General features: G+C 43.1%; 3 protein-coding genes and 1 pseudogene across 18 annotated transcripts; 1 reads left to right on the top strand and 3 right to left on the bottom strand.

The window, feature by feature from the left end:
- Positions 1-26,504: 26,504 nt before the first annotated feature.
- Positions 26,505-33,377, top strand: LOC129866772 (NADH-cytochrome b5 reductase 2-like). The gene is made up of 9 exons (XM_055939646.1): positions 26,505-26,629; positions 26,900-27,040; positions 27,301-27,373; positions 27,560-27,666; positions 27,842-27,971; positions 28,129-28,212; positions 28,412-28,497; positions 28,750-28,849; positions 32,731-33,377. Exons 1-9 carry the CDS (start codon positions 26,618-26,620, stop codon positions 32,901-32,903), a joined length of 906 nt encoding a protein of 301 aa, XP_055795621.1. The 5' UTR covers positions 26,505-26,617; the 3' UTR covers positions 32,904-33,377.
- Positions 33,378-41,153: 7,776 nt separating this feature from the next.
- On the bottom strand, positions 41,154-42,514 carry LOC129866773 (uncharacterized; annotated as a pseudogene).
- LOC129866770 (liprin-beta-2-like) lies at positions 41,154-165,463 on the bottom strand. Of its 16 annotated transcripts, XM_055939632.1 has the most exons (33): positions 164,974-165,463; positions 135,017-135,118; positions 127,310-127,533; positions 108,403-108,489; positions 106,037-106,150; positions 88,075-88,215; positions 72,726-72,923; positions 71,728-71,820; positions 69,698-69,826; positions 63,461-63,572; positions 63,101-63,136; positions 61,872-61,933; positions 61,715-61,790; positions 61,418-61,524; positions 61,102-61,169; positions 60,673-60,756; positions 60,271-60,331; positions 55,607-55,645; positions 55,090-55,228; positions 54,674-54,706; positions 54,097-54,129; positions 53,789-53,924; positions 53,484-53,612; positions 53,176-53,326; positions 52,485-52,596; positions 52,280-52,368; positions 51,774-51,896; positions 51,566-51,691; positions 48,887-49,075; positions 48,172-48,369; positions 44,954-45,019; positions 42,760-42,819; positions 41,154-42,553 (listed from the first exon to the last, which is right to left on the bottom strand). In XM_055939632.1, the coding sequence occupies exons 2-33, from the start codon at positions 135,078-135,080 to the stop codon at positions 42,530-42,532; spliced, it is 3,303 nt and encodes a 1,100-aa protein (XP_055795607.1). In that variant the 5' UTR covers positions 135,081-135,118; positions 164,974-165,463; the 3' UTR covers positions 41,154-42,529. The 16 variants fall into 16 exon arrangements, 14 of the variants coding, with proteins under 14 accessions (XP_055795607.1, XP_055795609.1, XP_055795610.1 ...); XM_055939634.1 differs by lacking the exon at positions 164,974-165,463 and having other exon boundaries at positions 69,698-69,790; positions 135,017-135,098; XR_008761529.1 differs by lacking the exon at positions 164,974-165,463 and having other exon boundaries at positions 42,514-42,553; positions 42,760-44,491; positions 135,017-135,098.
- A 40,548-nt stretch (positions 165,464-206,011) lies between these two features.
- Positions 206,012-258,110, bottom strand: LOC129866769 (synaptotagmin-9-like). Its single transcript, XM_055939631.1, has 7 exons — positions 257,523-258,110; positions 227,711-228,074; positions 227,070-227,610; positions 214,244-214,364; positions 212,106-212,277; positions 208,610-208,739; positions 206,012-207,141 (listed from the first exon to the last, which is right to left on the bottom strand). The coding sequence occupies exons 1-7, from the start codon at positions 257,668-257,670 to the stop codon at positions 207,067-207,069; spliced, it is 1,551 nt and encodes a 516-aa protein (XP_055795606.1). The 5' UTR covers positions 257,671-258,110; the 3' UTR covers positions 206,012-207,066.
- Between the last annotated feature and the right edge of the window lie 11,464 nt (positions 258,111-269,574).

Raw genomic sequence — 269,574 nt, 5'->3', positions numbered from 1 at the left:
GACACTTCAAAAAGTGCACTCTGTTTCTGCATAAATCATTGGATGTTTATTGACAGGACATGAACAGGCTTACAATTAGAAACGTAAGCCTGTTCAAGTCCCGTCAATAAATATTGGTGTTCCTTTATCTTTATTTCCTGCGACAGTCACCTGTTAAAGTGACCTGGGGTAAGGAAAGTTTTTTAAATTGAGACCATGTTGCCAACCTCTCCAAAATAATGAATTTGTCCTAATGCCCTCTAAATCTCTTGTTTTACCCAAGAAAAGGCTGACATGAATGCAGTGGTGTTGACTTTGAGCCATAGAACGACAACAGGAAAGAAAGAATGGAACCCTATTGTAGGATGCTTTCAGATATTGACTGTTCACCCATTCTCAAAACCCATGATGGTCAAAATGCTCCAGAGCTTCTCAGCAATCTTCTGCCAGAGGCAGTTTCTAGAATCAGAATAATAGAATTAGAAACACTGGGCTAGTTGCCACCAAGTCACTTGTGAGATTTGTGACAATTGTGAGATAAGAAGTATAATGACAGTTGTGCATGAATTCATGTTATTTATCCAAATCAAGATGCATAAGGTAGATGGGGAAACCCTGTGCTGGAACACTTGGCAGCTGTAACCTGGCAACCATGGTCTGGGCTGAGTCACTACTGAGCGTGCTCATTGGGAGTCAGACCCCTCGGAAGGGTAAACAGGATCCACCGTCTCAGGGGCTTAAGACAGTGGGATGCCCTCATACTTTGATGCAAGACACACATACACTTTCAGCACAGATATATCCCTGTTGAGCATACTAGGAAACATACAGGAGTAGCTTAGCTGACAGTATGTAACAATACTAGTTCAGAGCAGATACATTTGTGTTCAAACTGGGTTCATCTGAATGTAGTCTGTATAAAGCATAGAACATTCTGACACTTTCCCAGAGGTTGCTTGTCCTACTGACTGATGTTATCATTGAAGTTCAATTTTGTCCTGACTATCAAGCATACTACTCCACTGCTCCTGGTAAGTAAACCCCCATAGATAGTCTTTCACATTAGATTTAACTGAATCTAGCATCATGTGACAGTCTTTGTTTGTGTAAAAGGTCTATCATTGTTTTCTACGGAAGATCATACTAATTTGAACTGTATTATTTGAATGCCATGCTTCCTCAACTGTACCAGTTCCCTAATGGTCAAGCAAGTCCCATGTGTTCTTGTGTTTTGGTATGCTTGAAATGTTATGACTGAAAGGGCGTTGAACAAATTTAAGAGCTTCTAGAAAAGGGTCGGCAACAGGCGCCCTGCGGGCCAAAAACTGTCCTGCAAGTGATTTTAGAAGACTAAAATCAGCAGAAATTCAACAAAAGCATTTTTTTTATTTTAAATTTAGGTAATCTGTTCCCAAGAGACTTGATCCTATTTCAATTTAATAAAGTTATGAAATTATTATTTTCAAATACAATCTCTGTTTGGGTTAATTTTTAGTGTACAAATTATTATTATTGTTTTCCTGCCCCCCGACCATTCCCTCTGAGAAGAATTGGCCTGCCAGATGAACCCGCACCAGACAATTGCTTTCATTTTTGGTGTAATTCTCATTGCACATTTGTGGCCTGCTGGAGGTCATTTTGCAGGGCTCTGGCAGTGCTCCTCCTGCTTAAAGGCGGAGGTAGCGGTCCTGCTGCTGGGTTGTTGCCCTCCTACGGCCTCCTCCACGTCTCCTGATGTACTGGCCTGTCTCCTGGTAGCGCCTCCATGCTCTGGACACTACGCTGACAGACACAGCAAACCTTCTTGCCACAGCTCGCATTGATGTGCCATCCTGGATGAGCTGCACTACCTGAGCCACTTGTGTGGGTTGTAGACTCCGTCTCATGCTACCACTAGAGTGAGAGCACCGCCAGCATTCAAAAGTGACCAAAACATCAGCCAGGAAGCATAGGAAAAACTCTCTCTCAATATCTCAGTTTTCCAATCTGCTTAAATTTTTCTTGTTATCTCTACACCTGTGTCTGCGGCTCGTTTTACTGATTGGATCTGAGGTTTCTCAGCATTGTCCAGGGTGATTTATGGTTGTCTTGGTCCTCCTCTTTGGTTTATTTTTTTTAAATGGGGTACTCATGCCTGTATTATACTGGTAAAGCCTGCCCTTGATTTAAGACTGACAGAATAGTTGGAGACGGATTACAATGCTACAGACCAGTTTCAATTCAGGTTCAGTTTACAAAGAAGGAGAAGAAAGCATGGTCCATTTCCCTGGCTGTTTGTCTCCCACTGTATCATATGAATGCAGTTCCCTGGTGATAGTTGTTGTCAAGCTCTGAGAGGAAGTCACCCTGAGCACTGTTGTCTGAGGCAGTATGCGAGTGAAGACCGCTGGGATTCTACTCTGTCTGTTACTTTCTCCACACTGGCATTTCAGATCTCTCTGGTAAGTTATCAAATGTATACCAGTAATAGGGTAGCAGGGTATACAGATTCAAAGAAATATTGATTGGATTGTGGACGTTTAACTTGAATGTCCAATTATTTTCTGTGTATTTTTTGTTGAACAAGCCCTGGCTTTTTTCCACCTGCAGGTCTAAAGTGTGGACTTCCACAGGTCAGGAACCTCCTTGACTGTTATTTGAGAATCGTTGGAGGCAGGATATAGATAACCACCCCGGGTTGGCAAGTTACTTCCTTTTACTGTACATGTGACACCCTCCTTTTGAGAAATATGGCTATGGGGATACAGTGCATTTGGAAAATATTCAGAACCCTTGACTTTTTCCACATTTTGTTACGTTACAGCCTTATTCAAAAATAGATTAAATAGTTTTTCCCCTCATCTACACACAATACCCCATAATAACAAATCAAAAGCAGGTTATTGATTTTTTTTGTGCAAAAAAAATGAAATATCACTTATGTAAGTATTCAGACCCTTTACTCAGTACTTTGTTGAAGCACGTTTGGCAGCAATTACAGCCGTGAGTCTTCTTGGGTATAACTCTACAAGCTTGACACACCTGTATTTGGGGAGTTTCTCCCATTCTTTTCTGCAGATCCCGTCAAGCTCTGTCAGGTTGGATGGGGACTGTTGCCGCACAGCTGTTTTCAGGTCTCTCCAGAGATGTTCGATTTGGTTCAAGTCCGGGCTCTGGCTGGGCCACTCAACGACAATCAGAGACTTGTCCCGAAGCCACTCCTGCATTGCTTGGCTGTGTGCTTAGGGTCATTGTCCTGTTGGAAGATGAACCTTCACCCCAGTTTGAGGTCCTGAGCGCTCTGAAGTAGGTTTTTATCAAGGATCTCTCTGTACTTTGCTCTGTTCATTTTTCCCTCAATCCTGACAAGTCTCCCAGCCCCTGCTGCTGAAAAACATCCCCACAGCATGATGCTGCCACCCCCATGCTTCACCTTAGGGATGGTGCCAGGTTTCCTCCAGACGTGACGCTTGACATTCAGGCCAAAGAGTTTAATCTTGGTTTCAACAGTCCAGAGAATCTTGTTTCTCATGGTCTGAGAGTACTTTAGTTGCCTTTTGGCAAACTCCAAGTGGGCTTTCCTGTGCCTTTTATCCTGTGCCTTTTATTGAGGCGTGGCCTCCGTCCATTTAGGAATGATGGAGGCCACTGTCTTCTTGGGGACCTTCAATGCTGCACAATTTTTTTTGGTACCCTTCCGCAGATGTATGCCTCGACACAATCCTGTCTCGGAGCTCTAAGACAATTCCTTCGACCTCGTGGCTTGGTTTGGCGCTGACATGCACTGTCAACTGTGGGACCTTTATAAAGACGGATATGTGCCTTTCAAAATCATGTCCAATCAATTGAATTTACCACAGGTGGACTCCAATCAAGTTGTAGGAACATTTCATTGATCATCCTTGACAAGAGGATGCACCTGAGCTCAATGTGGGGCCTCATAGCAAAGGGTCTGAATACTTACTTATGTAAATAGGGTATTTCTGTGTTATATTTTGTCTAAATTAGCAAACAATTCTAAACCTGTTTTCGCTTTGTCATTATGGGTTTTGTGTGTACATTGATAATTTTTTTATTTAATGCATTGTAGAATAAGGCTGTAATGTAACAAAATGTCAAAGTCAAGGGGTCTGAATACTTTCCTAATGCACTGTATGTAATGTATTGTCTTAAATAATTAAGCACTTTGATGCTAGTTTTGCTGGCTATCAGCATATGCTGGTATGCTGGTACGCTGGTGATCAGTTTGTTAGTATGCTGGTCACCAGCATAACACAATGAAGGCTGGTCACCAGCAAAACCAGCACTGGTCACCAGCATATGCTTTTTTTTTCCCAGCAGGGGACTTTGGCCAGACATTAACCTTTGACATTTATTCCAAACTAGCACTTCAATATGGGCACTTGACTCTTCACTTGGATTTTCTGGATGTTTTGATGATGGAGACCTAGCTTGATCCCAGATCATGTATGCAGTTGGTGTGACAATGGCCATAAGGATTTGGTAAGACGGCACCAAAGGATATGGGATCAGGCTAATGGAAACCCACCGTATCCACATTCAGGTGGTCGTCTACCTGCCATTCTGAGAGGTGCAGCTGGAGCCAGCTAAGTGCAAGTATGTTCTCCAGACCCTGAGACCCCCACAGCAGGCCCGCTGTGTGCTGGACTAGAGAGAGGAGGAAAGGACACCTGCCAGGTAAGCTACATCACAGCATGCTGTCTGACTCTGCATGTCAAAATCTATAAGTGTTATTATGCTTCAGTGGTCTCTGTCTGGTGGAGGATATCTGGTTATTTTCAGTCATAACAGTTCCTCTGTTCATAGACTTCCCATCCTTCCTTTGAGAGGTCCTTTATCAGATAATGTTGTATTCTCCCATCTCCAGCGGGACTCTGGGGGTCCTCTGATCTATCCCAGAGAGGATGGCCACTGGGCCATGGTGGGGGTCACCTCCTGGGGGAAAGGCTGTGGCCGGAGCCGGATCAACAAGGCCGAGTCCCCAGCCAAGATAGGATCCCCGGGGGTCTTTACTGATGTCAAGATGCTCCTGCTCTGGATCGAGACGAAACTCGGAAGGTTATCTAACACGTTTTAGACAGTGTAAGCCATGCAGGTCTGGATTTGTTTAATTCATTGGTTTAACAGATGGTCTAACAAATTATTTTGTTTTGTTCAGCAGCAGATGCTAACCCAAACCAAAGGTCCATGTCAAGTAAGAGTCTCATCAATTCCACATTGCATTTACTTGCATGTTTTGAAACTGCGCCCACATCCTCTTTGTCATCTGATTAGCTACTACATTTCTATTTAGACAATAGCTCACTTATGCAATTTGTACAATTAACCTTTACCGTATGATGTGATTGGAGTCTTTGAACAGTGCATTTGATGCTGATTGTGTGTACTGTGCTGAAGGACTGTGCAGTGAGGGATAGGCCTGTGAGGGTCTCAAACCCAAACCTTAGTCTGACTCGACAACAACGAGTGGGTGTCAGTGTACAGGCCCGTTGCACAGGGGGAGGGAGAGCTGTGCTGAATTGAATGCTCTTCTTGAATGCACTTTAATTAAGTACGCTTTTAGGCCAATTTACTCACCACTTGACAGCTGTCATGGGCAGAAGGTAGCCAAGCTGTTAAACAGGCGAGCAGGCAGCCAGCAGGTTGCTGTTATCAAATCGTAGATTCCATTGCCTCTGTTGTGCAAGGCACTTAATGCCTCAAAACAACAGCCCACTGGGCGCCCAGTGTGGCAGCAGTGGCTTTCGTGGTGTCCTCCCTTGTTTAGTGTTTTACGTATCGTAGACTCGTCAACAGAGATGTTAGCACGTTCCAGAGATTTCTGTAATTCTTTAGCTGACACTCTAGGATTCTTCTTAACCTCATTGAGCATTCTGCGCTGTGCTCTTGCTGTGATCTTTGCTGGACGGCCACTCCTAGGGAGAGTAGCAACAGTGCTGAACTTTCTCCATTTATAGACAATTTGTCTTACCGTGGACTTTGAACATCAAGGCTTTTAGAGATACTTTTGTAACCTTTTCCAGCTTTATGCAAGTCAGCAATTCTTAATATTAGTTCTTCTGAGATCTTTTGTTCGAGGCATGGTTCACATCAGGCAATGCTTCTTGTGAATAGCAAACTCAATTTTAAAAAACATTTTTTCTATAGGGCAAATACTGTGAGCTGGTCACTGGGACAGAGGGTGTCATTCTTTGTCAAATTCCAGCAGAATATTCTGGATTCCAGCAGAATACCTTAATTTCTGCATAAATTGAGGTTGAGGTTGCAATTTATGCAGAAATCCAGGTAATTCCAAAGGGTTCACATACTTTTTCTTGCCACTGTATGTTTCTGGTCCATTAACGTTCCTTTAGGGAGGAATATTCTGTCGGAATTTGACAAAGAATGAAACTCTCTGTCACAGTGACCAGCTCACAGTATTTGTGGGTCCAGACTCCGAGTAGCCTGTTGGTGAGAGATGAGGTTGCATTGACCCTATGTGTGTCTCCCTAGTTTTACCCTTCCCACCGGTTGATTTGGAGGGTTTTGACTTTGATCTCACATTGGCTTTCTCTCAGTGGTGGAAAAAGTACCCAATTGTCATACTTTAGTAAAAGTAAAGATACCTTAATAGAAAATGACTACTTGAGTAAAAGTCTGAAAGTATTTGGTTTTAAACATACTTCAGTATCAAATGTAATTGCTAATATATACCTAAGAATCCTTAGGCTAAAATATACCTAAGTTAAATCCTTTCACATTCCTTATATTAAGAACCAGATGACACCATTTGTTTCTTTTTTTAAGGATAGCCAGGTGCACACTCCAACACTCAGACATCATTTACAAATGTAGCATTTGTGTTTTAGTGAGTCCGTCAGATCAGAGGCAGTAGGGATAACCAGGGATGTTCTCTTGAGAAGTGTGTGAATTGGGCCATTTTCCTGTCCTGATAAGCATTTGAAACGTAAAGAGTACTTTTGGGTGTCAGGGAAATGTATGGGGTAAAAAGTACATTATTTTCTTTAGGAATGTAGTGAAGTAAAAGTAAAAAATATGAATAGTAATGTACAGATACCCCCCCAAAAAACGACTTAAGTAAAAATACTTTAAAGTACTTAAGTATTTTTACACCACTGCTTTCTCGTAGGAAGGTTCTGTGGCAGCACCCCCCCTTAGCACCAGTGCTAATCGATTCCCACAAGGCCTCCACTTTGTGTCTGATGGCAGTGGAACAGGAAGCGGATTTGTTGTTAGATTCCGAGGTGTAACCGCTATGCCAAGGCTAACCCCACTCACCCCAGGGATAGAACAACTCTCAGAGTTAACAGAACATTAAACCAGTTACCATTGCAGAAGTGCTGTATGTCAAAACTTGTGTTTTTTGATTATAAAGATGACAGACTGACTCTGATGGCTGGATCCTTATAGCATTTTGTTTTCTGCTAAATAATTATTTAGTTCTCTGTTTGTACTGCAAATACCTGTGTATTGTGTTCGTGACTTGATGATAGAGTACATTGTTTGGCAGAGCTATGTGCTGGGTCTCATGTTTCATCACCCTGCCTGATGACAGGATGTGTCTAGTCCCTCAGAGTTCCTAACAATGGATAGGCTCCCTACTCTCTTTCAATCCTAGCAGAGCCCTCCACCTTGTGAGCCACACACCCTCCAAGTGCTGCTAGTCAGACATGTGCAAGTATGCATACACACACATCCTCATGGGGCTAACTGAATTCTAATTCCAAATTCTATAGCTGACTCTCCCATAGTTACAGAGCATCCAGGGGGCACACAGTAGTCCCATGACCCGGCAATGAGGTGCAGAGGGTCTGTGATAAACACAAACTCCTCTACTGTAACTACACCACCACGTGGGTCAGAAACAGGAGCCAAGATGGCTGGCTGACAGTGTTTGTGTTGTACGGAGGCACATGTATTAGCGAGGGTTAAGTGTGCGACAGGGTGCGTGTAGAGCCACAGGCAGGGCTTGTGGCTAATAATATGTCCTTTGTGTTTGTGCAGCGTCGGGATGTGGCACCGTGGCACTAGTCCAGGATCAGAGGGCTGTTCAGAGTTTCAACTACCCACAATCCTACAGCAACAACTCTGACTGCCACTGTGTCATCTATGTCCCCCAGGATCATGTTGTCAAGGTGACACATGTTGACCTATACCTCTTAGGCAGAGGGGGCTTTAATATTTTGTGTATTGTCCTGTGCAAGGCCATTGTGACCGAAGGGATTTCCCCAGATCTCTGATCGCTCCCAGTAGAATCATGAATACGGTCTCTGGTGTGGATGGGATCAGTTTACCTGTACTGGAAATAATGTGTTACTCACTTTGATGCAACCATAACAACATTAATAACAGCAACAGACTGCAATACTGTTGCTGCACATGTCAAATTTTTTGCTGAAATTACAATTATATAAGAGTTTACGGCTTAGTGCAAGGATGATGTTGTATTCCTTTGTTATTTTATTATCTTGCAGCTTGACTTTGATTTGGAGCAGTCAGATGACTGCAGTATGATTCGCTGATTTGTACTTGGAGATGTGGACGCAAATACATTTTTATTTGTCACATACACATGGTTAGCAGATGTTAATGCGAGTGTAGCGAAATGCTTGTGCTTCTATTTCCGACAGTGCAATAATATCTAACAAGTCATTGAACAATTCCCTAACAACTACCTAATACACACAAATCTAAAGGGATGGAATAAGAATATGTAAGTATATGGATGAGCGATGGCCGAGCGGCATAGGCAAGGTGCAGTAGATGGTATAAAATACAGTAAATACATGTGATATGAGTTATGTAAACATTATTTAGAGTGCATTTTATAAAGTGACTAGTGATCCATTTATTAAAGTGGCCAGTGATTGGGTCTCAATGTAGGCAGCAGCCTTGGTGTTAGTGATTTGCTGTTAGGCAGTCTGATGGCCTTGAGAGAGAAGCTTGAATATGTCCGTAAATAAACCTGGTCTGGTCAGCACATGCTTTGAGGACGCTGCTAGGGATGCCGTCTGGGCCAGCCTTGCGAGGGTTAACACGTTTAAATATTTTTACTCACATCAGCCACGGCGAAGGAGAGGGGGGGGGGGGGCACAGTCCTTGTTAACGGGCTGCGACGGTGGCACTGTATTATCCTCAAAGTCGGCAGAGAAGGTGTTTAGTTTGTCTGGAAGTGTGACGCCAGTGTCCGTGATTTGGCTGGATTTCTTTTTGTAGTCCGTGATTTCCTGTAGACCCTGCCACATGTGTCTCAAGTCTGAGCCGTTGAATTGCGACTCCACCTTGTCCCTGTACTGGCGTTTCGCTTGTTTGATTGCCTTGTGGAGGGAATAGCTACACTGTTTATATTCAGACATATTCCCAGACCTCTTTGCATGGTTAAATGCGGTGGTTCGCGCTTTCAGTTTTGCCCGAATGCCGTCATCCATCCAGTTTCTGGTTAGGGTAGGTTTTAATAGTTACAGTGGGTACAGCATCTCCAATGCACTTTATAAACACACTCACCAAGTCAGCGTATAGGTCGATGTTGTTCTCTGAGGCTGACCGGAACATATTCCAGGCCACGTGATCAAAACAACCTTGAAGCGTGGTTTCCGATTGGTCGGACCAGAGTTGAATGGTTTTCGTCACAGGAACATCCTGTTTGAGTTTCTGCCTATAAGACAGAAGAAGCAAGAGAGGAGATAGGATCAGGTTCTGTACCTAAGAGCAATAAGTCAAGAAGCCTATCCACATTGATAAGACTTTTAAGCCACATGAATAATTGTAACAGACGCTGAAATATAAATGAACAAAAAATTAACTTAAGCTGAAAGATCTCTCACCTACAGTACACACACACACAAACGCACACATACAGTTGAAGTCGGAAGTTTACATACACTTAGGTTGGAGTCATTAAAACACATTTTTCAACCACTCCACACATTTCTTGTAAAAAAACTATAGTTTTGGCAAGTCGGTTAGGACATCTACTTTGTGCATGACAAGTCATTTTTCCAACAATGGCCATAATGACCATCGTTATGTTTGGAGTAAAAAGGAGGAGACTTGCAAGCTGAAGAACACCATCCTAACCGTGAAGCACGGGGGTGGCAGCATCATGTTTTGGGAGTGCTTTGCTGCAAAACGGACTGGTGCACTTCACAAAATAGATGGCATCATGAGGGAGGAAAGTTAGAGCACTTGGCCTTTATTAAACTAAACTTGTAGTAATCATGGTCAAATTTCAAACTGTGGGGCCCCCATTGATTTTGTTAGACACTCTCACTCAGATATCATATTAAAAACTGCAAACATTTCTCTCCAACAAATGGAAAATGTGTAGAATTGCAGGACATTAGCTGTAAAACTGCACATTTTTCCTGGTTTAAGCACTTCGTGTAGGTTGGTCTTGCTGAAAAGGATGCACAATGGTACTGGAAAAGCTCCTTCCTATCAATGGAATAAAATATAGTCTAAAGTAGGATACTGTACTGGTAAATAGATCAGTTAGACAGAAGAATACAATTGATTCTATGGGATCTTCTAATCTTTACACCAATGTGTTCGAGACCAAGACCGGAGCAAATCGAGGGGGTGGGGGGGGGGGGGGGTTGGTAGGAGTCAAGACCGGGAGGGTGTCCGAGGCCGAGACAAGAAAAATGCAAGTCCAATTCAAAGCTGTGATTGTAATTTTTTCAAATCACCACCATACTGTAAATAGAGTTCAACATGTACAGTATTTCTGTGTTCATACTTCAGAACATCATGTGGATTCTTTCGACATTCAGAATAGTGAAAAAATGCATGCTGAGGTAAAATAGAGCCACTCTACAAATTATTACTAACCCAAACACAGTGGGGAACAATGGGCCTTCTACGCATTCAGAGAAGGGCTAAGGATTTATAAAATAATAATAATGATAATCTTTATTTTCAAAGATGTTCGGATTTAATCTCTTCAGTTTTTGTTGGAAAAGAAAGTTGGATCTTGTTTTCTCTTCAATCAGGATTGTTCTTTGCTGGTCTCTGGGGAGATACATCTAGCTAGTCAGCCATTGGCTGGGCCATCAGAAGCTAGATAAAGGCATCTGCCATTCAACTCTATTAGAACATGTGGAATCAACCAATCACATTTTGACTGAATGAGTGTGATAGTTTATACAAAAACGTATGGAAACTTCTGCCTACTTGAATGCCAACAGGTCACTGCGAAATAACGAGCAGTCGTTTTCCCACCGTCTAGCTAGCTTTTGTTGTCGGCTAATGTGCAGGGCTGCAGCAGGTGTTATCAAAGAGGATGTTGTTGCTAATTTGTTAGTTTATCCCTTTTCAAGAATAACTTCCAACAACAATTTCAATTTCTAATGATCATCTGGTGAGTGGAACTGTGTTTTTTTTATGCAGGGCGCTTGCTGCTGTTAGCCATCTCTTTGAAAATAACTTGTTTGTGAAACATTGTTGCATTTAAAGTGGAACTGACAGCATTTTATCAACATGAAATATTATTAAAATCTGTTCATATACACCCCCAAGAAGAATATGACACTTAGGTTAAAGATATATATATAATTTGAGAGAAACCATTTGCCACACGGGCCTGCCATCATTCACTTTGAACTGGACTGTCTGTTTATAGACAGTTGCAACAACGTGACTTTTGATCATTAGAACACATTCGCCAAAAGCCACCTGAATTGATTTCTGCAAATATGTAAACACCACGGGAGGTAGGCTCTCTCTCCCTCAGTTATACACATCAAGATCAACAACTAATGCTAGCCAGAGCAAGATGAGCTAAAATCTAAAGAAGGAACATTAGATAAACCCTCAACATTTTTCAGCTAGATGGCTGTCAAAATTGCACTGATAAACGATGGGGATTTGTAGCCTCTACCTTCTGCAGCTTGCCCCAACCAAGCACCCAAGCTAACTGACTAAAGTTAGCTAGCAAGCTAGCCATCTACTTCTAGACACAAACGAGAGAACACTTAATCTGACCATTTTATTCGCCATAGCAGAGCTGGTTAGGTTGTTTTCATGTTATCTAGAGCGTTCTTGACCAAATTATTTTGACCTATGTTTACTGACACCGGTCATATTCAGCAGGTGTTGAGCGTTCGTAAATTCATCAGTTCTGCACCTCTGAAATCGGAGTAGATAGCCAGAGTGAATTTGCGAATGCAAGAGATATGCTAACAGTATAAGTCATTCAAGTTCTTGCTCGCTAACCAAATGACACTTGCATATCTAGCTGTGTATAACCACCGAAAAATGATATGAGGGGGAAAAAGTCAGTCACTCACCCACTCCTCCAATGGCATGACATCCTCCTAGCAGCTAGCTAGTCAGCGTTAGTTACATTCATCTGTTTTTGTCCAGAATATTGTGTCATTGAAACTGAAACAGTGCATCCCGAATGGAGGGAGCAAACAATGTACCAGGCCAGCTGTGATTTACAACCTGATAGCAATATCTTTTGGACTACCAAGAAATGTATTGGTGAGTTATATTAATCATTCATTGAACTGCATCCATCTATTCTGCCAAAAATGCCTTGGAATGTTGCATTGGAACGCTGAGTCAAAAATAACCTATTTGTAAAACTTCTTAAAGTTGGTTTTGTAGCATAAACTGGGAATGTTATATTTTCGACGGATATTATGATTGTCTGTTTGTTTCATATCGACAAAGTAGTTAAAACGCTGTCAGTTCCACTTTAAACTTTAGGTCACCGGTTACTTGTGTTAAAGATGAAATGTTTTTTTTTTGCAATAGGAAGTAATAGTTGTACATTTCGACTGGGAAATACTTAATGGTTGTGTTTTTGTATTCTTTTGATTGGGACCTACTGGCTTATTATGTCAGAGTTTATGGACTGCTTATCCTTTAACATCATGCTGTGTGTGACTGCTGTCTTTCCAATGGCCCTATGTAGTGGTGCCTGGAGAAGTGGGTATACTCTAATTTTGCCAAAAAGTCCCAAAACGGCCCGCCCAGCGAAGGAAAGACACCCTGCGTGAAAAAAAAAATGTTGGTTTGTTTTCCTATAGATTTGTGCTGTTTGCATCAGGGGCGTAGATATGGATAAGTCCACAACAACTGAAAACAGGCCCACCTGATTAGCCTACTAACAACACATCAGACTAAACTTTTTCAATACCTGGTTTGCATACCGATTTGTTGAGTTAGTTCGCGATAACTGGTATATATCATACATTTAAACGTATTTTCTAAACTACCGGCTACCTGGTGCAGCAGGTAGCCTCGTGGTCAGAGCGTTGGGCCAGTAACCGAAAGATTGCTGTATCGAGTCCCCGCGCTGACAAGGTAAAAATCTGTCGTTCTGATGTAGGCAGTTAACCCTGGTAGGTTGTCATTGTAACTGATTTGCCTGGTTTAAAACAAAGTTATTATTCTGTGAGCTGCTCCATGGCAAAACCAGTTGAGAGCTACACACTCTTGCTGCCTGCAGATTATATTCCGATAAAACTAGGCTGCTTTGCGATTGTGTAGCCTACTCTGTGCATGATTTCTCTATTGTGCTAACTACATCATCGTACACTACTTTGATACGCATCGGTAGTGATAAAGAAGTGAGTATAAGCAATGCCCACTGTTTTACAAAAAGTGAGCTCTCCTACATGAGTGCGCTGATATTACTGTTGCTGTCCTTTCAGAATCACGAAACTGTCACACACTGAAGGCCTGTAGATTCGCCATTGCGCAAACATGACTATAAAATATATGTAAAGGCTGTTTCAAGAAAGGAGTGTATATATTTGGCCTGGCTAAACTGTTTTATGCGCTGAGGGAATGGAAGCTGACAATTCAGAGTTGTTTTACTCCGCTGGTCTCTGAAAGAAATTAGGAGTCTTCACCGTCGAAGACCGAGTACAAATGTATCCGACACCGAGACACTCTGTAGTCTCGAGTACTACAACACTGCTTTACACTAAACATTTGTTTATTAACTTTAAAGTCCATTTGGAGTAACACCCTTCTGAATGAATGCACACCAGTTCCAGGCTGTAGGGTGGCCTTTTCCCAGTTTCTGGTTGGTCCAAGCTGTGGGCGTGTCTCATCTGCCCATTCACTATTGGTGCTTCTCAACTCAGCAGTGAGAATAGACCAATTGATGTACACAGATGTCGGATCATAAATGTATCATTATTTTGTCGCAATCAGGAAATTCAAATGAGCCTCAAAATCCGTAGTTCTTTTTCTCTCAATGTGGGGGCAGTCGAACCATTAGGATCAGTACCATCTCTCGCTCGGTCTGACACTTAAAGCACCAGACAGAATATTAATACATGTCCTACTGGTACTGTAGACCTATAGGTCCTATTACTGCAACAACCAAATGTACAAACATCTATCTGAAATGCAGCCGTATACTTCAACAACTGTGGTTTTAAATAGCTTAATAACACAAGATACAGTGCATTCGGAAAAGTATTCAGACACCTTGACTTTTTCCACAGGGGGGGGAAAAAAGTGCTTACATTACAGCCTTATTCTAAATTTGATTACATTGTTTTTTCCCCTCGTCAATCTACACACTATACCCCATAATGACGAAGCATAAATATGTTTTTAGAAAGTTAGAGGCATAAATATTATACCCCCCCAAAAATTGCTAACCTCCACTGTTATTGGTAATGGTGAGAGGTTAGCATGTTTTGGGGGGTATGATCTTTGTGCCTCTAACTTTCTCACTCATCATTCACGATTCATTCATGATTTTCCGTAATCATGGTAGAATCCACATCAACATAGAAGTGTTCAGAAACATATTATATTCTTATTTACAATAAGTGACATTTCTAAACAGTTAAACAGATATGTATGAAAATATCCTTAAATAAAAGGGGGCTTTCTGTACTGTCGCCTCATATGAAACATTTGATCTCAAATCCAAAATGCTGGAGTATAGAGCCAAGCTTTCGCTACACTGTCCAAATACATATGGAGGGGAGTGTAACTGTGTGTGTGTGCGCCTGCGTGCATGCGTGCCTGCACGTGTGTTTGTGACCTCTCAGACTCGTGTGGAATGTCTCATGTCAGTGCGCCTCAACCCCCAGATAGTCTCTGGAGGGAGAGGGCGTCATAGCACTCCAGGCCCTGAGAGGTGCGCCTCAGCCTGGACTCTGAACATATCTGCACTGGGGCCATTATCCAGCCTGCCTGGGTCCTCCTAGGCCTGTGAGTGTCACACCAACACATATCCTATACTTTTTCATAGGTGAAAAGGTTAATAAAAACAGAACACACATCCTATAGTATTACATATTAATTCAGTGCAAAATTAATGGGGTATTTGAAGAGTTTGAAAACTTCTACCCTATACTTTTTCGTAGATGAAAATGTTATTCATATAAACATATAATAACACCAGGTAGAGAGCCAAAGAACCAGGTAGGAAGCATCCTCAGTCTTCCTATCCCTCACTCAGTGTGTCAATCTCCCCCCGCTCCCCCTCTCACACAAACACACTGTGGCAGACCAGGGGGTTTGGTCAAAACGTTTACACAGATCAGACAGTAGGATTGGCTCGGTTTCAAGGCTGTTTTATTTGAATAACAAACCAAAAGAAAAGTTCTCCCCCATGAGACCCTCTCCAGGATACCGTCTTCTGGGCTCTGGGTCTTGCTGTATCCTGTGGGGAACAAAAACTGAACTCCCTCCTTTTACCTCTGGAACTGTTCCCAACTATATGGGAGTAACCTTTCTTCCCCAGTCCCTTCTCCCATGTGCTGCCCTTCTGGCAGCTCTATGGGACCCATTCCAGCTGGTGAGCAATCAGCTCTTGATTACTCACCAACCACAAACAGCCCCAATTAGTGCTGGCCGGAGAGCCCGTCGAGACCTGGCACGTCCAGCAGAGGGAGCCATCGCCTCGTGATGTGTACTCCATCTGTCACCAGGCCTCAACGAGTCTCCCCCTGGTGGCTGACCTGACATACATAAGTACAGCTACAGCTGTACTCCCCGCTGCTCCTCACTGAGCATGCCCAGTCCTGTCTGTCCTGCTCGGGACAGGAAGTCCCACCCTTCCAGGTCTGCATACTCTCATCGTGGGAGGGTCAGACAGGTACGTACAGTTTCGTGCCATACTGTGTTTGACCCATAACAAGACACCATGACAAAGCAAAAAGGTAACTTTAGCACGATGAGTGTTGTCCTTAAAAGTTGAAGTGGATACGGATTATGTGTATGTACAAATATGACATTACCTCATTAAAATGTCTGCACATCAGGGAAATATTTGCTGGAAGTGTGTGTGTGTGTGTGTGTGTGTGTGTGTGTGTGTGTGTGTGTGTGTGTGTGTGTGTGTGTGTGTGTGTGTGTGTGTGTGTGTGCAGCAACGCTCCCCATCCAACCTGACAGAGCTTGAGAGGATCTGCAGAGAGGAATGGGAGAAACTCTCCAAATACAGGTGTGCCTAGCTTGTAGCGTCGTACCCAAGAAGACTCGATGCTGTATTTGCTGCCAAAGGTGCTTCAACAAAGTACTGAGTAAAGGGTCTGAATACTTATGTAAATGTGATATTTAGGTTTTAATTTCTTTTTATAAATATGAAAATATTTCTAAACCTTTTTTGCTTTGTCATTATGGGGTATTGTGTGTAGATTGATTGAGGGGAAAAAACGATTTAATCAATTATAGAATAAGGGTGTAACAAAATGTGGGAAAAGTCAAGGGTTCTGGATACTTTCCGAATGCACTGTATATGATGTAAATAAGAACAGTAGTCTATTTTGTATTTTTGTATATTATTAGGGATCCCCATTAGCCGCTGCCAAGATAGCAGCTACTCTTGCTGGGGTCCAAACACATTAAGGCACGTCATACAAAAAAAGAAAACAGTACATCATATAACATCACTACACCATTACATATCCACTACATAAAATGTACAGTATAGTACATTTACAGTACAGTAACCGGGTGGTTCGAGCCTTCAATATCACCATACAACAATACCACAGTATACGTGTGTGTGTGTGTGTCTCTTCACAGTACGCTGTTCCATAAGGGGTAGTTTTATCCAGGTTTTCTTCAATCTGATTTTAATAGTTCCATGTAGTCATGGCTCTATGTAGTAATGTGTGTTTCCAGGAGTCTGTTCTGGACTTGGGGACTGTGAAGAGACCCCTGGTGGCATGTCTTGTGGGGCATGCATGGGTGTCTGAGCTGTGTGTTAGTCATTTGAACAGACATCTCGGTGCTTTCAACATGTCAATACCTCTCACAAAGACCAGTAGGTGTGCAGTCACTCTCCTCTGCTTTGAGCCAGGAGAGATTGACATGTATGTCATTGATGTTAGCGCTCCATGTATATTTAAGGGCCAGCTGTGCTGCTCTGTTCTGGTCCAACTGTAATTTGCCTATGTCCCTCTTTGTGGCAATTGACCAAATGACTGGACAGTACTAGGTGGGACTGTAAACATAACATTGTGGGGCTCTGGTCTTGTGCTAGGACCTTGCAAAATGCTGCTTGCAGCTTTAATTGAATATTACATTTATTGAAGATTTATATATCTAAACAAAATGACAGACAGTATGACAGCACAAATGCCCTTGCCGCCCACCACACACATCCATGCAATTTGTGCTGATTGGATGATCCCTTTTTTAAATTGAACCTCTCATGACTCTGTTAGAACTGCCATGTCTGCTCCATTTCTGAGCCGTAATCCCCTCAGCGGGTTGGTCTCAACCGGATGCACCCGGTTTTCTGGAGAAATGGAGAAAGAGCCTGTGACGTGTCTTCCGCTTTTGGACGGTTACAAGGTGACACTCCATCTTAACTCCTCCTCCATATTTAGCGGATTGGTTCAACACTACAGAAGAGAACCTCCCCCGAATGTAGATTTTTTTTTTCCATCAGGACCACGAAGAAAGAAATGCTGCTCCTGTTATTATATTATCATTTTTGCACTGACTCTACACACACTCACATTGTCACTCCAACACACACACTCACCACTGGGCACAGATGTCATTTCAACGTCTAGTTTTGATTTAATTTTGGTTGAGTTGTCAACTAATGTGAATTCAACTTGAAATCAACTAAAAATGTCACCATCAAATTTGATTTGTCACACGCACACACATTCATACAACAGGTGTAGACCAGTGAAATGCTTACTTACAAGCCCCTTACCAACAATGCAGTTTTAAGAAAATCCCCCCAAAATTAAGAGAAGAATAACAAATTAAAGAGCAGCAGTAAATAACAATAACAGGGCTTTATACAGGGGGTACCGGTACAGAGTCAATGTGCGGGGGGCACCGGCGTCAAGGTAATTGACTTAATTATGTACATGTAGGTAGAGTTATTAAAGTGGCAATGCATAAATAATAACAGAGTAACAGCAGCATAGGGAGGACGGGGGCAATGCAAACAGTCTGGGTAGCCATTCGATTAGTTGTTCAGGAGTCTTATGGCTTGGGGGTAGAAGCTTTTTAGAAGCCTCTTGGACCTAGACTTGGCGCTCCGGTATCGCTTGCCGTGCGGTAGCAGAGAGAACAGTCTATGACTAGGGTAGCTGGAGTCTTTGACAATTTTTAGGGCCTTCCTCTGACACCACCTGGTATAGAGGTCCTGGATGGCAGGCAGATTAGCCCCAGTGATGTACTGGGCCGTACGCACTACCCTCTGTAGTGCCTTGCGGTTGTAGGCCGAGCAGTTGCCAAACCAGGCAGTGATGCAACACCATGTCCATATCATTGGATTTAGGTTAAAGATGGGTAAAACGAAACAAATTCCCAGTTGTTTTCCATGTTAATCCATTGTCATCACATGTCATTTTTTGGTTGAAATGACGTGGAAACGTTGTCGATTCAATACGTTTTTGCCCAATCGGACACTTAATTTGCTTCACACACACACAACACGCACACACATTCATACTTTTCTCTACACACACATACTCACATACAATCATCATATATGCTGCTGCTACTCTGTTTATCAATTATCCTGATTCCTAGTCACCTTACCTCTATACAGTGGGGCAAAAAAGTATTTAGTCAGCCACCAATTGTGCAAGTTCTCCCACTTAAAAAGATGAGAGAGGCCTGTAATTTTCATCATAGGTACACTTCAACTGACAGACAAAATGAGGAAAGAAAATCCAGAAAATCACATTGTAGGATTTTTAATGAATTTATTTGCAAATTATGGTGGAAAATAAGTATTTGGTCACATACAAACAAGCAAGATTTCTGGTTCTCACAGACCTGTAACTTCTTCTTTAAGAGGCTCCTCTGTCCTCCACTCGTTACCTGTATTAATGGCACCTGTTTGAACTTGTTATCAGTATAAAATACACCTGTCCACAACCTCAAACAGTCACACTCCAAACTCCACTATGGCCAAGACCAAAGAGCTGTCAAAGGACACCAGAAACAAAATTGTAGACCTGCACCAGGCTGGGAAGACTGAATCTGCAATAGGTAAGCAGCTTGGTTTGAAGAAATCAACTGTGGGAGCAATTATTAGGAAATGGAAGACATACAAGACCACTGATAATCTCCCTGGGGCTCCACGCATCTGGGGCTCCACGCAAGATCTCACCCCGTGGGGTCAAAATGATCACAAGAACGGTGAGCAAAATTCCTAGAATCACACGGGGGAACCTAGTGAATGACCTGCAGAGAGCTGGGACCAAAGTAACAAAGCCTACCATCAGTAACACACTACGCCGCCAGGGACTCAAATCCTGCAGTGCCAGACGTGTCCCCCTGCTTAAGCCAGTACATGTCCAGGCCCGTCTGAAGTTTGCTAGAGAGCATTTGGATGATCCAGAAGAAGATTGGGAGAATGTCATATGGTCAGATGAAACCAAAATAGAACTTTTTGGTAAAAACTCAACTCGTCGTGTTTGGAGGACAAAGAATGCTGAGTTGCATCCAAAGAACACCATACCTACTGTGAAGCATGGGGGTGGAAACATCATGCGTTGGGGCTGTTTTTCTGTAAAGGGACCAGGACGACTGATCCGTGTAAAGGACAGAATGAATGGGGCCATGTATCGTGAGATTTTGAGTGAAAACCTCCTTCCATCAGCAAGGGCATTGAAGATGAAACATGGCTGGGTCTTTCAGCATGACAATGATCCCAAACACACCGCCCGGGCAACGAAGGAGTGGCTTCGTAAGAAGCATTTCAAGGTCCTGGAGTGGCCTAGCCAGTCTCCAGATCTCAACCCCATAGAAAATCTTTGGAGGGAGTTGAAAGTCCGTGTTGCCCAGCAACAGCCCCAAAACATCAATGCTCTAGAGGAGATCTGCATGGAGGAATGGGCCAAAATACCAGCAACAGTGTGTGAAAACCTTGTGAAGACTTACAGAAAACGTTTGACCTCTGTCCTTGCCAACAAAGGGTATATAACAAAGTATTGAGATAAACTTTTGTTATTGACCAAATACTTATTTTCCACCTTAATTTGCAAATAAATTCATAAAAAATCCTACAATGTGATTTTCTGGATTTTTTCCCCTCATTTTGTCTGTCATAGTTGAAGTGTACCTATGATGGCAATTACAGGCCTCTCTCATCTTTTTAAGTTGGAGAACTTGCACAATTGGTGGCTGACTAAATACTTTTTTGCCCCACTGTACGTACAGTATCTACCCCTACCACTTCAGTATCCCTACACATTGTAAATATGGTATTGGCACTGACCCTGTATATAGCTTACTTACTTTTCAATGTTCTTCTCATTTCTATTTCTCGTGTGTTTTTGTTCAATATTACTTTATTTTATAGTACTAGTGATATTGATTACTGGATTGTTGGAAAGAGCTAGAAAGAAAGGCATTTCACTGTACTTGTGCACGTGACAATAAAACTTCAAACTTGAACTGTAAGAATGTGAAAATAAATGAATGATTCTCATAGTACGTGAGTTAACCCGGCAGAGGCTGTTGTGTTTTTGAGTCTTTCCCATCTCAGGACAAAACCAGAACTGTCTGAGTGCCATTAACCAGATGATGTGAAGGCATGAAGAACTGCTTTCAAGACAGGAGAGTTTGTGAAGCAGCGCCAAAGATCCACAAGACATCCCTCTCTTACCATGGAGTTGTTCCTGGATCCAGTCTCTGAGCATGGGGACTGAGGTGTAGACACCTGGCCTCTGGGACATCCCACAGCCTTACCTCCGACTGATTACTCCCAGGACAAAGTAACCCGAGTCCTCTGTCTGACACACCAGGGGTCTCCCCCAGGGGTCTTCCCTTCTCCTGGAGGTGAACTTAATGTGTTTGGACCCCAGGAAGAGTAGCTGCTGCCTTGGCAGCGGCTAATGGGGATCCCTAATTGTAACGGCAGTCCTCCTCCTCTTCTTCTTCTGTATTGAGGGAACCAAGGCGCAGCGTAGTGAAAAGACATATTTTATTAACGAAACACGAACTTGATTAAACTAACAAAAACAACAAACGGTGTAGACAGACCTAGACGACGTACTTACATAAAACAAGAAAAACGCACGAATAGGAACATAGGCTACACAAACCGAACAAACCGTAAACAGTCCAGCGTGGTGTACAGACACAGACACGGAAGACAATCACCCACAACGAACACTGTGACAACGCCTACCTAAATATGACTCTTAATTAGAGGAACGCCAAACACCTGCCTCTAATTAAGAGCCATACCAGGCAACCCATAAACCAACATAGAAACAGAAAACATAGAATGCCCACCCAACCTCACGTCCTGACCAACTAACACACATAACAAACTAACAGAAATAGGTCAGGAACGTGACATAACCCCCCCCATAAGGTGCGAACTCCGGGCGCACCAGCACAAAGTCTAGGGGAGGGTCTGGGTGGGCATCTGACCACGGTGGTGGCTCAGGCTCCGGGCGAGGTCCCCACCCCACCATAATCAATCCTAGCCTCCATCTCCCCCTAAGAATGTCCACCCTCATTTTACCCCCACAAAATCCTCTTAGTAACATCCATGACAGGGACAGCACCGGGACAGAGGGATAGATCAAGACAGAGGGATAGCACAAGACAGAGGGATAGATCAGAATATAGAGGTAGCTCAGGATAGAGAGGGAGATCAGGATAGAGGGGCAACTCCGGACTGAAAAGCAGCTCCGGACAGAGAGACAGCTCTGGACTGAGGGGCAGTTCTGGGTATATAGCCGTTTCTGGCTGAAGGGCAGCTCATGGCTGACTGACGAATCTGGACGCTCATGGCAGGCTGACGGCTCTCGACGCTCATGGCTGGCTGACGGCTCTCGACGCTCATGGCTGGCTGACGGCTCTCGACGCTCATGGCTGGCTGACGGCTCTCGACGCTCATGGCTGGCTGACGGCTCTCGACGCTCATGGCTGGCTGACGGCTCTCGACGCTCATGGCTGGCTGACGGCTCTCGACGCTCATGGCTGGCTGACGGCTCTCGACGCTCATGGCTGGCTGACGGCTCTCGACGCTCATGGCTGGCTGACGGCTCTCGACGCTCATGGCTGGCTGACGGCTCTCGACGCTCATGGCTGGCTGACGGCTCTCGACGCTCATGGCAGGCTGACGGCTCTCGACGCTCATGGCAGGCTGACGGCTCTCGACGCTCATGGCTCTCTGACGGCTCTGGCCGCTCATGGCACGCTGGCGGCTCTGGCAGATCCTGTCTGGTTGGCGGCTCTGGCAGATCCTGTCTGGTTGGCGGCTCTGGCAGATCCTGTCTGGTTGGCGGCTCTGGCAGATCCTGTCTGGTTGGCGGCTCTGGCAGATCCTGTCTGGTTGGCGGCTCTGGCAGATCCTGTCTGGTTGGCGGCTCTGGCAGATCCTGTCTGGTTGGCGGCTCTGGCAGATCCTGTCTGGCGGGCGGCTCTAGCGGCTCCTGTCTGGCGGGCGGCTCTAGCGGCTCCTGTCTGGCGGACGGCTCTGTAGGCTCATGGCAGACGGGCGGCTTTGCAGGCTCATGGCAGACGGGCGGCTTTGCAGGCTCATGGCAGATGGATGGCTCAGACGGCGCTGGGGAGACGGATGGCTCAGATGGCGCTGGGGAGACGGATGGCTCAGATGGCGCTGGGGAGACGGATGGCTCAGATGGCGCTGGGGAGACGGATGGCTCAGATGGCGCTGGGGAGACGGATGGCTCAGATGGCGCTGGGGAGACGGATGGCTCTGGCCGGATAAGGCGCACTGTAGACCTGGTGCGTGGTGCCGGAACTGGAGGCACCGGGCTAAGGACACGCACCTTCATACTAGTGCGGGGAGCAGGGACAGGGCACACTGGACTCTCAAAGCCCACTCTATACCTGGTGCGTGGTACCGGCACTGGTGACACCGGGCTGAGGGCAAGCACATCAGGATTAGTAGGGGGAGAAGAAACAGTGTGTACAGGGCTCTGGAGACGCACAGGAGGCTTAGTGCGTGGTGCCGGAACTGGAGGCCCCGAACTGGATCCACGCACTACAGGGAGAGTGCGTGGAGGAGGAACAGGGCTCAGGAGACGCACTGGTAGCCTAGTGCGTAGTGTAGGCACTGTAGGTACTAGGCTGGGGCGGAGAGGTGGCGCCGGAAATACCGGACCGTGCAGGCGTACTGGCTCTCTTGAGCATTGAGCCTGCCCAACCTTAACTGGTTGAATGCTCCCGGTCGCCCGACCAGTGCGGGGAGGTGGAATAACCCACACTGGCCTATGTAGGCGAACCGGGGAAACCATGCGTAAGGCAGGTGCCATGTATGCCGGCCCGAGGAGGCGCACTGGAGACCAGACGCGTTGAGCCGGCCTCATGACACCTTGCTCAATATCCAATCTAGCCCTACCAGTGCGGGGAGGTGGAATAACCCGCACTGGGCTATGCACTCGTACAGGAGACACCGTGCGCTCTACCGCGTAACACGGCGCCTGCCCGTACTCCCGCTCTCCACGGTAAGCCTGGGAAGTGGGCGTAGGTCTCCTACCTGCCCTTGGCCCACTACCTCTTAGCCCCCCCCAAGAAATTTTTGGGTGTTACTCACAGGCTTTTTGGGCTTCCGTGCAAGACACGTTCCCTCATAACTCCGGTTCCTCTCTCTCTTTTCCTCCACTCTCCGAGCTGCCTCCAGCTGTTCCCATGGAAGGTGATTCACTTTAGCCCATGGTCCTTCTCCGTTAAATATTTGCTCCCAACTCCACAAGTCCTGTATACTTTCCCGTTGCTCGAAATTCCGCTGCTTGGCTCTGGATTGGTGGGTGATTCTGTAACGGCAGTCCTCCTCCTCTTCTTCTGAAGAGGAGGAGTATTGAGGGAACCAAGGCGCAGCGTAGTGAAAAGACATATTTTATTAACGAAACACGAACTTGATTAAACTAACAAAAACAACAAACGGTGTAGACAGACCTAGACGACGTACTTACATAAAACAAGAAAAACGCACGAATAGGAACATAGGCTACACAAACCGAACAAACCGTAAACAGTCCAGCGTGGTGTACAGACACAGACACTGAAGACAATCACCCACAACGAACACTGTGACAACGCCTACCTAAATATGACTCTTAATTAGAGGAACGCCAAACACCTGCCTCTAATTAAGAGCCATACCAGGCAACCCATAAACCAACATAGAAACAGAAAACATAGAATGCCCACCCAACCTCACGTCCTGACCAACTAACACACATAACAAACTAACAGAAATAGGTCAGGAACGTGACACTAATAATATACAAATAGACTACTGCCCGTATTTACATCACATACAGTGCATTCAGAAAGTATTCAAACCCCTTATATTTTTTCCACATTTTGTTACGTTACACCCTTATTCTATAATTGATTAAATTGTTTTTTCCCCTGATCAATCTACACACAATACCCACAATACTCTACACACAATACCCCCCAGGTTTTTAGATTTTATTTGCAAATGTATTAAAAAATATATGTATTACATTTACATAAGTATTCAGACCCTTTACTCAGTACTTTGTTGAAGCACCTTTGTAAACTCGAGTCTTCTTGGGTACGACACTACAAGCTTGGCACGCCTGTATTTGGGAAGGTTCTCCCATTCCTCTCTGCAGATCCTCTCAAGCTCTGTCAGGTTCGATGGGGAGTGTTGCTGCACAGCTATTTTCAGGTCTCTTTCAAAGATGTTCGATCGGGCTCTGGCTGGGCCCCTCAAGGACATTCAGAGACTTGTCCCGAAGCCAATCCTGCTGTGTGCTTAGGGTCTTTGTCCTGTTGGAAGGTGAACCTTCATCCCAGTCTGAGGTCCTTAGTGCTCTGGAGCAGGTGTTCATCAAGGATCTCTCTGTACTTTGCTCCATTCATCTTTGCCTTGATGCTGACTAATCTCACAGTCCCTGTCGCTGAAAAACATACCCACGGCATGATGCTGCTGCCACCACCATGCTTCATCGTAGGGATGGTGCCAGGTTTCCTCCAGACGTGACTCTTGGCATTCAGGCCAAAGAGTTCAATCTTCGTTTCATCAGACCAGAGAATCTTGTTTCTCATGGTCTGTGAGTCTTTAGGTGCCTTTTGGCAAACTCCAAGCAGGCTGTCATGTGCCTTTTATTGAGGAGTGGCTTCCATCTGGTCACTCTACCATAAAGGCCTGATTGGTGGAGTGCTGCGGAGATGGTTGTCCTTCTGGAAGGTTCTCCCATCTCCACAGAGGACCTCTAGACCTCTGTCAGAGTGACCATCGGGTTCCTGGTCACCAAACTGTGCCTCGACACAATCCTGTCTCTGAGCTCTGCGGACAATTCCTTCGACCCCATGGCTTGGTTTTTGCTACTGTGTGGGACTTTATATAGACAGGTTTGTGCCTTTCCAAATCATGTCCAATCAATTGAATTTACCACATGAGAACTCCTATCAGGTTGTAGAAACATCTCAAGGATGATCAATGGAGACTGGATGCACATGAGCTCAATTTCTAGTCTCATAGCCAAGTGTCTGAATACTTGTGTAAATAAGGTATTTCAGTTTTTTATTTGTAATAAATGATTACAATTTCTAAAAACCTGTTTTCACTTTGTCATTATGGGGTATTGTGTGTCGATTGATGAGGTGGAAAAAATTATTTAATCCATTTTAGAAAAAGGCTGTAACATAACAAAATGTGTAAAAAGTCAAGGAGTCAGAATACTTTCCGAATGCACTGTATACCAAATTGCATGAATCTAGTTCAACAGTCCAGAAGTGATAAGCCTAAGTGTGCTATAGTGTCATAAACTTGCTTGGAGCTATTTTCATTGATCAGACCATACACATGCACACACACAGTCTCTCTCTCTCTCTCTCTCTCTCTCTCGCACACACACACACACACACACACACACACACACACACACACACACACACACACACACTCTAAACCAGTGTCCCAACCCCTGAGTGATCTGAGAGTGGCGTGATTTTGGACCATTCACCTCTACATGTATGTATTACTCAGTTGTGCGTCGTCATGGCTTTGTCATAGGGATTTCTTCTCTCCTATTGGTCCGTCAGCCCTCTATTACCTTTCCTCCAGCTGGCTCCCCCTCCCCTAGGTGTCCTTGGTGCAAAGGTCTGACTCCAGGGCCAGAGCCTAGCTCAGCCCAAACTCACTGCCTGGATCCTGATCACACTGACCACACTGCAGAGGCAGACAGAGAGCAACACACCTGACACGCACTTACCCGTCATGGAGAGTCTGGTGAGAATGAGTCTTCACTCTTTACTCTACTTTATTTGTCACTTCTTTTCTTTCTTCCTATTTGCCACATACACTCAAATAAAAGGTGACATTTTGTACTGTCACCTCATTTAAAACATTTGATCTCAAATCCAAAATACTGGAGTATAGAGCCAAATTAAATGTTTTTGCTTCACTGTCCAAATAAGTACATAGGGGAGTGAATTTGTCAGTCCACTGTGTTTTCCACCGTATTCTGTATTCATGGTTGTCCGTGATTTTGATTGGCAGACAGTACCTGTTGTGGTTGGAACGTCTGTGGTGGTCCTCTCTGGGCTCTACTTCCTCCTCCGAGGTGATAAGGAGAAGAAGCTTCCACAGACACTACAAGATTCTACAGTTAAATATCCACTGCCACTCATAGAGAAAGAGGTACGCCTAGAGTTACATGCCTTTCTCTACTTGTTTTAGAGTTAGTATGATCCTATACCTGCAAGGAAATAATTCAGATCATTCTGATTCTGACACAGGATTGTCACAAATAACTGATTGATTTAAATAATAGTTCAAGTTTAACTAAGCTGCTATTAACTTTGTCTGCCAATGATTTTCAAACGCAGGATATTCCCACCCACAAAGATTTTTGAATGGCTGAAATGTTACAGTACTCCCATTTTGCTGTTTCTGCGCAGGATATAAGCCATGACACAAAGCGCTTTCGCTTTGGCCTTCCCTCTCCCACACATGTCCTTGGACTGCCAGTAGGTACTGAGGCTACACTACACACCCACTTCATTCATCAGGCGGCGCAACAGCACCGATATCCCATCAGGCCAGAGACCTACTTATCTGGGCATATCAGGACTTATAAATACCACAAGAGCTGACTGAGAAGATAGTACTATCCTGCTCCTGCCCCTTTCACCCCATGTACCCTTTCCGCCCACCCAGGACAGCATGTGTACCTGTCAGCTAAGGTGAATGGGAGCCTGGTCATCCGGGCCTACACTCCTGTCTCCAGTGATGAGGACCAGGGCTTTGTTGACCTGGTGGTCAAGGTACTCTTATTCAACAGATCATTTGAGTTTGTTCAGACTTGTTACAAGATAACAGCAAGGATCTGGCACCATAAAGATGGATGTGTATGAATGGTTAGAATTGCATTTCAATCAGTTGAATGACTTGTAAAACTATTCATCATTTGACATTGATCTTGTGCCCATGGTTTCCAAGGTGTACTACAAAAACACTCATCGTAACTATCCTGACGGAGGCAAGATGTCCCAGTACCTGGACGCCATGAGCATTGGGGACAAAATAGATTTCAGAGGACCTAATGGACTCCTTGTATACACAGGAAATGGTGTGTGTGTCTGTGTGTGATCTAGTCATTCTAGTCATGTATACTATGCTGTTTCGTCATGACATTATCATTTTGTGACCAACAGAGGGCAATGTATTACAATGCACCAGCCCTTTCTCAATTTACTTAATTTAAACAGATTTCTCCTATTTTTAAGGTAAATTTGCCATTCGACCTGATAAGAAGTCTGAGGCCAAGGTCCGCAAGTTTAAACATGTGGGAATGATCGCTGGTGGAACAGGTATGGACCTCATATCTTTAAAATGTATGTGTCAGGTATTTATACAGAAATATGTGGGTAGCATAAATCTTTCAGGATGAGATGTCTTTTTCTTCTTGATGATAACATGATTTGTGTAACTGTTTCAGCACAAGTCATATGTTCTGTGAAGCAGAGCTGAAAATTGTAAATTGGCATAAATGTCCCGGTGCTTTTTCAGGGATAACCCCCATGCTGCAGCTGATTCGCAGTATTACAGGAGACCCTGCAGACAACACCAAGTGCTCGCTCATATTTGCCAACCAGGTCAGTTGCACCAGGGCACTTGTCCAAGTCTGAGGAAGAACCTGAGTCATATCCCACACACTATGAACCATCATGGTGGATTATCAATGAAGTGGGCACAAAGCTTGTTATGAATACAAAATCAATGACAATAATCTGATGATAGACAACCAAGATCAATGTCACCTTTTGGAATGGTCTAACAAAACCAAATGACATACTGTAGCATATGTAACACCTGTAAACCTTAATCTAATGATGATTCTCCCCCAGACTGAGAAGGATATCCTACTGCGGGATGAACTAGAGGAGGTGCTGAAGAGTCACTCTGACCAACTCAACCTGTCCTACACTCTGGACAAGCCTCCACAGGGTAAGACCATAGTGTTCCATAATGACAAAGAGAAAGCTAAGGGGTTGTCATGGGCTAATGCCTTTGTATCGTCCTTGTTGAACTGCAATAAATCATTTTTACCATGCCGTCTTACCATATTATAATACCCTTTGTATGGTGACAAGAACCAACAAATCCCAAAAGGTGGACCTGCAGCAACCCTTTTGAACTGGTTTATTAAATTGTGACTGATGCAAGCTGAATTAATGGGAATCCTTCCCCCTTTAGTCATTTCCCAACATCACTATGATCTTAATGTTCTATTTATGTTATGTTTTGCCATGTGACCCACCAGCTATACTGTAGCTTCCTCGTATGGTACAGTATGCAAATGAAGCTACAGCTAATTGTCTGTCCTGGAACTCGTTAATTACTTCCACAAGAAGGAAACTCAAGGTTAACCCCAGTTCTCTGATATACGAGTGAGATGTATCACTATGGGATTTTCTCCAGGCGGATCACTACTGGAAATAACCAATCACACAATGTATTTCGGAGACAGACAGGTTGAGTGGCAAATAGGGTGAGCCCCTCCTCTGGTTATTCTCAAGCATGCCTCTCTTCCTTGCGCCTTTGGCAAGCAGAGAAATGCGGCGATACATCTCACTCATTATCAGAGAACCAGTTCTCTTTCAAATATGCGTTTCGATGAATAACTATGGGATATGGCCAACTCTCATATCACAGACATGCTCTCCAAAGCCAGGGTAGTCCCAAAATTATCATCCCTCAGAGGCTCTGACACTGAGGACAGTATGCGTCAGCGAGGGTGTAGTGACATCCAGTACGTAAAACCTCATAAATGTCTGAGGGGTGACCCAACATGCCGCATCGTAAATCTCTTTTATAGAGATGCCTTTGAACAGTGCCCAAGAGGTAGCCATACCTCTGGTGGAATGACCCCTCAGGCCCACCAGCGGCTGTAAACCCTTGCTATTATACTCCGAAATCCAATGGGATAACTGTTGACAAGAGAGGGGCCTACCCTTGCAGGGAGGCGCACAGGAAATGAAGAGCTGGTTGCTCATTCGTAATGCTCTTGTTCTATCCCAGTAAATGCGCAAAGAGCGTACTGGACATAAACGGTATTCTTCCATAGAAGTGAAGGGCGGTGGGTGGAAAGCCACAAGCTCTAAGGCGAGACAATTATATTTATCACTGACCTTAGGTATAAAGGTGGGGTTAGGCAAAAAGTTTACCTCGTATAATCCTGGGGAAAACTGTAGGCACGAATGATGAACTGACAGAGCGTGCTGCTCAATCACTCGCTTTGTAGACATGAGGTCAATCTGTAAAGCGGTTTTAAAGGAGAGCTATTTCCTCTCCACGCTTTCCAGCAGCTCAAAAGGCTGTTGTGAGATGGCCTCAAGCACAATACACAGGTCCCAAGACGGGTTAAAGGCTTGGAGACTGGGCATAATTGACGAGCTCCCTTCATAAAACAACAGAGGATGTTTCCCTACTGTGTTATTGTCGAAGCCTATATGACAGAAATGAAGATCGAGGGGCTCTTCCAGTGACGGAGAGCCAAGAGACATTCTGAGATCAATGATATCTCTCGATTGATGTGACGTCGTATACACAGACATTGGGAAGATACCCAACGCTGGAAGTCTCTCATTCTCAGTATGTGGTACAACTGAGATGGTGGACGCCATTAACCCAAGAACTCTGAGACACGTTCTGAGTGTGACCGAGCACCCACTGTGGAACAGGGAGTGGCACTGTCGGAACGACGTGATGCAGTCTTCCAATAGTGTAGCCTGATAAGAGAGAGAATTTGCCTATGTTTCTATCAGCTCTTTTTCTGGTTGATCTTGAACCCTAACTCGGCGAGGTGTGTTACACGGAAAGACGTATCTCGCACTGCTTGCTTCTGTTTTGGGGAGAAAAGCAGGTAATCGTCTATGTAGGCCGAGACATAGTCCCTTGGTTCTCAGGGGTGTTAGAGCCAGCTCTACACTCTTGCTGAATGTCCGGGGAGCTGGTGCTAGCCCGAAAGGGACAGCAAGGTATTGGTTGGCTGTGCCCTGAAGCCTCCTGTGTGCTGGCAGAATACTTATGTGAAAAGAAGTGACCTGTAGGTCGACTGAAGAGAACCAGTCGCCTTGACGAATAGAGCGAGACAGCGCATTGAGCGTAAGCATACGGAACGTGAACTTCCTCAGATAGCTCTTGAGGACCCTTAGGTTCAGAATGGTGCGCATCCCTCCCCCCAAACACTTTTTTGGAAACCAGGAAGTACCCCTTCCGTCTTTCCTGTGAGTGGACGCATAGGAATGAGCCGCTGCCCAAGGGGTAGGGTTTTAGGAGGGGGGGGGGGGGGGGGGGGATCTGTGCTCCACCCAAAAGTGGACAGGCCAGGTGTTGGCTGCTCCTCTCTGCCGCCAGGGACGTACTCCTATGTCGGATGCTCCTTCTTCCCCACACTGTCGGCCTCTGTTGGGAGACCCGAACTGTGGGTTTGCTGCCTTCTGCGTCATGGAAAACCCTGGTGCCAGTGTGTTGCCCTCTCCCTGCCGCGAAGCCTTGGCTCGTGGAGCGGTAGAATGGGTTGCCACGGTACCCAGGTCTGTGGGGCAGAGGCTGGACACGTGCCCATCTCTAGCAGCAAATCATCCTGGTAAGCCAACAGTAGCGACGTTACGTTCAACGCCCGTACTGAATGTGCCGCAGACATGTAGACCATTAAGGACATGGAGGAGCTGGGTTTTGCCAAATGTCTGGTAGTTGAGCCGTCACTGGCCAACCACCTCAATCCCAGTGCCTCGTAACTGACTGACACTATTCTCCTTGGGAAGACTACCAGAGGTTTGCCAAAGCCCAGCTCCTCCATGTCCTTAACGTCCATGTTAGCAAAGTGCCTAGTTTGGACCCTCCTGGACAAAGGCTTGTCCGCAGTTGTCTAGCTTCCGTTTGAGGGACACTCAATATGGAACCTGGCCTCTGCCTGTTTGCAGACATCGATAAGCCCAAATGTGTCATCAGGCAACGATGCTCCGCTGAAGGCGGAGATTAGCCATGCCATCATCATTTCCCTTGTCGATAACGAGGGTCCCCCGTCTCCTTCCTCCACTGCTATATCTTGAAACAGCTGGTGGAGGTCCTCTGGGTATCCATTACCTCGGCCCAGGTGGGTTGGGGTTGTGGGGTAGCCTCCTCGCTCGAAGGCTGAGGTCGGTAGTAGGAAATTCCCTACAGTGCGCGCAGGACTCGGGTTTAATCTTTCGACAAACAAATTGTTTCTCTCAACCGTCGAGCTGTAAAGCCAGGACGGTCAGTCTAGTCAACACGGCACAAGGGAACGTGGGTGGAACTAAACGAGATAGGTGAGCTAGAAATTCTATCTTTCCAGGTAGAAAAGCTAGTTTGGTGGTATAGCTGGCCTTGTGGTGAGCTAGCCAGCATAGCTAAGCCTTTCAGCGAGAACTAGCCAAGTCTCAGTAGCTAGCCGTGTGACGCTAGCTACCACAGGAGACTTAGCGAGTAGAACAATGCAAAAGAGCTTATTTTACACGAAGCAAAAACATTCCTTTCGGTCGGTGAGTTCAACACAAAAGATGAGAGCTAAGGTCCTACTTTCAGCGGCATTAACTACAAAGGCTGGAAGACTGGGATCAAGTCGTGCTGAAGAGAGCCTCCGGAGCTTAGTGATCTTAGCAAGGAAGAGTGACGAGAATAACCAGAGGACGGGCGAGTGGCGCGTTATAAAGGGAAAGGGGCTCAACCCATAGTGATACGTCGAAACAAGTATTTGAAAGCGAACATGTCTTCGGTAACAAGGTGTTATAATTTCATTGGCCTGCATAGCTGATTCTTATCTGTTGATTAAAAGCCTGTGTCTTTTCCTCTGATTGCAGACTGGAAGTACAGCTCAGGGTTTGTGAATGCTAATATGATGAAAGAGCACCTTCCCCCGGCATCCAACGATGTGCTCATTGTCATGTGTGGGCCACCCCCCATGATCCAGCATGCATGCCTCCCCAACCTTTCCACTCTGGGCTACAAGACAGAGAACACATTCACATACTAGTAACTCCCAGGCCCTTCAACTAGGCATAGAACCCCATATATACATTCAACTACACCAGGACATTTGAGACCATTTGTTATATTGAATTATGCGTGTAGAACATAATGTAAAAGCCTACACTACAAGACCAAAGAGATATTTTCCAGGGTTTTTAATAAAAAAAATGTACTATTTGCATGTTTAACCTTCAAAGAACAGTTTGAACTGTTTCGTGTGAGAAATACTGTAATAAGGTTGGTTGGGTTTTGGAATGTTTGAACTGTTCCAGTAATAATTTGTCTAGATAAGTACTGTATCTAAAGCTTTTGGACGTGCTATTATTAACCCTCCTGCTGTGTTCGGGTTGAATTGGACCGATTTACAAGTTTTCTCTCTGAAAAATGTAGTTAATTTAATCTGATTGTCATAAGGTTCCATGACTTTGTCCACACAGGGCATCTGAACACACACAATACATTTGGATGATATTCATTACATTTTGGGTGTTTTATTTAACTTTTGGTACACGTGTAGTGTTCCCGGTCAAAAATGACCGGTCATTAGAAATGAATGGGTGAGACTACAATTAATGTATAAAAATGAGTTCAGGCACATGCCCATTCATCAGATGGACACATTTCCTCTCCCAGACCCCCACATGCATGTGTGTTTGAGCGCATACACACACACACCTCACTCCCCTTCTTGGCTTCCATGGCAACCCCCACGGGAACCTTTCCCCAATATAATCTTTCCCCCACGGGAACCACACCTGTTGGCATTCTCACAAACAATCGCAACATTGTTTCAATAATATATAGAACTTTTCTCGCAGCTCTGGTATATAAAGCTTTTTTGAGGCCTTGCTGACAATTCATTCTGTGGCAGCACAATGACCAAACGATATACTGTATGTGAGGCTTTTGATCATATCTTTGATCATAACACTGGTGAGGAGAGAGTCCTTGTTAAACTTTGATACAAAGTAGTCTGTGATAAATAGCACAATACGTTTCATCGGAGTATTTGTTATTGTCAAAACAATCCATACATTATGCTTTTTTTTAACTCAAAAATGAGTTGTATGAGCTCATGTCAATGAGGCCTACAGGCAATAAATAGCAAATAGAAGTTCAAAACTTGTAATGTTCACAAGAACTTGAGTTGATAAAAAATCGAACACAACATTAGGTGATAATATATGTATTATTATGGATTTATAATCAGCTATAATGGGGCGGTCATTTTGGACCGGGAACACAGAATTAATTAACATGAAACGAACACAACAGGAGGGTTAATCATTAAATCCATCTCTAAACATAGTCTGTCTTTGTAGTATTGGGTAAAATGAGTAATATTATTATTTGCACCTACTTCTACTGTATACAGTCACCTACAAAATGATTGGCAACGTTGATAAAGATGAGTAAAAAATACTCTATAATATAAATAATACAAATACTGAACTATGTTCAAAACAATGGGGAAATTCTATATATTTTTTTAAAGCTAATAGAATTGATAAGAGAAAGAGAAGTAATAAAAACAATTGTCAAAAAGGTGGGTGTCAAAATGACTGGCACCCCTTAGGATTCTTTTAAATAAAATCAAACAAAATGAAATCCGCATTAACATTGTACTTTTTTTGTTCATCTTAGCTTAAGGAACTGCATTGTGGCCTTCAAAACTTCTTGTTTCAGAGGGGTGTAAAAATGTGGTCAAATCAATTTGTCATCCAGAACCATGGGGAAAGGCAAATAACTCACAAATGAAAAGAGACAAATGGTTTTTGAACTCCATAAATCAGGCAATGGGTACAAACAAATAGCAAAAACTATAAATATACCACTTACCACTATTAGGGTAATAATTGAAGTGGCACTCCAGTCTCCCTTTCACCTGATTTACACACCTCTCAAGATGTGGTCCAAGTATGTCATATTAAAGTACAGGTAGGGCCTTCCCTCTTTTTTTCTCAATTTCTCCTCTTTATTGCCCTACTCCTTGAAGTTTGCAGTTGTCTAAAATATAACATTTTGCTCAAAACATATTATTGTGTGTACTTCGCTTTCAACAGTAAAAGTTCAAACATCTTTAAGAAGATTAAAGCCACTGGAACATGGTTCCATGCCAATAAGCTATTTGGAAGGGTTGCCAGAAAAAAAGACTTTATTGTGCATCCAACAAATGTAAACGCCTGGGTCTCATTTATCAATCATGCTTAGGCACAAATCTGTGCGTAAACCATGCGTGGGATCATTTCCACACAAAGTGTGAGATCTATCAATATGAACGTTTTCTTGAGTTTTTCGCACAGCCGTGTGTACACACAGTACCAAGTGGTGGAATAAGGGAACTGCTTGTCAAGCATAGAAAGGGGGAAATATATGAAAGAACTTCTGTGAAATTGTGAGAGTAATAATTAAAAAAAAATTGATTTCATTGTATGTCCATTGTGAATTCATGCAATATATCTTCACTGGTTATATCATATAATTTGACCACATCAGTGCATTTGGTACGATAATAATCCATATAAAGTACAGTAATTGGTCAATTAGAGGCACGTCATCAGCAAAAAGAACAGTAACACATACAATTTCCATACACCATCGCACAACAGGTTGAAGTCAAGAGAGGCTTCTTTGCCATGATGTCATCAATGGGTTCCTGAATACGAACGGATCAATAGACGGCACCCACATCGCCATGAAGGCACCATCCCAAAACTAGTTCAGCTATGTCACATAAAAGGCAAAAGACGCTGCTGAATATGGTGGCAAAGTGGCCAGGCCAGGTCAAATCAATCAAATTTTATTTGTCACATGCAGATGTTAATGCGAGTGTAGCGAAATGCTTGTGCTTCTAGTTCCGACCATGCAGTAATGTCTAACAAGTAATCTAACCTAACAATTTCACAACAACTACCTTAAACACACAAGTGTAAAGGAATTAATAAGAATATGAACATAAAAATATATGAATGAGTGATGGCCGAACAGCATAGGCAAGATGCATTAGATGGTATAGAGTACAGTATATACATATGAGATGAGTAATGTAGGGTATGAAAACATTATATAAAGTGGCATTGTTTAAAGTGGCTAGAGTTAAATCAGTATGTTGGCAGCAGCCACTCAATGTTAGTGATGGCTGTTTAATAGTCTGATGGCCTTGAGATAGAAGCTGTTTTTCAGTCTCTCGGCCCCCGCTTTGATGCACCTGTACTGACCTCGCCTTCTGGATGATAGCGGGGTGAACAGGCAGTGGCTCGGGTGGTTGTTGTCCTTGATGATCTTTTTGGCCTTCCTGTGACATCGGGTGGTGTTGGTGTCCTGGAGGGCAGGTAGTTTGCCCCCGGCGATGCGTTGTGCAGACCTCACTACCCTCTGGAGAGCCTTACTGTTGTGGGCGGAGCAGTTGCCGTACCAGGTGGTGATACAGCCCGACAGGATGCTCTCGATTGTGCATCTGTAAAAGTGTTTTTGTGAGTGTTTTTGGTGACAAGCCAAATTTCTTCAGCCTCCTGAGGTTGAAGAGGCGCTGCAGGGCCTTCTACACCATGCATTCTGTGTGGGTGGACCTTTTCAGTTTGTCCGTGATATGTACGCCGAGGAACAAAAAACTTTCCACCCTCTCCACTACTGCCCCGTCGATGTGGATAGGGGGCTGCTCCCTCTGCTGTTTCCTGAAGTCCACGATCAGCTCCTTTGTTTTGTTGACATTGAGTGTGAGGTTATTTTCCTGACACCATACTCTGAGGGCCCTCACCTCCTCCCTGTACGCCGTCTCGTCGTCGTTGGTAATCAAACCTACCACTGTAGTGTCATCTGCAAACTTGATGATTGAGTTGGAGGCGTGCATGGCCACGCAGTCATGGGTGAACAGGGAGTACAGGAGAGGGCTGAGAACGCACCCTTGTGGGGCCCCAGTACCCGGTACTATGGTGTTAAATGCTGAGCTGTAGTCGATGAACAGCATTCTTACATAGGTATTCCTCTTGTCCAGATGGGTTAGGGCAGTGTGCAGTCTGATTGTGATTGTGTAGTCTGTGGACCTATTGGGGCAGTAAGCAAATTGGAGTGGGTCTAGGGTGTCAGGTAGGGTGGAGATGATATTGTCCTTGACTAGTCTCTCAAAGCACTTCATGATGACGGAAGTGATTGCTACGGGGCGGTAGTCATTTAGCTCAGTTACCTTCGCTTTCTTGGGAACAGGAACAATGGTGGCCCTCTTCAGGTTTTGGTAGCGGGCCATGTTAGTGGCACTGTATTGTCCTCAAAGCGAGCAAAGTTGTTTAGTTTATCTGGGAGCAAGACATCGTGGTCCGCGACGGGGCTGGTTTTTCTTTTGTAGTCCGTGATTGACTGTAGACCCTGCCACATACCTCTCATGTCTGAGCCGTTGAATTGCGACTACTTTCTCTCTATACTGACACTTAGCTTGTTTGATTGCCTTGCGGAGGGAATAGCTACACTGTTTGTATTCGGTCATGTTTCCGGTCACCTTGCCCTGATTAAAAGCAGTGGTTCGCGCTTTCAGTTTTGCGTGAATGCTGCCATCAATCCACGGTTTCTGGTTGGGGAATGTTTTAATAGACGCTGTGGGTACAACATCACCGATGCACTTGCTAATAAACTCGCTCACCGAATCAGTGTATTCATCAATGTTGTTGTTCGGTGCTATGCAGAACATATCCCAGTCCACGTGATCGAAGCAATCTTGAAGCGTGGAATCCGATTGGTCGGACCAGCGTTGAACAGACCTGAGCACGGGTGCTTCCTGTTTTAGTTTCTGTCTATAGGCTGGGAGCAACAAAATGGAGTCGTGGTCAACTTTTCCGAAAGGAGGGCGGGGGAGGGCCTTATATGCGTCGCGGAAGTTAGAATAACAATGATCGAGGGTTTTGCCAGCCCGGGTTGCGCAATCGATATGCTGATAAAATTTTGGGAGCCTTGTTTTCAGATTAGCCTTTTTAAAATCCACAGCTACAATAAATGCAGCCTAAGGATATGTGGTTTCCAGTTTACATAGAGTCAAATGAAGTTCGTTCAGGGCCATCGATGTGTCTGTTTGGGGGGAATATACACGACTGTGATTATAATCGAAGAGAATTCTCTTGGTAGATAATGCGGTCGGCATTTGATTGTGAGGAATTCTAAGTCAGGTGAACAAAAGGACTTGAGTTCCTGTATGTTGTTATGATCTCACGACGCCTCGTTAATCATAAGGCATACACCCCTGCCCTTCTTCTTACCAGAGAGATGCTTGTTTCTGTCGGCGCGATGCGTGAAGAAACCAGGTGGCTGTACCGACTCCGATAGCGTGTCTCGAGTGAGCCATGTTTCCGTGAAACAACAAACAGTACAGTCTCTGATGTCTCTCTGGAAGGCAACCCTTGCTCGGATTTCATCTACCTTTGTTGTCAAGAGACTGGACATTTGCGAGTAGTATGCTCGGGAGCGGTGCGCGATGTGTCCGTCTACGGAGCCTGACCAGAAGACCGCTCCGTCTGCCCCTTCTGCGGCGCTGTTGTTTTGTGTCGCCGGCTGGGATCCGATCCATTGTCCTGGGTGGTGGGCCAAACAGAAGATCCGCTTCGGGAAAGTCGTATTTCTGGTCGTAATGTTGGTGAGTTGACGTTGCTCTTATATCCAATAGTTCCTCCCGACTGTATGTAATAAAACCTACGATTTCCTGGGGTAACAATGTAAGAAATAACACATAAAAAACAAAATACTGCATAGTTTCCTAGGAACGTGAAGCGAGGCGGCCATCTGTCGGCACCGGATGCTGGCTAATTTAGAATGCATGACTCGTTAATTCTGCAGAACAGCAATGTTGGTCTAAATGCCTACAGGGGGGAGTTGTTGAGGATGGATGGCTTATTGGTGAGTGTTGCCTACTCATTTTAAATACATTTGCCATCTCGAATGCAACTTAAATAATTTGTCCTAATGGTCCTCTCTTTTTAACTTCTTATGGCTGCAGGGGGCGTATTGAAAAACTGGAAAATATGTGCACATTTTCAAACGGCCTCTTAATCAATTTTTGCTGTTACAATATGCATATATTTACTACTATTGGATAGAAAACAGTCTCTAGTTTCTAAAAACGTTTGAATTTTTTCTCTAAGTGGAACAGAACTATTCTTACAGCCCATTTCCTATCCGGAATTGAGATTTCCAAATGCGAGGTCTCTCTTTAAGAGCTTGTCTATAAAAGGTCATGTCACTTAGGACTGTAGAAACACGTCATACGCCTTCCTCTGGGTGTCATGCGGAAGTGAGAGCAGAAAGGACTTGAATATTTCGTCCAGGGACTGAACACAACATCTTGGAGTGAGACCTGCGCACTTAATTATTTTTTCTGGTCACGAAGTAGAACATGGACTCGGCTCCTGCACGACGCTCGTTAAAGGTGAATATGATCTCTGGCTTCGATATTATTTGATACATGTCACAAAATCATCCTAAAGTATTTTCAATATAGTTTAATTATATTATTGAAATTTATTCTGGACTTTAGACGTGATGCGACGCAAGAATTGTTTGAAGAAAGAGAGGTTAGCGCCGCACGGCCAGTGTGCTTGCTAATTCAAGAGGGTAATAGTTTGTTCTGGATCCCAAACAAAGACTGTACTGGACAATGGACCCCTTTACAACATTCTGATGGAATATCAACAAAGATAAGGACCCAATTTGGGATGCTTTTTCATATATCTGTCGAACTGTGCTATGCTACCGTTTGACTAGAATCAATACTGCCGTGTGCTAGCTAATGTAGTAAGCTAATATAACGATATATTGTGTTTTCGCTGTAAAACACTTCAAAAATCGGAAATATTGGCTCTATTCACACGATCTTTGTCTTTCATTAGCTATCCACCATATATTTTTCTGAAATGTTTTATGATGTATAATTAGTAGTTGACGTTGGTGTCTGTATTTTCTCTGGCTACTCCCGTGCGATTTCAGACTGTAGCTATGATGGGAGCAGTAATGTAAAACTGATTTATAACTAAAATATGCACATTTTTTGAACAAAACATAGATTTATTGTGTAACATGTTATAGGACTGTCATCTGAGGTAGTGTTTTGTAGGTTATTTAGGTTGGTTCTAGGTTAGTTAGGTTGGCTTGTGCATGCTACTTGCATCCTACTTGTGCTGTGAAAAATGTCTGTCCTCTTTTTTATTTGGTGGTGAGCTAACATAAATATATGTGGTGTTTTCTCTGTAAAACATTTTAAAAAATCGGACATGTTGGCTGGATTCACAAGATGTTTATCTTTCAAATGCTGTATTGGACTTGTTAATGTGTGAAAGCTAAATATTTAAAAAAAATAGATTTTGAATTTCGCGCCCTGCACTTGAGCTGGATGTTGTCATAGGTGTACCGGCGTCGGGCTGCAGCCATAACTTAACTATGTTTTTATTTTTACTGATCAAGCCCCAACCGAGCGAGCCAAATAAAAACTTTTGGTCAGTCTCGGAAAAGTTTATTTTTGTCGTCGTTTTGTTTTCGGATTTGACCATATTAATGACCAATGGCTCGTATTTCTGTGTGTTTATTAAATTATAATTAAGTATATGATTTGATATTTGATAGAGCAGTCTGACTGAGCGGTCGTAGTCAGCAGCAGGCTCGTAAGCATTCATTCAAACAGCAGCTCTTAGCAATGCTGGGATGCACAGCGCTGTTTATGACTTCAAGACTATCAACTCCCGAGATTAGGCTGGCAATATGAAAGTGCCTATAAGAACACCCAATAGTCAAAGGTATATGAAATACAAATGGTATAGAGAGAAATAGTCCTATAATTCCTATAGTAACTACAACCTAAAACTTCTTAACTGGGAATATTGAAGACTCATGTTAAAAGGAACCAACAGCTTTCATATGTTCTCATGTTCTGAGCAAGGAACTTAAACGTTAGCTTTTTTACATGGCACATATTGCACTTTTACTTTCTTCTCCAACACTGTGTTTTTGCATTATTTAAACCAAATTGAACATGTTTCATTATTTATTTGAGACTAAATAGATTTTATTTATGTATTATATTAAGTTAAAATAAAAGTGTTCATTGTTCATTCAGTATTGTTGTAATTGTCATTTATTACAAATATATATATAAAAATCGGCCGATTAATCGGTATCAGCTTTTTTTGATCCTCCAATAATCGGTATCGGCATTGAAAAATCCTAATCGGTCAACCTCTACTCAACATACATTTTCCTTTTCTACACAAGATAACTCAAGACATCCAGAAATACATATTTTATTTATTTTCCAACTCCATCCTCTTTTTTTGATTTTTGTTTCACTACTTTTAACAAAAAAGAATCCACCTTAATCAAATGAACAGTCACTGACTTAGAATCATGTTATGGGTGAAGATATCACAATGTGATCAGTCATTAAATCCATCATAGAAAATAAAATATTTTATGGCAAATCATATTTGCTGTATTGTAAGCTGTAGAAAGGTTTTAATGTCATTTGGTAGTGATAAGAGAAATCCCACACTGGTGCGTTGCCAGTGAAATGTTAAGCCCATTAAAATAAATACTAAACACAAGGGGTGTGAGCAGCTGCCAGCAGGCATGGGTCAGTAGTTTACACATGAGACATGGACATAGGCCAATTTCAGCACACTGGGTCCCCGAGTCCCAGGCAAGCATAAACCCACCAAGCACAACTGTCCCCCCCCCCCCCCCCCCCCCCATTTGAAACACTACAGTAGACACAGAGAAATGTAACAAATGGTTGCACGGTCATCGATCATACTGGTCAAGTAAACTTGATGAGCAGAGTTAAAGGGTCACTGTCTCTCTTGGTGACAAAAGCCTGTAGCGTTCCTGTGGGCGGCGTATGCAAGAACCTGGACCCTTTTAAAGAAATTCTCAATGAGTGCCCGGTTGTCCTTAGTCTTCCTATAGCATTGTGACATTTGTTTCTCAGCACCCCATAGATGTTGCCGGTGCCTTGCGGCCAAATAGGAGAAAGAGGGAGTAGCAGTCATCACCGATGGAGACGCACAAATCCACCATCCTCTCTGCCTTGTTCCTATTAGCAGACTCCGTCTTGGCCATCTTGCTTGGATTCAGTATATACCTCCGGGGGGGGGGGGGGGGGATCTGCACGGCTATCTAGATGTGGGGGTTCTTGGTGGGCCTCTCCAGCACAGTCCACACCCAGTCAGCACCCAGAAAGATGCCCTGCTGCTTTGTCATTGCGGTGCAGTTGGAGGAGTCGGTCATGTGGAGGTGGCTGCTCTGGGTAATGTAGGTTATTAGGAAGATCTCGTTGAGGGCTGTGGGGCTGGAACATGTCCTCTGGGTCCCGCGAAACAGGAGGTACTCCTGGGTCCTGGCGGCAGCTATCCCCACACAGTATTTGGATAGAGGGACAAAATCGTTGGGCTTGTTGAGGATTCTCCACAGGGTGGATAATACACTGGGTATGTCCGAGGCTAGTGGCTTGCTCTCTCTCCTCCCCCACAGGGTTGAGAAATTGAAGTTCATGTTGGGAATGGTCATGGTCGAGGCTGGTGGCTTCTCCCACCAGGTTGAGATTATCTTGGGAATGTCCAGGGCTGGTTGTTTGCTCTCTATCTTCCCCATGTCTACAGGATTAGGTCAGAGGGTGGTTTCCCTTATGACCTGCACATATGATAACAGCAGTATAGTTTATTGTTGTAGAAATTATAATTTACATGAAAAAAGTTACATAGGTTATACTTGTGTAATAACATGGATTGAAGGTACATACGGGTACTCAACCCTAATAGAACCCTCAACCCTAAAAATACTTTAATTGTACTATGTTTGCTCTAGAATGGTGAAAAAAAAAGTCAATTAAAACTCACCAGTATGGGTCTGCCTTTGATGTTTGGAACAGCTCCAGCCCCTCTCTCCTCTCTGAAACCCTAGTGAGATATTGTGATGTGCTGGGTTGATGCAGATTAACCTGCAATAGGATCCTAATACTGTACAGGTTATGCCAGGGCTTGGACACTTCACCGGGCTACCTAACACAGGCTTCCCTTAGTATTTCCTCTCTTACAGAAGCGATCCTCCATTCTAGTGACTGTTAAAGGGACTTAAAGGACTACATCTGCCTATGCAATTATATGCGAATTATGTGTTGAAACATAGAAAAAACTGTTTCTTATTGGTCATATACAAATGAGCTGTATTAAGTGTTGGTGTGTTTGTTTGCAGTATGTCTTAGTGCCTTGTTTGCATCATGGATGTGTCCAGGTAATGGGTTGTTCCATGAAATTAGTCCCTTTTGCATCCTTTTGATATTTTAAGAAGAAACTGTGCATAAATATGGCATTTTAAAAGACTGTTATATTAAATGAAGTGGCCTTTAATATAGACCACATTAATAGTTCAATGCATCTGGTTTTAAATATGCCTAAAGACTTGCTAAAGTGCCAAAATTCTGCATTTTGACATGTCCCTCTGATTTTAACCCACTTAACCCCAACATTTCTCCAAGTTTTCACCTTCATTGAAAGCCCTAGTTATTTTGTTGCTTTGTCAAAGTAATTTCTGAATATTATTATTTAATTCATGGTTTTTGTGATTTATTTTAAGGTAAAAAAAGAAAGAAAGAAATGTCCCTCATTTTAAGGTCAACCCTGTTACGTGAACTGAACTCTCGTTGTAATATGGTGAAACTATTCCTTTTGGAACATAAAAAAAAGGAGAAACATTGAACATCTTAAAGTCAAATCATAGTGTAAAAGCAGGCGAGCTGGTTCTACTCTTGTAGGATGAGCATAACACGTCAACCCTGTCACCCATAGATAGACAGGCTAGAAATGTTTTAACAATTTCCTTTTTTGAAGCTTGCATTCATTTGACCCCTCCCCTCTCACAAGAGGATTTATGGCTGATTTAAGATGAAATCGTCAACCCTGTTTCAATAAACCCGGTTACTTTATTTGCCACTCAATAGGCACTTGCTATTATCTTTTTTTTCTTCATTTAACCTCTTGAGATGGGAAAACATGTTTTTTTCTTAAGTTGAACATGTGCTCTTCATGACAGAATGTTAAAATATATATATATATATATTTTAACCACATTAAACTACCCAAAAGGGAATAATTTAGTGGAACGACCCTAATCAAAAAAGTAGTAAAATAGTACAAAATAATACAGTGTGTGCAATCTTACAGGCTAGATTGCATAGGGGAAAAGCATGTCCTAATAGCTCAAGTGGCATGTTGTAGGCCTATACCTTTCACCAAAAATACAAAACACATGCTATTTACTCTAGTTTGGGGAAGGGCTACACACCAATGACGCATGTAAAACAGAATTCCTTCACCGTTCATTGTGTTCATGTCACTAATACAGAAGTAGTATTCATTATAGTCCTGTATTATGATGAGGTAAGGGGTATGGCCAGTTGAGATTGCTGGTAAAGCCTCCTGCATTGAGGTTAGGTTGAGGTATGAGGCAGATAGAGTTTTCCCTTGGTTGATTGGCTGCGTTAATTAGTGTGGCCAGCGTAGCGTCCTCTCAGACTAGTGCTGTTTGAGCCCGTCTCATCTCCTTCAGAACTTCGTCTCGGCTTAGCAAATACTGAAAGCAAGAAGGGCCAGGGGCTGGGGTTAGCAGGAAGCATTATTCTGCAATGTTTGTCAGTTAAAGGCTTTAGAGTAATGTCCCTAACTTTAAAATCTACTTGTCGAAACCGGTTTATTCAGTTGAAACCTTCACTGTCAGGAAATATAAGAACAACATAGCACTGTAGCATTGAGGAGAAATACAAAACATAACAGCAAGTGGCGTAGCGCAGTTTTGCGAGGCCCCACCCGCAAAGTCTGAGCAAGGCAGCTAACTTCCTGAAATTCTACCACGGGGCAGGGAGAAATATTTGCAATACCTCCAGGGGGATCCCAGAGCTTGTGGGCGCTGCGGGGGTGCATCCTACACCAGTGTTAACAGCGTAACAGAAAATGCTTTGTTAACTGGTTAGTTTATTCATTATTTACAATACTGTCAAAAAGCTTGTTGAATGAGACGGATTGAGGAACTACTTACTGTGAGTTGGTTTATTCCCTCAGAAAGAGCTTCTATCTGCAGTACGGTCCCCTCTGTCACCGCCATCTGCAAAGTCAAACACAACACCTAGTTCTGGGGCTACTGTACTACTGACAGGCTAGGACATCAATGACATACAGGTAACTGCCAAAATAATGGATACAAAGTATATTGAAAGCAGGTGCTTCCACACAGCTGTGGTTCCTGAATTAATTAAGCAATCAACAATCCATCATGCTTAGGGTAATGTATTAAAGTATTGTGTCTACCATAGCTATGCCCCCATAGGATGACAATGCCCCAAACCATAGGGCACGAGTGGTCACTGAATGGTTTGATGAGCATGAAAACGATGTAAGCCATATGCCATGGCAGTCTCAGTCAACCCATTTGAACACTTATGGGAGATTCTGGAGCGGCGCCTGAGACACCATTTTGCACCACCATCAACAAAACACAAATTATGGAATTTCTCATGGAAGAATGATGTTATATCCCTCCAATAGAGTTCCAGACACTTATATAATCTATTACAAGGGGCATTGACAAGGTGCTGTTCTGGCTCGTGGTGGTTCGATGCCGTATTAAGACACGCTATGTTGGTGTTTCCTTTATTTTGGCAGTTACACTTTACACTTACACTTCCATGCATGATGGATGGCAGGGTAGAAGGATCTACTGTAGGTGCTGAGCAAGCACCACTGTTCAAGTCATAGGTCACGTTCCAGGCCGACTACATTGCAGTCGTTGCATTGCATAAACCAATGAGTTATGGCAGGTGTCTGCAGTGAAGTCAGCCTGGAACATGGTCATTATGGATTTATGATAAAGATGTACCTGCAGATGGTTGAGCCCCTCCCCCCAAGGTGCATGGTGGGATAGTCCTGTTCCAACATGCACTCCTCCATCTTGCATACAATGGGCCAATCATGATGATCCGAAGCATTAATGAGGGCTAGTTAGTGAATGATACTGGTTAATTAATTATGCATTCTGATGTCCCTGTGCCGTGCAATGTAGTTCCTTACAGTTACAATGTAGTTCCTTACAGTTACAATGTAGTTCCTTACAGTTACAATGTAGTTCCTTACAGTTACAATGTAGTTTCTTACAGTTACAATGTAGTTCCTTACAGTGTAGTTCCTTACAGTGTAGTTCCTTACAGTGTATCTTTGATTCGAGTTCTTAAAACTGTAAATATTGATAATGGGCAGAGATGATATCAGCGTAAAACCCAGACAAGACTACTTTCTCCTCTAATATGAGAAGCATGCTTGGTACAAAGATTGCACATATTAAATAGGTTATCAGGAAGAATTCCACTGCTTTATCACACTTATGATTTTTATTGACGGATTTGGATAGTACCATTTACAATTAATGACAACAAGAGGGCTTCCTTGATTGAAGCGTAATCTTTAACTATAATGAATATTATAACAGTCACATTTGAAAAGAACAGTGCATGATAATCACAATCTGGATTCCGTCAAAATTTACACAGCTATACAATCGCATTGTACTTTCCATTGTACGTCTTTCAATTTACCAACATATATATATACCTCCATATGCAAATATTGCACAAGTTCATTCCACAACTGTCCGACGAACAAGCAACATTGCTTTCTACTGGTTAGAAAAAGATTTTAAATACCATCACGTGAATCTCAAATTTGTTTGTGTTAAAATGATCAATAAAATTATGCACAATGTTGTTTACGTCAGTGGCATAATCTTAGTGCAGTAAAGGGCTGATGTGATAATATCAGAAGCGTCATGCTCATATGGGGCACAAGGGCACATGTAAAATGAATTACTAAACTTCCTTTTTAAGGACACATTTCATTGTAATTGTTTATAAAAAGATCTCTTAGCAGTATTTTGCAGAGGGGGCACACTGACTGGACCAGGCAAAGAGTACCCCCCCCAAGTAAGTGGTTACTTCCAAGGTGCACCCTGGAGAGCAAAGAGATGCTAGGACACACACAGCGTTTGATATTGATTTTAGATGTCGGTGATGGACAGGACTAGCAGGAAGTAGGTTTGTAAATTAATTTGATCAAGCTATGTAGCTAATTGATTCCTTCTTAATAATGAATAAAAAAAAACAAAAATCTTTTGTTGTTTCTCTGTATTACTAGCCACCGTACAATTTTATGAAGTTGGTTCCCGGTCTTCCAACCTCATAACAAGCTATCAAGCCATTTCGGACTGTCAATCAAGTTAAGTTGCCAAATTTTGGAAATGCAAGCAATTACTAAATGTACTGAATAAGACTCACATTCCTTCAGTCTTTGACCCAGATTTATGCACAGACGCATATTTAATTTCTTTAAAAAAAAAGAACTGTCAGTCAGGAGGATACTGACAGCTCATGAGGTATGCTTAGATATGCAGAAAAAGACTTGGTTTAAATGTAATCTGGCACCTTATGATAATATCATGATATTTGCGTAGTAATTAGGATGCCATGATATGTTCCTGTATTGATGATGTGTGTTATGATCCCACGTGCTGTGTTGTAATTTGGAAGTAACATCCTAGGCATGTTAGTGCAATATATTGAGATGTGGGATTTACAACAGTCAGAATGACACCCTCATTCAAATTACAATTGAACCGTTAAAGAGGTATGCTTAGATAACCGATGCAGAAAAACTGTCTTTTTCTTTTAACATTGACTTAGGAATCATGATTATGGCTCTAGATGGCAGGAAAAAGCTGTTTCAGGTGTTTGAAAATTGCAAAACTCTCCAACTTCCAGGGGGCCACCACCCGTACATCTTTACATACTTCGTGCCCCCTCTAAAATAATGGTACATGACACCCATGGCTGATATATCACAGCTGAACACTAGGCATGTAGATCGACAGAAAACATATGAGGGGTTGTCACTAATTGGTCTTTTGACCAATAAGATCAGCTCTGAAAAATCTGTTGTGATTGGTCAAAAGACCAATTAGTGGAAGAAAGATCAGAACTGGGCTTCCTGTGTAAAAACAACCTAAGTATCCAGAAGCAGCTCATGCCCAAGGCTAGGGTTGGTTGTTGGGTGTTAGATGATGGCACGTGAGGGGTGTGGAGGTGGGTGTGCTGGGGTGGGTTTTGGGTAGCATTGGATGGGCATGGCAGGAAGAGGTGGGGTTGGCTGCAAGCTGAGTAGTGATGGGTAGGTAGATACAGTAGTGTGACATCATCAGCTGTATGGCCCCACCTGCTCTCGTCTGTCTGGGTCTCTGTCCAGGATTGGGCTGAGGCCCCTGAAGCCGGAGTAGGGCCGGTGGGCCCCGTTCACCACCGCCTGGAGCTGAGCCTGGGCCTGGGCCGCCTCCAGGGGGCAGATGTAGTCAGTCGAGTCGTCACATCTCTTCTTCCTCAGGTGGCCAAAGTTAGAGAAGCCCAACTTCTTTGGCTGAATGGGAGGACATGACTGAGATAAAGCTGTGTATCATTTCTATTCTATTCCTTTAACCATAATCAGTGAAAAGATTTCTAAACAGCGTACAAATGGACAGTGCTGTTTAAAAATGGTTCCTATAAGCCTAACTGTGCTGACTAAGTACATTATGCTATCGCTACATTTTACCTCCGCACATTTTCTACTAGCCTTAAAAAAAAATGGTGATTGTTAGAGATACATGGCAGTACAAAAGCCTGCTGCCCGAAAAGCTGCTTGGAGCAGCCCTGGTCTTAGAGCTTAGCCAGGTCTGAGATGTCATACTAAGGATTAAGGTGCCTGTCTCCTGAAAGAGATGGGGGAAAGGGAGAGGAAGAGAGAAAGAGAGAAAGAGGAGCGAGTGAGAGGAGGATGAGAGAGTAAGAAAAGGAGAGTGAGAGAGGAGGGAGACAGAAACAACAAAAATGAGGGCTCCTTACAGGGTGGTGGTTCAGCCCTTGGCGTACTACAGTACAGTACTGTCATCTCTTACCCTGACTTTGGCTGTGGTGCTGAGGGGAGTGTAGCCAGACGACTCCATGAACTCCCTCTTCTCCTGCTGAGCCTGGGAGCCCACCAGCATGTTGAAGTTGGTGGCCAGGTGGCGTCGCAGCAGGGTCTTCTGAGGGGGGATGTTTAGCAGCATGGCCAGGGTGTCTGAGTTAAAACGAGGCTCCAGAATCTGGGGGGTCATTAGAGAAGATTCAGAGGAAGATACAGGCTGGTTGACGTTTATTTTCATGAATCTTGCCCTGGAGTAGAACTGAGCGATTTTAATAGTTTGCCTAATGTCAGTTTATGTCACAAAACAATCTAGTACAGTGCCTTCGGAAAATTTTCAGACCCCTTGACTTTTTCCGCATTTTGTTAGATTACAGCCGTATTCTAAAATTGATTAAATAGGTTTTTTTCCTCATCAATATACACACAATTCCCCATAATGACAAAGGAAAAACCTCTTTTTACACAAGTATTCAAACCCTTTACTCAGTACTTTGGCAGCGATTACAGCCTCGAATCTTCTTGGGGGTGACGCTACAAACTTGGCACAGCTGTATTTGGAGAGTTTCTCCCATTCTTCTCTGCAGATCCTCTCAAGCTCTGTCAGGTTGGATGGGGAGCGTTGCTGCGCAGCTATTTTCAGGTCTCTCCAGAGATGTTCGATCAGGTTCAAGTCTGGGCTCTGGCTGGGCCACTCAATGACATTAAGAGACTTGTCCCAAAGCCACTCCTTCATTCTTGGCTGTGTGCTTAGGGTCGTTGTCCTGTTGGAAGGTGAACCTTTGCCCCATTCTGAGGTCCTGAGCGCTCTGGAGCAGGTTTTAATCAAGGATCTCTCTGTACTTTGTTCCATTCATCTTTGCCTTGATCCTGACTAGTCTCCCAGTCCCTGCTGCTGAAAAACATCCCCATAGCATGATGCTGCCACCACCATGCTTCCCTGTAGGGATAGTGCCAGGTTTCCTCCAGACGTGACGCTTGGCATTCAGGCCAAAGAGTTCAATCTTGGTTTCCTCAGACCAGAGAATCTTGTTTCTCATGGTCTGTGAGTCTTTAGGTGCCTTTTGGCAAACTCCAAGTGGGCTGTCCTGTGCCTTTTACTGATGAGTGGTTTCCGTCTGGCCACTCTACCATAAAGGCCTGATTGGTGGAATGCTGCAGAGATGGTTGTCCTTCTGGAAGGTTCTCCCATCTCAACAGAGGAACTCCAGGGCTCTGTCAGAGTGACCATCGGGTTCTTGGTCACCTCCCTGACCAAGGCCCTCTCCCCCGATTGCTCAGTTTGGCTGGGCGGCCAGCTCTTGGAAGAGTCTTGGTGGTTCCAAAATTCTTCCATTTAAGAATGATGGCGACCACTGTGTTCTTGGGGACCTTCAATGCTGCAGATTGTGCCTTGACACAACCCTGTCTCGGAGCTCTATGGACAATTACTTCAACCTCATGGCTTGGTTTTTGCTCGGACATGCACTGTGGGACCTTATATTCGTAGACAGATGTGTGCCTTTCCACACCATGTCCAATCATTTGAATTGATCACAGGTGGACTCCAATCAAGATGTAGAAACATCTCAAGGATGATCAATGGAAACAGGATGCACCTGAGCTCAATTTCGAGTCTCATAGCAAAGGGTCTGAATACTTAAGTAAATAAGTTATTTCTGTTTTTTAATTGTCATACATTTGCAAACATTTCTAACAACTTTGTCATTATGGGGTATTGTGTGTAGATTGATGAGGATTTTTATTTATTTTAATCCATTTTAGAAGGATTAAAGGGGCCTGAATACTTTCCGAATGCACTGTATAGTGTAGAGCAGGGTTGTCAAACTCATTCCATGGAGGGCCTGGTGTCCGCTGGTTTTTGTTTTTTCCTTTCAATTAAGTCAGAGACAACCAGGTGTGTGGAGTTACTTACTAATTAGTGGCCTTAATTAAATCAAGGACAAGAGAGGAGCGATAACCCGCAGACACTCGGCCCTCAGTGGAATGAGTTTGACACCTGTATTATGGCTGATACGTAAAATAAAACTTAAGCACAGGAAGCATAGAAATAGAGGATATAGAACTGATCTACCACTTCTTAGATTTGCTATCGATGAGAATGACAATTCTATAACTCACATTCTACCTGAATTTGGTCAGGTTGCCCAAAATGTTACATATTGCAGCTTTAACGTTAGGGTTGGGCATTAGGGTTAGCAGTGTGGTTAAGGTTAGGGTTAGGTTTAAAATTTGATGACTTTATGGCTGTGCCAGGTAGTGACCAGTGCAGTGCTGCCTCCAGAACAAGATTTATGAGGAAAAATGCTAACCTGCCTACATACAGGTGATTACACAGAAAGTTAGGATGGAAGGAATTGGAAAAATAGGCAGCGTCTACACGGGCAGCCCAATTCTGATCTTTGTTCACTAATTGTTCTTTTGAACAATCAGATCAGCTCTTAAAAAGAGCTGATGTGAAAATATCTGATGTGATTGGTCAAAAGACCAATTAGTGGAAATTATTAAATTAAAAATAAAAGTTTCTTTAGGGATAGTCTCTTAGGAATTGTATGTAACCATACATGTCCCATTATGGACATATTTGTCACTATAACGGCCTGAGCTGAGCTGAAATGCAGTAGAAAGGTATAAGAAGGGGCTTATTCAGTCATTGGGCCCTTGTACTTACGATAAGGCCCCCGTGCACCCCGCTGCCCCTCAGGTTGGGAGCGTACTCCGCCAGGTCCACCGAGCGAAGCCACTCCATCACCCTGTGGTTAGACCACTGAACCACCTCAGAGGGAGACGTCTTGTTCTAATAGGAAATAACACATCTTAGCAAACACAACTACATATGTGTGTAAATGGAAGAATTCCTACAAACGTGCACGTCTCACCTCATCCCCAGGCCTTCTCTTCAGGCAGTTGGGGTTGAACTTGTTGACGTGGAGGACGTGGATAGCACACTTCACACTGAGGTGATGGAGCTGACTGGTCACTTTCAGGAACAAGAGGTTGTTCTGAAGGAAGTGAATCAAATATGTTGTGCATGTTTTTTCTTTTTTGTACTGGATTTAACTACACTCCTAGGGAAAAAGGTGCTCCATAGGAGAACCCTTTGAAGAAGCCTTTAAGGTTCCAGGTAGAACCCGATTGGGTTCCACGTTGAACCTTTTCTCCAGAGGGTGGAACCCATGGAACCCAAAATGAGTTCTACCTGGAACCAAAAAGGGTTATTTTATGGGGACAGCTGAAGAACCCTTTTGGAACCCTTTTTCTAAGAGTGTAGGAAGTCCCTTGAGATCTTTTTCGAGGGAGACCTGAAAGCCTTATGAATTATATACAGTAGCTGAGACACAACTGTGAGACAAAAACGACGATGAAAACCCATGGATGTACTTACCACTGTCAAGTACTGAAGCATTCTGCCGTCTACCCTTCCCTGGTGAAACTGATCCTTGTACTGAGGTAAACCAATATCATCAAGCCAACCTTGGAGGATAAACCACATAACAACCAATTATACTGGATCGATTACACCGAATATAGCACCAAGTTTGCTGAATGTTGAGTGAATATGTTGAGGGCCTCTACTGTGTCCTACATACGTGTGACCCAGATGTGGTCCAGTTCAGATGATTTCTCTGTCAGTTTGGTGCTGAACGACTTCAGGGCCAACTGCAGCTTCTTTCTGTGCAGTGGATTCTTAATCCCCATCTCCTGATATCAAGATAAGAATGAATCCAGGTTGTGAGCACACTATTTACTCCAAAGTGAGTGCTGCAAATGATAGTTTTAGGAACTGGATTGACTGGAGTCACTTGGCACACTATTTCACAATTGTGATCAAGATTCAAACAAATTAGTTTGCCCTGCTAGTTTGAGAGCCGCCTACATATATTGATATGACGTTTGGTACAGGAACCTGTCAAATGCAACCAAAAAAAATAACATAGCTGAAACATAGCTCCAAACTAGCTCAAAACAACAACAAAGGTTGAGCAACAAGATGTGAAAGACGGAACGAAATGACGTCTTGAGAACTAGACAGGTAGAACTAAATAGCGATGAGAATGTTGCAATGACTAGACAGGTAGAATGATTGGAGGGAACGAGCTAAACATTGCTTTGACAGCCATACTGATGGAGATTATACAGTGTGTTGTTAGAGGAACACCCAGCTAACACAGAACGTTCCCGGAAGGATGTCTTTGCATTATTTGACAAATAACTTTCCAACAGCGTTCTGGGAACCAAAATAAGTTAGCAGAGTAATTTGTGTGACTGTACAGTGTGTACCTTCTCTAAATCCTGTGGTGAAGCAGAGAGGAGAGTTTGCCCGCTGTCGGCCCAGTGTCGGGCCAGAATCACATACTGGCCCAGCCCATACTCTTCCAGCCAGCAACACACCTGCTCCGGAGTCCACTTGGAGAAGGGCGTCTTCAGATCCCTGCAGGAGAGGACAGACAATTGATTGGATCAACAAGACTGAAATATTTTGGAATTCCTGCTCATCTAATTAAGACATTGGCTTTTTTTGGTATATTCTTGGTCACATGCACGTTTAAGATAATACACTGTATTTTATGATAGTGTCCGTCCCATACCGCACAGAGGTCAATGTCTCTCCGGCCCGGGCCAGGCGAGGGCCGGCGGTGGCTCTCAGTCCCCCCCTCTTAAACTCTCCAGGCTCAAGGTCCTCTCCCTGCAGGCTGCCAGACTGGGTCTTCCTTATCCTTGGGTAGAGGAGATAGAACACATCAGTACCTTTGCTAGGCCACCACCTCTACCCAGAATGACAAATATCAGATCGTCTTCCATTTATACCAATAGTCTCTGAATAAATATCTCTAAAAAGATCTTCAGCTGTGTGCCCTTCGTGTGTGTGTGTGTCGGCTGTACAGGTACTCACTTTCCCCAGAGCTTCTTGATGCCCCGGTGGTTTTTCTTGTTCTCTGGAGAGACAGGGGACTGCTGTCCTGAGTCCACTCCAGACGACAGGGGAGACAAGTCTGACAGCGTGGACTCATCCAGTCTCTCCGACTTTCCTGTGAGAGCAGCATATGGAGTTTTAGTAAGTACTGTAATCTATTTAAAACTGTCTTCATCATTTAAGTCATTGTTCTATTAATTGAAGTAAGTCATGCAACGCTTCAAGGACACTGTATTTCTTCAATTCCTTAGGGTCTAAAGTTGAGGTATTATCCATGCAGGACCCACCCATATCAAACAGATCATGCTTTCCACAAGATCCTGCTGTGCCAAAGGTTAGGCAAGCGAAAAGTGAAACAGGAAAGCATTAACATTGTTAGTGCGCTCCAACATTTTCAGCTACATTACACACAAAATGTAAATGTTGTCTTAATGGATGCCAATTCAAATCTTTGAAGACAAATGAGTTTTTTGCATATTTAATAAACATGTTTAATACACTGAAATGAAATGATGGTCTGAGGCGAATGCGATGTCAAGTTGCATCTACATTTGTTTACAGTGTATGGTTAAGCCAGATCAGCAATGGTCTACCTCTGTGCACACACGCCTCACGTGACGACGCCTAAGTAGCCCTGCTCTTGAGGTTAATGTAATCTTTGTGAACTGCAACACCACTCACTGATGCGAGAGAAAAGAGCCCGGCATAATCGGAGATGCCTCTCTCTGACTCACTGAGGGTCTTACTCCCTCCAACACAGGCTGGAGTTATCAACTTTAAGTCACAACTTTAATCCATAGTGAAAACAGGGGCCTGGTGCTTTGACATGCATGGGGCTTCTGTCTGTGAGTAGTAGTACGGTACCTAAAGCTGGAGCACTGGCACTCCTGCAGCGGTCTTCAGCCATAATACAAGCAGAAAGCCACGCAGAAAAAAAAGAGGACAGCAGAAACAGTACAACAGCAAGTGGAAGATTAGTACAGAGTGAGCGAGAATGCAGAGGATAGCCACCCCATGCAAACCGAACACATTGTGAGAGAAGAGTGGAACAGTGCAGTTTTTAAAACAAACCATAGAAGTGTATTTATTCAATTTATAATATACATCCACGCAAAGGTTTTGTTGTTATTTGTTGTTTGAAACATTCCTGTTTCAAACATTCCTGTTTCAAACATTCCTGTTTAAAACCTTCCTGTTTCAAACATTCCTGTTTCAAACATTCCTGTTTCAAGGCTGTTTGATAAAAAGGACAAGCAGCAGTGTTTTGAGATGTGACTTACTTAGGTGAAACTCACTGTCCTCGCTATCGTCAGGGGACAGCTGGTCTGGTGTAGAATACTGCTCTCGATCCCCATTCATGTCAGGTCGAGACAGCTTCCCTGGTAGGGTCTGATATTTGTTCATTTCCATGTGCTGATTCTGTGGGGAGAGGGGGGGTGGGGGCATGGTTACAGGCAAGTCACGGGTCTATTCAAATGGAATTAAATGGCATCTGTTGACATTAGATTACAGTTGAAATGCTGCTAAATTACAGAACAGAATTTGAGAATCAGATTTATATTTTGTCCTTTCATGACTATATCATTGTTAATTCGATTGGAATGCCAATGGAGTCACAAGTGTTCAGGAGACAACAGACAAAAGGCCAATTTTAAAAGCCTTAGGGGCATCTAGAGTATGATCGCTACTACATTTGACAGTTTCGGCTGAACCCGTGGCTCTGTTCCGGTCAGATAGGAAAGTTAGCTTGTGAGAGATTAAGGGTTAGTGGTGGTGAGATCATGCAGTAGAAAATACCTCTGAAACCGGTTCAACTGGTTGACCCACCACTACATGCTACAGGAGGGGGGAGCGTGCATGTAACGAAGAGAACACACACACTGTTAGTATAGTAATGTTTCGACATCATCAACGCAACAACAGTCTTAGAATACATGCACAGTACCGTTGAAAAGCTCGGAGTCACTTAGAATTGTCCTTGTTTTGGAAAGAAAAGCACATTTTTTTGCCCATTACAATAACGTCAAATTGATCATAAATACAGTGTAGACATTGTTAATGTTATAAAGGACTATTGTAGCTTGAAACGGTGGATTTTTTATGGAATATCTACGTAGGCTGACATAGGCCCATTATCAGCAACCATCACTCCTGTGTTCCAATGGCACGTTGTGTTAGCTAATCCAAGTTTATCATTTTAAAAGGCTAATTGATCATTAGAAAACCTTTTTGCAATTATTTTAGCACAGCTGAAAACTGTTGTCCTGATTAAAGAAGCATTAAAACTGGCCTTCTTTTGACTAGTTGAGTATCTGGAGCATCAGAATTTGTGGGTTCGATTACAGGCTCAAAATGGCCAGAAACAAAGTACTTTCTTCTGAAACTCGTCATTTTATTCTTGTTCTGAGAAATGAAGGGTATTCCATGCGAGAAATTACCAAGAAACTGAGGATCTCGTACAATGCTGTGTACTACTCCCTTCACAGAGTTGTACGAGATCTTCAGTTTCTTAGCAATTTCTCGCATGGAATATTTCTGATCAATTTGATGTTATTTTAACATACAAAAAATGTGATTTTCTTTAAAAAACAAAGACATTTCTAAGTGACCCCAAACTTTTGAACGGTAGTGCACGTGTTTAGCTGTTTTTGTTAAGATAACAGTCATCAGAAGCTAAATGGTTATGTATTTCTGTTAGAGCACGCATAACGTTTCTAATGTGTTTGGTCAATTACAAATGAAGCACATGCTGCATGTCTAAGATGGATATATTGTCATCGTAAAGTTAAATCAAAATGCAGAACAATCTACTTTTGGAAAGCTCATATTCCGAGCCATTTAAAAAGGATGGTCCCCTGATCTAATTGAATCTGAACAACCCTTTAACTGGAACAGCACAGGCAAAATCCTAGAGGACAACCTGGTTCATTCTGCTTTCCAACAGACAGCTGCAACATCGAGAGCATCCTGACTGGTTGCATCACTGCCTGGTACAGCAATTGCTCGGCCTCTGACCGCAAGGCACTACAGAGGGTAGTGCGTACGGCCCAGTACATCACTGGGGCTAAGCTGCCTGCCATCCAGGACCTCTACACCAGGTAGTGTCAGAGGAAGGCCCTAAAAATTGTCAAAGACCCCAGCCACTTCAGTCATAGACTGTTCTCTCTACTACCGCATGGCAAGCGGTACCGGAGTGCCAAGTCTAGGACAAAAAGGCTTCTCAACAGTTTTTACCCCCAAGCCATAAGACTCCTGAACAGGTAATCAAATGGCTACCCGGACTATTTGCATTGTGTGCCCCCCCCCAACCCCTCTTTTTACGCTGCTGCTACTCTCTGTTTATCATATATACATAGTCACTTTAACTATACATTCATGTACATACTACCTCAATTGGGCCGACCAACCAGTGCTCCCGAACATTGGCTAACCGGGCTATCTGCATAGTGTCCCACCCACCACCCGCCAACCCCTCTTTTACACTACTGCTACTCTCTGTTCATCATATATGCATAGTCACTTTAACCATATCTACAAGTACATACTACCTCAAACAGCCTGACTAACCAGTGTCTGTATGTAGTCTCGCTACTTTTATAGCCTCGCTACTGTATATAGTCTGTCTTTTTACTGCTGTTTTATTTCTTTATCTACCTATTGTTCACCCAGTAGAACCCTTTCTACAGAGGGTTCTACATAGAACCCAAAAGGGTTCTATCTGGAATGAGAAAAGGTTATTCTATGGGGACAGCTGGTAAATGAATGAAAAATGACAGCTGATAAATGAAAATGGCGCTGGAAGAAATGGCAGCAGTTCTACGGGCTCCCAACCAATTGTGCTGCTACTTTTATGTTTCACTGTCTTTTTACTGTTGTTTTTATTTCTTTACTTACTTATTGTTCACCTAATACCTTTTTTGCACTATTGGTTAGAGCCTGTAAGTAAGCATTTCACTGTAAGGTCTACACCTGCTGTACTCGGCGCACGTGACAAATAAACTTTGATTTGATTTGACACTGGGAGACAAATTCAACTTTCAACAGGACAATAACCTAAAACACAAGGCCAATTATACACTGGAGTTGCTTACCAAGATGACATTGAATGTTCCTGAGAGGCCTTAAAAAAGAATGATGTGCAAATATTGTACAATCCAGGTGTATAAAGCTCTTAAAGAACTTACCCAGAAAGACTCACAGCTGTAATCGCTGCCAAAGGTGATGTATTGACTCAGGTGTGTGAATTCTTATGTAAATTAGGTATTTATGTATTTCATTTTCAATACATTTGCCAAAACTTCTAAAAACATGTTTTCACTCTGTCACTATGGGGTATTGTGTGTAGATGGTTAAACAAAACAAATCTATTTCATGCATTTTGAATTCAGGCTGTAACACATCAAAATGTGGAATAAGTCAAGGGGTATGAATACTTTCTGAAGGCAGTGTTCAAAGCTGTCATCAAGGCAAAGGGTGGCTACTTTGAAGAATCTAAAATATTAAATATATTTTGATTTGTTTAACTTCTCTAGGGTAGGGGGCAGCATTCGGAATTTTGGATGAAAAGCATGCCCAAATTAAACTGCCTGCTTCTCGGGCCCAGAAGATATGATATGCATATAACTGATAGATTTGGATAGAAAACATTTTAAAGTTTCCAAAACTGTTAAAATAGTGTCTGTGAGTATAACAGAACTGTTTTGGCAGGCGAAAACCTGAGAAAAATCAATTCGGGAAGTATTTTTTTGTTGTTGGTTTTTTAAGTTTTCTATTCAATGCCATTACAGTATCCATTGACTTATGACTCAAACTGCAGTTCTTATGCCTTCCACTAGATGTCAACAGTCTTTAGAAATTGTTTCAGGCTTGTATTCTGAAAAATGAGGAAGTAAGAGCAGTCTGAATGAGTGGACCCTAAAGTGTCAGAGCTTTTTCATGCGTGAGACCGAGAGAGTGCCTTTCTTGTTTACCTTTTATATTGACAACGTTATTGTCCGGTTGAAATATTATCGATTTACTTAGGCTAAAAAGAACCTGAGGATTGAATATAAACATCGTTTGACATGTTTCTATGAACTTTACGGATACAATTTGGATTTTTTGTCTGCCTGTTTTTTATTTTATTTAAATGGTACCCCCTTTTTCTCCCCAATTTCGTGGTATCCAATTGTTAGTAATTACTATCTTGTCTCATCGCTACAACTCCCGTACGGGCTTGGGAGAGATGAAGGTCGAAAGCCATGCGTCCTCCGAAACACAACCCAACCAAGCCGCACTGCTTCGTAACACAGCGCGCATCCAACCCGGAAGCCAGCCGCACCAATGTGCCGGAGGAAACACTGCGCCCGGCCCGCCACAGGAGTCGCTGGTGCGCGATGGGACAAGGATATCCCTACCGGCCAAACCCGCCCTAACCCGGACGATGCTAGGCCAATTGTGCATCGCCCCACGGACCTCCCGGTCGCGGTCGGCTGCGACAGAGCCTGGGCGCGAACCCAGAATCTCTGGTGGCACAGCTAGCGCTGCGATGCAGTACCCTAGACCACTGCGCCACCCGGGAGGCCCTTGTCTGCCTGTTTTGACTGCGTTGGAGCCTGTGGATTACTGAAGAAAACGCGCGAACAAAACTGAGGTTTTTGGATATAAAGACACTTTATCGAACAAAAGGAACATTTATTGAGTAAATTAATGTCTGCTGAGTGCAACCATATGAAGATCATCAAAGGTAAGGGATTAATTTTTTCTCTATTTCTGACTTGTGTAACTCTTCTACTTGGCTGGTTACTGTTTGTAATGATTTGTTTGCTGGGCTATGTTCTCAAATAATCGTAAGGTATGCTTTTGCCGTAAAGCATTTTTAAAATCTGACACCGTGGTTGGATTCACAAGAAGTTCATCTTTAAACCTATGTAAAATATGTTTTGTTTTCTGAATTTTTATAATGAGTATTTCTGTATTTGAATTTGGCGCCCAGCAGTTTCACTGGCTGTTGAAGAGGTGGGATGCTAACGTCTCACGTACCCTAGAGAAGTTAACACTTTTTTGGTTACTACATGATTCCATATGTGTTATTTCATAGGTTTGATGTCTTCACTATTATTCTACAATCTAGAAAATAGTAAAAATAAAGAAGAACCCATGAATGAGTAGGTATGTGAAATTTTGACTGGTACTGTATATAAATATAAATAATCATATACACGGTGGGATCCCACTTCTTTTTAGTTTTTTCTTTTCCTGTCTATATGTTTATACTGAATGTATTATTACTTAAACTGTTATGTATTTCTTACTGTTGTTTTTCTTTTGAGTGGCAGCCTACGGGTTCATGTTTTATAAAGTAATACATTTTAATGATGTACCTGTAATTTAAATAATGTACCCCCTGAACAAAAAATGACAAAACAAATAAAAACTTGGTCAAAAAAATATATCAAATAAACACAGAAAAATCATGAAACCTTTGGTAACGATCCACTTTGTAACTCCTCCAGGCTACTTGAAAGCATCCGTGGTTGGGACCTATTGAGAAAAACAACATTGAAACCAAACTAGCAATACAACACTATAGTATTTCAAGTTGGGTTAAGGGCTGGCCTCTCCACAGTAGATTTCTGAGTTGGCAGTGGTTGGAAGCGGCCTGTGGTCTTTGGGATGCCCTACCTCTCGGAGGAGATTGTGGGTAATGTGATGTGACAGGCTGGGCTCTACAGGAGAGGGGGGCTGTGGGGGCTGTTTGTGCCAGGCGGGGACATCACAGTGACAGGGTCACTCACAGCCACTTTAGTGGGCCCCTAATTAAAGACAACCAAAACAACGAGCGGGCCTGGCTGTCACACCCACACAGCCTCAGCTCTACTTACCATTCTCCGTTGTAGTAGCAGCCAGCATCACTCTGGGAGACCATCACCATTGACGTCTTCAGGGAGGTCTGGATACTGCGGCAGCTGGGACACAGGGACAGGTCCAATATAACACGGTCAACCTGAGGGAGCACGGCTGGGGCACAAGGGGTGTGTGTGTGTGTGTGTGTGTGTGTGTGTGTGTGTGTGTGTGTGTGTGTGTGTGTGTGTGTGTGTGTGTGTGTGTGTGTGTGTGTGTGTGTGTGTGTGTGAGAGAGAGCGAGTGGGCTTGCACGTGTGTGGGTGTACAGGGGCACAAGTGCCTTTTATTCACGTTCGGTCAACCTCTCCCAAGGACGTCTCATTTCAACAACAACAATAAAAGCCCGTTGGGGACCTCTTCCTCCATGTGTGTGCAATCAGTGGTTGTCAGCTGGCTTGTTTATTTACCTGGAGTCCAGCTCTTTCTGGAAGGATGAGGGAGACACTAACAGGGGAGAGGAGCCTCTAGAAGACATCTGGGTAGGGTGATATCACACAGACACACTTTAGAGCAAGAGTTTAAACACTTTGAGTATGCACACTAAATAGTCTGCTAATACACCGGCATGGTATACGAGAGCAGAAGCATGGAGTGTATTACTAGTCAGAGTGTTAGTACTATTCAATGAAAATATGATGAGTGGGTGAGTACTTGAGAAATGCAAGGTTGTAATTGTACTGTGTTGTGTGTTCCACAGAGGAGGAGCAGACAGAGCTCTCTTACCGCTGACCGGATGATATGTGAATGAGCTTTATGGGTGATAGCCCTCATCTTCAGACTCCCACTCAGTTCCTCCTCACTGCTCCCAACCAGGAGCTTCTCACTGGACACTAAATACACCCACACACATTCAGAATTTATTCAATGCCTCTTCAACATTCTTGGAAAAAAAAAAATTCAAGCTCTCAGCTTGAGTATATGAAAGCAGTGAGTGTGTATCGCCTTTGAGTAAGTGTGTATAAAAGCAGTGAGTGTGTCTTATCTCTGGGAGGGAGTGTTTATAAGCAGTGAGTATATTACCTTGAGTGAGGGCCATCACCTCCTTCATCTTCCTGTACTGGCCCAGGAGAACAGTCAGCTCCTCTATGTGACGGTCCTGACACAAATAGAAAGGACTTTAATAACATACCTTCACTTGTACAAATTCAAGAAACTAGAATATGACACATTTACTTACTTTCTCATTGTTAGTTGCTACCAAAGACTCCATCCCCATTTTCAACCTTTGCAATTCTTGGTCTGAAAACAGAAAAGAAAATGTATTTTTGTGACTCATGAGATGAATTATGTTTAAATATCAACTGTTCATAACTCCCGGGGTTAAAGCAAAAACAAATCCCATGACTGAAACTGAAGTCGATCTCAGATCGATTGTCTGCGGGGTCAAGTTAACCTTTTATGTAAAGCAGTAATGACCATCATGCTTTTAGGGAAAGAGGATCATTTTGTACATGTATTACACTGCGAGTCTGACCAATTCCAGTTCCATTTGTTAGGGGGTCTGGGGTACTCCCAGGGAAAGGACATTCTACTCCAAAATAAATGTAAAAAAATGAGGATGCTGACACCATCTACAACATATTTTCCACCTCCAGAAATGAGCCCAATAACATATTGGTCAAAATTACGTTAAAATTATTTTTACATATTGGACCATGTATATAGCATTATTTATTTATTTATGCCGCGCGCAATTTTATAAACGTGGTAGCAATGGAAAGCTGGTATCCCCCTCTTTTTTTTTTATAACAAAGGCCAAAACTTCTTTCAAAAGTATTTTTCCCCCGCAATTGCATTAAGAATTGTTCTGCATTGACTGCTTGTCAGAGTATGTTTCTCTCCCTATGGCTCTCGCAACTTGAATGTGCCTTCAGAGGAACATTTATCTTGCATAGAACACAGTACAACAAGCCGACTAGGTAAATAGGTCAACTATTCTACTATGGGGCAGTCTGATTTTGTTTTAATAATAACATTACATGGCAAAAATAGTAGCACTGGAAAGTTACATCCTGAGTGATAAAGTAGAAGCTTTGGATTACTTTGCCAGCAGCTACAGTAGGCTTTTTGAGTGTCAGCAACAATCATGTATGTTAGCTCAGTGCACACAGCGTAACAGAGAAAATCAAATATTTGGGAATATATTTCGTAGAACAGACATGCTTCTCTATTAGGCCATTTCATCTCCAATGTTCTCATGGGCGTGGGTGTGAGGATGTGTCAGAGCCCCCCCCCCCCCCCCCCCCCCCCTATTCTCCCCTCTGCAGCTGCCGGGGCTGATGGAATGGGTGTGACAGACATGACAGCATGCCAGCGTGGGTTATACAGCACAATAGAGAGGCAGTGACGGCGGAGCAGCATTGTACCAGGGCCACAACTGCAGGAGCTTAGAGACTAGAGACTTACATTTGTCTGTCAGCTGTCTCCTATACACCTCCTCTACTGCAGGGGGCAGCATAGAGTAAAGAGACAACAGTGGAGGGGGTAGAGAGAGGGCATTTGATAGGTATTGTATTATCTGAATGAGGCAACACATGCAGATGACTAGCTGGATCAAATTAGCTTGGTATAATTCAACCTCTAAATATGTATCATTAGTTCGTATTATCAAATGTCAATGTTCAAAGTTTCCCCCTGCCCTGACAGTAGAATAAGCATTAGTGGATGGTATTTAGTTTGAGGTGGACACCTGAAATAATGACAGTTTGCGTTAAAATAGCCAGTCCCTGGTATTACTGATGATGTATGTTTGACAGGTAAAGTTACCTCTCTCTGGGTTCTCATTGGTCATTGGGCCTCTGGAGACCAGCTGGCTCTGTAGGCCCTCAATCGCAGAGTCTTTGGAGGCCAGCATCTGCTGTAGGTCTGCTATCTCTGCCTGAGAGGGTCACGGTCAATGGAGTGATACAAGTTAATACTGCATGTTTACAGTCACATTATGACATTAGGTCTCATACAGATATATGTACAAGGTGGCAAGACAATTATGTCTTCCTCAAGGAGAAAAGCATGAGAGGGGTGTCGTTAGGGCTGTGGCAGTCACGAAACTTCGTCAGCAGGTGAATGTCAAGAAAATAACTGTCAGTCTCATGGTAATTGACAGTTAATTAACATAAACACATTTAGCATCTCCTGGCTTCCACACAAGCCACTGATGCAAACCTTTGGAACATCTACATTTGAAAAGGTCTAATAAATCCATGTAATATAGCCAACACAGGGCCTCCCGGGTGGCGCAGTGGTCTAGGGCACTGCATCGCAGTGCTAACTGCGCCACCAGAGTCTCTGGGTTTGCGCCCAGGCTCTGTCGCAGCCGGCCGCGACCAGGAGGTCCGTGGGGCGACGCACAATTGGGCTAGCGTCGTCCGGGTTAGGGAGGGTTTGGCCGGTAGGGATATCCTTGTCTCATCGCGCTCCAGCGACTCCTGTGGCGGGCCGGGCGCAGTGCGCGCTAACCAAGGGGGCCAGGTGCACGGTGTTTCCTCCGACACATTGGTGCGGCTGGCTTCCGGGTTGGAGGCGCGCTGTGTTAAAGAAGCAGTGCGGCTTGGTTGGGTTGTGCTTCGGAGGACGCATGGCTTTCGACCTTCGTCTCTCCCGAGCCCGTATGGGAGTTGTAGCGATGAGACAAGATAGTAATTACTAGCGATTGGATACCACGAAAGTTGGGGGGAAAAGGGGATAAAAAAAATAAAAAAATTTAAAGAAATATATATATATATAGCCAACACCTTCACAATAAATCCATTGTTTATTTTAGACAGGTCTAAGAAGCATGATATGAAGAAAATGTAGTCTATTTCAGAAGGATAGAACAACATACTCTGAGTTGTCCTCATGTTAGGTCCTGATCTGGCTATGCCAAATGGCTGTGGGCTACTCTACTGTAGTTCATTTAGCAGACAAGATTTGCTTAGAATTCCGCTGCATTATTTTATAGTATGAAGAATACAATTGAACAAAGCTGAATAAAATACAGAGGATATTTTCTGCAAACGATTTTAGGGAGTGCGCACATGCGGCTATTCTGTTTGAGCGGTTAACAAAGAAATCGGTACTCCTATATGCTTAATTTTGAGTTATTAATGTAACTTTAGTTGTTCTACAAATGTTGGGCTATATGTTTTCATTTAAAAAATCTTGTAAGGCTGCATGATGAGACTCTAATGATGATTTTTTTTAAAGTTGCTTGAAAGTCATGTGCTCTGCTTTGTTCTGTACACACTACATCAGTCACTCATTCACAATTTGACAAGCACTTGATAATGCCTAGAATTTCACGGCGGCATTCCCTTTGTGTGGCCGTAATGCACCCTAAAAAAATCCATGCCTTTTGCGGCCTGGCCAGTGGCCATTGTGGCCTTCGTCCTGAGCATTCCAAATCACCTCTCACTCACATGGCTCTCCATCACGTGATCGGGTCTTTCTCATATGCTACAAGTGAAGACAGACACATCAGGGATGCAACTGAACTGTCCACATTTACTTTTCGTCAGCCAACAAGATGAGTAGGCCTAACGAACAACAAAAGCACTAGCCTATGTCAATCTAATATCCCCCATAGTGTAAAAGTCGACCTATTCTATTCTGTGCAAGAATTAAATATTCCAAACACAGTCTGGGACAGTTGTGGGATGCAATAGATCCCATATTAATGTGCTTAATTTTAAGAAGTTATTTGGACAATTTATTTAATACCAGCCAGGTAGGCTATACTCCTGTTGTAAATATAAGCAATGTGCTTAATATTAGGAAAGTTTAGAAATAAATATAGCAGGCCTAGCCTATAGAAATAAGATGGGAAACTCCTCTTTTTAGTAGAGGCCCTCACTCTGTTTTCTCGCGCAATTGCATAGCCTATAGAAATGTTGCGCAACATGAGCTCATGGGCTCTCATGAAGCATTACATTTGCATTGATGCCAGATTGCATAAAGGGACAATAGAGTGCTGAGTACCAGGCAGTTAGCAAGTTTGGAAGGGTAAATGATCAGCAGTAGGATCAGAGCTTGGAGAAGCCTAATTACGTGACTAAACGGTCATGTGGAATTTGACTGCCTTCATGACTCGTGACCGACGGTGTGGTGGTAATACGGTCACCGCAACAGCCCTAGGTGTGGTGCATAATTCCTGATAAAAGACACAGTCCACATTCAAATTCGTAACATATTGTGCAAATTGGATTCGTAACATACTGTATCATACATGACGTAGAACAACAAAAACGGGGAACCGTTTTGGCTCGTGAGCACCACTTTCAAAACTATTGGCTGAAATTATACAAAGGTTTTGGAGCATCGCTTTAAGTCCTTAGTGGGGTAGGGAGAACAAACAAATACTGATCAATTCAAGTCAATAAAAAGCTCTGTGTTTCAAAGACATCTATTCTAGTCGAACAAAGCACTTTAAACACAAGGGGGCCATATTTGCGATCAACCATTTTAATGTGAACAGTTTCAAAATGGGTATTAGCCAATTAAAATCAAGGATTTATTTGCACGTGACAGAACACTAAATTGTAGCTGGTCCCATCAGATAACATGGCACACATTAGCCCTATGCTAACTTCACCAGGTGGCAGTGATTATATCCTGCAACAAATTCTTCATCATCTAAGATCTTAGACTTTATATCCACCAACCAATGGCATTTCTTAAAATAGGTCAGCGCTGGCCACTAGAGAGATATTTAAAACCACTGGTCTGTAACAAAATGTCCTAACGTGAGACAAACTGTTACCGTTTTGGCATATATGACAAAATCCCATGTTTCTTCCTATCGTTTCACACCCATTTGTGTGCTTTCACAGCAATAAAGATGTAGGTGGATTATAGAACAAGTACGTTTATATTCGTACATCATTAAAAAAAAGATGAAGATGCTTGTGGTCTTGTCAAATAGCTGTAATTGACCCTTACTGCTATCACTAATTATTGGTGTGTTCCACTAAGCCGGTAAGCCCAGAGACTTATCTCCCAGTGTCTCATGGAAAGCAGACTGGACCAGCTTTTCCTCTAGGATTTTTGCTTGTGCTGAGCTCCATTCCGTTTCTTTTTTATCCTGAAAAACTCCACAGTTCTTAACAATGACAAGCATACCCATAAGATGATGCAGCCCCCACTATGCTTGAAAATATGGAGAGTGTTACTCAGTAATGTGTTGTATTGAACACTTCAGGACAAAAAGTTAATTGCTTTGCAACATTTTTTGCAGTATTACTTTAGTGCCTTGTTGCAAACAGGATGAATGTTTTGAAATATTTGTATTCCATACAGGCTTCCTTCTTTTCACTCTGTCAATTGGGTTAGTATTGTGGAGTAACTACAATGTTTGTTGATCCATCCTCAATGTTCTCCTATCACACTCACTCCCTGAGCGGTTGCCTTCATCTCCGGCAACTGAGTTAGGAAGGACACCTGTATCTTTGTAGTGACTGGGTGTATTGCTACACCATCCAAAATGTAGTGAATTATTTCATCATGCTTAAAGGGATATTCAATGTCCACTTTTTTTTACCCATCTACCAATAGGTGCCATTTTTTTGCGAGGCATTGGTCTTTGTGGTTGAATCTGTATTTGAAAATCACTGCTTGACTGAGGGACCTTACAGATAATTGTATGTGTGGGGTACAGAGCCGTGGTAGTCATTCAAAAATCATGTTAAACACTATCATTGCACACAGAGTGAGTCCAAGTACCTTTTATGGGACTTGTAAAGCAAATGTTTACTCTTGAACCTATTTCCGCTTGCCATAACAAAGAGGTTGAAGGATTATTGACTCAAGACATTTCAGCTTTTCGTTTTTTATTAATTTGTAAAAAGTTCTTAAAACATCATTCCACTTTGACATTATTGGGTACTGGGTGTAGGCCAGTGGGAAAAAAATCTCAATTTAATCCATTAATAATTCAGGCTGGAACAGAACAAAAGTGGAAAAAGTCAAGGTGTGTAAATACTTTCTGAAGACACTATAAGTGTAGCCTACACGTCTAGTGTCTTCAGAAAGAGCTAATGAAGCTAAGAGCGAATGAAAGAGTTAATGAGCTAACTGAGCTAATGAATTATGGACTAATGTGCATACGCTTCTAACTTAGGTTACACATCTCAAACTAGTCTGACTTCATTGTTTTGTTGTGAATTTATGCACCTGGCATCCCTGCTGCCTCGGCTATTCCTCTTAAATCTTATGGCGTACCAGAAAAAGACAATCAATAGGCCTGATCAGTACCTTTGCGTGACCGGGGATCGCAGAGGAACGCACAGATCTGCCATTTCATAATCTGTAAACTTTTTTTTCTTGCACTTTGACAGGTAAATATTTATAGCTCTAATATTTAGCTAATGAATGGCCTAATATCAAGCTAATATTTAACTTCTTACTTCGGCTACACATTGCTTGCCTCTCTTTTCCAGCTGTTACCACTTTATTAATAGGCCTACAGCTTGCACTAGGATGCGTTGATCAGTTGATTGACAGGTGTACTGTAAAATGTTAAACTTTCCTCTAGTGTGGATGCTCAACAACATGGGTTTGAGTCCAGACTCGCGATAAACTTCTTAAAATAACAGTTACTGCAAAACTGCAATCTGTTGGTGTTTGTTCACGTCCATCTACCTCAACATTTGTCATTGGCTGATGAAGAATTTTTTCCGGGATGTAATCACTAACACCTGGGGAAGTTAGCATCGGGCTAACTTCATGTTATCTGATGGGACCAGCTGCAATTTAGCATTCTGTCACGTGTAAGTAAATCGACAATTTTTGTTGGTTGATAAGCATTTTGAGCCGGATAAACTGTTTAAGTTTAAATCTGTGCTTAAGTTCGCAAGTATGCCCCCAAGGTAACTATCCACACATAGACATGGGCAGGAAACCTTCTCCGGTAACACAGGTTGGAGCAATGGGGGCTGGAACTAGGTACAGCTGAAGACATAGAACTGGAGAATGAGGCCGGATGAAAGCAGAACAGTACACTTCACCACTGCAGTACAAACCCAACAGACCACATGCACATTAAACAGGGAATCTCACTAAGCCAATATAGCCTATAGGGCAGCCTGAGTGGCAGCCTGGAGGTGAGCATGATGATTATCTGCCAGTCCGAACTGACTGGAGCCTGTGTGGAAGTAGTCACTAGTCAATAACTACAGAGACACCTTTAGGAGGTCATGAACTTGGTCAGTGAACTAAACAGGAGACCTAGCGTGAACTTCTGTCTACCGTTCATGACCACACACGCAAACTCGTCTCTGCTGGATGAGCACAGTGTAGATGTATCCTGTGCACATGGACAACCTGTCTGCAGCCTGAGACATACATATCGCCCCCTCTACCCCCTTTCCGCTCGCTCTTGCAAAACACGTCATTCTGTTATTCAATGTACATTGGAGTATGCCGAGTTTTCTGTATTATTAGTCATTGGTGAGGGAGGACGGGGGAGTAATAGTGAGCTGTCGGACCGAGTCAATATCAAAAGCATCGCTCGCTCAGTATCTCTCCTCCCTTTTCTCTATTTGTTTGTTTTTCTCTTTCTCTTTCATATATTTATCTTAATTTGTTATTTTTTGAATTTCTCTCATTCTCCCAACATATATAACACAAAGTACATGTCCTTATTTTGGAGGAATCTTTTATATCATTCCACATTCTTTAACTAAATGTATAAGAAAATAAACATCTGAGCTCTAATCTAAAGTGACTTAAAAAGGGTACGTCAGAGGTGTTCCTCATATGGATTCCGTACATTTAATAGTCATACAGGTGACAATACTCCTAGTAAACTCTACCCAGAGGATCTCAGTAGAACCACCTGAACCTGTATGGGATTGGGTGAATGAGATTCCACAACCATGGGGATTACCAAGAGGAGGAGAGGAAGAGGAGGAGGAGGAAGAGGGACAGGTGCAGACGAAGGAGGAGGTGGAGCACAACTAGAGCAGAAGGGGAGGAGAAGGAGGAGTCAGCACGAGAGGCGGTTTAGGGGTGAGGAAGAAGAAGAGGCACCTGAGCAGTCCGCCATCGCTCCTCCCAGTGCTGCTTCTCCACCTGAGTGTGCTCTACAGTGAGCTTCAGGCTAGAGAGCTTGGACAAGAGCGACTGGTAACACACATGGAGAGAGTAAGAGATAGACAGCTAGAGGGAGAGAAAGCCAGAAGGAGTGGATAGTAAGCTTAAAGATAGGAACAAAGTGTATCTCCAAAATTGGGGCTGCCAAGAGCAACAAAGTACATAATGAGGCAATAACATTGCATTCAGAAAGTATTCAGACCCCTTGACTTTTCCCACATTTTGTTAGGTTACAGCCTTATTCTAAAATTGATTAAATAGTTTTCCCCCCCTCAATCAATCTACACACAATACCCCATAATGACAAAGGAAAAACCTATTTTTACACAAGTATTCAGACCCTTTACTCAGTACTTTGTTGAAGCACCTTTGGCAGTGATTACAGCCTCAATTCTTCTTGGGTATGATGCTACAAGCTTGGCACACCTGTATTTGGAAGATAGCCTAGTGGTTAGAGTGTTGGACTAGTAACCAAAAGGTTGCAAGATTGAATCCCTGAGCTGACAAGGTTCAAATCTGTCGTTCTGCCCCTGAACAAGGCCATTAACCCACTGTCCCTAGGCCGTCATTGAAAATAAGAATTTGTTCTTAACTGACTTGCATAGATCTTCTCTGCAGATCCTCTCAAACTCTGTCAGGTTGGATGGGGAGCGTTGCTGCACAGCTCTTTTCAGGTCTCTCCAGAGATGTTAGATTTGGTTCAAGTCTGGGCTCTGGCTGGGCAACTCAAGAACATTCAGAGACTTGTCCCGAAGCCCCTTCTGCATTTTCTTGGCTGTGTGCTTAGGGTCATTGTCCTGGAGAAGGTGAACCTTCGCCCAAGTCTGAGGTCCTGAGCGTTCTGGAGCAGGTTTTCATCAAGGATCTCTCTGTACTTTTCTCCATTCATCTTTCCCTCAATCCTGACTAGTCTCCCAGTCCCAGCCACTGAAAAACATCCCCACAGCATGATGCTGCCACCACAATGCTTCACCGTAGGAATGGTGCCAGATTTCCTCCAGACGTGACACTTGGCATTCAGGCAAAAGAGTTCAATCTTGGTTTCATCAAACCAGAGAATCTTGTTTCTCATGGTCTGAGAGTCTTTAGGCTCCTATTGGCAAGCTCCAAGCAGGCTGTCATGTGCCTTTTACTGAGGAGTGGCTTCCAAATGGCCACTCTACCATAAAGGCCTGATTGGTGGAGTGCTGCAGAGATAGTTGGCCTTCTGGAAGGTTCTCCCATCTCCACAGAGGAACTCTCGATTTTTGTCAGAGTGAACATCAGGTTCTTGGTCACCTCCCACTTCTGCCATTTAAAAATGATCGAGGTCACTGTGTTCTTGGGGACCTTCAATGCTGCAGACATTTTTCAGTACCGTTCCCCAGATCTGTGCCTCGACACAATCCTGTCTCGGAGCTCTACGGACATTTCTTTCGACCTCATGGCTTGGTTTTTTCTCTGACATGCACTGTCAACTGTGGGATGTTATGTAGACAAGTGTGTGCAATTCCAAATCATGTCAAATCAATTGAATTTACAACAGGTGGACTCCGATCAAGTTGTAGAAACATCTCAAGGATGATCAATGGAAACAGGATGCACCTGAGCTCAATTTCGAGTGTCAAAGCAAAGGGTCTGAATACTTATGTAGATAAGGTATTTCTGTTTATAGATTTTTTTAATATAAATTAGCAACAATTTATAAAAAAAACTCTTTTCACTTTGTCATTATGGGGTATTGTGTGTAGATTGATGAGGAAAATCATACATTTTTTAATAAGGCTGTAACGTAACAAAATGTGGGAAAAGTCAAGGGGTCTGAATACTTTCCGACTGTACCGTATGTGTTCAAAGGAAATTGGAATATTAATAAGCAAAAGTAACTAAATAACTAAAGTGGGTGTCACAAAGTGCCATGTGAATAAACTAAACTGACAGATAATTAGTGAACTATAAAGAAAAAAGGTGACAGAAGTGATTTTTACCTTTGTGGCCTTTAGTTTTTTCTCATACTGCGATTTCTCCCCCTCCAGCTCATCCACTTTACTCTTGAGAAACCGGAGTTCTTGCAGGAAGCCCTGGGAATAACACAGAACATATTGTAATGTTTTAGTTGAAAATAACTGTCTCTTTGATGTAAAATCTCCAAACTAAAAACACCATGCTCTTCACTGTGCCTTCCACACACAAAAAATGTCTCCACAGTCAAAAACCAGTGTTAGGATATAGACATTGTTCTCTCAGTTTATAAATGAACATGTTACACCAAAAAGTAGAAGGGAAGGTTTTCAAAATCCCAAGTAGTTTGTTCCCTTAACAGCCGAAAACACAGTGCAGTTAAAAAGCGAAACCTCCACTTCCCAGGAAACACAGCAGGTTTTAATATGTGACCAGTCAGTCAGTCCCCTATACTGTACTCAGTATGGATGGCTAAGACTATTTAAAAGGACCAATGTTTATGGCCATTACCTGTCAGTTAACTAGTCTGGTTGCCAGTTTGTTATAGCATCAATTAGGCACATTATAAAAAGTTGTGTCTAGACTGAATATTGTAACAAACTGGCAACAAGAATATAAAGTTTCTTTGAAAATGTCATAAAGTCATAAAAAAACATGTTAACAATGAATCTCTCATGTTTAGAGACAGGGTAGTTAGTAACGTAAGCCATTAACCAAGCCTAGTACTTCTAGACAGTGACCAGCAAACCTTGGCTGCATTAATAAGATGACCCATGGATATGCAAACACACCACACCACTTAAAATGAGTAACGCAGATTGAGATAACACCTGGACATGGAAGCAAACAGCACACGTGAAAACCACAGGATTCCCACACACTGGAGTAGTAGAGGTAGAGACGTCAGACACTGTAGGAGAAGTGGTTAGTGTTAAAGCCTGTAGAGGATTCCAGAGGGGTAAGGAGGACAGGGGGTTAAGAGAGACGGGGGAGTGCGTCCATTTGGTTCAGAGAGTCTGCCTACATTCTGTCCTCCACAGCGACAGCAAAACTCCTCCACGTCAGAGCCAACCAAGCCCACGTCGGGGCACTGGTCGTAGGCCTTGCGGGCACCACTCTCCCCCTGGGCCTCCATGGCCCGTTTCTCCATGATCTGGGTATGGATCTCCTCCTGAAACCTACACATCTGCTCCTGGAGCTCGCTAATCAGATTTACCACACACTGTGAGAGGGAAAAGAAAATACAAAACAGAAAACGGAGAAATAATAATAACAACGTTTCAAAATAATATGCACTGTTGTGAGTTAAATGTTTTAATGTTTTTTTTTTTTTTAATATGTGACACGTAACAGAAGTGGTTATTACACTGCTCAAAAAAATAAAGGGAACACTTAAACAACACAATGTAACTCCAAGTCAATCACACTTCTGTGAAATCAAACTGTCCACTTAGGAAGCAACACTGATTGACAATAAATTTCACATGCTGTTGTGCAAATGGAATAGACAAAAGGTGGAAATTATAGGCAATTAGCAAGACACCCCCCAAAACAGGAGTGATTCTGCAGGTGGTGACCACAGACCACTTCTCAGTACCTATGCTTCCTGGCTGATGTTTTGGTCACTTTTGAATGCTGGCGGTGCTCTCACTCTAGTGGTAGCATGAGACGGAGTCTACAACCCACACAAGTGGCTCAGGTAGTGCAGTTCTTTCAGGATGGAACATCAATGCGAACTGTGGCAAAAAGGTTTGCTGTGTCTGTCAGCGTAGTGTCCAGAGCATGCAGGCGCTACCAGGAGACAGGCCAGTACATCAGGAGACGTGGAGGAGGCCGTAGCAGGGCAACAACCCAGCAGCAGGACCGCTACCTCCGCCTTTGTGCAAGGAGGTGCACTGCCAGCGCCCTGCAAAATGACCTCCAGCAGGCCACAAATGTGCATTTGTCTGCTCAAATGCACTGCTCTTACAGCCCAACACCGTGCAGGACGTTTGGCATTTGCCAGAGAACACCAAGATTGGCAAATTCGCCACTGGCGCCCTGTGCTCTTCACAGATGAAAGCAGGTTCACACTGAGCACATGTGACAGACGTGACAGAGTCTGGAGACGCCGTGGAGAACGTTCTGCTGCCTGCAACATCCTCCAGCATGACCGGTTTGGCGATGGGTCAGTCATGGTGTGGGGTGGCATTTCTTTGTGGGGCCGCACAGCCCTCCATGTGCTTGCCAGAGGTAGCCTGACTGCCTTTAGGTACCGAGATGAGATCCTCAGACCCCTTGTGAGACCATATGCTGACACATGCACATTTGTGGCCTGCTGGAGGTCATTTTGCAGGGCTCTGGCAGTGCACCTCCTTGCACTAAGGCGGAGGTACCGGTCCTGCTGCTGGGTTGTTGCCCTCCTACGGCCTCCTCCACGTCTCCTGATGTACTGGCCTGTCTCCTGGTAGGGCCTCCATGCTCTGGACACTACGCTGACAGACACAGTAAACCTTTTTGCCACAGTTCGCATTGATGTGCCGTCCTGGATGAACTGCACTACCTGAGCCACTTGTGTGGGTTTTAGACTCCGTCTCATGCTACCACTAGAGTGAGAGCACCGCCAGCATTCAAAAGTGACCAAAACATCAGCCAGGAAGCATAGGAACTGAGAAGTGGTCTGTGGTCACCACCTGCAGAATCACTCCTGTTTTGGGGGGTGTCTTGCTAATTGCCTATAATTTCCACCTTTTGTCTATTCCATTTGCACAACAGCATGTGAAATTTATTGTCAATCAGTGTTGCTTCCTAAGTGGACAGTTTGATTTCACAGAAGTGTGATTGACTTGGAGTTACATTGTGTTGTTTAAGTGTTCCCTTTATTTTTTTGAGCAGTGTACTAGGATGAGGGTAAAGGGACCTCTGAGCGTCAATGCAGATCATATTTGACACGGTTAAACTGTCACACGCTGCCAGACAGCATTAGAAAAGTTCCTGACCTACTTTGCAAGTTCTCAAAGTGCAAAAGGGAGGAACGTCTGACTCAAGGGCAAAAGTTTGCTTTACTTCCCATGGGAATTGGAAAGCACCAAAGATTTAGGACAGAATGTTGATTCCTAACTAAATTCTTAGCAGATTGGCCAACTATGATTAAACCGAAGGGCATGTGAAACGGGATGTCTCACTAACACAGTGATATTCAAAGTGGGGGTCACGACTCCTAGTGGGGTCACGGGGGAACTGCAGTGGGGTCGCCAACATTTTAAAATATGACACATTTCTATCCGGCCCGCGCAATGATTTGGTTTGTCAATTCGTTTTGGCCCGCTTCCATACCGCCCGCCATGCACTGCACTAAAAGTCACAGCAAGCACTGCCAACGTGCTGCACGCCAAACGACAGAGCATTGCCACACACACACTGCTCCTTCCAGAGCAGTGGCGACTCATCATTCAGGGCTGTTATGAGCCCCACCTGTTTTGCATGTTATTTTGACATTAATACGTGTCACATATCAGTTTGCAAGCAATGTCTCCTGCTGTACCTAATTCCAGCCCCCATTGCTCAAACCTGTGTTACCGGAGAAGGATTGCTGCCCATGTCTATGTGTGGATAGTTACCTTGGGGGCATACTTGCGAACTTAAGCACAGATTTAAACTTAAACAGTTCATCCGGCTCAAAATGCTTATCAACCAACAAAAATTGTCGATTTACTTACACGTGACAGAATGCTAAATTGCAGCTGGTCCCATCAGATAACATGAAGTTAGCCCGATGCTAACTTCCCCAGGTGCTAGTGATTACATCCCGGAAAAAATTCTTCATCAGCCAATGACAAATGTTGAGGTAGATGGCCGTGAACAAACACCAACAGATTGCAGTTTGCAGTAACTGTTATTTTAAGAAGTTTATCGCGAGTCTGGACTCGAACCCTGTTGGTGAGCATCCACACTAGAGGAAAGTTTAACATTTTACAGTACACCTGTCAATCAACTGATCAACGCATCCTAGTGCAAGCTGTAGGCCTATTAATAAAGTGGTAACACATTCAGCTCTTTCAGGGTGCGTTCATTGTCATAGTGACACTGAAGATAATACTTCAATGTAGGCTACATACAATGATACATAATTAATTTAAATGTAGCATGTCATTGTTTGCCTCCTTGTTTAAGTTTTTTTTTTGGGGGGGGGGGGGGTTTGCCTGTTTTTCATGTTATTTTGACATTAATACGTGTCACATATCAGTTTGCAAACAATGTAAATAATTATCTACAAATCATTGAGCTAATAAAGCTTCATACAAACATTGTCTTTTTGCTTTCTTGAGTTAGGGAGCTCCAAAATGCAGGTGTTTCAGCCTAGCTCAGTGCTTTCTGTGGTGGCGGGGCAGCCAGTGAAAAATACGGAGCGTAGGTGTTGGTAATGTTCTCTAGTTGCGCCATGATTGGGTAATGTTCACTTGTTGCGCCGTGATTGTCTCAGTGTTCTGTCACTCATGGGGACACTATGTCACTGCCAAATCTAAGGGTAGAGCTAAAAAATTCAAGCCCCTTTGGTGCTGCCATAGAGTTACATTAGAAGTTCCCATCCAAGAAGGCTCAAGGTCATTGGCGACAGATAAAATGATGTCAAATCATGTTATATTTACAGTAGCTTTGATTGGACTGATCATGTCAACATCATACATTAAAATTCTTATCTAGCAAGCTAGCAGTCATCATCATGAATCAAGTCGACAATCTACTGGCAATTGGTTATTGATCCTTGTCATAAATAATGAAGAGAAATTATAGATAAAACGTATCGGTGCTCATCTGCCATTGGCCATAAACATTACACAACAAGTTGGAAACCCCAAATTCAACAATGAGTGGTTTGGAGGGAATTAGTGGCTAACTGCAAGCATTGCAAAGCAATCACTAGCCTGCTATTCAGTGGAGTGGGTTTGTGTTTCCAAGTCTGGGTTTAAGGGTCTCTTTTCCAAGCTTAAAATGATAAACATTCAACATTGGCCATGTTGTCAATCCAGCTTGACTTCTTCCAAGCTCAAAACAACTGGAAACTCAGACCTGAGAAATCTGACTTCTATGAGTTCAAGACAACTGGGAACTCTGAAAAAAGAGCTCTGACTGGGAAAATAAGTTTTGAACGGTCATCCAACTCGGAATTTCAAGTCGGGAACTCAGGCCTCTTTCTAGAGCTCAGACCTGAAGATCACTGACGTCATCATGATTCAATGTTTTTTTCAGAGTTCCCACTTGTCTTGAAAGCACCATAAATCCAGAGAATGCCAGACTTTGATGACAAAGGACCGCCACACCACCTTCCTGTTCAAGTGAGCACAGCACAACAAGTTCAAAAATCTCTTGTATGCTGCTGCATAAATTATGTAATATGCCAGGCAGGTATGTATACTGTAGCTAAGAAATCACAGTGTTTATGTTGTGTAGTGAGCTGTTAGTAGCCCATGTGCCTCACCCTAATAATTTGGTCCCTTTTCTCCCTCTTAATTTCGCCTACTGTTCTGACTTGGTGGTGCACATGTAGCCTATAGCCTATTTTAGAGAAATGTAACCATTGAATATTGTAAGAGAATTAATTGTCTGCTTATATGCTCTCTTTATTTATCCTACGGTTCTGACTTGGTGTACAGGGAGAATATTGTAAGAACAGCCCATGTTCTGAATTCTGTCGTTGTACATTTCAAAAGTGCTGAACAAATAGTTATATTGACAATGTCCATCCTAGCTCGCTCATTAACGTCTTAATTGAAGTTATAGATTGCCTCATGTCCGCTCGTCATCCCCTTATCCCATAGTTTGTACATCTCAATTGTCAGTAGAAACCACATTTACATTTTTTACCTTTATTTAACTAGGCAAGTCAGTTACTTCAAAACAAATTCTTATTTTCAATGGCAGCCTAGGAACAGTGCCTTGTTCAGGGGCAGAACAACAGATTTGTACCTTGTCAGCTCGGGGATTTTCAGCCATATCAGCTATGTTTTACTAAAAAAGGCAGTAAATGAGGCTGAATGAACTGTTTCGCTGACAGCTGAGCCAGGTAGCAGTGGTAAGATGTTGGGACTGCTGTTGGGACAGCTTTAGGTATGCCCCCTAACAGTTTGTGGGCACCATTTGTCCCTGTTATAGTGCAATTAATGTATTGTTTAGTGTAGTGTTCTGTTTTTCTTTTGTTTGCCCAAGATTTACATGCTAAAATCGCCAGTGTCCCTGACCCACACACACACCTACCTACACACGAGCTAGCCAGTGCACTGTATCATATCATCACTAACAGCACTGACGGAATATTCTACCAGACCGAAAGTTTAAATGTGTTGTAGGCTAAATGTCCATGCCATGTTTCTGTTCCAAAGGGTCCTTGCTGTAGCCTACAGAAAATGCCATCTTGGTTATCAAAAAGTTATAAGATAAAGGATTTACACACGGGTTTAAATTACTACTGAAGGACAATAGGACACACAAGCGAGTATAAATGAGACAACAGCTTTTGTGTGTCCTGTTTACAGCTCACAGGGGAGGGAAAGTAGCTCGGGGTTGCAGTCTGGCTTCAGTTTTTAAAGCTTGACAATCAATAACCAAAAAGCAAAACCTGAAACAAAACACCATGCAAAGGAGAAACATGTAGGCCTATTACAGCAACATTTCAGCAGTAGCCTAGGCTGGCTACTCAACTACAAGACATTCTGAGTGCACCATACAGCAATGCTGCATTCAATTGCACTGGTGATCCATGCAGTGCAAAACAAATGAACAAAATGTTTTAAGTTAAAATGTTACAATAACCTACAGCTAAGTTTTTGTTATTTGGAGTTATTAAATACTTTTTGATTAGGGTCACAGCATATTATGCACCTGCTTTATGCCTCTCTCTAATGTCAATATGCCTTGTCTACTGCTGTCTTGGCTAGTTTTTACTGTTTTATTTAACTGTAGAGCCTCCAGTCCCGCTCAAAATGCATTAGATAGTTATTTCGTCCCACCCTACACACATGCGGAGACCTCACCTAGCTTAACTTGTGCCGCCAGAGACGAAACGCCTAGGTTTACCTCCACTGTACTCACATCCTGCCATATCCTTGTCCGTACATTATGCCTTGAATCTATTCTACCAGGGCCAGTAATCTGCTCCTTTTATTCTCTGTCCCCAACGCACTAGACAACCAGTTCTTAAAGGCTTTAGCCATACCCTTATCCTACTCCTCCTCTGGTGATGTAGAGGTTAACCCAGGCCCTGTAGCCCCCAGTTCCACTCCTATTCCCCAGGCGCTATCATTTGTTGACTTCCCTACCCATAAAGCCTTGGTTTCATGCATATTAACATCAGAAGCCTCCTCCCTAAGTTTGTTTTATTCACTGCTTTAGCACACTCCGCCAGCCCTGATGTCCTAGCCGTGTCTGAATCCTGGCTCAGGAAGGCCACCAAAAATTCAGAACTTTCCATCCCCAACTACAACATTTTCCACCAAGATAGAACTGCCAAATGGGGTGGAGTTGCAATCTACTGCAGAGTTCTGTCATGCTGTCCAGGTTTGTGCCCAAACAGTTCGGGCTTCTACTTTTAAAAATCCACCTTTCCAGAAATAAGTCTATCACTGTTGCCGCTTGTTAGAGACCCCCCCAGCCCCCAGCTGTGCCCTGGACACCATATGTGAATTAATTGTCCCCCATTTATCTTCAGAGTTCGTAATGTTAGGTGACCTAAACTGGGATATGCTTAACACCCCGGCCGTCCTATAATCTAAACTAGATGCCCTCAATCTCACACAAATTATTATGGAACCTACCAGGTACAACCCTAAATCCCTAAACACGGGCACCCTCATAGATATCATCCTGACCAACCTGCCCTCTAAATACACCTCTGCTGTCTTCAACCAGGATCTCAGCGATCACTGCCTCATTGCCTGCGTCCGTAATGGGTCTGCGGCCTGTCAAACACTCCCTAAAACACTTCAGCGAGCGTGCCTTTCTAATCGACCTGGCCCGGGTATCCTGGAAGGATAGTGACCTCTTTCCGTCAGTAGAAGATGCCTGGTTATTCTTTAAAAGTGCTTTCCTCACCATCTTAAATAAGCATGCCCCATTCAAAACAATGTAGAACTAAGAACAGATATAGCTCTTGGTTCACTCCAGACCTGACTGCCCTTGACCAGCACAAAAACATCCTGTGGTGTACTGCATTAACATTGAATAGCCCCCGCGATACGCAACTTTTCAGGGAAGTTAGGAACCAATATACACAGGCAGTTAGGAAAGCAAAGGCTAGCTTTTCAAACAGAAATGTGCATCCTGTAACACAAACTCCAAAAAGTTCTGGGACACTGTAAAGTCCATGGAGAATAAGAGCACCTCCTCCCAGCTGCCCACTGCACTGAGGCTAGGAATCACTGTCACCACCGATAAATCTACGATAATCAAGAATTTCAATTAGCATTTTTCTACGGCTGGCCATGCTTTCCACCTGGGATACCCCTACCCCGGTCAACAGCTCTGCACCCCCCACAGCAACTTGCCCAAGCCTCCCCCATTTCGCCTCCACCCATAACCAGATAGCTGATGTTCTGAAAGAGCAGCAAAATCTGGACCCCTACAAATCAGCTGGGCTAGACAATCTGGACCCTCTCTTTCTAAAATTATCCGCCGCAATTGTTGCAACCCCTATTACTAGCCTGTTCAACCTCTCTTTCGTATCGTATGAGATCCCTAAAGATTGGAAAGCTGCCGCAGTCATCCCCCTCTTCTTAGGGGGAGACACTCTAGACCCAAACTGTTACAGACCTATATCTATCCTACCTTGCCTTTCTAAAGTCTACAAAAGCCAAGTTAACAAACAGATCATCGACCATTTCGAATCCCACCGTACCTTCTCCGCTACGCAATCTGGTTTCCAAGCTGGTCATGGGTGCACCTCAGCCACGCTCAGGGTTCTAAACAATATCATAACCCCCATCAATAAAAGACAATACTGTGCCGCTGTATTCATCCACCTGGCAAAGGCTTTTCTTAACGGCAGACTCAACAGCCTTGGTTTCTCAAATGACTCTCCTGGTTCACCAACTACTTCTCAGATAGAGTTCAGTGTGTCAAATCGGAGGGCCTGTTATCCGGACCTCTGGCAGTCTCTATGGGGGTGCCACAGGGTTCAATTCTCGGGCCGACTCTTTTCTCTGTATACATCAATGATGTCACTCTTGCTGCTGGTGATTCTCTGATCCACCTCTATGCAGACGACACCATTCTGTATACTTCTGGCCCTCCTTTGGACACTGTGTTAATTAACCTCCAGACGAGCTTCAATGCCATACAACTCTCCTTCCGTGGCCTCCAACTGCTCTTAAATGCAAGTAAAACTAAATGCATGCTCTTCAACCGATCGCTGCCCGCACCCGCCCACCCGTCCAGCATCACTACTCTGGACGGTTCTGACTTAGAATATGTGGACAACTACATATACCTAGGTGTCTGGTTAGACTGTAAACTCTCCTTCCAGACTCAAATTAAGCATTTCCAATCCAAAATTAAATCTAGAATCAGCATCCTATTTCGCAACAAAGCATCCTTCACACATGCTGCCAAACATACCCTTGTAAAACTGACTATCCTACCGATCCTTGACTTCGGCGATGTCATTTACAAAATAGCCTCCAACACTATACTCAGCAAATTGGATATAGTCTATCACAGTGCCATCCGTTTTGTCACCAAAGCCCCATATACTACCCACCACTAAAACTTGTATACTCTCGTTGGCTGGTCCTCGCTTCATATTCATCGTCAAACCCACTGGCTCCAGGTCATCTATAAGTCTAGGTAGCACGCGCTCCAGCAGGTATATTTCACTGGTCATCACCAAAGCTAATTCCTCCTTTGGCCACCTTTCCTTCCAGTTCTCTGCTGCCAATGACTGGAGCGAATTGCAAAAATCACTGAAGCTGGAGACATATCTCCCTCACTAACTTTAAGCATCAGCTGTCAGAGCAGCTTACCGATCATTGCACCTGTACATAGCCCATCTGTAAATGTAACAAACAAACAAAACCCACAATAGGCTATGTCTGGCCCGCGAATTCGCAGTGTTTTTTCAATGTGGCCCGTACGCTGATTGAGTTTGACACCCCTGGTGTAGATGAACGGGAGGAGAGCGGTAAAAATAATTTTTCCAGAAATGGGGTCCCCGCTGAAAAAGTTAAAATACCACTGCACTAACGCGCTGAGTAGTAGTGCGCAACTCCATATCCTGAATAGTAGGGAGGGGCGGTGTTTAATGTCCTAATCTCGGATACACTGACAGAAATGCCAGGCCTGTGGACAGAGGAAGTTTCATATGATAGGGCCAGATGATGGTACACTTACAGTACGGCTGATAAGACACACGTTCCTGCTCTATATATAGCTGTACGCTCTGAGCTTGGTGGTCGAGGGGAGGTCTCCGCGGTGAAAGTGTTTGCACTTGTGGAATGTTCCAAGTGAATTTCTGCCATTCCCGCTTAGTGCATGGGGCCCAGCAGTTGTCACTTCCAGGGACAAGTGTTTGTTGACGAAACAAATGCAGACTGGTTTCATGTTACCACGGCAACACGACCTGCGTTGAGTCCAGCTCTGCCCGGATATCATTGATTTATGGGACGGGGGCAGATAGGCGTGACCCGACAGGCTGTGTACATTACATGTTCCCCCTCAGTCAGTATAACTTACTCTGTCCCCAAGACATCTCTGCATAATGTCACAGTCAGTTTGCTCTCGGTTATTGCAATACGTCATTAGAAATACAACCGAGATTTGACTTCCCACAGATGTCACTATTGTATTCGATCTGCTGTGCAAATGTCTTTAACGTTATGCTCAGTTGATGATTGCTCATCAGAATTTCTTGAATACAGCTGGCGTTTCTGCTCCGCGCCATTTCTCATCTGCCCGCTTGTCTGTCAGAAGATCTCGTTTAGGCCCCGTCGTGTTTTCGCATCTCAGACAATTTCCGTCCCTGTTTATCAGTCTCTATATTGCCTTTTGGGGCAGCGAGGGCGTTTGGGTGCCCTGGACCTCAGCGTTCATCCACAACACTAAATCATGTTTATTTAACACAAGGTCAGATCCTCTATGACACAGACATACTGTGGGTTGTGACAGGGCTGAGGCTCTGGTGATACCCACACAGACAGACTGGGGTTGTGACAGCGCTGAGGCTCTGATTATTCCCACACAGACAGACTGGGGTTGTGACAGCGCTGCGGCTCTGATGATACCCACACAGACAGACTGGGGTTGTGACGGCGCTGAGGCTCTGATGATTCCCACACAGACAGACTGGGGTTGTGACAGGGCTGAGGCTCTGATGATTCCCACAGACAGACTGGGGGTTGTGACAGGGCTGAGGCTCTGATGATACCCACACAGACAGACTGGGGTTGTGACAGCGCTGCGGCTCTGATGATTCCCACACAGACAGACTGGGGGTTGTGACAGGGCTGAGGCTCTGATGATTCCCACAGACAGACTGGGGGTTGTGACAGGGCTGAGGCTCTGATGATTCCCACACAGACACAGCCAACGCCACATGAAAAGTCTACCTCTTTCCTCCTCAAATCCCCTCTTCTTCAAGGTCTCACACTCACATGCTGCAGTGCCATTTGAGAGCATTTGTGATACATTGAACAAAGCAGCACTAATGGCTCATCAAGGAGAGGTGGGGCGGAGGTGCTGTTGCTGTTGACATGGAATTGTTGGATTAGTTTGTTAGGCTGCTGGTGTTGAGCTGACTGTGGTCGAGTCTTTCTCTTCCCCAGAGGGATGTAACAGGGTAAATACGTAAGGAGGGGAAATCCACCGAGTCAGGCGGGGTCTGACTTAGCTCCGGATACAGTCGGAGGCACTAATATGAACTAACATCAGCAATCGAACAGCTGTATAAGCTCTTAGAAGGACAATCGTAACTGTGTTCATAGTAATTGGAAGACTTAGCCCATTATACTGGAGCAAAAAGAGACTCTGGTGGTCTGGTCATTTTTCCAAGGTAATGTACAGAACGTCAGCGTTTATCTCTTACTTATACCATAGTTGCCAAAGAAAACAATCCTAACGCACACATTTACCAGTAGAAATACATTATTTTTTTATATTTTCATTTTTATAAGAGAATTTATACTTTCTCATCTTTTGGTTCCAGTCGTTTGTTTCGATTAGTTTGATATTTATGGACGCAACTCAGTTGTTCGTTCTATATGTTCCGTTGCCATGCTCAATGGCAATGTTCTTGTCCCTTGCTTGCTAGCTAGCCAACTAGCTACGGCTAACACAGTCACGACCTCTGCAGCCAGAAAAACAGCAAAGTACATGCATTTGCGTTTATTTAAGCTGTTTTCTATTGACATTCATTTTGGTACATCCATAACAATGAGCTGATGATGCCCCATTTTTCCTGGTATCGCTAGAAAAGTTTGCCTTCTCGTCAGGACAGTCGACACTGTTCATTACGAGGAGCTCACATTGCATATCAAACACTAGGCTAGCTAAATAGTTTGATGGGTAACACTTTACTTGACACCCACACCGTTATGACACCGTCATAATATGTCATAATATGTCATAATGTCTACCATGTCATAATATGGCATAACAGCTGACCTAACTTGTCATAACCTTTTGCATTATTTTATGGCTGGTTATGACACTTACATAAGAGTGTCAAAACACCCTAACCTACCACGCTAGTTATTTTATGGCTGGTTATGACACCTACATAAGAGTGTCAAAACACCCTAACCTACCACGCTAGTTATTTTATGGCTGGTTATGACACTTACATAAGAGTGTCAAAACATCCTAACCTACCACGCTAGTTATTTTATGGCTGGTTATGACACTTACATAAGAGTGTCAAAACATCCTAACCTACCACGCTAGTTATTTTATGGCTGGTTATGACACCTACATAAGAGTATCAAAACACCCTAACCTACCACGCTAGTTATTTTATGGCTGGTTATGACACTTACATAAGAGTGTCAAAACATCCTAACCTACCACGCTAGTTATTTTATGGCTGGTTATGACACCTACATAAGAGTATCAAAACACCCTAACCTACCACGCTAGTTATTTTATGGCTGGTTATGACACTTACATAAGAGTGTCAAAACATCCTAACCTACCACGCTAGTTATTTTATGGCTGGTTATGACACTTACATAAGAGTGTCAAAACATCCTAACCTACCACGCTAGTTATTTTATGGCTGGTTATGACACCTACATAAGAGTATCAAAACACCCTAACCTACCACGCTAGTTATTTTATGGCTGGTTATGACACTTACATAAGAGTGTCAAAACATCCTAACCTACCACGCTAGTTATTTTATGGCTGGTTATGACACCTACATAAGAGTATCAAAACACCCTAACCTACCACGCTAGTTATTTTATGGCTGGTTATGACACTTACATAAGAGTGTCAAAACATCCTAACCTACCACGCTAGTTATTTTATGGCTGGTTATGACACTTACATAAGAGGGTCAAAACATCCTAACCTACCACGCTAGTTATTTTATGGCTGGTTATGACACTTACATAAGAGTGTCAAAACATCCTAACCTACCACGCTAGTTATTTTATGGCTGGTTATGACACCTACATAAGAGTATCAAAACACCCTAACCTACCACGCTAGTTATTTTATGGCTGGTTATGACACTTACATAAGAGTGTCAAAACACCCTAACCTACCACGCTAGTTATTTTATGGCTGGTTATGACACCTACATAAGAGTATCAAAACACCCTAACCTACCACGCTAGTTATTTTATGGCTGGTTATGACACCTACATAAGAGTATCAAAACACCCTAACCTACCACGCTAGTTATTTTATGGCTGGTTATGACACCTACATAAGAGTATCAAAACACCCTAACCTACCACGCTAGTTATTTTATGGCTGGTTATGACACCTACATAAGAGGGTCAAAACCCACAAAACCTACCACACAAGGGGCCGCAGGTAGCCTAGTGGTTAGAGAGTTGGGCCAGTAATCGAAAGGCTGCTGGATCAAATCCCCGAGCTGACAAGGTAGAAATCTGTTGTTCTGCCCCTGAACCCACTGTTCCCCGGTAGGCCGTCATTGTAAATAAGAATTTGTTCTTAAATGACTTGCATAGTTAAATAAAGGTTAAATAAAAAAAGAAGGCGAAACATTCCATTACACCATAGCCTATTTGTCAACAGTATGTTATATAAAAAAATATATAAATGTATAATATTAAACTATCATTGTAATTGCGCACAAATTAATGTCAGACATGCACCTACTACCCCAATGCTCTGTTGCTGATGACTGGGACAAAGGCAGGAGCAGATTTCAGGAGCAGGACAAGACACCCTCCTTTTGACTGATGACTGACATAAGGGCATGTACGTGATAGGCCTATCTGGCTTATAAGAGTCTGATGGTCATAATGCTTCTTGACAGTGTCATAAAGTGCATTTTCTTAGTCCAAGTAAAGTGACACAGGATGGTCATAATGCTTCATGACAGTGTTATAAAGTGTATTTTCAGCAAGTTGTTGAAAATATGAGGGGAAAAAACATAACTGCAAAGAATTCATTACAACAACAAAGGACCTAAGAAACAAACTTTCAAACGAAAGGAAACTTATTGGCAGGGAAAAAATACATTGAATTAAATGTGGGTTTTGACACTCTTATGTAGGTGTCATAACCAGCCATAAAATAATGTAATATACACTATATATACAAAAGTATGTGGACACCCCTTAAAACGTGTGTATAAAATCGAGCACACCGCCATGCAATCTCCATAGACAAACATTGGCAGTAGAATGGCCTTACTGAAGAGCTCAGTGACTTTCGACGTGGCATCATGTTGGCTAGGATGCCACCTAGCCAACATGTCAGTTCGTCAAATTTCTGCCCTGCTAGAGCTGCGTCGGATCAAATGTAAGTGCTGTTATTGTGAAGTGGAAACGTCTAGGAGCAACAACGGCTCTGCTGTGAAGTAATAGGCCACACAAGCTCACAGAACGTGACCGCAGAGTGCTGAAGCGCGTAAAAATCGTCTGTCCTTGGTTGCAACCCTCGCTACCAAGTTCCCAACTGCCTCTTGAACCAACGTCAGCACAAGAACTGTTCGTCGAGGGCTTTATGAATTGGGTTTCCATGGCCGAGCAGCCTAACACAAGCCTAAGATCACAATGTGCAATGCCAAGCGTCGGCTGGAGTGGTGTAAAGCTCGCCACTATTGGACTCTAGAGCAGTGGAAACGCGTTCTCTGGAGTGTTTAATCATTCTTCACCATCTGGCAATCCGATGGACGAATCTGGGTTTGGCAGATGCCAGGAGAACGCTACCTGCCCCAATGCATAGTGCCAACTGTAAAGTTTGGTGGAGTAGGAATAACGTTCTGTTTTTCATGGTTCAGGCTAGGCCCCTTAGTTCCAGTGAAGGGAAATCTTAACGCTACAGCATACAATGATATTCTAGACAATTATGTGCTTCCAACTTTGTGGCAACAGTTTGGGGAAGGCCCTTTCCTGTTTCAGGATGACAATGCCCCTGTGCACAAAGCGACGTACATACAGAAATGGTTTGTCGAGATCGGTATGGAAGAACTTGACAGGCCTGCACAGAGCCCTGACCTCAACCCCATCGAACACCTTTGGGATGAATTGGAACGCCGACTGCGAGCCAGGCCTAATCGCCCAACATCAGAGCCCGACTTCACTAATGCTCTTGTGGCTGAATGGAAGCAAGTCCTCGCAGCAATGTTACAACATCAGGTGGAAAGCCTTCCCAGAAGAGTCGAGGCTGTTATAGCAGCAAAGGGGGGACCAACTCCATATTATTGGCCATGATTTTGGAATGAGATGTCCGACGAGCAGGTCTCCACATACTTTTGGTCATGTGGTGTATGTCACTACAGGTGTAAGTATAGGGTCATGACAGGGTTATGACCATATTATGACAGGTTATGTCAGCTGTTATGATGCTGGGTGTCAAGTAAAGTGTTACCGTTTGTTGCTACACTTTGGGGCTAGAGTGGTAAAGGCACAGAGAGACCTCACTGAGACCAAACTCCTTAGTGATGGAATGATGTTTTTCACTTGGCATTCCATCCTGCTCTAACTAGCAAATAAACAAAGTTGGCTTACTTCATAGGGCTTTGTGGGAATCTTACTAACAGCTGAGGGTAAATGGTGCCACCATACAAAGCCCTGAGTGGAGAAAACAGTGCTATTCATTTTCAGAACAGGCTGAGTTGAAGTCAAGTTTTATGGTAAACCAGCCCAGAGTCTGAGATTCTTACACACTCATCCTCTCGCCTCCTCCTAGCTTGTACTACAGTACCGTACCTCAGCTTTGTTCTGCTGGTCCTCGCTGTTGTCGTTGTGGTTCTGTTCCTCGTCCATGTCGACCAGCTTCAGTTTCAGGTAGGAAACCTCATCCATTAGATCCAGTTTCTGGGTCTCCAATGAGGTCCGGCTCAGCAGCTCCTGTACCGCACACACAGCCGCAGAGACACACACATTAACACTCCCCTACACACACACACACACGCAGAACTCTATCCACTGACCAGCGCGACCAGAGTGAAGTATAAAGTCAGTGTGCCGCTCCACTGGGCATAAAGCTCCCCCAAACCAACAGTTCAGCCTGGGAGCCCGGGCCCTGCTCTGCTATATATACACAATGCAATGTGGCTCTATTTTTACTTCCTCTGTCTGACTCAGACATGTGAGAGAGAAATAGAGAGAGAGAGAGGGAGCGAGGGAGAGAAAGAAAGACTGAAAGAAAGAGAAAGAGAGAAAGAGAGAGAACACTAAGTTAGAGACAGACACTAAAATGTTCAAAAGACCTGGGACAGGAGCGGTGTGTGTGTGTGTGTATATATATATATGTGTGTGTGGGTGTGTGTGTATATAGAGCAGTTGTGTGTGTGAGCTTTGACTCTAGGTTTCACACACAGTAAACACACTTCCCTTACGCCCTATGCATTTCCCAACACCCCTCATCACTGGAGGCTGATTTCGGTTCCTGTTCCAGAGAATACTACGCTCTCCTTAAAATAACTTGCCATCATACTTTTGAATTAGGTGTCCCTTACCAAGACAGCAATACATAGGCCTTGGCCTAAATGCATGGTCTGCAATAAGCTATCCTAAATACCCCGACCAATACCCTTTTGTAGCTAAATTGTTCAGAGATAGCGCACCTTTACTACGAGCCACTTAGTAACATCACATGAAAAATAACAACTCCCTACCACCAGGCAGACACATACACTCTTAGAAAAAAGGGTTCCAAAAAGTTCTTCAAATCAAATCAAAGTTTATTTGTCACGTGCGCCAAATACAACAGGTGTAGACCTTACAGTGAAATGCTTACTTACATGCAGACACATACACTAGTGCAAAAAAGGTATTAGGTGAATCAATAGTGCAAAAAAGGTATTAGGTGAACAATAAGTAAGTAAAGAAATAAAAACAACAGTAAAAAGACAGTGAAACATAAAAGTAGCAGAACAATTGGTTGGGAGCCCGTAGAACTGCTGCCATTTCTTCCGGCGCCATTTTCATTTATCAGCTGTCCCCATAGAATAACCTTTTCTCATTCCAGATAGAACCCGTTTGAGTTCCAGGTAGAACCCTTTTGAGTTCCAGGTAGAATCATTTTGGGTTCTATTTAGAATCCTCTGTAGAAAGGGTTCTACTTGGAATCCAAAAGGGTTCTAGCTGGAACTAAAAAGGGTTTTTCAAAGGGTTCTCCTATGGTGACAGCCGAAGAACCCTATACAGTCTGTGTAGACGGACTGTAAACCCCTGTAATCACCACAGCTCAAGGGAAATACATTGGAAATAAAATCTGTTAAATAAGTTGTGGCACCCTGTGACATTTGCAACCCAACACCGGCATTACTTCGAGCGGGATCAGCTGAGCATTTAGAAGCAATTTGAAGGTCTTTTCTGTAAAAGCCCAACAGCTGACACTGTAGCTAGCTGGCTAAGCCTGATGAAATCCTTCCTTTGAACTAACTAAGAAGTGAAACACATGCAGGATTATCAGCCCTTCCTAACTAGCTCTGTAGGCTGTGGCGTTCTGATATCCAACTATCCGTTTATCTAGGCTTGATTGGACTGTGTTGAACTGCTATGGGCTCTCATTCTGAGTGTTGTGGCTGACTAGCCTGACTAGGTCAACATGCCACTCAGGCTTTCAGAGTCAGACACAGTGATCAGACCAATGATGATATTCAGAGACAGTGATCAGAGGCCAAGCCCCTCTTTGTCCCTCTGAAACAGGACCTCTTCTTTTCCCTGGGCCAGGGACCAGAGCCAGAGGTGTGTCAGTCTGTCAGACCTCTCAGCAGACCCAAGGTGCCACTAGCCTGGTCGCAGATCTGTTGGTGCTGTATAACCAACTCCTAAGACATACAGTATGTTTGGCATACAACACTCATAGTTGGCTAAACAGCCAAAATAGTTCTGGAACCACTAGACCGGCTAAGGTGCCACTGACTCTCTAACTGTACCCTCACCTGCTTGTTCAAGTAGGACACAGGGAGAAGGAAGGGGGGATGTGTGGTAGGTCAAGCTATCAAACCTGCAATCCTGGACTGGCCCTCTAATAGCAAATATTCCTTCTTAGCCTTTTACTGCAGTGGGCTAAATTAGGGTCTCACAGGGTGTTTCTTGGTCGTCTTAAACAAATCTACTTTGAAACAAAAGCATACACCTCACACACTTAGTTATGGGCTTAAAAAAAAGAAGACACCTGTGACATCTCAGATATAGAGTTGAAATGTGTTACATTTTTGGTTTGCATCCCAATATTACACTTTATATACATCAGAAGACTGAAACATCTAAAAACCGTTTGACATAGGAACACCGGACTTTCGGCGTAAAAAAAAAGAAATAATGTTGATTAATTCCACCCATGAGGCCACTTCGTTATTTGACTGCAGGAAAGGGGTAGGCTAGGCTGGTTAATACTTTGTCTATCAACATGTCTGTAGATAATTACAATGGGACTGCCGGTTTCCTTGTCGCAGACTGATGAAAAAAGTTCAACTTTGACCCTGTCACTGCATCCATTGCCATGGTTACCTGACTGAGACAGCGATGAGAGTGCACTTTCTAACATTCTATTCACTGTAATTAGCTCGCAATTAACTTGTTAATAATGAATCTTGATGTGTTTATTTTCCTGTAATAATTAATAAAACATTTCTAAAGTTAAGACATTGTCACGTTCGTCATAAGGAGTAGACCAAGATGCAGCGTGGTATGTTTCCATCCTTTATTATGGAATAGAAAACTTCAAAGAACAAAACAAACAAACGGAAAGTGAAGCTAAATAATAATGCTCACAGGCAACTATACATAGACAAGATCCCACAAAGCACAATGGGAAAATGGCTACATAAATATGATCCCCAATCAGAGACAACGATAAACAGCTGCCTCTGATTGGGAACCATACTAGGCCAACATAGACATATAATTCACCTGGATAACCCACCCTTAAATCACACCTGACATAACCAACATAGAGAATAAAAGATCTATGGTCAGGGCGTGACAGACATTGTCAGCTATGATATGGTCATTACTTGAAGTGGCTTGCCAGATAACAAGCTAGAAGCTAACCAGCCTTTAGTGTGCGTGTGTGTTTGTTGTCATGGTTGCTTTGAATAATTCCTTTCTCAGAATGAGGATGTCACTATGACATTCTGGTTGTTGGAATCACAGAATAAAATAGAACACATTGCGTAAAAAAATAGGTTGTTTGGACCATGGATGCTAATTGGTTGATATGCGGGAGTTGTTTATGCGCAAAATACAATGGCATGGTAATGTTCTAATTCCACTCAACTTCATCTCCCTTGGGAAAAATGCCTATACACTTAATTCTCCCAGCGCAAAATGTTACGTGGCGTCATTACGTCCTCAGCTTTGACATCGGTTTTGCACATAGGCGTTAAACTAGACATCGGGCTGATAACGGTGTTGCAATTTTTAGCTAATATCGTCCGATTCCGATATGTTCGATATCGTGCATCCCTAGTTAAAATGCATTCATATTTCTATAAATATTTTATCAACTGTTTTAGAAAAGCAATAATGCCCTCAAACCCAATCCCAGAATTATCGTGTGACAACTCCCTCCAAGGGCTGTATCCTGGCCCTTGTCGGGAGTTATCACATGATAACTCCCGGGTTTTCTGGCATTTTTGCTTTAATCCAGTGCCGTCGGAAAGTATTCAGACCCCTTGACTTTTCCCACATTTTGTTAGGTTACAGCCTTAATCTAAAATTGATTAAATTGTTTTTCCCCTAATCAATCGACACACAATACCCAATAATGACAAAGAAATTATTTTGATTTTTTTGGGGGGTGAGGCTAATTTATTTTTAAAAATTAAACTGAAATATCACATTTACATACAGTACCAGTCAAAAGTTTGGATACACCTACTAATTTCTTTAGTTGTACTATTTTCTATTGTAGTGTCACGACTTCCGCCGAAGTCGGGTCCTCTCCTTGTTCGGGCGGCGGTCGGCGTCGCTGGTCTTCTAGCCATCATCGATCCACTTTTCATTTTCCATGTGTTTTGTCTTGTTTTGCCCTCACACCTGGTTTCAATTCCCTCAATTACTTGTTGTGTATTTAACCTTCTGTTCCCCCCCATTTGTTTGTGTGGGAACAGTGCTTGTGCACATGTTGACTGGTGCGCTACGGGTTTTGTACCCATTGTCTTGTTACTTTTTATGCTGTTGGTTTTGCTATTAAACTGCTTCGGCTATTAATTAGTTCTGCTCACCTGCGTCTGACTTCCCTGCCACCGGTTACGCACCCCTTACAGAATCCCACACCCAACATATGGAGTCAGCAGGAGCAGGGGCCCCTGGAATAGGGGTGGAGGAGCGCGAGACAGGGAGTTCCTCCAGCGCATCCACCAGCACAACCAGGGTCTCCACTACTCGCCCTTCACCGGGTCCCAGTGGGATTCGTCTCGCCCTTCCCCGGGAGTATGACGGGACGGCTGCACGCTGCCAGGGTTCCCTGTTTCCTCTACCTGGCAACCGTCCACCTGGCTCCTTCAGGTCGTGAGAAGGTGTCCGACCTCATCTCGTGCCTCTCTGGGAAAACCTTGGAGTGGGCCAACGCTGTGTGGGGAGAAGGAGATGAGGTGCTGGACCATTTCGAAGAGTTCACCCGCCGCTAGAGTAGAGTGGCGGGTGAACGTCTCTTCCATCTGAGGCAGGGGACGAGGAGTGCCCAGAAATTCGCCATGGATTTTCGGACCCTGGCCGCTGGCGCGGGATGGAACGATAGGGCCCTGATCAACCACTATCGCTGCAGTTTGCGCAAGGACGTCCGTACGGAGTTGGCCTGCAGGGACACCACCCTCACCTTCGACCAGCTGGTGGACCTGTCCATTCGGCTGGATAACCTGCTGGCCACCCGTGGATGTCCACATCGGGTTCTGTCGGTTCCATCCCCCAGCACCGCCGCTCCGGTGTCCATGGAGCTGGGAGGTGTTGCACTCAGGGAGACCGGAGGAGGTTCCGGCTCGTGCACCATCTGTGGCCGCAGAGGTCACACCTCCGGTCGGTGCCGGGTTGGTTTGTCTGGGGATCGAGGCAGCAGGCAGGGCACTCTGGCGTCATCCCAGGTGAGCCGGCACCCTTCTCACCCAGAGCCCTCTGCCGCACACATGTTTTTGTATGTTTCTTTTCCTGAGTTTTCCCCGCATTCCCTGCATAAGGCGCTCGTCGATTCAGGAGCGTCTGGGAATTTTATAGACAGATCGTTTGCCCTTAGTTTAGGGAACCCCATTGTTCCCGTGGCTGTGCCCTTCCCCGTTCACGCCTTAGACAGTCGACCATTAGGGTCAGGGTTGATTAGGGAGGCCACCGCTCCTCTGGGTATGGTGATGCAGGGGGTTCACAAGGAGAGAATCAGTCTCTTCCTCATTGACTCTCCTGCGTTTCCTGTGGTGCTAGGCCTTCCCTGGTTAGCTTGTCATGACCCCACTGTTTCTTAGCAACGGAGTGGTCGCGAGAGTGCTCGGGGAGGTGTTTAGGGGTTTCCGTTGGTGCTACTACGGTGGAAAGTCCAGACCAGGTCTCCACCGTGCGCATTCCCCCTGAATATGCCGATTTGGCTCTCGCCTTCTCCAAAAAGAAGGCGACTCAATTACCACCCCATTGACGGGGCAATTGTGCGATAGATCTCCTGGTAGACACTGCACTTCCCAGGAGACACGTGTATCCCCTCTCACAGGCGGAGACGGTGGCTATGGAAACATATGTCTCCGAATCCCTGCGTCAGGGGTACATTCGGTCCTCCACTTCACCCGCCTCGAGTTTCTTTTTTGTGAAGAAGAAGGAGGGAGGTCTGCGCCCGTGTATTGACTACCGAGGACTAAATCAGATCACAGTGAGGTACAGTTACCCGCTACCTCTTATCGCCAAGGCAGTGAGTCAATGCACGAGGCGCGCTTCTTCACCAAATTAGATCTTAGGAGCGCTTACAACCTGGTGCGTATCTGGGAGGGAGACGAGTGGAAGACGACGTTCAGTACGACCTCAGGGCATTATGAGTACCTCGTCATGCCGTACGGGTTGGTGAATGCTCCATCAGTCTTCCAAGCCTTTGTAGACGAGATTTTTAGGGACCTGCATTGGCAGGATGTAGTAGTGTATATTGATGACATTCTGATATACTCCGCTACACGCGCCAAGCATGTGTCCCTGGTGCGCAGGGTGCTTGGTCGACTGTTGGAGCATGACCTGTACGCCAAGGCTGAGAAATGTCTGTTCTTCCAACAGTCCGTCTCCTTCATAGGGTACCGCATTTCCACCTCAGGGGTGGAGATGGAGAGTGACCGCATCTCAGCCGTGCGTAATTGGCCGACTCCCACCATGTAAAAGGAAGTGCAGCGGTTCCTAGGGTTGGCCAATTACTACCGGAGGTTTATCCAGGGTTTTAGTCAGGTAGCGGCTCCCATTACCTCACTGCTGAAGGGGGGCCCGGTACGTTTGCAGTGGTTGGCTGAGGCGGACAGGGCTTTTGGTCACCTTTAGGGCTCTGTTTACCTTGGCTCCCGTGCTGGCCTATCCGGATCCCTCTTTGGCGTTCATAGTGGAGGTGGACGCGTCCGAGGCTGGGATAGGAGCCGTGCTCTCTCAGCGCTCGGGTACGCCACCGAAGCTCCGCCCCTGTACCTTCTCCTCGAAGAAGCTCAGCCCGGCGGAGCGAAACTATGACGTCGGGGACCGGGAGCTGTTGGCTGTCATCAAGGCCTTGAAGGCGTGGAGACATTGGCTTGAGGGAGCTAAACACCCTTTTCTCATCTGGACTGACCACCGCAATCTGGAGTACAACCGGGCAGCGAGGAGACTGAACCCTCGCCAGGCAAGGTGGGCCATGTCATTCACCTGTTTTGTTTTTACCCTTTCCTACAGACCAGGTTCCCAAAACGTGAAGGCAGACGCACTGTCCCGACTGTATGACACAGAGGAGCGGCCCATGGATCCCACTCCCATACTCCCGGCCTCCTGCCTGGTGGCGCCGGTATGTGTGGGAGCTGGACGCGGACATTGAGTGTGGGAGCTGGACGCGGACATTGAGCAGGCGTTACGTGCAGAGCCCACTCCCCTCCAGTGTCCCGCTGGGCGTCTGTACGTTCCGTCTGCTGTCCGTGACCGGTTGATCTATTGGGCCCACACCTCACCCTCCTCTGGTCATCCTGGGATCGGTTGGACGGTGCGCTGTTTGGTTGGGAAGTACTGGTGGCCTACCTTGGCCAAGGACGTGAGGGTTTATGTTTCCTCCTGCTCGGTGTGTGCCCAGTGTAAGGCTCCTAGGCACCTGCCCAGAGGGAAGCTACACCCCTTACCCGTTCCACAGCGGCCGTGGTCGCACCTGTCGGTGGACTTTCTTACCGACCTCCCCCCTCACAGGGAAACACCACCATCCTGGTCGTTGTGGATCGGTTCTCTAAGTCCTGCCGTCTCCTCCCTATGCCCGGTCTCCCTATGGCCCTACAGACTGCGGAGGCCTTGTTGACGCCCGTCTTCCGGCACTACGGGGTGCCTGAGGACATAGTGTCTGACCGAGGTCCCCAGTTTACTTCATAGGTCTGGAAGGCGTTTATGGAACGTCTGGGGGTCTCGATCAGCCTTACCTCGGGGTTCCATCCAGAGAGTAATGGGTAGGTGGAGAGAGTGAACCAGGATGTGGGAAGGTTTCTGCGGTCGTATTGCCAGGATCGGCCGGGGGAGTGGGCAGCGTTCGTGCCCTGGGCAGAGATGACTCAGAACTCGCTCCGCCACTCCTACACTAACCTCTCCCCCTTCCAGTGCGTACTGGGGTACCAGTCGGTTATGGCTCCTTGGCATCAGAGTCAGATCGAGGCTCCTACGGTGGACGACTGGTTCAGGCGCGTGGAGGAGACATGGGACGCCGCCCATGTTCACCTCCAGCAGGCCGTGCTGTGCCAGAAAGACAGCGCAGACCGTCACCGCAGTGAGGCACCGGTGTTCGCACCGGGGGACCGGGTCTGGCTCTCAACCCGGAACCTGCCCCTCCGCCTGCCCTGCCGGAAGCTGGGTCCGCGGTTTGTGGGGCCATTTAAAGTCCTGAGGAGAGTGAACGAGGTTTGTTATATGTTACAGCTTCCCCCTGATTACTGTATTAACCCCTCATTCCATGGGTCTCTCCTTAGGCCGGTGGTGGTTGGCCCGCTCCAGGAGTCTGAGGTGCGGGAGGTTCCTCCGCCCCCTCTGGACATCGAGGGGGCCCCGGCGTACTCCGTTTGCTCTATACTGGATTCGAAGCGTCGGGCGAGGGGCCTTCAGTACCTCGTGGATTGGGAGGGGTACGGTCCAGAGGATAGGTGCTGGGTTCCGGTGGAGGACGTGTTGGACCCTTCAATGCTGCGGGAGTTCCACCGTCTCCGTCCGGATCACCCTGCGCCACGCCCCCCCGGGTCGTCCCCGAGGCCGGCGTCGGCGCGCTGCTGGAGCCGTGCGTCAAGGGGGTGGGGGGGTACTGTCACGACTTCCCCCGAAGTCGGGTCCTCTCCTTGTTCGGGCGGCGCTCGGCGTCGCCGGTCTTCTAGCCATCATCGATCCACTTTTCATTTTCCATGTGTTTTGTCTTGTTTTCCTCACACCTGGTTTCAATACAATCTAAGCTTGATGCCCTCAATCTCACACAAATCATCAAGGAACCCACCAGGTACAACCCTAAATCCGTAAACATGGGCACCCTAATAGACATTATCCTGACCAACTTGCCCTCCAAATACACCTCTGCTGTCTTCAATCAAGATCTCAGCGATCACTGCCTCATTGCCTGTATCCGCCACGGGTCCACGGTCAAACGACCACCCCTCATCACTGTCAAACGCTCCCTGAAACACTTCTGCGAGCAGGCCTTTCTAATCGACCTGGCCCGGGTACCCTGGAAGGATATTGACCTCATCCCGTCAGTTGAGGATGCCTGGTCATTCTTTAAAAGTTACTTCCTCACCATATTAGACAAGCATGCGGCGTTCAAAAAATGCAGAACCAAGAACAGATATAGCCCTTGGTTCACTCCAGACCTGACTGCCCTCGACCAGCACAAAAACATCCTGTGGCGAACTGCAATAGCATCGAAGAGCCCCCGTGATATGCAACTGTTCAGGGAAGTCAGGAACCAATACACGCAGTCAGTCAGGAAAGCAAAGGCCAGCTTTTTCAAGCAGAAATTTGCATCCTGTAGCTCTAACTCCAAAAAGTTCTGGGATACTGTAAAGTCCATGGAAAACAAGAGCACCTCCTCCCAGCTGCCCACTGCACTGAGGCTAGATATCAGTGGTGACCGTGTTAAGTCCGTGATAATCGAAAACTTCAACAAACATTTCTCAATGGCTGGCCATGCCTTCCACCTGGCGACTCCAACCTTGGCCAACAGCCCCGCCCCCCCCGCTGCTACTCGCCCAAGCCTCCCCAGCTTCTCCTTTACCCATATCCAGATAGCAGATGTTCTGAAAGAGCTGGAAAACCTGGACCCATACAAATCAGCTGGGCTTGACAATCTGGACCCCCTATTTCTGAAACTGTCCGCCGCCATTGTCGCACCCCCTATTACCAGCCTGTTCAACCTCTCCTTCGTATCATCTGAGATCCCCAAGGATTGGAAAGCTGCCGCTGTCATCCCCCTCTTCAAAGGGGGAGACACCCTGGACCCAAACTGTTACAGACCTATATCCATCCTGCCCTGCCTAGCTAAGGTCTTCGAAAGCCAAGTCAACAAACAGATCACTGACCATCTCGAATCCCACCGTACCTTCTCCGCTGTGCAATCCGGTTTCCGAGCCGGTCACGGATGCACCTCAGCCACGCTCAAGGTACTAAACGATATCATAACCGCCATCGATAAAAGACATTACTGTGCAGCCGTCTTCATCGACCTGGCCAAGGCTTTCGACTCTGTCAATCACCATATCCTTATCGGCAGACTCAATAGCCTCGGTTTTTCTAATGACTGCCTTGCCTGGTTCACCAACTACTTTGCAGACAGAGTTCAGTGTGTCAAATCGGAGGGCATGTTGTCCGGTCCTCTGGCAGTCTCTATGGGGGTACCACAGGGTTCAATTCTCGGGCCGACTCTTTTCTCTGTATACATCAATGATGTTGCTCTTGCTGCGGGCGATTCCCTGATCCACCTCTACGCAGACGACACCATTCTGTATACTTCCGGCCCTTCCCTGGACACTGTGCTATCTAACCTCCAAACGAGCTTCAATGCCATACAACACTCCTTCCGTGGCCTCCAACTGCTCTTAAACACTAGTAAAACCAAATGCATGCTTTTCAACCGCTCGCTGCCTGCACCCGCACGCCCGACTAGCATCACCACCCTGGACGGTTCCGACCTAGAATTTGTGGACATCTATAAGTACCTAGGTGTGTGGCTAGACTGCAAACTCTCCTTCCAGACTCATATCAAACATCTCCAATCCAAAATCAAATCTAGAGTCGGCTTTCTATTCCGGAACAAAGCCTCCTTCACTCACGCCGCCAAACTTACCCTAGTAAAACTGACTATCCTACCGATCCTCGACTTCGGCGATGTCATCTACAAAATAGCTTCCAATACTCTACTCAGAAAACTGGATGCAGTTTATCACAGTGCCATCCGTTTTGTTACTAAAGCACCTTATACGACCCACCACTGCGACCTGTATGCCCTAGTCGGCTGGCCCTCGCTACATGTTCGTCGTCAGACCCACTGGCTCCAGGTCATCTACAAGGCTATGCTAGGTAAAGTGCCGCCTTATCTCAGTTCACTGGTCACGATGGCTACACCCACCTGTAGCACGCGCTCCAGCAGGTGTATCTCACTGATCATCCCTAAAGCCAAAACCTCATTTGGACGCCTTTCCTTCCAGTTCTCTGCTGCCTGCGACTGGAACGAATTGCAAAAATCTCTGAAGTTGGAGACTTTTATCTCCCTCAACAACTTTAAAAATCTGCTATCCGAGCAGCTAACCGATCGCTGCAGCTGTACATAGTCCATCTGTAAACTACCCACCCAATTTACCTACCTCACCCCCATACTGCTTTTATTTATTTACTTTTCTGCTCTTTTGCACACCAGTATCTCTTCTTGCACATGATCATCTGATGATTTATCACTCCAGTGTTAATCTGCTAAATTGTAATTATTCGATTTATTGCCTACCTCATGCCTTTTGCACACATTGTATATAGATTCTCTTTTTTCTACCATGTTATTGACTTGTCTATTGTTTACTCCATGTGTAACTCTGTGTTGTTGTCTGTTCACACTGCTATGCTTTATCTTGGCCAGGTCGCAGTTGCAAATGAGAACTTGTTCTCAACTAGCCTACCTGGTTAAATAAAGGTGAAAAAAAAAAAAAAAAAATTAAATTCCCTCAATTACTTGTTGTGTATTTAACCCTCTGTTCCCCCCATGTCTTTGTGTGGGATTGTTTATTGTAAGTGCTTGTGCACATGTTGACTGGTGCACGACGCGATTTGTACCCATTGTCTTGTTACTTTTTATGCCGTTGGTTTTGCTATTAAACTGCTTCGGCTATTACTTGGTTCTGCTCTCCTGTGTCTGACTTCCCTGCCACCGGTTACGCACCCCTTACATGTAGAATAATAGTGAAGACATCAAAACTTTGAAATAACACATATGGAATCATGTAGTAACCAAAGAAGTGTTAAACAAATCAAAATATATGTTATAGTTGAGATTCTTCAAAGTAGCCACCCGTTGCCTTGATGATAGCTTTGCACACTCGCTCTGAGTAAGTATAGGTCTGATGAGTCTATTGATGAAATAATCTGCCCAACACACTCATCCATTAGCTTTTACTGGAACTGGCAGCAGATACTGATAAGCATTCTCTTGAGACTCAGAAAAGAGCTATCTCCATTTCAGGCTCAGAACAGCAGTGACAAAGATCAACCTTGCCATTGACCTTGCCTAATCACACCACACACATTGTTTAAACAGATCTCATTAAAAACTTCAATGGAGCCAAACAATGTGAAGATAGACAGTGTCTGGTTATCAACAAAGGTCAAACACAAGGGACCTGCTAAGAGATACCAGCCACACCACAGAGCACTGTAGACAGTAGACACCAGTGGCTGTGGTCTCTCCTATATAAACAGAAATAAGCATTTATTGTATATTCTGCATGACCACGTGAGGGTAAAAAAAGGTTTTCCCCTAGACCTGTGCTCATGTACAAAATCTACTTGGCATTTGAGGTCAATTAAACTGATTAACAAAAAATGCACGTTTTACCATTGCCATTTATGGGGAGAAAACCGGCTGGATGAGTCAAAATCACAGAGTAGACAAAGGAGCAGTTGAAAAGCCCAAACAGAGGGCTTTTTGATTCCTAAATTGGGTAGCTTTGTGTGCCAATGTTTGGCATGAACACACAGCCTAATAAGAGGCATCAGCAGACACTGCTCCTCTCCACTCACACCCCCTCACCCCTGTCTCTGACGGTAAGAGCACAAACTGGACAACTCTCACCCTGTCCCCCTCCCTACCTCCACAACAAACATGGCTTACTTACTTACATCCTACTGGCACAAGGCAGCGACAAGACCTCTCCACTTTTGACGATCCAAAGCCTGTTTGGCACTGTGTCCTGGTACACACAGCTACAGTTGAAGTCGGAAGTTTACATACGCCTTAGCCAAATACTTTTAAACTCAGTTTTTCACAATTCCTGACATTTAATCTTAGTAAAAATTCCCTGTCTTAGGTCAGTTAGGATCACCACTTTATTTTAAGAATGTCAAATGTCAGAATAATAGTAGAGAGAATGATTTATTTCAGCTTTTATTTCTTTCATCACATTCCTAGTGGGTCAGAAGTTTACATACACTCAATTAGTATTTGGTAGCATTGTCTTTAAATTGTTTAACTTGGGTCAAACATTTCAGGTAACCTTCCACTGTCACGCCCTGACCATAGTAAGCTGTTTTTCTCTGTGTTGGTTGGGGCGTGAGAGTGACTAGGGTGGGTCATCTAGGTGTTTGTATGTCTATGTTGGCCTGATATGGTTCCCAATCAGAGACAGCTGTTTATCGTTGTCTCTGAGTGGGGATCATATTTAGGTAGCCATTTACCCCATTGTTAGTTGTGGGATCTTGTCTATGTTTAGTTGCCTGTCGGCAATAGTTGTATAGCTTCACGTTTCGTTCGTTGTTCTTTATTGTTTTGTTCAGTGAGTTTCTCTTTATTAAAATTATGTGGAACGCTATGCACGCTGCGCCTTGGTCTCATCATTACGATGATCGTGACATCCATAAGCTTCCCACAATAAGTTGGGGGAATTTTGGCCAATTCCTCCTGACAGAGCTGGTGTAACTGAGTCAGGAAGTTAAAGGTTTGTAGGCATCCTTGCTAGCACATGCTTTTTCAGTTCTGCCCACACATTTTCTATAGGATTGAGGTCAGGGCTTTGTGATGGCCACTCCAATACCTTGACTTTGTTATCCTTGAGCCATTTTGCCACAACTTTGGAAGTATGCTTGGGGTCATTGTCCATTTGGAAGACCCATTTGCGACCAAGCTTTAACTTCCTGACTGATGTTTTGAGATTTTGCTTCAATATAGTCACAATTTTCCATCCTCATGATGCCATCCATTTTGTGAAGTGCACCAGTCCCTCCTGCAGCAAAGCACCCCCACAACATGAGGCTGCCACCCCCCGTGCTTCACGGTTGGGATGGTGTTCTTCGGCTTGCAAGCCTCCCCCTTTTTCCTCCAAACATAAGGATGGTCATTATGGCCAAACAGTTCTATTTTTGTTTCATCAGACCAGAGGACATTTCTCCAAAAAGTACGATCTTTGTCCCCAAGTGCAGTTGCAAACCGTAGTCTGGCTTTTTTATGGCGGGTTTGGAGCAGTGGCTTCTTCCTTGCTGAGCGGCCTTTCTGTTTATTTCAATATAGGCCTCGTTTGACTGTGGATATAGATACTTTTGTACCTGTTTCCTCCAGCATCTTCACAAGGTTCTTTGCTGTTGTTCTGGGATTGATTTGCACTTTTCGCACCAAAGTACGTTAATCTCTAGGAGACAGAACGCGTCTCTTTCCTGAGCGGTATGACGGCTGCGTGGTCCCATGGTGTTCATACTTGTGTACTATTGTTTGTACAGATGAATGTGGTACCTTCAGGCGTGTGGAAATTGCTCCCAAGGATGAACCAGACTTGTGGAAGTCTACACATTTTCTTCTGAGGTCTTGGCTAATTTCTTTTGATTTTCCCATGATGTCAAGCAAAGAGGCACTGAGTCTGAAGGTAGGCCTTGAAATACATCCACAGGTACATCTCCAATTGACTCAAATTTGGTCAATTAGCCTATCAGACGTTTCTAAAGCCATGACATCATTTTATGGAATTTTCCAAGCTGTTTAAAGGCACAGTCAACTTAGTGTATGTAAACTTCTGACCCACTGGAATTGTGATACAGTGAATTATAAGTGAAATAATCTGTCTGTAAACAATTGTTGGAAAAATTACTTGTGTCGTGCACAAAGTAGATGTCCTAAACGACTAGCCAAAACTAGTTTGTTAACAAGAAATGTGTAGAGTGGTTGAAAAACGAGTTTTAATCACTCCAACCTAAGTGTATGTAAACTTCTGACTTCAACTGTAAATTTATTTTAATATGGGTGCACCTAAACTATACACTGTGCTTAGAGCGGACATTTTCAGAGTCACATTTATTCCCAACATTTTTATGTGCTGTTTTAAATTCAGAAAGACTATACTGTGTGTTTTTAGTAGAGTCCACTCCCATAAAAATCTCTGCTCTTATAACACAATGGAGTCAGTAAGCCATAGGAAGTCACCTTGTAAGACCGAAAGGAAGTGAACTTTGTTTCCCTCCATCTTCTGAGTGACAAACTTTGTGCATTCGAGGTGAGTTACTCCAGGATGACATGCCTGAGGGGGCATTTTAAATGTGTGGCACGAGTAGTAATGCTTTCAAACAAGATTGGTCCTACTACTAGCCGTAGCTGCCATAGGCCTACACATGCTTTGCACATACCAACACGAACATGCCAGCTCGACAGGATGAGCACCACTAGGCTATCAAAGATTCATAGCTTAAACTTCAATCATTATAACTATAGGCTACAATGCTGTCGAATGTGTGACACTATGCAATGAGCGTAACTAAGCCACCACTTCTCCAGGTGCTCAATATTTTCTGTGTGGGAGAGTTTCTTACACACACAAGCTATAGCAAGAGCAGGGAGGGGGCGGAAAAGTAGGCTAAGTGTCGTTTTCGTACTGACATCACCTTTACAGTAGCCTGTCACACAGCGACTGTGTGTAATGCAAATGAATCATAACAGAGTGAATGTTTTCCTACTTGTTTTAGTAGGCTAAACACGGTATTGGTCCTACTACTGCGACATGCAAAATGTACAAAGATCTAGGCATATCGGAAATGCAGCCATATACATTGGCATTTTGCTCACAAGAAAGCAAGCGATGTTGAAGAGAAGCCCCATGAAGACTGGTAGCCCAAGAAGCGCTCATTAAAACAGCACACACCGTAACCATCGATTCAGGACCATGGACAGAAGGTTACCGCCAGTCAGCGCGATGAAAGGATAACGTTAGATGCGCTGCCAAATTCAGCACCACCATAGTGTACAGCCAGGACAACAGGAGCACTGCACCAGGGCTCACCTCAGAGCACGACCAATTTCCCTACATTGGTCATTGTCCCTATACCCATCAAATAAAAGCAAAGCCGTATATCTGTCAATAGAAATTACATCCCGCAAAAGAAAACAATGACATTAGGAATCACAGATAAATCTAAAATATGCATTGATGTAAAAGCAAAAGCCTAAACGATACTATACAAACATTTGCCAAACAACCAGTAGGCTTACATGAGGGAAAACCAATGAATAAATCATTCTGGCACGGCGGCGAATGCCATCAAGGTTGTAACTTACCATTTAGACGAGTTGCAGCAGCCTCCTCGATGCAGTGTTGAACCTCAAGAGAAGTTTCTGATTCCATTCTCCTTCCTGGCGAAATGCACTTGTCAGGTCCCCTCTCAAATGCCAGCTGGACAAGCTGGGCTTTTCGTTGACGTAACATGCTCTGTGTTCACTGAATAGGTTCTTCAGGGTGGAGAAGGAAGTACATTGCTGTAGATGCCCCAAAAATGCTAATCACGTTTCAGTGCCAACAGCACAGTCGTCATTGCTGACGAAGGCCCGCTGTATCTTTGAAGAACCCTGAGTGGGGTCCGTTTGTTGTTGCTGGCTGTGGTTGCGATTTCACTTTGCAAGTCAAAATAAACTCTGATTCCACTGGTTCAGTTTCGGTTAGATTTAACAGGTCGTCAGGTCTAGTGGCTGGGGTAACGGAGGTGCAGGTGCTTGTTGTGATGTTACCCTCGTGCTGCTGGCGCTAGGTCCTGGCTCTTCTCGATCTTGTTGGTCAGCAGGTGGTGTGGGGGATGGGCGGGTATTACATTTGCTGCTAGGCTCCTCAACCTCGGTGGTCGGTCCTGCAGGCTGTTCGTTGAGCTTGGCATGGCTTTCGACATGGTGGTCCTCAATTATTTTGCTCTTGGCAGTGCCCAGACAGTTTCGGATATCCGTGCTGATCAAAGCTTAGCCAACTAGCTATAATTATTCAGTGCGCTGCTACCATAACTTAACAAAGCTACTGTAATGGGTGCGTGCTGGTGGCAGGGAAGTCAGGCGCAGGAGAACAAACTTGGTATAAACGGAGTCGATTAATAAGTGCTCACAAAACTCCGAAAACCAAAATAATAAAAGTGGGTACAAAACACGTCGCACACCAAAACATAACTTGCACATAACATACAATCAAACAATCTCCAACAAGGACATGAGGGGAAACAGAGGGTTAAATACACAACATGTAATTGACGGGATTGGAACCAGGTGTGAAGGAAGACAAGACAAAACCAATGGAATATGAAAAATGGATCAGCGATGGCTAGAAGGTCGGTGATGTCGACCGCCGAACACCGCCCGAACAAGGAGAGGGACCAACTTCGGCGGAAGTCGTGACAGCTACGAGCTACTAGCTACTAGCTAGCCTATTATTAAATGTAGCTGTCTGCAAAAGTGAGAGAGAAAAAATCCCTGTCTGTGAGCTTCCTAAACAATTTAATGATGGTGGTACCTTATGATTTTGCATGGCTAGGTGCCCAATCAGAATGCATTTTGGGATTTTAAGTATAAAATATTACAACCCCCCCTCCCTCACCCCTCCTCAGATAAAGAGTTAACACGGCAAAAAGCCTCTGTCCCAGTCAGCGCTACTGGCAGTGCAATATTGGCAAAACCTGGCAGGGTAATTCATATACCATTTGGTGGGGGCACAAATTCGATCTGGGGTGTCCATGCCTGGCTTTGCCACCCCTTAGACCCGGCCCTGGTCACTCACAAGCAACAATATTTTATGTTAGTAGGATGGTTATGAATGAAAACCACATTTCCTGTTACTAATTTACCACACACTTACTTCTCGCTAAAGGAACAGAAAAAGAACAGGCTGTTCGTTCTATTTGTTATTGAGCAACCTTGTAATCTTTTGCTCTCATCACACATTTACAAAATACGGTCAATTGATCTAGGACTAAAACCAGACTATGTTCATGTAGGAAACAAGTTGAGGTAAACAACAGTAGTTAGCTCTCTAAGCTGAGCAGTGATAGAGTAGTGATAATGTAGTATGACTCTTACCTGCTGTAGCATTTCCTCAGTGGAGTTGAGTTTGTGGTAGTGCTCCTCCAGAGAGGTCTCCAGGTCTCGGATCTTCTCTCCCTGGGCCTCCACTTGGTCTGTGAGCACGCTCACCTATAGCACACAAAGCCAACCCACACACAGGACACCTTACTCAGTCACTCACGTTGACAAATACCTCCTCTCTCCTGGTCAGGACTGGAGCAACCCGTATGCTAATGCTGCTAATTCCTCTGACAACACACAGGTAGTTTCACTTGATTCCTCAGCCGGATTGGAACTCTATGTCAACAGCCAATGTGAAATATCATAAAAGGTAACCTACGCTTGCCATGGTTCACTGAACTACAAAAACGGAGCTGAGTAAACTGAGCCCACAACTCTGGCCAGCCCACAATGAAGCAGGTGAAAGGGAAAGCAAGCACCTCTCTTTTACCTGCTCCGCCCAATAATGTTTTCAGTCAACAGGCACAAGCCCGTTGGCCAATCAGCAGCGTTTGTCAGAGGGGCTTGAGGAATGTGCTGGCATGTGCGAAAGAAAGGGCTACTGTGGCATAAGGCTGAGATAAAGCTAGTTTTAAGCAGCACACGTTGAGCTAGATAAGACATGACAGAGGCCGAGGAGGAAGAGGGAAAATGTAAATATGCAATGTGTAGGCTATATTACAGATGTATAAACTACCAATTACACAGATGTAAAAAAGCATGGAGCGTCCTGACAAATCACTTGAGCCTGATGTTTACAGTACAACCAAATACGAGAGGCATAATCCAGACATGAAATGTACTAGGGGTGTTCTGTTTGACTGAGGTTCTGTGCTACACACAACCAGCCCCCAGCCCCCCTAGCCTGCCCTGGACATTCTAACATCTCTGTGATATACTGCCGTTCCTTTCTCAATTTAACAGCAGAGCCGTGAGGTCACTTGGGCCTGTGGACAGTGGTGTCACATGTCTCTGTCCCCCTAATGCCTTTACACTCACCTGACGTGACCCTGGTGACCCCTGAGGAGGGGCTCTCTCAATTAAATTAAGTTAAATTCAATGGGATTTATTGGCATGGAAAACACATTGCCAAAGCAAGTGAAATAGATAATAAACAAAGTGAAATAAACAATACAAAATGTATTGTAAACATTACTCTCACAAAAGTTTCAAAGGAATAGAGACATTTCAAAAATCATAGTACGGCTATGTACAGTGTTATAACAATGTGCAAATTGTTAAAGTACAAAGGGGAAAATAAATAAACATAAATATGGGTTGTATTTAAATAGTTTTATGTTCTTCACTGTGTCTCTAATATGGACATATATTTGGCAGGAGGTTAGGAAGTGCAGCTCAGCTTCCACCTCATTTAGTGGGCAGTGTGAGAACCAGGTCTGCCTCTCTCAATAGCAAGGCTATGCTCACTGAGTCTGTACATAGTCAAAGCTTTCCTTTATTTTGGGTCAGTCACAATGGTCAGGTATTCTGCCACTGTGTACTCTCTGTTTAGGGCCAAATAGCATCCAGTTTGCTCTGTTTTGTTTGGTTAATTCTTTTCAATGTGTCAAATAATTATATTCTTGTTTTCTCATCATTTGGTTGGGTCTAATTATGTTCCTGTTGCTGTCCTGGGGCTCTGTAGGGTTTGGTTGTGTTTGTGAACAGAGCCCCAGGAATAGCTTGCTTAGGGGACTCTTCTCTAGGTTAATCTGTCTGTAGCTGTTGGCTTTGTCATTGAAGGTTTGGAAATCGCTTCCATTAACGAGGTTGTAGAATTTAAAGTCTCTTTTCTGGATTTTGATCATTAGCAGGTATCGGCCGAATTCTGATATGCATGCATTATTTGGTGTTTTACGTTGTACAAGGAGGATGTTTTTGCAGAATTCTGCATGCAGAGTCTCAATTTCGTGTTTGTCCCATTTTGTGAATTCTTGGTTGGTGAGCGGACCCCAGACCATAAAGGGCAATGGGTTCTATAACAGATTCAAGTATTTTTAGGCAGATCCTAATTGGGATGTCGAATTTTATGTTCCTTTTGATGGTGTAGAAGGCCCTTCTTGCCTTGTCTCTCAGATCGATCACAGCTTTGTGAAAGTAACCTGTGGTGCTGATGTTTAAGCCGAGGTAGGAATATTTTTTTGTGTGCTCTAGGGCAACGGTGTCTAGATGGAATTCATATTTGTGGACCTGGAAACTGGACCTAAGTTGGAACGCCATTATTTTTGTCTCACTGAGATTTACTGTCAGGGCCTGTCTCTTTCTCTCTCTGTCTCTCTCTGTTTCGCTCTGTGCTCCCCCTTCACTTGATCTCTCTCTAAAAGCTAAACTATAATCCTGCAAGGATGATGGTTGGGTGACAGATGACAAGAGCACCTTACCTGGAGCACCAGAGACTCTTTGTCCCCCTCTAAGCGAACCAGCCGCTCCTGATAGCTCTCATTGTTCACCGGGGAGCAGAGGTTAACCTGCAACAACACACATGGCAAAGAAGAGTCAGAGAGGTGGAGAGGGGGAAGGAGAGGAGGACAAAGGTTGAAGACTGTCACTGAACAGGCTAAACAATTTAGTATCAACCATTCAATGATTCATCCGCCCTGACCCAATAAAGGAGAAGAAATGAGACAAGTATTGTGTTTAGCAACATCTTCCCATATGGTCTAGAGGTTAGGATTCTTGGTTTTCACTCAGGCGTCCCAGGTTCGACTCCCGGTATGGGTACACACTGTTTCAACTGCACTGTTGTCTAATCTGCATTCAGTGTCAGATACAGTATTGAAGGCTGCAGCCAAAGGCCAACAGCATGCTGGAGGACTGCTCCGTTTCAAACAAAGTTTCTAATATGAGCTAGCTGGTTGAAGAAAAGAATAGTAGACCTGTGTTGACACCCACATTGAAGCTCGGCTGAGAATCTTAACACATTCAACATCACAACAATGTGAAATGTGACCATGTGGCATTGTAGCATTAACATACATAAAACACACCCTTTGACCCCTAACATCAGAAACAAGGATATAATAGTGTTTTCCCTGATTTGCATAAAAGAAGAAACCTAATTTATACTAATTAGATATAGTGTGTCTGGCGTGAAACCTCAGCCCTTTAAGACCAGTGAGATCCCCCTCTACAGAGGAATGCAGTTTTTCCTCTCTCCCTGGCCTCAGTCAGCTGACGTGGAGCATTAGGATGCTTTCTCAACCAACCACTACATCGGTGCAAAGACCCTTGACTTCATACTAGGGCTTAACACTTGTCTTCCTCAGTCCCTGAGAACTTCTCCAGGGATGTCTTAACATCATGCTCTTAACTTAAGCCTGCGAGCTGAGCCTCTCTCTCTCTCTCTCTCTCTCTCTCTCTCTCTCTCTCTCTCTCTCTCTCTCTCTCTCTCTCTCTCTCTCTCTCTCTCTCTCTCTCTCTCTCTCTCTCTCTCTCTCTCTCTCTCTCTCTCTCTCTCTCTCTCTCTCTCTCTCTCTCTCTCTCTCTCTCCTCTCTCTCTCTCTCTCTCTCTCTCTCTCTCTCTCTCTCTCTCTCTCTCTCTCTCTCTCTCTCTCTCTCTCTCTCTCTCTCTCTCTCTCTCTCTCTCTCTCTGAAAACCCACAGCACCATGGTGATCATCTTGGGGACCTATCATAAGGTCTGTCACAGCGGGAAAAAGTAACATGCTGTGACTTGTGAGCAGCGCTGAGCTGGGTTTTGTCTCACTGCACGGCTTCAGATAATCCTGTCTTAAATAGCTGGTCTAGGGGCCACTGCTTCGGATCGCACTGACAGCACACATATATGGAGCAGTTTCTCTGAGGTCATCCGAAAGGGCAGTCCACTCAGAAGGCAGTTTCACAACTGACTTAAGAGGTACAGCATTTCCATACCCACTCACTGTCCATTATCACATGACCTCTCTGAGACTCAAATGTAAACAGTTAAGAATAAATTCTTATTTACAATGACGGCCTAACCCGGCCAAACCTTAACCCGGACGACGTTGGGACAATTGTGCGCCGCCCTATGGGACTCCCAATCACGGCCGGTTGTGATACAGCCTGGAATCGAACCAGGGTCTGTAATGACGCCTCCAGCACTGAGATGCAGTGGCTGCTGGTCATCTATGAACGTCTTGAAGAACTACCTGGCCTAAATGGCCGTACTCTTATAATATCCACCCAGCATAGCCAGAAGAGGACTGGCCACCCCTCGAAGCCTGATTCCTCTCTAGGTTTCTTCCTTGGTTCCTGTCTTTCTATGGAGTTTTTCCTAGCCACTGTGCTTCTACATCTGCATTGCTTGCTCTTTGGGTGTTAAAAAGGGCTTTATAAAATAAATCTGATTGATTGAATTTGATTGAGAGGAGAGGTGTGTGTATGTAAGTGCACTTAACTAAATGCTTCTTTATACTGAATATTTCTGTCACGTTCTGACCATAGTTTGCTTTATATGTTTCTATGTTTTATGTCTAAGTAGTCTATGTTCTTTTTTTCTATGTTATTGTAATTTCTGTGTCTGTGTTTCACCACACAGAACTGTTTCGGTTGTTTGTTCGTGTTTTTGTTATTTTGTTCTGTGTTCATTTGATTTATTAAATATCTAATTATGGACACTTACCACACTGCACATTGGTCCGATATTTCCTACTCCTCCTCAGACGAAGAGGAGAACCGTTACAATTTCTTTACATCTTAACTTAATACTTACTTTGCCAGGTACCCCATGATTGACGTTGAACATGGTTACATAAAACAATGCACCAAAGCAAAAGCTATACCCAGGTTCCTGCTGTGCTGCTAGATGTCCACGAGATCAAAGGGCTTGGTTACATCACTTCCTGAATCCTGACAAAGTCCATATGGAGTTGTTTAGCAGTGATTAGTCATGATACTGACTGTAAACACAAGCCAAAGCAGAGGAGAGCCAGCCCGTTCTCTGCCGCTCAGACAAATGACCACTTCCTCTCCTTTTAGGGGATGTGACGCATGTTACAGAGAACAGGGTTGGTGTACAATACCCTCTGGGCACAGGCGTCAATTCAATGTCTATTCCACGTTGGTTCAACCAGTGTGTGCCCAGTGGGTAGGGACCAAACAAAAGAAAATAAACCAAAACAGGGAGGGGCTACTTGAACTTGTCCAATAAGAAACACTCATTTTTGCTTTTTGTTGGAAAGCCTGTTACTACAATGTGCACTGATGAATATAACCCAGCTCTCTTTAAACAGAGCACCTAGAGCTGTAGCACATTGTACAGAGACCAAACTCAAAACATTTGCTATGGAAACTATAGAGGCATCTTTCTCAGGCTAGGCCAAGCCACAATGGAATTTCCCTTAACCCCTCTCTTATGCCATGAGCTACATGGCTGTTTGATGCCTCTTGAAGACATATTGTAGGCGGAGAGAGTGAAGGACAAATCCAAAGTGAGCTAAATATTATCCCACTGTCTGAGAATGCATGACGACTGTGTACAGTGCAGTTAGCAAGAGGGGCAACGCCTGCTTTTAATGGCCTTAACAAATGTTTCTGTTGCACTTGAGTTTTACGGTGGACAGTCAGCACAGTTATTGTAGGTACTACTCCTTTCTTTCTATAAAATAATGTTATGAGTGGTTTATTTTGGCTGCATGATGCCCACTTAGGCTGCGGTCAAGTGGTTCCACCTCTTGACGTGCTCTGCATTCTTGACACAACTCCTAGTCACCATTCCACTACCTAATAACTCACAACAACCACGACCTATCTTGTACAAGCCACTAAATTAACTCTCCTGTTGACTGTCACACCAAGCCTGCAAAAACATGTCCTACCTTTACATTTAATTTCAAACCCTGGTATATCTACTTGGGGAAAACCAACCTTACAAAACCCACCTTCTCAAGTCTTCGTCAATGGCAATTTCATGTCATTTTTGATTACACAGCAGAGTGCTGTGATATCACATAATCACAAGATAGCATCATGGAGACAGAGGAACAACAGTGCCAAGGCTCTGTTTGCAAAACATACATCAGCTGGTTTGTGCTGTAATGCCTCTCATCTGATAACACGTTTCCAGCGAACACAACACATGAGCTCACCAGGATACGCAACTAGACTCACATTCAAACTAGTAGAAATGCATCAGGAAAAACTATTACCAGACAGGGCAGCAACATCTCATGCGAATACTGATCTCATGAGGATATGGTCCATTCTCATGTTTGTGCAGTTCATTCTTACAGTTTGCAAAAACCTAGGCACTGAGAAAACCTTCAAGATATATGTTCCGCCAGAGAAAAACAGCCAACATACGAGGCACATCCACTCACCTTCTTAAGCCAAGTGAAATGCTTATAAAAGTCAATATCACTTTCCATGTTGTCGGCCCATTGCTGCCTGAGATTCTTTTGGGTTCTTGAGTTGCTTATCCTGGCAATGGAGTGACTAGTGCTGTGGTGCTCTAGAGAGCTGCAGCCTGGAGAGGAGAGGCTCTAGCTGGCCCTCTATGTGCTGCCTGGTGCTCTGCTACGTTGTGATAGGTTTTATTACCCAGATCCAGCTTCCTGAGTCAGGCTGCAGACTGCAGCCGCACAGCTCCCCTCCTCACTCCCCTCCTTGACGTGGTGAGACAACCGTCCAAATCTTCCCGCCGAGAGAGAGCGAGAGAGAAATCGAAATAGAGAGTGAGAAAGAGAGAGAGCGAGAGAGAGACGTCTGCTGCAGCAGCCAGTCACCTCAGCATCTGCTGTGACAGACTGAGGACCCAGACAGCCCAAAGAGAGCAACAGGCTCTGTCAGCCGAGACACAGACCATGCCAACTCTCAACTCTCTTTCTCTCTATTTTCCCCTCGCTCTCCTCAACGGTATTGCCCTTTCTCTCTTTTCCTCTCTGCTCGCTCTTTCCTCGATGGTCTCTCCTAAACGTTCACTCCCTCCCTTTTTCTCTCCTCTTATTAACTTAAAGTCACAACGCAAGCCTGAACTAAACAAGACTGTGGCTTAAGATGAGAGGGAGCAGCATTAAAGACGCATACACACCTCTCTCTCGCTCTTCTCTCTCCTTATCTCTTTAGACTAATCAATGAAACAACAGCCCTCCTACCATTAGCCTTAGGTCTGACTGGAACTCATTATCTGGACCCCCCCCATTTCCTGTGTATGGGATCCTTCTCTAAAACAAACGCATCCCCCTCCTCACTGAACCATTTGGCTGCCTCTGACAGTTTTCATGCACACACTTCAAAGAGCACAGTCAGAGACAGAAAAACACAGGGGGGGTGACATGTATGTAGGGAATGCTGCAACTTGTCTCTTCTTCGCAGAGTGTAATTAATCATGGGTTCCAGCCAGTGAGGCTCAGACTCAGACTGTTTGTAAACTCGGTGTCAGACAGATGGTGCTCCTTGCAGAGCTTGACTGAGTAAAGTAAGTCAAAAAGTGAATTAGACTTAGAGCACAGTGAGATTGTGATGCACGTTGCCTTTAATGTATTTCGTGATCCTGAGTCTTAACACCCTACAGTTTTGTTAACGTTGTCCAGATCACTCCTTCTCTCCTCTCTTTTCTCCCTTAGTCACCGGGATGGATGGGGCATCAGAGACTTTTGCACATGGGTCATTCCACTATGTAGGTGTCTTTTGAATAGTGTAACTTTTTCTTTCAGCTTATTTTAATATTCTGTCTATGGAAGCCCTAAAGCCCAAGGCCCCAAAAAAAGTAGATTGTTGGAATGATCTTTTTCGAATGACTTAGTGTATCATTTGAGCGACTTAGTAAAAAAATAAAACATTTATACTATAATTTTTTTACTTAGTCGTTCAAACGAGATACTAACTAATTCGAACAGGATACTAAGTCTTTTGAACAGCTCATTGTTAGGGATGTAAGGATTCACCAATACGCATCGGTCCCCGATTCAAATGTTTAAGATACAAGTGCATTGGGCCGCGGACCCCAAACCAATCCAATTGTAGCAGGTCCCAAAAAATCTATTCAAACGTTACGAATCGCCAGTTCACAAAAATGTTTTGCTCATATTACATTTTTTCTACTTTCCGAAAATACCTCATCTTTTGTGACAACTGATGCGTCCTCTGCTTCATTGAACTGCATGTAACTGTGTTGACAGTCATCGATCTACAAAGCATTTTGCATGCCGAACAACCCCAGGCAATATCAGTAGCGCCCAGCTTTGCGCACTGTGCTCAGCTTTGTGCGCTGACCAACGCGAGGTAGGCAGCCTGTTCCTGATCTTGTACATCTGGCACCTTTAGCATTCAAATGCTAAAATGGCTTGCGTAATATTAGGCTTTATTAGTTGAGTGACAACATATGTCATTTGCTAGATTAATGTTATCTATGCACTGTTGAAAATTGTGTTTTACCGGAATAAAATGAAGCTACCATAGACAGAACTCTCATCTGGCTATAGCTGCTGAACGGGGTTTACAATAGATTTTATTTTGATTGTTCATGGTTCATCATCAGCAATAGTTTTGGTAGTTTTGCTTTAAACAATCAGTGTACAGTAAATGGTAATTTTGAGATACACAGGGTCAAGTTGATAATGTCTTAACGAGGACAGGAATTACTTTTGCGGGGTAAACTGCATGGCCGTAGGGAAAGGAGAAGATCACTCCGTAAAAACTTCTAAACCATTTGATTTTGAGAAGGGGGTGAAATCCAAAGTTGTGCTATGTATTCATTGGCTAAGTCATATCTCATTTGTAAACGATAAATATTGATATATTACAAGCTCAAACACATCATCTGGAAAAATTACAAGTTAATCAGTGGGTGATGGTGATTTCAGAACCAAAGTGGGGGGTCAAAAATCATAGGCTACATTGAAAACTTTTCAAACTAAAACGTATCGTACCTGCATTGTGTCAGAGCCCATGTATCTAGATACTGTACGTAATGAATCGTCTTGAAAGGGAAAGATGCGCATCCCTAATTATCTTGTTCAAACGACTCAATTTTGATTTAGTCTAATTAGGCCTCATTTGTTGTCAGGCTAGGCATGCTAGGCTAATATGAGGTGAGGATCAGCTAGATGAGCCGGACAAACTACTCTCTTCGATGAAAGTCCAAGCACGCTCCCAGTGTTTCCCCAATTTAAGAATCGACACATTTGCGCATCTCCAGTCAGAACCGAACCTGCCCAAACGTTTTCCCCCTGGTGCATTTTCCAGCTGGCGTTTGCATTGCCTTCATTGTTGTTTTCCTTACTAATCATTACTTTGGGCATGTGTGTGTTACTATCAAAGTACAGTACCAGTCAAAAGTTTGGACACACCTACTCATTCAAGGGTTTTTCAAAATGTTTACTATTTTCTACATTGTAAAATAATAGTGAAGACATCAAAACTATGAAATAACACACATGGAATCATAAAGTGAACAAAAAAGCGTAAAAAATCAAAATATGAAGTAGACAGCTGTAATGCATTTCAATTAACAGGTGTGCCTTGTAAAAAATTTATTTGTGGAATTTCTTATGCGTTTGAGCCAATCAGTTGTGTTGTGAAAAGGTAGGCGTGGTATACAGAAGATAGCTATATTTGGTAAAAGACCAAGTCAAATAAGCAAAGAGAAACGACAGTCCAGTATTACCTTAAGACAGGAAGGTCAGTCAATACAGAAAATGTGAAAGTTTCTTCAAGTGTAGTAGCAAAAACCATGAAGCGCTATGATGAAGCTGGCTCTCATGAGAACCGCCACAGGATCCAGAGTTACCTCTGCTGCAGAGGATAAGTTCAATAGAGTTACCAGCCTCAGAAATTGCAGCCCAAATAAATGCTTCACAGAGTTCAAGTAACACACACACATCTCAACATCAACTGTTCAGAGGAGACTGTGTGAATCAGGCCTTCATGGTCGAATTGCTGCAAAGAAACCACTACTAAAGGACACCAATTAAGAGAAAAGACTTGCTTGGGCCAAGAAACACGAGCAATGGACATTAGACCGGTGGAATATCATGGTTTTTCTATTCCAAGAAAAACAAAAATGCATTTCTTACTGTAGCCGATGTACTATAGGCCTAAGGGTTTCCGTTAGGAAGATATGGCACTGTACAATGTGTTTCTATTCCGAGAAAACGAAAATGCATCTGATACTGTAGCTGTTTTAGCATAACATACTTATTGGCATAAAGGCCTACAGTGGTTCATCCTTTAAAAGTTGCAGCGTACTGCTGCGCAGTTTGCATGGTGCCGCAGAATTCTATGGCACATTATTTAAGTGTGAGCCACTGGTACCATTAATGCTAGTTAGTGCTAGTTTGACCACCAGGGGGCATATTTGAGAAGCATTTGATAGCCTTCAATAGTGGCTGTACTAGAGAATTGAAAACCTTTTTTAGTAAGAGCATAGTATATGGGACTCATTTTAATAAATTTTGCGGAATGAAAATATGGCGCTGTACAATGTGACGGTTGGCAGTAGGTGTCACGACTTCCACCGAAGGTGGCTCCTTTACCTGTTCGGGCGGTGCTTGGTGGTCGTCGTCGCCGGCCTACTAGCTACCACCGATCCATTTTTCCTTTTTGTTTGTGTCTGTCTTTTGTTTACACCTGTGTCCTATTAGTTAATTTCGGTGGGTTTATTAACCTCCGCTGCCTGCTAGTCTTTGTGCGGGATTATTTGCTGTGTTTGCTTTGTAAGGGGTGCGTGTTTGCGCCACAGGGTTTTGTTTCTCACTGTCGTTGTACCGTTGGTATTGTTTAGGACTAGAGGTTATTGTTTAGGATTAGAGGTGTGTTCAATGAGTTCCCCTATGTGTGGTGACTTCATTGGGGTGTGTTTCCCCACCTGTTGATGTGGTATTGGGACTTAATAATAAACGTCTGTGCCACTGGAACTTCCTGCTCTCCTGCTCCTATCTCTCCTTAAGAGGCACGTAACAGTAAGTTACAGTACTTAGCTATTTAGCTAAAGAATCCCTGTGTTGTGCGGGCATGCAGGAGACCGGGGGTTCAATTCACAGACGGGGAGGAAGGAGTAGCCTGTCCTTGTAAATAAGAGTTTGTTCTTAACTGACTTGCCTAGTCAAATAAAGATTACACTAAGAGCATAATATTTCTACACCATAATTGTAGTCTAACCAATACCCAAACGGAGATTCAGTCAAAAATAAAATCTCATTGATTTATCAAGACCAGTCCCCATGCTTGTCTCAGAGCAGCGCAAAACGGTGCTAAAATAGGCTATTGCTTCAAATCCTATTCCTTTTAACTTCAAAATGCTCTTTAAATAAATAAGACCTACACCACTTTTAACAGCACATTACTCAACACTAGTGAGACTCATGTCGCCTACGGTAGGCCTACAGTATGACGTGACTCTCCACCATTAATTACATATAGAGGAATGGATGATTCTAAATTAAAACCGACAGCCGCCTAATGGGTCTCCGGGTGGCGGCCAGCACGGGTATCTGTAGCAACGCATTTTGGGCTATTATAATACTGTACATGGTGTCCAGGTCAGGATAACCAAAATATTTCTTTATTAAAGAATATCAGAAACAATGTTGTTACTAAATTATTTTGATCCAAATCCATGAATGAGTGAGTCACTCAGCTTTATGTAGGTGCAGGCTATATGACTGTGCCATCAACTTGATTATACAGTTGAAGTCGGAAGTTTACATACACCTTAGCCAAGTACATTTAAACTCCAAGACATTTAAAAATTCCCTGTCTTAGGTCAGTTAGGATCACCACTTTATTTTAAGAATGTGAAATGTCAGAATAATAGTAGAGAGAATGTTATTTCAACTTTTATTTCTTTCATCACATTACCAGTGAGTCAGACGTTTACATACACTCAATTAGTACTTGGTAACAATGCCTATAAATTGTTTAACTTAGGTCAAATGTATCGGGTAGCCTTCCACAAGCTTCCCACAATAAGTTGGGTGAATTTTGGCCCATTCCTCCTCACAGAGCTGGTGTAACTGAATCAGGTTTGTGAGCCTCCTTGCTCGCACATGCTTTTTCAGTTCTGCCAACACATTTTCTATAGGACTGAGGTCAGGGCTTTGTGATGGCCACTCCAATACCTTGACTTTGTTGTCCTTAAGCCATTTTGCCACAACTTTGGAAGTATGCTTGGGGTCATTTTCCATTTGGAAGACCCATTTGCGACCAAGCTTTAACTTCCTGACTAATGTCTTGAGATGTTGCTTCAATATATCCACATAATTTTCCATCCTCATGATGCCATCTATTTTGTGAAGTGCACCAGTCCCTCCTGCAGCAAAGCACCCCCACAACATGATGCTGCTACCCCTGTGATTCACAGTTGGGATGGTGTTCTTTGGCTTGCAAGCGTCCCCCTTTTTCCTCCAAACATAACGATGGTCATTATGGCCAAACAGTTCTATTTTTGTTTCATCAGACCAGAGGACATTTCTCTAAAAAGTACGATCTTTGTCCCCATGTGCAGTTGCAAACCGTAGACTGGCTTTTTTTATGGTGGTTTTGGAGCAGTGGCTTCTGAGCGGCCTTTCAGGTTATGTCGATATAGGACTCATTTTACTGTGGATATAGATACCTTTGTACCTGTTTCCTCCAGCACCTTCACAAGGTCCTGTGCTGTTGTTCTGTGATTGATTTGAACTTTTCGCACCAAAGTACGTTTATCTCTAGGAGACAAAACGTGTCCCCTTCCTGAGCGATATGACGGCTGCATGGTCCCATGGTGTTTATACTTGCGTGCTATTGTTTGTACAGATGAACGTGGTACCTTCAGGCGTTTGGAAATTGCTCCCAATGATGAACCAGACGTGTGGAGGTCTACAATTTTGTTTCTGAGGTCTTGACTAATTTCTTTAGATTTTCCCATGATGTCAAGCACTGTGATACAAGGTAGGCCTTGAAATAGACCCACAGGTACACCTCCAATTGACTCAAATGACGTCAATTAGCCTATCAGAAGCTTTTAAAGCCATGACATCATTTTCTGGAATTTTCCAAGCTGTTTAAAGGCACAGTCAACATAGTGTATGTAAACTTCTGACCCACTGGAATTGTGATACAGTGAATTATATGTGAAATAATCTGTCTGTAAACAATTGTTGGAAAATTACTAGTGTCATGCACAAAGTAGATGTTCTAACCGACTTGCCAAAACTATAGTTTGTTAACAAGAAATGTGTGAAGTGGTTGAAAAACGAGTTTTAATGACTCCAACCTATGTGTATGTAAACTTCCAAATTCAACTGTATATAACGATATTTGAGTTTTTTTCGTAATATTTATTTTATTTTAAAGTGAGCGATTGTAATCTGAATAAAGGCCAAAATAATATTTGTAAAGGCCAAAACACTGGGAGAGAAACGCTGGGCCAATTGTGTGCCGCCCTATGGGACTCCCAATCATGGTCTGATGTGATACAAAATAACACTTTTTGTGGTATTATTTGTTTTGTCTTTTCTGGTGCATTAAACTGAAATTGCAACCAATCACGGCCAGTTGTGATACAGCCAACCTAACTTAGAAATATATATTGACGATAGAATTCTCCCCCTACCCTCCTTCTAGACAAGTCTATTGTCCAGTTATCTGCTAATAGCCATAATGAAGCTGTACAACATACCTGTGTGTGTTTGAAAGAGTATTTTCCAGTAAGCAACATTTTGTTTACCTTCATTAGACAATTTTTTTGCAAATGCAAATTAATTACTTAAAGTCATACAATGTGATTTTCTGGATTTTTGTTTTAGATTCCGTCTCTAACAGTTGAAGTGTGACAGAACTCTACATGCTTTGTATGTAGGAAAACCTGCAAAATCGGCAGTGTATCAAATGCCTGTTCTCCCCACTGTAAGTATGGTTCTCAATCAGAGACAACGATAGACAGCTGCCTCTGATTGAGAACCACACCCGGCCAACCACAAAGAAATACAAAACATAGAAAATGAACATAGAATGCCCACCCAAATCACACCCTGACCAAACCAAAATAGAGACATAAAAAGCTCTCTACGGTCAGTGCGTCACAATTTCTCAAGCAAAAATTTTGTTATGACTTTCTGGGAGTGGTCTGAGTGGAAGGGAAAACTGAAAACTTGGTGTTATTGACAGAGATTATTGGAACTCTCTTTCTTATTGGTCCATTAACAAATGTACCCCCTGCTGATATCACCAGGCAGGCCAAAACTCCATCCCACCAAAACCTGAAAAAATTTCAGTCTGTCTTTTCAGACAGCTCTTACACTAAAAGGGCATTATCATAATTTAACAGTATTATTCCAACCTCATAATGTGGAAATATACACAGAGTGTACCAATCATTAGGAACACCTGCTCTTTCCATGACATAGACTGATCAGGTGAATCCAGGTGAAAGCTATGATCCCTTATTGATGTTGCATGTTAAATCCACTTCAATAAGTGTAGATGAATGGGAGGAGACAGGTTAAAGAAGGATTTTAAAGCCTTGAGACAATTGAGACATGGCTTGTGCATGTGTGCCATTCAGAGGGTAAATGGGCAAGACAAAATATTTAAGTGCCGTTGAATGGGGTATGGTAGTAGGTGCCAGGTGCACCGGTTTGAGTGTGTCATGAACTGCAATGCTGCTGGGTTTTTCACGCTCAACCGTTTCCCGTGTGTATCAAGAATGGTCTACCACCCAAAGGACATTCAGCCAACTGTAGGAAGCATTGGAATTAACATGGCCCAGCATCCCTGTGGTACGCTTTCGACACCTTGTAGTCCATGCCCCGATGAATTGAAGCTGTTCTGAGGGCAAAACAGGGCGGTACTAGGGCTGTTGCGGTCATGAAATTTTGTCAGACAGTTATTGTCATGTAAAAGACTCCTTGTCTCATGATAATTGACTGTTAATTAACAAACACGTTTAGCATCTCCAGGCCGCTGATGTTCGTCTTTGGAACATCTACATTTTTAAAAAGTCTAATAAATAAATGTAATATACGCCATCACAATAAATCCATGATTTATTTTAGTCGGGTCTAAAAAACATTATGATATGAAGAAAATGTATTTCAGAAGAACAGAATATGACTTGGCCTACTGTTTGCTGGCTGTGCTTCATGCCATAGGCTGTAGAATTGTTCATTTAGCTGACAAGATATGCTAATAAGTCCCGTGCCATAATTTTTATATTATATGAATTGATAGTAAGAAGAATATAATTGAACTCGTAATAAAGCGTAATAAAATCGAAATGATATTTTTCCCATTCTGGAGCGAGTGCGCATACGAAGTAGCTATGTTGAGCGTAAAAGTGAGTTTGAAGCAGATCCTATGCCCTAGATTTAGAGTCATTTGCCAACTTTAGTTGTGAATGATACAAACCTTTCTTAGAATTTCTTAGAAATCAACACATGTATGAGCTGCATGATGCGACTATAGGCTATTGATGATTTGAGAAAGTTGCAAAAAAAGCTTGTGCTCTGTTCCTTGCCTCAGGCTGCACAGCTGTTCTTTCATCAAGTGATCATATCTTCACCCCTCAGACTATTCTCCAATTGAATCTTTACTAATATGTCAAATTATTTTGGATTTGGAAAGGCCCATTATCAATGGGCAGGAACAGTGGGCAGGAACAGGGGCAGGGGAAAAATACATGTCCTCAGTATCCACTCAAAAAGTGAATGGAGGCCGGTCCATTTTTCAATGATGCCTGAAAGGCTACTTTGATTTTATAGCTGAGCTTAATATGAGCAGCTGAGAAATAAATATAACAACACTTATTTCACTCCATGCATCAACCACTATTTGAGGAGGATATACCGCCCAAACTCTGTATACCATGGCCTCTCCAACCCTAACCCTGGAGCTACCCAGCGCTTCATTTGGGAAACCAAGTGAAATCTGTTCGGGAACATCGTTAGTAACATTTCACTAAACAGTTGACAGCCCTTCTGCACGCTCGAAAAAGGAATAAAGGGAGAGAGATGGAAACACTTGGTAGTGAGAAATTCTGTATAGCTAAAGGTAATGTGCCACCCAATTAATTTTGAAAATATTTTAAAAAATGCCTATTACTAGGTTATTCAAAATCCTATACAAATTCACTATAATTATAGGCTACCTGTAAGCCGGCCTGCACAATCAATGAACCATCAGCATCGCCTAGGGCTCTCTCCCAGAATCAGGGATAGACATTTTGCATAAGGTAACCAGTCCACCCAGTATGCAAATAATACAGTCCACACTCAAAGGCGATTACTAAAATGTGTTTAATTTTGGATTATTGGCTAGACCAATGATGCACCGAAGACATCTTAAATCAGTTTTGTTTGATGTTTTTCTGCTATGGGTAATATGCAGTAGGCTATGTTTTGTATAACTGCACAATCAGAATTTTAATTCAGGGGGGGTTCGGGCTTGGGCTCATAAGCGTATGCGTAAGCTCTGCATTGATGTCAGAGTGGTTAGAGGGACGATAGAGCCCTGAGTACCAGACCATTAGCGGCCTGATGATCGTTAGCAAGTTGTGTACTACCAAAGCATGTCCAGAGTGCATAACAGGAGATTACCGTGCCTCATGACTGTCGGTGAAGCGACATGTATGGTCAGCCCTACATGCAACTCAATATTAGGAAGGTGTTCCTAATGTTTTGTACACTCAGTGTATATATAAAATACAGGAAAATCACATTGACTGCACTGGCTCTTTAGAACATTTCTAGTTTATCTATAGATGGTTGAAAGGAACGACGTGTTATGCCTGATCTGCTCAGTTTCCTATCACAAAACAACAGAAAATGGCCCATATGAGTAGAACCAGCTCACCTGTTTTTACACTATGATTTGACTATTAGATGTTCAATGTTTCTTTAAAAAAAAAAAGGGAGGGAGGGAGGGAGGGAGGGAGGGAGGAAGGCTTCACCATATTAAAACAAGAATTCAGTTACCGTAACAGGGTTGACCTTAAAATGAGGAACAGGTTGTTTGTTTTTTTACCTTAAAAATGAATCACTAATCACAGGAAATAAATACTTATCTTCAGAAATGACTTTGAATAACTAGGGCTTTACAACAGGGCTAAAAACTGTGACCAAAACACTCGCTTTTGCGACCCTTGACTTGGCAGTGCACTTTTGATTTATGATTTATTCAAACTGTATTGTGCAATTGCCCAAAAATGTACCATCTGAAAGTATCTGCCTGTCCCTGTTTCACTGTCGGCTGCTGTGTGAGCATGGAGCCACTCTCTCTCCCTACTGTGCGCATGGAGGAGTGGTGCATTCTAATAAGCACAACCAAATGACTGTTGCTCAAAATGCAATTGCGGGAAAAATACAGTTTTCAAAGCAACTACTGTCACAGCTTTCTGTGAGTATATAATTTATTTCTCTCAACACTGAGTTCATGGCACCACTTTACCACCGGAGTAGTATTTTCTATGTGGTCTATATTAAAAGGCATTTCATTTACTATAATATGCTTATACAATTCAATATTTGTGCCCAATTTCTACTTGCAGCAGTTAAAAAAAAAATTGCAATGTCAAATCATTCTGTGTAACAATTTAATATGATTGTTTTCACTCAAAATGGTCAAAAAGAAACAGAAAAAGCTTCTTTGCAAAAGCAATTTCTCAAGCAAGAATTTTGCTAGGACTGTCTGGGAGTGGTCTGAGTGGGGAAAACGTAAAACTAGCTGTTATTGGCAGAGGTTTGGAACGGTCTTTCTTATTGGTCTATTCACTAATTTACCACCTAGCGATGTCACCAGGCAAGAAAAAATAATCTTCTCCTTTCCCCCCTCTGATAACCAGGTGGTGAATCGCATCTCTGCATGTCTGGCAGACATATCAGTGTGGATGACGGATCACCACCTCAAGCTGAACCTCGGCAAGACGGAGCTGCTCTTCCTCCCGGGGAAGGACTGCCCGTTCCATGATCTCGCCATCACGGTTGACAACTCCATTGTGTCCTCCTCCCAGAGTGCTAAGAACCTTGGCGTGATCCTGGACAACACCCTGTCGTTCTCAACTAACATCAAGGCGGTGACCCGTTCCTGTAGGTTCATGCTCTACAACATTCGCAGAGTACGACCCTGCCTCACGCAGGAAGCGGCGCAGGTCCTAATCCAGGCACTTGTCATCTCCCGTCTGGATTACTGCAACTCGCTGTTGGCTGGGCTCCCTGCCTGTGCCAATAAACCCCTACAACTCATCCAGAACGCCGCAGCCCGTCTGGTGTTCAACTTTCCTAAGTTCTCTCACGTCACCCCGCTCCTCCGCTCTCTCCACTGGCTTCCAGTTGAAGCTCGCATCCGCTACAAGACCATGGTGCTTGCCTATGGAGCTGTGAGGGGAACGGCACCTCCGTACCTTCAGGCTCTGATCAGGCCCTACACCCAAACAAGGGCACTGCGTTCATCCACCTCTGGCCTGCTCGCCTCCCTACCTCTGAGGAAGTACAGTTCCCGCTCAGCCCAGTCAAAACTGTTCGCTGCTCTGGCACCCCAATGGTGGAACAAACTCCCTCACGACGCCAGGTCAGCGGAGTCAATCACCACCTTCCGGAGACACCTGAAACCCCACCTCTTTAAGGAATACCTAGGATAGGATAAAGTAATCCTTCTAACCCCCCCCCCCCTTAAAAGAGTTAGATGCACTATTGTAAAGTGGCTGTTCCACTGGATATCATAAGGTGAATGCACCAATTTGTAAGTCGCTCTGGATAAGAGCGTCTGCTAAATGACTTAAATGTAAATGTAAGCCAAAACTACATCCCACCAAAACAGGCTGAAGTTTAAAGTTTCACATTAAAAGAGCATTATCATCATTTTCAATTTCACAGTATTATTTCAACCTCATATTTTGGAATTATATATAAAACACAGGTAAATCATGCTTTTGATTGTACTGGGCCTTTTAAATATCAAAGGGACGCAAAAGGCACTCATTTCGTGGAATGACCCACATGATATGTCCTCTCCTGAACCAGGAGAGGCTCAAAGACAGCCAAGAATGCATATATATATTTTTGTCATTTTTAATATTTTTTGGAGCTAACGCACCTGGTATTCCTAGGCGGTCTATCGTCCCAGTACTAACCAGGCCCGACCTTGAACTGGCGTGTGAACTGGCATCTCTGCAACTCCTCAATTGGCTCGGGAGAGGCAAAGGTCGAGTCATGCGTCCTCCGAAACATGACCCGCCTGGCCACCTACGTCTTATCACACTGCTCGCTTAACCCGGATGTCAGCCGCACCAATGTGTCAGAGGAAAGACTGTTCGACTAACGACCAGAGTCAGCTTGCAGGCTCCCGGTCCGGTTGCAAGGAGTCACTGGAGCACGATGAGCCAAGGAAAGGCCCCACCGGCCTAACCCTCCCCTACCCCAGACGGCCAATTGTGCACTGTCCTATGGAACTCCCTGTCACGGCCAGATGTGGCACAGCTTGGGATCGAACCCTAGGCTGTAGTGGTGCCTCAGCACTGCGGTGCAGTTCTTTTGACCTCCGCGCCACCCAGGAGCACAAGAATGCATACATATCATGAGGGATGCAAATCATGCAAACGTCTTCAGGCTCAACAAGAAAACAGATTTGGTAATCCATCTTGAGTGCATGTGCTCTGATCATATTCCCTGCTTTGGAACTGGAACAAGGAAGCAGAGTGCTCCAGTGACTCCATTGCTACACTCACTGCTTTCAGGGCTTGAAGGGGCTAACTGTGCACGCTGTCCTGCCCCTGGCTATGTTGACTGCTGAGTTGGACAATCACCAGGATAACTCTTTCTTTCTCCCTCCCTCCCTCTCCCCCTCCATCTCTCTTTCAAACAATCCCTCCTTGTATAAGTCAAGGCAACAACTTTCCCTTGAAGGCAAAATCTCCAGCCTCGTGCTTCTTCTGCGCCAGACTTGACCCCTGTCTTACTGTCTGACATTCTCAGATCGACAGACAACAGCTTCAGGTCAGCGATAGCGAGCATCACAGGGTCTCTCTTCTTCCTGCCAATAACATACGGAGGGAGCTTTATCCTATTTCCTCTGTGGAGGGGCTCAGTTCCTCAGAGAGCAGTGTGTGGGGTTTAATTGAGGAGTGTGTGTGTTTAAGTAGAGTGGGGGGGGTCTCAGTAGAGAGACTGTACAGCGTGTGAGACCCCTGCTGAATAGAAAGAGCATTAGCTTCTCCGACTCCGAGAGAGGGGGAAAAAAGAGCCTTTCATTGGCCCCTTAGCCCCGCCAACAGGTTGTTTACTGCAGCCTCGGCCAATGACACAACATTTTATTCCATAACAACGTCAAACGTTCACGTCAACATTCGGCCACAATGAACAAAGCCCTGGCTCACAGTAGCAGTATCATCATGCGCTTGTCATTTCTTAAATATGATCCAAATATGTATGTAAAGTGCCTGCATACCCTCGTAAACCTGGTCATGATATTCACAGACAGCCAACAATAAAAACAAAAAACTAAGAAACAAGCGTGACATTCACAGAAAAATGTATAGGCTAAGAGCTCGTTGTACTGCTCCAGCTGAACAGTGAACACACGAAGAATTGATTCAGACTTACCCCCTAACACCCCAGAGCGCTTCAGCTGTGCTTGAGGTGACCAGACAGACAACATACAGAGCTAACAGAGGGAAAGTGGAGTGAGAAGAGAGAGGGAAAAAGTGAGTTTGGAGAGTAGGAGGAAAAGAAGAGAGGGGTGATTAGAAAGAGGGAGAGTGGAGAGGTTGTGAGTAATGCAGAAAGAGGGGACAAGGCAGGAAGTTGAGTTCAGCCCTATTAGGAGTCTCTGAGGAACACGTTGAGTCTTTTAAACATGGCCAGCCTTAGTCCCAGACACAGCCATGCTAAGACCTAACAGCACCCAGGAATAGTTGTCGGTCTGTCTAAAACTCATACACAGCAGCTGCTGCTGCAATGAATCAACCCTCTCTCCTTCAATGTTATACAAAGAGAAAAAAAAGAAGAGAATTGAGAACCTGCCTCAATAGGAAGTAAATAAGAATTTGAAATGTTCCACGTAATATTATTCATCCTACTGACCCAAGATGGCTTGTAACCATCTGTGATAACAGTCTGAGCAAATAATGAATGATGCTCATCTATATTATCTGTTTATAGCCTATATATAAATATATGTTGTTAGACAAAGGAAGATGACGATGGTTGCTAAAGATGGTTGGCGATGGTTGGTAATGGTTGTTTTATATGGTTGGCATAAGTAGCGACTACTTGAGATGGTTGGCATAAGTAACGACTACTTGAGATGGTTGGCATAAGTAACGGTTGCTTGAGATCGTTGGCAAAAGTAATGGCAAAAATACAGCATTTCCATAGACCCAGGTGTGCTTCCTGCTACTCACCGAGACCCTTTCTGAGCATCTGTCTATGTCCAGCCAGTCCATGAGCATGTGAGCGGTGCCACTGGGGACCTGGGCCCTCAGGGTGTCCCTCTCCTCCTCTCTGGGCTGCAGCTCCAGGGCCAGCCTCAGGTCCTCAACCAGCTGCAGCACCTGCAGGGGTCCCGCGCTGCCCGGGGAGCCCAGCTCAAACAGGCCGTTGGTGTACTCGGCTGCAGCCTTGGAGCCTGCCAGGGATAAAGGACAAAGAGCCATTATAGTGGACAAGATAAAACATATCAGCACATATACATATCGCAGTATCAGACCCACTCAGCTCCCTACTACACGTCCAACCTACAGGAGGGTAGCTCTCCAGGAACAGGGTCTGAGAGCCCTAGGTAAGAGCAATAAGTGTACAGTGTGGCGCCTGAAAGAAGAGATTTTACGTTTGGTAGCTAATCCCAGATTACGGAGAGAGGATCAGAGCAGCAGTGTATTATCATGACATCTTAATGCTCCAATACGCTTCCTTTTTCCCTATTAGCCTACTTTACACTAGCATCAGATCGAGGCAGAACATGCAAACACATTTCCTTTGTTTTGCCATTTTGGAACTAGAGATGATGTGACCTAAACGACAGGTCAGGACAGAGGACATTTTACATTTACATTGATAAGACCACGGTGAAGTACTATAGCTGGTTAAGACCAGGGAATGCTATGTGCCCTAGAGGTCTGTGGGTATCTAAAACAATATGAAAATGGCCTCACCACTCCTATGATACTGGGGTGGGCCATGAGGTCACATGGGCCTGTGGATAGAGTTGTCACGTGTTTCTGTCCCCCTAATGTCTTCACACTCAACTGGCTGATGTATCATGACATCATAATGATGTTTCTTCCTATTGTTATGTTAGCAGAAAAGTGAAGTAAAGTTTAAAAAAAAAAAGTACATTAAAAAATCTGGTGGTCTTGGCAGTACTAACCTGATCCCAGATCTGTTTGTGTTTGCTTGCCCACTCCTATGGTCAATGTCATAACATGTAGCACAAACAGATCTGGGACTAGTCCATATCTATGTATACAAAGAGCCGTACTTTCGCTGATGAAAAAACATGCAGCGATACTATGGTACATTGAGTGCATGCTATGGTTGGCTTGACGTTTGAGGACGACGTAGAAAAGAAAACCCTAGATTTTCCATAAATATGCCTGTGCCTGCCTGAGGGTCAGTGGGGATACAAACATGGAGGAATGGATTACATACTCATGCTCAACTGCATCTCTTTTACAAATATCAGTATCTCAACCAGTATCTCAAAATATGATGATTGGGATTCCTCGCAGCAATTACAGTTTGATTCAATTCTATTTGTAGTTCGTGACACACCAAGGCTACATAGTGAAGTAATACACTTGACTTCTAATTGACCATATCTAGTATACTCAGCTTTATTCAGATCACAAGCCTGTTACAAAACAGTTGGTGCAATAAAACGCCTTAAACAAGTTAACAAGCCAGCTCGGTTAAACAGTAGTTGTAGTTTCCTACGTTCTTCTCTTTGTCTGAGCATAGTTTAAAGTTGGTTGAGGTTTCCAAAATACTATTCAAATAACTCATTCATATTATCCTAGTATCGATTGACAATAAGTGAAAAAACATAAAGAAACAAATTATTCAACTTAAGATGATAATATTACTGTATCGCTCATCTCATTCAGATGTCCCAGCAATAACCAGTAGGTGGCATATTTTCAAGCCTACCACCACTGCAGCAACTCATTACCTGAATATTATACCTTTATGTCAAGTGCCTTTCAGAGATGTTTCCCACGTATACTGTAAACAAAAAGTATTTCCTAAGTATGTTCTAATACTCAAATGTAATCAGAACAGTATCTCAAAATATGATGATTGGGATTCCTCGCAGTAATTACATTTTGATTCAATTCTATTTGTAGTTCGTGACACACCAAGGCTACATAGTGAAGTAATACACTTGACTTCTAATTGACCATATCTTACTGTGGTAATAGCAATGCTTAGTTGGTGAACATATTGTTCTCACCTTGACAACTTGTTCAGTCAAGCATATTGAACCTGATTTCTTGTCATGGTGGATTGAGAGGAAAGGGGAGGACCAGTGGCATGATATTCAAATATTAGACAAGATGTATTTAGATTTACACAATAACACACACTGCTGTGATATTCCCGAACACACAGTAAGTGACTCCATGATGAATCCTGTGGTTGTCAGTGTTGCAGGCCTTTCTCTCTCTCCACAGAGTCTGATTGTAGCGAGTTGTCTTGCTGATCCTTTCGGCAACAAACTGGCATGTTGGTCTCCACCCCCCACACTCTAATTTGTTGACTGACTGCATTAAACATTTATCCTCTATTAGTTAAATCGTGTTGGCAATAGCTGAGCTTGCTGCAGGGAATGTGACCCCGAACCACACTCCCTACAAAGTATTGTCCCTAATTTAACAGCCACACACACACACACACACACACACACACACACACGCAGTGGCTTTCCAAAAGCTTGGCAGTCGGCTAAGTAGCCGATAACAGACTCATTGTAAGCCGGCTATTTTTTCTACTTCATATATTAACCAGACTTCTTTTAATTTCAAAGTTTACATTCGCTAGACAGAAAAGTCTATATATACTTCTCCCCCTAGAACGAATGATATGCATCTTTTAGCGATCTATTGATAGGACAGGCGCCTGGAAATGATGACAGGGAAACTGCTGGTGTGCCAATCTGCTGTCTGTCCCGCCTCTCGGTAGGCCTACCTGCGTTATTTTTGTACGCTGTGGTTGGCTGCAGTGAAATTTATTTTCACGGAGGAGGGAGAGCATGATGCTTCTTAATTGTCTCCTGTGAGTGAATTTACACATCCCCGTGTGAATGTTTCCCCTCTAATTTTTCCTGCAGCAGTGGCAAAGTTAGCATATGGGGGGGGGGGGGGGGGGGCATTGCCCTTCTCTCGGCCACAGAGACAACATTTGTTTCCTGCAATACTACACATTTTGTCATGGGGCTGAGAGAGGCCTAGACAATATCCAAAACAACTAACAACACACTGAATTCATACAATTCATATATTTTCAGTAATCATGTCTTTCTACTCATTTTACCAATTTGGGAGGTAAAGTCATTTAAGTATTCAATAATTTAGCTGTTTATTTCAGTTGGAAGCAAGGCAATAGAATGTACCAGAAGACACCAAAATAGAGCTAGTTCCGGAACCCCCCAACCCGGATTCCATGGCGGGCTACTTTTTATATCTGGCTGCTTATTCCATGTACTTACAGAAAACACTGCACACACACACACACACACACACACACCCACACACAAACTGTTACTGCATAGAACCTTTAAACAGGCTTCATACTGTACATGCAAGAAAAAGGACGATGCCATTCAAACACACTCATATCTTGGGAGCACATCATAGCAGAACAGACTCATCTGATTTCCACTGTAAACAAGCTAAACATCCAATCATGCTCCTTCCCGATCCTGGAGGATCTCCAACAAAGCCCATTGAAATAACATTCAGGTCTGACATACTGTAAGCCAGTGTGGGTTCTTCATTTCAATGCTATCTCTTTCATTCATCTTCATCTTTGCAACATCAACTGTATTTGGCTGGTTGACGTTTACTGGGACACATCTTGTCCAGGAGACAGAGCTGAGCGATTTGAAAACAAAGATGTGTCTTTTGGTCTTAATTTAAGGTTAGGGCAGCAGTGTGGTTACAGTTAGGGTTAGGTTTAAAATCTTACATTGTGGCTGTGCAAGCTAGTAGCTACAGAGCTGCCTCTGTGTTTTCAGCGTGTTGGAATGAAATGCATTAGCTGGAGATTTCCATCCACACTATGAATACCGTACTGTTTTTATATGTCATTCAGGCCATCACTGCCTGCTGGGCATCTTCAGCATGAGTAGACAGACCCTGTCCTCCATGTCTCTAAACATGAGTTATGGCGTCAAAGATTATATAAACACATCATGGTCCTCTCTGGCTCAGTTGGTAGAGCGCGGAGCTTGAATTACACAATTGTAGATTCGATTCCCACTGGGACCACCGATACAAAAATGTATGCACACATGACTGTGAGTCGCTTTGGACAAAAGCACCTACTAAATGGCATGTATTGTTATATTGCTATTATAGTATCACAGTATGTATCATGTCAACGTTTTTTCAGACCCTGCGACTTGACCAGAAAATACCCAGCTAGCACATAACGTTCTGAGAACCTGGTGAGAGCGTGGTTTTCCTATAGTTATTTTGCATAGAACCTTCCCATAACTTTCTGGGAATGTTGCAAGATAGTTGCTTGGCTTTGGAACATTCTCAGCACATTTAAGGAACTTCACAAAAAACATTATTTTCTTGGTATTTCATTACTTTAACAGAATGTTCCTAAACATTCAAACATGGTTACATTTAATAAAACATGTGGTAACGTTCTAGGAACATTCTCCAACTGGTTTAACATTGAGAATGTTCTCAAATAGTTCAGAGAACGTTAACATTCTTCTGTGGGAATTTCAGTACTTCCACATTATGTTTCCTACAGGTTTTCTAATATTTCTATTTAAAGTAATCTTCTCAAATTGTTCCAAGAATTTTAAGAAACAACGTTCTTCTGTGGGAATTTCAGCACTTCAACATAACGTTTTCTGCAGGTTTACTCATGGTTCTATTTAAAGTAATGTTCTCAGAACGTTCAGAGAATGTTAAGAAAGGCCACCCATTTGGAAGCCGGCCCCACCCACTGGGGAGCCAGGCCCAGCCAATCAGAATGAGTTTTTTCCCCACAAAAGGGCTTTATTACAGACAGAAATACTCCTCAGCACCCCCACTCTGCCCTCTCAGACGATCCCGCAGGTGAAGAAGCCGGATGTGGAGGTCCTGGGCTGACGTGGTTACACGTGGTTCTCTGCTGTTGTGAGGCCAGATAGACATACTTCCAAATTCTCTAAAACAACGTTGGAGGCAGCTTATGATAGCGACATTAACATTAAATTCTCTGGCAACAGCTCTGGTGGACATTCCTGCAGCCAGCATGCCAATTGCACATTCCCTAAAAACTTGAGACATCTGTGGCATTTTGTTGTGTGATAAAACATTGTCCCATTCTTGCATAATCAATGCTTGGAGTTTGTCAGAATTTGTGAGTTTTTGTTTGTCCACCCGCCTCTTGAGGATTGACCACAAGTTCTCAATGGGATTAAGGTCTGGGGAGTTTCCTGGCCATGGACCCAAAATATCGATGTCTTTTTCCCCGAGCCACTTAGTTATCACTTTTGCCTTTTGGCAATGTGCTCCATCATGCTGCGAAAGGCATTGTTCCTCACCAAACTGTTCCTGGATGGTTGGGAGAAGTTGCTCTCGGAGGATGTGTTGGTACCATTCTTTATTCATGGCTGTGTTCTTAGGCAAAATTGTGAGCCCACTCCCTTGGCTGAGAAGCAACCTCACATGAATGGTCTCAGGATGCTTTACTGTTGGCATGACACAGGACTGATGGTAGCGCTCACCTTGTCTTCTCCGGACAAGCTTTTTTCCGGATGCCCCAAACAATCGGAAAGGGGATTCATCATTGAAAATGACTTTACCCCAGTCCTCAGCAGCCCATCCCCGTACATTTTGCAGAATATCAGTCTGTCCCTGATGTTTTTCCTGGAGAGAAGTGGCTTTTTTGCTGCCCTTCTTGACACCAGGCCATCCTCTAAAAGTCTACGCCTCACTGTGCGTGCAGATGCACTCACACCTGCTTGCTGCCATTCCTGAGCAAGTTCTGTACTGGTGGTGCCCCGATCTTGCAGCTGAATCAACTTTAGACAGTCCTGGCACTTGCTGGACTTTCTTGGGTGCCCTGAAGCCTTCTTCACAACAATTCAACCACTCTCCTTGAAGTTCTTGATGATCCGATAAATGGTTGATTTAGGTGCAATCTTACTGGCAGCAATATCCTTGCCTGTGAAGCCCTTTTTGTGCAAAGCATTGATGACGGCATGTGTTTCCTTGCAGGTAACCATGGTTGACAGAGGAAGAACAATGATTCCAAGCACCACCCTCCTTTTGAAGCTTCCAGTCTGTTATTCGAACTCAATCAGCATGACAGAGTGATCTCCAGCCTTGTCCTCGTCAACACTCAAACCTATGTTAATGAGAGAATCACTGACATGATGTCAGCTGGTCCTTTTGTGGCAGGGCTGAAATGCAGTGGAAATGTTTTTTGGGGGATTCAGTTAATTTGCATGGCAAAGAGGGACTTTGCAATTAATTGCAATTCATCTGATCACTCTTCATAACATTCTGGAGTATATGCAAATTGCCATCACACAAACTGAGACAGTAGACTTTGTGAAAATTAATATTTGTGTCATTCTCAAAACTTTTGGACACGACTGTAGATGGACAATGGTCCGAAGCATACTGCGAAAGCAACCCAATACTTTTTTAAGGAAAGGAAGTGGAATGTGGCGCAATGGCCAAGGCAATCACCTGACCTGAATCCAATTGAGCATGCATTTCACTTGCTGAAGGCAAAACTGAAGGTAAAACGCCCCAAGAACAAGCAGGAACTAAAGACCGCTGCAGTAAAGGCCTGGCAGAGCATCACCAGGGAAGAAACACAGCATCTGGTGATGTCTATGGGTTCCAGACTTCAGGCAGTCATTGACTGCAAAGGATTTTCAACCAAGTATTAAAACTCACAATTTAATATATGATTATGCTTGTTTGTCCAATTACTTTTGAGCCCCTAAAATTGGGGGGCTATGTATACAAATTGTTGTAATTCTTACAAGGTTCATACAATCATTTTGACAAAACCCTTAAATTAAAGGTGAAAGTCTGCACTTAAAGCACATCTTGATTGTGTCCTTTCAAATCTATTGTGGTGGCGTACAGAGACAAATTTATGCAAATTGTGTCACTGTCCAAGTACAGTCAGGTCCATAAGTATATCTGAATCTCACTGAATCTCACTAGGTTAATGCCTAAGCAAATTAATTTACATGTGTCCCATCTGTGCTTGGAGTTCAAAACAGTTAACCCAAATGAAGCTAGCATTAATCGAAGTGTTATTAAAAGTCCTCTTGAAACATTTATTGAAAGGTTTAAGGAAGTAATTCAAAAACCTTTACATTTCGTTCAAAACATACACAACATTTAGAGAATGTTCTCAGAACGTTATATAATACCTTAAACTCTCATTTCCGTTCTCAGAATGTTATAAAAGTTTCAGGGAACCAAAGTAAAACATTTTCAGAACCTGCTTACAACCTAAAAACATTCCCAGAACAGGCAAAATGTTCACTTTGTTCTCAGAATGTTAAAAAAATCGTTCTGTTTAACAGTCAGTAAACTTATGGCTTCAGTACCAGAACCAATAAGAAACTAAAAACATACGTTCCCACAACTTCCAAGAATCCAAATGTGCTAGCTGGGCAGTAACTGTGTACAAAGAAGGTATAATGCTGTAATGAGCTATTTTCAAAAGAAATTAACAAGTTGATCCTGTTTGTTTTGTATTCCAAATGTATCTTTCAGCTTTGTTTAAATTTACAAATCTTTTCAATGGTGAATCAAAAGAGCATAATAAGAACTGTGATGAGTGGATTATATGTATTTAAAGTGAAAGATTAAAGTGACAAAATACTGGAATATGATAATGAGTTCAATCACTCTTACCTGCAATGATGTCATCCATTTGCTCCAAGGCCGCCTCCAACATGTGACTTGCATCTGAGGCCATGGCGACAGACTACTGCATCGGCCTCTATGCTTGGTGTCCTAGGAAAGAAAGACCATTGTTAAATTCTAAGAATCAGGAATTCTAGATGAGTTAAAATCTAATATATGCTAGCTTTGTTAGCTTTGTACACATTGAACAGTAAACAACATAGAAAAAAAGGGTAAAAAAAAAGGTGAAAGATTAGAGGTTAAAGTGAAATATATTTTCCATAACCAAAAATATAGTATTTTCAGCTGTTTGAAGCTGGTGTACAAAACTGAAAGTAAAAGACGCAAAAACAAAACTTAACAGCACACATAGAACCGATCTACCGCTTCTTAGACTTGCTTTCAATGACAAAGACAGATCTGTAACTCATATTTCTATTTGAATTTGGTTGGGTCGCCCAAAAAGTTACATATTGCAGCTTTAAGAAATGTCACATGGTACGATTACCCACATATACATACCTAAACGGAATACTGAGGATCAATTGTACTGCTGTGATATATTCTCCATTGAAACGTTTTCAGATATTGTATGTCTTCTTCCTAGGCATATATTTCAGTGTGATACCATTGGCTTGGCCTCGTATAGTGAGTACTGGTATTTTCCCTAGATCATCACCGTCAGTAAGACAGGGCATGGCTTAGGGGCTGGTTCCCCCCCACCCCTCTGATGACTGTACAGCACAGGACCCCTGTTCTAATGAGGCCTCCAAGCCACCCAGCAGGGTCTCCACCCTCTGTCATTCTGCTTTACAGCCGTCAGCATCTACCCTCTTAAACAGAGAGAACAGCACATCCCCTGAGTAACCCCCCAGGTTACGGGATTTAAACACACTGTGAATGTCTTCCTTCTTTCAGCTGTTGACAGAGCTGATGGTTGGTGGGCTTGGGGCAATGCTTCCCCTATACTAATTTAGCAGCTACATTGTTGCCACTGCTGCAAACAATCAGATTTTTCAGATTTAAAAAAATATATTTACAGTTGAAGTCGGAGGTTTACATACACCTTAGCCAAATACATTTAAACTCAGTTTTTCACAATTCCTGACATTTAATCCTAAAAAATCCCTGTCTTAGGTCAGTTAGGATCACCACTGTAACGGCTTTCTTCCAGGGGTGAAGGAGAGGACCAAAATGCAGCGCGGCTAGTGTTAAACATGTTTAATACAAACACAAGTGCAACACTACAAACAACCTACAAAATAACAAATGTGCAAACCCGATACAGACCTATCTGGTGCAGAACACAAACACAGAGACAGGTAACAAACACCCACAAAATCCCAACACAAAACAAGCCTCCTATATATGAGTCTCAATCAGAGACAACGACTACCATCTGTCTCTGATTGAGAACCCACACTAGGCTGACATAGAAATAGACAAACTAGACACACAACATAGAATTCCCACCCAGCTCACGTCCTGACCAACTAAACACATACAAAACAGAAAACAGGTCAGGAACGTGACAGAACCCCCCCCTCAAGGTGCGAACTCCGGGCGCACCCCTAAAACTCAAGGGGAGGGTCTGGGTGGGCATCTGTCCGCGGTGGCGGCTCCGGCGGTGGACGAGGGCACCACTCCACCATTGTCTTTGTCCACCTCCTTAGCGTCCCTTGAGTGGCGACCCTCGCCCCCGACCATGGTCCAGGAACCTTCACCAACTCCCCTCTACAATAGAGGAGACAACTCAGGACAGAGAGGTAGTTCAGGACAAAGAGGTAGCTCAGGACAAAGAGGCAGCTCATGACTGAGTGGCAGCTCATGACTGAGTGGCAGCTCATGACTGAGTGGCAGCTCATGACTGAGTGGCAGCTCATGACTGAGTGGCAGCTCATGACTGGAGGGCAGCTCATGACTGGAGGGCAGCTCATGACTGGAGGGCAGCTCATGACTGGAGGGCAGCTCATGACTGGAGGGCAGCTCATGACTGGAGGGCAGCTCATGACTGGCTGGCAGCTCCTGACTGGCTGGCAGCTCCTGACTGGCTGGCAGCTCCTGACTGGCTGGCAGCTCCTGACTGGCTGGCAGCTCCTGACTGGCTGGCGGCTCTGGCGGCTCCTGACTGGCTGGCGGCTCTGGCGGCTCCTGACTGGCTGGCGGCTCTGGCGGCTCCTGACTGGCTGGCGGCTCTGGCGGCTCCTGACTGGCTGGCGGCTCTGGCGGCTCCTGACTGGCTGGCGGCTCTGGCGGCTCCTGACTGGCTGGCGGCTCTGGCGGCTCCTGACTGGCTGGCGGCTCTAGCGGCTCGGGACAGACGGGCGGCTCTAATGGCTCGGGACAGACGGGCGGCTCTAATGGCTCGTGGCAGACAGATGGCTCAGACGGCGCTGGGCAGACAGATGGCTCAGACGGCGCTGGGCAGACAGATGGCTCAGACGGCGCTGGGCAGACAGATGGCTCAGACGGCGCTGGGCAGACAGATGGCTCAGACGGCGCTGGGCAGACAGATGGCTCAGACGGCGCTGGGCAGACAGATGGCTCAGACGGCGCTGGGCAGACAGATGGCTCAGATGGCGCTGGGCAGACAGATGGCTCAGACGGCGCTGGGCAGACGGACGGCTCAGACGGCGCTGGGCAGACGGACGGCTCAGACGGCTCTGGGCAGACGGACGGCTCAGACGGCGCTGGGCAGACGGACGGCTCAGACGGCGCTGGGCAGACGGACGGCTCAGAGGGCGTTGGGCAGACGGGCAGTTCAGACGCCGCTGGGCAGACGGGCAGTTCAGGCACCGCTGGGCAGACGGCAGACTCTGGCCGGCTGAGACGCACTATAGGCCTGATGCGTGGTGCCGGAACTGGAGGTACCGGGCTGAGGGCACGCACCTCAGGGCGAGTGCGGGGAGGAGGAACAGGGCTCTGGCGATGCACTGGAAGCCTGGTGCGTGGTGTAGGCACTGGTGGTACTGGGCTGGGGCGGGAAGGTGGCGCCGGATATACCGGACCGTGAAGGAGGACACGCGCTCTTGAGCACCGAGCCTCTCCAACCTTACCAGGTTGAATGGTCCCCGTAGCCCTGCCAGTGCGGCGAGGTGGAATAGCCCGCACTGGGCTATGCAGGCGAACCGGGGACACCACCTGTAAGGCTGGTGCCATGTACGCCGGCCCGAGGAGACGTACTGGAGGCCAGATACGTTGGGCCGGCTTCATGACATCCAGCTCGATGCCCAACCTAGCCCTCCCAGTGCGGCAAGGTGGAATAGCCCGCACTGGGCTAAGCACGCGTACTGGGGATACCGTGCGCTTTACCGCATAACACGGTGTCTGACCAGTACGACGCCCTCTCACTCCACGGTAAGCCCGGGGAGTTGGCTCAGGTATCCAACCCGGCTTCGCCACACTCCCCTTTATTTCCCCCCCCCCAAGAAATTTTTGGGTGAGCCTCTCGGGTTTCCAGCCACTCTGCCTTGCAAGCGCCTCATAATGCCGCCTCTCCGCTTTTGATGCCTCCAGCTCCGCTTTGGGACGGTGACACTCCTCTGGCTCTGCCCAGGGTCCCTCTCCGTCCAGAATCTCCTCCCATGTCCATTCCTCCTTGTACTGCTGCTGCTGTCCGTTGCCACGCTGCTTGGTCCGGGTTTGGTGGGTGTTTCTGTAACGGCTTTCTTCCAGGGGTGAAGGAGAGGACCAAAATGCAGCGCGTCTAGTGTTAAACATGTTTAATACAAACACAAGTGAAACACTACAAACAACCTACAAAATAACAAATGTGCAAAACCGATACAGACCTATCTGGTGCAGAACACAAACACAGAGACAGGTAACAAACACCCACAAAATCCCAACACAAAACAAGCCTCCTATATATGAGTCTCAATCAGAGACAACGACTACCATCTGTCTCTGATTGAGAACCCACACTAGGCTGACATAGAAACAGACAAACTAGACACACAACATAGAATTCCCACCCAGCTCACGTCCTGACCAACTGAACACATACAAAACAACAGAAAACAGGTCAGGAACGTGACAACCACTTTATTTTAAGAATGTGAAATGTCAGAATAATAGTAGAGAGAATGATTTATTTCAGCTTTTATTTCTTTCATCACATTCCCAGTGGGTCAGAAGTTTACATACACTCAATTAGTATTTGGTAGCATTGCCTTTAAATTGTTTAATTTAGGTCAAACGTTTCGGGTAGCCTTCCACAAGCTTCCCACAATAAATTGGGTGAATTTTGGCCCATTCCTCCTGACATACCTGGTGTAGCTGAGTCGGGTTTGTATGCCTTCTTGCTCACACACACTTTTTCAGTTCTGCCCACAAATTTTCTATAGGACTGAGGTCAGGTCTTTGTGATGGCCACTCCAATACCTTGACTTTCTTGTCCTTAAGCCATTTTGCCACAACTTTGGAAGTATGCTTGGGGTCATTTTCCATTTGGAAGACCCATTTGCGACCAAGCTTTAACTTCCTGACTGATGTCTTGAGATGTTGCTTCAATATATCCACATAATTTTCCATCCTCGTGATGCCATCTATTTTGTGAAGTGCACCAGTCCCTCCTGCAGCAAATCACCCCCACAACATGATGCTGCCACCCCCGTGCTTCACGGTTGGGATGGTGTTCTTCGGCTAGCAAGCCTCTCCCTTTTTCCTCCAAACATAACGATGGTCATTATGGCCAAACAGTTATATTTTTGTTTAATCAGACCAGAAGACATTTCTCCAAAAAGTAAGATCTTTGTCCCCATGTGCAGTTGCAAACCGTAGTCTGGCATTTTTATGGCGGTTTTGGAGCAGTGTCTTCTTCATTCCTGAGCGGCCTTTCAGGTTATGTCGATATAGGACTCGTTTTACTGTGGATATAGATACTTTTGTACCTTTTTCCTCCATTATCTTCACAACGTCCTTTGCTGTTGTTCTGGGATTGATTTGCACTTTTCGCTCCAAAGTATGTTCATCTCTAGGAGACAGAACACGTCTCCTTCCTGAGCGGTATGACGGCTGCATGGTCCCATGGTGTTTATACTTGCGTACTATTGTTTGTACAGATGAACGTGGTACCTTCAGGCGTTTGGAAATTGCTCCCAAGGATGAACCAGACTTGTAGAGGTCTACAATTGTTTTTGAGTTCTTGGCTGATTTCTTTAGATTTTCCCATGATGTCAAGCAAAGAGGCACAGAATTTGAAGGTAGGCCTTGAAATATATTCACATGTACACCTCCAATTGACTCAAATTATGTCAATTAAACTATCAGAAGCTTCTAAAGCCATGACATAATTTTCTGGAATTTTCCAAGCTGTTTAAAGGCACAGTCAATTTAGTGTATGTAAACGTCTGACCCACTGGAATTGTGAAACAGTGAATTATAAGTGAAATAATCTGTCAGTACACAATCAAATCAAATCAAAGTGTATTTGCCATGTGCGCCGAATACAACAGGTGTTGACCTTACAGTGAAATGCTTACTTACAGGCTCTAACCAATAGTGCAAAAAAGGTATTAGGTGAACAATAGGTAGGTAAAGAAATAAAACAACAGTAAAAAGACAGGCTTTATACAGTAGCGAGGCTATAAAAGTAGCGAGGCTACATACAGACACCGGTTAGTCAGGCTGATTGAGGTAGTATGTACATGTAGATATGGTTAAAGTGACTACGCATATATGATGAACAGAGAGTAGCAGTAGCGTAAAAGAGGGGTTGGCGGGTGGTGGGTGGGACACAATGCAGATAGCCCGGTTAGCCAATGTTCTGGAACACTGGTTGGTCGGCCCAATTGAGGTAGTATGTACATCAATGTATAGTTAAAGTGAGAAGACATATATGATAAACAGAGAGTAGCAGCAGTGTAAAAAGAGGGGTTGGGGGGGGCATAATGCAAATAGTCCGGGTAGCCATTTGATTACCTGTTCAGGAGTCTTATGGCTTGGGGGTAAAAACTGTTGAGAAGCCTTTTTGTCCTAGACTTGGCACTCCGGCACCGCTTGCCATCCGGTAGTAGAGAGAACAGTCTATGACTGGGATGGCTGGGGTCTTTGAAAAATTTTCCAACAACGCCTGGTGTAGAGGTCCTGGATGGCAGGCAGCTTAGCCCCAGTGACATGCTGGCCCGTACGCACTACCCTATGTAGTGCTTTGCGGTCAGAGGCCGAGCAATTGCCGTAGCAGGCAGTGATGCAACCAGTCAGGATGCTCTCGATGTTGCAGCTGTAGAACCTTTTGAGGATCTCAGGACCCATGCCAAATCTTTTTAGTTTCCTGAGGGGGAATAGGCTTTGTTGTGCCCTCTTCACGACTGTCTTGGTGTGTTTGGACAATTCTAGTTTTTTGTTGATGTGGACACCATGGAACATGAAGCACTCAACATGCTCCACTACAGCCCCGTCGATGAGAATGGGGGCGTACTCTGTCCTCCTTTTCCTGTAGTCCACAATCATCTCCTTAGTCTTGGTTACGTTGAGGGAGAGGTTGTTATTCTGGCACCACCCGGCCAGGTCTCTGACCTCCTCCCTATAGGCTGTCTCGTTGTTGTCGGTGATCAGGCCTACCACTGTGGTGTCGTTTGCAAACTTAATGATGGTGTTGGAGTCGTGCCTGGCCATGCAGTCGTAGGTTAACAGGGAGTACAGGAGGGGACTGAGCACGCACCCCTGCGGAGCTCCAGTGTTGAGGATCAGCGTGGCAGATGTTGCTACCTACCCTCACCACCTGGGGGTGGCCCGTCAGGAAGTCCAGGATCCAGTTGCAGAGGGACGTGTTTAGTCCCAGGATCCTGAGCTTAGTGATGAGCTTTGAGGGTACTATGCTGTTGAACGCTGAGCTGTAGTCAATGAATAGCATTCTCACATAAGTGTTCCTTTTGTCCAGGTGGGAAAGGGCAGTGTGGAGTGCAATAGAGATTGCATCATCTGTGGATCTGTTTGGGCGGTATGCAAATTTAAGTGGGTCTATGGTTTCTGGGATAATGGTGTTGATGTGAGCAGTTACCAACCTTTCAAAGCACTTCATGGCTACGGATGTGAGTGCTATGGGTCTGTAGTCATTTAGGCAGGTTGCCTTTGTGTTCTTGGGCACAGGGACTATGGTTGTCTGCTTGAAACATGTTGGTATTACTTGTGTCATGCACAAAGTAGATGTCCTAACTGACTTGCCAAAACTATAGTTTGATAACAAGAAATTTGTGGAGTGCTTGAAAAACAAGTTTTAATGACTCCATCATAAGTGTATGTAAACTTCCAACTTCAACTGTATATTTCTACCGAGACACACTTTTAAATGGATAGGCGTTGGCTCAATGACTGAAAGTCTATGGGAACAGCTAGCATATCATTGCGCTAACTCTGTTAGCCATTGTTAGGGCTGTCTCTCTCCTCATCCTCGGACGAGGAGAGGAGAGAAGGATCATCAGACCAAAATGCAGCATTCGGGAAATAAGCCATCTTTTATTATTAACGACGGCAACACGAAACAAAACACTTTCAAATATACAAAACAAGAAAACGACGTTGACGAAACCTGAACATAAACTTACATAACTAAACGTAAACTCACGGACAGGAAACAGACGACATCAAAATAAACGAACAGCCAAACAGTCCCGTATGGTACATACATTCGACGACACAGGAGACAATCACCCACAAACAAACAGTGAGAACACCCTACCTAAATATGACTCTTAATTAGAGGAGAACGCAAAACACCTGCCTCCAATTAAGAGCCATACCAGGCAACCAAAACCAACATAGAAACAGATAACATAGACTGCCCACCCAAAACACATGCCCTGACCATAAACACATACAAAAACAACATAAAACAGGTCAGGACCGTTACAGCCATGCAACCCCTCCACCCCCACCCTTGCCTCCACTGCTGAAAATAACCAGGTTTGTTTTCAACACAGTTCAAAAGGGATCCGAGTAAAGCGTGACTGATAATTTGATTGTTGTGCCAAGAAAAACATCAACCTATGATGAGTTCCAATTATCAAAGTCAATAGAAATATCTTGAACAGGGCTTTAAATTCTTAAGTATTTCATTCCCACAAACTAAATCCATACTATCATATGACAGAATGGAAACATATCTATTATTATTCAAGAAATCTTCTCTGGAAAAAGTATAGATGTGACCATTGACTGTGAGGCGTTGGCGAAACCCAGGCATAGGCCTCTGAGACAAAAGGCAACTGTAGACGTCGGACAGGCAGGCAGGGAGAAGCAGGCAGCTCGTTGAAAGGAGCCAGGCGTCAACAGTGTTAATTATGTGGCTGTTCAGATTTAGCTGGACACGGCTGAGGGTGATGGCTCCATTTATTCAGAGCCTCTGTAGTGACAGCTCCTCTGTGTAACAGCAGCACAGTGGGCAGCAGACAGTAGAATTCTAATAACTGGCCTGATTATACAAACCCAATTAAAGCCTGCAGTTAAAGGCCATGAGGACATCAGGGCTCCCTGGTACTGCAAACCACTAATGGACAGGCCAGAGAGAATAATGCAGTCTACTGCCCCTATATTCAACTGGCACAGTGGGCAGCAGACATGGGGTCAAAAGGGTCCGCGGGTCCCGAAAAAAAATACAAATAAACATATATACAGTATCAGTCAAAAGTTTGGACACAAACTTTTTTTACTATTTTCTACATTGTAGAAAAATAGTGAATACATCAAAACTATGAAATAACACATATGGAATCATGTAGTAGCCAAAAAAGTGTTAAACAAATCAAATATATTTTAGATACTTCAAAATAGCCACCCTGTAACGGTTTTCTTCTTCTTCTGATAAGGAGTAAGAAGGATCGGACCAAAATGCAGCGTGGTAAGTGTCCATGTTACTTTAATATAACAGAACACCAAAAAATACAAAAATAACTGAGTGAATGATAAAGAAAACCGAAACAGTCCTGAATGGTGAAACAAACACAAAAGAGGAAATAACTACCCACAAACACAGGTGGAACAGGCTACCTAAGTATGATTCTCAATCAAAGACAACGATTGACAGCTGCCTCTGATTGGGAACCATACTAGGCCAAACACAGAAATACAACACATAGAACACAACATAGAAAATAGAACATAGAATGCCCACCCCAACTCACGCCCTGACCAAACCAAAATAAAGACATAAAAAAGGAACTAAGGTCAGAACGTGACACACCCTTTGCCTTGATGACAGCTTTGCACACTCTTGGCATTCTCTCAACCAGCTTCACCTGGAATGCTTTTCCAACAGTCTTGAAGAAGTTCCCACATATGCTGAGTACTTGTTGGCTGCTTTACCATCACTCTGCGGTCCAACTCATCCCAAAACCATCTCAATTTGGTTGAGGTCGGGTAATTGTGGAGGCTAGGTCATCTGATGCAGCACTCCATCACTCTCCTTCTTGGTCAAATAGCCCTTACACAGCCTGGAGGTATGTTGGGTCATTGTTCTGTTGAAAAACAAATGATAGTCCCACTAAGCGAAAACCAGATGGAATGGCATATTGCTGTAGAATGCTGTGGTAGCCATGTTGGTTAAGTGTGCCTTGAATTCTAAATAAATCACAGACAGTGTCACCAGAAAAGCACTCCCACACCACCACACCTCCTGCTCCATGCTTCACCATTGGAAACCACACATGCAGAGATCATCCGTTCACCTACTCTGCATCTCACAAAGAAACCAAATGACAGATTTCCACCGGTCTAATGTCCATTGCTCGTGTTTTTTGGCCCAAGCAATTCTCTTCTTATTGCTGTCCTTTAGTAGTGGTTTCTTTTCTGCAATTTCAGCAAAGTCTCCTCTGAACAGTTGATGTTGAGATGTGTCTGTTACTTGAGCTCTGTGAGGTGCAATCTGAGGAGCAGTTAAATGCCGATTTCTGATGCTGGTAACTCTAATGAACTTATCCTCTGCAGCAGAGGCAACTCTTGGTCTTGCTTTCCTGTGGCGGTCCTCATGAGAGCCAGTTTCATCATAGCGCTTTGATGGTTTTTGCGTCTGCACTTGAAGAAACTTTCAAAATTCTTGAAATTTTCCGGATTGACTGACCTTCATGTCTTAAAGTAATCATGGCCTGTTGTTTTTACTCAGTTGGGCTTCGACCCCTGGTACCGTATAAACGTGCATACGACATGGAAAAATGCATAGAATTGCAGAAAATGCGCTTTAAAATAGCAACAAAAAAATCTCTGCCCCATGCAAAAGTTGTAGAATTGCAGGAAATTACCTTTAAAACTGAAAAATGTTCTCTCCGCCAACAAGAGGGGTGTGAACAGTTTGGGGTTGCAAGTTGGGGGTTTGTTACTACGCCGATAAAAAAATATTATCCATCGGACCTCTGCCACCTAGGAAATTTGTGTTACCGAACTTTCTCAAAAAGTACTTGAGTACCCCTGGTCTACTGTCTGCTACTGTACAATCTAATGTATGTCTTGAAGACACAGCCTTGGTAGAGCTTAAATGAAATCAAATGACATTTTATTTGTCACATGCTTCATAAACAACAGGTGTAGATTAAAGGCCAAGACAAACGAAACGCGAACGAGCGAACAAGCGTGTACTTGCTGGAAATAGAATACACGGTAGTGAATGACAGAAAACAGACGTGCTGCGAGTGTCAACGGCGTCAAAAGCATAATGCGCTTCAAATTAGAAAATAAGTCTATTTTTCTTGCGTCTACATGAAGCAATGCTTGTTCGCATTTAATTTCATTTGTCCTTCAAAATTCAAAAGGAACTCGCACATCCAAGCAATCTTTTTTGCAGGTGCATGGTAACAGTTGAATAACATTTGATAAAAGAAGAAACCCGCAGCCTGCTCTTGATAGTATCACTGCTCTTTAATCAGCTTTACGTATCGGCCTCACAGCCTTCGTCAGAGCTTTTGTGGGTTTTCTAAATTAGCACCCTCTAGGTCTACATAAGGGTGGATATGGGAGAACCTTCCAGAAGGACAACCATCTCTGTAGCACTCCACCAATCAGGCCTTTATGGCAGAGTGGCCAGACAGAAGCCACTCCTCAGTAAAAGGTACATGACAGCCTTCTTGGAGTTTGCCAAAAGGCACCTAAATACTCTCAGACCATGAGTAACAAGATCTGATGAAACCAAGATTAAACTCTTTGGCCTGAATGCCAAGCGTCACGTCTGGAGGAAACCTGGCACCATCCCTACGGTGAAGCATGGTGGTGGCATCATCATGCTGTGGGGATGGTTTTCAGAGGCAGGGACTGGGAGACTAATCAGGATCGAGGGAAAGATGAACGGAGAAAAGTACAGAGAGATCCTTGATGAAACCTGCTCCAGAGCGCTCAGGACCTCCGACTGGGGGCGAAGGTTCACCTTCCAACAGGACATAAACCAAAAGCACACAGCCAAGACAACGCAGGAGTGGCTTCGGGACAAGTCTCTGAATGTCCTTGAGTGGCTCAGCCAGAGCCCGGACTTGAACCCGATCGAACATCTCTGGAGAGACCTGAAAATAGCTGTGCAGCAACGCTCCCAATCCAACCTGACAGAGAATGGGAGAAATGGGAGAAACTCCCCAAATAGTTGTGACAAGATTGTACCCAAGAAGACTTGAGGCTATAATCGCTGCCAAAGGTGCTTCAACAAAGTACTGAGTAAAGCGTCTGAATAATTATGTAAATGTGATATTTACGTTTTTTCCACCCTGCACTGTGAATGTTTACACAGTGTGTTCAACAAAGACATGAAAAAGTATAATTGTTTGTGAATCCTTGGATTTAATGACTGGTTGACCCTCCTTTTTGCAGCAATAACCTCAACCAAACATTTTCTGTGGTTACGGATCAGACCTGCACAACGGTCAGGAGGAATTTTGGACCATTCCTCTTTACAAAACTGTATCAGTTCAGCAATATTCTTGGGATGTCTGGTGTGAACCGCTCTCTTGAGGTCATGCCACAGCATCTCAATCAGGTTGAGGTCAGGACTATGACTGGGCCACTCCAGAAGGCGTATTTTCTTCTGTTGAAGCCATTTTGTTGTTGATTTACTTCTGTGTTTTTTGTCGTTGTCTTGTTGCATCACCTAACTTCTGTTGAGCTTCAATTGGCGGACAGATAGCCTTACATTCTCCTGCAAAATGTCTTGATAAACTTGGGAATTAATTTTTTTGGCGATGATAGCAAGCTTTCCAGGCCCTGAGGCAGTAAAGCAGCCCCAAACCATGATGCTCCCTCCACCATACTTTACAGTTGGGATGAGGTTTTGATGTTGGTGTGCTGTGCCTTTTATTTCTCCACGCATAGTGTTGTGTGTTCCTTCCAAACTACTCAACTGTAGTTTCATCTGTCCACAGAAAATTTAGCCAGTAGCGCTTTAGAACATCCAGGTGCTCTTTTGTGAACTTCAGACGTGCAGCAATGTATTTTTTGGACAGCAGTGGCTTCTTCAGTGGTGTCCTCCCATGAACACCATTCTTGTTTAGTGTTTTATGTATCGTAGATTCGCTAACAGAGATGTTAGCATGTTCCAGAGATTTCTGTAAGTCTTCAGCTGACACTCTAGGATTCTTCTTAACCTCATTGAGCATTCTGCGCTGTGCTCTTGCAGTCATCTTTGCAGGACGGCCACTCCTAGCAAGAGTAGCAACAGTGCTGAACTTTCTCCATTTATAGACAATTTCTCTTACCGTGGACTGATGAACATCAAAGCTTTTAGAGATACTTTTGTAAATATTTCCAGCTTTATGCAAGTCAACAATTCTTCATCTTAGGTATTTTAAGATCTATTTTGTTCAAGGCATGGTTCACATCAGGCAATGCTTCTTGTGAATAGCAAACTCAAAATTTTGTGAGTGTTTTTTATAGGACAGGGCAGCTCTAACCAACATGTTCAATCTCGTCTCATTGATTGGACTCAAGGTTAGCTGACTCCTGCCTCCAATTAGATTTTGGAGAAGTCATTAGCCTAGGGGTTCACATACTTTTTCCAACCTACACTGGGAAAGTTTAAATGATGTATTCAATATATAATTCAATAATTTGTGTGTCATTAGTGTCTGTCTATTGTTGTGACATAGATGAAGATCAGATCACATCTTATGAAGAAATCCAGGTAATTCCAAAGGGTTCACATACTTTTTCTTGCCACTGCTAAAAAGCAAAACCCTAGACACTGTCGTGCGTGAAAAGCCCAGGAGAACAGCCATTTCTAAGATACTGCAACCAGCTCGCCTGACACCGACGAACATACAGTAGGTCACCCGTTTTGCCCATTCTAACATTCAATCAAACAGTAACGGAATGCATCGATGCCTGTCTCCCTGCTTTATATAGCAAGCTACGGCCACATGACTCACTATCTGTAGGATCTAACCCTTTTCGTGAACTGCATGGTGGAACTAATAAACTGGCCACTGAGTGTATAACACAGCAATAAGACCTATCAATAACCTGACAGCACCTAGACCCAAAGCCTTCTATTTAGCCCCAGTCTCACCAGTCGGCTATCACAGGCATTCTTCCCACAGAGAAGAGGAGTACGCTGAGACTGTTTGAAGAGGATAACATTAGCCAGCAGTTCCGGACAGTGCAGCCTTGCAGTCTCTCATAATATTGTTCCATGGGTCAGCACCTTTCTCTGCCACGAGGTGTATTCTCCATTCAAACACCTGCACATGCTGCTAGCTGGATAAGCCATTGACTCGACAAAGAGTGAGATCCAGCCCAGTGCCATCAAAGGACATTTATGTAAAAAATCCGACATTTTAGCAGTGGCTAAATTTCAAAATGCAGAAAAGAGCAGGTTCAGAACAATGTTTAGCTGTCTGGGGAAGGTATAAAGGACTTTCAACTACTCCAAAGAACACATCAAACGCTGCATAACCTTGAGGTTCCGTGCTGAGCCAAACTGAGCTGCTGGTGCATTTTTGTGGTGTGCCCAAAAACTCTGAAGGTTAAAACGACAAACCTCCCCTATCCTGAAGCGCATCATCCCCCTAAACAAACTCTGAATCAGAGCTGGTTTGGATAAACATACATTACCCTACCATACACAACCTCTTTTAACTTCTCTGAGGTCAAGTTACATCTGTAGCCTAATACAATCATATTGGTTGTATGCTGTTGAAAATTATCACATCTGGGCTCAACAAAAACCACTTATCAAGAATACGATATAAAGATTTGACCATCTCTTGCCGCTGTTTTAAAAAATGTGTGAACTGTAACACTATAACTTCCTAAAATATATCTTAATAGGTTCTTGGCCTGGACGAACAAATATACAAATTCATTGCACGTGTGCATAGTCCGCACATCCCCAAACCGTTGTTTCTCCTAGGTTTATTCTGTCCTGCTGCTCGGTCAGTGACTTGCATAAGTGCATTTCTGAGCCACCCACAGTTTGGAGAGTCACCAAGCAGCTCCTCTATCAGTAAAATGAGTAGTGACATCAGAAAACATCACATGCCGAACAGTGTCCTAAGTACATTACAGACATCCAAATCTGTATCTGGTTTCTGCAGATCATCCATTTGAAGAACTCTGATAAGCAATGTATGGGACATGCTTCAAAAGGCTGAACACTTTCCTCTAAGAGGCAAAAATCAACATTCCTACAAGGGAGAAGGGCTGAACCTCTAAATAGTTCTTTGCATTTTCCATGACTTTGCCTAATGCAAACAAACAAAAAAAAAATCGCCAGATTATTTTCTGTTGATTTTCCCTCCAGTCCTATCGAAGCACTATAAAAAGCAGCATTTTTGAGCTCCCAGTTTGAAAAAAGAAAGCAGGGTTTAATGCTGGTCAGATCCTCATGGCCCTCTCTCTGTTCCCTCCCTGGTACGGTTTGCTGATGTAATTAAAGTGTTGTCTTGAGGCGGTCCTTCACGCTGGCCAAGAAATACTGTAGCCTTGTGAGTGTGTTTAGAGTCCTGTTCGCAACAAGGCACCCCCCCCCCCACACACACACACAAAAAAATGTCCATGAACTTTCTGTCCTGAATAGAAAGTGTTATGCTTGGGGAAAATCCTACACAACACATTCTTCATATTTTCAAGAATGGTGGTGGCTGCATCATGTTATGGGTATGCTTTTTATCTGCAAGGACTAGGGAGTTTTTTGGGATAAAAAGAAACAGAATACAGCTATAAGCACAGGCAAAATCCTAGAGGAAAACCTGGTTCAGTCTGCTTTCCAACACACACTGGGAGACAAATTCACCTTTCAGCAGGACAACAACCTAAAACACAAGGCCAATTCTACACTGGAGTTTCTTACCAAGAATGAAATTGAATGTTCCTGAGTGGCCTAGTTATATACTGAACAAAAATATAAACGTAACATTAAACAATTTCAAAATTTTACTGAGTTACAGTTCATTTACAGTCAATTGAAATAAATGCATTGGGCCCTAATCTATGGATTTCACATGACTGGGAATACAGATATGCATATGTTGGTCACAGATACCTCTAAAATTTGGTAGTGGCGTGGATCAGAAAACCAGTCAGTATCTGGTGTGACCATCATTTGCCTCATGCAGCGCGACACATCTCCTTCGCATAGAGTTGATCAGGCTGTTGATTGTGGCCTGTGGAATGTTGTCCCACTCTTCTTCAATGGCTGTGCGAAGTTGATGGATATTGGCAGGAACTGGAACATGCTGTCGTACACATTGATCCACTGCATCCCAAACATGCTCAATGGGTGACATGTCTGGTGAGTATGCAGGCCATGGAAGAACTGGGAAATGGTCAGCTTCCAGGATTTGTGTAGATCCTTGCAACATCAGGCTGTGCATTATCTTGCTGAAACATGAGGATGGAGGCGGATGAATTGCACAACAGTGGACCTCAGGATCTCATCACGGTATCTCTGTGAATTCAATTTGCCATCAATAAAATATGATTGTGTTCATTGTCTGTAGCTTATACCTGGCCATACCATAATCCCACCGCCACCATGTGGCACTGTTCAGTGTTGACAATAGAAAACCGCTCTCCTACAAAACGCCATACATGTTGTCTGTGGTTCTGAGGCAAGTTGGACGTATTGCTAAATTCTCTAAAACGACGTTTTAGGCAGCTTATGGTAGAGGAGTTAACATTCAATACTCTGGCAACAGTCAGGATGCCAATTGCATGCTCCCTCAAAACTTGAGACATCTGTGGCATTGTGTTGTGTGACAAAACTGCACATTTTAGAGTGGCCTTTTATTGTCCCCAGCACAAGGTATTGCTATGCTTGGTTTTAAATCAAATCAAATCAAGTGAAATTGAATTGAACTTTTTTTTATAAAAACGATGTTTATAGGCACAAAAAGCACATCTCTCGTTCCATGTGCATTTGGCACTGTACGTCACGGCTGGATAGGCTGCGCTTCCGTTGTCAAAATCCATGCCACAACCAACCGTGTTACCGCTAAAACCAACTTTTAGTTGGTCTTAAATATCCACACCAGCTCTGCCTGAAATTGGCACTTTGGCGCACATTTAAGGACACACCTCAGATATTGCCACCACTGACACCTCAGCGCAAGTGAGTAAATTGACAATCCTGGCGTTAGGGTTTGAAAACGGAAGAGTGCCGGTTTTAACAGGTCGAAATTGCAAACAAGCGTGCATTTGATAATTGCGCTGGCTTCTCGCCAGCCCCACTAGTTACCACAGGAATAAAGACATCGCACCTTTATCTGTAGGAGGAACGCTCAGATCTTATGACACCAACGGCTGGGCCTAAGAAGTGGTCCTTCTGCTTTGAGCAGAATTGTCTGAGCAACCTGCACTTCTGTGAAGTCGGTTGAATATTGATTTTACTGTTTCCCTCATTGACTCTGGCCTGTTTGGATTAATAGAGCCAGCTGCTGCTGAAGCCCAGAGAGAGAAAGAGAGAAAACTGGAGGCCTGGCTGTCACAAACACAAATATAAGAGGCTGAGCAGGAAACAGGAAGAAGCAGGAAGAATTTAGACCACAAAGGCAGAAGAGATGAACAGAAGATTCATTATATATGTTACAGTGTTCTTGAAATAAGATTTATATTGGAAAAACATCCCGCGCCTTAAAAGTACGCCTTGGAGAACATAAATCCACTATTGGACGTCAAGATATCACCTCGCCAGTTGCGAGACACTTCATTGAACAAAATAATTATTTTAATGAATTGTGTCGCATCGGGATTGAAAAAGATCATCCACCACGTAGGAGGTGATTACGACAACAAATTACTCCACAGAGAAGCCATGTGGATATATACATTTAATTCTGTATCTCCACACGGTTTAAACGAAGAATTAGATTTCACCCCCTTCCTATAAGCCACATTTAGACTGTTATACAAAAACACTGTCCTTATCAGATTTTGCATATCCGTTGTTCTTTACAATTGCTGTTTTGAATTCAAATAAAATTGTACCTACACAATGAAGAAGGCTTTAAAGCCGAAACGTTTGTGTACGCTATCCCTGATGCAGTGAAAATAATTTTTAAAAATTGAATAATGAAGTAAGCTTTATGCAAAAAAAAATTGAGTCCGAACCCATTACACCTTTTTGTTTGAGGATTTTCCCTTGTCTGACCTTTACCAACACTTCTTCACATGCTAAATCATGCTCACAGAAAAGTAGGTCATCTTCACCCTTTAAAATGTGTAAATATCAAATCTAGATTATTAGTTTACAGTCAATTACATGGAAAAAGAAAAGTCCTCACATATTTGGCAATGCCTACAATTCACACATCACAACTCTTAAGAAGACAGAAAAGACTGCTATGTGGTACTCTTGCTTTGCATGTCAACAGAAGCATGCATCCTCAGCAGATTTATTACAAGCCAGGAGGCATGAATATTCAATGATCAAATCTCTAACAGCAGCCTACAGAAACTCTCCCTAAAGGTGATGATTGAAACATTCATTAACTAATAACTAACCAACTAAATAACTAAGCTCTCGGTTAACTGATATGTTTTCAAAACGTGGGAAACCCTGCTGTAACCTTGGGTTTTCTTTACTCAGTCAGCCTTATATTTAGCCCCTCCACCTCTCCCCTCGCTGACGAAGCTTCGTTAGCGCTCTAAAATGTCAACATCAGGCGGCCCCGAGTGTAATCGTCCTGGCAGTGGATGTTACGTGGCCCTGTCATACTCATATCAGCGATCAAGCACAATCATGACAGAGGATGTCAAGCAAACATGAGATCTCAGCCACCTCACAACTGCATTGCTCCTTTCAGTGGCAGATAAAGCTACCTCCAACACTATAAAATGAAGTCAAGAAAACTCAGTAGCCATAAACACTACCTCATTGGTACCATACACGTAAGAGAACCTGGGAGAGTATGTGTGGACCAGGTTTTTACATGTTTCAGGTTTTACTAGCTCAGGAAAGTAAAAATCACATGGTTTGCATACTACAATCGTTTTAAATGTTTTATTTAAAGATGCACTATGCAGAAATCGCTCCGCCATTTTCCTGGTTCTGCCGTTCTAATGGATTGCCTAAGTTCAGTTTATGTGACAAAATAAACAAGTAAAGTGTAGAGAATCAGTGTACCATCTAAACCGCTGTGAAATATATTTTTCATAACCAAAAATATTGAATTTTAAGCTATTTGAAGCTGGTGTAAAAAAAAAAAAGGTAAAAGACACAAAAACAAAACTTAAGAACAGGAAGCATAGAAATAGCGCACATAGAACAGATCTACCGCTTCTTTGACTTGCTTCTAATGAGAATTATTGGTTGGGCTGTACAACATGCAAAAAGGTAGGGAGCTTGGGTCTAGAAACGACTGGAGGGATTAAACTAGCAAAAGAGTGGGTGGGATGTACAGTAAATTAACATCCTATGCCTCAAACGTGAAAAAAACAACAGAAAGAAGGTTTATGAACATACCCGAACTTAGGCGCATACTTGGTTTTACCTGGATTAAGTACCAATTTCAGTTCAACAAAGGCTTTCTGCAAAGCAATGAAGGCAGATTGAAGCTCCGAAAAAGCCTGGTCAATCGTGGGGGCAATAGTATACACAACAGTGTCATCTGCATACAGGTGTATGTTACAATTTTTGCAGATAGACGAACATTGTTTTTAAGACAGCAAAAAGTACAGGACCTAAAATCGTTCTTTGTCGGACACCTTTCGTAATATCAAGGAAACCTGAATTAACACCATCAGAAAAAACACATTGTGTCCTTTCTGTCAAGTCATTTTCGAACCAATTACATGACGCCTGATTGCCTGCGGAAAAAGTCGACACTATAAAAAAAATAACATGATCACACTAAACATTCTCTATTTTGAAACACAAATATTTACCGTGCGTTTAAAACTTTGCGTTTCAAATCTCTCTCACCAACCTTCTGCCAACACAGCTTAATATATAAGCACCAAAGCCAGAGGCCCACTGACAGCTCCAACATCCTATCAGGGCCTCATTCTGCCACTTACATGTGTTCATGTGTTGTTGACAAAATGACACGTCGGAGGGGTCTAGCTGCCTGCAGGCCTTTAGTTTAAACAGCCTTCCATTTCAGCTGGTGGCTTGAGAGGTAGTCAACAAATCAGTAGTGGGAATCGACTCGTGTCTGTGGCGCTGAGCACCTGCGTGATCTCTTGCATAATAGACAAGGCATCATTGTTACAGTGCTGGCAGAGGGCCCAACACATAGCATTGAACCTTTTTGGAACAATAACAAAAAAATCGACAGCAACTCATTCAAAATGGCTGATAGACAAGACTCCTATATACAGTGCATGACTCCTGTTGCACAGAACAGAGTAAAGTCACATGGTTTCAAGATCTTAACCTACAAGTCAGCTCAACCAGGACAAACCCTGTTCAAAAGACAGGATAACATTACACACTGTGCAAAGTGTGTCTTATAACCAGTGAGCAACATGGGCTCAGATGAAATCAGCACATCCAATGTGGGGCCATTGTTGGAGTGAGATATTTTGCTTTCAAATTCATACTGCATGTGCATGGCATGCAAACTGTATGGACGTGGAAATCAAACACAAAACAAAAGTCTATACCATAAGTATATCATGAAAGACAAGTATGAAGTCATAACAGTAGCTGCAGGCTGATATTACTCATCCTCACTGAGCCTTCCTGACCGGGGCTCTGGAGTTGGGTGAGGACAGGTGACCTGGACCGGGTTGACTTTTTGCCAGCTCACTGGACCACTCATCGTTCCGCTCACCTGGCAGCTGTGATGCGGGGAAGTGCAGGTTGAAGGAGAGGAGAAATGTCACCCACAAGCAGGTGAAATCTAGTGTGCCGAAAACATCAGACAAAAGGCTAGGAGGCAACTCAACTCAACTCCGGAAAGTCTAGCCAGTCTCACATCACAGGCTACAACATGGCCTTCCTCTCTCTTTTCTCAGTTGGCTCTCCAAATCCATCATACTTTGTTCTTTAAAAATCAACCAATCCTATAACCAGGTTCTGTAGGTTTACATATTACAACACGGTAGTGTCTGTCATCGTGCTGAAACACAAAGGAAATATTTCACAATGGTTCAGGCTGTAAAAAGAATGTAGTTACAGTTTAGTGGCATCCTTTAATCTCTGAGAAAGAATGAGATAGTGAGAGAGACTCTAAATTATTGACATAGATAAATGGGCCAAGTCAAACAGAACTTAGTGCAGTGTTTTCAAATCCACATTTTGTTAGAGCTCATCCGTCAGGCAGGACCCCATACTTCACTAAGATCTGGGCTGGGAGTGGAGCGGTGGTTGCTTTAGGGATCATATTCCTGGAGAACACCGGGATACCTGATTAGCTCAGGAACACAAACTGTAACTGGAAAACAACCAACCTGCATGAGAAAAAACATCAAACTGTCCCACAGCCTTTCCCTCCCACAATAACTCCCCACGCAACTCTTCCCTGCTCTGCTGAAGGCTTTGGCTTGATTGGCCTTGACAGGCGATGGTCATATAACTCTGTCAGATTAAAACAATGCTCACTTCATCCTCTCCATTTGGCTTCCGGCTGACTCTGGGCTGCCTGTTTATCATGGAGCAATTCTACGGTAACGGACTCAGATTTTCTACTTAAAAATGTATGCCAAAAGAAAAAACACTGAAATCAAAGTTTAACAAACCATACAACTCTATGCACAATGACTAATTTGAACAATTTACAGATAACATTTGACAAAAACACATTTACTGGAAGAACTGTGCAGAAGCAAAGTTTGATAACAGAATTTCGGTAAAGTCTCCCTTCATTTTTTTTTATGTGACCACGTTTTCTAAAAACTCTGAAATAAGATTCAACGATGTCTGCAGAAAGAGTGGGGTGTCGGCTATGACATGACATCTTGAAGAAAAAAAATGGGGTGATTGAACTACAGTACGTGACGTGGATTACCACTCAGTAACAGAATTGTTGTTATGGAATTTCATCATGATCTGTACTACACATAAATGCATGATTATGGATATGAATGTAATTCTCTACATGATGATGTATCCTAAATAGTACACAAAGGTGGAAATATGCAATATCCTCTGCATATGTGGGTATTATTCGACACACACAAGTGTGTAGAATAATATGGTTGGTCCGGACCAGACCAAATCTGAAACAATCAGACGTCTATGTTTCACGAGTTTGTACATTACAGTAGAGCAGTAGAGCTCAGTAGAGTACAGTACAGTACAGCACAGGCCAGTAGAGTTCAGTACAGTACAGTATAGTGCAGTACAATACAGTAAAGCATAGTTCAGTACAATACAGTACAGTAGAGTACAGTTCAGTACAGTATAATACAGTACACTGTAGTGTACTCAACCCTAGTGTGCTCTACTGTGTACTGTACTGAACTCTACTCTATTCTACTCTACTGTACAGTAAAATACAGGAATGTACTGCACTGAACTATACTCTGCTCAATTTTTTTTAACTTTACTGTACTGTTCTCTACTCTGCTCTACTGTACTGTACTGTGCTCTCTACACTTGTGAAAGACGTCATGGAAATCTCTGTTGGGACAAATCAAGGCTGGTCCGGACCGGACCAAAAACAATGTCTGTGGACAGTAAAATCAAGGACAGGGCGGACTGACCAAATTTCAACTACTTTTCAGGAGGAGGGGTTGTCCAGACTTTTTTCACACTTACTTTGACCACCAGATAACAGAAATAGAAAGAAAACAGTTATGGGTTGAACGTAACAATATGCCAGTGGAAGGGAAGACAAAGCAGGTGACCCAACTGTGGTTTGTGACTACTATGATTTCCCATAGAAGTCAATTGCAGTAAATCCGTTACAGATTTTTCTGAAATTCTGCTACCAATTACGTAACAGAATTTTGAGTATTAATCACTTAATAATTCATAAACAAAATAGATATTTTTACATGTTACTTCTGTGAACTTGCATTATTCTCCCTCCTCATAAGGGAGAGAAATGTGAAAATATCTTAAATATACAGTACATTCGGAAAGTAAACTTTTCCCAAATGTTGTTACATTAGAGCCGTATTCTAAAATGGATTGTATTACATTTTTTCCTCATCAATCTACACACAATAGCCCATAATGACGAAGCGAAAACAGGTTTTTAGCGATGTTAGCAAATCTATAAAACATAAAAATTCTTTATTTACATAAGTATTCAGACCCTTTGTTATGAGACTTGAAATTGAGCTCAAGTGCATCCTATTTCCGCATCCTGTTTTCATTGATCAACCTTGAGATGTTTTTACAACTTCATTGGAGTCCACCTGTGGTGAATGCAATTGATTGGACATGATTTGGGTTACAGTACAAGATCCCACAGTTGACAGTGCATGTTGACAGTGCATGAGCAACAACCAAGCCATGAGGTCGAAGGAACTGTCCGTAGGGTCGTGGTCTGGGAGGTTACTCTGACAGAGCTCCAGAGTTCCTCTGTGGAGATGGGAGAACCTTCATACATCATTCTTAAATTGAAGAAGTTTGGAACCAACAAGACTCTTCCTAGAGCTGGCCGCTCGGCCAAACTGATCAATCAGGGGAGAAGGGCTTTGGTCAGGGAGGTGACCAAGCACCCGATGGTCAGTCTAACAGAGCTCCAGAATTCATCTGTGGAGTTGGGAGAACCTTCCAGTAGGACAACCATCTCTGCATTACTCCACCAATCAGGCCTTTATGGTAGAGTGGCTATACGGAAACACTCCTCAGTAAAAGGCACATGACAGCCCGCTTTATTGCCAAAAAGCACCTAAAGGCCTCTCAGACCATGAGAAACAAGATTCTCCAGTCTGATTTAACCAAGATTGAGCTCTTTGGCCTGAATGGCAAGTGTCACGTCTGGTGGAAACCTGGCACCATCCCTACGTTGAAGCATGGTGGTGGCAGCATCATGCTGTGGGGATGTTTTTCAGTGGCAGGGACTGGGAGACTAGTCAGGATCGAGGGAAAGATGAACGGAGCAAAGTACAGAGAGATCCCTTGATGAAAACCTGCTCCAGAGCGCTCAGGACGTCAGACTATGGCGAAGGTTCACCTTCCAACAGGACAACAACCCTAAGCACACAACCAAGACAACACAGGAGTGGTTTCGGGACAAGTCTCTGAATGTCCTTGAGTGGCCCAAACAGAGCCTGGACGAACTGGATCGAACATCTCTGGAGAGACCTGAAAATAGCTGTGCAGTGACGCTCCCCATCCAACCTGACAGAGCTTGAGAGGATCTGCAGAGAATGGGAGAAACTCCCCAAATATAGGTGTGCCAAGCTTGTAGCGTCATACCCAAGAAGACTCAAGGCCGTAATAGCTGCCAAAGGTGCTTCAACAAAGTACTGAGTAAAGGGTCTGAATACTTATGTAAATGTAATATACGTTTTTTTTTATACATTTGGGGAAAAAAATCTAAAAACTTGTTTTTGCTTTTCATTATGGGGTATTTGTGTAGATTGGTGAGAAAAAATATAAAATGTAGTACCTTTTAGAATAAGGCTGTAACTTAACAAAATGTGGAAAAAGTCAAGGGGTCTGAATACTTTCCGAATGCACTGTATGTGGGGTTTTGGTAATGGAATTTAAAAGGACAGGGCAATGTTTCTTAAACCTACACAAGGCAAATAATAATAATAATAATAAGTATTGATATTAGTTGTCAGGGGTCTTTAGTCCAACAATATTGTGTTTTGATGTATGTTTTATTCCTTTAAAGACTTTTCTGGTAGATGTTTTATAAGATCCCTTCTCCATATCTTTGACCAGAAAACAAATCCTTTGCTTATTCCTTGTATTCGGTATAGAAAAAGGTAAAACATTTATATATGCCTTAATTTCTCCAAAATATAGACTCTTTAACTTTCATTTGCAACCAGATTTGACATGCCCCTATGAGATTCACATGATGGTGCTCATGGGTCCTTTTAGATGGAAATTACCCTATTCACTGTCCATCGTTTTGTATATTTTTCAAAGAGTATGCAACACCAATAGAAACTCTCAAGCTCTATCGATCGGTATATACATTCAGTCTTAATCTGCCTCCTAATCAGCGATTCGATCATCTCTAACAAATCTAACCAATCAATGTTGGCATTCTAGAAATCGTAGACTCATCATGGGAGAAGAAACGTCCGTTATGCAAAAGAGCGATGTGGATGGGTAGCTAGGCATCCTCTTACATGGAAATGACCCATGGAGCAATAAACTTTTTGTCAAGCAGGGAAAGAGTTAATGGCCTGGTGGAGGTGGCTCACCTATGTCTCCTGAATTCTCATTACAGTTAAAGGGGTAGCACACAGGTTGAAGAATGTCACTGGTGGAACCCAGGATCAATAACTTAGGTAATATATATTTTAGTTACAAAATGAGTCATTTCAACAAAGCTTGGATGTTCATTTGTTTACTGTACAGAACATATACAGGCATAGCAGTCCAAATACCCTAAACATAAAATCCTGCTTATTAAAAAAAAAAAATCCAGTCATCCTGTGGGGGAAGTTGCTAAACAATCGCAATATCTGTTGCATTTGGCCTGGGTCCTGGGATGGAATGCCATCTCAAAGGCATACAATCACATTCTGTTTCCTATGGGCTGGGGAGCAGGACAAAGCAGAGCTGAGGACAAATCATGTGCTTTATCCATTTTGTCTGAGCACATGATCCTCGGAGCACAACCCCGCTGCCTGCCGCCCAACACACTCATTACCGAGGGAAATGTACACCCTGGAGCTGTGGGATCACTAACGTGTTGTCTTGACTTTTTCCAGGTATATGAGTTTATGAGATAAGTGAGTTTAAAAGAAATATGTAATAACACAGCAGATCCCCATCACAGGCTTTTCTTTATCTTAGGTATCTTCACCACCTCAAAACAGAGGTGTCCAGCACCATCCATAGCCAACCCAGGGGTCTGTCCATGAGTATCTTTCACTGAGTGAACTCTGGTAGAACCTTCCTTAAAGGCCCAGTGCAGTAAATGTATTTCCATACTATTAGGTTGAAATAATACAGTAAAATTTGAGCCTGTTTTAGTGGGATTGAGTTGTGGCCTTCCATGGTGACATCACCACGTTGTAAATGAGTAAATAGACCAATAACAAAGTGACTTACAAAATAGCCAAGATCCTGCAACCTTGGAGAGGTAAATACCTGTCTATTTATGGAAAGATTGCACCGATTAACTTCTTAGTCATATCTCAGTTCACAAATCATATAAGCAAAACATATTTCACTTAATCTGGGAAGCTAAACCAGACAAGATAAATCATGCCTATCTATATAATGAATATGAATTGGGTGAGTTGAGATTATCAAAAGCACTAAACCTCTCTAAAAGCATCACTTATTCAAAAGTTTTATTTGAACCCTAAATGGTTCTCAAGTAGATTACTAAGAAAAGCTCATCCGTTGTTTAAAAATTGCCTTTTTGCCTTTGTGCAGATTGCCATGTCTCATTTGCGATTCATTCAAAGTATCTCTCTTTTTCAAACAAGCATTGCGGAGCTAGCTACAATTTCAGTTTCACCCCCCTGAAAAGATTGAACAAATATTACAACAAATATTATGTCTGAACTCAAATGTGCTGGTTGATAAAAGACCTGTATTTAAGGGAAAGATGTTTGAAAAGGGTATTTTGTTTTTAAATTATATTGTAAATTGGAATGGCAGAGATGTCTTTCATGAAGTTATCTGAATTGTATGGGAAGGTCTGCTCAATCCAAGATTACAACCAATTGATTACAGCATTACCCCAAACATGGAGGAGGCAGGTGGAAGCGGGAGGAAGTAGGGAACTAGTCTGTCTGCCCAATATAAAGAATCAAAGGAATAAAAATAGCATAAATAGGTATACCAGTAAATAAAGTATATCAGTTTCATTTGAGGACCAGGATGTTGACAGCTGTGCCATACAGATTGCAAAATAGTTGGTACAGGGTGTATGAGTTGATATATAAAACAACGCAAGATGCAAGACTTTGTGCTTTTCAGCTAAAATTATTATATAGAATTTTTGCAACCAACAAAATGTTGAATATTTGGGGCATACAATCATCGCAGCTCTGCAGATTTTGTTGTGTGGATACAGAAGCAATAGACCATTTATTTTGGTATTGTCCGCAGGTAGCCTGCTTCTGGTCTCAGGTTCAGGAATGGCTGAAAATGCATAACATTGATCTAAAATGTACCCTAGAAATAGTACTGTTGGGAGATCTGGAGAGATCTGGTCAGTCAATTACTAATATACTAATACTCATAGTAAAAGTATTTATCTTCAACTTGCAATCTGTAGATTCTATTCGATTAGATAGATTCAAATTGTATGTTAAACATCACGGCATAGTTGAAAGATATATGGTGCGTAGAAATCCGAAGAGGGTGGCCAGCAGAGATAGGTGGGAGGGGCTGAGGGGAGCTGAGGGTTGGGATGTGGAATTGGAGACAAGTGGGAGTGGAGTTGCTGGATGGGGGATAGAATGACGGTCAAAGATAAAAGTAATACATAAATAAATAATTAAGTCAATATAAAACATAACAAAAAGTTACAGCTAATGCCTGTTTGCCTGAGGCTGATGTCGTGCAGGTGTTTGTACGCATGCATATACACACACTCTCATTCAAATGCACACATGTGCACATAATGTACACAGACACACACACACACACACACACATGTCAATAGTGCCATACATGCACTCAAACATTTTCAGTTGGCCTTGCTGTTATGATTTTTGTTGTCCTTGGTGTCCTTTGTTTTTTGCATTGTTGTCTGTTTTTTCTTTGTCTTTCTCTTTTTTTCTCTTTGTTCATTTTGTTGGTTGTTGGTACATTGGGGACGGGGGCTTGAGGGGGGTCTTGGATGGTTGAAGGGCAGCTCTTGGGGAACTGTGGGGGGGGTCTTGGAGGGCTAGTGGCCTGGCGGTTGGGAGCTTGGGCCGGTGGATGATGGATCGCTGGTTTGGGTCCCCGTTTTTTTGACCTTGTGGGAGATCTGTCGACGTGCCTTTGAGCAGGGCGTTGACCCTGGTTCCTTCTGTGTGTCGCTCCGGATGGGAGTCTGTTAGATGACTAATGTGATGTCGTTGTTGAGTGGCTTCATTGCAAGTATATTGTATGTTTTAAATATTCAATAATAAAAAATACTTACAAACCGCTCTGCCAATAACGGCTAATTTTCCGTTTTCCCCTCCCTACTCAGACCACTCCCAGACAGTCCTAGCAAAATTCATGCCTGAGAAATGTCCCTTTGCTAAGAACCTATTTTTGTTTCTTTAATTGAAAAAAATCACAGTAAGGTACTTAATTGTTACGCAGAAATAATTTGATATTGACATTTGAAAAAAAGGCTTCATTGAACATTTAAAGGAGACATAAACAGAGCAGCAATAACCGCTTTTCTCTGCTAGAAGTATGAAAATAAAAAATAAAATATATATATAACTTGATTATGTGGTGCTAAATCAACACGAAAGAAGTAAAGAAATGTTATTCCCTCGGATTTGTCAAGTCTTCCTGGGAGTAGTAAGCTCTCTCCTCTCTCTGACATCCAGTATCTGACTAAAGATGTAGATGACTGACAGAGCCATAGCTGTGTGAGTTGACATAATAATTATCCAAACGTAAGGTTGGAGGAGGACTACTCCCACTGGTATTAAACACACTCTTTGATCATCAGAATATAGTGTCCTGATCTGCTGCTATGGTTATGGGCAATTCCACAATAACTGAACAAAAAACACATTTATTTGAAGAACAGTGCAGATGCAAAGTTTGGTAAGAGAATGACGGCACAAACAGCACAAAACATCATTTTGTTACTAAACTTGGCATCCGCACTGTTCTTCAAGCAAACGCGTTTAAAAAAAAAGTTTTCAGTGGAAATGATTAAAAGAAGTCTTGTGCTTAGAGTTGTATCATTTGTTTAACTTTGCAATCATTGGTTTTTGTTTGACATACATTTTAAAGTGTCTCAGTGTCACTCCGTTTACCATGGAATTGCCCTTAGGTATCATCTTCCTCATTCTATGACTTAGTGCAGGACATAAGCTTATACTGCACATGCAAACTCTCTTTTGCATACTGTTCGCATGTTGGAAGAATTCGTTTTTCTTCATTTGAAATTTCATTCCAAATTGATAATACAATCTGAGACAGACCATGGTTTCACCATGCATCAAATTAGTTGTTGATCAATCAAGGGTATCTTCAACAGAATGTAACAGGCAATCTCTGTGATAACAACAGCATTGTGAATTATTTAGGAGGCCAAAGAACCACTGGTGTTTAGGGGAATTCTAGTCAAATTCATGCGACCTGTGCCACTTCCGATGAGCATGGCAACAGAATACATTATATCCTAGGAGCAAGACCCCTACAACTCTGTGTCCATATTCAAGACACTCAAGTATTTTCTGGTCTAGGAATCATCTTCGCTGTTTGATGACAACACACACAGCTGGGTGTACTGCAGCCTTGATATTCAGAAATGACCATATCATTCACAGCAAGAAATATTTAGCTGCTTGTCATGTAGTCCATAATGGATAGTCTGCGATTACACTCTGGTGTGTGGGGCTGCAATGTCATTTAACACAACATAGGCTTCTATAGCATACTGAAAACAACAAAATTGCATTTCATCAACAGAAGCCACACCAAACAAACCAATGTAAATGGGGAATTGCTTTTGTGTGGATCAAATGTATTTGCTCCTCTTAATTCTTACACCTTTAAACATCAAAAAGCAACTGCAAGTTAAAGTGGAAATCACAGGTTGAAACAATAACAAAGTGTGCTCCCTGCTTCTGTTTTGGTAAAACGCTGAGCAATGGGGTTGAAGACATGTAACCACTCTCAAATGCATAGACAGAGCTATGGATGCAAGGACTGACCATCCATGATATCAACATTATAGTTTGAACCATGTTTTGAGGCTATATAGTGCTTGTTACGTTTACTTTGTTTACAAACATTGGCGTAAAACAAGCTTATATTTTGGGTTATGATATGGTATAACAGTTGAACTAAGCTCATAACTTCATTATTTAAGTTATATTCTTAAATAATCATTGGGTACATATCACTCATTTATAAATCCAAAAATAAATGTAGCAACAGCAGATTACAATTTTAAACAAAGTGAGGGAAAAAACGACTTATTTATTTGAATAACGCTACAGTACATGCAAAGTGCTATACGACGCTACAGCAGCCTATGGACTGCTGAGAAACAGTGGTGAAACCTACAGAACAGTACGTGTCATGTTCAGACAGGTTTTATTCTCTAGTCTGTGTGACCTTCCCAGCGCTCATTCACAGGTGGACACCCACAGGTATGTGCCGTATGTAAATCGGTATATTGAACATTAACTGAAAAAATCTGTATAGAACTGGCAAAATAGGATTTATTGGCAAAGTCGACGTACATTAGGCAATATGTAGACTTTGAATCGATCTACTTCTGTTTATGACTACCTGCGAATGGGATAGAAATTATAAACTATATGAAAACAAGTGTGTCTCTGGCATTACTTACTATATGCTGGACTTCGGGAGACTTGCTCTCCAACGCGAATTCTTCCCCTGCACCCGTTGAAAATACTATTTGAACCACTTTAGATTAAAAATGTCATGGACACGGACAGTGGTATCTTTTCCGATAGGATGCTCCGCGCCTTGCCCGACTATGCATTCCGGGTGCCATTAGTGCGTTCATCGTAAAGCCGCTCCACCAATCATCTGTCATGGTATTCCAGGGGCGTGCCATCCCATCAAACTACACAGTCCACGTGCTCTAGCCTACCGTTTCCCCCTAGTCGATTATCATGTAATAATAAGGAAATCCCCTTGACCACACACGAAAATTGGGGGAAAAGCAACATTCTTTCATATTGCAACCAATCGTAAGAGCCAACTTCGTTGCCGATTTATTGTTATACAGAAATAACAAATCCTGCCGAAAAGCTGCTGTGTTGTCCAATGTGCATGTAACCAGGTCAAAAATCCAGACCATCGGGTTCGCAACGCTCTCGCGTACATAGAACCTGCGAGAAGTGCTGTGGCTTCAGGATTTCCGTACTCCTAGTAGCAGAATAGATGGTACAATCGTGGATAATTAAAATAAAATAAGAGTCCCACTGCAAAGACATGCTAAACTTTGTGAATATCGATTTTTTTTGCACTCTAGTGCGGTAAAACAGTTTTTCACAGTATTGCAACCATATTTGAAAAAATGTATCGATAATTTTACCTATTTTATTTTTTATATTGTATTATTTATACCAGCGTTTCTTTTGAAAGTTTACACAAATACTGGTATGTTGAAAGCTATGGTGTAGGTAGACTATATTTGAAAAAATACAAATATGTGTTTGGAATTACTTAATAGAGCCTGCAAAACTTAAATGGGTCTCTTGTGCTGGGCTATGGGTTTAATACAGAATACTGGTGATTCCTTACTCCACCCACTCCATTCACTGCAGTGTAATACACAGTATATGGGATACTCATTGACAGAGAGTCAGCTACCATCCTCAGTAGCTTTCCATTTAAGTCGTCAATGCGAGGTTTGTCCTTATTGATCGATAACAACAATGTGTCCACCTCTACCACACTAACTCGACAAAATTCAAACTTACAAAGCTTTTCTATTATTATTTGTTTTTAATATGCAAGAATGCGATGGCTCACTGTTTGTTGTTGGCCTAAGTTTGCCTAAATTTGCCCACTTTGCCAATTAAGTAATCATTCAAATAATTGGCAACATGAAATGGTTTTGTGATGAATAAGCCATCTGATTCGATGAAAGATTGAGTTGAATGTGTCTTTCTGCCCTTAATTCTGTTTAAAGTACTCCATTTAAAGTGGCTTCATAATACAGTTTCTTCTTCTTTTTGTTAAGTTTAGTCGCATACTTTCTCAATTTGCAGTAAGTCAGCCAATCAGATGTGCAGCCAGACTTATTAGCCACTCCTTTTGCTCCATCTCTTTCAACCATACAGTTTTCCAATTCCTCATCAATCCAAGGAGCCTTAACAGTCCGTTTCTTAAAAGGTACATGTTTATAAATATTTGGAAGAAGCAATTTCATAAAGTCATCAAGTGCAGCGTCTGGATGATCCTTATTAATCACATCAGACAAACAAATAATCATCCACATAAGAGTCACAGCAAAATCTTTTGTATGATCTCTTATACACTATTTTAGGCCCAGATTTTGGAACTTTGGCTTTCCTGGATATAGCCACTATATTGTGATCACAGCATCCTATGGGTATGGATACAGCTTTAGAACAAAGTTCTACAGTATGAGTAAACATTTGATAAATATATGTGGATTATTTTGTTCCTGTAGTGTTTTTAAGCACCATGGGAGGTTGATTAATAACCTGAACCAGATTACAGGCACTGGTTACAGTGAAGAGCTTCCTCTTAAGTGGACAGCTTGATGAAAACCAGTCAATGTTCTGGTCCCCAAGGAAGTAGACCTCTCTGTTCACATCACATACACTAGAGAGATTGTAGAGAGAACTTTTACCTGTCTACCTGTCTACTAACCAAATATGGTTCGTTTTGGAGGGGAACTGTGTTGCACAGCCTGCTGCTGGCTTTTCACTCCGCCCCCTCTATAACGCCCAATGCAATACACTGTAATAGACTGTAGATGGGATACATATTGGCTTCTTGAGAGAAAAAATTTCTACCTGTCTCCGCTAAAGGGGGGTGAAAAATACTTAGTAGGTTCTTTACTAACCAAATGTGTGTAGTTTTGGTGGGGGACTGTGTCGTACATATCCAGCAACAAAGCTTTAAATGGCCTGGAACTATCCAGGACCCTGAAATCAATACACACTCAACAACAACAACAAATAAACACAAAAGCTTTTTTTTATCAAAATGGAATCTAATTTATTTACAAGATAAATGTAAGGAATATTAACCAGGCTATTAGGACACAGTATAATCACACTTTCTGAACAGCAACAGAGGAAATTATTTTGATGTCGTTGGACGATATGTGCTTGTTATCTACAAAGGTTTGCAGTAAAAGGCAGTAAAAGGCCCAGTAAAGGCCCATTACCGAGTTAAAAAAATCATTATAACAGAGACAAGATTATTTACAAGCTATATTGTCATGATTATTGATCAAGGTCAGCAAAGGCACTTTTGGTAGAGTTTAAGATGTCTTACAAGAGACAACGAGGCTACAAGGCTAACAGTACACAGTGTAATCAAGCTTTCAGAACAACAATGGAGAACATTATTTACAAAGTTATAGCCCTCTTTTTATCTACCAAGGTTAGCAGTATACTGTAAAGTCCTATTAAACAGTTTTCAAAACCAATAACAGTGACAAGATTTAAAACTATTACATAATAGAGACACATGTTGATTATCAATCAAAGGCATTTTCTGTAGAGTTTTAAATGTTTTATAAACTGGGTGGTTCGAGCCCTGAATGCTGATTGGCTGACAGACCGTATACCACAGGTATGACAAAACATTTATTTTTACTGATTTAATTTTGTTGGTAACCAGTTTATAATAGAAATAAGGCACCTCGGGGGTTTGTGCTATATGGCTAATATACCACGGCCAAGGGCTGCTCTAATGCACGATGCAACGCGGAGTGCCTGGACACTGCCCTTAGCCGTGGTATATTGGCCATATAGCACAAATCCCCGATATACCACACCTCCTCTGGCCTTATTGCTTAATTATACAAAGGGTGGGTCTAATCCTGAATGCTGTTTGGTTAAAACCACATTCCATCCGTTGTCTATTCTAAAAATTACCACCGGCTAAATCTATTACGTTGAAATTCCTATTTACTCTGTTCCATCTGACTGCGCAATCCATTATGTTATCGGTCCAGCCAGGCAATTTATGAACTTGATCTCCGCTATAAAAAGCATCTAGACATTATCTCACATTTCTTTTGGACTAACGTTTCGTTTTCAAAAGCGGAGATTTGCATAAACCTTGGTGTCTGTCTCTATGACATTTGCAACAGTGTTTCAATTGATTAAATAGCATGCTCATGACATAGTGCTGTGGACAATAAAAGGTCACTTTAAAATGTGCAGTTTTGTCACACAACACAATGCCACAGATGTCTCAAGTTTTGAGGGAGCTTGCAATTGACATGCTGTCTGTATGAATGTCCAACAGAGCTGTTGCCAGAGACTTGAATGTTCTTTCCTCTACCATAAGTCGCCTCAATGTCGTTTTAGAGAATTTGGCCGTACATCCAACCAGCCTTTACAACCGCAGACCACGTGTAACCATGCCAGCCAGGACTTCCACATATGGCTTCTTCACCTGCAGGATAATCTGAAGAGGGGGGGGGGGGGGGGGGGGGGGGTGCTGAGGAGTATTTCTGTCTGTAATAAAGCCCTTTTGTGGGGAGAAAAAAAATTCCGGTTGACTGGGCCTGGCTTCCCAGTGGGTGGGCCTCTATGCCCTCCTAGGCCCTCATCCGGGATTCCATTAAACCCACCGGACCCTGCTGCACTGGGCTCTCTGGTTATTGATTGAGGTGTGATGGTAGGTTGTGAGTTTGGATGACTTGTTTAGTTTGTGTTTTCAGTAGATTGTTGTGTACAAGATGGCTGCCTCAGCCATCTCTAAGTTCATTGAAGCGCCCTCTATTGATTGTTTGGTGAGGTTTCGAAAAGTAGACCTTATAGCAATAGCTGACCATTATGGATTTGTTATCCCTGAGAAAGCCCTCAAGGCTGAGCTTTTGGTGCTAGTCAGGGAGGGTTTAGTGAGAGAAAGAATTCTCTCATTGCAAGGAGAGGAGACGGGTAGACCTTCTGATGCCAAGTCGGAGGACAGGGCGGAGGAAGGGGTTGCTCGTACCCCCTTTACATTGCCTCGATTCGATCCTCTATCTTCTGCTTCAGGTCGTTCAGACGGGACCGCTAGGCTGGCCCGGTTAGAAATGGAGCAAAAAGATAAAGAGAGACAAATGCATTTTGATCTTGAAATTAGGAAAATAGAAGCCGACAAGGAGGTGAGGATCCGACAGCTAGAGCTAGATGCTGGCTCCGGTACGACTCCAAAAGCTGCTCATCATCAAGCCCACTTTGATGTAAGTAAAAATATAGCTTTAGTCCCACCATTCCGAGAGTCGGAAGTGGATTCCTATTTTTCTGCATTTGAGCGTGTGGCCGCTGCGCTGCATTGGCCACTCGATGTTTGGCCGCTCCTGTTGCAATGTAAATTGTCTGGGAAAGCCCAGGAAGTAGTAGCTGCTCTCTCCCTGGAAGACAGTTTACACTATGATACAGTTAAAACTACCGTGTTGCGGGCTTATGAGTTGGTGCCTGAAGCTTATAGACAGCGCTTCAGGAACCACAAGAAACCCTCTCACCGTACTTTTGTTGAGTTTGCTAGGGACAAAGAGTCTCTGTTTAATCGATGGTGTTCAGCCAGCAAAGCTAACACCTTTGCTGATATTCGGGAGTTGATGCTGTTGAAGGATTTTAAAAGCAACCTCCCTGATAGAATTGTAGTTCATTTAAATGAACAGAAAGTGGTGACATTGGCCCAGGCAGCAGTGTTGGCAGATGAGTATGCTTTGACACACAAGACTGTCTTTGGTGCACCTCGTTTTGAAGGTAGACTGACTACGTCATCAGTGCCTCATTCAGGTCGCTTTTCCTCTGACAAGCCTTTTCATGAGATCCGTGAATGTTTTTACTGTCACCAAAAGGGTCACGTGATTGCGGACTGCCCAGTTTTGAAAAATAAACCGAAACAGTCCCAGTCACCATCCCCAAAAAGGAAAAGTTTGGGTTTAGTCAAGTCTTTGGCTCGTCCGTTGGTCCGAGGTATTGATTCAGGATTTGAGAAACCGGATCCTGTCTATGCTCCGTTTATCTCTACCGGTTGTGTTTCCTTAACTGGAGAACAAGCTGATCAAAAGCCAATTAAAATCTTACGAGACACCGGGGCGGCGCAGTCAGTAATCATTACTGATGCTTTACCCTGGTCTCCTGAAACGTATTGTGGCTCACATGTTATATTACAGGGGATAGAGACAAAAACAGTACCTGTACCATTACACTGGGTCCACTTAGTGTCAGACTTGGTATCAGGACGTTTCCGTGTTGGTGTAGTGTCTACACTGCCAGTAAAAGGAGTCACATTGCTATTAGGGAATGATATTGCTGGTGGTAACGTTACTCCTGTGTTAGAGGTAGTAGACAACCCAGAAATCAAAATTGCAGATGAGAAATTGGTTCAAGCATTTCCACATGTTTTTCCTGCTTGTGTCTTAACGAGGGCACAATCTCGCAAGCTTGGAGATGTGGTGGATTTGGCTAGTTCCATTTTTGAGAATGTTGAAGTAGAAGACAATGCACCGAGTATTCCTTCTGCAAGTCCGACAGTTTTTACTCCTGTAAAAACTAAGGAAGGGGACTGCGAAATCGCACCCCAATTACATGACATTCTTTTGTCTGTCACCCCTGAGAAGGTGATTGAATGTCAAAAAGGAGACACCAGTCTTCGCAAGTGTGAGTTTGGGAAGGCTACGGTGACTTACTTAGGGAAACAAGTGGGACAAGGTCAAGTGCGCCCAGTATCTGACAAGGTGGAGGCAATTGTTGCTTTTCCTGCTCCCACGACTCGACGCCAGTTGCGCAGATTCCTAGGGATGGTAGGGTACTATCGTACATTCTGTAAGAATTTATCGACGGTAGTAGCTCCCCTTTCATCTCTGCTTAGTCCCAAGGTACCATTTAGGTGGTCCAAGGACTGTAACCATGCTTTTGAGTCCGCTAAAGCGCTACTTTGTAGTGCCCCAGTGCTTGCCGCCCCCAACTTTGACAAACCTTTTAAGTTGGAGGTTGACGCTAGTATAGTGGGGGTGGGTGCGGTTCTCTTACAGGAAGATGAAGACGGAGTGGATCGGCCCGTCAGTTTCTTCTCCCGTAAGTTCAACTCGTGTCAGTCAAGGTACTCCACAATTGAACAAGAGACGCTAGCTTTATTGCTAGCCTTACAGTTCTTTGAGGTATATGTGGGATCCAGTGCCTTGCCTGTAATGGTCTTCACGGACCATAATCCTTTAGTGTTCTTAAAGCAAATGTACAATCAGAACCGCCGCCTTATGCGGTGGGCTCTGATTGTACAAGGATATAATGTACAGATAGCCTATGTGAAGGGCTCAGCGAATGTGGTTGCTGACGCTCTATCACGGGTTTACTAACTGGGGAAGCGTTAGTTTTTGTTATTACAAACTGTATGTTTGCAATTTTTGTGGTGGGCGTGTTACGTTCCCCAGTTTCTGTGTTCTGTTTTGTATTTGAGTGTGTGTTTCAGGAGATGGCTTCCTGAAGTACTCCCCAACCAGCTGATTGGTCAACCCCAGGCTAATTGGTGATTGGAGCTGACCCCGCCCCCTCGTCAAGAAGCAGCTGACACTAATCACCATTGCCACCTGAAGATAAAAGCCAGTGTTCTGCCCCAAGAGAAGAGAAGATTGAGATTGAGAGTAGGTAGAGGAGAGAGATGAGATTTGGAGTAGAGATTTGGAGATTGAGAGAGAGAAAAATTAGATTGTGATATAGTGTGGGTTGTGTATCAGAAAGTGTGGTATGTATTGTTGTTGTTGGTAGCAGTTTTTCTATGTCCTGTGTTTGAGTGTTTGTGAAATCATTAATAATTACTCTGTTTCATTTGTTCCCAGGGGGGAAGGAGAAGGCACTTTGGGAGTGCTTAGGCAAGAGGCCCGCGGGCATACATATACCCGTAGTATATTTACTGTCTAGGCACACTAGGTAAGACCTGGGCGGACCACCCCCTGTATTTTGGTTAGGGCACCAGGCGGTGTTAAGTTAGGTAAGTTAAGTGGGTAGGCATGTTAGATAGGAGAGTGGGGAACTTTGATATTTACTTTCTTTGCTTTGGTTCCGTCCAGCCCCTTTTCCCCATATTACCGTGTAAGAAAATAAATCCAAGTAAACGGTAAAATCTGCTTTTGTTTCATCCTTACTCGCACCTACAGTCCATACCTCTTGCACTTCAGAGAGTTGAGTTGTAGCAGGAAGTTGCGTTCCCTCTTCTCAGAGGCGTGCGTAACATAATGTGTGAAATCCATAGATTAGGGCCTAATTTATTTCAATTGACTGATTTCCTTATGAACTGTAACTCAGTCAAATCTTTGAAATTGTTGCATGTTACGTTTATTTTTGTTCAGTATATATGTTGTGTATATATGGCTATAACTGTCCAATGTGACTAAGTTCACAGGCACAATGACATGCTCAACACGTCACCAATTGGGCACCGTTCCAGGCACATTTGACAAAACCTCTTTGCTGTCACAAAACAGACTCCTTAATTCCTTCAGATGTGACTTCAAAAGACAATTGAACCCGTAAATTATTTGGTAATTGAACCACTTGTTTTCATTGCTTAATATTTTATAATCATCTTTAGTAACTGGAGATGGAAGCGTTTTGGTTGTCTTTGGAAGTAGAAGTTTAGACACAGACGAGTCATTCTTTATGCATTTGTCAGAGCACAGATGACTTTTGTATTTCTGAAGAATATGTAGTGTGCTTCTTTTTGAATGATACCAGATAGAATACAGCTTGCTTCATGAATTATTGTACCTGCTCTAAGGTAAAGCCCGCACTTGATTTTGATACTTGAGTGCAGTCGATATACCAGAGCTTGCCATGTAGTGTGTACGACTTGACAAATGGGTAAATAATAGATCATTCAAAGAGGTGTATGTTATACTGTTGAATATGCAGGATAGAATCAAGCTCTTGGGTAACCAGCTCTTTTCTTGCCTTTCTACCTTCATTAGTAATGTCTTTGGAGCATAGATTACTTTAAAGTTTGACCGTTGAAAGTTGTTAGCAGTATTACATGTTTTAACAAATCTTGTTTTCTTGGGATGCTTGAAGTGAAAGGAATTCTTAAATACCTATTTCTGAAATATGACTTGGTTCAGCTATTCTTTTTTTTTTTTACCCTGGCTATACATGGCTCTTGCACTGACTGCAATTTGACTGCAATTTTGAGGGCATAAACTGTGAATGTGGAGGAGATCATTGGCAAAAAAAATTGCAGGTAGCATTTCCTACACAAAAGATTCTATAATGTCCCACATATCGCTGTTTTGAAGCCTCTGTTGAAGCAATGGTTATATAGTCAATCCTGTTTTCACTCCATCCAACCGTGAAATGACTTTGCTGAATTGTTCATTTGGACTCATTCTGTTTGCTTTAAGTAATCTCTATAGAGATTATCTTAATATTGGAAAGAGTCAAATATGAACTTTGCCCAGTAGAGCCCTTTTTTGCAATTTTTCCCTGAATGACAGATTAATGAGCTCAATATGTAGGTCAACCTCCCATTGCCAACTGATGGAAGATCAATAAAGTGAGATGGGGATACAGGGTTTCACATTACAGTGGTGACTTTTGACCTTAGACAAAAAAAACATAAAGTACAAGAATATCACGAGTGCTTTTCCAAATTGTCTCTCTACTGTACTGCTGCACATTTAATGCATGTGCGCATTGCTTTTCCCGTTGTAATAATTTGCTTGTAAAGAATGTCAAGCACGCCTTTTATGTTTGGAAGTGGAATGCTAAACATTGATGTTTCTAATAAGACAAAGGCCAAGTAATAATCACTTGCATTTTCTCACAAATTACAATTTAGAGATATTGGCTATGATCCATAGAATCAGTCCAAGAGGCGAACCTTTGGATTAACTGCGACCAATGTGGGTCTAGGTTGTTAACAGGTGATGCAGTCAATCATCGTTTACATTGTGTGTTTGTCTTTGTTTACATGTTATTTCACACTGGAACCAAATAGGGTAAGCAAGTGTTAAAGTGTTTGGTCTTCACAGCTAATATTCAACACAACAGTACATGCATGTATTTTTTGGGGAATTAATATAACACGCAGGACTAAATGCATATGTCTATAACACAGTGCCTCTTCAAAACGAAACATATTTGGTTAGTAGAGACCGTACTGAGTATTTACCATCCCACTTTAGCTGAGACAGGTAGAAAAGTTGTCATTGTACAAGTCAATATGTATCCCATGTACAGTCTTATCACAGTGTTTTGCACTGGGGGCTATGGAGGGGGCAGAGTGAAAAGCCAGCAGCTGGCTCAATCTGCTGAAGTTCTTGACAACAGTGTCATCTGGTGGTTATTAGTGAGACAAGCATAGTTACATCAGAAACTCATCAAAAATATATTTAGGGCTAGTGTCTTCCTAATCCCTTTCACCTACACTTCTGCCCATGCACAATTAGCCTGGTGAGGTTACTAGCTATCATATATAATAACATGTCACGTGCTGCCTTACAAAGGGCTCCCAAGTGGTGCAGCGGTCTAAGGCACTGCATCTCACTGCAAGACGTGACACTACAGTCCCTGGTTTGAATCCAGGCTGAATCACATTAGGCTGTAATTGGGAGTCCCATAGGGGTAGGCAGTCATTGTAAATAAGAATTTGTTCTTAACTTAACCATTTTAGGGGAAAAAATGGTCTGAATACTTTCCGAATGCACTGTATGACGCTGTACTTACTATAAGGTCAGACACCTTTGGTCATTCATAACACATACATAAAGGCGTAATGATGTAAACACACATTTATTAACACTTAGGGAATTATCACTAACAGCAAAAACAAATTAACATTATAGACATGTTTAAACCCTACATTTCCTTTTATTTTGACATGTTTAATACAAATACATAAAGTGTCAAAAAGTCCAGCAATGCAATTAATTACATTGAACATTACACAGGGCTGTGAATAGTGTAGCTTGTCCTTGAGCGGGCAGATGAATGGTTCTTGCCTCTCTGCCTGCAGGTGGTCTGCATGTTGGGTCCAACCTTAAAAGTAACAACAAAGAAAGTTAGCAGGTCAGTTAGAAAATGCCATTTTTATACCCTCTGGAGAAGGGAATTTCTGTGATGTGCCAGAAATACTCTAAATGGGTAGATGAGGAATTATTTTCATATTATTCTATTCCTCTTTCGTTTACAAATCTCATGACGTTACTATGAAACATGGCTGTATCTAGGGGGATTATTATTTAGCTGAGCTAAATTTCATTCGCTAGCTAGCAATTGCTGTGAAGTCACCAAACTTATTTGAAATAACGATTTAGGTAGCTATGTGATATAACTCAACACTTAACTACTACAAATGTAATTTAAATTACAATAAATGAAGGTTAACGTACTGGTTTTTCGGCTGTCCGCTGGCACCACAAGAGGGCATTTGATCTGCGAACTCATCACAAATGCACTTGTTGCGCTACATAAACATCGCTATCCAAACAACAGTGCAGGGCATGCACACAGAATTAAATCGATTTTTATTTTCCCAGAGCTCAAAAGTCATCCCCTGATGTGGTTTAAGCATTGTTGTGAACTCTAAATCATTTTATCTGCTTCCTTTTTGACAGGTTTTAGATTTTTTATTTCTTCTGTGTGTCATCCTGCAGCACAGCATTTTGGGGAAAGTTAAGGTTCGGTCCAATATTGGCTATGCACCCAAGAGGGAAAGAGGTTGGGCCATTCTAGAAATGTTTTAGAGTAATATAATACAATATATACAATTTAGCAGACACTTTCATCCAAAGGGACTTACGTGCATCCAGTTTTACGTATGGGTAGTCCAGGCAATCGAACCCACTATCCTGGCGTTGCAATGCTCTACCTAGATGCATGACAAGGTTCTAGTGGGTTATGTCACATTTGATATTGGTGGTTATGTCACACAGTTATGCAACATTTATCAACCCTTTACGGAGAATGACATAGTTCTAGATGATTTGTGACACATTTATGTAGTGTTTATGTAGTACGACTGAAACTAGTCTTTTGGGGTATCTGTACTTTACTTAATTATTTATAATTTAGACAACTTTTACTCCACTGGATTCCCAAAGAAAATATCGATTTTTTATTCCCATACATTTTCCCTGGCACCCAAAAGTACTTATTACATTTTGAATGCTCAGGCAGGACAGCAATATGGTCCAATTCACACATCTATCAATATAACAAGTTGTCATCCCTACTGCCTATGATCTGGCAAACTCACTTAACACCAATACTGCATTTGTACATTATGTTAGAATGCGCCCCCGTCGGTCTGAAAAAAAAATACATAAGGAATTTGATGCATAGCATTTACTTTTACTCAGGTATAACAATTGAGTACTTTTTCCACCACTGTACTTAAGTACATTTGAAACCAAATACTTTTAGACTTTATTTAAGTAGTATTTTACTGGATGACTTTCACCTTTACTTGAGTCATTTTCTCTAAAGATATCTTTACTTTTACTCAAGTAGGACTTTTGAGTACTTTTTCCACCACTGTTCCTACGAAGGTTCTACTGATTAACTTCATCCTTCCTGGTTGATTGTGAGTGGAACTTGAGTTCCAGAGGCATCTGGCTGTGTTTGTTGTTCTGTAAGAGATGGTTCTAGGAGGTTCTGGATCAAATAGGCTCTGGGTCCTTCTTTCTGAGAGAGAGTTTCGCTCAGGCTGCTGTGACTTGAGTTCTAGTATTATCCAGATGGGCCTTTGACACATCCCCAGTCCTGCACAAAGATACACCTATGCATGATCAAAACGTCTAATGAGTATTATAGTGCACTCATGCAGGCATTGATGTATTGTTTTTTTCCCCATGGTATAAAGATTTCCCAAAATGTAAAGGCCTGTTGTCTATTTAGGATATTGTAATAATATAATGCATTCATTAAATAATTTAGGTTTTGCATTTCATTGTTATAGATCTTGAAGCGTTAGTTAGATAACTGCTGAAAAGGCACAGGCTCTGAATAGATTTCTTCATCTATGTTTAGAGTTTTAGGAGATCCCTTTTGGCCCCATAAAGCTAGACCTCTTCCAATAGGGTTGATTTCAGTGATTCCAACAGATAGTGACCTTGTTCCAACCAGCAGATGGTGCCACATCATCCGGAGAAGACTGATGTTTACATTTCCTCCTGAGGACCTGCATTCTAGCTGTATCCAGTGCAGTAAATCCATGTTATATTGGTAGATTGATAGAGTGTGTGTACTTTCAGCAATCACCACTTCCTGTAATACGATATGTATCATTGCCAGTTTGTTTTGTTACTTTAATAGTTTGTTATTGAGAATTTGATATAGGCTACAATTGTTAGCAAAATCTTCATCCAGAGAATTTTTTCATTGCACCGCTGATCAGTCCCACTTAACAATTTATGTAGTGATACAGTGTGTATTATGAATGCAAAAGGCATAATTGCATTTCAAATCCTAATGATCAATTATTTATGCTATTGTATAGTGCAATTGGTGAGATGTGGGTTTTAACTTGAATAGTAATAACTAGAGATGGTTTCTACATTAACCTTCATGTAAGGCAGAAGCACTTTTTGTCTGGAGTGGAGATCAGGTTGCATCTGTTTCAATGTGTGTTTGCCCCTGTGCCTGTCTGTCTGTTGTGAATGAGAAACGCTATCATCTGTTTGTCTGTGTGTGATATGGTAAACAACCCCTCAAAAGCTGAATTGCATAAAACTTGTTTTATGAGGTATTATAAAATGGGTGGGTCTAATGCTGATTGGTTAAAACCGCGTTCCAGCTGGTGTCTATTCCATAATTTACCACTGGCTAAATCTATGACATAAATGCCTATTTACCCTGTTCCATCTGACTGCACAATCCACTGTCTCATCAGCCCAGCCAGGCAATTTATAAACTTGATCTCCACTATAAAAAGCATCTAGACATTATCTCACATTTCTTTTAGACTAACATTTAGTTTTCAACAGCAGAGATTTGTATAAACCTTGCGGTCTGTCTCTATGACACTTGCAACATTGTTTCAATATTCAAATTTGATCCTCAGCTGCCCCATAGTAATGAACGTGTCGTGAGTCGGGACGAGACAGACAGGCAGGCCGTGCTTCTCAGCCAGTCGAAGTCATGAATCAGCTGGCATCATTTTTATGAATTTAAACAAATACATGTAAAGTGCAGCTAATTTACAGTCTTTACAGCTTCAGTTTGAAGTGATTGGGTTAGATGTGTTGTTGACTAGCCCCTCTGAACAACAGTGTCCTGACGAGAGAGCACATTTTCTATGCCAGGCGAAATCGCGCCACATTAGTTCATTGATATGGATGCATACAATGCATAATGCAGCTACTTTGCTGTTATTCTGGCTGCACTTTTTGATGTGACTGTAAGTTAGCCGGAGTTGGCTAACTAACAAGCAAGTGATAAGAATGTTGCCAGCCAGTATGGCAATGGAACATTTAGACTGAACTACTGAGTCGCGTCCATAGATACAGAACAAAAAGACTGAACAACTGGGTCGCGTCTCTGGCAACCGAACCGATAGAATCAATGACCAACTGGCTTGGGTAGCAATCCTAGATTTGTGTCAGGACTATATCTTGTGGTAGGATGAAATAGGATTAATAAATTCAGAAAAATTAAGTTTAATGAAAATATGTAAATCATTATAGGAATATGTTGATAACCCATTGTACAAAAGTGATAATGCCCTCGAAGCTGGTGTTTGGATGAATTATTGCCATGGTTTGCCAGCACTCAACACCCGAGTGTAGGGAAATGCTTCTAGATCTGACAGTGCAGCAGTATCTAACAGGTAATATCTAACAATTCCACAACAAAACCTAATATCTAACAAATTCCACAGCAAAACCTAATGCACACAATCTAGTTAAGGAATGGGATGAGAACATATACAGTTGAAGTCGGAAGTTTACATACACTTAGGTTGGAGTCATTAAAACTTGTTTTTCAACCACTCCACAAATTTATTTTCAGTAAACTATAGTTTTGGCAAGTCGGTTAGGACATCTACTTTATGTATGATACAAGTAATTTTTCCAACAATTGCTTACAGACAGATTATTTGTCACGATCGTGTGGCGGATTGATGGACCAAAACGCAGCTTTTGGAAAGTAAGCCATCTTCTTTTATTTTAAAAGATGACGAAAAATAAACACGAAACACTTTAACAAAACGAACAAAACAACAAACGACCGTGAAGCTAAATAACGTTGTGCACTTACACACACAGGCTACAAACGTTCTGACATAGACAATTACTCACCACCAATGAGAGCCTATGGCTACCCTAAATAAGGCTCCCAATCAGAGACAACCGAAATCAGCTGTCTCTAATTGGGAACTCATTCAGGTAACCATAGACTCTCCTAGATAACTAAACATACATAGACAACGCTAGACATCTGAACTCAACACAAACCCATATACTACACCCCATAACCCCTTTACCATAGAAACACCCAAAACCAACAAAACATAAACATTCCCCATGTCACACCCTGACCTAACTAAAATAATAAAGAAAACAAAGAATACTAAGGCCAGGGCGTGACATAACCCCCCCCCCCTTAAGGTGCGAACTCCGGGCGCACCATTACACAGTCTAGGGGAGGGTCTGGGTGGGCTTCCATCCACGGTGGCGGCTCCGGCTCAGGTTGTGGTCCCCACGTCACCACAGTCCCTAACCACCTCCTAGGCTTCCTCCAAATGACCCCCCTCCACATTAACCCCATTGCATTAAGGGGCAGTTCCGGACTAAGGGGCAGCTCCGGACTAAGGGCCAGTACCAGGGTAAGGGGCAGTACCAGGGTCAGGGGCAGTACCAGGGTAAGGGGCAGCACCAGGGTAAGGGGCAGCACCAGGGTAAGGGGCAGCACCAGGGTAAGGGGCAGCACCAGGGTAAGGGGCAGCACCAGGGTAAGGGGCAGCTCCGGACTGAGGGACTGCAGCTCCGGACTGAGGGACTGCAGCTCCGGACTGAGGGACTGCAGCTCCGGACTGAGGGACGGCCCATGGCTGGCTGACAGATCTGGCTGCTCATGGCTGGCTAACGGATCTGGCTGCTCATGGCTGGCTGACTGATCTGGCTGCTCATGGCTGGCTGACGGATCTGGCTGCTCATGGCTGGCTGACGGATCTGGCTGCTCATGGCTGGCTGACGGATCTGGCTGCTCATGGCTAGCTGACGGATCTGGCTGCTCATGGCTGGCTGACGGATCTGGCTGCTCATGGCTGGCTGACGGATCTGGCTGCTCATGGCTAGCTGACGGATCTGGCTGCTCATGGCTAGCTGACGGATCTGGCTGCTCATGGCTAGCTGACGGATCTGGCTGCTCATGGCTAGCTGACGGATCTGGCTGCTCATGGCTAGCTGACGGATCTGGCTGCTCATGGCTAGCTGACGGATCTGGCTGCTCATGGCTAGCTGACGGATCTGGCTGCTCATGGCTGGCTGACGGATCTGGCTGCTCATGGCTGGCTGACGGATCTGGCTGCTCATGGCTGGCTGACTGATCTGGCTGCTCCTGTCTGGTTGGCGGCTCTGGCAGATCCTGTCTGGTTGGCGGCTCTGGCAGATCCTGTCTGGTTGGCGGCTCTGGCAGATCCTGTCTGGTTGGCGGCTCTGGCAGATCCTGTCTGGTTGGCGGCTCTGGCAGATCCTGTCTGGTTGGCGGCTCTGGCAGATCCTGTCTGGTTGGCGGCTCTGGCAGATCCTGTCTGACGGACGGCTCTAGCGGCTCCTGTCTGGCTGGCGGCTCTAGCGGCTCCTGTCTGGCTGGCGGCTCAGTGGACTCATGGCAGACGGGCGGCTTTGCAGGCTCATGGCAGACGGGCGGCTTTGCAGGCTCATTGCAGACGGATGGCTCAGATGGCGCTGGGGAGACGGATGGCTCAGATGGCGCTGGGGAGACGGATGGCTCAGATGGCGCTTGGCAGACGGGCAGTTCAGTCATCGCTGTGCAGACGGCAGACTCCTGCCGGCTGAGGCGCACTGTAGGCCTGGTGCGTGGTGCCGGGACTGGTGGCACCGGGCTGGGGACACGCAACTCAGGGCTAGTGCGGGGAGCAGCAACAGGACGCACAGGACTCTGGGGACACACAGGAGGCTTGGTGCGTGGTTTAGACACTGGTGGTAAAGGGCTGGAGACACGCACCATATAGCTAGTGCGTGGAGGAGGCACTGGTGGTACTGGGTTGGGGCGGGGAGGTGGCGCCGGAAATACCGGACCGTGCAGGCGTACTGGCTCCCTTGAACGCCGAGCCTGCCCAACCTTACCTGGTTGTATGCTCCCCGTCGCCTGACCAGTGCGGGGAGGTGGAATAACCCGCACCGGCCTATGTAGGCGAACCGGGGACACCATGCGTAAGGCTGGTGCCATGTACGCCGGCCCGAGGAGACGCACTGGTGACCAGATGCGTTGGGCCGGCTTCATGACATACGGCTCAACGCTCAGTCTAGCCCGGCCGATACGTGGAGCTGAAATGTACCGAACCGGGCTATGCACGCGTACAGGAGACACCGTGCGCTCTACTGCGTAACACGGTGTCTGCCCGTACTCTCGCTCTCCACGGTAAGTACAGGGAGTAGGCGCAGGTTTCCTACCTGACTTCGCCACACTCCCTTTAAGGCCCCCCCCCCAAGAAATTTTTGGGTTGTACTCACGGGTTTCCAGCCTTGTCTCCGTGCTGCCTCCTCATATCGCCTCCTCTCGGCTTTAGCTGCCTCCAGCTCTTCACGAGGAAGGCGATATTCTCCCGGTTGAGCCCACGGCCCCTTACCATCCAGTATCTCCTCCCATGTCCATGAATCCTGTGTAGGTAGGTCCTGTTGCCGCTTTCCATGCCGCTTGGTCCTATAATGGTGAGTAATTCTGTCACGATCGTGTGGCGGATTGATGGACCAAAACGCAACATGATTTGGATACATCTTCTTTTTAATAACGACGAAGATGAACACGACACACTATTACAACAATAACGAAAAAAACAACAAACGACCGTGAAGCTAAATAACGTTGAGCACTTACACACACAGGCTACAAACGTTCTGACATAGACAATTACTCACCACCAATGAGAGCCTATGGCTACCCTAAATAAGGCTCCCAATCAGAGACAACCGAAATCAGCTGTCTCTAATTGGGAACTCATTCAGGTAACCATAGACTCTCCTAGATAACTAAACATACATAGACAACGCTAGACATCTGAACTCAACACAAACCCATATACTACACCCCATAACCCCTTTACCATAGAAACACCCAAAACCAACAAAACATAAACATTCCCCATGTCACACCCTGACCTAACTAAAATAATAAAGAAAACAAAGAATACTAAGGCCAGGGCGTGACATTATTTCACTTATAATTCACTATATCACAATTCCAGTGGGTTAGAAGTTTACATACTCTAAGTGAATGTGCCTTTAAATAGCTTGGAAAATTCCAGAAAAATGTCATGGCTTTAGAAGCTTCTGATAGGCAATTTGACATCATTTGAGTCAATTGGAGTGGATGTATTTCAAGGCCTACCTTCAAACTCAGTGCCTCTTTGCTTGACATCATGGGAAAATCAAAAGAAATCAGCCAGGACCACGGGAAAAAAATGTAGACCTCCACAAGTCTGGTTCATCCTTGGGAGCAATTTCCAAACGCCTGAAGGTACCACGTTCATCTGTACAAACAATAGTACGCAAGTATAAACACCATGGGACCACGCAGCCATCACACCGCTCAGGAAGGAGAAGCATTCTGTCTCCTAGAGATGAACGTACTTTGGTGAAAGTACAAATCAATCTAAGAACAACAGCAAAGGACCTTGTGAAGATTCTGGAGGAAACAGGTACAAAAGTATCTATATCTGTTACGGCTGTCGTCCTCCTCATCAAAAGAGGAGAAGTTTGCAGGGTCGGAAGACCAAAACGCAGCGTGGTAAGTGTTCGTCATTTTAATGGAAAAAAACTGAACACTACAAAACAAAGAAATAACCGTGAAGCTAAATACCAATCGTGCTGACACAAAGACTACACGTAGACAATCACCCACCACCCACAATGACAAAACAGGGTACCTAAATATGGTTCCCAATCAGAGACAACGACCAACACCTGCCTCTGATTGAGAACCATATCAGGCCAAACACAGAAACAGACAAACTAGACATACAAAATAGAATGCCCACTCAGATCACACCCTGACCAAACAAAACATATAAACATACAAAGCAAACTATGGTCAGGGCGTGACAATATCCACAGTAAAAAGAGTCCGATATCGACGTAACCTGAAAGGCTGTTCAGCAAGGAAGAAGCTACTGCTCCAAAACCGCCATAAAAAAGCCAGACTGCACATATGGACAAAGATCGTACTTTTTGGAGAAGTGAACACCATCCCAACCATAAAGCACGGGGGTGGCAGCATCATGTTGTGGGGGTGCTTTGCTGCAGGAGGGACTGGTGCACTTTACAAAAGAGATGGCTTCATGAGGAAGGACAATTATGTGGATATATTGAAGCAACATCTTATGACATCAGTCAGGAAGTTAAAGCTTGGTCGCAAATGGGTCTTCCAAATGGACAATGAGCCCAAGCATACTTCCAAAGTTGTGGCAAAATGGCTTAAGGACAAGAAAGTCAAGGTATTGGAGTGGCCATCACAAAGCCCTGACCTCAATCCTATAGAAAATTTGTGGGCAGAACTTAAAAAGCGTGTTTGAGCAAGGAGGCCTACAAACCTGATTCAGTTACACCAGCTCTGTCAGGAGGAATGGGCCAAAATTCACCCAACTTATTGTGGGAAGCTTGTAGAAGGCTACCCGACACATTTGACCCAAGTTAAACAATTTAAAGGCAATGCTACCAAATACTAATTGAGTGTATGTGTAACGGGCTTCCTCCTCCTCATCCGAAGAGGAATAGCAGGGATTTGACCAACGTGCAGCGGGTTGTGGATACATAATGATTTATTAGACAAAACGGAAAAACACGACAAACACTTGAATATTTACAAAACAAATAAACGAATGTAGACAGACCTGGACACGAACTTACATACAACGTGAAGAACGCATGAACCAGGAAAACAGACTACATAAAACGAACGAACTAACAAAAACCGGAACAGTCCCGTGTGGCGTAACATACAGACACTGACACAGGAGACAAGCACCCACAACGAACACTGTGAAACAACCTACCTAAATATGACTCTCAATTAGAGGAACGCCAAACACCTGCCTCTAATTGAGAGCCATACCAGGCAACCCTTAAACCAACATAGAAACAGACAACATAGAATGCCCACCCAAACTCACGTCCTGACCAACTAACACATACAACAAACTAACAGAAATAGGTCAGGAACGTGACTGTGTTAACTTCTGACCCACTGGGAATGTGATGAAATAAACAAAAGCTGAAAAAAAAAATCATTCTCTCTTCTATTCATCTGACATTTCCCATTCTTAAAATAAAGTGGTGATCCTAACTGATTCAATTTTACTAGGATTAAATGTCAGGAATTGTGAAAAACTGAGTTGAAATGTATTTGGTGTATGTGTATGGTGTATGTAAACTTCTGACTCACGGACACTAGAGAAGCTTAACCAAGTTTAATTCTTCCCAAAGGGTCGACACAGCTGTATTCTGACAAAAACGTTTCCCCCACCACAAATGTAAATACTCCACTTTAGGCACTCCTCCTTATCTCCAATCCTTACATCTTATGGTTTGACAGGAAGGGGGTAATGAACCATAATTTCTTCCTTCAGGGGATCTGACCTGACCCCAACCCCTCCTTCGCCCAATCCACAGATGTCTCTCTGCGTCCCCTATAGCAATCCTGTGACTTCCTCCGGTCCAACCAACGCATTCCAAAGCCATCTGTCTTTCTACAGAGAACCTTTCACTTCTGATGTAAAAACCAGTCTCTTTCACTCCTTTATATACTATGCTTCTGATCTATCATGTCTCTAGTATATCAATGTTCAAAGTTTACCCCGAATCCGACACAACCAGTATTGAATGCAAATGTCAACATGACATTGATTTACTGATCAACAGGCTGGGACAGTGACATGGCTGCTGTATTGCTGCTGCTACCACCAGCTGAGCAAGGTTGTAAGAAGCCTGGAAAGATGTCTGCATGTCAAGCGGAAGATCAGCTTATCAAATTTCAAAAGGTGTGTTGAAAAGTTGTCTGAAATGTGTACACCAGAAATGGCTCAAGTTTAATTCATCTGTCCCTACCCCAAGCTCCTATGCATAGTGTGAAGTGATCTGATGTTCCTATAACCTTTGTCAGAAGTTAGTCACTAAATGCTCCTACTAATATCTCTTGTGTTTTAGGTTGGAACCAGTGTGCAGCAGCATCTGGACAGCATCACCCAAAGCAGTCAGCCTTACCTTCTTGCCTTGGGATCCACAAAGAGAAGCATTCACTCCTACTTTGTTGTGATCGACAAGCATGCGGTTCCATGCAAAGGCAACGGCCTCAGTGGGAGCCTTTGATGAACTCTTTAAGGCTCACTTCGTCTTTGGTACGTCATACAGTTCTTGCCTGAGTAACTCCTTCACTTTTGTGCAAACAACCATCTATAACATTGAAATGGGGGAAACAAAGGAGACTCCCCAAGTTGCTGAGTTGAGAGCAAGAATGTTGCGTTGGTGAAGATCTGCTGAGGTGAAATGATGAAGTGTTTTCTATGCAAGACTGAGCATAAAAGTTCAAACACCCTTGTCAAGCACCTTAAAGTAATTCATGGACTCTGTCCAGGGAAAACTCTTCATCTAGAATGTGGTCAAGTGGGATGTTCACATTCCTTTGGTAGCTTTTCTGGTTTTAGAAATAATTTAAATAATTGCCACATTTGCAGTTAATTTGGTTCAGTTGGTGATGTTGATTTTTCAAACCCTCAAAGCACCTTTAACACTTAAGGGTAGTGGTGTTGGAGAAGTGTTGACTGAAAATCTAGAGAGTGAGTCAGAGACGTCTTCCCCAGACATTGTAAATAGCTGTGCGTCTGTAATTGCTGATCTAAAGGCAGCAGGTGTAGGTCAAAGTACAGTTAATTCTGTTGTGAATTCCATGGAAGAGAGTTCATGATATCCAACAGCGAGCTAAAGAAACCGTCGCTAAGCATGTTCTGTGTGATGAAGGACAAACTGAAATGTCCAAGAAAGTTGAGGCATGTTTTGAAGGGTTAGAGAATCCTTTCACTGTGGTAAATTCTGAATACAAGAGGTCCACATTTTTCACGGAGAAGTGGGAAACTGTAGAACCAGTTGAACATGTCACTGGCTCAAGATTTGACACAAGACGAAACAAAAAGACTGGAACATATGACCAGATTGTAGTTCAAGACAAATTCATGTATGTTCCAATATTGTCTACCTTGCAGTCAATATTCAAAAGTCAACATGTTTCAGAGATGTTGCAAAGATGCGATACCAGTGACACAAGACTCTGTGATATTTGTGTATATTTATCTCAACAGAAAGGCACACAATACATATTCCATTGTTCTATGATGATTTTGAGGTTGTAAACCCTCTGGGTTCCAAGCTAGGAATTGTCACGATCGTGTGGTGGATTGACGGACCAAGGCGCAACATGATTTGAATACATCTTCTTTTTTAATAGCAACGACGAAGATGAACACTACACACTTATACAACACTAACGAAAACAACAAACGATCGTGAAAACTTCAAACGTAAGTGCACACACAAACTACTTACGTCGAACTATACATATACACAAACAATGACCCACAAACAGCTAAAGCCTATGGCAGCCTTAAATATGGCTCCCAATTAGAGACAACCGAAATCAGCTGTCTCTAATTGAGAACCCATTCCGGCCACCATAGACTCTCCTAGAACTACACCCAACATAGACACAGCTAGACACATACACTCAACACCAAACCATAAACTACACCAAACACCCCCTCTACCATATAATACCCCAAAATACACACATACCCCATGTCACACCCTGACCTAACTAAAATAATAAATAAAACAAATAATACTAAGGCCAGGGCGTGACAGGAATTCATAAATTGGGTGCTATATATTTTACTTTAAGGAACTTCTCTCCTAAATGGAATTCTTGTTTGGCTAACATACACCTGTGTGCCTTATTTCATGCTCAAGATCTTAAACGGTATGGATTTACTGCAATCCTTGCTCCTATTGTTCGAGACCTTAAAGTGTTAGAGAGTGATGGCATTGTGGTTCCTATACGGTATTCGTGGCAGTGTGGTCCAGGTTACTGGCGATAATCTGGGCCTACATAGTTTGTTTGGCCTGGTGGAGTCTTTCAGAGCAAGGTATTGCTGTAGGTTTTGTCTTGCAGAAAAGATGACTATCAGACAGAATTCTCTGAAGATTGTCCCAAGAGGGGTGTGAATAGTTTCTGTCATGGACAGTGCTTGTGCCTAAAGAAATATACCTGCATATGCAGCCTATATTCTCCCATTTGTCTATATACACAATCTACAATAGAACATGACAATCCAATTAGAACTCTGAAGAAATGTGATTAGTTAATTTGATGCAGTGTTATCTGATGTATTTCTGCAGTCCTAAATTATGTAGGCTACCTGTTTTATTTTCTTTATTTAAATAGGCAAGTCAGTTAAGAACAAATTCTTATTTTCAATGAAAGCCTAGGAACAGTGGGTTAACTGCCTTGTTCAGGGGCAGAACAACAGATTTTTACTTTGTCAGCTCAGGGATTCAATCTTGCATTCTTTCGGTTACTAGTCCAACACTCTAAACACTAGGCTACCTGCCACCCTGTACTCTACATGTACTCTACATTCTCTACATGTACTCTACATACTGTACTGTATGTATCCCCGAACCGGCTGACCCCATTGTGCATGTTAATGTCTTGCAAATGACTGCTGGTCTCACGGTAATTTACCACAAATGAACATAAACATGTTTTGCATCTCCAGGCCTCCACGCATACAAGTCGCTGATGTACGCCTTTGGAACATCTAGGCCGCTACATTTAAAAAAAGTCTAAATCCATTTTAATATACACCATCGCAATAAATCATATTTTTTTTACAAGCAGGTTTAAAGAAACATTATGATATAAAGAAAATGTATTTCAGAATAACATACAGTAGGCCGAATCATATTTGGTTATCTGGCTATGAACCACGCCATAGGCTGTTGGCTTGTTCATTTAGCAGACAATATATGCTTAATAGTCCTGTGCCAATATTTTATATTATATAATTTTTTAGTAAGAAGAATATAATTGAACTTAGCTGAATAAAATAGAAAGAACAAGTGTGTATATGGAGTGGCTATGTTGAGCCTAAAAGTGATCATTTGAAACTGGCCATATGTGCTAGATTTAGAGTTATTTGGCAAATTTGGTTGTGAATGATACAAACCTTAGAATGTCTTAGAAATCCAAAAATATATGGGCTGCATGATGTGACTATAGGCCATTGACTATTTGAAAAAGTTGCAAAAAAGCTTCCGCTCTGTTCCCTGCCTCAGGCTCTATCTTCTCTCATCAAGTGATCATACTCAACTTAATTTAGTTTATACTATTATGTCAAATTAGTTTAGATTTAGAATGGCCCATTATCAAATGGGCAGGGGCAGGGGAAAAATACATGTCCTCCGTATCCACTCGAATAGCGAACGGAGGCCGCTTTCCCTCAGTTAGATTTTCAAACATGTTGCTTAATTTCTACGGTTTTATGGCGGAGCATTTGCTTAATATTAGCAGCTGAGAAGTAAATATAGCAGCAGCTGGGATACTCCTCTTTTTAGTGGCAACCATCAAAACTGCTCCGCTGCAGCACCCCCTGAAAAATCATTTAAAAATATATTAATTTAAAAAAATCTTCACAAAAGTAGTACACTGGGCCTTTACTAGTCCTGTATTAGCGTACCGATATAGCCGTCTGTAGCGCAGCCCCCCCCCCCCCAAAAAAAAATCAGCTCCTACCCCAATGCTCTATTGCTGATGACTGGGATGAATGCAGGAGCAGATTTCAGGAGCAGGACAGGACACCCTCTTTTTGCCTGATGACTGACATAAGGTCTACAAGGTCTATCTGGCTTATATGATTATAAAGGTCCTAACGCTTCTTGACAGTGTCATAAAGTGTATTTTCTTAGTCTAAGTAAAGTGACACAGGAGGATCATAATGCTTCATGACAGTGTCATAAATTGTATTTTCTACAAGATATTTAAAATTTGATGAAAAAAACATAACTGTAAAGAATGAATTACAACAACAACCAAGGATTTCAGAAAAAAACTTTCAAACAAAAGGACAAAATGTGGGTTTTGACACTTATGTATTGTAGGTGTCATAACCAGCCATAAAATAACACAATATATATCACAACAGGTGTAAATACAGTGCATTCAGAAAGTAGTCAGACCTTATGACTTTTTCCACATTTTATTACGCCTTATTCTAAAGTAGATTAAATCAGATTTGTTCCTCATCAATCTACACACAATACCCCATAATGACAAAGCCAAAACAGGTTTTTGCACACGCATTAAAAATAAAATACACAAATACTTTATTTACATAAGTATTCAGACACTTTGCTATGACTCTGAAATTGAGCTCAGGTGCATCATCTTTCTATTGATCATCCTTGAGATGTTTCTACAACTTGATTGGAATCCACCTGTGGTAAATTCAAATGATTGGAAACTATTTGGAAAGGCCTACACCTGTCTATATAAGGTCCCACAGTTGACCGTGCATGTCAGAGCAAAATCCAAGCCATGCGGTTGAAGGAAGAGCTCCGATACAGGATTGTGTCGAGGCTCAGATCTGGGGAAGATTATCAAAAAATATCTGCAGCATTAAAGGTCCCCAAGAACACAGTGGCCTCCATCATTCTTAAATAAAAGTTTGGAACCACCAAGACTCTTCCTAGAGCTGACCGCATGGCTAAACTAAGCAATCGGGGGAGAAGGGCCTTGGAGGTGACCATTGAACCCGATCACTCTGACAGAGCTCCAGAGTTCCTCTGTCGAGATGGGAGAACCTTCCAGGAGGACAACCATCTCTGCAGCACTCCACCAATCAGGCCTTTATTGTAGAGTGGCCAGACAGAAGCCACTCCTTATAGTTCCACTACTCAGTAAAAGGCACATGACAAGTTTCTCTGGTCTCATGAAACCAAGAACGGTTGAACTGTTTGGCCTAAATGCCAAGTGTCACGTCTGGAGGAAACCTGGCACCATCCCTATGTTGAAGCATGGTGGTGGTAGCATCATGTTGTGGGGATGATTTTAAGCGGCAGGGACTGGGAGACTAGTCAGGATCGAGGGAAAGATGAATTGAGCAAGGTAAAAAGAGATCCTTGATAAAAACCTGCGCCAGAGTGCTCAGAACCTCAGACTGGGGCGACGGTTAACCTTCCAACAGGACAACGATCCTAAGCACACAGCCAAGACAACGCAGAAGTGGCTTCAAGACAAATCTCTGAATGTCCTTGAGTGGGCCAGCCAGAGCCCAGGCTTGAATCCGATCGAACATACCCGGAGAGACCTGAAAATAGCTGTGCAGCGACACTCCCCATCCAACCTGACAGAGCTTGAGAGGATCTGTAGAAAAGAATGGGAGAAACTCCCCAAATACAGGTGTGCCAAGCTTGTAGTGTAATACCCAAGAGGACTCAAGGCTGTAATTGCTGCCAAAGGTGCTCCAAAAAAAATACTGAGTAAAGGGTTAGAATACTTATGTAAATGTCATATTTCTGTTTTTTATAATTTATGCATTTGCCAACATGAATAAATACCTGTTTTTGCTTTGTTGTTATGGGGTATCATGTGTAGATTGATGAGGGGGAAAAAACAACAAGTGAATCCATTTTAGAATAAATCATTATTCTATATGTGTACCCGTTCACCACGCTTGGCTAGTACATGGGCTTGATTATCTAATTTCTTATACCCAATTAACTTGAAAGTTGTCGAGGCGATCTGAGCCCAGAAACATCTTACTTGTTACACAATTTAGCTGAGGTATTAATTCATAAAATAATGAAGTGACAGTCAAAATATAACTCTACAATATGGATCAAGCAATAGACTTCAAAATAAACCAATCAGTATGATGTCATGCTCAAGCAATAGACTTCAAAAATACATAGCAACAACTCAGTGTCATTCACCATCAAATAAAAAAGGTACACAATCAATAGCAGTCAATAACCGGTTGCAACCTTATATAAAGGCAGGTATATAGTGGTACAGAGAGGGGTCAGATATTCATTCTCAATTCCCTTAGATGCACCAAAAACATATTTACGCCCATCACTGTCAGAAATAAAGTTCAGGCATATTGTTTTCCAATCTATTGTGTACAGCATTTCCTGGTGGACATGACAGACGGCAACATGGTTCAATCTGCTTTGTGTCATTGTTGAGCACAGCCACGTCTTCACCTGTCGTTTACGAAGCATGTGACAAATACATTTTGATTTGATTTGTCTTCAGCCCCAATGACAACCAAATGAAATCAGAATGCAGGGATCAACATTTATTATATCACTTGGGCTGGGCGACAGTCAGCAAAGAGGAGGAGTTTAACTTATAGTTCCAATCGGTGTGCGATGTAAATTGCTGTGCAACGGGCTATACTAGACTACTTTATGACTCAAATTTGAAATTCTCACCTGGTGATCTGTCCCTGTGCCTCAACATGGGCGGCGCTCTCCTTGTCTCTACTGACTGCCTCTGACCCCTGCCATGCCAGCCAAATGAAATCAGAATATAGGCAATCTCTTACAAAAAAGATGCCAGTTTTGAAACTGCAGTGAAGGTGCAGTAAATGCAGTCGACTGTGGCATTTTGGACGCAGTAATTTTCAGAATAACAGTTACACTGCAAAATTACTCTAGTAAAAAAAACGTATTTTGTACGCAGTATTTGCAGCAGCATACTGCAGATAGACTGCACTTTAACTGCAGTTATACTGCATTGTACTGCAGTTAAACTGCAGTACAATGAGCTCAGGTGAGCTCAATGAGCTCAGGCAGTTAAACTGACTGCAATCTTTTTTGTTATAGCACTTGGGCTACAGTCAGCAAAGAAGAGGAGTTGAACTGATATTGCCTTATAATTCAAATTCTCATCTGATGACCTGTTCTTCCTCTCGCTGTCTCAACATGGTCCGTGTTCTCTCTCTCTCTCTTGCCCGTCTTTGAACCCTGCCAAAATCATATGACCAAATACCATTAACATATGACAAAAATGGCTGGCCTTTGGGGTTAGCTTATTAACATGAAATAGATTCTGCTTTTTATTAGATAAATTATTTATTTACTGTCTGGCAATAGGTATTGCTAGCTAGCTGAATAGATAGTACCAGTCTATTATGAATGGTACAATGCACTTAGCTTGCTGGCTAAGTAGCCATTTATTCATTTACTTACAGCCCTCCCCCCAAAAATCTCATGTAGTGCACTTTTCTCCTCTTTGGCATTCGCACCATTAGGGCACTTGCTACTTTTTCACTAGGGTGAACACTGACTCACTGTGTGCTGCTCATCTGAAACTGCTGTTGGAAAAGGGGAATATCCAGATATTGTGCTAGTTTTGGTACTAGCTTAGCTAGCTAACTAGCTCGCTAACATTAGCCTAGCTAAAATAGCCAACCTAGCATTGCATCACTCTGTATAAAACAATATTATCTAATCACCAATAGTTTGCTAGTTACACAACAACATAAGATTACAGTAGTGAAATGTTCATGAATTTTACTCATTTTAAACTTTTAAATTTTCAGAACATTTATACATTGCACCGCTCATGAACACAGCTACCCAGGGCTTGAGACTATCGTCCCGAAGTGCAATTTGAACTCTCCCACATTAAAATAATGTGTTTATTTTTATGTTTTGACATGCAAACATGGGTCTACTTTAGGACCTAGGTCATTCACTGTGATTGAAAAGGCTACTCGGGGCTCCCGATTGGCACAGCGGTCTAAGGTACTGCGTCTCAGTGCAAGAGGCATCACTACAGACACCCTGGTTCAAATCCATTGGGAGTGGGATTGGGAGTCCAGTGTAGGCTGTTATTGTATATAAGAATTTGTTCTTAACTGACTTACCTAGTTAAAATAAAATAAATAATAAGACTAGGCCTATTACTGAAAGATAGATAAGTGGGGCTGTCAACTGAGCCAAAATTATGCCTCTAAAAAGGCCAACATTGGAATAATGTTAAAATCTATTTTGCATAAATGTACAGGTAGCTGACAAAATAAATTAAACACTTGAGTAAATGAGGGATACAAAGTATATTGAAAGCAGGTGCTTCTGCACAGATATGGTTCCTGAGTTAATTAAGCCATTAACATCCCATAATGCATACATGTACAGGTAGCTGACAAAATAAATTAAACACTTGAGTAAATGAGGGATACAAAGTATATTGAAAGCAGGTGCTTCTGCATAGATATGGTTCCTGACTAATTAAGCCATTAACATCCCATAATGCTTCAATTGGGTTGATTGGGTCTTGTATAAAAATGCCCAGTTGTCCATTATTTTGGCTACCATGGCTAGAAGAAGAGATCTCAGTGTCTTTGAAAGAGGGGTCTCGAAGGAGCATAGGGGGTTTAAAGGGTTTGTGTGTGTGTATGGGTGTGCGTGTGTGCGTGTGTGTCTCAGTCACCAGATCTCAACCCAATTTGAATAATGTCAAAGTGGAATTTTGTCTGTAGATATTGTTAAATTAAATTAAAATCTGAACTGTCTTGAGTTCAATAAGTATTCAACCCCTTGGTTATGGCAATTCTAAATAAGTCTAGGAGTAAAAATGTGCTTAATAATAGTAGTTAGCATTATTTTTCAATGACTACCCCCTCTCTGTACCCCACACATTCAATTATCTGTAATGTCCCTCAATCGAGTAGTGAATTTCAAGCACAGATTCAACTACAAAGACCAGGGAGGTTTTTCAATGCCTTGCAAAGAAGAGCATCAATTGGTAGATGTGTAAAACATTTTAAAAAGTAGACACTGAATATCCCTTTGAGCATGGTGAAGTTATTAATTAGGCTTTGGATGGTGTATCAGGATACAGTAGCATCCTTTTCTGCAGCTTAAGTTTTGATTTCTAATTAGATAGTGTTCCTCATATTTAGCTTATTCAAATGTTTTGAATATGTTCATTTTCAAACTAAATAATGTTGTACTTTTAATTACACATTACATATTACACATTTTATTTAAATGTTCATATATCCCTGTAATGTGAACGACTAAAGTGTGAAATGCCACTGGTGCACAGTTATCAAAAGCATTACTTTTACATTACTTTTACTTCATAAATTGCTGGTCCAGCCACAACTGCTTTGTAAATATCATGTTAACTAACATTGGCTGAGAAGATGCCTTGATCAATCTAGGTAACCCTTACCTGGCTAATTACAACAGCTAATGCCGTTACTGAGTAGAGTGTATTTGTAAAAGTATACTTGAAACACATTATAAATACACTTTATTGTAAAGAAAATACAGGAATTCTCATTCAAATTTCATTTGAGTATATTTCTAATTTATGATGAATATACATAAAATATACTTAAAGTGAATTCAAAGTATATTTGTTTTGCTCTTTATCTAATATACAAAGAATATACTTAAGTACAAAAAAAGTACACATTTAGATCACTTTAAATGTATTTAATATGCTTAAATGTTAATAAAATATAAATAGAATTGATATTAAATGCATATAATATTTAAGTGTGTTTATCACAGATATACTTAAATATATACAAATATATTAATGAAGTATGAATTAAGTAAATACAAATAAAAATAACCCTGCTTGGGTTATTTGAAGAAATAATATACTGAAAAAATATATGTACACAACATCTAATGAAACATTGTTCCAATGTTTCATTAGCTGAAATAAAAGATCCCAGACATTTTCCAAATGCACAAGAAGCTTATCGTTCTCGAATTTTGTTCACAAATTTGTTTACATCCCTGTAAGTGAGCATTTCTTATTTGCCAGGACAATCCATCAACCTGACAGGTGTGGTATATCTGGCACGCCCTGGCCTTAATATTATTTGTTTTCTTTATTATTTTAGTTAGGTCAGGGTGTGACATGGGGTATGTGTGTGTTTGGGGTATTATATGGTAGAGGGGGTGTTGGTGGTAGTGTATGGGTTTGTGTTGAGTATATGTATCTAGCTGTGTCTATGGTTGTGTGGAGTTTTCTAGGAAAGTCTATGGTTGCCTGAATGGGTTCTCAATTAGAGACAGCTGGTTTCTGTTGTCTCTAATTGGGAACCATATTTAAGGCGATCATGGGCTTTAGCTGTTTGTGGGTCATTGTATATGTCGAACGTAAGTAGTTTGTGTGTGCACTTGCGTTTTAAGTTTCACGATCGTTTATTGTTTTTTGTTAGTTGGTATACGTGTTGCGTGTTCATCTTCGTCGTTGTAAATAAAAGAAGATGTATTCAAGTCATGTTGCGCCTTGGTCCTCTCATTCACGTCAAGACGACCGTGACAATATTAAGAAGCTGATAAAACATCATGATCATTACACCAGTGCCCCTTGTGCTGGGGATAATAAAAGGCCACTCTAAAACGTGCAGTTTTGTCACACAACACAATGCCACAGATGTCTCAAGTTTTGAGGGAGCATGCACATGGAATGCTGTCTGCAGGAAAATCCACCAGAGCTGTTGCCAGAGAATAGCATGTTTATTTCTCTACCATAAGCCGCCTCCGAAGTCATTTTAGAGAATTTGTTTGTACGTCCAACCAGCCTTACAACTGCAGACCACATGTAGCCATGCCAGCCCAGGACCGCCACGTCCGGCTTCTTCACCTGCAAGACCTGCCACCCGGACAGCTGATGAAACTGTAGGTTTGCACAGTCAGTTTTTGTCAGAAACCATCTCAGGGAAGCTCATCTGCGTGCTCGTGGTGCTTACCAGGGTCTTTACCTGACTGCAGTTCAGTGTCGTAACCGACTTCAGTGGGCAAATGCTCACCTTCGATGGCCACTGGCACGCTGGAGAAGTATGCTCTTCATGGATGAATCCCGGTTTCAACTGTACCGAGCCTGTGTGGGCGAGCGGTTTGCTGATGTCAACGTTGTGAATAGAGTGCCCCATGGTGGTGGTTGGGTTATGATATGGGCAGACATAAGCTACGGACAATGAACACAATTGCATTTTATCAATTGCAATTTGAATGCACAGAGATACCGTGATGAGATCCTGAGTCCCATTGTCATGCCATTCATTCGCCCCCATCATCTCATGTTTCAGCATGATAATGCACAGCCCCATGTTGCAAGGATTTGTACACAATTCTTGGAAGCTAAAAATGTCCTAGTTATTCCATGGCCTGCATACTCACCAGACATGTCACCCAGTGAGCATGTTTGGGATGCTCTGGATCGACGTGTGAAACCCCCTTTCCAGTTCCCGCTAATATCCAGCAACTTCGCACAGCCATTGAAGAAGAGTGGGACAACATTCCACAGGCCACAATGAACAGCCTGATCAACTCAATGCGAAGGACATGTGTCACGCTGCATGAGGCGTGGTCACACCAGACAGTTTTTTTGATCCACGCCCCTACCTTTTTTAAAAAGGTATCTGTGACCAACAGATGCATATCTGTATTCCCAGTCATGTGAAATCCATAGATTAGGGCCAAATTTATTTATTTAAATTGACTGATTTCCTTATGTGAACTGTAACTCAGTAAAATCTTTGAAATTGTTGCAAGTTGCGTTTATATATTTTTCAGTGTAGTTTATCAACATTTTTCGCTAAATGTTCTGATCTGTTGCATCAGCCTGATTGCTTTGCATTTTGGATCTATCATCCCAGAACTGTCCCAGAGTCTGTTTTGAACCGTCCCAGACATGTTTTGTATCGCGCCCAGGAGGTCGGGATGCCCTTCATTTTTACCCTCTCCTCAGCAAGCACCACAAAGAGAGAGAGAGAGAGAGAGTGCACTGCTGTGTGTCGTTTTCCAGGAAGAATGTGTTCAATAGTGCACGTTGCTGAACTGTTAATGCAGACCAAAGCAGTACATCACAGACCGATGAAAAGGGAAAGAGAAGAGAAATTGTGTTTCTCCGGTTTCTCCTAACAGGCCGGCTGCCTCTGGGGGACCGGCATAACCAAAATTGTACTTGGCAACTGGGGTATCCAATCATAAAATAAGTAACTGAGTCACTGTGGTGCAAAGCCATGGCACTTTACAATAGTGATTTTTTTTCTTCAAATCAATCAAACTCATCATGGTTTATTATTGAGGGGGTCCAATTGACCTGTTTCAGTCTCTTGATCCCCTGAAGTTGTCCCTCTGAAAGACAAAAATGCGCTGATATGAGTCCTTTTCCTGGCCCAATGTGCTCAATAACAAGAAGAGAGCCTTTTATCAACCTGGTCTGAGAGCATTGCAGAATTTTCTGTACGTAAATTCAAAAGGCATTCGCACATCTGAGCAACCTTTTTTGCAGGTGCATGGTAACAGTTGAACAAGATGAATGAAAAAGGAAACCGCACACTGCTCTTGATAGTATCACTGATCTTTAATAAGCTCAGGCCTTCGTCAGAGGCCGATACGTACGCTTATTAAAGATCAGTGATACTATCAAGAGCAGTGTGCGGTTTCCTTTTTCATTCATCTGTACGTAAATCTGAAATACTCCATTTAGTTTGATATGCTATGTTTCATATGGTACATAAGACAGATGGTTACTTAGGGCAAAAATGAACGTAGGGTGATTGGGTGGGCGTATAACCCGAACATCTAATGATCCAAAGGTTATCACAGACAACTTTAGTATTTTAGCAAATTAGCAACTTTTCAACTACTTACTACTTTTAGCCACTTTGCAACTACTTAGCATGTTAGTTAACCCTTCCCCTTCCCCTGACCCTAACCGTAACCCTTTTAGCTAACCCTTCACCTAACCCTAATCTAAACCCTTTTAGCCAAACCTTCCCTTAACCCTAACATAAACCATTTAAAAAAAATTTACCTTTATTTAACTAGGCAAGTCAGTTAAGAACAAATTCTTATTTACAATGACGATGCTGGGCCGATTGTGCGCCACCCTATGGGACTCCCAATCACGGCCGGATGTGATACAGCCTGGATTCAAACCATGGACTGTAGTGACACCTCTTGCACTGAGATGCAGTGCCTTAGACCGCTGCGCCACTCGGGAGCCCAAACCCTTTAATCTAATTCCTAACTAAGCCCTAATCTTAACCCTAACCTTAACCCCTAGCCTAGCTATCGTTAGTGAGCTAGCTAATGTTAGCCACCTAGCTAGAATTTGTAACATATTGTACGTTTAGTTAATGTATAACATATAATCCATTTGCAAATTCGTAGCATATAACATGAATAGTAATTCTTAACATATCATACGATAAGGTGATGGACATCCACAAATTAATACATACCATACGAAACGTAATATATCATACTAAATGTAGTGTCTTGGAATCACGCACATAATAATACAAAATGTTTCTGAGACCAGGTTGCTTTTATGTGGGGAAATTGCCTTGATAGGCTATGGTATCTCTTTGCTGGAAAAGTATTATGATTATACTTCAATGAGATGTCTCTATTTGTTCATATTGTTTTGTTTTTTCAAATCACGTTTCTTCTGTTTGATATCTAGCGACTAAAATATACGAGATTAACTGCAGGGAGTGATAAGTCGTTTTGTGATCCAAAATAAAGAGAAGACAGCAATACTGTGAGCTGAGCTTAGCGTGGGTGTGTCCCTTTAATAGAGATGGATGGGGTAAACACTGGCAGACTGACTTTAAAGTGCTATCCGTTTCTTATTGGGATGCTGCTGTCTGTTCCCTGTTTGTCAGCCCCCACAGTCGTCTTGGTCAAAGCACATGGCTGGATAATCCTGTTTGTATCTGATTCCATAGTCTGTCTGGTCAACATCTGGGCTGTATGTCGATGATGCATCAAGACCAGCTTCAGAATTAACTCTTGATGCTTATAGACTGACGCCTGTAGAGGAGACCATACTCACAGCATGTGTAGCTGGTTCTATTTACCAATAGAGAACCTACTCTAAGATCAGATGTTATAAAACCTGCTGAGAGTAAAATGAAATAGAACAAATAAGTCTTACAAGAAAGCTTTTAAGCACTGATAAATTGATGAAAGATTTTCTGTCACCTAGAAGAACAATAGCCATGTTGCAGCTTCTCAACATGAATGAAGGATAAATTAATTTCTATTGGCATTTAGAAAAACATTGTTTTTATCAGCAATGCTATGAACCAGCTTCAACCAGCCTCATGTCCCTGTATGTTAGCTGAGTACCACAGTGGTACCAGTGTGCCCTATGCATCCCAGAGAGGTATGCATGGTGTAGTGAACAGGGGTCCCAGGGGAAGGCCAGTGTTTCTGTAGCTGTCCTCGCCCACTGCACCGAGCTGTCTGTCAGTCCCTGGACTCCAGAGGAGCTCTGAGGCCCTCCAAGTGCCTCACTGAGGATCCAGCGCTCTGATCCCTGAATAAGATGAATAATGCAACTACTTCCCCTCGACTCATTTACCTAACACATTTTAGTGGCCGCCCCATCTGAACACCTATTATGACATTTATCCAAAAAAAGACACTCCTTTTTGCTCTTTAGAGTCATCAACCTCTTTGCCTCATTCAAATTTCTTGGTGGGCAATCTATCTCAACCCATCAATGTTTTTGTTTTCGTTCTCAACCCCAATAGATCACCTATAATTCTATGAGCAACGGGTCAGACGATAGCAAGCCATTCTTGTGCTGTGAAATAGGCAGGACAATTATCTGCTAATAGTCAATGTGTGCAATCTCTTGATGATATTCTAGTGTTTGCAGGCTAAGTGACCTCTTTGCTGCTCTTTCAATTAAGTGCTGCTTGCTGGTGGAATAATCTAAATTCTACCCCTGATCCAGGCTGGCTGTAATTTACAGTGCTGTAGATAGCAGGAGCTTCATGTGGCCACTCCTCTGATTGCCGTCCATTTAGATGAGAGCATGAAAGTGGGCCACACTTTCCTTCCTGCCGTAATGAGCTGAGAGTCAAACTGGCTGATGAGGAACCATTATGATCAGAGCACGCCATTGAGTAAAGCAAGCCTAATGGGCATGTTTACTACTGGAGAATGCAATGTGTACGTGCATGCATGCATGTGTGTATAGAGGTGAAACGGATGTCTGCAATTGAAGTAATTTATTTATTATTTTAATAATCAGTTTATTTAAATTTACTTTATGTAATATTCTGAAGTTATATGTTATTCAAACAAATAGTGGCCAACTTGCACTACATGACCAAAAGTATGTAGACACCTGCTCGTCGAAACACAAAAGAATCATTGCCATTGATATGGAGTCCCCCCTTTGCTGCTATAACAGCCTCCACTCTTCTGGGAAGGTTTTTCACTAGATGTTGGAACATTGCTGCGGGGACTTACTTCTATTCAGCACAAGAGCATTAGTGAGGTCGGGCACTGATGTTGGGCGATTAGGCCTGGCTCGCAGTCAACGTTCTAATTCATCCCAAAGCTGTTCGATGGGGTTGAGGTCAGGGCTCTGTGCAGGCCAGTCAAGTTCTTCCACACCGATCTCGACAAGCCATTTCTGTATGGACCTCGCTTTGTGCATGGGGGCATTGTCATGCTGAAACAGGAAAGGGCTTTCCCCAAAATGTTGCCACAAAGTTGGAAGCACAGAATCGTCTAGAATGTCATTGTATTCTGTAGCGTTAAGATTTCCCTTCACTGGAAGTAAGGGGCAGGTATCGTTCTCCTGGCATCCGCCAAAGCCAGATTCGTCCGTCCAACTGCCAGATGGTGAAGCGTGATTCATCACTCCCGAGAACGCTTTTCTGCTCCGGAGTCCAATGGCGGCGAGCATTACACCATTCCAGCCTACGCTTGGCATTGCGCATGTTGATCTTAGACTTGTGTGCGTCTGCTCAACCATAGAAACCCATTTCATGAAGCTCCCGATGAACACTTCTTGTGCTGATGTTTTTTCCAGAGACAGTTTGGAACCCGGTAGTGAGTTTTGCAACCAAGGACAGATGATTTTTACGCACTATGTGATTCAGCAGTCGGCGGTCTCGTTCTGTGAGCTTGTGTGGCCTACCACTTTGCGGCTGAATTGTTGGAAAGGTGGTATCCCATGACAGTACCACGTTGAAAGTCACTGAGCTCTTCAGTAAGCCCATTCTACTGCCAATGTTTGTCTATGGAGATTGCATGGCTGTGTGCTCAATTTTATACACCTGTCAGCAATGGATGTGGCTGAAATAGCCGAATCCACAAATTTGAAGGGGTGTCCACATACTGTTGTATATATAGTGTATTTCATGAAAGAGCTGTAACACAATTCATACTTTCCAGTCCTGGTGTGTGGAGCCTGTTGTTATTATTATCTTCCAAATTGAATGAAGTACGAGAAATCACAGAAAACAGTGTGATTCCTGAGTCTCTAAAAGGAAAAGGCCCTTGTTAAACAGCCCTATCGTGTCTGGGTTTCATTTAATTTGAGGGCAGAAGGGGAGAAAAATTGAAGTAATTAACGAGAACACCCTGGGAGTCTAGACTAGTCTACCGGAACATTATGAGTCTGCACGTCCGGGGACCCTAGACAATTACATTTTAGTCCAAGGAAGGGGCTTGATTTTGATAATTGAGTTCATCGTTCTTTTGAAGTTGAACCTTTGTAGCCCAGTAGCTATCAATTGCACAGTTTCTCTACCAATGGGTAACAGTTTCTCTGTAAAGAGACATACGTGTAGTGTGTTAGTAGTTGAAGTATCACTGAGATACGCAGAGGAAAAGTAGTGGAGGTCAACTAGGTGCAGCCTCCTGTTTGAAAGGACCCAGCTAAGAAGCACGTGCACAGATATGCATGGGGAATGTTTTGAAATAGACTATAGATGTAGCGGTGTTGGAGATGGAAGTAGTCATTTAGGTCAGGCTCTACCAAGGGGATGGCGTATGTGAAGCACATCAGATGACCACATCCGAACATACAGTACGGTGGGCAGCAGCTCACCTGTGCAATGTGTGAGAGATGCATTCATGTGTGTGTGAATGTGTGTGTGCATGCTTAGGTGTGGCTCTGTGTGCGTGCTTGTGTGTGTGCGTGCGTATACGGGTAACTGCCAAAATAATGGCAACACTTGAGTAAATGAGGGATACAACGTTTAATGAAAGCAGGTGGTTCCACACAGGTGTGGTTCCTAAGTTAATTAAGCAATTAACATCCCTTCATGCTCATGTATATAAATGCTGGGCAGTCCATTATTTTGGCTACCATGACTATGGCCCCACAGGATGATAATGCCCCCATCCACAGGACATGAGTGGTCACTGAATGGTTTTATGAGCATGAAAACGATGTAAACCACATGTCATGGACGTCTGTCACCAGATCTCAACCCAGTTGAACACTTATGCGAGATTCTGGAGCGGCGCCTGAGACAGCGTTTTCCACCACCATCAACAAAACACCAAATGATGGAATTTCTCATGGAAGAATGGTGTCACATCCCTCCAATCGAGTTCCAGACTCTTGTAGAATCAATGCCAAGGTGCATTGAAGCTGTTCTGGCTCGTGGTGGCCCAACGCCCTATTAAGACACTTTATGTTGATGTTTCCTTGATTTTGGCCAGGTCCATAATTAAGGGCTCCCTTGATATAGACATTATAAAATAAATACTACAAATACTGAGATATATTGTTTGAAAAAGTATATTATTACATATTAATACAATTGCTCAGACAAATAAATTTTATTTAACAATTAATATGGGGTTCTTTTTGATGCAAAACCCACCAATGGTGTGCGTGGACAAAGAACTCTATTTTCATGTCATCTGACCATTTTACCTGTTTCAATCCAAGTGACAATGCTGTTTAGCAAACTCCATGTGTTTACATTTGTTGGATTACATTAAAATAGAGCTCTTTGGTTGGTCTTTGATGTTATGGGGCTCTTTTGCTTACACTGGTCCTGGGGCCCTTGTTAAGGACAACGGTATCATGAACTTTACCCTGTACTGGGCCATTTTAGCCAAAAACCTGGTTGCCTCTTCCAGGAGGCTGAAACTAGGCCGCAAGTGGATCTACCAGCAAGACAATAACGCCAAGCACACATCAAAATCAACAAAGAGATGGTTCATTGACCACAAAATCAGTCTCCAGGACTTGAACCCCATTGAAAACCTGTGGTTTGAAGTGAAGAGGGAAGTCCATAAGAGCAGACGAAGGATATTGAGAATCTGGAAAGATTCTGTATGGAGGAATGGTCTAAGATCCCTCCCAACATGTTCTCCAATCTCATTAAACATTTTAGAAAAAGGCTCAGTGCCGTTATCCTTGCAAGGTATTGAACGGTATAGAAACAGGAGGGCCAATCATTTTGACCCCTATCTTTCTGAGAGATTTTTCGTTTTACTTGTTCTCTGAGCGACAGCATTTGTATAAACAAATGTAACTTTCCCTTTTTTTGCATACAATATATGTCAGTATTTGTGTTATACATTTTATACAGTGTTTTCTGCTCATCTTCATCAAGGGTGACAAAAATGTTGGACCTAACTGTGTGTGAAGAGGCTGGGTTAGAATGTCAAGTGTGAAGTAAGAGGTCACATTAGTCGTGAGCACAGTACAATTTACGGGTGTTCAAAAGGTAACACACAAATCAGATGTCTTGCAGATGCTGCATTTGAGCGCAGAATAAAAAGCGCAGAATTTGTTAAGGTCAATTGTATTTTTATATTGCACTTATACAGGTGTGTAGGAGGAGGAAAATGTTGAATAGACTCCCACACACTGTCACTAAGGATACCACATTTTCAGTTTTCAGCTGTAAAGAGTAATTTTCCTTGGACATGGACTCATCCAATGGTAGTAGTCTAGTGTGTCTGTTGAGTGTGAGCGTCTGCTCTGTTGAAACTGAAAATCAAAATGTTCTACCCATTGCGTTATTAAGGTCTCATCTGTCAAATCCTCATTATGGATGGCTTTTTATACATGCTTGTTTGTCGTAGGTACCTTATGTGATCTTCCTATCTTGTTCATCAATTGTTTTCCTGGGAGATCTACTTGGGGCATTTTGTCCCCTGACAGGCCACATGTTTTCAATTAGCACCTGACTATGAGCAGACTGCAGCCTGGGAGCATCTCAGGTCTCCCAACATATCACATGGCTCTGCCTGTCTGCCGGGGGATTCTTATTCACACTCTCTCTGTTGCTCTGACACACACCATTAGGCAAACCACGACTGAAGACCAGCGGATAGATTTAATTACATTTTCATTAAACAAGAGGTTTCATTAAAGTAAGATTAGACTGAAGGGTAAAGAGTGGAATGAAGATATGAATTTAAACAAGGATAAATGACTTTGTCCATATTCCCGCTTTGCCTCCAAGTGTGGGTCCCCTCTGCTCTCTAATGGTGGCTGTGTTGTTAAGAAGTAGTCATGAAGAGAACACCCAGTTTGGCACTGCTTTGCACTTCAGAGAGATCCTGCTGTTAAATTATTTATTTTCCAAACAGTAATTACTGGAACAGAGGGGCCTGGATGCTGAAATATGTGATTAGTGAGCGAGCATGCGCACCACGGAACCCAACCCCCGTCGGCCCTACCATCTATCCCATCCCTTTGTCCTGATTACAGTAGTACACAGCACCTCAACCAGGTGCTCCTGGGCCTCCCTCTCCTGTAGTGGTATTACTACTACCGTCATAACATGCTTGTTCACTGACTCTATTTACCGGAAAGAACATGCCAGAAGTGTCCGTGGAAAATGTCCCAAATGTGGCCCTGTGCAATGAGTCGAGAATGTTCACAAAATCAGTTGTCTAAGCTGCATTCTGACTACCTCATGTTTTCTGCTGTCTAACTGTTGGTCTTCATTGCGGGAAGCAATTCCAGTTAAAAGTGGCTTCCGTCGTATTTTTAAGCACAGAAATATATTGCCATTTGCCTCTATTCACGCCGTTTGGCATTTCATGTCAACATTAATATTGACGTGTGTTTAATTGTGTGATTGATGTTGAGATGTGTGTTTGAGGTATCTTTTTATTTTTTGATCTGACCCTGCGTAGTAGTAATCAGTGGTCTTGTTCTGATGTCATTAATTGAGATCTCCATGTGGCTGCTGCTGGGGCCACATCCTCCTCATCAGAGGTCACCTGTTGACTACCTGCAGACTGCACAGTGCTGGGTGTGATTTCACTGAGGGAGGGGACTGATTCGAAACCTGGCTCCAGCACTGCAGATGGATCTGTCTTTGTTCCTGTGTTGTGTTCCCATCAGCAGCCCAGTGTGCAGCTCAGACACACTCTGATTGGAGCACTCCCCACTGTCTGTCAATCACATCTCATCAGTTTTGATATTTTATCATCCTGCTGCAACCTCGTTGCTGTTTGTTAGGTCGTCAACTGGTTTGGTGCAGGGCTCGGCATCTGTCGTGTGTGTCTGTGGCCTGTTGGGGACTTGTAACTGCAGGTGTGAAGAGAGCGTCTTTGTGGTGAAAGGTGTCGAGGACAGGCTCTAAGGCTTTTCTCTTCTTCCTGACACAGAAATTCACTCTTGAGATCATAAAATCACCCATCTGTCTTTGTGTGGTAAATTTATAATATAAATATTTATTTAGTAACATCTGAATGGACAATTTACATACTAGGTCTTAGTTTCATGGTACATTTTATGTTTACAGTATGTTAGTATCTCGCAAAGTAATCAACCAAAGAGCAATATTACGCACAAAGAACCATGCACTGTACCCAAATAACAAAGATCAATTAATTGTAACAATGTGTTATTAAACAAGACATAAACAAGACTATATTATTACCTCCCAACTGAAACTTTAACACTTTTTAGATTTCTGTAGTTTTTTAAACAAATAGTACTAATGAATGGCCACTGGACATGCAGTTGACTAAACATATATTCTTGGTGCCATTTGAAAGGAAACACTTTTTGTGGAAATGTAAAAGGAATGTAGGAGAATATAACACATTACATCTGGTAAAACATAATACAAAGAAAAATATATATATTTTTTTGAATTTTTTTGTACTATCATCTTTGAAATGCAAGAGAAATTATTCCAGCCCAGGTGGAATTTAAATTTTGGCCACTATATGGCAGCAGTGTATGGGCAAAGTTTTAGACTGATCCAATGAACCATTGCATTTCTGTTCAAAATGTTGTACCAGACTGCCCAAATGTGCCTAATTTGTTTATTAATAACTTTTCATGTTCAAAACTGTGCACTCTCCTCAAACAATAGCATGGTACTCTTTCACTGTAATAGCTACTGTAAATTAGACAGTGCAGTTAGATTAACAAGAATTTAAGCTTTCTGACAATATCAGATATGTCTATGTCCTGGGAAATGTTCTTGTTACTTACAACCTGCTAATCACATTAGCCTACATTAGCTCAACCGTCCTGCAGGGGACCCACCAATCCTGAAGAAGTTTTAAGCCTGTCCTGGATCAGTAAGCACTTTCAAATGGATCTTCTATTGAGCATGCTTTTTAGTTCAGCACTAAGCTTAATTTATGTTGGGGAAACCAAGTGTAACATCTACCATTACTAGCATACTGATCTCTCCTCCTCTCTTGATGCTTGGGGTCTCTGCTGTTCCTCTCCTTCACCACCCTGTGTTCTCTTTATGGTGAGGGAGGAGTCTTCAGAGAGTTGGTGGAACCGCCCTGGCTTCCACCTGCAGTTCCCTGACCCATCCACTAGAGAACACACCGAGAGGAAACACAGTCAGAGAGATGAGCATAACCAGGTTAAATCAGGTAAGGGAATACAATTTGACAGCTGAATTGCACAAAGAGGGAAAGAGTCGGAGGTGAAATCTAATTTCGGTAAATAGAGACTGTGAGGCTGAAGTCACAATGCACTCTGTAGTTTTAATTCATTTTACAAAAAAAATGGCCTCGGTGTGTGTAGACCCCCTGTGGGTTCTGTCGTGCCTCTGTCTGAAAATCATTGTCACCCCACTGTGTCTCCGAAATTCCTTCTCCGTTTAATAAGAAACATACTCTAAATACATTGTCCTACTTTCAAGAAACACAAAATCAGTAGGAAATACCAAACATTTATTTTTTGCCCTTTTTTATTTTCCTCCTAGATGGAATTTAACAGCCTGAAAAAGCAGCCCAGGGGAAGACAGGGAGCGAAAGAGAGATGTAAGCACAGTTTAAAGGGCTGTTTTAGCGGTTCTGTGTAGCGGGAGCACAACCTTGGCTCAAGTGGCCTGGAATGTGAATTATTGATGAGAACTGTCTGTGGCCTTGAGGGTCAGCGAGTCTTGCACTAAGATTTCAAAACACCAATCCATGAAAAGATGCGAGCAAAAATAATGAAAAGTCAAGTGTGTGTGTGTGTCTTCTTCAGCTTAATAGGAGGAACAGGGTTGTATTCATTTGACGAAGACCGTGGCAAACAGTTGCAAAACATTTTACAATGGCAACCGTTTACTCCCAAAAAGTTTATATTGGACAAATTCAGGAAGGTCCCTCCCCATATCATTCCGTTTGATTCTGTTGGCTTTTGTTTGGCTCTGTTTGGTTCCAAGTGAATACACCCCAGGGCTTCTGACTGTGCAGCTACAATGATATCCAATGACAAGCACTTCAGTTATACCACTGTGTAGGCAACATTACTGTTCCAATTTCTGCTTTTAACCTCTCAGATGAATATGAATAGATTTTGTGTCAACAACTCCAAATAAATGTTGATCTATTTCTGGCGTCCATTAATGAGGATGGAGGAGTAGTGTTTTTAAATAGCAATAAAGCCGCCTTCTCCCCTCCTCTCCCACTGCAGGAATGGATTGTTCTGATGATGGCACAAAAACAAGTCAAGCAGACATTTGTTTTATGTAATCCTGCTTGTGTTTTATTGTCCCTATACAAGCTAGAGAAGTAGAGCTCTACTGCTTGCTGTCTACTTACACTTGAGATGTGTGGTCATAATGTCAAGGATAAAGCTTTGACAGTCTTTCTTCTTCCATCGCTTTATGCGTTGACTCACATAGAAAGACGGAGGGAGGGACAGACAGATGGATGAATGGACTGGCACACACACAGACACACAGACACACAGACACACACACACACACACACACACACACACACACACACACACACACACACACACACACACACACACAGACACAGACACAGACACACACACACATACCTCTACCAGGGGGTGCCAGTGGGCGATGGGCTTGCGGGGGTATGACAGCATCTCGTTCCAGTGGTCTCGGCCCAGGCTCTCCGCCTCATTGCCCACCCTACACACTCCAATGACCTCATTGTGACCTACACTGTGAGAGGGGGGGACAAACATATGGTCATTTTAAAACCTTTTGTTGCCATAAATGCACTCCCATTCATGTTTTTGATTTAAAACCATGTTGATTTGTGCACCTCTACATGTTTTCATTTAATAGGTAGTCCACTTGTCTTACAGATAGATTTAGAAGCCCTGTAGTTGTACATATCCTAGTGCATTTTCTGTCCAACATTGTGTTCCTTCGTGTAATTATTATAGTGATGTTCGGCAGATTATTTTTAACTCCTCAAATATTTACTCTGAACAGCATAAGGAGGAAAAGAGTATGTGCTCTGTGCTTGTTCGTCAGTATTTTTGTTTTGTAATGTTGTTTCCTCCTCTCTTGAATGCCAGCTGCTTTCTAGGCCAATGATCAACTAAAACATGTTACACTTAGGGAGTCTCAGCTATGTGCTTGTATAGGGGAGGAAACAGGATAATAAAGTTGACGAGCTCAGGGCAAGGATTTCTTCCAGAGAGACATCAGGAATTGTAACATACTCGGTTTCACGGAAACATGGCTCTCTCGGGATATACTGTCTGAGTCCGTCCATCCAGTTGGGTTCTCAGTTCATCGCGCAGAAAGGAATAAATATCTCTCCGGAAAGAAGGGTGGGGGTTGTGATGTTTCATCATTAATGACTTTTGGTGTGATTGTGATAACATACAGGAACTCAAGTCTTTTTGTTCACCCGACCTAGAATACCTCACAATCAAATGCCGACCGTATTATCTCCCAAGAGAATTCTCTTCGGTTATAGTCACAGGCGTGTATATCCCCCCTCAAGCCGATACCACAACGGCCCTCAAAGAACTTCACTGGACTTTATGCAAACTGGAAACTACATATCCTGAGGCCACATTTATTGTAGCTGAGGATTTTAAGAAAGCAAATTTGAGGGAAAGTTTGCCGAAGTTCTATCAACACATTGACTGTAGTACTCACGTTGCTAAAACAATCGACCACTGCTACGCCAACTTTCTGGATACCTACAAGGCCCTCCCCCGCCCTCCCTTTCAGCAAATCTGATCATGACTCCATTTTGCGCCTTCCTTCCTATAGGCAGAAACTCAAACAGGAAGTACCTGTGCTAAGAACTATTCAAAGCTGACCAATCGGAATCCACGCTTCAAGATTGTTTTGATCACGCGGACTGGGATATGTTCCGGGTAGCCTCCGAGAATATTATCGACGTATACACTGATACGGTGACTGAGTTCATCAGGAAGTGAATAGGAGATGTTGTACCCACTGTGACTATTAAAACATACCCTAACCAGAAACCGTGGATAGATGGCAGCATTCGCGCGAAACTGAAAGCGGGAACCGTCGCATTTAACCATGGCAAGGTGACTGGGAATACGGCTGAATACAAACAGTGTAGTTATTCCCTCCATAAGGCAATCAAACAGGCAAAACATCAGCATAGAGAAAAACTGGAGTCGCAATTCAACGGCTCAGACTACAAACACATCGACGGACACCGACGTGTTTCTTCCAGACAAGCTAAATACCTTCTTCGCCCGCTTTGAGGATAACACAGTGCCACCAAAGCGGCCTGCTACCAAGGACTGGGAGCTCACCTTCTCTGTGGCCGACTTAAGTAAGACATCTAAACATGTTAACCCTCGCAAGGCTGCCGGCCAGACGGCATCCCTAGCCACGTCCTCAGAGCATCAACAGACCAGCTGGCTGGAGTGTTTACGGACATATTCAGTCTCTCCCTATCCCAGTCTACTGTCCCCACATGCTTCAAGATGTCCACCATTGTTCATCTACCCAAGAAAGCAAAGGTAACTGAACTAAATGACTATCGCCCCGTAGCACTCACTTCTGTCATCATGAAGTGCTTTGAGATACTAGTCAAGGATCATATCATCTATATCTTACCTGACACCCTAGACCCACTCCAATTTGCTTACCGCCCCAATAGATCCAAAGACGATGCAATCGCCATCGCACTGCACACTGCCCTAACCCATCTGGACAAGAGGAATACCTATGTAAGAATGTTGTTCATTGACTACAGCTCAGCATTCAACACCATAGTACCCTCCAAGCTCATCATTATCTTGAGGCTCGGTCTGAACCCCACCCTGTGCAACTGGGTCCTGGATTTTCTGACGGGCCACCCACAGGTGGTGAAGGTAGGAAAAAACACCTCCACTTCGCTGATACTCAACACTGGGGCCCCACAAGGATGCGTGCTCAGCCCCTCCTGTACTCCCTGTTCACCAATGACTGAGTGGCCACGCATGCCTCCAACTCAATCATCAAGTTCGCAGACGACACAACAGTAGTAGGCCCGATTACCAACAATGATGAGACAGGAAGGAGGTGAAGGCCCTGGGAGTGTGGTGCAAGGAAAATAACCTCTCAACCAACGTCAACAAAACAAAGGAGCTAATTGTGGACTTCAGGAAACAGCAGAGGGAGCATCCCCCAATCCACATCGATGGGACAACTGTGGAGAAGGTGGAAGGCTTCAAGTTTCTTGGCGTACATATCACTTACAAACTGAAATGGTCCCCCCACACAGACAGACAGCGTGGAGAAGGCGCAACAGCGCATCTTCAACCTCATTAGGCTGAAGAAATTTGTCTTGGCACCTAAAACCCTCACAAACTTTTACAGATGCACAATTGAGAGCATCCTGTCGGGCTGTATCACCACCTGGTACGGCAACTGCACCTCCCGCAAACGCAGGTCTCTCCAGAGGGGGGTGCGGTCTGTCCAACACATCACCGGGGGCAAACTACCTGCCCTCCAGGACACCTACAGCACCCAATGTCACAGGAATGCCAAAAATATTATCAAGGACAACAACCACCCGAGCCACTGCCTGTTCACCCCGCTATCATCCATAAGGCAAGGTCAGTACAGGTGCATCAAAGCTGGGACCGAGAGACTGAAAAACAGCTTCTATCTCAAGGCCATCAGACTGTTAAATTCTGTTAAATAGCCATCCTTGCACATTAGAGGCTGCTGCCCTATATACATCTGTCACGAATCCCACCGAAGGCGGTTCCTCTTCCTGTTCAGGCGGTGCTCGGCGGTCGTCGTCACCGGTCTACTAGCTGCCACCAATCCCTTTTTCCCTGTTCGGTTGGTTGAGTCTTATTGTTTTCACCTGTTCCTTGTTTAGTTGTAATTAGGGCTATTTAAGCTGGCAATGCCCGCTTTCTGTTGTGCGGGCTTGTTCCTTCTGTTAGGTTGTGGTGGATTGTATTTTGTTGTATTTACGCCGTACTGTCGTGGGTCCTGGTTTGGACCGATCTGGGTTTTAAAACCTAAACTGCTGTCATAATGATAGGAAGTTCAGTTCATAAAAAGCGTTGCGAAACAAAATGTATTTACCGATCGTAGTCCATCACTGCTATTAGGAGACTGATCTGATCAATGTTCTCAGGAGGGACATCAAATACTATGGCTTCGTTGTAGACTGGATTCAGAGTGTTTCGCTTGGTGGATGTTTTCCTCTTCTTCAATCTCCGTCCCTCACACATCAAAGACACCTTCACATATGGATCTAGAGAGAGTTGGGACACAGTGTGAACCCAGGTAAACCCACGGAGTAACACATGGGATGCATCCACACAGGCCTCTGGTCAAAAGTAGTGCAGTATACAGTTGAAGTCGGAAGTTTAAATACACCTTAGCCAAATACATTTAAACTCAGTTTTTCACAATTCCTGACATTTAATCCTAGTAAAAATTCCCTGTCTTAGGTCAGTTAGGATCACCACTTTATTTTAAGAATGTGAAATGTCAGAATAATAGTGGAGAGAATGATTTATTTCAGCTTTTATTTCTTTCGTCACATTCTCAGTGGGTCAGAAGATTACATACACTCAATTAGTATTTGGTAGCATTGCCTTTACATTGTTTAACTTGGGTCAAACGTTTTCGGGTAGCCTTCCACAAGGTTCCCACAATAAGATGGGTGAATTGGGGCCCATTCCTCCTGACAGAGATAGTGTAACTGAGTCAGGTTTGTAGGCCTCGTTGCTTCTTCAGTTCTGCCCACAAATGTTCTATAGGATTGAGGTCAGGGCTTTGTGATGGCCACTCCAATACCTTGACTTTGTTGTCCTTAAGCCATTTTGCCACAACTTTGGACGTATGCTTAGGGTCATTGTCCATTTGGAAGACCCATTTGGAACCAAGCTTTAACTTCCTGGCTGATGTCTTGAGATGTTGCTTCAATATATCCACATAATTTTACTTCCTTATGATGCCATCTAATTTGTGAAGTGCACCAGTCCCTCCTGCAGCAAAGCAACCCCCACAACATGATGCTGCCACCCCCGTGCTTCACGGTTGGGATGGTGTTCTTCGGCTTGCAAGCTTCCCAATTTTTCCTCCAAACACAACGATGGTCATTATGGCCAAACAGTTCTATTTTTGTTTCATCAGACCAGAGCAGACCACATTTCTCCAAAAAGTATGATGTTTGTCCCCATGTGCAGTTGCAAACCGTAGTCTGGCTTTTTAATGGCGGTTTTGGAGCAGTGGCTTTTTCCTTGCTGAGCAGCCTTTCAAGTTATGTCGATATAGGACTCGTTTTACTGTGGATATGGATACTTTTGTACCTGTTTCCTCCAGCATCTTCACATGGTCCTTTGCTGTTGTTCTGGGATTGATTTGCACTTTTCGCACCAAAGTACGTTCATCTCTAGGAGACAGAACGAGTCTCCTTCCTGAGCGGTAAGACGTCTGCGTGGTTCCATGGTGTTTATACTTGCGTACTATTGTTTGTACAGATGAACGTGGTACCTTCAGTCGTTTGGAAATTGCTCCCAAGGATGAACCAGACTTGGAGGTCTACAATTTGTTTTCTGAGGTCTTGGCTGATTTCTTTTGATTTCCCCATGATGTCAAGCAAAGAGGCACTGAGTGTGTAGGTAGGCCTTGAAATACATCCACAGTTACACTTCCAATTGACTCAAATTATGTCAATTAGCCTATCAGAAGCTTCTAAAGCCATGACATCATTTTCTGTAATTTTCCAAGCTGTTTAAAGGCACAATCAACTTAGTGTATGTAAACTTCTGACCCACTGGAATTGTGATACAGTGAATTATAAGTGAAATAATCTGTCTGTAAAAAATTGTTGGAACAATTACTTGTGTCATGCACAAAGTAGATGTCCTAACCGACTTGCCAAAACTATAGTTTGTTAACAAGAAATTTGTGGAGTGGTTGAAAAATGAGTTTTCATGACTCCAACCTAAGTGTATGTAAACTTCCGACTTCAACTGTATAGGGAATAGGGTGCCATTTCGGGTGCACACATGGCCTCCTTAATTCTTATGCTCCATTGATATGTTTCGTCATGGCTTCTACTTATTGGGCCATATTATTAAAAGACTGGGAGACAGAAATGACCATTCCATTTCATATAGTAGTCTGTCATATAATTTATCCATCCAGTGATAACTAAGCAGAATCCACATTACATTTGTACCCCAGTCCCCACATTAAGGACCCCCTACCTGAGGCTCCAGTGATGTCCATGGCTTTGAGGTTCCTAGCCTTGATCATTGTGATGGTTAGCCTTCCAGCCGTTGGTAGGTAACACAGGGAGAACATGAGATCCCCCAAGTCCACATTGTCCTACAAAGCAATGAAAACATCAGTGAAATTGGTTAGTAACTGAATGTCTCATGATGTCACCATTTAGCTCTGGCTTCACTGTTAGAGATTCCGCTGGTTTACAGTGGACTATGTGAGCAGTCGGGACCTCAACTTACTGTTGAGAGTTAGAATAATAGAATGCACAACGTGCAATTTCTAAGCTTGGTTATGCATCAGCAGTTTGTCTTGCATCTTGTTACATGTCACTCATTGACAATCACTCAATTAACCCATGTCAGTAAAGAAATTATATTGGTACTGCTTAGTGTACTTAGACTTTCCAGCTATCTAAAAACGTGCTGAATTACTGACCGGGCACGCAGCGCACGTGACCAGAGGCCCTGAGCTCCAGGGGGCCCCCACTGATTTTATTAGTTTCTCTCAATAAGATATCATATTAACATGGCATAAGACATCAATCAATCAATCAATCAATCAAGTTTATTTTATATAGCCCTTCGTACATCAGCTAATATCTCGAAGTGCTGTACAGAAACCCAGCCTAAAACCCCAAACAGCTAGTAATGCAGGTGTAGAAGCACGGTGGCTAGGAAAAACTCCCTAGAAAGGCCAAAACCTAGGAAGAAACCTAGAGAGGAACCAGGCTATGAGGGGTGGCCAGTCCTCTTCTGGCTGTGCCGGGTGGAGATTATAACAGAACTATGCCAAGATGTTCAAAAATGTTCATAAGTGACAAGCATGGTCAAATAATAAACATGAATAAATGTCAGTTGGCTTTTCATAGCCGATCATTAAGAGTTGAAAACAGCAGGTCTGGGACAGGTAGGGGTTCCGTAACCGCAGACAGAACAGTTGAAACTGGAATAGCAGCAAGGCCAGGCGGACTGGGGACAGCAAGGAGTCATCATGCCCGGTAGTCCTGACGTATGGTCCTAGGGCTCAGGTTCTCAGAGAGAGAGAAGGAAAGAGAGAACGAGAGAATTAGAGAGAGCATACTTAAATTCACACAGGACACTGGATAAGACAGGAGAAGTACTCCAGGTATAACCAACTGACCCTAGCCCCCCGACACATAAACTACTGCAGCATAAATACTGGAGGCTGAGACAGGAGCGGTCAGGAGACACTGTGGCCCCATCCGAAGATACCCCCGGACAGGGCCAAACAGGAAGGATATAACCCCACCCACTTTGCCAAAGCACAGCCCCCGTACCACTAGAGGGATATCTTCAACCACCAACTTACAATCCTGAGACAAGGCCGAGTATAGCCCACAAAGATCTCCACCACAGCACAAACCAAGGGGGGGCGCCAACCCAGACAGGAAGATCACGTCAGTAACTCAACCCACTCAAGTGACGCACCCCTCCTAGGGACGGCATGAAAGAGCACCAGTAAGCCAGTGACTCAGCCCCTGTAATAGGGTTAGAGGCAGAGAATCCCAGTGGAGAGAGGGGAACCGGCCAGGCAGAGACAGCAAGGGCGTAGAATTTGTGTAGAATTTCAGGGAATTAGCTGTGTAGAATTTCAGGGAATTAGCTGTAAAATTGCAACAATCAAAATAACAGTTCTGTAAAGCCAACAGATTTGTTTACCTTTTGTTAATAAAATATTTTGTTCTGCTAACAGATCCCTCTGTAGTATTAAATTATAGTTTTGAATCCCGGTGCCGAGTGGACTGCGCCAAAATGCAAATGCCTTCCGTTTGAGTTATGTTATAATTGTATTTTTTTTGTTGCGTAAATGCGTAAATGTGTAGCGGCTAATTGTATAACTACTGTAATAGGCTGTGTGTTTGTAGAACGACTGAGGTGATTGAAGTTACAGCAACCAATGTGATAATCACTGGGGTAATTGTCGCTGGTTTTTGCTGGCTACGGCAAGGCGTATGTAAGTGGACAGGAAGAGAAGCGCTCCAATTATCACCTCTGAAAATAGCATGAGAGAGTGATGTGTTCGTTATACACAAGCGTCAGTCACAAGGTTAGTTACCGGCATGGATTATGAAGGCCAGGAGTCTCACCTCAAGTTGAGGCATGCACCTCACGTTGTAATGTAAGCCTGACAAACCTGTTACCACTGTACGTTTCTCTCAGCTTGAGGTAGGAGCAGGAAACACCAAACATAGTTAAGATGCAGACTACCGGACCATAAACTTGGTCAAAGCCCCTGGTTTTAGAAGCTGGGAACCTACTGTAAATAAGCAGCATCTCCAGGCTTGGCTGACACTAGCCTGACATCTGAATTAGTCTTTGTGTGTGTGTGCGTGTGCGTGTACGTGTGCGTGTGCATGTGCTCCTCAGCCCTGAGCTGTATGGGCCTGTTATAACAGATCATTCTCCCTGTGTGAAAGTTCCCATTGGCAGGCCCCTGGGCTCAGTGGGAAGCCCCAGTATTCTGCTTCAGCAGGAAAGGTCAGTTCAGCTCTCCACAGAGAACTGCTCATTATCAGGTCTGGCTTGGTCACCAGCCTGGTCAGTGGTCAGTCCCAGTCTCACACAGACACAGCCTCCCCGAGAAGCTATCTAGCTCACACCCTGCTGGAGCTTGCCAGGGCTATCAGGCCTTTCTGCCTAGCTGCCATGGCTTTGACAAGCCCATTGTCAATAGTGGCAACAGGTTTTAGTTCTCCAAATAGCAGAGGTGTACCAGAGTTGTCCCCCCCTAGGTTATGACGTGTTCATATCCTGGGTTGGGGGCCCCACAGTGACTGTGCTCTCTGTGGGTTGGGTTTTACTAGGGGGATATGTTCAATGATGAAGTTATTAATGAAGTTTGAATACAGTGTCTTCGTAATGTATTCAGATCCCTTGACTTAATTCACATTTTGCTACGTTACAGCTTTATTCTAAATTGATGAATAAAATAAAAATCCTCACCAATCTACACACAATACCCCATAATGACAAAGCAAAAAGCTAATTTATAAAATGGGTGCTCAGGTGCATCCTGTTACCATTGACCATCCGTGAGATGTTTCTACAACGTGATTGGAGTCCACCTGCGGTAAATTCAATTGATTGTGCATGATTTGGAAAAGCACACACCTGTTTATATAAGGTCCCACAGTTGAGAGTGCATGTCAGAGCAAAACCAATGATGTCAAAATAATTGTACTTAGAGCTCCGAGACAGGATTGTGTTGAGGCACAGATCTGGGGAAGGGTACCAAAAAATTGCTGCAGCATTGACGGTCCGCAAGAACACAGTGGCCTCCATCATTCTTAAATGGAAGAAGTTTGGAAGCACTAAGACCCTTCCTAGAGCTGGCCGCACGGCTAAACTGAGCAATCAGTGGAGAAGGGCCTTGGTCAGGGAGGTGACCAAGAACCCGATGGTCACACTGACAGAGCTCTAGCGTTTCTCTGTGGAGATTGGAGAACCTTCCAGAAGGACAAGAAACTTGGCAGCACACCACCAATCAGGCATTTATGGTAGAGTGGCCAGACAGAATCCACTCCTCAGTAAAAGACACATGACAGCCCACTTGGAGTTTGCCAAAAGGCATCTAACGTCTCTCAGCCCGTGAGAAACAAGATTCTCTGGTCTGGTGAAACCAAGATTCAACTCTTTGACCTGAATCCATTCAGTTAAGTATGGTGGTGGCAGCATCATGCTGTGGGGGTGTTTTTCAGTGGCAGGGACTGGGAGACTTGTCAGGATCTAGGCAATGATGAACGGAGCAAAGTAGAGAGAGAACCTTGATGAAAACCTACTCCAGAGCACTCAGGACCTCAGACTGGGGAAAACGTTTTCCTTCCAACAGGACAACGACCCTAAGCACACAACCAAGACAACGCAGGAGTGGCTTCGGGACAATTCTCTGAATGTCTTTAAGTGGCCGAGCCAGAGCCCGGACTTGGACTCGATCGAACATCTCTGGAGAGACCTGAAAATAGCTGTGCAGCATCGGTCCCCATTCAACCTGACAGAGCTTGGGAGGATCTGCAGAGAAGAATGGGAGAAACTCCCCAAATAAATATCTTGCCTAGCTTGAAGCATCATACCCAAAAAGACTCGCGCTGTAATTGCTGACAAAGGTACTTCACCAAAGTACTGACAAAAGGGTCTGAATGTAAATGTGATATTACCGGGGGGTTTTCTTCAGACATTTGCTAATATTTCTAAACCTGTTTTCGCTTTGGCATGACGGTGTATAGTGTATAGATTGATGAGATTATTTTTTGAAATCCATTTTTAGAACAAGGCTATGACCTAACAAAATGTAGATAAAGTCAAGGGGTCTGAATACTTTCCGAAGGCACTGTATATTGAAATGCAATCACAGCTACATTTGTGCTCACTGCTAACTCACAACGACCATGAACCTGAATTGGAAAATGTTTTTCTGTATGAATAGAGCCCAAATAGACTCCAAAGTTAATACTAACGTTTAAGAATAACAACACATGCTGTCTGATGTGCTGCATTGTTCTAATGTTCTGTACATGAAAATCCTTGTTACTATAAATGGCTCAATTCACACAGTTAGCTGCTTACTTTGATGTTCCATTTAAAAGCGTCTGTGTAAAACACCTCACATCACATCCAACAGAGATGGTTGCTAATGGTTGCTAATGACTTGAACTAATAATGGGTGCGACTTGTCCTGCTATTCTTTGTGCATTATAAATCATGTCATGTCCTGTAAGGAATGACTTTGGTGGTTGTTGTTGGATATTTGTTTTTTAGACAACGTCGTTGATTGGGAGTGTAATAGTGGAACATGTAGAATTGGCACATCCATTCAAGCATCAATAAGTCCTCTATGTGGATGATTGAAATGACAGATCTAATGCGATCTATCACTGCTCTCTGGCCTGTGTCCAAAATCACTGTAAATGTAATCAAACAAATGAGTTGATTTATCAAGGCTGTCAACATAGGGCAAGACACCACAGTGACCTCTAACCTACAGTACATCATCATCGGTCCGCACTTTGCTACACTGACCTGGTCACTCAGAAGGCGCGGCAGGAGGTCTCCGTCGTAAAGTGGTACAAATCACGCATGCACACACACACACACGCACACACACACACACACACGAGCACGTGCGTACACACACATGCAACCTCCCCACACATACTCACAAAGAGATTAGGGGTGGACCATGCAGCCCATCACTCTCAGGCTAAATAATCCAATTACCCACTTCCATTTGCAGACTATAGGATAACAGTCTCCTCCATTCATTGAAGTACTTAAATCAAGTCAGTGGTGGAATTATGTCACTTGTGCTCTTTCAATGAAATTAAACTGGCCCCCAATATGGCTGAGAGAGAAGGCTGACAGTCTATCTTGTGTTATTATCCATCTTTCACCTTCCCCCCTAGGATCTCTCTCTCTTTTAAGAGCCTCTTAACATACAGGGTGTGTTACTACCATGTTTGTAGAGAGAAACAGAGGGAGACAAAGAGGGAGGGAGATAGAGAGGGAGGTAAAAATGGCTTTGCAATAGCCAGCACGTGTAAGACCATGTCTTGGCATGTCATCCTATTACGTTAGCAGACAGTAAGTCAGCAGCTGTGGAACGACATGATTCAGCATTTTAGATGTGTTTCACTGGGCTTCTAAATGAACACAGACACAATCAGGGTAAACTAACACATTTCAATCACTCATAAATGTACTACTCATGTAATAATAATGGACTTTGGAATGACTCTGTTGTCATCTTGAAAAATAAAAATATTCTTAAGACAATGGAATAAGTGGACTTTTGAACCAAAACTTGATAACTACGGGCCAACTGCTGAGAGAGGAGCTAAGGCATATTGTTGTAAACCCATTTTATCTTTCCTTCCTTCTTCATCAGTCATTCCTCAAGTATTATGTTCAGCCCATGTCTGTTTCCACAATGCAGATCAATAAGACATAACGTAAGGAGATGTGATGTGCTCATCACTTAGACCGCTGCGCCACTGGAGGCTTCCGAGTGGTGCAGTGGTCTAAGGCACTGCATCGCAGTGCTAGAGGCATCACTACAGACCCTTGTTCAATCCCGGGCTATATCACAACCGGCGGTGATCAGGAGTCCCATAGGGCGGCGCATAATTGGCCCAGTGTCGTCCGGGTTAGGGGAGGGTTTGGCCCTCATTGTAAATAACAATTTGTTCTTAACTGACTCGCCTAGTTAAATAAATTAAATGATGCTGTCACGCCCTGACCGTAGATGGCTTTGTATGTTTCTATTTTTAGTTTGGTCAGGGTGTGATGTGGGTGGGTATTCTATGTTGTATGTCTAGGTTGTCTATTTCTATGTGTTTGGCCTGGTGTGGTTCCCAATCAGAGGCAGCTGTCTATCGTTGTCTCTGATTGGGAGCCATACTTAGGTAGCCTGTTTTCCATTGTGAGTTGTGGGTGGTTGTTTTCTGTTTAGTGTATGTCACCTTGCAGAACTGTTTGTTTATTGTTTTTGTTGTTTTGTTATAGTATTCGTATTCATTAAAAGTAGTTATGAGTACTTACCACGCTACACCTTGGTCTTCTCCTTCTCCTCTATACGACGATCGTTACAGATGCTGCAGTGGTGGTTATTGTGGAGCTAGGTAGTAAACCTGCTGCATTGGAACAAGCCACATACTCATCCCATTAATCAAAGACCTAATTATTTTATTTACTTTTTAGTCATTTAGCAGAAGCTCTTATCCAGAGCTCCTTACACGAGCAATTATGGCTAAGTGCCTTGCTCAAGGGCACATCAACAGATTTTTCACCTAGTCAGCTCAGGGATTCAAACCAGCAACTTTTCAGTGTTCTTAACCGCTAGTCTACCTGTCGCCCAAGTTGGCTCACATTAATAGTATCAACTGCTGTTGCAGGGACACAGATTACAGTGCTCTTGAAATCTTTGTTATATCAGCCTGACAATTGATGTGAACCTGAAGAGGCTATTGGTCTTCTATTGAGTTCTAGAATAGATAAGTTAAGCTGTGTCTAATTAAAGAAAGTATACCACAGGAACAGGTCATCCATCCATACAAGTCCTTTATCTCCCTGACAGGATATTTGATTGAATCTGTCATAATGGTGGGTGTAGCTGTGTATGCAGTCAGGCGCAGGAGAGCAGAGAATTGGGAGCAACGTAACTTTACTTAGAATAATGAATGGTGGAAGGTAAAACACTACACTTGCCCAAACACAAACACACGAACATCAACTTTTACGCACGGGCAAGAAACAGCACCCGTCGAAATAACCAGTCACCAACATTACCGAACATGACACAAAACAATCCCGCACAACACCATGGGGGAAACAGAGGGTTAAATACCTGAACAATAATTAGGGGAATGAAAAACAGGTGTGTAGAAACAGACAAAACAAATGGAAAATTAAAAGTGGCTCGGTGATGGCTAGTAGACCGGCGACGCCAACCGCCGAGCGCCGCCCGAACAAGGAGAGGAACCGACTTCGGCTGAAGTCGTGACATAACCCTTATTTTACCAGGTAAGTTGACTCATTTACAGCAATGACCTGGGGAGTAGTTACCGGGGAGAGGAATGAGCCAATTGGAAGCTGAGGATGACTAGGTGGCCACGATGGTACGAGGGCCAGATTGGGAATTTAGCCAGGACACCGGGGTTATAACCCTACTCTTAAGATAAGTGCCATAGGATTTTTAGTGACCACAGAGAATCAGGACACCCGTTTAATGACACAGGGTAATGATCCCAATCACTGATCTTTTTTTTAGACAAGAGGAAAGAGTGCTTCCTACTGGCTCTCCAACTCCACTTCCAGCAGGATTTGGTCTTCCAGCCAGAGACCAACCAGGGCCAACCCAGCGTAGCCTCAATGGCAAGCCAGCAGTTGGATGCAGGGTGGTATGCCGCTGGCCAAAACCCCCAGTGATTCTGTTCTGTTGTCTAACAGTTGAATTCAACCCTCATAAAGGTGGATATGAGACCTGCTTGTAGCAGCTTACAGAGATCATGTAAAAGATTTAGAGCTGGTCACTTGTATGGGTATTTGTATAGCTCTCTGTCCCTGGAAGGTGTCCTGTATTTTAGAGGTATGTTAAAAACATGTGACAAACACGCTACATGACTTGTAATTGATGTTATCTAAGAAGTAGATGGTGGGTTATTCTTGACCCCGTTCATATGGTCCTACAGTTCAGTTATGGAGATGTAGCACTTCAATGTCAGACTTGATGCCGGTTTACAGTTTGTATGTTACATATGGGATGTTTGTAACACAACTTAGCGCTGAGGTATGTTTTATGCATGGACTAGTGGTTGGACTTGTGATGTCACATGCTCTGGGTCCCAGAAGGGCTGGCCCAGTTCTGAGATGGAGAATGGCTGTGTGTGTGGCTATGTATGAGTGTGTGTGTGTGTGTGTGCTTATGTTTCCTAGATGCTCTGGGTTGCATCCCCAGATAAATCTAGGACTCTGTCCAAGCCCCCCCGGCACAAGTTTTCTCCCTAAAACTACACAGCTGATTCAAATAACCAACTCATCATCAAGCTTTGATTATTTGTTTCAGCCGTGTAGTGCTAGGGCAAAAACTAAAACTCGTACCCTGTTTGGCCCCCAGGACCGAGTTTGGAAACCCTGACCTATAAAGTCGCCAAATTTGACAGCCTTGATACAAAATACTAGCTTCAGACCTATTCATTGTCTGAGCCTAATCTGTAACGCCCAACACAGGAGATGAGAAGCAGGTACAGGGAGTGAACCATGTAATATAGACGGACATGTAACGGAACAAGAACAGCGTCAGGAAATAAACACGACAAACAACGCTACTACAGGGAACAACACAGAGGAGCAGACATATATACAGGGGCAATCAACAAAGTGAGGGAGTCCAGGTGAGTCCAAATGAGCGCAGCTGCGCATAATGATGGTAACAGGTGCATACGATGACAGGAGCCTGGCACCCTCAGTGGGGAGCAGGCATGGCATAATCAGGGAAAGGGGGGATAGCTAGTCAGTTGTACAACTGAATACCTTCAACTGAAATATGTCTTCCACATTTAACCCAAACCCTGTGAATCAGAGAGTTGCAGGGGCTGCCTTAATCAACATCTAAGTCTTCAGCACCTGGGGAACAGTGGGTTAACTGCCTTGCTCAGGGGCAGAACAACAGAATTTTACCTTGTCATCTCAGGGATTCGATCCAGCAACCTTTGAGTTACTGGCCCAACACTCTAACCACTAGGCTAATCACACACTTTTGATGTCCTCAAACCCTACTTGTCGATGGGAAGTGAAAATGAACACATCTAAAAAAGAAGTGGCCCTCAAGGGGAGACAGTATAGAGATATATCATTGAGACATCACTCAGACTACAGTCCTCCCTTGAGAGTGCAGACAGCCTACACTCCTTCAATGACACCATAAGTCCTTATTTCCACAGTGAGACTCCAATGAGACTGACGTCTATTGAGACCACACTTTGACAAATTGAGATTTCAGTATGCCTTATGATTAACGAGACGTGGTGTGATCATAACAACACACAGGAACTCAAGTCCTTCTGTTCACCTGACTTAGAATTCCTCACAATCAAATGTTCACCGCATTATCTACCAAGAGAATTATCTTCGACTATAATCACAGCCGCATATATTCCCCCCCAAGCAGACACATCGATGGCCCTGAACGAACTTTATTTTATTCTATGTAAACTGGAAACCACATATCCTGAGGCTGCATTCATTGCAGCTGGGGATTTTAACAAGGCTAATCTGAAAACAAGACTCCCTAAATTCTATCAGCATATCGATTGTGCTACCAGGGCTGGTAAAACCATGGATCATTGTTATTCTAACTTCCGCGACGCATATAAGGCCCTCCCCCGCCCTCCTTTCGGAAAAGCTGACCACGACTCGATTTTGTTGCTTCCAGCCTATAGACAGAACCTAAAACAGGAAGCTCCCGCTCTCAGGTCTGTTCAATGCTCGTCCGACCAATCTGATTCCACGCTTCAAGATTGCTTCGATCACGTGGATTGGGATATGTTACGCATTGCGTCAAACATCAACATTGACGAATACGCTGATTCGGTGAGCGAGCTCATTAGCAAGTGCATTGGCAATGTCGTACCCACAGCAACTATTAAAACATTCCCCAACCAGAAACCGTGGATTGATGGCAGCATTCTCGCGAAACTGAAAGCGCGAATCACTGCTTTTAACCAGGGCAAGGTGACTGGAAACATGACCGAATACAAACAGTGTAGCTATTCCATCCGCAAGGCAATCAAACAAGCTAAGTGTCAGTATAGAGACAAAGTAGAGTCGCAATTCAACGGCTCAGACACAAGAGGTATGTGGCAGGGTCTACAGTCAATCACGGATTACAAAAAGAAAACCAGCCCCGTCGCGGACCACGATGTCTTGCTCCCAGACAGACTAAACAACGTCTTTGCTCGGTTTGAGGACAATACAGTGCCACTGACATGGCCCGCTACCAAAACCTGCAGACTCTCCTTCACTGCAGCCGACGTGAGTAAAACATTTAAACGTGTTAACCCTCGCAAGGCTGCAGGCCCAGACGGCATCCCCAGCCGCGTCCTCAGAGCATGCGCAGACCAGCTGGCTGGTGTGTTTACGGACATATGCAATCAATCCTTATCCCAGTCTGCTGTTCCCACATGCTTCAAGAGGGCCACCATTGTTCCTGTTCCCAAGAAAGCTAAGGTAACTGAGCTAAACGACTACCGCCCCGTATCACTCACTTCCGTCATCATGAAGTGCTTTGAGAAACTAGTCAAGGACCATATCACCTCCACCCTACCTGACACCCTAGACCCACTCCAATTTGCTTACCGCCCCAATAGGTCCACAGACGACGCAATCGCAACCACACTGCACACTGCCCTAACCAATCTGGACAAGAGGAATACCTATATGAGAATGTTGTTCATCGACTACAGCTCAGCATTTAATACCATAGTACCCTCCAAACTCGTCATCAAGCTCGAGACCCTGGGTCTCAACCCCGCCCTGTGCAACTGGGTACTGGACTTCCTGACGGGCCGCCCCCAGGTGGTGAGGGTAGGTAACAACATCTCCACCCCGCTGATCCTCAACACTGGGGCCCCACAAGGGTGCATTCTGATCCCTCTCCTGTGCTCCCTGTTCACCCACGACTGCGTGGCCATGCACGCCTCCAACTCAATCATCAAGTGTGTAGACGACACTACAGTGGTAGGCTTGATTACCAACAACGACGAGACGGCCTACAGGGAGGAGGTGAGAGCCCTCGGAGTGTGGTGTCAGAAAAATAACCTTACACTCAACGTCAACAAAACAAAGGAGATGATCGTGGACTTCAGGAAACAGCAGAGGGAGCACCTCCCTATCCACATCGACGGGACAGTAGTGGAGAGGGTAGAAAGTTTTAAGTTCCTCGGCGTACACATCACGGACAAACTGAATTGGTCCACCCACACAGACAGCGTGGTGAAGAAGGCGCAGCAGCGCCTCTTCAACCTCAGGAGGCTGAAGAAATTCGGCTTGTCACCAAAAGCACTCACAAACTTTTACAGGTGCACAATCGAGAGCATCCTGTCGGGCTGTATCACCGCCTGGTACGGCAACTGCTCCGCCCACAACCGTAAGGCTCTCCAGAGGGTAGTGAGATCTGCACAACGCATCACTGGGGGTAAACTACCTGCCCTCCAGGACACCTACACCACCCGATGTCACAGGAAGGCCATAAAGATCATCAAGGACAACAACCACCCGAGCCACTGCCTGTTCACCCCGCTATCATCCAGAAGGCGAGGTCAGTACAGGTGCATCAAAGCAGGGACCGAGAGACTGACAAACAGCTTCTCTCAAGGCCACCAGACTGTTAAACAGCCACCACTAACATTGAGTGGCTGCTGCCATACATACTCTATACGTACTCTATACCATCTACTGCATCTTGCCTATGCCGTTCTGTACCATCACTCATTCATATATCTTTATGTACATATTCTTCATCCCATTACACTTGTGTGTTTAAGGTAGCTGTTGTGAAATTGTTAGGATAGATTACTCGTTGGTTATTACTGCATTGTCAGAACTAGAAGCACAAGCATTTCGCTACACTCGCATTAACATCTGCTAACCATGTGTATGTGACAAATAACATTTGATTTGATTTGACACCAGTGAGAGTCCAGTGAGATTCAATCAGACAGGTGAAACCTTCAGTATGTCACACCTCACAGTGATTAATGGGATCCATGTGAATAATGGAGAGAGGAGCTCCAGCTTTGTATCCTCATGTCAAAGCAGCCACTGCTGCCAACTCAGATGTACGTCTCCACCCCATGTGTTTCCTGGTGTGGTCATGTATTATTCATCCCATCTAAGTATCATTTTATGTTAGTCTTCTTTTTTTATTAAACCAGGGTGGAGGGGTTCTGTGGGGACAGACATACTTCCACTTTGGTATTTTCCTCCCTGCCTTGCTGTTACATGGCCTTTACACATTTTTTTATTGTTTGGACAGTTTTTGGTAGGCCTGAGGGGAAGGCAGAGCTGGTTCCGATATGCTTCTAAGTGTTTAACTCTTTCCAGTCCCACTCCTAAACTGACATAGTTGAATGATCAGGGACCAGAACTGAAGGGACTTCCAACTAAACTCTCTCAGATAATGTACCCTTATTCACTACCTCATTTCAAGTCACAATGTTGCATTTATTGTTGCATGTCCACGTACCCAAGCAGATATTATGATACTGTAGTGAGACTGATATAGAGGTTAGCTCACCGAGGTGACGTACTGGATGTCCCTACAGAGTTTAGTCTCTCTGGGGAAGTCTGCAAGGTCCAGGAAGTTATCCACCTGCACCTGGCCAATGATGTCGTGGCGGGAGAAGCGGTCAAAGTCGTAGACGCTGAAGTGCAGTTTGCGTGTGGGCAGCTCAGTGTAGGCCACAGGGAACAGGAAGACCTCGTCGAACACAGGGTTGAGGGTCTTGCGGTGCACCTTGGTCTGGTGCTTGGTCTTGCGGTCGGGGAGCAGGTAGATCTTGACGTAAGGGTCAGAGGTTCCTGAGAAATCCTTGGCCGGTAAATCCTGGGCCTTGTGGATCTTGATGATGAGATGCTCCAGGTCACAGTCAAACTTGAGGATGAAATGTATGCGGCCGCAGCTGTCCGTCTTCCTGCCGTCGTCCGTGTCCACAGAGCGTTGCTTATAGAGCTCGGGTTTGATCCGGCCCAGAGTGGCCAGGGACTCCTGTCTCTGGAACTGGCCAATGTTGAAGTCTGGGTTGGATAGGTTCATTTGGCGGCGGATGGAGTTGTGCCTACAAGAGGGTAAAGAAACCAGTTATCATTAGCTATAGACACAATGCAACATGGTTAGTTGAATTGACTTGTTCATTTTTTCTGTGTTGTGGGACTGACCGGACAGAGGAGGTGGGCTCAGTGATCTGGCGCTGCACGCGGGTGGTGTGGCGGACATGGTTCTCCTTGAGCTTGGATTGGGCCTCCAGTGGGATGTCTGGGGATGTGTGGCTGATCTTCATGATTGCCTCGGGGACTAACAGGCCTGGAGGCTCCTTGACACAGTCTTCACTGTACTCATTCTCCACCCCATCCACCTCCATCATGACTGGCTGCTGGTCCCCCTGGCCATCCTTCAGGCCGTTGGGGAGGCCACGGTCGCGCCATGGCACCCAGCACAGCTTCCACGAGACGAAAAGTGAAACCCCGAAAAGGGCTAGGCCACAGGTGGTCACCACCAGAGACAGCAGGCTCACTGACTCGTCTGCATAGACAGACCCAGGGAGAGAAACAAGTTAGCAGGGAACTGTGGGATGATATATTTTGTATTGATAGCAAGATATTATAATATGCTATCAACTTTTCTTTCAGTCTCTCCCAATGTGCTGCTCAAATTGATATTGTACAAACATTAGTATTAGTATGACTGACGTGACAATTGTTTCCATTAGCAAAGGAAGAGAAACTCATCAGATAGGTAGCATTGTTCAGTTCAATCAACATGAACTCATCAGTAAGTGCTCTCATCTCAAATATTCGCTCACAGATAGTAAAAGGGAAGTGGTTGGTGTCTGGAATAGCCTGGTGTGTTCCACCGGAATATGTTATGTTTCTCAGAAAGTGCATCTCACTATCTGATGAATGAGCTCACTCTGTCTCCATGTCTCCTCTCCAATCCCCAGTCATTACGAATCAGGCCATGCAGACACAGAGAGGGCTTTTAGTCCACAGTGAATAAGCCCTTGTCAGAGTGTCCTGCCACTAGCTTCCCATCAGTTCTACTGTCTACATTGTCTGTACCTGGACCATGTGTCCTCTCGACCATACTTTCATGTCATTATCTAGACCAGTGGAGGGAAATGGGTTATTCCTCCCACCAATCCATCCTGGTTGGGCTTTACCCATGAGAAGATGTGGAATCCACAGGCTCATTGGGCTGGCCCACACACTGCACTGTAAACCAGCTGGGTCTTTTGCGCTAAGCCACAGAGATAGATGGCATGGCCAGACATTGTGGCACTTAATTTTAGTGGTGACACATTTTTTGAGGATTCACTCATTTAGTTGTCTGCTATTTTGACAACCTTTGGTACATCTCAACGTGGCTGTTCTAAAAAGCAAAAATAAATTCAAGATCAAATATCAAAGACACTATAAGAGTTTGGAAGCAGAATATCTCTTGCCCATGTTCATTGAATGCTTGGAATGATAGACATTGTGACTGTGTGTGTTGTCCCACTAAACTCCCAGCCCTGCTGGGACAACTGCACTTCCTATCCTAAAACTGACAAAGTGCCATCAACACAATGAGCTCTAAACACCACTCACTTTAATTGATTCTGCAGCTCAATCAATTACAAACAGGACACATGTCTAAAGTTTAAACTTTCTCAAAGCAACACTGTCTGACAAGTTTAATTAGCATTGGCTTATTTACTTTAATTATCAATATTGTATCATTCAAACACCCAGCAACCACCCAAAACTGCACTGCCACTCCCACACATGCATATCCACACACACACACACACACACACACACACACACACACACACACACACACACACACACACTGTGTAAACATGCTGATTTGTGCGAATTCTTAAATTATCTTTGCATTGTTATTTATAATAGTATATCCAGTATGTATAGGCCTATGCATATTCAATGCGCTGTGTAGGTGATATAATGCAGTGGTTCCCAACTTGTGGGTCGGGACCCACTTGTGGGTTTTGGCAGGGGTCCAGGTAGGTCGCAAGGATGACATTGGCATCATTTTCAAACTAGCTACACACAGCCTGGTCCAGGCCAACTGATGCAAGCCTCTGAATAAGTAATGAGTGACCCACATTATCGAAGGCTTTAGACAGGTCAATAAAAAGAGCCAAAAAATTAAGAAGATCATTAAAACCAAAGAAGTAGCAGAGATGGTGTTATGACCTGGTCTGGAACCGGGCTGGTGTGTAGTTAAAAAGGATCTAAGTTAAGTACTGAATCTAGGATTTTTGCTAGGCAACAGAGTTTGGAAATGGGCCGATATTTATTTCAATCACACAGGTCCCCACCTTTAAAAACATATATATTGTTTTGTTATTCTTTGGTCTGTGTATGTTTTTTTTTAACCGTTATGTTGGGTTGCGACTCAAAACACACCTCAATTGGTAGGTCACACAAAAAAAAGGCTGTCCAAGCATGCATGAAAAATAAATTAGTTGTACTGTAGCTGCTAAACTATTTAATTAGTTTTAGACTTTTTATGGAATCTGTCACGATCGCGTTGACATGAACGAGAGGACCAAGGCGCAACATGATTTGAATACATCTTCTTTTTAATAACAACGACGAAGATGAACACGACACACTTATACAACACTAACGAAAACAACAAACGATCGTGAAAACTTCAAAACGTAAGTGCACACACAAACTACTTACGTCGAACTATACATATACACAAACAATGACCCACAAACAGCTAAAGCCTATGGCAGCCTTAAATATGGCTCCCAATTAGAGACAACCTAAATCAGCTGTCTCTAATTGAGAACCCATTCCGGCCACCATAGACTTTCCTAGAACTACACCCAACATAGACACAGCTAGACACATACACTCAACACAAAACCATAAACTACAACAAACACCCCCTCTACCATATAATACCCCAAAATACACACATACCCCATGTCACACCCTGACCTAACTAAAATAATAAATAAAACAAATAATACTAAGGCCAGGGCGTGACAGAATCACACGTTACAATACAATATTTTATCAATTATGTGTGCAGAAAACACAGTCAAATGTAAAGGCGTCAACTGTCTTGGGAAATAACAGCAGCATAGCATAGATTTTTTTTAACAATGCAAATGTTTAAATAGATCTCCTGGCAAGGATGTTATGTCACTTTTGAAGTGAACCAAACTGCTCAATTTAATTTGACAATGTCTAACTATCTCTTTAATGAATTAATTGCACAAAACATGACAAACGAGGGTTGCTGTGGGCCAAAGTTGTCTGATGATCAAGCTAGGGTTGTGAAAGCTTAAACATTTTAATTAAATTGGGATTGTTAACGTTTAGAAAAAAAACTCTAACCTCCCCAAAATTGTTCTGTTTGTTTTCCCCATACAACAGGTCCCGATCATCATCATCATCATCATCATCATCATCATCATCATCATCATCATCATCATCATCATCATAAAGGGAAAATGTTTTATTTAACCTAACGCAACAATGATGTAACGTAAGTAGGTGGAGATACTGTATGCATCTTTCAAATGATTTGCCACGGATATAAAATGCTCTTCACATCATTGTCGTTAACAGTTGGAAAAATGGCAGAGAGTGAGACAGGGAAGCGACAGCAGCGAAGTCTTGTATGGCAAGTTAAATGAGTAGGTAGGGAAATGCAAACTTTGCGGGGTCGAATTGAGCTCAAATGACAGTGCAGGTGCAATGCATCTGAAAGAGCGGCACCATGAGACACAAACCATTGCTGGCAGCAGCACAGGCCCCCAACAACAGATATTAGACTGGCTCTTCAAATAAAATGTATGTGCCACATGCTTCCTAAACAACAGGTGTAGACTAACAGTGAAAGGCTTACGGGCCATTCCCAACAATGCAGAGAAAAAAAGATAAATAATAGAAAAATAATAACAAGGAATAGATACACAATGAGTAACGATAACTTATATATATATATACACAGGGTACCAGTACCAGTACCGAGTCAATGGGTATGAGGTAATTTAGGTAGATACTGTATGTACATATAGGTGGGGTATAGTGACTAGGCAACAGGATAGATAATAAACAGTAGCAGCAGTGTATGTGATGAGTCAAAATAGTTAGTGCAAAAAGGGTCATTGCAGATACTGTAGTTCACACGAAAGAAGTGCGATAAGAGAGTAAGAAAACCACAGCACTGATTACAGAAATTATTGCAGTTGATATGCAGCCATTGTCAGTGGTAAAGGATGTTGGCTTCAATGCCTTAATGGCATATCTAGAACCAGACTACAAGATGCCAGGTCTAAAAACTGTGATGGTCGAATGGAAAAATTGTACAATGATTGCTCTGCAAGTACAAAGCACGAGCTCTCAAAACACCCCATACGTGAAGTTAACAACAGATTGTTTGACGTCTATGAACACGCTGTCATACATCACTGCAACGAGCCATCACATTGACGAGAAGTGGGACATGAAGTCCCATGTACTGACCTCTGAGAGCATGGAGGAGAGGCACACAGCAGAGAACCTAAAAAATGGCATTAACTACCATCATTGCTGAGGGGGTGGGGGACAGCAGTAAGGTGAGCGCCGTCTGGTAGCCAGGACTGCGGTAGATTGAACTGCATCACCCCCTAGCGGTCAAATGCAGGATCATATGTGCATTGTGAATTCCCATGTAATTTTATGATTTTTTTCTTATAGTTTAAACGACCAAAAATTGCTGTTTAAACATTTAGAACATTTTTACATTTGTCACATCCCGAGATCAAACAAATATTTCACAGGAATGATTGGTGTTGATCTTCAAAAAGAGAGCAAGAAGTTGAAGGATGGATTAAAGATGAAAAGATATCGTAAGAGCCATCTAGCTCACCTAAAAGCCATGTGCCGTTGCACACGCGATCGAAGAACACAATAGCTACTGCTGTTTTTTTACCATGCTGTGCGACGCTCCCCAGATCAGCTCCGCTACAAAAACAATAACAACGGCGGTGGGGCGGCCAGTAGTGCGGATTCCATCTTTAAATCTAAAGATGTGATACGCATGATAATCCAGTCACATACGGTACTGGCATATCAAACAGGTGTCATCTTCATCCTCTCTTTCATCACGATTTCTCCTGTCAGGCACGAACACAAGCGTGTTCCAAATGCATGCATGATGTATGATGACTTATTGATGGTGTGTGTGTGTGTCTGTGTGTTGAGGTGGCCTCCTGCTGAACCAAATGGATCACAGACTTGTCTCCACAGCAGGACACCACTCAGTGTGGGGAATACACATCATTGTGACCTCTAGCATACGTGCTGCTGCTGATTGCAAAATTATTTGGTGTTCGCCCCTTCACATGCATGCTGAATCAAACCCATTCACCTATTGTATTCAGTGATTACCAAAGGAGCAATCAAGCTGACAAACGTCTGATTTAATCTTGACATTTTGTTAAGGATGTGTTGGATAGACGCTATGGAAATGAAGAAGAGTGAGAACCACTGTGCAGGTTCACGTGGGACATACAGTACTAAAGCAGATGAGCTCTTATGTATTTAGTGTACACTGTATTGTGATGTTCTGTTTTGTGGCGTAGAAGATGGCATTGCAGTGGATAGCTGCCGTCTTAAGGGCTCCTGACCAACTCTGCTATTTTTTTAATATTTTTTTTTACTCTGATCGTAACTTTTTTTGTACACCATATTTTCACCATCCTTTCCTATGACCGAAAACAGTTTCTGGACACCAGAACAGCGATCAACCAACCTCGATATGGATGAAGATTTGTAAACTCCCTGTCGAGACTACGCCGGCGACTGAATAAACCGCCCACATTAGCGCTTTTCCAAGGACAAGGAAAATAAATTGTTGGACAAAAGGATAATATGAACTAAGCTTGTCCAAATGGACAAGCAAAAGAAAAAATAAGCCAAAAATATATCTTCCTAACAATTAATCTGATCCATTGGATCAAAGTGTCCTAAGGATGCTTGTTGACACCTCACACCCGGTCATACGTTTTTTTATGCAGCAGAGAACTTTCTGCATCAACCAAAGGAATGTCTTAGCCTCCAGAAGACTTTTGCCGCCCAAAGAATCTAATGTCCAAAAAGTGAACACTGGAACAATATTCCTAACATCAGAATGTGGGGAATGGTCAGTGGGGACCTAAAGAATAATCATGTCATATTGTTTTTCATTTTGTGATGTCATTATTAAGGTTATAAAGGGAATACTGTAACTTGAAAAGTATTTACACTACAGGTACAGTGGTTCCTCCTTTAAAAGTTGCGTCATACCGCGACACACCTTGCGGGCTGCTGCAGCATTCTGTGGCACGTTATCTATTTGTCAGCCATTTTTTCTGTTAATGCAAGTTATTGCTAGTTTGACCACCAGAGGGCATCTTTGAGAAGCATTTGATAATCTTCCGTATTGGCATTACCAGAGAATTTAAAACCTTTTTTGTAATAACATTGTATATGGGATTGATTTTAAGAAATGTTGCTTAATTAATTTGATTAATATTATGGTGATTCTATTCCGAGAAACATGAAGAACTAAACAGAAGGGTTTCTGTTAGGATGGAATGGAAAATATGGAGCTGTACAACGTGACGTAGGCTACAGCATGAGGATTGGAGGATTCTAAATTGTTTGCCTTCATTAGACAACTTTGTTCCAATATTTCTGTAAATCAGTGATATTTATTCCCATAGTAATTCATTATGAATCCATAACTAAATCAACATCTGCATTTTGAAAGAGTATTTGTATCATTATTTAATTAATGAACGCATAAAGAAGCTGACCAAGAAATACCGTACTGTACAGTATATGCTTTTACATTTGGGTAATAAAGCATTTAAGCTTTAAATACATTGCAAGATGGGGGATTGTCACGATCAGTAGCCGGGCTAGAAAAAGTCTATTGTCCTGCTAATAGGAAACATTTGCATAATGGGCTGCACCTGCTACAGTTGTGAAGACACAGCATCTTGTTTACAGTACATCTTGTTTACATGCCCTATTATAATCACAATGTCACACATTATTTGTATCTAACTTTCCAATTACTTTTAGAGTTTGGGATTTACACATGTGCGCTTTTCATTATTAGTTACATTGTTTTAGTTTGAACGTGCAGACTTTTTTTCTTTAAATGATTGTTTTATGTAGGATGCTACATTTTTGCCCAGTTGCAATTGTAAGCAGGCCTAATAAAGAAAATCCTACTTATATTAGGCTGTTAAGCATCATAGCCCTCCTCAGCCAGTTAAGTTATTTTATATAGGTCTAGTCTCTGAAGAAATAGACTCCAATAAAGACCTCTTGTTGTTTGTAAAGTCAAATTAATGATTTAATTAATATTATCTCGTATTATCTCTATCTATGTGCAACAAGCCGTCATATCTTGTCAGTCCACTAGGGACCTTTGTCTCATGTAAGTGTTTATGTGTATTCTGTGTAATTATTTAGTTAGCTAGAAATTAAATAATAAAACCAATTTGTGTAGTACTGAATAATGCTCAAGGCTGTGGTTTTTGCGGATCCAAGAAGGTTGTGACGGTTCAGATTATGAGACTGATATGAAGTAATGATTAGAAAGTGACTGTTATCGATATATAACTTACACACTACCGTTCAAAAGTTTGGGGTCACTTAGACATTTCCTTGTTTCTGAAAGAAAAGCAATTTTTTTTGTCCATTAAAATAACATCAAACGTCAGATTTTTTATGGAATATCTACATAGGCGTACAGAGGCCTATTATCAGCAACCATCACTCCTGTTTTCCAATGGCACGTTGTGTTAGCTAATCTGTAACGGGTTTCTTCCTTGGGTGAAGGAGAGGACCAAAATGCAGCGCGGCTAGTGTTCAACATGATTTAATAACGAAGAGACAATAACGTGAACACTATACAAAATACAAAATAACAAATGTGAAAACCGAGACAGTCCTATCTGGTGCAGAACACAAAGACAGAAGACAACCACCCACAATCCCCAACACAAAACAAGCCACCTATATATGATTCTCAATCAGGGACAACGATTGACAGCTGCCTCTGATTGAGAACCATATTAGGCTGAACACAGAAACAGACAAACTAGACACACAACATAGAATGCCCACCCAGCTCACGTCCTGACCAACACTAAACAAGCAAAACACACAAGAACTATGGTCAGGACGTGACATAATCCAAGATTAAAAGTCTAATTGATCATTAGAAAACCCTTTTGCAATTACGATATGTTAGCACAGCGGAAAACTGTTGTCCTGATTAAAGAAGCAATAACATTCTTTAGACTAGTTGAGTGTCTGGAGCATCAGCATTTGCTGGTTCGATTATAGGCTCAAAATGGCTAGAAATAAATAACTTTCTAGTACCCGCAAAACACCAGTCTCAACGTCAACAGTGAAGAGGCGACTTCTGGATGCTGGCCTATTTAATGAAGCTGCCAGGTGAGGACTTGTGAGGCGTCTGTTTCTCAAACTAGACACTCAAATGTACTTGCCTCTTGCTGAGTTGTGCACCGGGGCCTCCCACTCCTCTTTCTATTTTGGTTAGAGCCAGTTTGCGCTGTTCTGTGAAGGGAGTAGTACACAGCGTTGTATGCGATCTTCAGTTTCTTGGCAATTTCTCGCATGGAATAGCCTTCATTTCTCAGAACAAGAATAGACTGACGAGTTTCAGAAGATATGTATTTATTTCTGGCCATTTTGAGCCTGTAATCAAACTCCTAAATGCTGATGCTCCAGATACTCAACTAGTCTAAAGAAGGCCAGCTTTATTGCTTCTTTAATCAGAACAACAGTTTTCAGCTGTGCTAACATAATTACAAAAGCGTTTTCTAAAATCTGCCGTTTCATGTTACAATAGTCATTTTCAACATTAACAATGTCTACATTGTATTTCTGATCAATTTGATGTTATTTTAATGGACAAAAAATGAGCTTTTCTTTACAAAGCAAGGACATTTCTAAGTGATGCCCAATCTTTTGAACGGTAGTGTATATTTTCCAGAGTTTAATTTGGGAGATGGTAACTCGTTAAACAACTCATTCCGTGGTGCCCCTAATTCTAATGAGTTAATTGTTACGTGGTTAATTGAATCGAGTAACAATTAAACATAGTTAGTGGATTATATAAATAACAGTCATTAAATTAATGAAAATAAAGTCACGACAGTGTGAACATGGTTTCTCAACAATGAAGAGGATCAAAACAGATTTGCCATCCAGTCTGACTACCCCACAACTGCAAAGGCTCATGTTCCTGTGGTGGAGGGTCCTCCCATGGAAGACTTTACAGCTGCTGCAGCTGCCCAAAGATAGTGGTCTTCAAGTCTGAGAAAACGTAGACCAGGGTTCAACCCCTGGTTGTCCAGACAACAGTTACATAGGGGAGACGAACTGGAGGAGGACTGATCACACACACCCACATGTGTCTATGTATCTCCGTCTATGTCTGCCTGCCTGCTAGAATGATATACAGGAAAGTGATCCTCATTTAAAGCAGTAAGTAGGTATACACCATGTTTGACTTCCTTAGTAAGTCTTATAAGTACTGTACACACAGTACATACTGTACTCTCATGCATCATTCATGAGTAAAGTGTATTTTATAAATTACTTGGTGGGTATTTGTGTGTTATTCATCAACATGTGGACTTGAACTTCATTGTGTGAGTCATTGTGTTCTGTGACATTTTGATCTCTGCGTTTTAGAGAAGCATCTCTTTATCTATGTATGTTGCTATTGTGAGGTTAACAGACATCAAGCAGCTTTAATTAGCCTGCCATAGGTTGTCATATACGGTAATTAATCAATTCTACCCCTCAAGGGAAAATGTAAATGAATTCACTGATTAACTTATGCACTTTATTGTATGCAGATTCAGTTTGTTATAGTTCCCATATTGTTGGAGAGTCAGGATATGTCCACTGTTATTAAAATAACAATAAGGATCAAATCGCATCTGTCAATAATATTTTTTTTACTACAACAGAATTTTCAGTTTCGGACAAGTATTTTTAGCTATTCAACAAGTTCAAAATAAGTTCCACCCAGCGATCTGCTCCCCACATCTGGTACAGGTACCTCCGCCACACTCCCCTCTCTCCCTAGCCTTTGCTCGCCTCCAGCACACACACACACATACATTCACACACACCGCAGACTTTGCACTGATCTGAATTTAATGTAGGCTAATTAACTTGTGAAGCTTATTATGTGAGCTCACTCAGAAACACTTTAATTAACTAGCATAGACCTAGTATTATTTGATTTTGTCTCAGACTTTTATAGCCTACTGGACTTGAGAGCTACTCTCTTATGTTGTTGGGGCGAGTGACTCTTTGAACTTACAATGCCTAGCCCCAAGTTGTTTTTTTATCTATCCATTTATTTATCTATCTGTCTGTTACACGGTCTCTTGACCTCCAAATACTATTTTAATGCCCTCTAGCTGGATTTGCATTCATATTACCTGATGAAAGTGCTGTACAATTTGATCTTGTTGCCATCTGATGCACATTCTAACGTCATAAATAATCAACACTGCAAAGCTCTCCCTGTCCTCTGCCGTGCCCTAATTGTATTACTGCTGGTGATATCTGGAAATGTACACCTTGGCCCGTCGTACTGTTGTCGGATGATTTCTGCTTCACTGATTTCTTCTCTCGTAAAAGCCTAGGTTTTTTTCAAGTTAACACTAGAAGCTTATTATCTAAAATGTAACAATTGAATGTGTGGGTTCACAGCTCCAATCCAGATGTGTTTTGTCATTGCTGAGACATGGTTAAGAAAGACTGTTCTGAACTCTGACGTTAACCTTTCTGGTTATAACCTTTGACTGCAAGACAGATCTTCCAAAGGTGGTGGAGTGGCAATCTTTACCAATGAACACCTTCAGTACTCGGTTGTCTCTTTCAAGTCTGTCCCCAAACTATTTGATTTGCTGGTTTTAAGCATTAAGCTTTCAAATAGCTCTTTGCTGACTGTTGCTGGGTGTTTTCAAACTCCATCAGCACCGGCCTGTACCCTACCAGTCCTAAGCTCTCTCCCCTTATACTAAGTCTGAATTCATCCTGCTATGTGAACTAAACTGACATGTTTAAACCATCCGACCAAGTCTTAAAACAATGGGACTTCCTAAAGCTCTCTCAGATTATTATCAATCCCACAAGGTATGACTGCAAATACCCAGGAAAGGCCAATCTCCTCGATGTTATCCTCACAAATAATCCTGAAAGGTATCAGTCTGGTGTTTTCTGTAATGCTCTTAGTGATCATTGTTTTACGTCCTGTGTTCGTAATGGCTGCTCAGTGAAACGACCTGTCCTGTTTTGTCATAAACGCTTGCTGAAAAACTTGAATGAGCAAGCCTTCCTTCATCACCTGGCCTCTGTAAATTGGGATAGATTCAGTTTGATCCCCTCAGTTGAAGATGCTTGCGGCTTCTTTTTAAAATATTTTCAGTGGTATTGTTAACAAGCACGCCCCCATAAGGAAAATGTAAATTAAAAACAGTTTCAGTGCCTGATTTGACGGTGATCTGGCAGAGTTACTCCACCTCAAAAACACCATTTGGCGAAACGCTTGGCACACAAATACTCAGGCTGACTGGCTGTCTTTCAGGCAAATGAGAAGTAAGTGCACTCAGGCTATCCCGAAGGCCAGCGTTAGTTACTTTAAGGAGCAGTTCTCTCTCTGTGGGTCTAACACCAAGAAGTTCTGGAAAACGGTGAAAGACCTGGAGAATAAACCCTGCTCACAGCTGCCCATGTCCCAATTTATAGCCCGACATTTGATGATCCTTGGTTGGTGTCTGAGCAGATTATTTGTTGCGATTGCAAACGTAATAAAATGGTGGTCTGATAGGATTATGAGGAAAAACATTAAGATCCACAACATTTATTCCATGGGACAAAACTAGGTCCAGAGTATGACTGTGGCACCCTCTTTTACACCGCTATTTTTATTTTACTGCTGCTCTTTAAGGTTGATGATGTGGTTGTTACTAACAAGGAGCACATGGCTGAGCTCTTTAATCACCACTTCATTAAGGTTGCAGCCCCTATCATCGCCGAGCCTAACTCTCAACAATTTAAACTGTCTCTCCTCTCTGGGGAGGTTCCCATTGATTGGAAGGAAGCCACGGTGAGTCCTTTATTTAAAGGGGAGATCAAGCTGACCCTAATTGTTATAGGCCAATTCATGTCTTGCCCTATTTATCAAACGTGTCGGAAAAACTTGGCAATATTCAACTGACTGGCTGACTTAATGTCTATAGTATTCTCACTGGCACACAATCTGGTTTTCGCTCAGGTTACAGATGTGTAACTGTAACCTTACATGTTCTAAATTATGTCAACACTGCCCTTGATTCTAAGCAATGTTGTTTTGCTATTTTGATACGGTAGACCAACTACCTCTCAAAGATTTCAATGTGTAAAGTCAGAACATATGATGTCTCAGCTACCAAGGGAGTACCCAAGGCTCAATCATAGGCCCCAAGCTCTTCTCAATTCACATCAACAACATAGCTCAGGCAGTAGGAATGTTCTCTCATCCATTTATATACAGATTATATAGTTTTATACTCAGCTGGCCCCTCCCCGGATGTTGTGTTAAACGCTCTACAACAAAGCTTTCTTAGTGTCCAACAAGGTTTCTCTGCCCTTAACTTTCTTTTGAACCTCTGAGGATGTAGTGCTTGAGGTAGTCACCTCATACAAGTACTTGGGAGTATGGCTAGAGAGGACACTGTCCTTCTTTCAGCACATACAGTATCCAAGCTGCAGGCTAAGGTTAAATCTAGACTTGGTTTCCTCAATTGTAATCGCTCCACTTTCACCCCGGCTGCCAAACTAACCCTGATTCAGATGACCATCCTAACCAGAGATGTAATCCTACAGAGATGTCATTTATAGATCGGCAGATAAGGGTGCTCTCGAGCAGCTAGATGTTCTTTACCATTTGACCATCAGATTTTCCACCAATGCTCCTTATAGGACACATCCATGCACTCTATACTCCTCTGTAAACTGGTCATCTCTGTATACCCGTTGCAAGACCCACTGGTTGATGCTTATTTAAAAAACCCTCTCAGGCCTCACTCCCCCCTATCTGAGCTACCTACTGCAACACTCATCCTCCACATACAACACATCGACGGGGCAGTAGTGGAGCGGTTTGAGAGATTCAAGTTCCTCAGTGTCCACATCACTAAAGAATTATCATGGTCCACGCACACCAACACAGCTGTGAAGAAGGCGCGACAATGCCTCTCCCCCATCATGAGTCTTAAAAGATTCGGCATGGGCCCTCAGATCCTCATTTTTTTTTTATATCTGCACAATTGAGAGCATCTTCACTGGCTGCATTACCGCTTGGTATGGTAACTGTTAGGCTTCTGACCACAAGGCGCTGCAGAGGGTAGTGTGTATGGTCCAGTACATCACTGTGGCCGAGCTCCCTGCCATTCGGGCCCTAAAAATTGTCAAAGACTCCAGCCACCCAAGTCACAGACTGTTCTCTTTGCTACCGCATGGCAAGCGGTACCGATGCACCAAGTCTGGAAACAACAGGACCCTAAACAGCTTTTACCCCCAAGCCATAAGACGGCTAAATAGTTCACCAATAGCTACCCGGACTTGACCCTTTTTGCACTAACAATTTTTTTTAGCACGTACGCTGCTGCTACTGCTTATTATCTATCCTGTTGCCTAGTCACTTTATCCCTACAGTATATGTACATATCTACCTCAATTACCTCGTACCCCTGCACATCGACTCTACCAGTATCCCGTGTATATAGCCAAGTTATTTATACACATTGTGTATTTATTCTTTGTGTTATTATTTTTCTATTTTTCAAATGTTTTCTCTCTGCATTGTTGGGAAGGGCCCGTAAGCATTTCACTGTTAGTCTGTACCTGTTGTTTACGAAGCATGTGACAAAGAAAATGTGATTTGAATTGATTCTTTGAATGCTGAAAAGAGCAATATCAACCACAGGGAATATAAGAGCACTAGAAGGTTACTAGATTAACAAAGGGAAGAACTCATCGAACCAGAGGGCAACAGCACAGTTCGACCGGCCACATTTTTCTCAGCTTGAGTGGAAAGCTATGAATATGTTATACTTTCTCAAGGAAATCCCTCTGGTCTGACCTGTGTTTTCTCCTACACGGGGCTGCTGGTTCCTGGCCTATCCACCAGGGGTTACACTCTGCCTGCTGGGGATGACCTCGGTTTGGGAGAAAGAAGCTCTTTGAAGTGCCTCATTCTGATGAGATGAGGGAAATCCCCATAGTCCTATAATGTTTGATCAAATATTAACCGTCTTCACAGATCCATACACATCCACAACCCTCAGTAGGTTTAGATCTACGAAAGGAGATATTTTCATGAAGGTGAAATGATTTGGCGAATTACAGAAGACTCCTAATATACACGCCTGGGTCATAGAGGCCCTTTCATTATACCCATTGTGTTGTTTATATTGGTCTGCTACTCATCCATAGAGAGGGCGAGCCCAGGTTGTGACAAACAGCAGCACAGCCAACAATATGTCAATAAGGGACCATTGCAAAGGTGAGAGGTCATTTTAATACGGGGGATTGAGAGACTGGAGTTGACACCCAGGCAGCTCTGATGGATCTTTAGAACAGATCTATTGCTCCCCTAGAAGGGCTGTGATAACAGACTGTTCGATCCACGAAGAAAACTACTTGGAACTGACAATGCTTGCTCCACTAGATGCTGCTGCAGTGGTCCAACTGGCCCAGAGGCTTTGTTTAGCATGAGACAATTGTGTGAAGAAACCGGACAAAAAAGGTTTTCTTAACGTCTTCATCTGGAAAGCGAAAATCTCTGTCGTTTGATTCTAGCTACTTTGCCAAGCAACCTTTATTGCATAATCAGAGGATATGATATGGACTTTTCTCAACTGTCCAATTATTACAACTGCTGTTTGTATATTGTTGTAAGTAAGCCCATTGCCCTTAGGCATTTAATGCCAGCAGTTTATGTAGCTTTATGGCCAGTTAGTGTCCAACTAGAAATCCCATTTGTGACTGTCCAGACCAGATGAGGCTCTCTCCTCAAGTGGGCCTGACCAAAAGCAAGGCATCAAGTTTCATTGTGGTCCTCTATTATTCAGACATGGATGGCAGTATGGGAGGGTCAAAAATAGTTTCCACACTTTCCGTGGTGTTGTTATCATTTTGCATCTATAGAACCTTGCTCATGTGGAGTAATGTGCAATAAATAGGTCACAGAGTCTTTCAGGAAAATATCTGTTAGCAGAAGTTCAGTAGGATCATGCATGTTTAATGTAATTTGTAACATGTTTAAACGCATCAGTCAAGCCCAGCATCTAATATTGAGCCTACTGTAACAAAATGACTCACAAACAACTCTGGTCTGTGACTTGATAGTATATGGTGGTTAGACTGGGGTACCAGCTCAATTTCCATTTGCTCAATAATCACTATTTGTCACTTAAAGCTAGACTCCTTAACTGAAACAATTACAAAGCGGACACCCCGTTTCTGTTTCGGTAAAAAGCGGGGACAAGAGAAATGTAACGACTCTCAAATTCATAGACAAAGCTATGGATGCAAGGACTGACCATCCATTATATCAAAATGATCGTTTTAACCACTCCAAAAAAAATGTGTGTAGCAACTACTGAGCTAACAACAAACGTTGCCACAACTTTAGAGAACGTTCCCTTAAGAGTCTCATTAGGTCATTAAATAAAGTTTTCATATGAATGTTCCCGTGATGTGTAAGGAATGTTTCCAAAGACCATTCCCTGAATGTGAAATAGAACTTACCCAGAACGTGGTTACGATGTTCTCAGAATTTAAAATATTAATGTTCTTGACACATCTCATGGGAACGTTGCAAGAACATTCATGTGTCCAGGTTTCTGAGGGTTAGGAGAATATTCCATCAACGTCCCACCAAACATACACAGAACATGGTTGCCATGCGCTCAGAATATAAGATACAATTGTTGTAGACACGTTTCATGGTAACGTGGCAGGAACATTTCTGTGTATCAGTTGTCAGAATGTCGCCTGATGATCCCAAAGAAACGTTCTCCAAAATCAAGTGACATTACACATCACACCTTGATTGGTGAACTGTGAACCACTGATCCATTCATAGCTCTTTGTCTGTTGGCAATGTTAGGGATATGACGTACACACAGACAATGCTTTTAACATACTTAAATATTTGACACACTTTAACATAGATGACTACATTGTGCATGTTCAGATGTACTGTAATTATTACTCAACATGTCCTAAACTGGAATTTGAACAGTAGCTGTGTGTGGGTAAAATCACTGGGGAAGCCGAGCCAGGAAAAACTTGCCATATTACAACCTATGTGTTGTGATGATTGCGTTGTTTGCTCTATAACCTGCTTGTTCACAAGCCTTGCCACTGTGATATATATAGGCCTAAGGCAGAGAAAATAAGAATATACAGTGGCAGAATAAATTCAACCACACCGGTGTTTCATCAAAAACCGGAGAGTAACATCTGTCCAGTGAAGGAGGCTGGTGGCACCTTAATTGGGGAGGACGGGCTCATGGTAATGGCTGGTGCGGAATCAGTTGAATGGCATAAAATACATCAAACACATGGTTTCCATGTGTTTGATGCCATTCCATTTACTCCGGTCCAGCCATTATTATCAGCCATCCTCCCCTCAGCAGCCTCCGATGTGGTAAAGTCCACAAAGCATATTACAAGAAGGCTGACAGTGTCACCAGCAAAGCACCCCACATCATAACACCTCCTCTTCCATGCTTTACGGTGGGAAATACACATGCAGAGATCATCCGTTCACCGTTCATCCGTCTCACAAAGACACGGCGGTTGGAACCAAAAGTCTCCAATTTGGACTCATCAGACCAAAGGACAAGTATCCACAGGTCTAATGTCCATTGCTCATGTTTCTTGGCCCAATCAAGTCTCTTCTTATTATTGATGTCCTTTAGTAGTGGTTTCTTTGCAGCAATTCGGCCCCACGCTCTTCTCAATTCACATCAACAACATAGCTCAGGCAGTAGGAAGCTTTCTCATCCATTTATATGTAGATGATAGTCTTATATTCAGATGGCCCCTCCCCGGATTTTGTGTTAAACGCTCTACAACAAAGCTTTCTTAGTGTCCAACAAGCTTTCTCTCCCCTTAACCTTGCTCTGAAAACTTCCAAAACAAAGGTCATGTGGTTTGGTAAGAAGAATGCCCCTCTCCCCACAGGTGTGATTACTACCATTGAGGCTTTAGAGCTTGAGGTAGTCACCTCATACAAGTACTTGGGAGTATGGCGAGACTGTCCTTCTCTCAGCACATATCAAAGCTACAGGCTAAAGTTAAATCTAGACTTGGTTTCCTATATCGTAATCGCTCCTCTTTCACCCCAGCTGCCAAACTAACCCTGATTCAGATGACCATCCTACCCATGCTAGATTACGGAGACATAATTTATAGATTGGCAGGTAAGGGTGCTCTCGAGCGGCTAGATGTTCTTTACCATTCTACCAACAGATCTGACACCAGTGCTCCTTATAGGACACATCACTGCACTCTATACTCCCCTGTAAACTGGACATCTCTGTATATCCGTCGCAAGACCCACTGGTTGACGCTTATTTATAAAACCCTCTTAGGCTTCACTCCCCCCTATCTGAGATATCTACTGCAGCCCTCATCCTCCACATACAACACCCGTTCTGTCAGTCACATTCTGTTAAAAGGTCCCCAAAGCACACACATCCTTAAAGGTCGCTCGTCTTTTCAGTTCACTGCAGCTAGCGACTGGAACGAGCTGCAACAAACACTCAAACTGGACAGTTTTGTCTCAATCTTACTGTCAGTTGTGGCTGCTTTGCGTGATGTATTGTTGTCTCTACCTTCTTGCCCTTTGTGCTGATGTCTTTACCCAATAATGTTTGTACCATGTTTTGTGCTGCTACCATGTTGTTGTTATCTGTGTTGCTACCGTGCTGTGTTGTCATGTGTTGCTGCCTTCCTATGTTGCTGTCTTAGGTCTCTCTTTATGTGGTGTTGTATTGTCTCTCTTGTCGTGATGCATGTTTTGCCCCTTATTTATATATATATACAGTACATATATATACACTGCTCAAAAAAATAAAGGTAACACTAAAATAACACATCCTAGATCTGAATGAATGAAATATTCTTATTAAATACTTTTTTCTTTACATAGTTGAATGTGCTGACCACAAAATGACACAAAAATGATCAATGGAAATCAAATTTATCAACCCATGGAGGTCTGAATTTGGAGTCACACTTCAAATTAAAGTGGAAAACCACACTACAGGCTGATCCAACTTTGATGTAATGTCCTTAAAACAAGTCAAAATGAGGCACAGTAGTGTGTGTGTGGCCTCCACGTGCCTGTATGACCTCCCTACAACGCCTGGGCATGCTCCTGATGAGGTGGCGGATGGTCTCCTGAGGGATCTCCTCCCAGACCTGGACTAAAGCATCCGCCAACTCCTGGACAGTCTGTGGTGCAACGTGGCGTTGGTGGATGGAGCGAGACATGATGTCCCAGATGTGCTCAATTGGATTCAGGTCTGGGGAACGGGCGGGCCAGTCCATAGCATCAATGCCTTCCTCTTGCAGGAACTGCTGACACACTCCAGCCACATGAGGTCTAGCATTGTCTTGCATTAGGAGGAACCCAGGGGCAACCGCACCAGCATATGGTCTCACAAGGGGTCTGCGAATCTCATCTCGGTACCTAATGGCAGTCAGGCTACCTCTGGCAAGCACATGGAGGGCTGTGCGGCCCCCCAAAGAAATGCCACCCCACACCATGACTGACCCACCGCCAAACAGGTCATGCTGGAGGATGTTGCAGGCAGCAGAACGTTCTCCACGGCGTCTCCAGACTCTGTCACGTCTGTCACGTGCTCAGTGTGAACCTGCTTTCATCTGTAAAGAGCACAGGGCGCCAGTGGCGAATTTGCCAATCTTGGTGTTCTCTGGCAAATGCCAAACGTCCTGCACGGTGTTGGGCTGTAAGCACAACTCCCACCTGTGGACGTCGGGCCCTCATACCACCCTCATGGAGTCTGTTTCTGACCGTTTGAGCAGACACATGCACATTTGTGGCCTGCTGGAGGTCATTTTGCAGGGCTCTGGCAGTGCTCCTCCTTGCACAAAGGCGGAGGTAGCGGTCCTGCTGCTGGGTTGTTGCCCTCCTACGGCCTCCTCCACGTCTCCTGATGTACTGGCCTGTCTCCTGGTAGCGCCTCCATGCTCTGGACACTACGCTGACAGACACAGCAAACCTTCTTGCCACAGCTCGCATTGATGTGCCATCCTGGATGAGCTGCACTACCTGAGCCACTTGTGTGGCTTGTAGACTCTGTCTCATGCTACCACTAGAGTGAAAGCACCGCCAGCATTCAAAAGTGACCAAAACATCAGCCAGGAAGCATAGGAACTGAGAAGTGGTCTGTGGTCACCACTTGCAGAACCACTCCTTTATTGGGGGTGTCTTGCTAATTGCCTATAATTTCCACCTGTTGTCTATTCCATTTGCACAACAGCATGTTTTATTGCCAGCAGCATACCACCCTGCATACCACTGCTGGCTTGCTCCTGAAGCTAAGCAGGGTTGGTCCTGGTCAGTCCCTGGATGGGAGACCAGATGCTGCTGGAAGTGGTGTTGGAGGGCCAGTAGGAGGCACTCTTTCCTCTGGTCTAAAAAATATCCCAATGCCCCAGGGCAGTGATTGGGGACACTGCCCTGTGTAGGGTGCCGTCTTTCGGATGGGACGTTAAACGGGTGTCCTGACTCTCTGAGGTCATTAAAGATCCCATGGCACTTATCGTAAGAGTAGGGGTGTTAACCCCGGTGTCCTGGCTAAATTCCCAATCTGGCCCTCAAACCATCATGGTCACCTAATAATCCCCAGTTTACAATTGGCTCATTAATCCCCCTCCTCTCCCCTGTAACGTGTTCTCAGTCAACTTACCTGGTAAAATAACGGTAAAATAAATAAAATAAATAAAAATGTGAAATTTATTGTTTATCAGTGTTGCTTCCTAAGTAGACAGTTTGATTTCACAGAAGTGTGATTGACTTGGAGTTACATTGTGTTGTTTAAGTGTTCCCTTTTTTTTTTTGAGCAGTGTATTATTATTTTAATCCCAGCCCCAGGAGGCCTTTTGCCTTTTGTTAGGCCGTCATTGTAAATAAGAATTTGTTCTTAATAACAGACTTGCTGAGTTAAATAAATGAAGGCCTGATTTACACAGTCTGCTCTGAACAGTTGATGTTGAGATGTATCTGTTATTTGAACTCTGTGATGTATTTTTTTGTGCTGCATTTATTTAACTAGGCAAGTCAGTTAAGAACAAATTCTTATTTTCAATGACTGCCTAGTGGGTTAACAGCCTTGTTCAGAGGCAGAACGACAGTTTGTTTCACCTTGTCAGCTCAGGGATTTGATCTTGCAACCTTCCAGTTCCAAGTCCAATGCTCTAACTACTAGGCTACCTGCCACCCCACTTGTAGTTATCCATTGTTTGTACTAAGACACTTGTATGTACCTGTAATGAACTTATCTTCTGCAGCAGAGGTAACTCTGGATTTTCCATTCCTGTGGCGGTCCTCATGAGAGCCAGTTCCATCATAGCGCTTGACGGTTTTTGCGACTGCACTTGAAGACACTTTAAAAGTTATTGAAATGTTTCGTGTTGACTGAACTTCACATTTTAAACTTCTTCAGGCTAGGGTCCTTTTTTTTGTATTTCCGCCTGACTGACGTGCCAAAAGTAAACTGCCTGTTACTCAGGCCCAGAAGCCAGGATATGCATATATTTGCTACCATTGGGATAGAAAACACTTTGAAGTTTGTAGAAATGTTAAAATAATGTATGAGATTATAACACAATAGATATGGTCGGAGAAAATCCAAAGAAAAACCAACAGGATCTTTTTTTTAGAGAGGCCATGCTCTTACAATGGAAAGCATATGGGCATATGCAATTCCAGCTCCCAGATTGCAATTCCTATGGCTTCCACAAGGTGTCCACTAGGCGTCCCGCTAGCCTGAGAGGTTTTAAAATAATGATGAACTGTCATTTCTCTTTTATTATTTGAGATGTTCTTGCCATAATATGGACTTGGTCTTTTACCAAATAGGGCTATCTTCTGTATACCCCACCTACCTTGTCACAACACAACTGATTGGTTCAAATGCATTAAGAAGGAAAGAAATTCCACAAATTAACTTCTAAGATGGCACACCTCAAATATAAAATATATTTTGATTTGTTTAACACTTTGTTGGTTACTACATGATTCCATATCTGTTATTTCATAGTTTTGATGTCTTCACTATTATTCTACAATGTAGAAAATAGTAAAAATAAAGAAAAACCCTTGAATAAGTAGGTATTCTAAAACTTTTGACCGGTAGTGTACCTCTCCCAAATTGAAGCCTCTCCCAAATTGAAGGAAAATTATGATGCACAGAGAGATAAAATACATTATTTTATATGGGGGTTTTTTGGTACATTTTCTGGGAAACCTGACCTTCTTTGGTATCCATGCATACACACCGCTGGATTTGAGCTCACAACCTCTTGGATCACAGTACTCCAATCTTCCCACTACACCACCAATGTCAGGTATCGGTATCGGTTGAGCTCAGCATTCAACACCATAGTGCCGTCCAAACTCTTCCCTATTCTAAGGACCCTGTCATTAAACACCTACCTCTGCAATTGGATACTCGACTTCCTGACTGCCACCCAAGTCACAGTCTGTGCTCTCTGGTAAGGCAAGCGGCGACCTAAAGGCTCCTGAACAGCTTTGACCCCAAAGACATGACTGCTGAACAGTTAATTAAATGGCTACCCAGACGTTCTGCTGTTCACCCCCCACCCCCCAATGGCATTGAGGAGTATACCACATCAGTCACCGGCTTCATCAATAAGTGCTTCGACGATGTCGCCCCACAGCGACCGTACGTACATATCCCAACCAGAAGCCATGGATTACAGGCAACATCCACACTGAGCTAAAGGCCAGAGCTGCCACTTTCAAGGAGCGCGACACTAATCCCGCTATGCCCGTAGGCAAACCATCAAACAGGCAAAGCGTCAATACAGGTCTAAGATTTCATCCTACTACACTGGCTCTGATCCTCGTTGGACTACAAAGGGAAACCCAGCTGCGAGATGCCCAGTGACACGAGCCTACCAGATGTGCGCTTCGAGGCAAGCAACACTGAAGCATGCATGAGAGCACCAGCTGTTCCGGACGACTGTGTGATCACGCTCTCCATAGCCGATGTGAGCAAGACCTTTAAACAGGTCAACATTCACAAGGCCGCGGGGCCAGAAGGATTACCAGGACCTGTACTCAGAGCATGTGTAGACCAACTGGCAAGAGTATTCATTGACATTTTCAACCTCTCCCTGACCGAGTCTGTAATACCTTCATTTCAAGCAGACCACCATAGTCCCTGTGCTCAAGAAAGCGAAGGTAACTTACCTAAACGTTCTGGTCTCGTGTGGCTCAGTTGGTAGAGCATGGCGCTTGCAACGCCAGGGTTGTGGGTTCAATTCCCACAGGGGGACCAGGGTTCAATTCCCACGGGGGACCAGGATGAATATGTATGAACTTTCCAATTTGTAAGTCTAAATGACTTAAATGTAAATGACTACTGCCCCATTGCACTAAAGCTTTGAAAGGCTGGTCATGGCTAACACCAACATCATCATCCCGGAAACCCTAGACCCACTCCAATTTGCATATCGCCCCAACAGATCCACAGATGCCGCAATCGCAATTGCACTCAACACTGCCCTTTCCCACCTGGACAAAAGGAACACCGATGTGAGAATACTGTTCATTGACTACAGCTCATCGTTAAACACTATAGTGCCCACAAAGCTCATCACTAATCTAAGGACCCTGGGACTAAACACCTCCCTCTGCAACTGGATCCTGGACTTCCTGACGGGCCACACCATCATTAAGTTTGCTGATGACACAACGGTGGTAGGCCTGATCACCGACAACGATGAGACAGCCTATAGGGAGGAGGTCATAGACCTGGCAGTGTGGTGCCAGGACAACAACCTCTCCCTCAACGTGAGCAAGACAAAAGAGCTGATTGTGGACTACAGGAGAAGGAGGGTAGAGCACGCCCCCATTCACATCGACGGGGCTGTAGTGGAGCGGGTCGAGAGTTTCAAGTTCACCAATAAACTATCATGTTCCAAACACACCAAGACAGTCATGAAGAGGGCACGACAATGCCTTTTCCCCCTCAGGAGACTGAACAGATTTGGCATGGGCCCTCAGATCCTCAAAAAGTTCTACAGCTGCACCATTGAGAGAATCCTGACTGGTTGCATCACCTCCTGGTACGGCAACTGCTCGGCATCCGACCATAAGACATTACAGAAGGTAGTGCGTGCGGCCCAGTACATCAATGGGGCCAAGCCAAGACTCCAGTCACCCAATTCATAGACTGTTCTCTCTGCTACCGCACGGTAAGAGGTACCGGAGCGCCAAGTCTAGGTCCAAAAGGCTCCTTAACAGCTTCTACCCCAAAGCCATTAGACTGCTGAATAATTAATAAAATGGCCACCCGTACTATTTGCATTGACACCTGCCTCCCCCAATTGTTTTTACATTGCTCCTTTCACTGTTTATTATCTGTGCATCGTAACTTCACGCCTGCCTACTGTACATGTACAAATTACCTTGCCTAACCTGTACCCCCGCACATCGACTCGGTGCCGGTACCCACTTTATATAGCGTCATTATTGTGATTTGATTGTGATACCTGTGGTACATAACCCAGTCTGACATGCATTTGGGTGTACAATCATGGATTGATTTAAAAACCAACAGAATAATCTTTAAATTATTTCTAAAACTCACAGGCAGCCAGTGCAGAGATCTTAAAATTGGTGTAATGTGTGCTCTCTGTCTGGTCTTGCTAAGTACCCTTGCTGTAGCATTCTATATGTTTTGCAGTTGAACAATGGCTTTCTTGGGTAGACCAGACAGGAGAGCATTACAGTAGTCAAGCCTGCTTGTTATAAAAACATGGATGAGTCTCTCTGTATCAGCCTGAGAGAGAAACAGCCGCACCTTGGCAATGTTCCTCAGTTGGTAAAAAGCTATTTTTGTCACAATCCTAATGACTGATTAGAAATTGACTTCAGAATCTTAAATAACACTTAGGTTTTTTACCTGGTGTTTTATTTTTATTGCCATGAATTAAAATGTGCGGCCAGAATCTCCCTGTGCTTTAGCTCCAACAATCTCTCTGTGACTTGGGCTCTCGAGTGGCGCAGTGGTCTAAGGCACTGCATCTCAGTGTCACTACAGCCACCCTGGTTTGATTCCAGGCTGTATCACAACTGGCTGTGATTGGGAGTCCCATAGGGTGGTGCACAATTGGCCCAGCATTGTCCAGATTTGGTCAGTGTAGACTGTTGTAGTAAATAGGAATTTGTTCTTAACTGACTATCTGGTTAAATAAGTACCATGTTCTTGGCACTTATATAGGGATTAGGGTTTCTTCTGGACAGGGCCTAACTATACTGGCCCAATAAGCATATGTCCTAGAGAAATCCCTTATTGGGACAGTGGTTACGGTGTTTGACATTGGTGCTGGTCACCCTACTCTCACATTCTTAGCAATATACAGTACCAGTCAAAAGTTTGGAAACACCTACTCATTCAAGGGTTTTTCTTTATTTGTATTATTTTTTACATTGTAGAAAAGTAGTGAAGACATCAAAACTATCATGTAGTAACCAAAGAAGTTTTAAACAAATCAAAATATACTTTATATTGGAGATTCTTCAAAGTAGCCACCATTTGCCTTGATGACAGATTTGCACACTCTTGGCATTCTCTCAACCAGCTCCATGATGTAATCACCTGGAATGCATTTCAGTTAACAGGTGGGCCTTGATAAAAGTTTGTTTGTGGAATTTCTTTCCTTCTTAATGCGTTTGAGCCAATCAGCTGTGTTGTGACAAGGTAGATAGAAGATAGCCCTATTTGGTAAAAGACCAAGTCCATATTATGGCAAGAACATCTCAAATAAGCAAGGAAAAACAACAGTCCATCATTACTTTAAGACATGAAGGTCAGTCAATCTGGAAAATGTCTAGAACTTTTAAACATTTTTAAGTGCACTCGCAAAAACCATCAAGTGCTATGATGAAACTAGCTCTCATGAGAACTGCCAAAGGTAAGGAAGACACAGAGTTACCTCTACTGAAGAGGATAATTAGACTTCATTAGAGTTACCAGCCTCAGAAATTGCAGCCCAAATTAATGCTTCACAGAGTTCAAGTCACAGACACATCTCAACACTAACTCACAGAGGAAACTGCATGAATCAGGCCTTCATGGTCGAATTGCTGCAAAGAAATGACTATTAAAGGACACAAATAAGAATAAGAGACAGGCTTGGGCCAAGAAACACAAACAATGGAGATTAAACTGGTGGAAATCTGTCCTTTGGTCTGATGAGTCCACATTTGAGATGTTTGGTTCCAACCGCTGTGTCATTGTGAGACGCAGAGTACGTGAACGGATGATCTCCGCATGTGTGGTTCCCACCGTGAAGCATGGAGAAGGAGGTGTGATGGTGTGGGGGTGCTTTGCTGGTGACACTGTTGGGGATTTATTTAGAATTCAAAGGCACACTTAACCAGCATGGCTACCACAGCATTCTGCAGCGATTTTCCACCCCATCTGGTTCGCGCTTAGTGTGACTATCATTTGTTTTTCAACAGGACAATGACCCAAAACACACCTCCAGGCTGTGTAAGGACTATTTGACCAAGGAGAGTGATGGTGTGCTGCATCAGATGACCTGGCCTCCACGATCACCCGACCTCAACCCAATTGAGATGGTTTGGGATGAGTTGTACCGCAGAGTGAAGGAAAAGCAGCCAACAAGTACTCAGCATATGTGGGAACTCCTTCAAGACCATTAGAAAAGCATTCATCATGAAGCTGGTTGAGAGAATGCCAAGAAGGTGTAAAGCTGTCATCAAGGCAAAGGGTGGCTACTTTGGAGAATCTAAAATCTAAAATATATTTTGATTTGCTTAACACTTTCTTACTACATTATTCCATATGTGTTATTTCATAGTTTTTACAATGTAGAAAATAGTAAAATAACTTCTTATGGCTGCAAGGCAAAGTGTTGAGTAGCCAGTGAAATCGTGCCCATTTCAAACGTCAGAAATCGGTGCTCTTTTCAATTTGATGCCTATACATGGGCTTAACACTTAGGAGTCTGCTGACAATCTATACGCCTTCCTATTGGTGTAAAGAGGATGTCAGAGAATACATTTTTCTGCTCATCTTGTTCTGTGGTGGAAAAAAAACTATTTCTTTGTCCTGACCGTCCACTTCCGGTACTCTGGAGGAAGTGGGATGGACTTTTGTTTTGCCTTGGTAACGAACGGCTAACGTCTCCAGCTCGAATTTTTTTTGTTACATGTGACCATATCACCGTAATGTATGTTTTTTCAATATAGTTTAATCAGATTATTGAAACTTTATTCGGGAGTTTTGCCGTGTTCCGTCCTCTGACTGTGTTTACGTTGGAGAAATTTATGCCACTACGCTAGTGCCAATGATAATTGAAGAGGGATATTTGCCATTCTGAATCGAAACAACGACTCATCTGGACAGAGTACACGTTCTTCAACATTCTGATGAAAGATCAGCAAATGAAAGACCCATTTTATGATGTGATTTCATATATCTGTCGTGCATTTGAATTGGCCGTGGGCGCCCAATTATTTCTGTCTATTTTAGCTACGCTAATATAGCGATACATTTTGTTTGCGCTGTAAAACATTTAATAAATCAGAAATATTGTTTGGAATCACAATATGCCTGTCTATCAATTGCTGCAGACTATGTATTTTTCAGAAATGTTTTATGATGAGTAATTAGCTATTTGACGTTGGTGTCTGTAAATATTATGGCTGCTTTTGGTGCAATTTTGGCTTGTAGCTGAAATGTAAACTATGGTTTATACATGAAATATGCAAATTTTTCAAACAAAACATATGCTATACAATAAATATGTTATCCGACTGTCATCTGATGAATTTGTTTCTTGGTTAGTGGCTATTTATATCTTTATTTGGTCGAATTTGTGATAGCACCTGATGGAGTAAGAAACTGATGGAGTTAGAAAAAGTTGTGTCTTTTGCTAACGTGGTTAGCTAATAGATTTACATATTTTGTCTTCCCTGTAAAACATTTTAAAAATCGGACATGTTGGCTTGATTCACAAGATGTGCACCTTTCATCTGGTGTCTTGGACTTGTTAATGTGTGAAAGTTAAATATTTAAAAAAAAATAGATTTTGAATTTCGCGCCGTGCATTTTGAGCTGGATGTTGTCATAAGTGTACCGGTGTCGGGCTGCCCCCGTAAAAGGATAAAGAAAAATGCTTGAATGAGTAGGTGTGTCCAAACTTTTGGCTGGTACTGTATGTTAATGTCACTATAAGGCAACAGTTACAACACGCCTATCTGATCTAATTAGAATGAGTTTGTAATTTGGCAGATTGCTATAGACCCAGGTATTTTCTAAAATAGCAATGTCGCCAAAAATAATCATTGCGACGTGTAATGAAAATGACAGACATAGGAAATAAATTGTAAAGAGCGGTGACACCGTTACAGTATGCAACCAACTGTGACATGTTTTGCTATGGCCCTGGGTTGTTTTGAGTTTGTTCCTGCTAGTTAGTATACTGTTATAGTCAGACACGAGTTATCTATTACCACCATAGCTGCATCCATTATATATTCGTGCCTCAACGATTAAAATCATACCCATAACATGATGCAGCCACAACTATGCTTGAAAATATGGAGAGTGGTACTCAGTAAAGTGTTCTATTGGATTTGCCCCAAACATAACACTTTGTATTCAGGACAAAAAGTTGCTTTGCCAATTTTTTTGCAGTATTACTCTAGTGCCTTGTTGCAAACAAGATGCATAATTTGGAATATTTAGATTCTGTACAGGCTCCCGTCTTTTCACCCTGTCAATTAGGTTAGTATTGTGGAGTAACTACAATGTTGTTGATCCATCCTCAGTTTTCTCCTATCACAGCCAATAAACTGTTTTAAAGTCACCAGTGGCCTCATGATGAAATCCCTGACTGGTTTCCTTCCTCTCCCCCAAGTTAAGAAGGATGCCTGTATCTTTGTAGTGACTAGGTGTATTGATATACCATCCAAAGTGTAATTAATAACTTCACCATGCTCAAAGGGATATTCAATGTCAGCTTTTTTTTCTTTTTTTAACACGTCTATCAATAGTTGTCCTTCTTTGCTAGGCATTGGAAAACCTCCCTGGTCATTGTGGTTGAATCTGTATGTGTGGAGTACAGAGATTAAGTAGTAGTAGTCAAAAACAATGGTAAACACTATTATTGCACAAAGAGTCCATGCAACTTATTATAGGACTTGTTAAGCAAATATTTTACTTATTTAGACTTGCCATAACAAATGGGTTGAATGCTTATTGACTCAAGACATTTCAGTTTTTTATTTTTAATACATTTGTAATGTAATTCCACTTTGACGTTATGGGGTATTGTGTGTAGGCCAGTGACAAACAAATCTAATTTGAATACATTTTACATTCAGGCTGCAACAAAGCAACATGTGGAAAGAGTAAAGAAGCGTGAATAATTTCTGAATGCACTGTAAGACAGAAAGTGACTTAAGACAAAAAAGTAGGGTGGTTGGTCTGGGTGGATGGGTCGGCGTATAACGCAAACGTCTAGCACGGGTGTTTCGAATCTCATCACGGACAACTTTAGCATTTTAGATAATTAGCAACTGCTTTTTTTTTTTTACCTTGCAACTAGCCTACTTAGCATGTCAGCTAATTCCTAACCCTAACCCCTAACCCCTAACCCTTAGCCTAGCTAACGTTAGCTACCTAGCCACCTAGCTAGGAATTAGAATTCATAACATATCATACATTTTGCAAATTCATAACATATTGTATGAATTGCAATTCGTAGCATGTTGTACCAATTGAAATGTGTAACGTAACTTGTAATTCATAACATATCATACAAAATGGATGATGGACATCCACAAATTCAAATCAAAGTTTATTTGTCACGTGCGCCGAATACAACCTGTGTAGACCTTACAGTAAAATGCTTACCTACAGGCTCGAACCAATCGTGCAAAAAAGGTATTAGGTGAATGTTAATATAAATGAATACATATATAAACATATAACATATGATACTAATTGGTGTGTCCCGGATGTATGTATCTATGTTACATCTACCCCTGAGTCCAGGTTAATGCCACATAAGCCCTTTTCAAAGGGATTAGTTGTTTTTTAGGGGCAGTTGCTCTTTAAAGGTAGTTTTGTTATCAAAGTCAATATACAGCAATATAAATCATAAATAAACAGTCAAATTAACATTTAGAATACAAAACATTTAGAATAATTTAGAATGATACTGCCACTGGAATATTGTGTCATGCAATCTTCAAAGCATTATGTTATCTGGGCTATGGAGAATGGGTGGGGCTCATATCCCCTCCACAGGCAAGCTCATGTAGGTCGTTTAAATTGAAATACACAATGCACTGTTATCCAGTTTTAATTGATAAAAAGCATATGCAACAAGTTCCTAAAGCTCCTAATCAATGGAAAAGTGTCTTAAAAACAGTTTTAAAAACCACTGAAATCGTTTCAATTTTCAGTCTATTTTCCAATATATAGTCTACATTAACTTCTGAAATTGAGTTGGCATAAGTTTCAAATCTCACAATGCAAAAGAAAATCTATTTAAACACATCTCATGATTTTTATAATAGTTACAGCATTCCACAACATACCTGAGTCTGAGTATCTTGGTCTGGCAAGATCTCGAAAATAGTATATAAAATCCACACAGTTTTCGTTTTGCACTTCGCCCCTAGAACAGAGATCCGACAGCAGTTCCAGAGCCTTTCGAAAAATCTCGTCCTCTCTGTCTCCAGGCATTTCCCACCAGCATCCTTCTTAATAATGAAGGGGCTCTCCGGCAGCTCCACAACACTCCTAACGCCTACAGTATCAAGACCCCGATTCCAGGCGCCGGGCGCATTCAGTCATCCCTAATAGCACTTTTGCCTACACCAGCATTACGCAAGCGAAGAGTGGCTAAACTCTTTATCCAACGAAGTTTTCCTCTGAAAGATGACTTTAGTTAAGCCTATGTCAAAACTTTATATTGTATCTTGAATATATTTTAAGTCTTAGAATTGTACCACTGGTTGAATCCATCCACTGGAATTTGATGTCCTCCGTTGCGTTGTGTGTTGTGCGGTGTCCACTAGGCTGTGGTGCTGAATTACTGAGCTGGTGCTCCTCAAGGTCTTGAATGAATGGCTTTGACTGCGTGCAATTATTTCCCATTGCACACTCATAGGAATCTCCGTTCTGCCTACCCACGGTACCCTGCACTATCGTTCCCTGCAGAGCCAGGGATGGAACAGGCAATAAAAACACAGACATTGTGGTGAATCAATCTTTCAAGGTTTGTTATTAATTGATGAATTGTGGATTTTTTATTGTGACAGAAGGCTACTTTCCATGTTTAACAATTAACTAGAGCTTTGATCAACCTGGCATTTCTGTGTTTTAAAAAAAATTACAGCCCAGCTAGCACATACCGTTCCTGGAACCATATGTTTCTTAGAGCTTGGTGAGAGCATGGTTGTCCTATGGTTGTTTTGCATACAACCTTCCCACAACTTTCCAGGAATGATGTAGGATAGTTGCTTGGCTGGAACATTCTCAGCACATGACGAAAACCATACTTTTCTTGATATTTCATTACTTTAATAACAGAATGTTTCCTAAACATTTAAACATGGTTACATTTAATAAGAAATGTGGTAATGTTCTAAGGAACGTTCTCCAACTGGTTTGACATTGAGAATGTTCTCAAATAGTTCAGAGAACGTTAAAGAAACAATGGTTCTTCTGTGGGAGTTTCAGTACTTCAGTATAACATTTCCTTCAGTTTCCTCAAAGTTCTATTTAATGTCATGTTCTCAAATTGTTCTGAGAACATTATAAAAACGTTAAATAAAAATGACAGGAAAACTTTACTAACTTTCAGAGCACGTTCTAAGAATGTTATTTTAAAACATATACATTCCATTCTCAGCATCAACAAAACTCTCTATATCCTCAAAATTGTTCAGTGTGTTCAGGGGTGTTGGCTGTGCTCAATAATTGGCCACACCTGATCTTAATGAGTGCTTGTAAACTTAAAAAAAGGGGGGTGTTTGAATATGGCATGCTAGCTCCGTCCTGGTTGAACAGGAGATAATAGGTTCAAATCTCACTGATGCCTTGTCAGAAGAAAAAGAAGTGTGTTTGCATGATTAATGCCTAAGGAATTGCATTGTGTGTTCTATCTGTGCTTGGAGTTAAAAATGCTAATCCCAAATAAGATAGCAGTGCTTACAAAGTTTACTGAAACATTAAGTGAAAGTTTTAAGGAAGTTACTCAAAACTTAAAAATAACCTAGAATTTCTGTTCTCATTGTGCTAATAAAAACTCCCAGGAACACTTTCAAGGAACCAGAGTATAACGTTCTCAGAACCTCCCTGCAACCTAAAAATAAACAGTCCCAGATAAAGCAAAACGTTAACATCTCACTGGACGAAAATGGTTCACATAAGGGAATATCTTTATATGATATGTTTTGATATTCTACAGAATACAGACCATTTCCAATGTATATTTAGACTTTAGAATATGCACCATATCCTGACAAATTCTGAATTCATTTGTCTTTTAGACATATGTGATATTGGGATTACTCAAAAATCCACATGGACATTTCCTATGACCGGATATGGACACATTCAATATCCTGAGATAATGTATGTGACACCCTATTTTCTCTCTTCATGTTGACAAATACTGACCTTATACATCACATACAGTATCTGTGTTTTCTCAGCACATTCAAGATATGAAGCTATATTGATTCATGCTTCTCTTGGCTGAGGTCCATATGTGAATCTTGATATGCTTTTTGATATGCTGAAAATAAAGACGATTTCTGATGCATTTCTGAGTTTACACGCTTAATAATTTGACAAATATGTAATCCATATTTTTCATCAATGAACAAATCATTTTTGGATATCACACTTGGTATTGACTCCTTAGATATTCTAAGACAGGCCTATGTGGAGATCTAATTTTCTCTTTATGGTGACAAATACTGACAGTAGGCCTACATAGTATATTTCCTCAGCACATACAATGCATATGCTCTTGACTGAGGTCCGTATCAGGATCTTCATATGCATTTTTATATGCTAAATAAGGACAATTTCTAATGCTTATTTGAGTTTTAAGGACATGCTCAATAATTTGGCAAATATGAAATCCATATAATTCGTTCAGACACTAGCTATAATTTTGGTATTCCCTCTGGATAAAGGCTTGCAAACCGCAAGCTAAAAGCACTCAACAATCACATATTTTCTGCTATGGGGTTCCAACTGTCCTTTTAGAATTTGGGCACCACAAATAAGTGTGTTAACTGTGTGTGGTCGAACTGACAACTGGAGAAACAAAGAAGTGAGATGTTTTATCTTAGTAACTAGAACCAAGAATGTTAGCTAATTTGGTCAGCAGCCAGTAAGGCTAGCTAGCTAGGCTTGATAGGGCAGTAAAAGCTAACTGGTAGCCTAACTAGCTAACAAATAACAAAATTGCCTTTTTACCCCTATCAAGACTCAAGGTGACGGCTAACTTTTTAAAATGTTTAGGTGTATTTTGTAATACTGGTTAATATAATCTAGCTAGCCAACTAACTTAGCCAGCAAACTAACTAGCGAGTTGGCTATTTTTTATTTTATTTTTTTATTTCACCTTTATTTAACCAGGTAGGCAAGTTGAGAACAAGTTCTCATTTACAATTGCGACCTGGCCAAGATAAAGCAAAGCAGTTCATCACATATAACAACACAGAGTTACACATGGAGTAAAACAAACATACAGTCAATAATACAGTAGCAAATATAAGTATATACAATGTGAGCAAATGAGGTGAGATAAGGGAGGTAAAGGCAAAAAAAAGGCCATGGTGGCGAAGTAAATACAATATAGCCAAGTAAAACACTGGAATGGTAGATTTGCAGTGGAAGAATGTGCAAAGTAAAGATAGAAATAATGGGGTGCAAAGGAGCAAAATAAATAAATACAGTAGGGGGAGAGGTAGTTGTTTGGGCTAAATTATAGATGGGCTATGTACAGGTGCAGTAATCTGTGAGCTGCTCTGACAGCTGGTGCTTAAAGCTAGTGAGGGAGATAAGTGTTTCCAGTTTCAGAGATTTTTGTAGTTCATTCCAGTCATTGGCAGCAGAAAACTGGAAGGAGAGGCGGCCAAAGGAAGAATTGGTTTTGGGGGTGACCAGAGAGATATACCTGCTGGAGCGCGTGCTACAGCGTGCTGGGGGGTGCTGCTATAGTGACCAGCGAGCTGAGATAAGGGGGGACTTTACCTAGCAGGGTCTTGTAGATGACCTGGAGCCAGTGGGTTTGGCGACGAGTATGAAGCGAGGGCCAGCCAACGAGAGCGTACAGGTCGCAGTGGTGGGTAGTATATGGGGCTTTGGTGACAAAACGGATGGCACTGTGATAGACTGCATCCAATTGATTGAGTAGGGTATTGGAGGCTATTTTGTAAATGACATCGCTGAAGTCGAGGATCGGTAGGATGGTCAGTTTTACAAGGGTATGTTTGACAGCATGAGTGAAGGATGCTTTGTTGCGAAATAGGAAGCCAATTCTAGATTTAACTTTGGATTGGAGATGTTTGATGTGAGTCTGGAAGGAGAGTTTACAGTCTAACCCGACACCTAGGTATTTGTAGTTGTCCACATATTCTAAGTCAGAACCGTCGAGAGTAGTGATGTTGGACAGGCGAGCAGGTGCATGCAGCGATCGGTTGAAGAGCATGCATTTAGTTTTACTTGTATTTAAGAGGAATTGGAGGCCACGGAAGGAGAGTTGTATGGCATGGAAGCTCGTCTGGAGGGTTGTTAACACAGTGTCCAAAGAAGGGCCAGACGTATACAGAATGGTGTCGTCTGCGTAGAGGTGGATCAGAGACTCACCAGCAGCAAGAGCGGCATCATTGATGTATACAGAGAAGAGAGTCGGTCCAAGAATTGAATAGAGACCCCATAGAGACTGCCAGGGGCCCGGACAACAGGCCCTCCGATTTGACACTCTGAACTCTATCAGAGAAGTAGTTGGTGAACCAGGCGAGGCAATCATTTGAGAAACCAAGGCTATCGAATCTGCCGATGAGGATGTGGTGATTGACAGAGTCGAAAGCCTTGGCCAGGTCAATGAATACGGCTGCACAATATTGTTTCTTATCGATTGCGGTTAGGATATCGTTTAGGACCTTGAGCGTGGCTGAAGTGCACCCATGACCAGCTCTGAAACCAGATTGCATAGCGGAGAAGGTATGGTGGGATTCGAAATGGTTGGTAATCTGTTTGTTGACTTGGCTTTCGAAGACCTTAGAAAGGCAGGGTAGGATAGATATAGGTCTGTAGCAGTTTGGGTCAAAAGAGTGTACCCCCCTTTGAAGAGGGGGATGACCGCAGCTGCTTTCCAATCTTTGGGAATCTCAGATGACACGAAAGAGAGGTTAAACAGTCTAGCAATAGGGGTTGCAACAATTTCGGCAGATAATTTTAGAAAGAAAGGGTCCAGATTGTCTAGCCCGGCTGATTTGTAGGGGTCCAGATTTTGCAGCTCTTTCAGAACATCAGCTGACTGGATTTGGAAGAAGGAGAAATGGGGAAGGCTTCATGAATGAAGTAGGTAGAGTAGCTACCTTGTGGTATGGTTATGTGAAATGACAATATTTTCTTGAAATGTCAACACAATTTTGATTCATGATTTAAACATTGACAGTTTGGAGTGGACCACAGACCAACACTACCACCACCTTTGGTCTGGACTGTGAAGGACGACCGTTGATGACCCAATCTGCACCCATGGCATCCATAACAAACAGGGCAGGCAGGGGTATTGAGGGTGCGCAATTTTTATTTTCTGTTAAATAAATAAAATACATTTTTTGGCCTACGTTTGCATCTTTACAGCAAACGTGTTGTGATTGGCGCTCTGGATTTTCTATGATGCATTCTTTAAAAATAAATAGATGTGCTTTTGGAAATAGCAACTGTGATTAAATATGACAATGTTTGGCTTTCCGTTCCTTGTATAGCCTACTACTAAGTATATGGTGCAAATGTGTGCTCAGATATGTGAAGGAGCACAATCATTTTCGGGGCCTGAACATGTAAAATAATTTGGGGAGCTGGACATTTCATGAGTCAGATTTAGCTTGTTTTAGATGAGACATATGAGTATGACTATTACATATCAAGGATATCTATTAAAATTATGCATGTAAAAAAAATACAGTCAAGCAATGACTAAAGATATCATACATTTCTGAAAATATGTGGATTCGTTTAAAGGCTTATACATGTCAGCATGTTGACACAACCTTTCTGGTGTTAATATTCTACAAACATGTAAACGGGTGCAGGCGCATCAGGCGCTTTTGTTGTTGAACGTGTCTCACCACTGATATCTCACTGGACTCATATGGTAGCAGGGAGATTTCTGAGGTCCGGATTAGATGCATGTAGAAACTCTTCCATTACAGAAAATATCCTGGCTCTTATATGAGATTAAGAACATGTGTATCTGGAGTCTACTCTTTATATCAAATAAAATATCAGATATCAGGAAATATATAGTTAAAGATATCCCCTGAGATCCCCTGATATTGACCCTGGAAGCCGGTGTTTGGAGGATATATCGCCATGGTTTGACCTAACAACACCCATGCCAGTATATCCAGATACACATTTCCTTAATTTCATATACAGAGCTAGGATATTCTTATTTTTGTCGCTATATGTTTCTTGAGTGATGATATTTTATTTCTTCAAATGCTAAGTATAAAACCTGGTGGATTTGTTGTTCATAGAGCGATTACAAGTTTTGAGGTTGGTTCAGTTTTAGGTTGATTATTAAAAAATTACGGGTTTCAATTTAGTTTTTATTTGACATTAAATGCACTATGCATTATGTGGGTTGAATGCTTTAACAACACAGAATAAAACAATTAATAAAAGTCCCATGATGGTAGTGACTGCCCAGTACTGCTTATCACTTATTAACCATCATTCATGCACATTACTTTACTTAGAAAAAATATTTCAGTTGTTGTGTATATTACATTTGTTTTATTTGATGACTTTATTATTTATTCCAAGTCATCATCTCTATAGAGCTGCTACCTATGCTGTCTGACAACATCAAAGTAAATAAGGCATACTTTTATGACTGCTGAATACCAACTCTCAATCACTTAGATCATGTATTTTCAGGGAGAGATACCTTGCGAAGCAACCACTGCTCTCAACTGACTAGTATCCCCTTTACCTTTCCTTTCTCTATACCAACTTAAGATCCCACCTTCTTCTCTCTTCTGTAGCAGTTGTAAAAGAAACACAGACTGGACAAGTAGATGCGCAATTGGGGGGAGAGATTGGAGAATTAGAGGGAGCATATCTAAGGTCACACAGGACACTAGATAAGACAGGAGAATTACACCAGATATGACAGACTGACCCTTGACCCCTGGCACACAAAGTATTGCAGCATAGTGTCATGACGTTGGCCTGTGGGCAAGGTTTATGACCCCCCCATAAATACCTTTCTCCCTTCCCTCTCTCTCTTGAATAGCCCTTGTTAAACACAGAGAGTCTGGGAACATCTAACAAGTGGAGGGAAAGGAACCATATTTCGGTAATAGAACCAGTTGAAAATATGCGTTAATGAATATGATGTCAGTTCGGTTGTCATCTGAGACATTATGACTGATGACAGGACGACATAAACTGTATCTGGGAAAGTCTACACATTATAGTTATCAGATTCACATGGAATTGTTGTGCAATTTAAATGCAATTTAAATGAAACTATTTGTGAAAAGATTAAATGTAATTTTAGCTTCCAAATGAGAGAATTGGGTTTTCATAAGATTAGAGCTCTGCTCAATGAGTGGCCCGCCCCTGTGAAGAGACATGGGTTATAAACTATGAAACACACCCTTCTCTCCCTCCACTATATAAGCCCTTGACGAAAATGTAATCTCCGGTTCCGGGTACATTAGGATGACGGTCCGATGTCAGAAGGATTCAGATAATAACTACAGAATGAAGCCAACCTCAGCGTGAGCTTTGGTTGCGAATGGTATGAACTTTGAACTCTTATTCGCTACAGAAGTGATACCTCCTAGCCATTGAGTTAGCAGCGGCCGCTGTAAACGTGGGCTAGGAGAAGACAGACAGAGTATCCCGTCTACCACACAACGACGACACTACAACGTTTCCCGGTCACCACCAGAGACACTCTTCAAAGGACAAAGGACTCTGTTGGGCAACACGGCCTTCCATCTACCACCAACCTATTGAAGCACAGCTCAGAGTAAATAGTTATTGCATTTTCCTTTTCCAAATGGGCGGTAATTTAGAATGCATAGGATACTGTATTTACGATAGCACAGCTTCTCCCTTTGTTCTTCAGTCTTCCCGCTCTTTCACTCAAACCCAACCCCCTTTTCTTTGTGTAAACAGCTGTCATATCTGTTCCGTCCGCTAGGGACGTTTTCCTTTGTGACATAATTTGTAATCAAGGTATGATTCATTCTGTGTATATGTAATTCTGTGTGATTAGTTAGGTATTTAGTAAATAAATAATTAAAACCAATTTTGTATTGCTGATTCAACTTGTTAGCCAGGGTTCGTGAAGATAACCAAGAATTTACAACTTTCAGATGAGACTGAAATAAGGTGACGATTAATATTGACTGCTATTGATGTAAAATATTACTAGGTCTTTAAGAGTTTATTCGGAAGATAACTGCTCTATAAATATTATTTTGTGGTGCCCCGACTTTCTAGTTAATTACATTTACATGATTAGCTCAATCAGGTAATATTAATTACAGAGAAAGGATTTTATAGAATAGCATGTCATACCACTTAATCCGGCATAGTCAAAGACACGACAATAGATACTGGAGGGACATTGTCAAAAGTTTTTTGTTAATTAAGCCAGTTTGTTATTTAGAATGATTTATTTCTGTTTTTGAGGGAAAGAAACCAAAATCCCACCATCACCTCATGGGTCTGCCGGTCGCGGCCGGCACAAGTATTGAACCAGCATCTATAGCAACGCAGTTTGCACTGCGATGCAGTGTCTTAGACCAATGTGCCACATGGGAGGCCCCATCCACAAAGTTTTTAATGCTGATCAATTGCCTCACACAAAGTATCTGTTGTCCTGCTAATAGCCCATAATGGCGCTGTACAACGTGACCGGTCAGGAGTAGGCTACAGTACTACAGTAAGAGCAAAATAATCCTAACATTTCCACACCATAATTGTAGTCTAACCCATACCGAAATGGAGATTAAGTGAAAATAAAAATCTCATTGATTTATCAAGACCAGTCCCCATGCTTGTCTCTGAGCAGCGCTGTCTTGACCTCTGAATGCTGTCTTTTTTGAAAGAGTATTTTCCAGTAAGCAACAATTTGTTTACCTTCATTAGCCTACTTTGTTCCAATATTTATGTCATTCAGTGATATTTATTTCCATAGTAATTCGTTATGGATCCATATGGAAAATGACATGCCCAAGAGATGATGGTAATATTTTCCCTTTTAGAGACTATAATACTTGTTGTCTAGGTCAGGATAACCAAAATATTTCTTTATTAAAGACTATCAGAAAGAATATTGGTACTTATTTATTTTGATCCAAAGCCATGAATGAGTGAGTCACTCAGCTTTATGTAGGCTATATGACTGTGCCATCAACTTGATTATTTTAGCAGACATCACTTGCTTATATTCAGTCAACACATATATCTTAAGAATATCATGGAATATAATTGAATATTGTAGTTTCTCTTAGAATAAAAACCTTAGTGTAACAACAGTAATTTGTAACAGTAAGTAATACTGACAAGTAGTAATAAAAAATTAAGTGTATTTTTCCAGGTGTGCGCGTGCAGGACAGAGGAATAGTAATTCTTACACTATTGTTCTAAATTCAATCACCTTCTTCATCCTCATCATTCAGTTCATTGAAATTACATTTTGAAGTTGTGCACAATTATCAGTTTCTATTTGGTTTATGTCGCCCATTCATTGTCAGAGACACATTAGCGCCTTGGGACACAAAAGCATAATCAGTGGTCTAACTCCCCCTTGTGGTGGTCTGGAGCAATGAAGCAGTGACGCAGGGTACCGTACTAAACCACAAATGACCTCTAAATCCCACAGCATAATCTCAAAACCTTTAGTTGAGGTAACCACTGTAGCTAGCTAGCTTCCATCAGCTTGGCTCAACACCAGGTCAGCGCAGGCTTTAGCCTACACATAGAACTGAATCAGCTGACCATTTTGAGATGAAAAGTCAGTCAGGAGGGGAGAAGTCCTCAACTTCAAAACTTTGTTCTCTCCACAGCAAAGCTAGCTTAGCTTACCTTGCTGTATTCACTACTTGCCTTTTTTGTTGTTTACACCCCCAAGACAACTCTTGTTTGCCTTCATTCATGGCCACTAGCATTTGTTAACGAGCGTTGATGAAAAAGAAGGCCAAATCAGGAAGGGAAGTCGCCTTTTAAATGGATGTGATGTTAATTGATTTACCTGGATAAAGAATGGATAAAAAGAAAATGTAAACATGACTCTGTTCCCTATTTGTCACTTTGTAAGGATTCACCACAGACCTTTAACAATTAAGCTAATTAAGGAAAAGGACAGCAAATGTCAGCTAGTTGGAAAATAAGCCTCACTAAATGAGCAAATACAGGTCTCTTTCATGTTCCCTAGCTATTCAACTTGTAAGATATCAAAGAAATGCCTTTTGTGAAGATATTAACTTGTAAAATGTCAAAGAAATGCAGAGGAAAATATGTTTTTCATTCTCCAGCCTCTGTTATGAGTCAACTTGTGTTTCAAGTGCTTTTCTTGTTTCAAGTTAACCATGAACCATGCTCTCCTTTGAATGCACACCATACTATGGACCTACATTCTGTTTGTGTAGACTCATATTTATTGAAAAACACTGGCTTGTGTAAGTGTGTGTGTCTATATGTGTGCGTGTGTGTGAGATGTGCATGTGTGTGTGTGCGTTTGTGTGTGTGTGACCATTTGTGTGTGCATTGCTTACATATGTATGCATGTACAAAGCTGGTTCGGGTGCAAATTAATGATATTACAATTGTGTCCACAAGATGCAGAGCTACCACCCCATCTCTAATATAACTCACTGAAATGTCAAATTTTCTACATGTAATAGTTTGAAGACATCAGTACGTATTACCTGAAAGGGGTGATGTCATAGGGCAGAGGTGAAGTCGTCAAATGGCGTGCTAACATGAAACTCACTGATAAGTATGATGCGATCAAACAGGGGTCTCTGGAGCCTTTGGCATGTGAGTTTGTTATTTAGGGAGGATTTACTGAAGGCTTAGCTTCTCCCAGCTGCCTTTAGGAACAAAGGGGATCTGGTCCTCCTCACTGTGGATATGTCAATCAGTCAACGTTGTGATAGAGAAGCTCCTCTCATGGTTCTGCCAAGGTCTTCAAGGTCTTCAGCCATGATGACAATAAACAGCAGAAAACTGATTCAGTTTATGTTGATAACAGATGGATAAAGAGATGAGATGAGAGCTTAGTCCAAAACAAAGCAGTCCTTTAAACTCTTGGCATTAGGGTTCAGGAAGTGAGTGAGAGAAAAGACACACTTCGTTGGTATGCAGAGCAGTCTCATTGGTGCCTTGTATCGGAATCCTCAGCTTTTTACTGATAGACAGTGATGCACTACCATACAAACACCTGTATCTTCATCTGGAAATATTCTTGAAATTGTGCTTCAGGAAAGCAATTTGGACTGTACATTTAAAAGACTATTTGATTTCTCCACACCCAGATTTTTAGTGTGCAATACACACCAATAGTACAGTTGCCCAGCAGCAACAGTTGTGGCTACATGCTGAGGGAAAAAAGGGTTTGCTTTTCGGTTCCTCATATCTGAGTCTGCCTTCTTGTCGTCTATGGCAACTAACAGACGAAAGAAAAACTAACTGTAGCTTTCTGCCAGAGTCCTTGTTGCTCTTACGTAAACAATGTATGTCTCTGAGAGGCAATATAAACCAGAGAGAAACTAAAGCATAAGACACACACACCTCTCTCATCATGGAATGAAGACTAATGAGAGTGTGGTACAGAGGCTCCTCTATGTCTCTGCTCCCACCTGCCACTGGGTCTCACTGTCACAAAATGGTGCCAACTCCAGTTAATTAGACTATACATATGCAACCAAACATATAGGATCTTATAACCCATACATTTATAAAGGAAATATGCAGTTTAAATAAAAACACAGGTTCACAACGCCACTGATTTGGTAAACAGCTGCGAAATGGGTCTGGAGAAATGTAACCACTCTAAAATACAATATATATACAAAAGTAAGTGGACACCCCTTCAAATTAGTGGATTAGGCCACTTCAGCCACACTCGTTGCTGACAGGTCTATACATTTGAGCATACAGCCATGCAATCTCCATAGACAAATATTGGTAGTAGAATGGCCTTACTTAAGAGCTCAGTGACATTCAACGTGGCGTTCATCAAATCTCTGCCCTACAATAGCTGCCCCAGTCAACTGTAAGTGCTGTTATTGTTAAGTGGAAACATCTAGGAGCAACAATGGCTCAGCCGTGAAGTGGTAGGCCACACAAGCTCCCAGAAGGGCACCG

The sequence above is a fragment of the Salvelinus fontinalis genome, chromosome 12 (assembly GCF_029448725.1).
Source record: "Salvelinus fontinalis isolate EN_2023a chromosome 12, ASM2944872v1, whole genome shotgun sequence".
NCBI lineage: Eukaryota > Metazoa > Chordata > Actinopteri > Salmoniformes > Salmonidae > Salvelinus > Salvelinus fontinalis.
This window is presented reverse-complemented; position numbering and strand designations above follow the sequence as displayed.

Coding starts and splice junctions, on each gene's coding strand:
- LOC129866772 (XM_055939646.1), top strand. Junction 27,041..27,300: donor TGCCACTCATAGAGAAAGAG/GTACGCCTAGAG, acceptor GTTTCTGCGCAG/GATATAAGCCATGACACAAA. Junction 27,667..27,841: donor TTGTTGACCTGGTGGTCAAG/GTACTCTTATTC, acceptor ATGGTTTCCAAG/GTGTACTACAAAAACACTCA.
- LOC129866770 (XM_055939632.1), bottom strand. CDS start 135,080: ATGGCCTCAGATGCAAGTCACATGTTGGAGGCGGCCTTGGAGCAAATG. Junction 61,170..61,417: donor CACATATCATCCGGTCAGCG/GTAAGAGAGCTC, acceptor CACCCTACCCAG/ATGTCTTCTAGAGGCTCCTC. Junction 60,332..60,672: donor TGCTACTACAACGGAGAATG/GTAAGTAGAGCT, acceptor TTTTCTCAATAG/GTCCCAACCACGGATGCTTT.
- LOC129866769 (XM_055939631.1), bottom strand. CDS start 257,670: ATGCCTGGAGACAGAGAGGACGAGATTTTTCGAAAGGCTCTGGAACTG. Junction 214,365..227,069: donor ACATCCAGTACGTCACCTCG/GTGAGCTAACCT, acceptor ATTGCTTTGTAG/GACAATGTGGACTTGGGGGA. Junction 212,278..214,243: donor GGACATCACTGGAGCCTCAG/GTAGGGGGTCCT, acceptor AACTCTCTCTAG/ATCCATATGTGAAGGTGTCT.